This window comes from Rhinoderma darwinii, assembly GCF_050947455.1.
Source record: "Rhinoderma darwinii isolate aRhiDar2 chromosome 2 unlocalized genomic scaffold, aRhiDar2.hap1 SUPER_2_unloc_35, whole genome shotgun sequence".
NCBI classification, from domain to species: Eukaryota; Metazoa; Chordata; class Amphibia; order Anura; family Rhinodermatidae; genus Rhinoderma; species Rhinoderma darwinii.
In genome coordinates, this window is record NW_027461702.1 from 105,512 (window position 1) to 393,869 (window position 288,358).

The following is a 288,358-nucleotide window of genomic DNA, read 5'->3' on the forward strand; positions in this document are numbered from 1 at the left end:
AGGCATCTGCCAAAAAAAAGGGTCAATTTTTGGAGGGCTTGTCAAAAGCCATTGCTTGTTGCTTTTACATTCATGTATGGAAGAACCCCGGCAGGCATCTGCCACTAAAAAGGGTCCATTTTTGGAGGGCTTGTCAAAAGTCATTGCTTGTTGCTTTTACATCTATGTATGGAAGAACCCCGGCAGGCATCTGCCACTAAAAAGGGTCAATTTTTGGAGGGCTTGTGAAAAGCCATTGCTTGTTGCTTTTACATCTATGTATGGAAGAACCCGGGCAGGCATCTGCCACTAAAAAGGGTCCATTTTTGGAGGGCTTGTCAAAAGCCATTGCTTGTTGCTTTTACATCCATGTATGGAAGAACCCCGGCAGGCATCTGCCAATAAAAAGGGTCAATTTTTGGAGGGCTTGTCAAAAGCCATTGCTTGTTGCTTTTACATTCATGTATGGAAGAACCCCGGCAGGCATCTGCCAAAAAAAAGGGTCAATTTTTGGAGGGCTTGTCAAAAGCCATTGCTTGTTGCTTTTACATCCATGTATGGAAGAACCCCGGCAGGCATCTGCCAAAAAAAGGGTCAATTTTTGGAGGGCTTGTCAAAAGCCATTGCTTGTTGATTTTACATTCATGTATGGAAGAACCCCGGCAGGCATCTGCAAAAAAAAAGGGTCAATTTTTGGAGGGCTTGTCAAAAGCCATTGCTTGTTGCTTTTAGATCCATGTATGGAAGAACCCCGGCAGGCATCTGCCACTAAAAAGGGTACATTTTTGGAGAGCTTGTCAAAAGCCATTGCTTGTTGCTTTTACATTCATGTATGGAAGAACCCCGGCAGGCATCTGCCAAAAAAAGGGTTAATTTTTGGAGGGCTTGTCAAAAGCCATTGCTTGTTGCTTTTACATCCATGTATGGAAGAACCCCGGCAGGCATCTGCCAATAAAAAGGGTCAATTTTTGGAGGGCTTGTCAAAAGTCATTGCTTGTTGCTTTTACATCTATGTATGGAAGAACCCCGGCAGGCATCTGCCAAAAAAAAGGGTCAATGTTTGAGGGCTTGTCAAAAGCCATTGCTTGTTGCTTTTACATCCATGTATGGAAGAACCCCGGCAGGCATCTGCCAATAAAAAGGGTCAATTTTTGGAGGGCTTGTCAAAAGCCATTGCTTGTTGCTTATACATCTATGTATGGAAGAACCCCGGCAGGCATCTGCCAAAAAAAGGGTCAATTTTTGGAGGGCTTGTCAAAAGCCATTGCTTGTTGCTTTTACATTCATGTATGGAAGAACCCCGGCAGGCATCTGCCAAAAAAAAGGGTCAATTTTTGGAGGCCTTGTCAAAAGTCATTGCTTGTTGCTTTTACATCTATGTATGGAAGAACCCCGGAAGGCATCTGCCAAAAAAAAGGGTCAATTTTTGGAGGGCTTATCAAAAGCCATTGCTTGTTGCTTTTACATCCATGTATGGAAGAACCCCGGCAGGCATCTGCCAATAAAAAGCGTCAATTTTTGGAGGGCTTGTCAAAAGCCATTGCTTGTTGCTTTTACATCCATGTATGGAAGAACCCCGGCAGGTATCTTCCAATAAAAGGGGTAAATTTTTGGAGGTCTTGTCAAAAGCCATTGCTTGTTGCTTTTACATTAATGTATGGAAGAACCCCGGCAGGCATCTGCCAATAAAAAGGGTCAATTTTTGGAGGGCTTGTCAAAAGCCATTGCTTTTTGCTTTTACATCTATGTATGGAAGAACCCCGACAGGCATCTGCCAATAAAAAGGGTCAATTTTTGGAGGGCTTGTCAAAAGCCATTGCTTGTTGCTTTTACATCCATGTATGGAAGAACCCCGACAGGAATCTGCCAATAAAAAGGGTCAATTTTTGGAGGGCTTGTCAAAAGCCATTGCTTGTTGCTTTTACATCTATGTATGGAAGAACCCCGGCAGGCATCTGCCAAAAAAAAGGGTCAATTTTTGGAGGGCTTGTCAAAAGCCATTGCTTGTTGCTTTTACATTCATGTATGGAAGAACCCCGGCAGGCATCTACCACTAAAAAGGGTCCATTTTTGGAGGGCTTGTCAAAAGCCATTGCTTGTTGCTTATACATCTATGTATGGAAGAACCCCGGCAGGCATCTGCCAATAAAAAGGGTAAATTTTTGGAGGGCTTGTCAAAAGTCATTGCTTGTTGCTTTTACATCTATGTATGGAAGAACCCCGGCAGGCATCTGCCACTAAAAAGGGTCAATTTTTGGAGGGCTTGTGAAAAGCCATTGCTTGTTGCTTTTACATCTATGTATGGAAGAACCCCGGCAGGCATCTGCCCAAAAAAAGTGTCCATTTTTGGAGGGCTTGTCAAAAGCCATTGCTTGTTGCATTTACATCCATGTATGGAAGAACCCCGGCAGGCATCTGCCAATAAAAAGGGTCAATTTTTGGAGGGCTTGTCAAAAGCCATTGCTTGTTGCTTTTACATTCATGTATGGAAGAACCCCGGCAGGCATCTGCCAAAAAAAAGGGTCAATTTTTGGAGGGCTTGTCAAAAGTCATTGCTTGTTGCTTTTACATCTATGTATGGAAGAACCCCGGCAGGCATCTGCCAAAAAAAAGGGTCAATTTTTGGAGGGCTTGTCAAAAGCCATTGCTTGTTGCTTTTACATCCATGTATGGAAGAACCCCGGCAGGCATCTGCCAATAAAAAGAGTCAATTTTTGGAGGGCTTGTCAAAAGCCATTGCTTGTTGCTTTTACATCCATGTATGGAAGAACCCCGGCAGGCATCTGCCAATAAAAAGGGTCAATTTTTGGAGGGCTTGTCAAAAGCCATTGCTTGTTGCTTTTACATCCATGTATGAAAGAACCCCGGCAGGCATCTGCCAATAAAAAGGGTCAATTTTTGGAGGGCTTGTGAAAAGCCATTGCTTGTTGCTTTTACATCTATGTATGGAAGAACCCCGGCAGGCATCTGCCAATAAAAAGGGTCAATTTTTGGAGGGCTTGTCAAAAGCCATTGCTTGTTGCTTATACATCTATGTATGGAAGAACCCCGGCAGGCATCTGCCAAAAAAAAGGGTTCATTTTTGGAGGGCTTGTCAAAAGCCATTGCTTGTTGCTTTTACATCCATGTATGGAAGAACCCCGGCAGGCATCTGCCAATAAAAAGGGTCAATTTTTGGAGGGCTTGTCAAAAGCCAATGCTTGTTGCTTTTACATCTATGTATGGAAGAACACCGGCAGGCATCTGCCAATAAAAAGGGTCAATTTTTGGAGGGCTTGTCAAAAGCCATTACTTGTTGCTTTTACCTCCATGTATGGAAGAACCCCGGCAGGCATCTACCAATAAAAAGGGTAAATTTTAGGAGGGCTTGTGAAAAGCCATTGCTTGTTGCTTTTACATCCATGTATGGAAGAACCCCGGCAGGCATCTGCCAATAAAAAGGGTCAATTTTTGGAGGGCTTATAAAAAGCCATTGCTTGTTGCTTTTACATCTATGTATGTAAGAACCCCGGCAGGCATCTGCCAATAAAAAGGGTCAATTTTTGGAGGGCTTGTCAAAAGCCATTGCTTGTTGCTTTTACATCAATGTATGGAAGAACCCCGGCAGGCATCTGCCAATAAAAAGGGTCAATTTTTGGAGGGCTTGTCAAAAGCCATTGCTTGTTGCTTTTACATCCATGTATGGAAGAACCCCGGCAGGCATATGCCAATAAAAAGGGTCAATTTTTGGAGGGCTTGTCAAAAGCCATTGCTTGTTGCTTTTACATCCATGTATGGAAGAACCCCGGCAGGCATATGCCAATAAAAAGGGTCAATTTTTGGAGGGCTTGTCAAAAGCCATTGCTTGTTGCTTTTACATCCATGTATGGAAGAACCCCGGCAGGCATCTGCCAAAAACAGGGTCAATTTTTGGAGGGCTTGTCAAAAGCCATTGCTTGTTGCTTTTACATCCATGTATGGAAGAACCCCGGCAGGCATCTGCCAATAAAAAGGGTCAATTTTTGGAGGGCTTGTCAAAAGCCATTGCTAGTTGCTTTTACATTCATGTATGGAAGAACCCCAGCAGGCATCTGCCAATAAAAAGGGTACATTTTTGGAGGGCTTATCAAAAGCCATTGCTTGTTGCTTTTACATCTATGTATGGAAGAACCCCGGCAGGCATCTGCCAAAAAAAGGGTCAATTTTTGGAGGGCTTGTCAAAAGCCATTGCTTGTTGCTTTTACATCCATGTATGGAAGAACCCCGACAGGCACCTGCCAATAAAAAGGGTCAATTTTTGGAGGGCTTGTCAAAAGCCATTGCTTGTTGCTTTTAAATCTATGTATGGAAGAACCCCGGCAGGCATCTGCCAAAAAAAAGGGTCAATTTTTGGAGGGCTTGTCAAAAGCCATTGCTTGTTGCTTTTACATTCATGTATGGAAGAACCCCGGCAGGCATCTGCCAAAAAAAAGGGTCAATTTTTGGAGGGCTTGTCAAAAGCTATTGCTTGTTGCTTTTACATCTATGTATGGAAGAACCCCGGCAGGCATCTGCCAAAAAAAAGGGTCAATTTTTGGATGGCTTGTCAAAAGCCATTGCTTGTTGCTTTTACATCCATGTATGGAAGAACCCCGGCAGGCATCTGCCAATAAAAAGGGTCAATTTTTGGAGGGCTTGTCAAAAGCCATTGCTTTTTGCTTTTACATCTATGTATGGAAGAACCCCGGCAGGCATCTGCCAAAAAAAAGGGTAAATTTTTGGAGGGCTTGTCAAAAGCCATTGCTTGTTGCTTTTACATCCATGTATGGAAGAACCCCGGCAGGCATCTGCCACTAAAAAGGGTCAATTTTTGGAGGGCTTGTCAAAAGTCATTGCTTGTTGCTTTTACATCTATGTATGGAAGAACCCCGGCAGGCATCTGCCAAATAAAGGGTCAATTTTTGGAGGGCTTGTCAAAAGCCATTGCTTGTTGCTTTTACATCTATGTATGGAAGAACCCCGACAGGCATCTGCCAATAAAAAGGGTCAATTTTTGGAGGGCTTGTCAAAAGCCATTGCTTGTTGCTTTTACATTCATGTATGGAAGAACCCCGGCAGGCATCTGCCAAAAAAAGGGTCAATTTTTGGAGGGCTTGTCAAAAGCCATTGCTTGTTGCTTTTACATCCATGTATGGAAGAACCCCGGCAGGCATCTGCCAAAAAAAAGGGTCAATTTTTGGAGGGCTTGTCAAAAGCCATTGCTTGTTGCTTTTACATTCATGTATGGAAGAACCCCGGCAGGCATCTGCCCAAAAAAGGGTCAATTTTTGGAGGGCTTGTCAAAAGCCATTGCTTGTTGCTTTTACATTCATGTATGGAAGAACCCCGGCAGGCATCTGCCAAAAAAAAGGGTCAATTTTTGGAGGGCTTGTCAAAAGCCATTGCTTGTTGCTTTTACATCTATGTATGGAAGAACCCCGGCAGGCATCTGCCAATAAAAAGGGTCAATTTTTGGAGGGCTTGTCAAAAGCCATTGCTTTTTGCTTTTACATCTATGTATGGAAGAACCCCGGCAGGCATCTGCCAAAAAAAAGGGTAAATTTTTGGAGGGCTTGTCAAAAGCCATTGCTTGTTGCTTTTACATCCATGTATGGAAGAACCCCGGCAGGCATCTGCCACTAAAAAGGGTCAATTTTTGGAGGGCTTGTCAAAAGTCATTGCTTGTTGCTTTTACATCTATGTATGGAAGAACCCCGGCAGGCATCTGCCAATAAAAAGGGTCAATTTTTGGAGGGCTTGTCAAAAGCCATTGCTTGTTGCTTTTACATCCATGTATGGAAGAACCCCGACAGGAATCTGCCAATAAAAAGGGTCAATTTTTGGAGGGCTTGTCAAAAGCCATTGCTTGTTGCTTTTACATCTATGTATGGAAGAACCCCGGCAGGCATCTGCCAAAAAAAAGGGTCAATTTTTGGAGGGCTTGTCAAAAGCCATTGCTTGTTGCTTTTACATTCATGTATGGAAGAACCCCGGCAGGCATCTGCCACTAAAAAGGGTCCATTTTTGGAGGGCTTGTCAAAAGTCATTGCTTGTTGCTTTTACATCTATGTATGGAAGAACCCCGGCAGGCATCTGCCACTAAAAAGGGTCAATTTTTGGAGGGCTTGTGAAAAGCCATTGCTTGTTGCTTTTACATCTATGTATGGAAGAACCCCGGCAGGCATCTGCCACTAAAAAGGGTCCATTTTTGGAGGGCTTGTCAAAAGCCATTGCTTGTTGCTTTTACATCCATGTATGGAAGAACCCCGGCAGGCATCTGCCAATAAAAAGGGTCAATTTTTGGAGGGCTTGTCAAAAGCCATTGCTTGTTGCTTTTACATTCATGTATGGAAGAACCCCGGCAGGCATCTGCCAAAAAAAAGGGTCAATTTTTGGAGGGCTTGTCAAAAGCCATTGCTTGTTGCTTTTACATCCATGTATGGAAGAACCCCGGCAGGCATCTGCCAAAAAAAGGGTCAATTTTTGGAGGGCTTGTCAAAAGCCATTGCTTGTTGATTTTACATTCATGTATGGAAGAACCCCGGCAGGCATCTGCAAAAAAAAAGGGTCAATTTTTGGAGGGCTTGTCAAAAGCCATTGCTTGTTGCTTTTAGATCCATGTATGGAAGAACCCCGGCAGGCATCTGCCACTAAAAAGGGTAAATTTTTGGAGAGCTTGTCAAAAGCCATTGCTTGTTGCTTTTACATTCATGTATGGAAGAACCCCGGCAGGCATCTGCCAAAAAAAGGGTTAATTTTTGGAGGGCTTGTCAAAAGCCATTGCTTGTTGCTTTTACATCCATGTATGGAAGAACCCCGGCAGGCATCTGCCAATAAAAAGGGTCAATTTTTGGAGGGCTTGTCAAAAGTCATTGCTTGTTGCTTTTACATCTATGTATGGAAGAACCCCGGCAGGCATCTGCCAAAAAAAAGGGTCAATGTTTGAGGGCTTGTCAAAAGCCATTGCTTGTTGCTTTTACATCCATGTATGGAAGAACCCCGGCAGGCATCTGCCAATAAAAAGGGTCAATTTTTGGAGGGCTTGTCAAAAGCCATTGCTTGTTGCTTATACATCTATGTATGGAAGAACCCCGGCAGGCATCTGCCAAAAAAAGGGTCAATTTTTGGAGGGCTTGTCAAAAGCCATTGCTTGTTGCTTTTACATTCATGTATGGAAGAACCCCGGCAGGCATCTGCCAAAAAAAAGGGTCAATTTTTGGAGGCCTTGTCAAAAGTCATTGCTTGTTGCTTTTACATCTATGTATGGAAGAACCCCGGAAGGCATCTGCCAAAAAAAAGGGTCAATTTTTGGAGGGCTTGTCAAAAGCCATTGCTTGTTGCTTTTACATCCATGTATGGAAGAACCCCGGCAGGCATCTGCCAATAAAAAGCGTCAATTTTTGGAGGGCTTGTCAAAAGCCATTGCTTGTTGCTTTTACATCCATGTATGGAAGAACCCCGGCAGGTATCTTCCAATAAAAGGGGTAAATTTTTGGAGGTCTTGTCAAAAGCCATTGCTTGTTGCTTTTACATTAATGTATGGAAGAACCCCGGCAGGCATCTGCCAATAAAAAGGGTCAATTTTTGGAGCGCTTGTCAAAAGCCATTGCTTTTTGCTTTTACATCTATGTATGGAAGAACCCCGGCAGGCATCTGCCAAAAAAAAGGGTCAATTTTTGGAGGGCTTGTCAAAAGCCATTGCTTGTTGCTTTTACATTCATGTATGGAAGAACCCCGGCAGGCATCTGCCACTAAAAAGGGTCCATTTTTGGAGGGCTTGTCAAAAGTCATTGCTTGTTGCTTTTACATCTATGTATGGAAGAACCCCGGCAGGCATCTGCCACTAAAAAGGGTCAATTTTTGGAGGGCTTGTGAAAAGCCATTGCTTGTTGCTTTTACATCTATGTATGGAAGAACCCCGGCAGGCATCTGCCACTAAAAAGGGTCCATTTTTGGAGGGCTTGTCAAAAGCCATTGCTTGTTGCTTTTACATCCATGTATGGAAGAACCCCGGCAGGCATCTGCCAATAAAAAGGGTCAATTTTTGGAGGGCTTGTCAAAAGCCATTGCTTGTTGCTTTTACATTCATGTATGGAAGAACCCCGGCAGGCATCTGCCAAAAAAAAGGGTCAATTTTTGGAGGGCTTGTCAAAAGCCATTGCTTGTTGCTTTTACATCCATGTATGGAAGAACCCCGGCAGGCATCTGCCAAAAAAAGGGTCAATTTTTGGAGGGCTTGTCAAAAGCCATTGCTTGTTGATTTTACATTCATGTATGGAAGAACCCCGGCAGGCATCTGCAAAAAAAAAGGGTCAATTTTTGGAGGGCTTGTCAAAAGCCATTGCTTGTTGCTTTTAGATCCATGTATGGAAGAACCCCGGCAGGCATCTGCCACTAAAAAGGGTAAATTTTTGGAGAGCTTGTCAAAAGCCATTGCTTGTTGCTTTTACATTCATGTATGGAAGAACCCCGGCAGGCATCTGCCAAAAAAAGGGTTAATTTTTGGAGGGCTTGTCAAAAGCCATTGCTTGTTGCTTTTACATCCATGTATGGAAGAACCCCGGCAGGCATCTGCCAATAAAAAGGGTCAATTTTTGGAGGGCTTGTCAAAAGTCATTGCTTGTTGCTTTTACATCTATGTATGGAAGAACCCCGGCAGGCATCTGCCAAAAAAAAGGGTCAATGTTTGAGGGCTTGTCAAAAGCCATTGCTTGTTGCTTTTACATCCATGTATGGAAGAACCCCGGCAGGCATCTGCCAATAAAAAGGGTCAATTTTTGGAGGGCTTGTCAAAAGCCATTGCTTGTTGCTTATACATCTATGTATGGAAGAACCCCGGCAGGCATCTGCCAAAAAAAGGGTCAATTTTTGGAGGGCTTGTCAAAAGCCATTGCTTGTTGCTTTTACATTCATGTATGGAAGAACCCCGGCAGGCATCTGCCAAAAAAAAGGGTCAATTTTTGGAGGCCTTGTCAAAAGTCATTGCTTGTTGCTTTTACATCTATGTATGGAAGAACCCCGGAAGGCATCTGCCAAAAAAAAGGGTCAATTTTTGGAGGGCTTGTCAAAAGCCATTGCTTGTTGCTTTTACATCCATGTATGGAAGAACCCCGGCAGGCATCTGCCAATAAAAAGCGTCAATTTTTGGAGGGCTTGTCAAAAGCCATTGCTTGTTGCTTTTACATCCATGTATGGAAGAACCCCGGCAGGTATCTTCCAATAAAAGGGGTAAATTTTTGGAGGTCTTGTCAAAAGCCATTGCTTGTTGCTTTTACATTAATGTATGGAAGAACCCCGGCAGGCATCTGCCAATAAAAAGGGTCAATTTTTGGAGCGCTTGTCAAAAGCCATTGCTTTTTGCTTTTACATCTATGTATGGAAGAACCCCGACAGGCATCTGCCAATAAAAAGGGTCAATTTTTGGAGGGCTTGTCAAAAGCCATTGCTTGTTGCTTTTACATCCATGTATGGAAGAACCCCGACAGGAATCTGCCAATAAAAAGGGTCAATTTTTGGAGGGCTTGTCAAAAGCCATTGCTTGTTGCTTTTACATCTATGTATGGAAGAACCCCGGCAGGCATCTGCCAAAAAAAAGGGTCAATTTTTGGAGGGCTTGTCAAAAGCCATTGCTTGTTGCTTTTACATTCATGTATGGAAGAACCCCGGCAGGCATCTGCCACTAAAAAGGGTCCATTTTTGGAGGGCTTGTCAAAAGCCATTGCTTGTTGCTTATACATCTATGTATGGAAGAACCCCGGCAGGCATCTGCCAATAAAAAGGGTAAATTTTTGGAGGGCTTGTCAAAAGTCATTGCTTGTTGCTTTTACATCTATGTATGGAAGAACCCCGGCAGGCATCTGCCACTAAAAAGGGTCAATTTTTGGAGGGCTTGTGAAAAGCCATTGCTTGTTGCTTTTACATCTATGTATGGAAGAACCCCGGCAGGCATCTGCCCAAAAAAAGTGTCCATTTTTGGAGGGCTTGTCAAAAGCCATTGCTTGTTGCATTTACATCCATGTATGGAAGAACCCCGGCAGGCATCTGCCAATAAAAAGGGTCAATTTTTGGAGGGCTTGTCAAAAGCCATTGCTTGTTGCTTTTACATTCATATATGGAAGAACCCCGGCAGGCATCTGCCAAAAAAAAGGGTAAATTTTTGGAGGGCTTGTCAAAAGTCATTGCTTGTTGCTTTTACATCTATGTATGGAAGAACCCCGGCAGGCATCTGCCAAAAAAAAGGGTCAATTTTTGGAGGGCTTGTCAAAAGCCATTGCTTGTTGCTTTTACATCCATGTATGGAAGAACCCCGGCAGGCATCTGCCAATAAAAAGAGTCAATTTTTGGAGGGCTTGTCAAAAGCCATTGCTTGTTGCTTTTACATCCATGTATGGAAGAACCCCGGCAGGCATCTGCCAATAAAAAGGGTCAATTTTTGGAGGGCTTGTCAAAAGCCATTGCTTGTTGCTTTTACATCCATGTATGAAAGAACCCCGGCAGGCATCTGCCAATAAAAAGGGTCAATTTTTGGAGGGCTTGTGAAAAGCCATTGCTTGTTGCTTTTACATCTATGTATGGAAGAACCCCGGCAGGCATCTGCCAATAAAAAGGGTCAATTTTTGGAGGGCTTGTCAAAAGCCATTGCTTGTTGCTTATACATCTATGTATGGAAGAACCCCGGCAGGCATCTGCCAAAAAAAAGGGTTCATTTTTGGAGGGCTTGTCAAAAGCCATTGCTTGTTGCTTTTACATCCATGTATGGAAGAACCCCGGCAGGCATCTGCCAATAAAAAGGGTCAATTTTTGGAGGGCTTGTCAAAAGCCAATGCTTGTTGCTTTTACATCTATGTATGGAAGAACACCGGCAGGCATCTGCCAATAAAAAGGGTCAATTTTTGGAGGGCTTGTCAAAAGCCATTACTTGTTGCTTTTACCTCCATGTATGGAAGAACCCCGGCAGGCATCTACCAATAAAAAGGGTAAATTTTAGGAGGGCTTGTGAAAAGCCATTGCTTGTTGCTTTTACATCCATGTATGGAAGAACCCCGGCAGGCATCTGCCAATAAAAAGGGTCAATTTTTGGAGGGCTTATAAAAAGCCATTGCTTGTTGCTTTTACATCTATGTATGTAAGAACCCCGGCAGGCATCTGCCAATAAAAAGGGTCAATTTTTGGAGGGCTTGTCAAAAGCCATTGCTTGTTGCTTTTACATCAATGTATGGAAGAACCCCGGCAGGCATCTGCCAATAAAAAGGGTCAATTTTTGGAGGGCTTGTCAAAAGCCATTGCTTGTTGCTTTTACATCCATGTATGGAAGAACCCCGGCAGGCATATGCCAATAAAAAGGGTCAATTTTTGGAGGGCTTGTCAAAAGCCATTGCTTGTTGCTTTTACATCCATGTATGGAAGAACCCCGGCAGGCATATGCCAATAAAAAGGGTCAATTTTTGGAGGGCTTGTCAAAAGCCATTGCTTGTTGCTTTTACATCCATGTATGGAAGAACCCCGGCAGGCATCTGCCAAAAACAGGGTCAATTTTTGGAGGGCTTGTCAAAAGCCATTGCTTGTTGCTTTTACATCCATGTATGGAAGAACCCCGGCAGGCATCTGCCAATAAAAAGGGTCAATTTTTGGAGGGCTTGTCAAAAGCCATTGCTAGTTGCTTTTACATTCATGTATGGAAGAACCCCAGCAGGCATCTGCCAATAAAAAGGGTACATTTTTGGAGGGCTTATCAAAAGCCATTGCTTGTTGCTTTTACATCTATGTATGGAAGAACCCCGGCACACATCTGCCAAAAAAAGGGTCAATTTTTGGAGGGCTTGTCAAAAGCCATTGCTTGTTGCTTTTACATCCATGTATGGAAGAACCCCGACAGGCACCTGCCAATAAAAAGGGTCAATTTTTGGAGGGCTTGTCAAAAGCCATTGCTTGTTGCTTTTAAATCTATGTATGGAAGAACCCCGGCAGGCATCTGCCAAAAAAAAGGGTCAATTTTTGGAGGGCTTGTCAAAAGCCATTGCTTGTTGCTTTTACATTCATGTATGGAAGAACCCCGGCAGGCATCTGCCAAAAAAAAGGGTCAATTTTTGGAGGGCTTGTCAAAAGCTATTGCTTGTTGCTTTTACATCTATGTATGGAAGAACCCCGGCAGGCATCTGCCAAAAAAAAGGGTCAATTTTTGGATGGCTTGTCAAAAGCCATTGCTTGTTGCTTTTACATCCATGTATGGAAGAACCCCGGCAGGCATCTGCCAATAAAAAGGGTCAATTTTTGGAGGGCTTGTCAAAAGCCATTGCTTTTTGCTTTTACATCTATGTATGGAAGAACCCCGGCAGGCATCTGCCAAAAAAAACGGTAAATTTTTGGAGGGCTTGTCAAAAGCCATTGCTTGTTGCTTTTACATCCATGTATGGAAGAACCCCGGCAGGCATCTGCCACTAAAAAGGGTCAATTTTTGGAGGGCTTGTCAAAAGTCATTGCTTGTTGCTTTTACATCTATGTATGGAAGAACCCCGGCAGGCATCTGCCAAATAAAGGGTCAATTTTTGGAGGGCTTGTCAAAAGCCATTGCTTGTTGCTTTTACATCTATGTATGGAAGAACCCCGACAGGCATCTGCCAATAAAAAGGGTCAATTTTTGGAGGGCTTGTCAAAAGCCATTGCTTGTTGCTTTTACATTCATGTATGGAAGAACCCCGGCAGGCATCTGCCAAAAAAAGGGTCAATTTTTGGAGGGCTTGTCAAAAGCCATTGCTTGTTGCTTTTACATCCATGTATGGAAGAACCCCGGCAGGCATCTGCCAAAAAAAAGGGTCAATTTTTGGAGGGCTTGTCAAAAGCCATTGCTTGTTGCTTTTACATTCATGTATGGAAGAACCCCGGCAGGCATCTGCCCAAAAAAGGGTCAATTTTTGGAGGGCTTGTCAAAAGCCATTGCTTGTTGCTTTTACATTCATGTATGGAAGAACCCCGGCAGGCATCTGCCAAAAAAAAGGGTCAATTTTTGGAGGGCTTGTCAAAAGCCATTGCTTGTTGCTTTTACATCTATGTATGGAAGAACCCCGGCAGGCATCTGCCAATAAAAAGGGTCAATTTTTGGAGGGCTTGTCAAAAGCCATTGCTTGTTGCTTTTACATTCATGTATGGAAGAACCCCGGCAGGCATCTGCCAAAAAAAAGGGTCAATTTTTGGAGGGCTTGTCAAAAGCTATTGCTTGTTGCTTTTACATCTATGTATGGAAGAACCCCGGCAGGCATCTGCCAAAAAAAAGGGTCAATTTTTGGATGGCTTGTCAAAAGCCATTGCTTGTTGCTTTTACATCCATGTATGGAAGAACCCCGGCAGGCATCTGCCAATAAAAAGGGTCAATTTTTGGAGGGCTTGTCAAAAGCCATTGCTTTTTGCTTTTACATCTATGTATGGAAGAACCCCGGCAGGCATCTGCCAAAAAAAAGGGTAAATTTTTGGAGGGCTTGTCAAAAGCCATTGCTTGTTGCTTTTACATCCATGTATGGAAGAACCCCGGCAGGCATCTGCCACTAAAAAGGGTCAATTTTTGGAGGGCTTGTCAAAAGTCATTGCTTGTTGCTTTTACATCTATGTATGGAAGAACCCCGGCAGGCATCTGCCAAATAAAGGGTCAATTTTTGGAGGGCTTGTCAAAAGCCATTGCTTGTTGCTTTTACATCTATGTATGGAAGAACCCCGACAGGCATCTGCCAATAAAAAGGGTCAATTTTTGGAGGGCTTGTCAAAAGCCATTGCTTGTTGCTTTTACATTCATGTATGGAAGAACCCCGGCAGGCATCTGCCAAAAAAAGGGTCAATTTTTGGAGGGCTTGTCAAAAGCCATTGCTTGTTGCTTTTACATCCATGTATGGAAGAACCCCGGCAGGCATCTGCCAAAAAAAAGGGTCAATTTTTGGAGGGCTTGTCAAAAGCCATTGCTTGTTGCTTTTACATTCATGTATGGAAGAACCCCGGCAGGCATCTGCCCAAAAAAGGGTCAATTTTTGGAGGGCTTGTCAAAAGCCATTGCTTGTTGCTTTTACATTCATGTATGGAAGAACCCCGGCAGGCATCTGCCAAAAAAAAGGGTCAATTTTTGGAGGGCTTGTCAAAAGCCATTGCTTGTTGCTTTTACATCTATGTATGGAAGAACCCCGGCAGGCATCTGCCAATAAAAAGGGTCAATTTTTGGAGGGCTTGTCAAAAGCCATTGCTTTTTGCTTTTACATCTATGTATGGAAGAACCCCGGCAGGCATCTGCCAAAAAAAAGGGTAAATTTTTGGAGGGCTTGTCAAAAGCCATTGCTTGTTGCTTTTACATCCATGTATGGAAGAACCCCGGCAGGCATCTGCCACTAAAAAGGGTCAATTTTTGGAGGGCTTGTCAAAAGTCATTGCTTGTTGCTTTTACATCTATGTATGGAAGAACCCCGGCAGGCATCTGCCAATAAAAAGGGTCAATTTTTGGAGGGCTTGTCAAAAGCCATTGCTTGTTGCTTTTACATCCATGTATGGAAGAACCCCGACAGGAATCTGCCAATAAAAAGGGTCAATTTTTGGAGGGCTTGTCAAAAGCCATTGCTTGTTGCTTTTACATCTATGTATGGAAGAACCCCGACAGGAATCTGCCAAAAAAAAGGGTCAATTTTTGGAGGGCTTGTCAAAAGCCATTGCTTGTTGCTTTTACAACTATGTATGGAAGAACCCCGGCAGGCATCTGCCAATAGAAAGGGTCAATTTTTGGAGGGCTTGTGAAAAGCCATTGCTTGTTGCTTTTACATTCATGTATGGAAGAACCCCGGCAGGCATCTGCCAATAAAAGGGGTACATTTTTGGAGGGCTTGTCAAAAGCCATTGCTTGTTGCTTTTACATCTATGTATAGAAGGACCCCGGCAGGCATCTGCCAATAAAAAGGGTCAATTTTTGGAGGGCTTGTCAAAAGCCATTGCTTGTTGCTTTTACATCTATGTATGGAAGAACCCCGGCAGGCATCTGCCAAAAAAAGGGTACATTTTTGGAGGGCTTGTCAAAAGCCATTGCTTGTTGCTTTTACATTATTTTATGGAAGAACCCCGGCAGGCATCTGCCAATAAAAAGGGTCAATTTTTGGACGGCTTGTCAAAAGCCATTGCTTTTTGCTTTTACATCTATGTATGGAAGAACCCCGGCAGGCATCTGCCACTAAAAAGGGTCAATTTATGTAGGGCTTGTCAAAAGCCATTGCTTGTTGCTTTTACATCTATGTATGGAAGAACCCCGGCAGGCATCTGCCAAAAAAAAGGGTCAATTTTTGGAGGGCTTGTCAAAAGCCATTGCTTGTTGCTTTTACATCCATGTATGGAAGAACCCCGGCAGGCATCTGCCACTAAAAAGGGTAAATTTTTGGAGGGCTTGTAAAAAAAGCCATTGCTTGTTGCTTTTACATCTATGTATTGAAGAACCCCGGCAGGCATCTGCCAAAAAAAGGGTCAATTTTTGGAGGGCTTGTCAAAAGCCATTGCTTTTTGCTTTTACATCTATGTATGGAAGAACCCCGGCAGGCATCTGCCACTAAAAAGGGTCAATTTATGTAGGGCTTGTCAAAAGCCATTGCTTGTTGCTTTTACATCTATGTATGGAAGAACCCCGGCAGGCATCTGCCAAAAAAAAGGGTCAATTTTTGGAGGGCTTGTCAAAAGCCATTGCTTGTTGCTTTTACATTCATGTATGGAAGAACCCCGGCAGGCATCTGCCAATAAAAGGGGTACATTTTTGGAGGGCTTGTCAAAAGCCATTGCTTGTTGCTTTTACATCCATGTATGGAAGAACCCCGGCAGGCATCTGCCAATAAAAAGGGTCAATTTTTGGAGGGCTTGTCAAAAGCCATTGATTGTTGCTTTTACATCTATCTATGGAAGAACCCCGGCAGGCATCTGCCACTAAAAAGGGTAAATTTTTGGAGGGCTTGTCAAAAGCCATTGCTTGTTGCTTTTACATCCATGTATGGAAGAACCCCGGCAGGCATCTGCCACTAAAAGGGTCAATTTTTGGAGGGCTTGTCAAAAGCCATTGCTTGTTGCTTTTACATCTATGTATGGAAGAACCCCGGCAGGCATCTGCCAAAAAAAGGGTACATTTTTGGAGGGCTTGTCAAAAGCCATTGCTTGTTGCTTTTACATCCATGTATGGAAGAACCCCGGCAGGCATCTGCCAATAAAAAGGGTCAATTTTTGGAGGGCTTGTCAAAAGCCATTGCTTGTTGCTTTTACATCTATGTATGGAAGAACCCCGGCAGGCATCTGCCAAAAAAGGGTACATTTTTGGAGGGCTTGTCAAAAGCCATTGCTTGTTGCTTTTACATTCATGTATGGAAGAACCCCGGCAGGCATCTGCCAATAAAAAGGGTCAATTTTTGGAGGGCTTGTCAAAAGCCATTGCTTGTTGCTTTTACATCTATGTATGGAAGAACCCCGGCAGGCATCTGCCAAAAAAAAGGGTACATTTTTGGAGGGCTTGTCAAAAGCCATTGCTTGTTGCTTTTACATCCATGTATGGAAGAACCCCGGCAGGCATCTGCCAAAAAAAAGGGTCAATTTTTGGAGGGCTTGTCAAAAGCCATTGCTTTTTGCTTTTACATCTATGTATGGAAGAACCCCGGCAGACATCTGCCACTAAAAAGGGTCAATTTATGTAGGGCTTGTCAAAAGCCATTGCTTGTTGCTTTTACATCTATGTATGGAAGAACCCCGGCAGGCATCTGCCAAAAAAAAGGGTCAATTTTTGGAGGGCTTGTCAAAAGCCATTGCTTGTTGCTTTTACATCCATGTATGGAAGAACCCCGGCAGGCATCTGCCAATAAAAGGGGTACATTTTTGGAGGGCTTGTCAAAAGCCATTGCTTGTTGCTTTTACATCCATGTATGGAAGAACCCCGGCAGGCATCTGCCAATAAAAAGGGTCAATTTTTGGAGGGCTTGTCAAAAGCCATTGATTGTTGCTTTTACATCTATCTATGGAAGAACCCCGGCAGGCATCTGCCACTAAAAAGGGTAAATTTTTGGAGGGCTTGTCAAAAGCCATTGCTTGTTGCTTTTACATCCATGTATGGAAGAACCCCGGCAGGCATCTGCCACTAAAAGGGTCAATTTTTGGAGGGCTTGTCAAAAGCCATTGCTTGTTGCTTTTACATCTATGTATGGAAGAACCCCGGCAGGCATCTGCCAAAAAAAGGGTACATTTTTGGAGGGCTTGTCAAAAGCCATTGCTTGTTGCTTTTACATCCATGTATGGAAGAACCCCGGCAGGCATCTGCCAATAAAAAGGGTCAATTTTTGGAGGGCTTGTCAAAAGCCATTGCTTGTTGCTTTTACATCTATGTATGGAAGAACCCCGGCAGGCATCTGCCAAAAAAGGGTACATTTTTGGAGGGCTTGTCAAAAGCCATTGCTTGTTGCTTTTACATTCATGTATGGAAGAACCCCGGCAGGCATCTGCCAATAAAAAGGGTCAATTTTTGGAGGGCTTGTCAAAAGCCATTGCTTGTTGCTTTTACATCTATGTATGGAAGAACCCCGGCAGGCATCTGCCAAAAAAAAGGGTACATTTTTGGAGGGCTTGTCAAAAGCCATTGCTTGTTGCTTTTACATCCATGTATGGAAGAACCCCGGCAGGCATCTGCCAAAAAAAAGGGTCAATTTTTGGAGGGCTTGTCAAAAGCCATTGCTTTTTGCTTTTACATCTATGTATGGAAGAACCCCGGCAGACATCTGCCACTAAAAAGGGTCAATTTATGTAGGGCTTGTCAAAAGCCATTGCTTGTTGCTTTTACATCTATGTATGGAAGAACCCCGGCAGGCATCTGCCAAAAAAAAGGGTCAATTTTTGGAGGGCTTGTCAAAAGCCATTGCTTGTTGCTTTTACATCCATGTATGGAAGAACCCCGGCAGGCATCTGCCACTAAAAAGGGTCAATTTTTGGAGGGCTTGTCAAAAGCCATTGCTTGTTGCTTTTACATTCATGTATGGAAGAACCCCGGCAGGCATCTGCCAATAAAAAGGGTACATTTTTGGAGGGCTTGTCAAAAGCCATTGCTTGTTGCTTTTACATCCATGTATGGAAGAACCCCGGAGGGCATCTGCCAATAGAAAGGGTCAATTTTTGGAGGGCTTGTGAAAAGCCATTGCTTGTTGCTTTTACATTCATGTATGGAAGAACCCCGGCAGGCATCTGCCAATAAAAGGGGTAAATTTTTGGAGGGCTTGTCAAAAGCCATTGCTTGTTGCTTTTACATCTATGTATGGAAGAACCCCGGCAGGCATCTGCCAATAAAAAGGGTCAATTTTTGGAGGGCTTGTCAAAAGCCATTGATTGTTGCTTTTACATCTATCTATGGAAGAACCCCGGCAGGCATCTGCCACTAAAAAGGGTAAATTTTTGGAGGGCTTGTCAAAAGCCATTGCTTGTTGCTTTTACATCCATGTATGGAAGAACCCCGGCAGGCATCTGCCAATAAAAAGGGTCAATTTTTGGAGGGCTTGTCAAAAGCCATTGATTGTTGCTTTTACATCTATCTATGGAAGAACCCCGGCAGGCATCTGCCACTAAAAAGGGTAAATTTTTGGAGGGCTTGTCAAAAGCCATTGCTTGTTGCTTTTACATCCATGTATGGAAGAACCCCGGCAGGCATCTGCCACTAAAAAGGGTCAATTTTTGGAGGGCTTGTCAAAAGCCATTGCTTGTTGCTTTTACATCTATGTATGGAAGAACCCCGGCAGGCATCTGCCAAAAAAAGGGTACATTTTTGGAGGGCTTGTCAAAAGCCATTGCTTGTTGCTTTTACATCCATGTATGGAAGAACCCCGGCAGGCATCTGCCAAAAAAAGGGTACATTTTTGGAGGGCTTGTCAAAAGCCATTGCTTGTTGCTTTTACATCCATGTATGGAAGAACCCCGGCAGGCATCTGCCACTAAAAAGGGTACATTTTTGGAGGGCTTGTCAAAAGCCATTGCTTGTTGCTTTTACATCCATGTATGGAAGAACCCCGGCAGGCATCTGCCAATAAAAAGGGTCAATTTTTGGAGGGCTTGTCAAAAGCCATTGCTTGTTGCTTTTACATCCATGTATGGAAGAACCCCGGCAGGTATCTGCCACTAAAAAGGGTAAATTTTTGGAGGGCTTGTCAAAAGCCATTGCTTGTTGCTTTTACATCTATGTATGGAAGAACCCCGGCAGGCATCTGCCAAAAAAAAGGGTCAATTTTTGGAGGGCTTGTCAAAAGCCATTGCTTGTTGCTTTTACATCCATGTATGGAAGAACCCCGGCAGGCATCTGCCAAAAAAAGGGTACATTTTTGGAGGGCTTGTCAAAATCCATTGCTTGTTGCTTTTACATCCATGTATGGAAGAACCCCGGCAGGCATCTGCCAATAAAAAGGGTCAATTTTTGGAGGGCTTGTCAAAAGCCATTGCTTGTTGCTTTTACATCTATGTATGGAAGAACCCCGGCAGGCATCTGCCACTAAAAAGGGTCAATTTTTGGAGGGCTTGTCAAAAGCCATTGCTTGTTGCTTTTACATCCATGTATGGAAGAACCCCGGCAGGCATCTGCCACTAAAAAGGGTCAATTTTTGGAGGGCTTGTCAAAAGCCATTGCTTGTTGCTTTTACATCTATGTATGGAAGAACCCCGGCAGGCATCTGCCAAAAAAAGGGTCAATTTTTGGAGGGCTTGTCAAAAGCCATTGCTTGTTGCTTTTACAACTATGTATGGAAGAACCCCGGCAGGCATCTGCCAATAGAAAGGGACAATTTTTGGAGGGCTTGTGAAAAGCCATTGCTTGTTGCTTTTACATTCATGTATGGAAGAACCCCGGCAGGCATCTGCCAATAAAAGGGGTACATTTTTGGAGGGCTTGTCAAAAGCCATTGCTTGTTGCTTTTACATCTATGTATGGAAGAACCCCGGCAGGCATTTGCCAAAAAAAGGGTTTATTTTTGGAGGGCTTGTCAAAAGCCATTGCTTGTTGCTTTTACATCCATGTATGGAAGAACCCCGGCAGGCATTGCCAATAAAAAGGGTCAATTTTTGGAGGGCCTATCAAAAGCCATTGCTTGTTGCTTTTACATCTATCTATGGAAGAACCCCGGCAGGCATCTGCCAATAAAAAGGGTCAATTTTTGGAGGGCTTGTCAAAAGCCATTACTTGTTGCTTTTACATCTATGTATGGAAGAACCCCGGCAGGCATCTGCCAAAAAAAAGGGTCAATTTTTGGAGGGCTTGTCAAAAGCCATTGCTTGTTGCTTTTACATTAATGTATGGAAGAACCCCGGCAGGCATCTGCCAATACAAAGGGTAAATTTTTGGACGGCTTGTGAAAAGCCATTGCTTGTTACTTTTACATCCATGTATGGAAGAACCCCGGCAGGCATCTGCCAATAAAAAGGGTACATTTTTGGAGGGCTTGTCAAAAGCCATTGCTTGTTGCTTTTACATCCATGCATGGAAGAACCCCGGCAGGCATCTGCCAAAAAAAAGGGTACATTTTTGGAGGGCTTGTCAAAAGCCATTGCTTGTTGCTTTTACATCCATGTATGGAAGATCCCCGGCAGGCATCTGCCACTAAAAAGGGTAAATTTTTGGAGGGCTTGTGAAAAGCCATTGCTTGTTGCTTTTACATCCATGTATGGAAGAACCCCGGCAGGCATCTACCAATAAAAAGGGTACATTTTTGGAGGGCTTGTCAAAAGCCATTGCTTGTTGCTTTTACATTAATGTATGGAAGAACCCCGGCAGGCATCTGCCAATAAAAAGGGTAAATTTTTGGAGGGCTTGTCAAAAGCCATTGCTTGTTACTTTTACATCTATGTATGGAAGAACCCCGGCAGGCGTCTGCCAAAAAAAAGGGTCAATTTTTGGAGGGCTTGTCAAAAGCCATTGCTTGTTGCTTTTACATCTATGTATGGAAGAACCCCGGCAGGCATCTGCCAAAAAAAAGGGTCAATTTTTGGAGGGCTTGTGAAAAGCCATTGCTTGTTGCTTTTACATCCATGTATGGAAGAACCCCGGCAGGCATCTGCCAATAAAAAGGGTCAATTTTTGGAGGGCTTGTGAAAAGCCATTGCTTGTTACTTTTACATCCATGTATGGAAGAACCCCGGCAGGCATCTTTTACCAAAAAAGGGTCAATTTTTGGAGGGCTTGTCAAAAGCCATTGCTTGTTGCTTTTACAACTATGTATGGAAGAACCCCGGCAGGCATCTGCCAATAGAAAGGGTCAATTTTTGGAGGGCTTGTGAAAAGCCATTGCTTGTTGCTTTTACATTCATGTATGGAAGAACCCCGGCAGGCATCTGCCAATAAAAGGGGTACATTTTTGGAGGGCTTGTCAAAAGCCATTGCTTGTTGCTTTTACATCTATGTATAGAAGGACCCCGGCAGGCATCTGCCAATAAAAAGGGTCAATTTTTGGAGGGCTTGTCAAAAGCCATTGCTTGTTGCTTTTACATCTATGTATGGAAGAACCCCGGCAGGCATCTGCCAAAAAAAGGGTACATTTTTGGAGGGCTTGTCAAAAGCCATTGCTTGTTGCTTTTACATTATTTTATGGAAGAACCCCGGCAGGCATCTGCCAATAAAAAGGGTCAATTTTTGGACGGCTTGTCAAAAGCCATTGCTTTTTGCTTTTACATCTATGTATGGAAGAACCCCGGCAGGCATCTGCCACTAAAAAGGGTCAATTTATGTAGGGCTTGTCAAAAGCCATTGCTTGTTGCTTTTACATCTATGTATGGAAGAACCCCGGCAGGCATCTGCCAAAAAAAAGGGTCAATTTTTGGAGGGCTTGTCAAAAGCCATTGCTTGTTGCTTTTACATCCATGTATGGAAGAACCCCGGCAGGCATCTGCCACTAAAAAGGGTAAATTTTTGGAGGGCTTGTAAAAAAAGCCATTGCTTGTTGCTTTTACATCTATGTATTGAAGAACCCCGGCAGGCATCTGCCAAAAAAAGGGTCAATTTTTGGAGGGCTTGTCAAAAGCCATTGCTTTTTGCTTTTACATCTATGTATGGAAGAACCCCGGCAGGCATCTGCCACTAAAAAGGGTCAATTTATGTAGGGCTTGTCAAAAGCCATTGCTTGTTGCTTTTACATCTATGTATGGAAGAACCCCGGCAGGCATCTGCCAAAAAAAAGGGTCAATTTTTGGAGGGCTTGTCAAAAGCCATTGCTTGTTGCTTTTACATTCATGTATGGAAGAACCCCGGCAGGCATCTGCCAATAAAAGGGGTACATTTTTGGAGGGCTTGTCAAAAGCCATTGCTTGTTGCTTTTACATCCATGTATGGAAGAACCCCGGCAGGCATCTGCCAATAAAAAGGGTCAATTTTTGGAGGGCTTGTCAAAAGCCATTGATTGTTGCTTTTACATCTATCTATGGAAGAACCCCGGCAGGCATCTGCCACTAAAAAGGGTAAATTTTTGGAGGGCTTGTCAAAAGCCATTGCTTGTTGCTTTTACATCCATGTATGGAAGAACCCCGGCAGGCATCTGCCACTAAAAGGGTCAATTTTTGGAGGGCTTGTCAAAAGCCATTGCTTGTTGCTTTTACATCTATGTATGGAAGAACCCCGGCAGGCATCTGCCAAAAAAAGGGTACATTTTTGGAGGGCTTGTCAAAAGCCATTGCTTGTTGCTTTTACATCCATGTATGGAAGAACCCCGGCAGGCATCTGCCAATAAAAAGGGTCAATTTTTGGAGGGCTTGTCAAAAGCCATTGCTTGTTGCTTTTACATCTATGTATGGAAGAACCCCGGCAGGCATCTGCCAAAAAAGGGTACATTTTTGGAGGGCTTGTCAAAAGCCATTGCTTGTTGCTTTTACATTCATGTATGGAAGAACCCCGGCAGGCATCTGCCAATAAAAAGGGTCAATTTTTGGAGGGCTTGTCAAAAGCCATTGCTTGTTGCTTTTACATCTATGTATGGAAGAACCCCGGCAGGCATCTGCCAAAAAAAAGGGTACATTTTTGGAGGGCTTGTCAAAAGCCATTGCTTGTTGCTTTTACATCCATGTATGGAAGAACCCCGGCAGGCATCTGCCAAAAAAAAGGGTCAATTTTTGGAGGGCTTGTCAAAAGCCATTGCTTTTTGCTTTTACATCTATGTATGGAAGAACCCCGGCAGACATCTGCCACTAAAAAGGGTCAATTTATGTAGGGCTTGTCAAAAGCCATTGCTTGTTGCTTTTACATCTATGTATGGAAGAACCCCGGCAGGCATCTGCCAAAAAAAAGGGTCAATTTTTGGAGGGCTTGTCAAAAGCCATTGCTTGTTGCTTTTACATCCATGTATGGAAGAACCCCGGCAGGCATCTGCCACTAAAAAGGGTCAATTTTTGGAGGGCTTGTCAAAAGCCATTGCTTGTTGCTTTTACATTCATGTATGGAAGAACCCCGGCAGGCATCTGCCAATAAAAAGGGTACATTTTTGGAGGGCTTGTCAAAAGCCATTGCTTGTTGCTTTTACATCCATGTATGGAAGAACCCCGGAGGGCATCTGCCAATAGAAAGGGTCAATTTTTGGAGGGCTTGTGAAAAGCCATTGCTTGTTGCTTTTACATTCATGTATGGAAGAACCCCGGCAGGCATCTGCCAATAAAAGGGGTAAATTTTTGGAGGGCTTGTCAAAAGCCATTGCTTGTTGCTTTTACATCTATGTATGGAAGAACCCCGGCAGGCATCTGCCAATAAAAAGGGTCAATTTTTGGAGGGCTTGTCAAAAGCCATTGATTGTTGCTTTTACATCTATCTATGGAAGAACCCCGGCAGGCATCTGCCACTAAAAAGGGTAAATTTTTGGAGGGCTTGTCAAAAGCCATTGCTTGTTGCTTTTACATCCATGTATGGAAGAACCCCGGCAGGCATCTGCCAATAAAAAGGGTCAATTTTTGGAGGGCTTGTCAAAAGCCATTGATTGTTGCTTTTACATCTATCTATGGAAGAACCCCGGCAGGCATCTGCCACTAAAAAGGGTAAATTTTTGGAGGGCTTGTCAAAAGCCATTGCTTGTTGCTTTTACATCCATGTATGGAAGAACCCCGGCAGGCATCTGCCACTAAAAAGGGTCAATTTTTGGAGGGCTTGTCAAAAGCCATTGCTTGTTGCTTTTACATCTATGTATGGAAGAACCCCGGCAGGCATCTGCCAAAAAAAGGGTACATTTTTGGAGGGCTTGTCAAAAGCCATTGCTTGTTGCTTTTACATCCATGTATGGAAGAACCCCGGCAGGCATCTGCCAATAAAAAGGGTCAATTTTTGGAGGGCTTGTCAAAAGCCATTGCTTGTTGCTTTTACATCTATGTATGGAAGAACCCCGGCAGGCATCTGCCAAAAAAAGGGTACATTTTTGGAGGGCTTGTCAAAAGCCATTGCTTGTTGCTTTTACATTCATGTATGGAAGAACCCCGGCAGGCATCTGCCAATAAAAAGGGTAAATTTTTGGAGGGCTTGTGAAAAGCCATTGCTTGATGCTTTTACATTATTTTATGGAAGAACCCCGGCAGGCAGCTGCCAATAAAAAGGGTAAATTTTTGGACGGCTTGTCAAAAGCCATTGCTTTTTGCTTTTACATCTATGTATGGAAGAACCCCGGCAGGCATCTGCCACTAAAAAGGGTCAATTTATGTATGGCTTGTCAAAAGCCATTGCTTGTTGCTTTTACATCTATGTATGGAAGAACCCCGGCAGGCATCTGCCAAAAAAAAGGGTCAATTTTTGGAGGGCTTGTCAAAAGCCATTGCTTGTTGCTTTTACATCCATGTATGGAAGAACCCCGGCAGGCATCTGCCACTAAAAAGGGTCAATTTTTGGAGGGCTTGTCAAAAGCCATTGCTTGTTGCTTTTACATTCATGTATGGAAGAACCCCGGCAGGCATCTGCCAATAAAAAGGGTACATTTTTGGAGGGCTTGTCAAAAGCCATTGCTTGTTGCTTTTACATCCATGTATGGAAGAACCCCGGCAGGCATCTGCCAAAAAAAGGGTCAATTTTTGGAGGGCTTGTCAAAAGCCATTGCTTGTTGCTTTTACATTCATGTATGGAAGAACCCCGGCAGGCATCTGCCAATAGAAAGGGTCAATTTTTGGAGGGCTTGTGAAAAGCCATTGCTTGTTGCTTTTACATTCATGTATGGAAGAACCCCGGCAGGCATCTGCCAATAAAAGGGGTACATTTTTGGAGGGCTTGTCAAAAGCCATTGCTTGTTGCTTTTACATCCATGTATGCAAGAACCCCGGCAGGCATCTGCCAATAAAAAGGGTCAATTTTTGGAGGGCTTGTCAAAAGCCATTGATTGTTGCTTTTACATCTATCTATGGAAGAACCCCGGCAGGCATCTGCCACTAAAAAGGGTAAATTTTTGGAGGGCTTGTCAAAAGCCATTGCTTGTTGCTTTTACATCCATGTATGGAAGAACCCCGGCAGGCATCTGCCACTAAAAAGGGTCAATTTTTGGAGGGCTTGTCAAAAGCCATTGCTTGTTGCTTTTACATCTATGTATGGAAGAACCCCGGCAGGCATCTGCCAAAAAAAGGGTACATTTTTGGAGGGCTTGTCAAAAGCCATTGCTTGTTGCTTTTACATCCATGTATGGAAGAACCCCGGCAGGCATCTGCCACTAAAAAGGGTACATTTTTGGAGGGCTTGTCAAAAGCCATTGCTTGTTGCTTTTACATCTATGTATGGAAGAACCCCGGCAGGCATCTGCCAATAGAAAGGGTCAATTTTTGGAGGGCTTGTGAAAAGCCATTGCTTGTTGCTTTTACATTCATGTATGGAAGAACCCCGGCAGGCATCTGCCAATAAAAGGGGTACATTTTTGGAGGGCTTGTCAAAAGCCATTGCTTGTTGCTTTTACATCCATGTATGCAAGAACCCCGGCAGGCATCTGCCAATAAAAAGGGTCAATTTTTGGAGGGCTTGTCAAAAGCCATTGATTGTTGCTTTTACATCTATCTATGGAAGAACCCCGGCAGGCATCTGCCACTAAAAAGGGTAAATTTTTGGAGGGCTTGTCAAAAGCCATTGCTTGTTGCTTTTACATCCATGTATGGAAGAACCCCGGCAGGCATCTGCCACTAAAAAGGGTCAATTTTTGGAGGGCTTGTCAAAAGCCATTGCTTGTTGCTTTTACATCTATGTATGGAAGAACCCCGGCAGGCATCTGCCAAAAAAAGGGTACATTTTTGGAGGGCTTGTCAAAAGCCATTGCTTGTTGCTTTTACATCCATGTATGGAAGAACCCCTGCAGGCATCTGCCACTAAAAAGGGTACATTTTTGGAGGGCTTGTCAAAAGCCATTGCTTGTTGCTTTTACATCTATGTATGGAAGAACCCCGGCAGGCATCTGCCAATAAAAAGGGACAGTTTTTGGAGGGCTTGTCAAAAGCCATTGCTTGTTGCTTTTACATCTATGTATGGAAGAACCCCGGCAGGCATCTGCCAATAAAAAGGGTACATTTTTGGAGGGCTTGTGAAAAGCCATTGCTTGTTGCTTTTACATTCATGTATGGAAGAACCCCGGCAGGCATCTGCCAATAAAAAGGGTCAATTTTTGGAGGGCTTGTCAAAAGCCATTGCTTGTTGCTTTTACATCCATGTATGGAAGAACCCCGGCAGGTATCTGCCAATAAAAAGGGTAAATTTTTGGAGGGCTTGTCAAAAGCCATTGCTTGTTGCTTTTACATCCATGTATGGAAGAACCCCGGCAGGCATCTGCCACTAAAAAGGGTACATTTTTGGAGGGCTTGTCAAAAGCCATTGCTTGTTGCTTTTACATCCATGTATGGAAGAACCCCGGCAGGCATCTGCCAATAAAAAGGGTCAATTTTTGGAGGGCTTGTCAAAAGCCATTGCTTGTTGCTTTTACATCCATGTATGGAAGAACCCCGGCAGGCATCTGCCAAAAAAAAGGGTCAATTTTTGGAGGGCTTATCAAAAGCCATTGCTTGTTGCTTTTACATCTATGTATGGAAGAACCCCGGCAGGCATCTGCCAAAAAAAAGGGTCAATTTTTGGAGGGCTTGTCAAAAGCCATTGCTTGTTGCTTTTACATTCATGTATGGAAGAACCCCGGCAGGCATCTGCCAAAAAAAGGGTACATTTTTGGAGGGCTTGTCAAAAGCCATTGCTTGTTGCTTTTACATCCATGTATGGAAGAACCCCGGCAGGCATCTGCCAATAAAAAGGGTCAATTTTTGGAGGGCTTGTCAATAGCCATTGCTTGTTGCTTTTACATCTATGTATGGAAGAACCCCGGCAGGCATCTGCCAAAAAAAAGGGTCAATTTTTGGAGGGCTTGTCAAAAGCCATTGCTTGTTGCTTTTACATCCATGTATGGAAGAACCCCGGCAGGCATCTGCCACTAAAAAGGGTCAATTTTTGGAGGGCTTGTCAAAAGTCATTGCTTGTTGCTTTTACATCTATGTATGGAAGAACCCCGGCAGGCATCTGCCATTAAAAAGGGTCAATTTTTGGAGGGCTTGTCAAAAGCCATTGCTTGTTGCTTTTACATCTATGTATGGAAGAACCCCGGCAGGCATCTGCCAATAAAAAGGGTCAATTTTTGGAGGGCTTGTCAAAAGCCATTACTTGTTACTTTTACATCTATGTATGGAAGAACCCCGGCAGGCATCTGGCAAAAAAAAGGGTCAATTTTTGGAGGGCTTGTCAAAAGCCATTGCTTGTTGCTTTTACATCTATGTATGGAAGAACCCCGGCAGGCATCTGCCAATAAAAAGGGTAAATTTTTGGAGGGCTTGTGAAAAGCCATTGCTTGTTGCTTTTACATTAATGTATGGAAGAACCCCGGCAGGCATCTGCCAATACAAAGGGTAAATTTTTGGACGGCTTGTGAAAAGCCATTGCTTGTTACTTTTACATCCATGTATGGAAGAACCCCGGCAGGCATCTGCCAATAAAAAGGGTAAATTTTTGGAGGGCTTGTCAAAAGCCATTGCTTTTTGCTTTTACATCTATGTATGGAAGAACCCCGGCAGGCATCTGCCAAAAAAAAGGGTACATTTTTGGAGGGCTTGTCAAAAGCCATTGCTTGTTGCTTTTACATCCATGTATGGAAGAACCCCGGCAGGCATCTGCCACTAAAAAGGGTAAATTTTTGGAGGGCTTGTGAAAAGCCATTGCTTGTTGCTTTTACATCCATGTATGGAAGAACCCCGGCAGGCATCTACCAATAAAAAGGGTACATTTTTGGAGGGCTTGTCAAAAGCCATTGCTTTTTGCTTTTACATCTATGTATGGAAGAACCCCGGCAGGCATCTGCCAAAAAAAAGGGTCAATTTTTGGAGGGCTTGTCAAAAGCCTATGCTTGTTACTTTTACATCTATGTATGGAAGAACCCCGGCAGGCATCTGCCAAAAAAAAGGGTCAATTTTTGGAGGGCTTGTCAAAAGCCTATGCTTGTTACTTTTACATCTATGTATGGAAGAACCCCGGCAGGCATCTGCCAATAAAAAGGGTACATTTTTGGAGGGCTTGTCAAAAGCCATTGCTTGTTGCTTTTACATCCATGTATGGAAGAACCCCGGCAGGCATCTGCCAAAAAAAGGGTCAATTTTTGGAGGGCTTGTCAAAAGCCATTGCTTGTTGCTTTTACATTCATGTATGGAAGAACCCCGGCAGGCATCTGCCAATAGAAAGGGTCAATTTTTGGAGGGCTTGTGAAAAGCCATTGCTTGTTGCTTTTACATTCATGTATGGAAGAACCCCGGCAGGCATCTGCCAATAAAAGGGGTACATTTTTGGAGGGCTTGTCAAAAGCCATTGCTTGTTGCTTTTACATCCATGTATGCAAGAACCCCGGCAGGCATCTGCCAATAAAAAGGGTCAATTTTTGGAGGGCTTGTCAAAAGCCATTGATTGTTGCTTTTACATCTATCTATGGAAGAACCCCGGCAGGCATCTGCCACTAAAAAGGGTAAATTTTTGGAGGGCTTGTCAAAAGCCATTGCTTGTTGCTTTTACATCCATGTATGGAAGAACCCCGGCAGGCATCTGCCACTAAAAAGGGTCAATTTTTGGAGGGCTTGTCAAAAGCCATTGCTTGTTGCTTTTACATCCATGTATGGAAGAACCCCGGCAGGCATCTGCCAATAAAAAGGGTCAATTTTTGGAGGGCTTGTCAATAGCCATTGCTTGTTGCTTTTACATCTATGTATGGAAGAACCCCGGCAGGCATCTGCCAAAAAAAAGGGTCAATTTTTGGAGGGCTTGTCAAAAGCCATTGCTTGTTGCTTTTACATCCATGTATGGAAGAACCCCGGCAGGCATCTGCCACTAAAAAGGGTCAATTTTTGGAGGGCTTGTCAAAAGTCATTGCTTGTTGCTTTTACATCTATGTATGGAAGAACCCCGGCAGGCATCTGCCATTAAAAAGGGTCAATTTTTGGAGGGCTTGTCAAAAGCCATTGCTTGTTGCTTTTACATCTATGTATGGAAGAACCCCGGCAGGCATCTGCCAATAAAAAGGGTCAATTTTTGGAGGGCTTGTCAAAAGCCATTACTTGTTGCTTTTACATCTATGTATGGAAGAACCCCGGCAGGCATCTGCCAAAAAAAAGGGTCAATTTTTGGAGGGCTTGTCAAAAGCCATTGCTTGTTGCTTTTACATCTATGTATGGAAGAACCCCGGCAGGCATCTGCCACTAAAAAGGGTCAATTTTTGGAGGGCTTGTCAAAAGCCATTGCTTGTTGCTTTTACATCTATGTATGGAAGAACCCCGGCAGGCATCTGCCAAAAAAAAGGGTCAATTTTTGGAGGGCTTGTCAAAAGCCATTGCTTGTTGCTTTTACATCTATGTATGGAAGAACCCCGGCAGGCATCTGCCACTAAAAAGGGTCAATTTTTGGAGGGCTTGTCAAAAGCCATTGCTTGTTGCTTTTACATCTATGTATGGAAGAACCCCGGCAGGCATCTGCCACTAAAAAGGGTACATTTTTGGAGGGCTTGTCAAAAGCCATTGCTTGTTGCTTTTACATCTATGTATGGAAGAACCCCGGCAGGCATCTGCCAATAAAAAGGGACAGTTTTTGGAGGGCTTGTCAAAAGCCATTGCTTGTTGCTTTTACATCTATGTATGGAAGAACCCCGGCAGGCATCTGCCAATAAAAAGGGTACATTTTTGGAGGGCTTGTGAAAAGCCATTGCTTGTTGCTTTTACATTCATGTATGGAAGAACCCCGGCAGGCATCTGCCAATAAAAAGGGTCAATTTTTGGAGGGCTTGTCAAAAGCCATTGCTTGTTGCTTTTACATCCATGTATGGAAGAACCCCGGCAGGTATCTGCCAATAAAAAGGGTAAATTTTTGGAGGGCTTGTCAAAAGCCATTGCTTGTTGCTTTTACATCCATGTATGGAAGAACCCCGGCAGGCATCTGCCACTAAAAAGGGTACATTTTTGGAGGGCTTGTCAAAAGCCATTGCTTGTTGCTTTTACATCCATGTATGGAAGAACCCCGGCAGGCATCTGCCAATAAAAAGGGTCAATTTTTGGAGGGCTTGTCAAAAGCCATTGCTTGTTGCTTTTACATCCATGTATGGAAGAACCCCGGCAGGCATCTGCCACTAAAAAGGGTCAATTTTTGGAGGGCTTGTCAAAAGCCATTGCTTGTTGCTTTTACATCTATGTATGGAAGAACCCCGGCAGGCATCTGCCAATAAAAAGGGTCAATTTTTGGAGGGCTTGTGAAAAGCCATTGCTTGTTGCTTTTACATCTATGTATGGAAGAACCCCGGCAGGCATCTGCCAATAAAAAGGGTCAATTTTTGGAGGGCTTGTCAAAAGCCATTGCTTGTTGCTTTTACATCCATGTATGGAAGAACCCCGGCAGGCATCTGCCAAAAAAAAGGGTCAATTTTTGGAGGGCTTATCAAAAGCCATTGCTTGTTGCTTTTACATCTATGTATGGAAGAACCCCGGCAGGCATCTGCCAAAAAAAAGGGTCAATTTTTGGAGGGCTTGTCAAAAGCCATTGCTTGTTGCTTTTACATTCATGTATGGAAGAACCCCGGCAGGCATCTGCCAAAAAAAGGGTACATTTTTGGAGGGCTTGTCAAAAGCCATTGCTTGTTGCTTTTACATCCATGTATGGAAGAACCCCGGCAGGCATCTGCCAATAAAAAGGGTCAATTTTTGGAGGGCTTGTCAATAGCCATTGCTTGTTGCTTTTACATCTATGTATGGAAGAACCCCGGCAGGCATCTGCCAAAAAAAAGGGTCAATTTTTGGAGGGCTTGTCAAAAGCCATTGCTTGTTGCTTTTACATCCATGTATGGAAGAACCCCGGCAGGCATCTGCCACTAAAAAGGGTCAATTTTTGGAGGGCTTGTCAAAAGTCATTGCTTGTTGCTTTTACATCTATGTATGGAAGAACCCCGGCAGGCATCTGCCATTAAAAAGGGTCAATTTTTGGAGGGCTTGTCAAAAGCCATTGCTTGTTGCTTTTACATCTATGTATGGAAGAACCCCGGCAGGCATCTGCCAATAAAAAGGGTCAATTTTTGGAGGGCTTGTCAAAAGCCATTACTTGTTACTTTTACATCTATGTATGGAAGAACCCCGGCAGGCATCTGGCAAAAAAAAGGGTCAATTTTTGGAGGGCTTGTCAAAAGCCATTGCTTGTTGCTTTTACATCTATGTATGGAAGAACCCCGGCAGGCATCTGCCAATAAAAAGGGTAAATTTTTGGAGGGCTTGTGAAAAGCCATTGCTTGTTGCTTTTACATTAATGTATGGAAGAACCCCGGCAGGCATCTGCCAATACAAAGGGTAAATTTTTGGACGGCTTGTGAAAAGCCATTGCTTGTTACTTTTACATCCATGTATGGAAGAACCCCGGCAGGCATCTGCCAATAAAAAGGGTAAATTTTTGGAGGGCTTGTCAAAAGCCATTGCTTTTTGCTTTTACATCTATGTATGGAAGAACCCCGGCAGGCATCTGCCAAAAAAAAGGGTACATTTTTGGAGGGCTTGTCAAAAGCCATTGCTTGTTGCTTTTACATCCATGTATGGAAGAACCCCGGCAGGCATCTGCCACTAAAAAGGGTAAATTTTTGGAGGGCTTGTGAAAAGCCATTGCTTGTTGCTTTTACATCCATGTATGGAAGAACCCCGGCAGGCATCTACCAATAAAAAGGGTACATTTTTGGAGGGCTTGTCAAAAGCCATTGCTTTTTGCTTTTACATCTATGTATGGAAGAACCCCGGCAGGCATCTGCCAAAAAAAAGGGTCAATTTTTGGAGGGCTTGTCAAAAGCCTATGCTTGTTACTTTTACATCTATGTATGGAAGAACCCCGGCAGGCATCTGCCAAAAAAAAGGGTCAATTTTTGGAGGGCTTGTCAAAAGCCTATGCTTGTTACTTTTACATCTATGTATGGAAGAACCCCGGCAGGCATCTGCCAATAAAAAGGGTACATTTTTGGAGGGCTTGTCAAAAGCCATTGCTTGTTGCTTTTACATCCATGTATGGAAGAACCCCGGCAGGCATCTGCCAAAAAAAGGGTCAATTTTTGGAGGGCTTGTCAAAAGCCATTGCTTGTTGCTTTTACATTCATGTATGGAAGAACCCCGGCAGGCATCTGCCAATAGAAAGGGTCAATTTTTGGAGGGCTTGTGAAAAGCCATTGCTTGTTGCTTTTACATTCATGTATGGAAGAACCCCGGCAGGCATCTGCCAATAAAAGGGGTACATTTTTGGAGGGCTTGTCAAAAGCCATTGCTTGTTGCTTTTACATCCATGTATGCAAGAACCCCGGCAGGCATCTGCCAATAAAAAGGGTCAATTTTTGGAGGGCTTGTCAAAAGCCATTGATTGTTGCTTTTACATCTATCTATGGAAGAACCCCGGCAGGCATCTGCCACTAAAAAGGGTAAATTTTTGGAGGGCTTGTCAAAAGCCATTGCTTGTTGCTTTTACATCCATGTATGGAAGAACCCCGGCAGGCATCTGCCACTAAAAAGGGTCAATTTTTGGAGGGCTTGTCAAAAGCCATTGCTTGTTGCTTTTACATCTATGTATGGAAGAACCCCGGCAGGCATCTGCCAAAAAAAGGGTACATTTTTGGAGGGCTTGTCAAAAGCCATTGCTTGTTGCTTTTACATCCATGTATGGAAGAACCCCGGCAGGCATCTGCCACTAAAAAGGGTACATTTTTGGAGGGCTTGTCAAAAGCCATTGCTTGTTGCTTTTACATCTATGTATGGAAGAACCCCGGCAGGCATCTGCCAATAGAAAGGGTCAATTTTTGGAGGGCTTGTGAAAAGCCATTGCTTGTTGCTTTTACATTCATGTATGGAAGAACCCCGGCAGGCATCTGCCAATAAAAGGGGTACATTTTTGGAGGGCTTGTCAAAAGCCATTGCTTGTTGCTTTTACATCCATGTATGCAAGAACCCCGGCAGGCATCTGCCAATAAAAAGGGTCAATTTTTGGAGGGCTTGTCAAAAGCCATTGATTGTTGCTTTTACATCTATCTATGGAAGAACCCCGGCAGGCATCTGCCACTAAAAAGGGTAAATTTTTGGAGGGCTTGTCAAAAGCCATTGCTTGTTGCTTTTACATCCATGTATGGAAGAACCCCGGCAGGCATCTGCCACTAAAAAGGGTCAATTTTTGGAGGGCTTGTCAAAAGCCATTGCTTGTTGCTTTTACATTAATGTATGGAAGAACCCCGGCAGGCATCTGCCAATACAAAGGGTAAATTTTTGGACGGCTTGTGAAAAGCCATTGCTTGTTACTTTTACATCCATGTATGGAAGAACCCCGGCAGGCATCTGCCAATAAAAAGGGTAAATTTTTGGAGGGCTTGTCAAAAGCCATTGCTTTTTGCTTTTACATCTATGTATGGAAGAACCCCGGCAGGCATCTGCCAAAAAAAAGGGTACATTTTTGGAGGGCTTGTCAAAAGCCATTGCTTGTTGCTTTTACATCCATGTATGGAAGAACCCCGGCAGGCATCTGCCACTAAAAAGGGTAAATTTTTGGAGGGCTTGTGAAAAGCCATTGCTTGTTGCTTTTACATCCATGTATGGAAGAACCCCGGCAGGCATCTACCAATAAAAAGGGTACATTTTTGGAGGGCTTGTCAAAAGCCATTGCTTTTTGCTTTTACATCTATGTATGGAAGAACCCCGGCAGGCATCTGCCAAAAAAAAGGGTCAATTTTTGGAGGGCTTGTCAAAAGCCTATGCTTGTTACTTTTACATCTATGTATGGAAGAACCCCGGCAGGCATCTGCCAATAAAAAGGGTCAATTTTTGGAGGGCTTGTCAAAAGCCATTGCTTGTTACTTTTACATCTATGTATGGAAGAACCCCGGCAGGCATCTGCCAAAAAAAAGGGTCAATTTTTGGAGGGCTTGTCAAAAGCCATTGCTTGTTGCTTTTACATCTATGTATGGAAGAACCCCGGCAGGCATCTGCCAAAAAAAAGGGTCAATTTTTGGAGGGCTTGTCAAAAGCCATTGCTTGTTGCTTTTACATTAATGTATGGAAGAACCCCGGCAGGCATCTGCCAAAAAAAAGGGTCAATTTTTGGAGGGCTTGTCAAAAGCCATTGCTTGTTGCTTTTACATTAATGTATGGAAGAACCCCGGCAGGCATCTGCCAATAAAAAGGGTCAATTTTTGGAGGGCTTGTGAAAAGCCATTGCTTGTTACTTTTACATCTATGTATGGAAGAACCCCGGCAGGCATCTGCCAAAAAAAAGGGTACAATTTTGGAGGGCTTGTCAAAAGCCATTGCTTGTTGCTTTTACATCCATGTATGGAAGAACCCCGGCAGGCATCTGCCACTAAAAAGGGTCAATTTTTGGAGGGCTTGTGAAAAGCCATTGCTTGTTGCTTTTACATCTATGTATGGAAGAACCCCGGCAGGCATCTGCCAATAAAAAGGGTCAATTTTTGGAGGGCTTGTGAAAAGCCATTGCTTGTTGCTTTTACATCTATGTATGGAAGAACCCCGGCAGGCATCTGCCAAAAAAAAGGGTACAATTTTGGAGGGCTTGTCAAAAGCCATTGCTTGTTGCTTTTACATCCATGTATGGAAGAACCCCGGCAGGCATCTGCCACTAAAAAGGGTCAATTTTTGGAGGGCTTGTGAAAAGCCATTGCTTGTTGCTTTTACATTCATGTATGGAAAAACCCCGGCAGGCATCTGCCAATAAAAAGGGTCAATTTTTGGAGGGCTTGTCAAAAGCCATTGCTTGTTGCTTTTACATCCATGTATGGAAGAACCCCGGCAGGCATCTGCCAATAAAAGGGGTAAATTTTTGGAGGGCTTGTCAAAAGCCATTGCTTGTTGCTTTTACATCCATGTATGGAAGAACCCCGGCAGGCATCTGCCAAAAAAAAGGGTCAATTTTTGGAGGGCTTATCAAAAGCCATTGCTTGTTGCTTTTACATCTATGTATGGAAGAACCCCGGCAGGCATCTGCCAAAAAAAAGGGTCAATTTTTGGAGGGCTTGTCAAAAGCCATTGCTTGTTGCTTTTACATTCATGTATGGAAGAACCCCGGCAGGCATCTGCCAATAAAAGGGGTAAATTTTTGGAGGGCTTGTCAAAAGCCATTGCTTGTTGCTTTTACATCTATGTATGGAAGAACCCCGGCAGGCATCTGCCACTAAAAAGGGTCAATTTTTGGAGGGCTTGTGAAAAGCCATTGCTTGTTACTTTTACATCTATGTATGGAAGAACCCCGGCAGGCATCTGCCAAAAAAAAGGGTACAATTTTGGAGGGCTTGTCAAAAGCCATTGCTTGTTGCTTTTACATCCATGTATGGAAGAACCCCGGCAGGCATCTGCCACTAAAAAGGGTCAATTTTTGGAGGGCTTGTCAAAAGCCATTGCTTGTTGCTTTTACATCTATGTATGGAAGAACCCCGGCAGGCATCTGCCAATAAAAAGGGTCAATTTTTGGAGGGCTTGTCAAAAGCCATTGCTTGTTGCTTTTACATCCATGTATGGAAGAACCCCGGCAGGCATCTGCCAAAAAAAAGGGTCAATTTTTGGAGGGCTTATCAAAAGCCATTGCTTGTTGCTTTTACATCTATGTATGGAAGAACCCCGGCAGGCATCTGCCAAAAAAAAGGGTCAATTTTTGGAGGGCTTATCAAAAGCCATTGCTTGTTGCTTTTACATCTATGTATGGAAGAACCCTGGCAGGCATCTGCCAATAAAAAGGGTCAATTTTTGGAGGGCTTGTCAAAAGCCATTGCTTGTTGCTTTTACATCTATGTATGGAAGAACCCCGGCAGGCATCTGCCAAAAAAAAGGGTCAATTTTTGGAGGGCTTGTCAAAAGCCATTGCTTGTTGCTTTTACATCTATGTATGGAAGAACCCCGGCAGGCATCTGCCAATAAAAAGGGTAAATTTTTGGAGGGCTTGTCAATAGCCATTGCTTGTTGCTTTTACATTAATGTATGGAAGAACCCCGGCAGGCATCTGCCAATACAAAGGGTAAATTTTTGGACGGCTTGTGAAAAGCCATTGCTTGTTGCTTTTACATCCATGTATGGAAGAACCCCGGCAGGCATCTGCCAATAAAAAGGGTAAATTTTTGGAGGGCTTGTCAAAAGCCATTGCTTTTTGCTTTTACATCTATGTATGGAAGAACCCCGGCAGGCATCTGCCAAAAAAAAGGGTACATTTTTGGAGGGCTTGTCAAAAGCCATTGCTTGTTGCTTTTACATCCATCTATGGAAGAACCCCGGCAGGCATCTGCCACTAAAAAGGGTAATTTTTTGGAGGGCTTGTGAAAAGCCATTGCTTGTTGCTTTTACATCCATGTATGGAAGAACCCCGGCAGGCATCTGCCAAAAAAAAGGGTCAATTTTTGGAGGGCTTATCAAAAGCCATTGCTTGTTGCTTTTACATCTATGTATGGAAGAACCCCGGCAGGCATCTGCCAAAAAAAAGGGTCAATTTTTGGAGGGCTTATCAAAAGCCATTGCTTGTTGCTTTTACATCTATGTATGGAAGAACCCCGGCAGGCATCTGCCAATAAAAAGGGTCAATTTTTGGAGGGCTTGTCAAAAGCCATTGCTTGTTGCTTTTACATCGATGTATGGAAGAACCCCGGCAGGCATCTGCCAAAAAAAAAGGGTCAATTTTTGGAGGGCTTGTCATAAGCCATTGCTTGTTGCTTTTACATCTATGTATGGAAGAACCCCGGCAGGCATCTGCCAATAAAAAGGGTAAATTTTTGGAGGGCTTGTGAAAAGCCATTGCTTGTTGCTTTTACATTAATGTATGGAAGAACCCCGGCAGGCATCTGCCAATACAAAGGGTAAATTTTTGGACGGCTTGTGAAAAGCCATTGCTTGTTACTTTTACATCCATGTATGGAAGAACCCCGGCAGGCATCTGCCAATAAAAAGGGTAAATTTTTGGAGGGCTTGTCAAAAGCCATTGCTTTTTGCTTTTACATCTATGTATGGAAGAACCCCGGCAGGCATCTGCCAAAAAAAAGGGTACATTTTTGGAGGGCTTGTCAAAAGCCATTGCTTGTTGCTTTTACATCCATGTATGGAAGAACCCCGGCAGGCATCTGCCACTAAAAAGGGTAAATTTTTGGAGGGCTTGTGAAAAGCCATTGCTTGTTGCTTTTACATCCATGTATGGTAGACCCCCGGCAGGCATCTGCCAAAAAAAAGGGTACAATTTTGGAGGGCTTGTCAAAAGCCATTGCTTTTTGCTTTTACATCTATGTATGGAAGAACCCCGGCAGGCATCTGCCAATAAAAAGGGTCAATTTTTGGAGGGCTTGTCAAAAGCCATTGCTTGTTACTTTTACATCTATGTATGGAAGAACCCCGGCAGGCATCTGCCAATAAAAAGGGTCAATTTTTGGAGGGCTTGTCAAAAGCCATTGCTTGTTGCTTTTACATCTATGTATGGAAGAACCCCGGCAGGCATCTGCGAAAAAAAAGGGTCAATTTTTGGAGGGCTTGTCAAAAGCCATTGCTTGTTACTTTTACATCTATGTATGGAAGAACCCCGGCAGGCATCTGCCAATAAAAAGGGTAAATTTTTGGAGGGCTTGTCAAAAGCCATTGCTTTTTGCTTTTACATCTATGTATGGAAGAACCCCGGCAGGCATCTGCCAAAAAAAAGGGTACATTTTTGGAGGGCTTGTCAAAAGCCATTGCTTGTTGCTTTTACATCCATGTATGGAAGAACCCCGGCAGGCATCTGCCACTAAAAAGGGTAAATTTTTGGAGGGCTTGTGAAAAGCCATTGCTTGTTGCTTTTACATCCATGTATGGAAGAACCCCGGCAGGCATCTACCAATAAAAAGGGTACATTTTTGGAGGGCTTGTCAAAAGCCATTGCTTTTTGCTTTTACATCTATGTATGGAAGAACCCCGGCAGGCATCTGCCAAAAAAAAGGGTCAATTTTTGGAGGGCTTGTCAAAAGCCTATGCTTGTTACTTTTACATCTATGTATGGAAGAACCCCGGCAGGCATCTGCCAATAAAAAGGGTCAATTTTTGGAGGGCTTGTCAAAAGCCATTGCTTGTTACTTTTACATCTATGTATGGAAGAACCCCGGCAGGCATCTGCCAAAAAAAAGGGTCAATTTTTGGAGGGCTTGTCAAAAGCCATTGCTTGTTGCTTTTACATCTATGTATGGAAGAACCCCGGCAGGCATCTGCCAAAAAAAAGGGTCAATTTTTGGAGGGCTTGTCAAAAGCCATTGCTTGTTGCTTTTACATTAATGTATGGAAGAACCCCGGAAGGCATCTGCCAATAAAAAGGGTCAATTTTTGGAGGGCTTGTGAAAAGCCATTGCTTGTTACTTTTACATCCATGTATGGAAGAACCCCGGCAGGCATCTGCCACTAAAAAGGGTCAATTTTTGGAGGGCTTGTGAAAAGCCATTGCTTGTTGCTTTTACATCTATGTATGGAAGAACCCCGGCAGGCATCTGCCAAAAAAAAGGGTCAATTTTTGGAGGGCTTGTCAAAAGCCATTGCTTGTTGCTTTTACATTAATGTATGGAAGAACCCCGGCAGGCATCTGCCAATAAAAAGGGTCAATTTTTGGAGGGCTTGTGAAAAGCCATTGCTTGTTACTTTTACATCTATGTATGGAAGAACCCCGGCAGGCATCTGCCAAAAAAAAGGGTACAATTTTGGAGGGCTTGTCAAAAGCCATTGCTTGTTGCTTTTACATCCATGTATGGAAGAACCCCGGCAGGCATCTGCCACTAAAAAGGGTCAATTTTTGGAGGGCTTGTGAAAAGCCATTGCTTGTTGCTTTTACATCTATGTATGGAAGAACCCCGGCAGGCATCTGCCAATAAAAAGGGTCAATTTTTGGAGGGCTTGTGAAAAGCCATTGCTTGTTGCTTTTACATCTATGTATGGAAAAACCCCGGCAGGCATCTGCCAATAAAAAGGGTCAATTTTTGGAGGGCTTGTCAAAAGCCATTGCTTGTTGCTTTTACATCCATGTATGGAAGAACCCCGGCAGGCATCTGCCAATAAAAGGGGTAAATTTTTGGAGGGCTTGTCAAAAGCCATTGCTTGTTGCTTTTACATCCATGTATGGAAGAACCCCGGCAGGCATCTGCCAAAAAAAAGGGTCAATTTTTGGAGGGCTTATCAAAAGCCATTGCTTGTTGCTTTTACATCTATGTATGGAAGAACCCCGGCAGGCATCTGCCAAAAAAAAGGGTCAATTTTTGGAGGGCTTGTCAAAAGCCATTGCTTGTTGCTTTTACATTCATGTATGGAAGAACCCCGGCAGGCATCTGCCAATAAAAGGGGTAAATTTTTGGAGGGCTTGTCAAAAGCCATTGCTTGTTGCTTTTACATCTATGTATGGAAGAACCCCGGCAGGCATCTGCCACTAAAAAGGGTCAATTTTTGGAGGGCTTGTGAAAAGCCATTGCTTGTTACTTTTACATCTATGTATGGAAGAACCCCGGCAGGCATCTGCCAAAAAAAAGGGTACAATTTTGGAGGGCTTGTCAAAAGCCATTGCTTGTTGCTTTTACATCCATGTATGGAAGAACCCCGGCAGGCATCTGCCACTAAAAAGGGTCAATTTTTGGAGGGCTTGTCAAAAGCCATTGCTTGTTGCTTTTACATCTATGTATGGAAGAACCCCGGCAGGCATCTGCCAATAAAAAGGGTCAATTTTTGGAGGGCTTGTCAAAAGCCATTGCTTGTTGCTTTTACATCCATGTATGGAAGAACCCCGGCAGGCATCTGCCAAAAAAAAGGGTCAATTTTTGGAGGGCTTATCAAAAGCCATTGCTTGTTGCTTTTACATCTATGTATGGAAGAACCCCGGCAGGCATCTGCCAAAAAAAAGGGTCAATTTTTGGAGGGCTTATCAAAAGCCATTGCTTGTTGCTTTTACATCTATGTATGGAAGAACCCTGGCAGGCATCTGCCAATAAAAAGGGTCAATTTTTGGAGGGCTTGTCAAAAGCCATTGCTTGTTGCTTTTACATCTATGTATGGAAGAACCCCGGCAGGCATCTGCCAAAAAAAAGGGTCAATTTTTGGAGGGCTTGTCAAAAGCCATTGCTTGTTGCTTTTACATCTATGTATGGAAGAACCCCGGCAGGCATCTGCCAATAAAAAGGGTAAATTTTTGGAGGGCTTGTCAATAGCCATTGCTTGTTGCTTTTACATTAATGTATGGAAGAACCCCGGCAGGCATCTGCCAATACAAAGGGTAAATTTTTGGACGGCTTGTGAAAAGCCATTGCTTGTTGCTTTTACATCCATGTATGGAAGAACCCCGGCAGGCATCTGCCAATAAAAAGGGTAAATTTTTGGAGGGCTTGTCAAAAGCCATTGCTTTTTGCTTTTACATCTATGTATGGAAGAACCCCGGCAGGCATCTGCCAAAAAAAAGGGTACATTTTTGGAGGGCTTGTCAAAAGCCATTGCTTGTTGCTTTTACATCCATCTATGGAAGAACCCCGGCAGGCATCTGCCACTAAAAAGGGTAATTTTTTGGAGGGCTTGTGAAAAGCCATTGCTTGTTGCTTTTACATCCATGTATGGAAGAACCCCGGCAGGCATCTGCCAAAAAAAAGGGTCAATTTTTGGAGGGCTTATCAAAAGCCATTGCTTGTTGCTTTTACATCTATGTATGGAAGAACCCCGGCAGGCATCTGCCAAAAAAAAGGGTCAATTTTTGGAGGGCTTATCAAAAGCCATTGCTTGTTGCTTTTACATCTATGTATGGAAGAACCCTGGCAGGCATCTGCCAATAAAAAGGGTCAATTTTTGGAGGGCTTGTCAAAAGCCATTGCTTGTTGCTTTTACATCTATGTATGGAAGAACCCCGGCAGGCATCTGCCAAAAAAAAAGGGTAAATTTTTGGAGGGCTTGTCATAAGCCATTGCTTGTTGCTTTTACATCTATGTATGGAAGAACCCCGGCAGGCATCTGCCAATAAAAAGGGTAAATTTTTGGAGGGCTTGTGAAAAGCCATTGCTTGTTGCTTTTACATTAATGTATGGAAGAACCCCGGCAGGCATCTGCCAATACAAAGGGTAAATTTTTGGACGGCTTGTGAAAAGCCATTGCTTGTTACTTTTACATCCATGTATGGAAGAACCCCGGCAGGCATCTGCCAATAAAAAGGGTAAATTTTTGGAGGGCTTGTCAAAAGCCATTGCTTTTTGCTTTTACATCTATGTATGGAAGAACCCCGGCAGGCATCTGCCAAAAAAAAGGGTACATTTTTGGAGGGCTTGTAAAAAGCCATTGCTTGTTGCTTTTACATCCATGTATGGAAGAACCCCGGCAGGCATCTGCCACTAAAAAGGGTAAATTTTTGGAGGGCTTGTGAAAAGCCATTGCTTGTTGCTTTTACATCCATGTATGGTAGACCCCCGGCAGGCATCTGCCAAAAAAAAGGGTACAATTTTGGAGGGCTTGTCAAAAGCCATTGCTTTTTGCTTTTACATCTATGTATGGAAGAACCCCGGCAGGCATCTGCCAATAAAAAGGGTCAATTTTTGGAGGGCTTGTCAAAAGCCATTGCTTGTTACTTTTACATCTATGTATGGAAGAACCCCGGCAGGCATCTGCCAATAAAAAGGGTAAATTTTTGGAGGGCTTGTCAAAAGCCATTGCTTGTTGCTTTTACATCTATGTATGGAAGAACCCCGGCAGGCATCTGCGAAAAAAAAGGGTCAATTTTTGGAGGGCTTGTCAAAAGCCATTGCTTGTTGCTTTTACATCTATGTATGGAAGAACCCCGGCAGGCATCTGCCAAAAAAAAGGGTCAATTTTTGGAGGGCTTGTCAAAAGCCATTGCTTGTTGCTTTTACATTAATGTATGGAAGAACCCCGGCAGGCATCTGCCAATAAAAAGGGTCAATTTTTGGAGGGCTTGTGAAAAGCCATTGCTTGTTACTTTTACATCTATGTATGGAAGAACCCCGGCAGGCATCTGCCACTAAAAAGGGTCAATTTTTGGAGGGCTTGTCAAAAGCCATTGCTTGTTACTTTTACATCCATGTATGGAAGAACCCCGGCAGGCATCTGCCAATAAAAAGGGTCAATTTTTGGAGGGCATGTCAAAAGCCATTGCTTGTTGCTTTTACATCCATGTATGGAAGAACCCCGGCAGGCATCTGCCAAAAAAAAGGGTCAATTTTTGGAGGGCTTATCAAAAGCCATTGCTTGTTGCTTTTACATCTATGTATGGAAGAACCCCGGCAGGCATCTGCAAAAAAAAAGGGTCAATTTTTGGAGGGCTTGTCAAAAGCCATTGCTTGTTGCTTTTACATTCATGTATGGAAGAACCCCGGCAGGCATCTGCCAATAAAAGGGGTAAATTTTTGGAGGGCTTGTCAAAAGCCATTGCTTGTTGCTTTTACATCCATGTATGGAAGAACCCCGGCAGGCATCTGCCAATAAAAAGGGTCAATTTTTGGAGGACTTGTGAAAAGCCATTGCTTGTTGCTTTTACATCCATGTATGGAAGAACCCCGGCAAGCATCAGCCGCCTAAAATGGTTAATTTTTGTACCTTTTTTAACAATGCATTAAGCATACAACATGCACAAGTGCAGTGGTTTCTGTTAGTTATCACCGTGTCCCATCCGTTTTCCTAGAGCCATACATGTTGGCGTAACTTTGACACTAACTTTGCCTTAACCCCTTCCCTCTTTAGCCACTTTTGACCTTCCTGACAGAGCCTCATTTTTCAAATCTGACATGTGTCACTTTATGTGGTATTAACTCCGGAATGCTTTCACCTATCCAAGCGATTCTGAGATTGTTTTCTCGTGACACATTGGACTTTATGTTACTGGAAAAATTTGCTCGATATGTTCAGTATTTAATTGTGAAAAACACCAAAAATTAGGGAAAAATTGCAAAAATTAGCATTTTTCTCAATTTAAATGTATCTGCTTGTAAGACAGGCAGTTATACCACACAAAATTGTTGCTAATTAACATCACCCATATGTCTACTTTAGATTGGCATCGTTTTTTGAACATCCTTTTATTTTTCTATGACCTCACAAGGCTTAGAACTTTAGCAGCAATTTCTCACATTTTCAAGAAAATTTCAAAAGGCTATTTTTACAGGGGCCAGTTCAGTTGTGAAGTGGTTTTGAGGGCCTTATATATTAGAAACCCCAAAAAAGTCACCCCATTTTAAAAACTTCACCCCTCCAAGTATTCAAAACAGCATTTAGAAAATGTCTTAACCCTTTACACATTTCACAGGAATTAAAGCAAAGTAGAGGTGAAATTTACAAATTTCATATTTTTCTGCAGAAATACATTTTTAATAAAATTTTTTTTATAAAACAGAAGGTTTTACCAGAGAAATGCAACTCAATATTTGTTGCCCAGTTTCTGCAGTTTTAGGAAATATCCCACATGTGGCCGTAGCGTGCTACTGGACTGAAGCACCGGCCTCAGAAGCAAAGGAGCACCTAGAGGATTTTGGGGCCTTATTTTTGTTAGAATATATTTTAGGCACCATGTCAGGTTTGAAGGGCTCTTGCGGTGCCAAAACAGTCAAAATCAACCAAAATTGACCCCATCTGGGAAACTAGACACCTCAAGGAAATTATCTAGGGGTGTAGTGAGCATTTTGACCGCACAGGTTTTTTACAGAAATTATTGGAAGTAGGCCGTGAAAATTAAAATCAACATTTCTTCAAAGAAAATGTAGGTTTAGCGATTTTTTTTCTCATTTCCACAAGGACTAAAGGAGAAAAAGCACCACAAAATTTGTAAAGCAATTTCTCCCGAGTAAAACAATACCTCACATGTGGTAATAAACGGTTGTTTGGAGACACGGCGTGGCTGAGAAGGGAAAGAGCGCTATTTGGCTTTTGGAGTTCACATTTAGCAGGAATGGTTTGCGGAGGCCATGTCACATTTACAAAGCCCCTGAGGTGACAAAACAGTGGAAAACCCCAACAAGTGACCCCATTTTGGAAACTATACCCCTTGAGGAAATTATCTAGGGGTGTAGTGAGCATTTTGACCCCACAGGTTTTTTGCAGAAATTTTTGCAAGTAGGCTGTGAAAATGAAAATCTACATTTTTTCAAATAAAATGTAGGTTTAGCTAATTTTTTTTTATTTCCACAAGGACTAAAGGAGAAAAAGCACCATAAAATTTGTAAAGAAATTTCTCCCGAGTAAAACAATACCCCACATGTGGTAATAAACGGCTGTTTGGAGACACGGCGAGGCTGAGAAGGGAAAGAGCGCTATTTGGCTTTTGGAGTTCACATTAAGCAGGAATGGTTTTCGGAGGCCATGTCACATTTACAAAGCCCCTGAGGGGATAAAACAGTGGAAACCCCCCACAAGTGACCCCATTTTGGAAACTACACCCATTGAGGAAATTATCTAGGGGTATAGTGAGCGATTTGACACCACAGTTTTTTTGCAGAAATTATTGGAAGTAGGCCCTGAAAATAATAATCTACATTTTTTCAAAGAAAATGTAGGTTTAGCTAATTTTTTCTCATTTCCAGAAGGACTGAAGGAGAAAAAGCACCGCAAAATCTGTAAAGCAATTTCTCCCGAGTAAAACAATACCCCACATGTGGTAATAAACGGCTGTTTAGACACACGGCAGGGCTTAGAAGGGAAAGAGCACTATTTGGCTTTTTGAGATCACATTTAGCAGGAATGGTTTGCGGAGGCCATGTCACATTTACAAAGCCCCTGAGGGGACAAAACAATGAAAACGCCCAAAAAGGGACTCCATTTAGGAAACTACACCTCTTGAGGAATGCATCTAGGGGTGTAGTGAGCATTTTGACCCCACAGATGTTTCATAGAATTTATTAGAATTAGGCAGTGAAAATAAAAACAATCCTTTTTCTTCAATAAGACGTAGCTTTAGCGCAAATTTTTTCATTTTCTCAACAAATAAAGGAAAAAAAGAACCCAACATTTGTAAAGCAATTTCTCCCGAGTACGGCAATACCCCATATGTGGTCATAAACTGCTGTTTGGGCAAACCGCAGGGCTCAGATGGGAAGGACCGCCATTTGGAGTGCAGATGTTGCTGGATTGGTTTCTGGGCACCTGTGGGCCCAAAACAGTGGAAACCCCCCAGAAGTGACCCCATTTTGGAAACTACACCCCTCAATGCATTTACCAAGGGGTGTAGTAAGCATTTTAACCCTGCAGGTGTTTTGTAGAAATTAGTGTGCGCTCAATGTTGCAGAGTGAAAATGGGATTTTTTTCCATAGATATGCCAATATGTGGTGCCCGGCTTGTGCCACCATAACAAGACAGCTCTCTAATTATTATGCGGTGTTTCCCGGTTTTAGAAACACCCTACATGGGGCACTAATCTTTTGTCTGGACATATGACAGGGCTCAGAAGTGAAGAGTACCATGCGGAGTGGAGGCCTAATTTGGCGATTTACTAAGTATTGGTCCACAACTGCAGACGCTCAGATGTGAAATAATAAAAAGAAACCCCTGATAAGTGACCCCCACTATGGAACTGCACCCCTCAAGGCATTTATTAAGGGGTGTAGTGAGCATTTTCAACCCACAGGTCTTTTCCATAAATGAATGCGCTGTGGATGGTGCAAATTAAAAATGTATATTTTTCCCTAGATATGCCATTCAGGGGCAAATATGTCATGCCCAGCTTATGACGCTGGAGACACACACCCCAAAAATTGTTAAAAGGGTTCTCCCGGGTATGACGATGCCATATATGTTGAAGGAAACTGCTGTTTGGGGACGCTGCAGGGTTCAGGGCCGAGGGAGCACCATTTGGCTTTTGGAGAGCGGATTTTGCTTGGTACTATATTTGTTTGAGTATTGCTGGTGTTTTATAATGTGGGGGTACATGTAAGCGGGGCGGAGTATATAAGGGGCATAGTCAGGTGGTATAAAAAAATAAAAATAATCCATAGATGTGTGTTACGCTGTGAAGCAATCCTTTCTGCACAGGCCAGTGTCGCACTGATAAATGGTGTAATTTCTTATCCCCCTTTTGGTCCACACTCCGCACCTTTGTAGTTTGGGGAATTTTGCTGGGAAAGTATTATCCTGGTATAATACGGGCACCGTCGCTTCCAGCGGATATGTTTGGGCCCTCCCCTTCCTGGTTCCCTAATTTTAGGTCCTTGATAAATCGCCTCTTGAAACTGAAGAAATGTTCCCCTCGGGCACAACTGCATATTTTTTTATTTCCTGACTTATTGGAGCCATAACTAATTTTATTTTTTAAACAGGGGAGTTGGATCCAGCGCTGAGAGTGCAATATCTGTTAAAACGGGAGTCTGATCCCAAGTTTTATTTCGTCTTAATTAAAATCGTAGCAGAGAAGCTACGAGCAGCGGTTAGTGACAAGTGGGTATCGTCCAAAGTGCAGAGGGAATAAGAAAAGATAGGCGGTAGCCTACGCGTTTCAGACCTTCTCTAGGTCCTTAGTCATAAGCCATGACTAAGGACCTAGAGAAGGTCTGAAACGCGTAGGCTACCGCCTATCTTTTCTTATTCCCTCTGCACTTTGGACGATACCCACTTGTCACTAACTGCTGCTCGTAGCTTCTCTGCTACGATTTTAATTAAGACGAAATAAAACTTGGGATCAGACTCCCGTTTTAACAGATATTGCACTCTCAGCGCTGGATCCAACTCCCCTGTTTACGAAGTATCTCTTGCGTGTGCCGACACGAGGATCCGTGTGCTGATTCCCATACCCTTCTTGTGACAAGGTGAGCTGGAGGATTTTTTTTTCACATTTTTTTCTGTAATTTTATTTTTCATAGACGTAGCGGTATGAGGGCTGGTTTGTTGCGGGACGAGCTGTAGTTATTATTGGTACCATTTTGGGGTACATGCGACTTTTTGATCACCTTTTATCCTATTTTTTGGGATGCCAGGTAAACAAAAAAACGCAATTCTGGCACAGCTTTTTTTGTTTTTTTTATACAGCGTTCACCACGCATTATAAACTACATGTTAACTTTATTCTGTGGGTCAGTACGAGTCCGGCGATACCTAATTTATAGCACTTTTTTATGTTTTACAACTTTTTGCACAATAAAATTACTTTTGTAAAAAGAATGTATTTTTTCTGTCGCCAAGTTGTGAGAACCATAACTTTTTAATTTTTTTGTCGACGGACGTGTATGAGGGCTTGTTTTTTGCGGGACGAGCTATAGTTTTTATAGGTACCATTTTTGGATACGTACGACTTTTTGATCACTTTTTATTGTAATATTTGTAGGGCAAAGTGACCAAAAAACAGAAACTCTGGTAACGTTTTTTACGGGTTTTTTTTACACTGTTCACCGCGTGCAATAAATAATATAATATTTTGATACCTCCGGTCGTTACGGTCGTGGCGATACCAAATACATATGGTTTATTATTATTTTTCAATAATAAAGGACTTGATAAGAGTAAAAGGGGGATTGTGTTTTATTTGATTACTTGAAACTTTTATTGTTTTCAAACTTTTATTTTTTGCACTTTTTTTTACACTTTTTTATACTTTTTTTACACTTTTTCTCAAGTCCCACTAGGGGACTTGAAGGTCCAACGGTCAGATTATTTTTTTTCTAATACATTGCACTACCTATGTAGTGCAATGTATTAGATCTGTCAGTCATTCACTGACAGCAAGCCGTTTAGGCTTCGCCTCCCGGCGGGGCCTAGATCGGCTTCCGTAATGGCAGAGCAGGAGACCATTGTGTCTCCTGTTGCCATAACAGCAGTCGCCAGTCCCGATTGCCTGTCAGGGCTGGCGATCTGCTAGTAACCGCTACGATGCAGCAATCGCTTTCGATTGCTGCATCGAAGGGGTTAATGGCAGGGATCGGAGCTAGCTCCGGTTCCTGCCGTTACAGGTGGATGTCAGCTGTACAGTACAGCTGACCTCCACCGCTGATGACGCCGGATCAGCTCCTGACCCGGCGCCATCTTGCCGGCAGCTACGGAAGCCGATCAGGCTCCGCCGCCGGGCGGATCTTGACCGGCTTCGGTGCTAGGCAGACCGGGAGGCCAGTATTAGGCCTCCGGTTGCCATTGCAGCCACCGGAACCCCGGCAATTTCATTGCTGGGGCTCCGATGAGCTGCAAACACCTTAAGTGCAGCGATCGCGTTTGAGCGCTGCACTTAAGAGGTTAATGGCGGGGATCGAAGCTAATTTCGGTCCCCGCCGTTACAGCCGGATGTCAGCTGTAAGATACAGCTGAGAACCGGTGATGATGGCACCGACTCAGCTTCTGAGCCGGTTCCAAACGTTTGACGTACATGTACGGCATTTTGCGGGAAGTCAATGCTTTCCATGACGTACATGTACGTCAAATGTCGGGAAGGGGTTAAAGACAGCTCAAAAGTACTTGGATACAGTCATGGGTGACCTAAGAGTTTTATACAGGGCTTCTAGGGCTTTTAACCGGTTAGTGACCGACCCATCGTGTTTCTACGTCGGTCACTAACGGGCCTTATTCCGATGCCATAGACTTTTTACGTCGCGGCATCGGAATAAGTAAACAGAGCAGGGAGCTGTCAGATCTCCCTGCTCTCAGCTGCTAGAGGCAGCTGAGGGCTGGGAGCGTCCCTGCTCTGCCGTGTGAGATCGATATTAGTATCGATCTCACACGTTTAACCCCTCAGATGCGGTGCTCAATAGCGAGCACCGCATCGGAGTGGTTTTGGAGAGAGGGAGGGAGCTCCCTCTCTCCCTCACCGACACCCAGCGATACGATCGCCGAGTGTCTGTGTCTGTAATGGCAGCCGGGGGTCTAATAAAGGCCCCCAGGCTGCCTGGAGTGAATGCCTGCTAGATAATGCCGCAGGCATGACCTAGCAGATGCCTGTCCGTGTTAAACGGCCAGGCAGTAATACACTGCAATACAAAAGTATTGCAGTGTATTATAATAGCGATCGCAGAATCGCATATTATAGTCCCCTAATGGGACTAGTAAAAAAGTGAAAAAAAAGTTAAATAAAGTTAATAAAAAAAAAAATGTGAAAAAAAATGAAAAACCCAGCTTTTCCCCTTACAAACTGCTTTACTATTAAAAAAACAAAATAAAGTTAAAAAGTTACACATATTTGGTATCGCCGCGTCCGTAACGACCCCGACTATAAATCTACTACATTATTTAACCCGCACAGTGAACGCCGTAAAAAAAATAATAAAAAACTATGGAAAAATTGCTGTTTTCTGTGAATACTGACTTTAAAAAAATTTAATAAAAAGTGAGCAAAAAGTCGCATCTACTCCAAAATGGTACCAATAAAAACTACAAGTCGTCCCGCAAAAAAACATGGAGACACAAAAACAAATAATTTTGAAAAAAAAGCGTTTTTACTGTGTAAAAGTAGTAAAACATACAAAAACTATACAAATTTGGTATCGTTGCAATCGTAACAACCCGCTGAATAAAGTTATTGTGTTATTTATACCACACGGTAAACGGCGTAGATGTAGGACGCAAAAAAGAGTGGCAAAATGTCCGATTTTTTCTATTCCCCCCAAAAAAAAAGTTAATAAAAGTTAATCAATAAATAATATGTACCTAAAAATGGTGCTATTAAAAAGTGCAACTTGTCCCGCAAAAAACAAGACCTTATACAGCGATGTCGACGCAAAAATAAGAAGGTTATAGCTCTTGGAATGCGACGATTGAAAAACGTAAAAAATAGCTTGGTCATTAAGGTCCAAAATAGGCCGGTCATTAAGGGGTTAAACAGTGTTATACACAATTTTTAGGGGCTTTCTTGTATTACAGGTTCGGTCAGAACTAGTTCGGTCCAAATCGAACTTTTTCACGAAATTCGGCGAATCTGCCGAACCGAACTTTTCATAAGTTCGCTCATCTCTAATTGTGACTAAAGAGTAAAATGTATATACTTTATTAATATCTCGCTAAAATCAGGGGTACATTCACCACCGTGACAAAAGCCCAATGTGCTCAAAAATGTATTTGAAAATGATTTTATATTTTATTCACTGATTCTATTGTAAACCCTGCAAAATGAATATTTTCGTATGATATATGGTGTTAGAACGTTTAAACATTGGTGTAACAGTGAATCACTCCCAGACATGTACTGGAGTAACCAGGAAAAGGATTCCTGAGAACCAGAGTGTCAGGGTAAAGATATCGATAACACTGCCACCTACGCTAAATTCCCCTTCTCATATTGAACCTACATGTTTCTATCTCAACATTTCATCAGGGGTCTTATTCATTATAGAGCTAGCTACTAAGCCAGCAACATTAAATTGTGCAAACATTTCATTCCATATGCACAAACACAAAGCGTACTCACATTGATATTAGCGGCACTCTTCTCTCTGGACTCGGAGTATATATAACTTATACTCCGCCCCCTATGCTGAGGCCAAGCCCCCATATCGACCAATCATCGTCACATGCGCAAGCAGTGACTTGCGGATATTTAATGCCGGGCGCGTCATGTGACATGCCCACCATACACATCCACCATACACGCATGCGCAGAGTAGGGGAGCGGGGCGTATCTGGCTGCAGCCTCAAGCCTTTCCTATCTAGAAGGAGGAGTAACCTATTCCTATGGGAACAAAGGACGCTGCCCAGCTCCAGACAGCGTCCTGGCACACCACTATAATCCATGCATAAGTAATCCGGCACTATAGGAAGTGAATTAAGAAAGGTATTAAATTGACCACCAGTAGATTAATCACAAGTTGATTAACCACTAGTATTGGGGAACCTAGAAGATAGACATAGATAAAGCCCCAAAACCAATACAGAAGGATAGGCAAATATATAAATGACTGGACTCATATAGATATGAGTTTAGATAAAGCATGTATAATTTATCTGCTCGTTTAGCCCATCTGGTTGTATACATGCTAACCTATAGATCCACTGGGCTTCTTTTCGCAGGATCAAGTTGTCCCAATCCCCACCTCGTTTAGGTGGACACCCCAATTCTATTGCCTGAAAATGAAGACATTCAGCGTTTCCTTGATTTTTCTCATGTACATGTTTGGATACGGGGGTATCACTTGTATTTTTCACGTGCCCTACATGTTCTCTAATACGCCAATGAAATTGCCAAATGGTCTTACCTACATAATTCAGTGGGCATGGACACGTGATCAAATACACAACCCCCGCTGTTCTACAATTAACAAAGTCCTGAATGTCGTATTCAATTAAGGTGGCGACACTTTGGAATTTCTTACAAGTCTGAATAAAGTTACAGGCTGTGCAATCCCCACATCTATATGTGCCCAGAACCTTCCGGTCCAACCATGTTCCATAGACCAGAGTGTCATCACCGCTGCTGATGGAAAATGCGATCTTCGAAGACAAACATGTTCCTTTCCAACACCAAGTGCAGTAGTTGAAGGACAAAGTCATTGTGAGCCACATATTGAGTGCCTCTTTACATAAGAAAATAGCCCACTGCTTGGCAGCCCAGCCCATGTGGTATCGAGGAATATAATGCCTCTACATCCAAGCTTGCCAGCCTAGTTCCTCTTTCCAAAGTAATACCATCAATTTGTTTAAGTACGTCCATCGTATCACGTACATAAGATGTCAGACTAAAAACAAAAGGACGCAGGACTACATCAATATATGTGCTGACATCCTGGGTTAGATTATTAATGCCTAACACAATAGGCCTACCACGTAACGGGGGATAACCCTTGTGGATTTTTGATAGACTATAGAAACATGCCATAGTTGGAAATTGTGGAAGGAGAAAACTAAGTTCACTGGTATTTATCAGTGCATTACTTTTTGAGTTGAGTAGTATGTCCTCACACATCTTTTTTGTAATCCTCCCTAATCATAATCACGATATTCCCACCCTTATCGGATGCTTTTAAAATTATACTTTGCTTCTTCTCTAACACAGTTAAAGCCTCACGTCGCAACCCAAATTTTTTTTATAAAAAGTGACCAAAAAGTTACATGTAGCCCAATAAAAACTACAGCTTGTCCCGCAAGTAACAAGCCCTTGCACAGCTTTGTCGATGAAAAAATAAAAAAGTTATGGCTCTTAGAATATGGCAGCCTAAAAAAGATACGATTTATGTGGTAACGCTGTAAAACATTAAAACCGATATACATGGTATTGCCGTAATCCTATCAACCCGCAGAATAAACTTAATATGTCATTTATAGCGCATGGTGAACGCCATAAAAACAAATAAAAAACATTGCCAGAATTGCTATTTTTTGGTTACCTTGCTCGCAAAAAATTAAATAAAAACTGATCAAAAAAATCGCATGTACCCCAAAATGGTACAAGTGAAATCCACAAATTGACCCACAATAAATTAGCCCTCACACAGCCCGGTGGAGAAAAAATAAACAAGTTCTGGCTCTCAGAATATGAAGACACAAAAAGTGCAAAGTATATTCTAAAAGCGGATAAGATCGGGCACCATTTATCAGTGCGACACTGGCCAAACATCTATGAATTATTTATTTACTGCATTATTATACCCTCTTATTATATACTGATGTACTCCGCACAGCTCACATATGCCCCCACATTATAAAATGAAATGTCAGAAAAACCCCAAACAGAACAACTACCAAGCAAAATCTGCACTCTAAATGCCAAATGGTGCTCCCTCCCTTCTGAACCCTACAGTGTGCCCAAACATCAGTTTACGTCCACATATATTAAATCGCCATACCTGGGAGAACCCGATTAATAGTTTATGAAGTATTTGACTTCAGTGGGACAAACTGGGCACAACATATTGTGCACTTAAATGGAATTAGTGGCCATTTTCACTTTGCACTATCTGCTACGCATTAATTCCTACTTGATAAATGCCAAGAGGGGAGTAGTTTCCGAAACTGGGTCACTTCTTGGGGGTTTGTTTTACTATTTGACCTCGGATCCCTGAAATTGTGGAACATTGCTGTGAAAATAACCAATAAAGAACTCCAATGTGCATGGTGCTCTTTCAATTCTGAGCCCTGTCATACTTCTAGGCAAATTCTAAATGCCTTCAGCGGTGTGGTTTCCAAAATTGGCTCACTTCTCGGGGCTTTTATCACTGTACTCTGGTACCTCAGGGGCTTTGAAAATATTGTATGGCGCTCGAAAGCTATCCAGTAAAATGTGAGCTCCAAATGCCAAATAGCGCTCCTTCCTTTCTGAGCCCTGCCATGTGCCCTACTGCCATACTCGGGAGATATTGCGTAACATATCTTGGGGTGTTTTTCTCCTATTACCCCTTGTGAAAAGGAAAAATTAGGAGCTAAATCTAGATATTTTTGGAAAAAATAAAAATTTTAATTTTCAATGCCTAATTCTAATCAACCTAGGAAACACCTCTGGGGTCAAAATGCTAACTACACCCCTAGATGAATGCCCTGAGGAGTGCAGTTTCAAAAATTGAGTCACTTCTCTGTGTTTTCTACTGTACTTGTACCTCAATGGTTCTGCAAATATGACATGTCGCCTAAAAAACAATCCTGCAAAATCTGCAGGCAAAATAGTGCTCCTGCCCTTCTGAACTCTACCGTGTGTCCAAACAGCACTTTAAAACCACATATGGGGTATTAACGTACTAGGGAGAGATTGATTTACAAATGTGTGGGAGGTTTTTCTCCTTTATGCCTTGTAAAAATGAAGAAATTCTACAATTTAGTGGAAAAAGTGTAGAGTTACATTTTCACGACCTAATTCCAATAAATTCTGCAAAAGACATGTGGGGTGCTCACTATATCCCTGGATAGATTTCTTGTGGGTGTAGTTTCCCAAATGGGGTTACTATAGTTAAATACACAAATGGGACCAGGTTTATCGGTTGCAGTATTTTAGCTGGAACAGACCTTGGCGGTTACAGTTTCAAAGTGGTACAGGCGGTTTTTGAACTGTAAATACGCATGGCGCAACTCATTTCATTTTCGTTACACAGACTCACGACACGTGAGACACTCTCCTTGACTGAGCTTCTGGCCACTCTCTATTCGACAAGTATCCACAGCCTCCGCCTGCCTTAGTTCAGGAGCTCTTTCCCTTAGGAGGAGGTCCGTAACCACATGCAGCAGACACAAGATCTCCCAATCAAAAGTCACTCGGATCAGCCGGTTTTGGTCAAGGTTACTGGTGCATACCGCCCAGCAGGATCTTAACAGCAATAAAAGCTTGCACAACTAACTCCTTCCAAAATCCTTTCTGCTGTTTCGGTTCCGCCGCCAGTCCCATGCAGTATTTCATCCTCACAGTTGACAGAATGCTCCACTGTACTCTCTCAATCAAGGACCATCACTCTCCACTGACGTGCTCTCTGCAGCCAACAACAACAATGAAGCATGGCAAACACTAAATCACCTCCTTATATAGAATTAGCTCTGCCTACTTACAAAGTCTGTGCAGCATTATCTCAGGTGTCCACATCAAGACAAGAGTCTACCAACATTTCTCACATGCCTACCATATTGCCAAATCATCACAGCTTTAACCCCTTCCCGACATTTGTCGTATGGATACGTTATGGAAAGCCAGTGCTTCCCGCAAATTGCCATATCCATATGACAAATGGATGGCACGGATTTAGAAGTTGAGTCAGTGCTATCATCCCTGGTTGTCAGCTGTATGTGATATAATGGCGGGGACCGAAATGAGCTCTGATGTCCGCCGTTAACCCCTTAAATGCAGCAGTCAAAAGTGACCGCTGCATTTAAGGTGTTTGTAGCCAATTGCCTCCCCAGGTGGCGAAATTGCCAGGGGGCAGATGGCTGCAATGCCAACCGGAGGCCTAACACTGGCCTCCCGATCTGCCTAGTACGGAAGCCTCATAGGCCCCACCTGGAGGCGGGTCCTAAATGGCTTCCGGTACTGATGGGAAGAAAGAGCTGGCTCAGAAGCTGAGCCTGCGTCATCAGTCGTGGGTGTTAGCCTAATCGGCTTGCTATCAGTGAACGACTGACTGTTTTAATACATTGCGCTACATAGGTAGTGCTATGTGTTAGAAGATAAATCAGAAATTAGACCTTCAAGTCCCATAGTGGGTCTAAAAATAAATGTAAAAAAAGTACAAAAAAAGTTGTAAAAAATAAAATAAAAGTTTCAAGTAATAAAATAAAACACAATAGCCTATTTTCCCTTATTAAGTCCTTTATTATTGAAAAAATATATAAACCATACATATTTTGTATCGCCGCGTCCGTAACGGCCTGAACTGTAAAAATATTATGTTATTTATTCTATGTGGTGAATGCCGTAAAAAAATTAATATAAAGAACAATACCAGAATTGCTTTTTTTTGGTCACTTTGCCTACCAAAAATTGGAATAAAAAGTGCTTAAAAAGTCGCATGTATGCAAAAATGATATGAAAACTATAAAAACTATAGCTCAGCTTGCAAAAAACAAGCCCTCATATAGCTCCATCAACGAAAAATTAAAACGTTATGGCTCTCAGAACATGGTGACAGAAAAAATATTTTTACTAAACTAACTTATTTTGCAAAAAGTTGTAAAACAGAAACAAAGTGCTACAAATTTGGTATCGCCGGAATCGTACTGACCCGCACAATAAACGTAACATGTAATTTATAATGCATGGTGAACGCTGCATAAAAAAAAGGAGAAAACTCTGCCAGAATTGCTGTTTTTTGGTCACCTTGCCTCCCAAAAATAGGATAAAAAGTGATCAAAAAGTCTCATGTACCTCAAAATGGTAGCAGTAAAAATTACAGCTGGTCCCGCAACAAAACAGCCCTCATCCACTACGTCTATAATAAAAATAAAATAAAATTAGGGAAACAGGAATGGGAGGGCCCAGACATATCTTCTGGAAGCGAGGACACCTGCATTATACCAGAACACTTCCCAGCAAAATTCCCCAAACTGCAGAGGTGCAGAGTGTGTACCAAAATGGGGATAAGAAATGACACCATTTATGAGTGCGACACTGGCCTGTGCATAAAAGATTACTTGACAGCGTAACACACATCTATGGATTATTGTTTTTCTATTTTTTACCCAATTATTATGCCCTGATGTACTCCGCACAGCTTTCATGTACCCCCACGTTATAAACTGAAACACCAGTAATACTCCAAACAAAACTACTACCAAGAAAATTTCAAATGGGCGCTCCCTCCCTTCTGAGCCCTACAGTGTGCCCAAAAAGCAGTTTACTTACACAAATATACCCGGGAGAACCCATTTAACAATTTTTGGGTTGTGTGTCTCCAGTGGCACAAGCTGGGCACAACATATTTGCCACTGAAATGGCATATCTAGGGAAAAATTGCAATTTTACTTTGCACCATTTGTAGCGCATTAATTTATAGAAAAGACCTGTGGGTAAAAATGCTCACTACTTTACTACTTTGTAAATCGCCAAATTAGGCCTCAATTTTGCATTGTACTCTTTCCGTCCTGAGCTCTGTCGAATGTCCAAGGAAAAGATTAGGGCCAGATGTAGGATATTTCTAAATCTGGGAATCACAGCATAATAGTTAGAGAGCTGTCTTTTCATGGTGGCACAAGCTGGGTACCACATATTGGCATAGCTATGGAAAAATTGCCATTTTCACTCTGCAACATTGAGTGTACACTAATTTCTGGAAAACACCTGCAGGGCTAACATGCTGACTACATAACTAGGTGAATAACTTGAGTGGTGTCATTTCCAAAATGAGGTCACTTCTGGTGGGTTTCCACTGTTTTGGTACCATAGAGGCTTTGCAAATGCGACATTGCGCCCCGATACCAATCCAGCAAAATCTGCACTCCAAAAGCCAAATGGCGCTCCTTCACTTCTGAGCCCTACCATGTACCCAAACAGTAGTTTATTACCACATATTAGGTATTGCCATATTCGGGAGAACTTGCTTTACAAAGGTTGAGGTATTTTTTCTCAATTTTTTGTTAAGAAAATAAAAATGTTGCGCTAAATCTAAGTCTTATTGGAAAAAAATGAAATGTTTATTTTCACTGCCCAATTCTAATAAAATCTATAAAAGTCCTTTGGGGTCAAAATGCTCACTACACCCCTAGATAAATTTGTAAAGGGGTATAGCTTCCAAAATGGAGTCACTTTTGGGAAGTTTCCAAAGTTTTGGTCCCACAGGGACTTTGGAAAAGCAACATGGTCCCAAGAAAACAATCCAGCAAAATCTGCGCTACAAAAGCCAAATCGCACACCTTCCCTTCTGAGCCCTGCTGTCTGCCCAAACAGCAGTTTATTACCACATATGGGGTATTTCCATACTCTGGAGAAGTTGTTTTACAAATCTTGGGGGCTTTTTCTTCTTTATTCCTTGTCCAAATTGTTTTTTTTTCAGCAAAAATGACATCTTTATTTTCACGTCCAAATTCTAACAAATTCTATGAAGCACCTTTGGGGTAAAAATGCTAGATGAATTTCTCAAGGCGTGTAGTTTCCCAAATGAAGTCACTTTTGGGAAGTTTCCATTGTACTGTAACCTTAAGGGGCTTTGCAAATGCGACATGGCACCAAGAAACCAATCCAGCAAAATCTGCACTTAGTAACTATTTTGTGTGGTATAACCATATGTATTACAAACAGATACATAGAAATTTGTAAAAATGCAAATTTTTCGCAAAATTTTGGTGTTTTTCACAAATAAATACTGAATGTATCTACCAAGTTTTACCAGTAACAAAGTCAAATGTGTCACGAGAGAAGAATCTTACAATCGCTTGGATAGGTAAAAGCATACAAATATTTGCTAAAATTGACATGTTTGGAGGATTGACATGTCCTCATTAAATCCAGTGACTCACAGGTGACGTCTTCGCTGATTGTAGACGTTCTCTTTCCGTTTCTTCCCTTTCCAGCCAAGATTGTTATGACGACTTGCCATAATAAATGCAGAGTCTGCTGCCCAGACTATTTTGGCCGATTGCTTCTGCAGCAATTCCCAGCATTTTAAGTAACAAGAATAAACTCAGACCCCAGACCAAACACCAAAATTAATTCATACCCCAGACCAGACCCCTATATAAATTCAGAATTTAAACAGGACTCCTATATAAATTAAGATTCCAAACCTTACCGCTTTTATAATCCAATTCCTAACAAGACCCCTTAATTTTAATGGGACAGGGGTGCAATACCGTGCATAGCCACTAGAAATGTAACAGCACGTGCTAATACGAACGAGAAGGTAAACCATGAAAACAATGAAGAGGCTGCAGCTCTCATACAACGGTTGCAGACCCTTCAAATAGCTGATCGGCGAGGGTGACAAGAGTCGAACCCACCCCGCTCTAATATTGACAGCCTATCCTAAGTACAGGCCATCAGTTTTAAAAACCCAGATAACCCCTTTGAATAATAAAATTCCTGCTTTCTGCAGCTGTCACTGTGTACTGTTTGCTGTATATAAATTTATATAACTTCCACTTAGTGCAATGCAACATGCAGTAAATCCATATACAGAAAGCTGCCCTAGTTGTACCTGCAGGCACCCAGAATTTTATTATTTCAATAAAGCTGTGTAAAGGGAAGCAGGGAATAAACTCTCTATCAGAAAAACGAAGCTTGGCTTAAAAAGATAATTGGTGCATTTCTGGGATCACATATAACACCGCTAACTTGAGAAATATAGAAACATTTATGCCCGATAAACATTATTATGACAAATTATTCACTTAATTAATGACTAATAAAAGAAACACCTTGAACCTTCTACATGCTGTGGATTTCTCAGGTATTAATGGGTTTCATACATACTGTAGTTATATGAGGTTCACTGGCAACCATTGGATGATGAGGACATGAGACATTTGTAAATCACTTAAGCATTTCTTGATGTCGCTCCCTGTCTTTACAGTTTACCTAATGGGCCAGCAATGGTTTTAGGAGTGACCCGGATTAAGGGACCAGGCAGGAATTCTTTGGTCCTCTTGACTTCAAATGCTGCAGAGAATGTGGTATCCATAAAATTATCATGCAGCCATTTTTCATGAATACATCTGGGTGTTGGTCTTCTACCCCCTCTGGGAGGCCTATGATTAGAGATGAGCGAACTTATCAAAAGTTTGGTTCGGCTAGTTCGCCAAATTTCACTAAAAAGTTCGATTCGGACCGAACTAGTTCGGACCGAACCTGTTATTTCCGTGCGCCGAGCATAGTACTGTCCAGGGTGCTGATAGAGTTAATGGGCTGCACTAACTCTTTCAGCAACCTTGACAGTACATGCTCGGCGCGCGGAAAATAAAATTTTAATGTAATAAAAAAAAAAATAATACGTTCATACTTACTTTCCTCCTGTCCGGCCTCCAGCGATGACGTTCCATCCATGTCGCCGCTGCAGCCAATCACCGGCTGTAGTGGCGGTCACGCACGTCAGGATGACGTCAGAAGGCCGGCCTCCAGGGATGACGCTTCATCCCACGTGACCGCCTCTGCAGCCAATCACAGGCTGCAGCGCACTCTACACTACACTACACTACACTACATTACAAATCTTCGTGGGAATGTCTTAGGTGAGTTTATGTATGTATGTTTGCATGTATGTATGTTTGCATGTATGTATGTTGTCATGTATGTATGTTGTCATTTATGTATGTGTATATGTGCATGTATGTTGTCATGTATGTATGTTGTCATGTATGTATGTTGTCATGTATGTATGTGTATATGTGCATGTATGTTTGCATGTATGTATGTTTGCATGTATGTATGTTTGCATGTATGTATGTATGTTGGCATGTATGTATGTTGTGATGTATGTTTGTATGTATGTTGTCATGTATGAATGTATGTATGTTTGCATGTATATATTTGCATGTATGTATGTATGTTTGCATGTATGTATGTTTGTATGTATGTTTGCATGTATGTATGTTGGCATGTATGTATGTTGGCATGTATGTATGTTGTCATGTATGTATGTATATATGTGCATGTATTTTTGCATGTATGTTGGCATGTATGTATATATGTGCATGTTTGTATGTATATTTGCATGTATATATTTGCATGTATGTTTGCATGTATGTATGTATGTTGTCATGTATGTATGTTGTCATGTATGTATGAGTATATGTGCATGTATGTTTGCATGTATGTATGTTGTCATGTATGTATGTGTATAGGTGCATGCATGTTTGCATGTATGTATGTATGTATGTTGGCATGTATGTATGTTGTCATGTATGTATGTATGTATGCATGTTGTCATGTATGTATGTATATATGTGCATGTATGTTTGCATGTATGTTGGCATGTATGTATATATGTGCATGTATGTATGTATATTTGCATGTAAATATTTGCACGAATATATTTGCATGTATGTATGTATGTATGTTTGCATGTATGTATGTTTGTATGTATGTTTACATGTATGTATGTTTGCATGTATGTATGTTGGCATGTATGTATGTATGTTGGCACGTACGTACGTACGTACGTACGTACGTACGTACGTACGTACGTACGTACGTACGTACATACGTACGTACGTACGTACGTACGTTGTCATGTATGTATTTATGTATATATGTGCATGTATGTTTGCATGCATGTTGGCATGTATGTATATATGTGCATCTTTGTATGTATATTTGCATGTATATATTTGCATGTATGCATTTGCATGTATGTATGTATGTATGTATGTATGTTTGCATGTAAGTATGTTTGCATGTATGTATGTTGGCATGTATGTATGTTGGCATGTATGTATGTTGGCATGTATGTATGTTGTCATGCATGTATGTATGTATGTTGTCATGTATGTATGTATATATGTGCATGTATGTTTGCATGTATGTTGGCATGTATGTATATATGTGCATGTATGTATGTATATTTGCATGTAAATATTTGCACGAATATATTTGCATGTATGTATGTTTGCATGTATGTATGTTTGTATGTATGTTTACATGTATGTATGTTTGCATGTATGTATGTTGGCATGTATGTATGTATGTTGGCACGTACGTACGTTGTCATGTATGTATTTATGTATATATGTGCATGTATGTTTGCATGCATGTTGGCATGTATGTATATATGTGCATCTTTGTATGTATATTTGCATGTATATATTTGCATGTATGCATTTGCATGTATGTATGTATGTATGTATGTTTGCATGTAAGTATGTTTGCATGTATGTATGTTGGCATGTATGTATGTTGGCATGTATGTATGTTGTCATGCATGTATGTATGTATGTTGTCATGTATGTATGTATATATGTGCATGTATGTTTGCATGTATGTTGGCATGTATGTATATATGTGCATGTATGTATGTATATTTGCATGTAAATATTTGCACGAATATATTTGCATGTATGTATGTTTACATGTATGTATGTTTGCATGTATTTACGTTGGCATGTATGTATGTATGTATGTATGTATATATGTGCATGTATGTTTGCATGCATGTTGGCATGTATGTATATATGTGCATGGTTGTATGTATATTTGCATGTATATATTTGCATGTATGCATTTGCATGTATGTATGTATGTTTGCATGTAAGTATGTTTGCATGTATGTATGTTGGCATGTATGTATGTTGGCATGTATGTATGTATGTATGTATGTATGTTTGCATGTATGTTGGCATGTATGTATATATGTGCATGTTTGTATGTATATTTGCATGTATATATTTGCATGTATATATTTGCATGTATATATTTGCATGTATGTATGTTTGCATGTATGTATGTTTGCATGTATGTATGTTTGCATGTATGTATGTTGGCATGTATGTATGTTGGCATGTATGTATATATGTGCATGTATGTATGTTTGCATGTTTTTATTTTTGCATGTATATTTGCATGTATGTTTATATATATGTGCATGTATGTAATTATGTTTGCATGTATTTACGTTTGCATGTATATTTGTGCATGCTTGTATATATGTATGTATGTATGTATGTATGTATGTATGTATGTATCTTTGCATGTTTGTTTGTATGTATGTTTTCATGTGTGTGTGTGTATGCATGTATGTATGTATGATAGTTTGCATGTATGTATGTATATATGTTTATGTTTGCATGTATGTATATTTGCATGTATATATGTGCATGCTTGTATATATATATGTATGTTTGTATATATGTATGTATGTATGTTTGCATGTATGCTTGTTTGTTTGTATATATGTCTGTATGGCCATGTATGATACTGTCTGCTGGCGCCCTGTATCTAAGTCAACTTCGCGGCAGGCTTCTATACATGGTATAACAGTCAGTATCACACATTAAACTGAATCTAAGAATACGACATGTTTTATTTCATTTTTTTTTATTTATTTTTTTACAGGTTTGGTGTTTGGACTACGTCGGTTTCGAGGACTACTTAGATGATGGTTTTTTTTCTACAATAAAATGGTTAATGAGGGTTGTGTTGGGGGTGCTGTATTTCAATAAAATATTTTATCTATATCTTTGCCTTTTTCTTTTCAAATTTTATTGCTACCACTTTAGTAATAGCCGCTGTCTGAGTGACAACATCCATTACTAAGGCGAGGCTTAGTGTTAGCCGGTGCAGAGGCTAACACTAACCACCGTTATTACCCCGGTACCCACCACCACCAGGGGTGCCGGGAAGAGCCAGGTACGATCCAGTACCCGACCATCTGTTGTGATGGCTGGGATCTGGGGCGGCCGCAGGCTGGTATTATGAGGCTGGGAAGTGCCAAAAACAGTGGATCTTCACACCCTTGTAATGCTAGGCTGCTGCTGCTGTGTTGTATCTGGCTGGTTATAAAAGTGGGGGGGACCCCACGTCATTTTTTAAAATTATTTATTTTTTTTTTTTTTAAAAAAGACATGGGGTTCCACCCAATTTATCATAACCAGCCACATACAACACAGTGTTATTAGCCTGGGAATGGACAAAACCAGTGGCCCTTCCCACTCATGTAATGCCAGACTGCTGCGGCCTTGTATATGGCTGGTTATTAAAAATGTGGGGGACACGTCTATTGTTAAATTTAAAAAAAAAAACGACGTGGGGGTCCCTCCCATTTTTATAACCAGCCCGATACAACACAGCAGCAGCAGCCTAGCATTACAAGGGTGGGAAGGTCCACTGTTTTTGGCCCTTCCCAGCCTCATAATACCAGCCTACGGCCGCCCCAGTACCCGACCATCACAACAGATGGTCGGGTACTGGATCGTACCAAGCTCTTCCCGGCACCCCTGGTGGTGGTGGGTACCGGGGTAATAATAGGTGGTTAGTGCTAGCCTCTGCACCGGCTAACACTAAGTACCGCCTTAATAATGGACGCTGTCAATCAGCCAACTGCCATTATCTAGGCACTAATACAGTTTTAAAAAAACCACAAAGACAATTCTTTTTTATTGAAATAAGAAATCCCCAACAAAACCCTCGTTAACCATTTTATTAAAATTTGAAAAATGTAGATCTACGCAGTAGTCCAACGTATCGAAGATGTAGTCCAATCGGTACATCAAAATCTGCAACAACATAAAAAAACAGTTATCAATGTGAACAATACCAATACTTCTACTCACCTACACACATATATACACGCACACACAAACAAACAACCATACACAAACATACACATATATACACAAACACAACAAGATATACACACACACACACACACACACATATAAACAGACAAACACACACACATATACACGAACTAACACATATACAAACAAAAACACACATATCCAAACACACACATATACACGAACACACTCATATACACAAACACACACACATATATACACAAACACACACACACACACACATACACAAACACATATACACAGTTATACACAAACACAACAAGATATACACAAACACACACACATATACACGAACTAACACATATACACAAACACATATACAAACAAAAACACACATACCCAAACACACACATATACACAAACACACACATATACACAAACACATATACACAAAAACACCCATATATACACAAACACACACACATAAACACACACCCATATACACACATATACACAAACACACACATATAAAAACACACACACACAAACATATACACAAACACACCCATATATACACACACATATACACAAACATATACACACACACATATACACAAACACACATATAAAAACAAAAACAGACAAAGACACATACCCAAACACACATATATACACAAACACACACATACACAAACACACACACACACTGTTTCTTTTAAATGCTGCTGGGGAACCCGCTCGATCCACTATATAAGGCTGCGCTACAGTGCAGCATTTAAAAGAAACAGGATCCTGACCTGTCCATAGAGTTTAAGGCAGCACAGAGTATTTCAGGAGATGAGCGTGCAGATTCAGTGCTGCTGTGAACTCTGCTCTTACCATTACGTAGCTCTCAGTCTGTTACCTCTCCTCCACTCCTGTCCTCAAGAACACCTTCACATGATTGGCAAGTCACCACGTAATGGTAAGAGCAGAGTTCACAGCAGCACAGAGTATTTCAGGAGATGAGCGTGCGGATCTTGTGCGGGGTGGTGACTTGCCAATCATGAGAAGGTGTTATTGAGGACAGCAGTGGAGGAGAGGTAACAGACTGAGCTACGTAATGGTAAGAGCAGAGTTCACAGCAGCACAGAGTATTTCATCAGAGGAGCGTGCAGATTCTGTGCTGCTGTGAACTCTGCTCTTACCATTACGTAGCTCTCAGTCTGTTACCTCTCCTCCACTCCTGTCCTCAATAACACCTTCACATGATTGGCAAGTCACCACGTAATGGTAAGAGCCGAGTTCACAGCAGCACAGAGTATTTCAGGAGATGAGCATGCGGATCTTGTGCGGGGTGGTGACTTGCCAATCATCTGAAGGTGTTATTGAGGACAGGAGTGGAGGAGAGGTAACAGACTGAGCTACGTAATGGTAAGAGCAGAGTTCACAGCAGCACAGAATCTGCATGCTCATCTCCTGAAATACCCTGTGCTGCTGTGAACTCTGCTCTTACCGTTACGTGGTGACTTGCCAATCATGAAGGTGTTATTGAGGACAGTAGTGGAGGAATCGAAAGGAATAAAGGAGAAAAATCACCCCAGCATTTGTAAAACAATTTCTCCTGATTACGTAAATACCCCATATGTGGTAATAAACTGCTGTTTGGACCCACACCAGGGCTTTTGGAGCTCAAATTTAGCTGGAATAGTTTTTGGGTGTCATGTCGAATTTGCAAAGCCCCTGAGGTACTAAAACCGTGGAAACCGCCCAAAAGTAACCCCATTTGGGAAACTACACCACTTAAGGAATCTATCTAGGGGTATAGTGAGCATTTAGGCCCCACACGTCTTTTGCAGAATTTATTAGAATTAGGCCGTGAAAATTAATATCAACATTATTTCCACTAAAATGTTTAATTTTTTCAATTTCACAAAGGATAAAGGAGAAAATGCACCCCAACATTTGTAAAGCAATTTCTAGCGAGTACGGCAATACCCCACATGTGGTCATAAATGTTTTTTCATTAGAAAATAAATTAACCCTTTCCGGACTGATCCATGTTTTGCTTTTTCTTTTTCATTTTCCTCCCCGCTTTCCGAGAGCCACAACGTCTTTATTTTTCCGTCAATAGAGCGGTGTGGGGGCTTATTTTTTGCGGGACGAGCTGTAGTTTTTATTGGTACCATTTTTTGGTACAGAAGACTTTTTAAGCACTTTTTATTACATTTTTTGGTAGAGCAAAGGTGACCAAAAAACGGCGATTTTGCCATTTAAAATTCTTTATTTTTCACGGCGTTCACCGTGTGAGTTAAATAATGGTATATTGTAATAGCTTGGACTTTTACGGACGCAGCAATACCAATTTTGTGTATTTTTTTACATTACTTTAGAGAAAAAATATGAAAAGGGTTTATTTTTGGACTTTAAATATTTATTTCATTTTTTCCACTAATAATAACTATTTACTTTTGTTTTTACACATTTTATTAGTCCCGCTGGGAGACTTGAACCAGCAATCGTTAGATCACTGGGAGAATACACTGCAATACTAATGTATTGCAGTATATTGTGATTTTTACATGATCCTGTAACAGCGCGATCGCTGTTTCTGTCCGTTAGTCCCGGGTATCAGCTGTAATATACAGCTGACACCCGCAGCGTATGGCGCGGGCTCAGCGCGTGAGACGCTCCATATATCACCCCCCACACCACGACATGCTATTAAGTCATGGTGCGCGAAGGGTCTAATGCGCAGCCGATGGTGGAAAGTGAAAATTACAATTTTCCACTGATGTGCCATTTTAGTGCACTATATGTTGTGCCCAGTTTGTGCTACAAATACCACAAATAAAATATTAACAGGGTTCTCCCGGGTATGGCGATGCCATATCGGTGGACGTAAACGGCTGTTTGGGCACGCTGTAGGGCTCAGAAGGGAGGGACGCCATTTGGCTTTTGGAGCGCAGATTTTGCTTGGTAGAAGCTCTGGCGTTTTGCTGGTATTTCAGTTTATAATGTGGGGGCAAATGTAGGTTGGGCAGAGTACATCATGGGCATAATAAGAGGGTATAATAATGGGGTAAATAAATAATAATCCGCAGATATGTGGCCAGTGTTGCACTTATATTATAAATGGCGCCCGATCTTATCCGCTATTGGAACGCTCTGCACATTTTGCATCGCCATATTCTGGGAGCTGGAACTTTTTTTCTTTTTTCACCACCGGAGCCGTGTGAGGGCTTATTTGTTGCGGGACAATCTGTAATTTTCATTGGTACCATTTTGGGGTACATGCGATTTTGTTGATCACTTTTTATTCCATTTTTCGGCAAGCAAGGTGACCAAAAACCATCAATTCTGACAATGATTTTTATTTATTTTTTACAGCGTTCACCCTGGGCTATAAATGACCGTTATATTTTATTCTGCGGGTCGGTTCGATTACGGCGATACCATATGTATATAGGGTTTTTTATGTTTTGCAGCGTTTGCGCAATAAAATAACTTATTTAGAAAATTATTTATTTTCTGTGTCACCATATTCTGAGAGCCGTAACATTTTTATTTTTCAGTCAAAAAAGCTGTGTAAGGGCTTGTTTTTTGCGGGACGGGTTGTAGTTTGTATCGGTATAATTTTGCCGTACATGCGACTTTTTGATCACTTTTTATTGTATATTTTGTGAGGGGTGGTGACCAAAAAATAGTGATTTTCGCATTGTTTTCCATTTATTTTTTTTGCGGTGTTCACTGTGCAGGATAAATAATATTATAGTTTTATAGTTGGGGTCGTTACGAACGCGGTGATACCAAATATGTTTACTTTTTTTTTACGTGTTCATTTTTTTTCCTATAATGAAAGACTTATTATAGGAAAAAAAGCAGTTCATGTTTATGTCACTTAGAACTTTTATTTTTACACTTTTTTTAAAACATTTTTATCCTTTTTTTTACTTTTTTTACTTGTCCCACTAGGGGACACTTAGACTTGCAGCTCTGATCGCTGCTGGAATACATTACACTAGACATTACACTAGACACGTAACAGTCACACTGACAGGAAGCCTACGACGACCTCCCTCGGGGTGGTCCTCATAGGCTTCTGTACATGGCAACCCGGAAGCCATTGTCTGGCGTCCGGTTGCCATGGGTACGATCGCCAGCCCCCGTGATTTCACATGGGGGCTGCCGATCGAGGCTAAACACCTTAATTGTGGCGTTCAAATCGAACGCCGCAATTAAGGGGTTAACTGACGAAATCAGCTGCGTCAGGCCGCTGATCGGCAACGGGGAATGCAGGGCAGACGCCCTGCACAGTTAACCGCCGCTGCGGTGTAGCGCCCATTATGCACGCGACCGTAAAAACACCCGTTATTGCGGGTCGTAATTACGACCCGCAATAACGGGCTCATAGACTTCTGTTACCCATGGGTACCTTCCCGTTTTCTCACGGGAAGGTGCCCGTGCCGTTAAAAAAATAGAACATGTTCTATTTTTCTATTTTACGTGCCGTGCTGCTATACATTATAATGGAAGCACGGCTCTCAAAAGCGGCTGGCTGCCCGTGGCCGGCCGTCCCCGGCCGTGCTCGTAATTACGAGTCGTAATTACGAGCATGGCCCGTAAAATAAAAAAATACAACATGTTCTATCTTTTTAACGGTACGGGCACCTTCCCGTGAGAAAACGGGAAGGTACCCGTGGCTAACAGAAGTCTATTGGCCCGCTATTTCGGGTCGTAATTACGACCCATAATAACAGGTTTTTCTACAGTCGTGTGCATGAGGCCCCGTAATGACGGGTGACTACATGTGTGCACCCGCATTACGGCAGCGTTGCTAGTCGACGTCAGTAAATAGTCACTGTCCAGGGTGCTGAAAGAGTTAACTGATCGGCAGTAACTGCTTCAGCACCCTGGATAGTGACTACCGATCACAATATAGAGTAACCTGTAAAAAAAAAAACACGTTCATACTTACCGAGAACTTTCTGCTTCCTCCAGTCCGGTCTCCTGGCCGTTGCCTTGGTGACGCGTCCCTCTCGACATCCGGCCCGACATTCCTTGATGACGATGCAGCCCATGTGAGCGCTGCAGCCAAGCACAGAATGCAGAGGCCTCTGCAGCCAATCACAGGCTGCAGAGGCCTCTGCAGCCAATCACAGGCTGCCGCGTCAGAAAAGAAGGTCGGACAGGAGGAAGAAGAGGGACTCGTCACCAAGACAACGACCAGGTACGTATGAAATGCTTTTTATTTTATTTTTAATCAGCAGCCTCTTTTCTCTATCAGTGATTGATAGAGACAAGTGGCTGCCGATTTTTATAATATTTTTGACCGGGTTCGGTCAAAACGGGTTCGGCCAAACCCGGTAAAGTTCGGATTCGCTGCAAACAGAACTTTTCCGGAAGTTCGGACCGAAACCGGGTTCGGTTGTCCCGGTTCGCTCATTTCTACCTATGATCTATATACTATTCCAACTTAGTTGGTTCCCGAAGTTATTCGCCTTCTGGTGCCACAGATCTACTTTTTAGAACAGGAGAGCAACTGGCAGAGATTATGTGCAGTTATCTCTGAGCTATTTATGCTGAATACGTTCACATCAGGTCTGACCGTCTCCTCTCAGGATGAATAGATCGATTCTTACCACCTCTTTATTCCCTCGAGAGCTGAGCACAGGAGATGCAGCATGTAGGATGTTCTTACTGGTGCAGAGCCCCAGCACCTTATGAGGGTCTTCAGGTTTTTAGTCATATTTATTACAAAGATTATGTATTTTAATATAATATTAATTGTTTCCTCAATGTCACACAGACAGAAATTATTATCTATCAGATGTTCAGCAGCTGCAGATCCGTCCAGATTGTAATAACTAGACACACACTAAACCAACTGTGAGAGATGAACATTACAAGTTCCATGCACCAAGACTGAACCATATCTCCGACTTTTACAATTTATTATGGGTTTTAATTCTATCCCTGATCTCCTGTCTTGGCAGTACTGGGTAAGAGTCTGTCCACGGAAACATTATGAATATAGAAACTACATTCAAAATATAAATAACAATCAAACATTAAAAATATTGTTAAAGCCATACTGAAATATGCAAATTATGTGTGTGGTCATAAAAGCAGCTCACGCCGGGTATATCTATTGTGATGTCACTACTATTAATGATGGTAAATCTATACTTGAAATATGCAAATTATGGGTGAGGTGATAAAAGCATCTATTGTGATGTCATAGAGCTTGGGTATATGCAATGATGCTGGTCACAGAGCTGTCACTCAGTTGGATGTGACCGGTAAGTTCTCTATCATTTCTCTATCTGTACCTGACTCTGATCGATCCATTATATTAGGAACATTGAATCCATGTCTTCAAGATATGGTTTATTAGAGGTTGTAATATCTTTTTTTGTTTCATTATACAATTGAATTGCTTAAATATCATAGAAAGAACACAGGCTGTAAGAAATGGCAGCCTACATTCAGCCGATAATAGATTTGCAGGGTAACAGCACATCATTTTGGTTCCCTGCAGCCCTGAGAACTTATTTTGTCTCTCGATTGTAAAGGAGAAATTACAGTATGGTCATATTAGGGGACTGTTATGTAGTAAGTCCTTATATTAGTGTAAATTCCCTAAAAAGAATTCCATAAATTAACACATTAACACAATGTAATAACATTCAGAATTTTGATCAAGTAATATAAAAAAAACATGTAAAAGCCATTGAAAATGCCATATTAAGATCTGTAAGTTATAACGAGTGTAGTTAGGTAATCCACCTACACTATATGGCCAATAGTATTTGGACACCTCTCCTAATTATTGAGCCAAGAATCAGCTGGATGGGTGTAAAACACGTCGCCGTTGAATTTTGGAGCAGGGGAAACATGTTCTGTTGAGTAATAAATCACGGTTCACTATCTGGCCATCTAATGGACGAATTTGCGTTTTGTGCCTGCCCGGAGAATGCTACCTACTGGACTGTATAGTGCCTATTATAAAATGGAGTGAAGTTTGTATAATGGTCTGGATTGTTTGTAAGGGGTTGGATTAAATCCCCATTTTTCCAGTAGGGGTTAATAAGACTTTTAAACAATTGTATGATTCCAACTTTGTGGTAATAGTTTGGGTAAGACCCTTTCCTGTCCTAGTATGACTGTGCCCCTGTGCACAAAGAGGCTCCCTAAAGACATGGTTTGACAAGTTCGATGTGGAGGAACTTGCGTATCTGCACAGAACCCGGACCTCAATCCCAACAAAACCTTTGGAGTGAATTGGAAAGGCAATTGCGAGCCAGACCTTTTTGCCCAACATCAGTGTCTCAACCATTGGTGTCCATATACTTTTGGCCATATACTGTAGTGTACCGAGTGTATATCTATTGTGATGTCACCGAGCTTAGGTATAAAGTATAGTGCTGGCCAGAGGGCTGTCATTTATCAGGTGGATGTGATCGGTACGGTAAGTACTTTATCATTGCTACGTCTCTAGAACAGTCTCATCTATCAGTCTCTTTATGAATATTGGATTCTTACATGTAATTCTAGTGTTTGTTGTGTTATTTTTGTTTTTTTATTTGGCATACTTATACACTAGGAAATTGCTTAAATAGCAATATTGTGGCCTGTCACATCTGCTCCATAGACAGAATGCAGATTGCAGACAGAAATTGGTGTCTGTATTCTGCTGGTAGATTCATAAAGCAACCACAAAGCAAAGAATGTGAATCTCTGGGAACTTATTATCACACCCTCCAGTTTATAACACCAGTAATTCTCATAATAAATGTTTATAAGGGAATTCATATTTATGAATTTTAGGTTTTCTGTCTGTAGACTATACTATTTATATATCAGGTCAATCCTGAATATTAGCTGGTATGGCTATGCAACCAACCTACATCAGGTGCCGCTATTGTGATGTCTTGAGATGAGTCTAGATAGCCGTGTTTCTTACTGCGTCTATGGTAGTATTGGTTTTATTACAAGATTTAAACTATTTGATGTTTGAATCATGTACATAAATAAATGATTATAAGGAGTATTGCTTTTTTTTTATTTTTTATTTTTTTTAGTAATAAAATATTAGTAAGTCCAGGAATAAACAGCCTAATAGCATTTGTCAGACTAAATTTGAGAAGGATAGTGCTAATCCCCTGGAAACGTGTCCTTATTAACAATTGAAATTAATAATTATGTATATAATCATAATAATAATAATAATAATAACAATAAAAAAGATAACAATAAAAAGTATTTATTACTAACTCCAATTACTTAGGTTCTAAATTCTGGTTATCAATTAATATTAAAAAAAATTCAACCCTTTAAAATGCCATATGGTCAATTTAACAACCAATACATTGTTTCAGCTTCCAAACCTAATACAATGTTATCAACAGGGGCTCCCAGGTCCAAGACCCCAAGTCATGTGATCCTCTGACACTTATGATTGACAATATTCTGTTATAGGAATACCCTATTTAATAACTAATTTTCCAGCTAGTTTCATCACAAGTAACGACTCCCTTATAGTTTTCTGGTCTTTCTAGGTCTTGCTGTTGGATTGACACTGTGTTACTTACTGTGTTGCTTATACGGTTAGCGATTTGTCCTATTTTCGGAGAACTAGAGGCGATTAGTCAAATTCTATCTTGACTGTCTCCTGGTTTTCTACCAAGGACATTGGTGCAGTTTTGCACCCGGGCATTAAACAACCATGCCCTTTTGGAAAAAATCTAAGAAATATCATGTCTCCCAAATTCCTGATAAAGGAAATCTGATGGGAGACATACCAACTATGGAGGAGCCTAACATCTTGCTCCAGAAGTTTTCTGTCATCAAAGATATGGCAGATGAAAAATCCAGCGATCTTAGTCACAGCAAATATTGTGACATTACGTCAAAGAACACCAAGAAGAGCGCATTCAGCCTGCTGACCCGCCTGCGCTCCAAAAATATCCGTAAAAGGTATGTAACTAATAATTCTCATACATTGCTCAGATATCCAGAGCTGTGGTATAACAGTCACTAGATCTTTAATTCTCCCCATATCTTCACAGAAACGTTGGCAGCAGCGCTGTGATCGGCGCTAGAGAACTGGATCGCTATTTCCCAGATAGACGGTTGAGACTATATGTTGCCACCTGGAATATGGAGGGAAAGGTGAGAAGTAATGTACAATATTTATTGTGACCCATCAGTGTGCCCGAGCTCAAGTTGGATGAAATGGGCCAGTAACCATGTCTCTTTAGTTTGTAGTTGAATATCACATAGACAGGTTATATTCTACCCTATGTCAGTTGAGTTGGCGCTCTTTGTATACAATATTAATGTTTGTATATTTTGAACAGGATTACCCGCAAAATGTGGAGGATCTGCTGTTACCATCAGATGATACGAAAGACATTTATGTTATTGGCGTTCAGGAAGGATGTCCAAACAGGTAAGTCTTCTCAGGTTGTCTTACACCAGCCTATGACTGCAGATGGACAGCAGGTCGGCTGATACAAATTCTCTCTCAATGCTCTACTTACTGTATTATCACTCCTTAATTTTCAAAATGTATCCCCAGAGGTTATTATATGGAGTGTTGATACAGATGAGTTGAGTATCTTAATCTTGTGTCATTTATTAATATGTAAATCTGAAATTGTGTCTTCTTGTAGACGGGAATGGGAGATAAAATTACAGGAGACCCTTGGACCACACTATGTATTATACCACTCCTCCGGGCTCGGAGTCCTGTATCTCACCATCTTTGTTCGACGGGAACTAATCTGGTTCTGCTCAGGTAAGATTCACATTCCTACGTCTACATAAGAAGTCTTGAATGTAGTCATTAGCTGGAACATCTTATTTAGTTATTAGAATTAGATGCCTAAGAGCTTGGCTCTCAGATTCTTGACTTCTGAGTATTGGAGATCTAAAAGTTCACACCACAGTTACAAAGTATGAAATTATGTTCTAGTAATATTTCCATAGTTTAATTGGAAATAATTTCTATTCCATTGTTGCAAGTAGTACTCTTAACCACTGACCCGTCTTTTTGTGTTTAATTTCTTATACAGAGGTAGAGCACACCCATGTAACAACCAGGCTATTCCACCATGTGAAAACTAAAGGAGCCTTGGGTGTTGCCTTCACCGTCTTTGGAACATCATTCCTTTTTATTAATTCACATCTGAGATGTAAGTATTTACAATATTAATATATGACCATGTACAGTTTTACTTTGTATAAAATTGCTGCTATTTGATAATTAACTGAAATATATGGGATGATATCAAGAGATCTGTACTAATAATGTTTTGGTAAAAATAAAAGGTTTGTTCCAGTTTGATCAAACTTTTTCTAATCTATCAATCTCATTCTATGTTGTGAGTGGCCAGTAATACAGATACACGCAGGTACAATTAGTGCAGGAGGGGGTGGCGGCGGCTGGTTTCAGTTGCGCCGCCTCCCCCTCAGGGAGGCAGCAGGGCGGACGGTGCGGCCGTATAATCCCTCACACCCACCCCTCCTCTCCATTAGCGGCGGTGGCGCGCTGCAATGTGTTTTTTTGAAAATAATATGCGATTTGGGCCGCCCATATGATCATCCGCCACTGCTAATATGTATTTTTTTGTTGGCAGTTGGGGCAGTCAACAAGAGGATCCAGGACTATAAAACCATCACTGAGGGTCTCCGTCTGCCTCAAATTATTCCGGAAAGAATCAACTCCAATGCCTGTGAGTATTACTTATGTGGTTGAACCTATGGATCCTTTTATCTCTCTATTTGTCTCCGTTGAGTCTAATGCAGTCATGTGCTATAATTTTTTTATTTATTTTTATTCTACAGTGGACGTCACCAGCCGCTTTGATCGGGTGTTTTGGTTTGGAGACCTCAATTTTCAACTTAAAGAGGACAGAAAAAATGTGGAATCTCTTCTGCAGAAGATCCAAGGAAAAGATATGTCCAGTCTCCTCAAACACGACCATCTGAATGAAGCCAAGAACAATGGTATATTTACTAGTAGACCAGTATATCATCGGTGCGGGTCCGACACCTGGACGCTGCACCGTTAAGCTGCTCCAGTGGCCTGCGGGCACCGGATGTTATGCCACACAATGCTATGTACGGAGCCGGAAGCAGTTGGCTCCTTATATAGCATAGCTGCCATGATGCATAACTGCAGGTCTGCCTCCTATTCACTTGAATAGGAGCAGAGTTGCAGTACTGCAGCTCGGCTGCAATTCCGTGGCCGGCGCCAACTGCATCCGACATGTACATCCGGTGCTCAAAGGCACCGGACCAGCTGATTAGTGCAGGGTCCGGGTGTCGGACCACCACAGATCATGTACTGATGACCTATCTGGTGAGTATGTCATCAGTTGTCAGAAGTTGGAAAACCCCTTTAATACCACAACCACTTCCACAGATTAATACAAATCACTGACATGATGGTTGATATGTTCCCCAAATTCTTATATAGTGCTAAAATTATCAATTGCTCCTTTTTTTTTTAATACTGACAACTTTTTTTTCTTTCAACTTAAGGGTCCATATTTCTAGGGTTCAAGGAGCACACCATTGATTTCCTTCCTACATATAAGTTTGACATTGGCACAGACACCTATGATACATCAGCAAAGCAGAGAATTCCATCATATACGGTAAGATATCTTATTTCCAGGTCTACAGAGCTTGAGAGACAATAGAATCCATGGGCCAGAGCACCCATTATATAATGAATCCCCTCCCCCAATGTAATGAATTGTTATTATTATAGCTGGAAGAGTAATTTCTTATGAACAAAGCTTTCAGTTAATTTTACTTTTATGTAGTGAGTTTGTCATCACAGTTTCCCAGTGTAATATGTTGTTGCCCAGCATGGGTCAAGGATACTTATTTAATGAAATCTGTGTGACCAAGTCAAACCTAAAATGCAATAAAGTCTCAATATTCTGCAATATAAATAAAGTAGGCCCAACATTTAGGTCTGTGTTGTTTTGCAGTTTAATAATCTATTATAATATGATTTCACTAATGATATTTGTTATTTTCATGACCTCTACAGGACAGGGTGTTGTTTAAAAGCCAATGTGAGGGAGATGTACGAGTCCTGAGATACGACTCTTGCCCTGTTTTGAAGACCTCAGACCACCGACCTGTTTTTGGCATCTTTGAAGTAAAGATCAGGCCCGGTTCAGATGAGTAAGTCATGTTTTCCTCCATGTTGTTGGTATGATACTTTCAGTAGCCGTCATTACTACATGGTCCTTATAGCCAGAGCTCACACTTTGGGGCAGGTGGCTGTACACCTTGGTGACAGTACTGGAGGATTATAGGATGTGAAACTAAGCAAAGTGTGGTTACCTGCTAACATTATCATATGTCTTACATAAATATATTTCTCATTCCAGCATCCCCTTGGCTGGTGGACGCTTTGATCGTAAAATCTATGTAACGGGCATTAGGAGGAAAGGACAAAAAAAGTAGCTGCATCTGTTCATGTCCTTACAGGTAAGAGCTTTGTAGTTGTCTATTATGTTTGCGGTGAAAATGTTCTTCCATCTCTTAGGTTTTCCTCTGTATCTGTAATTTATTTTATCAACTAATTTAACTAAAGTGTAAATAAGTATTTTCAATCTTAAAATTCCAACTCCTTGTATTCAGACACGTTTTCATTTCTGAATGAAGGTTGTGGGCTTTGGGGAACAACTTCCCCAACTGTAAGCATGTATGTAGTATAGTACAATGAGTTTCCTAAAGGAACCTGTCATCTGAATGGATGGAACAACTGGATTTTATGATGCATTAGCTTCTAAGCAAAAATGATGGATACAAGGAACTTTGCTATTGATGGAAGACATTACTTGGCATCTTGCAGGACTCCTAAGGAACAGTTACAATCTCCGGGGCATAAAACATCGGAACATCAGAAAGTTCCCGTAACATGCTGAAGAACGCAGCTCTAGGTCAGACCCACTGCTTGCATCAACCATCTTCAAGGTTTGTAGTGTGACGCCAAGGATCAATTAAGAAATGTATTTACCTCAAATCACCTTAAAAAGTCTTCTAGATTTTGTGTCTGCTAAGAAACACACATTATAGAACATTAATAGCAAATATTTGTCTTGCAGCATAAACATCAATTCCGCAGTACATCTGGCGAGAATAGCGCTCCCTGTCACCGGAGGAGCCACCATCAATGCTGATAGAAAGGTAAGTTCCTCTGGATGTGTCCCCTCTCTATATTTATCAAGCAGCCTGAATGATCAATATTTAATAGGGTTGTGTGCTTCTCCCCCCAGAACAAGTCAGCAGATATCAACAGAACATCAACACTAATAACAACCAAGGGCAGAATCCGCCATCTTACAAGAATTCCAATGGCGAGACTTAACATTTCTACAACATCTGTCACAGAAGAGACATCAATGTGGTCACCAGGGCATCAATATCACCCAGAAGACCAGGTTCAGAACAGGACAATATGTCATCTCTACTTGTGTCTGTGGAATCCAGATTTTCCACCCCTTACTGATACTACAGTATATACTGTGACATATACCGTAGTTTTTGCTGGATCTTGTATTACCATCATCTTTACCATTATATATTTTGATCCACAAAAACCTTAAATAAATCTTTAACATCAATCCATAAGTGTGACTGGTAATTGTTATGTGCGCGGCTGCAACTTAACACAGTGTATACATTTCACCTAACCGACCCTTCACAGCGCTATTTGTGTGACATCGCGTTTAATCCAGTGGTAGGTGACAGGACATTGTATCATATGTACACAATACAGAGTGTATGGAACGTGCCGCCATATGTACTGGATTATATACTGTAGGACAAAGAGTGACAGGAGATGTAAAACATTGATATATTTGATAGTTGCTTAACCACTTAAGGACGCAGCCTAGTTCGGGACTTAGGGCTCAGAGCCCATTTTTCAAATCTGACATATTTAACTTTATGTGGTAATAATGTCGAAATGCTTAAACCTATCCAAGCGATTCGGAGATTGTTTTCTTGTGAGACATTGGGCTTTATGTTAGCTGTAAAATTGTGTTGATATGTTCAGTGTTTATTAGTGAAAAATTGCAAAATGTAGAGAAAATTTAGAAAAAATAGAATTTTTCTAAAGTAAAAAATGCATCTGCTTGTAAAACAGATGGTTATACCAACCAAAATATTTACTAGTTCACATTTCCCATAATTCTACTTTAGATTGGCATGATTTTTTGAACATAAACAGCAATTTCTCATATTTTTAAGAAAATTTCAAAAGCCTTTTTTTTAAGGTACCTGTTCAGTTCTGAAGTGGCTTTGAGGCACCTATGTATTAGAAACACCCACAAAACTTCCAGTTTTAAAAACTAGACCCCTCAAAGTATTCAAAACAGCATTTAGACAGTTTTTTTTAACCCTTTAGGCATTTCACAGGAATTAAAGCAAAGTGGAGGTGAAATTTGCAAATTTCATTTTTCTTGCTGAATTTAATTTTATTCTATTTTTTTCTGTAACACAGAAGGTTTTACCAGAGAAACACTACTAAATATGTATTTTACAGATTCTGCCGTTTTTAGAAATGTCCCACATGTGGCTCTAGTGTGCTCTTGGACTAAAACACAAGCCCCAGAAGCAAAGAAGCACCTAGTGCATTTTGGGGCCTCATTTTTATTAGAATATATTTTAGGCAGCATGCCAGGTTTGAAGAGGTGTTGAGGTGCCAAAAAAGTAGGAATCCCTCAAAAGTGACCCCATTTTGGAAACTGCACCCCTCAAGGAATTCATTTATGGTTGTTGTTACCATTTTGACCCCACAGTTTTTTCACAGAGCGTCTTTGAATTTGGCTGTGAAATTAAAAAGATGAATTTTTTTCCAATAAGATGTCATTTTTGATCAAAATTTCTTATTTTCGCATGGAACAAAATGCCCCATTTTGTTGCCCAATTTGTCCTGAGTGCAGTAATATCCCATTTGTGGTGATAAACTGCCGTTTGGGCCCATGGGAGGTCTCAGAAGGAAAGAAGCGCTATGTGTTCTTTGGAGTCCAGATTTTGCTGGATTGGTTTTCGGGTGCCATGTCGAATTTGCAGAGCCCCAGAGGTATCAAAGCAATGGAAACCCACCAGAAGTGACCCCATTTTGGAAACTAAACCCCTCAAGGAATTCATTTATGGGTGTTGTGACCATTTGGACCCCACAGTTTATTCTCAGAATTTATTTGAAATGGGCTGTGAATTAAAAAAAATGTGTGATAAACTGGGCCCATGGGAGGGCTAAGAAGGAAAGGACCACCATTTGGCCTACTGGGGATTTTCTGGTACTAAGTCATGTATGCAGAAGCCCCTGAGGTACCAGTACAGTTGAAACCCCCGAGAAGTGACCCCGTTTTAAAAACTACACCCCTTAAGGCATTCATCTAGAGGTGTAGTGAGCATTTTGACCCCACAGGTATTGTTTAAAAGATAATGCGCAGCAGATAGTGCAGAGTGAGATTTGCAATTTTCTATACATATATGCCATTTCAGTGTCCGATATATTGTGCCCAGCATGCGCCACCGGAGACATACATCCCATAAACTGTAATGTGGGTTCTCACGGGTACAGCAATACCCTACATGTGGATGTTAACAGCTGCCTGGGCACACAGCATGGCCCAGAGTGTAAAGATGAGCGGGATAAGCTGTGCGGAGTGCATCATGGTAAGTAAAACTGGGGTAGATTGAAAATCAACGGACGTATGATACATTTTAAAACACTTTCATACAGAGCCCTGGTTTATCGGGACACGTGTTATATTGATATATTGTGTCTTACCTTATCCCCCTCTTATAGCAGACTTTGCACTTCTTTTGACTTTTTCCCTTCTTGCCAGTTTGGGGAACTCCTCCTGGAAAGTATTGCCCTGGTACGATGCGTGTTGCCCTGCTTCCAGAAGTACTTGGTGCCCCCCTTCATGGTCCCTAAAGATTAGGTTCTTGATAACCACCTCTTGAAATTCCAGGAAAGTTCCCGCCTGGCCTTTACATCGATGTAGTACGTACGCATTGTACAATGCAATCTGAATGATGTGCATGGCCAGCTTCTTATACCACACCGCATGGCACTGTAGGGCTTCAGGACTTGACCTGACAAGTCCACCCCTCCCATGTACCTATTGTAGTCCAGGATGCAGTCTGGTTTGGGGTTCTCTGTACTGGTACCTCGTACAGGTACATGGGCACTGGTATGGCCATGTATTGTTGTCAATACAACGACATCTCTCTTGTCCTTGTACTTAACACACAATATGTTGCTGCTAGAATGTGCCCTGCTTCCACCCCTTCTTGTTTGCCCAAGCAGTGTCTTAGGGAGGTGTAATGTCAGGATAGGGAGACAGACAGGTGAGCCCTAATCTATCCGCCACTCAGACCCTGCCTACTTTCACAGCCCGTCCTAGGCGACGGCGTACAAATGGGCGACGGTCCATACGCTCAATATGTGCACGACAGACAAACAAGACAAGGGTACACAAAAGCAAAGGGAAGTGGGGCAGTTGCCCACGGCAAAACCGTGAGCAACAGAGTAGTGGATGAGCCGAGTCAAACCAGGAGTGTACGTGGTAACAAATGCAGAGCAGGAGAATAGTCAGTCAAGCCAGGGTCAATATGAAGCAGAGGTCAATGGTAACAGCAGGAACAGCAGAGCCAGGAAACAAGAGAATCACAGGCAAAGGACAAGCATCAAATTAAGTTATAAGTAGACCAAGGGCGGGAGCTAGAACCGTCTGGCCAGGCTGCGATAGGCTCTCCCACTCCTCAGCCTACCAGCCTGAGTGGTAGCAGATCGAGTCACTCTAGCAGACCTAGACACAGATGCAGGCTTATTAACCACGGGCGTTGACACAGAAGCTGTGTCAGGCAAATCCTTCACAGGAGGCCTCTCCGATTTCTTCTAGCAGTGCCGCATGCCACAGTACTTCTGGAAGCGAGGCACTTGAAGAGTAGGACGCTGGTATAAAAATTATCCAGTTAGAGGTGGTAAACCTGGTCCAGCAGTGGGTGCACCAAATCCCACCCAATTTTTGCGTTAACTCCCAGTAAGGGGAGGCATTCTAAGGGCTGAATACTGCTGTCCTTGTAAGTATACCCTGATGCACTCTCGCACAACTTATACATCTTCACGCCATACCTTGCCCTCTTACACGGCAGGTACTGGTGGAATTGAAGCCTCCCTTTAAAATGGACCAGGGACTCATCAATAGAAATACAATTCTCGGGGGTGTATGCTTTGGAAAACCGGGCACTAAAATGGTCTAATAGGGGTCTCCGTTTATACAAACGGTCAAAACTGGGGTCATCTCGGGGTGGGCGCTGCTCATTATCAGTATAATGTTAGAAGCGAAGTATTGCCTCATAACGCATCCTGGACACGGCCATACAGTACATTGGGGTATGGTATAAGAAAAAGCCTCTTTTTTTTTATTTTTAGTTACCAGTTTAGTTCTGAAGTGGCTTTGGGGGGGCCTATATATTAGAAACCCCTATAAAACACCCCATTTTAGAAACTAGGCCCCTCAAAATATTCAAAACAGCATTCAGAAAGTTTATTAACCTTTTAGGTGTTTCACAAGAATTTAAAGCAAAGTAGAGGTGAAATTTACATATTTCTGTTTTTTTGTAAGAAAATTGTTTTTATTCCTTTTTTTTCTGTAAAACAGAAGGTTTTACCCCGAGAAACACTACTCAATACTTATTGCCCAGATTCTCCAGTTTAGAGAAATATCACAGATGTGGTCCTAGTGTGGTAATGGACTGAAGCACCGGCCTCCGAAGCAAAGAACCACCTAGAGGATTATGGGGCCTCCTTTTTATTAGGCACCATGTCCGGTTTGAAGAGGTCTTGTGGTGCCAAAACAGTGGAAACCCCCCAAAAGTGACACTATTTTGGAAACTAGACCCCTTGAGGAATTCGTTGTAGTTTTCATGGGGTGCATGTGACTTTTTGATCAGTTTTTGTTCTATTTTTTTTATTTTTTTAAAACAATCCAATTTTATTGATACGAACACAGAAATGAAATAACACATTAACATTCACATTACAATTTTCCAACATCGTATACAATAGTGACAGCATATCAGGAAATCCCCAACTTCCCCCCTTTCCCCCCTCCCTGCACAGCCCCCCACTATATCTCCGCCCTTTGTTTCTAGTACCATTCCTGGTCAGAGCACATGTCTCTTATCAAGTTTCCCCACCACCCCTTCTTTGCTCCAGACTCTATCACCTCCAGTTCCTCAGACGACTCTCGCACTTAGTCTGCTCAGTTCAGGTGACAGCACCTCAGGACAGGCCAACCATCTGCTCCATTGTTTCTCAATTTTTTTTTCCGTGCCCCTTTTAGAAAATATCTTATGCTCCATCAGGATATTATAGTTCAACATTCCTACAATTTCCCTCATCCTTGGTGGCTCCGCGTCCAGCCAGTGTTTAGCAATGCATTTCCTCGTTTGATATAATATCTTGGCAATTGCCAGGCTTGCCATTCTGTCACTCTCCAATTCTCCCACCGCTCCCAACAACATAACTTTAGGGTCTGCCGCCAATTCCCGACCATACACCTGCTTTATCAGGTCCAATATTTCCCCCCATAGGGTCCTCAGGGCCTCACATGACCAAAACATATGCAATATGTCTGCCTTCTCCTCCGTGCACCTAGGACATTTAGCATCCGCTCTAATACCCATCTGTTTTAATACCCACGGGGTGCGGTACACTCTGTGTATCAGGAAGAGTTGTGATCTCCTCTGCGCCAGACTGGGCGTTAAGTGACATGAGGACGCTAATATCTCCTCCCACTCCTCCTCGGTCAATGGACCGACATCCTGTTCCCATTTCGCTTTTACCAGCACCATTGGGTTTCCCAAGTGTTTGGACAGTAAGCTCCTGTACGCCATTGAGATCAGGCCTTTGGTCGTGTCAGCCCGTCCCACATACTCTAGGACCCCAAGAGCACAGACCGTCAGGTCCACCACATGCGCCTGCGCCTGTAGGGCATGATGGATCTGCAAATATTGGTAAAACATATTGTGCTCCAGTGGAAATAGGTCTTTCAACTGCTGAAATGATCTCAGCCCGTTATCATCATACAGGTGTTGTAATCGCCTAACCCCTGCCGATTCCCATTTTTGCATGCCCTCTAATTGGTATAATTCCCACAAGACCGGATTATGCCATAGGGGAGTATATTTGGTACACATTCCCACTCCCAGTATCTGTTTGCACTGCCACCATATTTTATGTATCAGGAGTAACGTTGGTTTAGCACTCGCCAATCTCTTAAAGGTATGCGCTTCCAGACCCTCTAGTGGGTTGAGTCCTCCCCCCAAATATGACAATAAACGTGCACTGGAGCCCCAGGTCTCTGTGTCCTCCCACCCCTTAAATTTTTGGCTCTGGGCAGCCAGGTAATATATCCAGGCATTTGGCAGCGCTACCCCCCCTTCGTCTTTAGGCAATTGCAATTTCTCCAATTTAATCCTTGGAACCCATTTTTTCCAGACCAGATCCCGAAAGAGATTGTGCAATCGTCTGAACCAGTGCTTAGGTATCCATACTGGGGAGTTATGAAGAATATATAAAACTTGAGGCATAAGGATCATCTTGATTAGATTAGTCCTCCCCAGAGCAGAGAGCGGGAGCCTGTTCCAGGCATCCACCTTATGTTTCACCTTGAGCAGCAGTGGTGAAACATTCAAAGACATATAGTCTTGGACCCTAGCCGTCACCTTATCCCCTAGGTACGTAAATTCAGAGACTATCGGAATCCGGGGTCCCACTCCAGTATCTACCATATTCACCGTGTCAAGTGGCATCAGAGCAGACTTGGTCCAGTTAATATTTAATCCCGAGAACTCCCCAAACCTTGTGATCGTATCCATTACTACCTTCAGTGTATTCTCAGTGTCCGTCATATATATTAAAATATCGTCTGCATATAGTGAAATTTTTTCCTCCATTTCTCCATATTGCAAGCCTCTTATATGCTCCTCCTGCCTTATGAGGCACGCCAGTGGCTCTACCGCCAAGGCGAATAGCAATGGTGACAGTGGGCACCCCTGGCGCGTACCCCGGGCCAGTGAAAATTTCTCGGACATTGCACCATTTACCCGTATGCGGGCTTTAGGGGCCACATACAACAACTGTACCCACTTCACGAAGTTAGGGCCGAATCCCATCTTTTCTATTACTCGCCATAGGTACCCCCATTCTACGCAGTCAAACGCTTTTGCGGCGTCTAACGTTAGCACCGCCCTTCCTCCTTGATCATCCAGTGTCGCCTGAAGTTTTAAAAACAGCCGCCTGAGGTTGACAGCCGTCGATTTGGAGGGCATGAACCCCGATTGGTCTTCATGCACAACATGCTGTACCACCCTGTTCAGCCGCAGGACCAATATCTTTGCCAAAATCTTGACATTCGATGTCAACAAGGATATTGGTCTGTAGGACTCCGGTAATTGACTGTCTTTCCCCTCTTTTGGGAGAACCACTATCGTAGCCTCATATAGGGAGTCTGGTATTTTACCTCTGTCAAAACTATCCTGCAAAGTACTCAAGTATTCTGGCGCTAGTTCCGTCCCATATTCCTTATAGATTTCCCCCGGTAACCCATCTGGACCCGGAGCTTTCTCATTTGCCATATCCCTTATCGCCTGTTCCAACTCCTCCAGTGAAATAGGTGCCTCCAAGCTTTCACAGTCCTCCCGGCCCAAGGTAGGCAAATTAATGTTTCCCAGGTACTCGTCCAATTGCTGTGTGTCGTAATGCACTTTGGATGTATACAGGTCAGTATAAAACCGCTGAAATATTTGCAAGATTTGCCCCGTGTGTGTCTCCACCCTCCCCCCTCCCCCCTAAGGCCATGAATGAAATTATTACTCCCATGCGGCTTTGCCATCCTAGCGAGTATTCTCCCCTGTCGTTTCCCCTTCTTCATAATATTTCTGTTTAAGGAATAATCGTTTATTATCCACCATTGTTAGTTGGTGATTTTTTAACAACGTCTGTGCCTCCACCCAATGTCTAAGTGTCTCCTCGGACCCCTCTTCTACATGTCTCCCTTCTGTTTCTGTCACCCGAACCTCTAAACTTTCTCCCAATTGCCTAGATTTAGTTTTAATTTGTTTAATATGTTGAATGAATACTCCCCTCAACCATGCTTTCATGGCATCCCATAACACCCCTCGCAGCACTGACTCAGTATTAAAATTTAAATATTCTTTAACCAGGTTCCGTATTTCCCCGCCATCTATCAATCTTAGCCAAAACGCATTCAGCTTCCAATTCCCGGGGTTCCTGGTATGCCTTACACCCACTTCCATCGTCACCGCCATCGGAGAGTGGTCTGACAACGCCCTCTGTAGGTATTCAATTTGCGCTATGTACGGCACTGCTGAAGCTGAGCATGCTACCAAGTCCATTCGCGAAAGTGACTGAAATGTGGATGATGCACACGAGTACTACCTCACCCCTGGAAGTTTATCTCTCCAAATATCCCGCAGACCCAATTCCTCCATTAATCTTCCAAAGGCAGTCAGGTCTCCTCTTTGCCCCCTCCTCCCCTATGAAACCTATCCAACCCTTCAGACATCACTGCATTAAAATCCCCCATCACGATTAGCGGTACCTCAGGCCACCTGGAGAGTTTCTCCGTAACTCGTTTCAGTACAGTGCTAGAATAAGGCGGAGGGATATACAGCACTACTAGAATACAGTTTTTGTTCTATTTTTAAGAGGCGTGGTGACTAAAAAGCAGCAATTCTTCTATTGTTTTTTATTCTATTTTTTTTACAGCGTTCACCGTGCGCTATAAACGACATATTCACTTTATTCAGCATGGCGATACGATTACGGCGATACCAAATGTTTATAGGTTTTTTTATGCCTTATGGTGTTTGCACAATAAAATAATTTTTATTAAAAATCATTTACTTTTTGTGTTGCCTTATTCTAGGAGCCATACAGTTTTTGTCTTTTTTTCCATCAGGAAAGCCGTGTGAGGACTTGTTTTTGCGTAACGAACGGTAGTTTCGATCAGTACCATTTTTAGGTACATGCGACTTTTTGATCTCTTTTTTTTCCATTTTTTGAGAAGTGAAGTGACCAAAAAACTGTGATTCTGGTATGGTTTATTATTATTTTCTTTTACGGCGTTCACCGCGCGGGATAAATAACTAAATACTTTTGTAGTTCAGGCGGTTACGGATGCGGCGATATCAATTATGTATAGTTTATTTGTTTATTTATTTATTTTTATTAATAATAAAAGACTGATAAGGGAAAAGGGGGGATTTTTACTTTTGTTACTTTTAAAACTTTTATTTTCTTATTTTTACACAACTTTTTTTTAACTTTTTTTAACTTTATTACTTTGTCCCACTAGTGTACTTGAGGGCAGGAGGCCCTGATCCCTATTCTAATACACTGCACTATATGCGGAGTTCAGTGTATTACAGCTGTCAGCTACTCACTGACAGCAAGGCTTCCATAAATGGCATAGCTGGATGCCATTGTTAGGCGTCCGGTTGCTATAGCCACCATCGCCAGCCGCTATCGTGTAGCGGGCCGATGATGGCAGCTTAACCCCTATAAGCCGCTATCGCTACTGAAAGCGGCTTCCAAGGGGTTAATCAGCGGGGACACAGCGATCAGTCTCCGCAGAAGGAGCTGCGGCGACTGCTGTACGAGTTAGCAGCTGTTGCAGCTCCTGTATGTGTCGGGAAGACGGCCGAAATGGCCGTTCCTCCCGCGACATACTATTCCAGTGCTGAGCGCGAACGATGCACTTAGCACGAAGGAATAGTACGTCGCTGAGCGCGAAGGGGTTAAGCATCAGTTTCCTAAAATGTAATATTAGACTCCCTTTACAAGCGGCGACAATACGATTAAGCAAATATTTTCTTTACGTTTCCCAGTATATAATATGGTACAATAAATGGTGCCGTGAAAAAGTACAACTTGTCCTTCAAAAAACAATCCCTCATACGTTTTTTTGGGACCAAAAAATAAAAACTTATGGCTTCTGGAAGTTGGGGAGGAAAGAGCGAAAATGAAAAACCAAAAATAACTGTAAAAGTCAGGGGTTAAATATGAGGTTATAGGTAACATAAGTAATAATTCATGGCGTGATATATTTAGTAAAGTCCAGTTCATCTCATTCCACTATTGGACAGGAATAGTTGGTACACTGAAACTTGTAGAATTTCTAATTCTCTTGATGTAGGGATAGGAATCTTGGACAATATGGGTGTAAGTATTAAAGGGGTTCTCTGCAAATAAACCTTGATCACTGTAAAATAAAAAATGTTATACAACTTTATAATATCCTTTGTGCTAAAATTTCTGTTTTAACTTTTGCTGTAATGGGATGAAAACACGGAGTGAAAACCCAAAGAAGCCAAATACTTCTCATGGATAGTAATATGCTACAATTGTATCCAGCCTAAGCAATCGTCTGTAAACTAAACAGCATGGACTCTAAGGCCTCATGCACACGACTGTAATGGCTTTTATTCTACTCAAATACGGATCCCTAGTCATCCAAAGTCATCTGCGACTCATTCGCATATAGGCACGCTGTCCGCAAATACGTACCGTCATGCATCCTTAGTACATCCGCATTTACGGATCCGCAAAAAAAAGAAATGGGAGTCTACAAATGATGTCACCACTATGTCGCAACCCCTTGAAAAGGTCACATGATCGCTCTGGCACCATTTTCTCTGGCATTTGTGCTTTGTGAGAGCTCTGTTGGAATCCTCGGCTGATATAACTTTGGTTTCTGGCATTTCTTTCGTTGCAAGGATGCACTACCCACGTGTGGTTCATGCTCTCATGCTCTTCTGGACTGGCTCGTCTCTCGGCGATTCGGACAGTAAGCTATGCTGGAAGAAGAACCGAAGAGGAGGAGGAGGTACTGGGTTCACCCCATTGTCTCCCAACAGCCCAGAAAGGTGCATTTCCATACCCTGTATGCAGACCTGCGGCAGCACCCGGACAAGTTTCACAACTTCTGCTACATGTCGATTTCCAGCTTTGACCGATGGTGCATCTCGGAGGAACGGCTCATCGTTTCTCTCAGGTAAGAACACCAAATGTCCCTTTTGTCCATTGCTGCCATGTCACCTTGCTACAGGTAGTATAACCGTAGTTGTCCCCTGTGCCCATTGCCGCAATGTCTCACTGCTACAAGTAGTATATAATTGTAGTTGTCCCCTGTGCACATTGCCGCCATGTCATAATGCTACAAGTAGTATATAACCGTAGTTGCCCCTGTGCCCATTGCCGCCATGTCACTCTGCTACAAGTACTATATAACCCTGGTTGTAGCCTTTGCCCATTGCCACCATGTCACCCTGGTACTGCTAGCACTAATTATTATAAATATTTTTTTCACAGATTCCTGGCAACAGGGAACTCATTTGCATCACTGCATTTTGAATTTCTACTTGGGTGTTCCACCATTTCACAGATCATCTGTCTGACCTGCGAAGTCATCTGGCAGCGACTGAGAGCGACGATGATGCCACAGCCCAAGGCACAAGACTGGTTTCGGATTGCCGAGGGCTTTTACCAACAATCACAGTTTGCCAACTGTGTTGGCGCACTGGATGGTAAACACATTAGTGTGAAGAAGCCACCTCACTCATGGTACCTAGATTTCAATTACAAGCAGTATTTATTGGTGATGCTGTTCGCCTTGGCTGACAGCAACTACCAGTTTGTAATTGTAGATATAGGGGCCTATGGGAGCTCTACAGATGCTGGCATCTTCAGGGCTTCCAGAATGGGTGAACGGCTTCAGTCCAAACAGCTCTCCGTTCCAGAACCGAGACAACTGCCTGGATCTACTGGACCTCCTGCCCCATTTCTCATCGTGGCAGATGAAGGATTTGGACCATATATTCTACGTACAGCACACATGGAGCTGAGCCTGCACCATAACCAATGGGCTGAAACTCTCCTGTAGCGGCAGGGACCAGACTGAGGTCTGATCTCCGGCAATTAACTCCCTAAATGGTGCGGTCAATTGCAACTGCAGCATTTGGTTGGTTTGTACGCTATCTGGATCCATGTGACGCAATTGCGGGGGTGGCGATGTTTGCTATGGCAACTGTAGGCCTAACAATAGCCTACTGCTTGCCAAGTACAGAAGCCTATTAGGACCTGCTTAGATGCGGGACCTAATAAGCTTGCTGTCAGTTTATGACTGACAGGTCTAATACACTGCACTATGTATGTAGTGCAGTGTATTCGAATAGCGATCAGGTCTTCAGGCTTTCAAGTCCCCTAGTAGAAAAAAATATTTGAAAAAAAATAGTTTAAAGTTGCATAAACTAAAAAAACGCCTTTTTTCCCATAATAAAAGTTTTATTATAGGAAAAAATTGAAAACATTAAAAAAGTACACGTATTTGGTATCGCCGCTTCCTTAACGTCCCCAACTATAAAACTTTAACATTCATTTTCCTGCATGGTGAACGCCATAAGTTTTTTTTATAGAAAACAATGCCAGAATCACAGATCAGCTCGCCACCCAATTCACTGATTGTGACTAAAGAGTAAAATGTATATACTTTATTAATATCTCGCTAAAATCAGGGGTACATTCACCACCGTGACAAAAGCCCAATGTGCTCAAAAATGTATTTGAAAATGATTTTATATTTTATTCACTGATTCTATTGTAAACCCTGCAAAATGAATATTTTCGTATGATATATGGTGTTAGAACGTTTAAACATTGGTGTAACAGTGAATCACTCTCAGACATGTACTGGAGTAACCAGGAAAAGGATTCCTGAGAACCAGAGTGTCAGGGTAAAGATATCGATAACACTGCCACCTACGCTAAATTCCCCTTCTCATATTGAACCTACATGTTTCTATCTCAACATTTCATCAGGGGTCTTATTCATTATAGAGCTAGCTACTAAGCCAGCAACATTAAATTGTGCAAACATTTCATTCCATATGCACAAACACAAAGCGTACTCACATTGATATTAGCGGCACTCTTCTCTCTGGACTCGGAGTATATATAACTTATACTCCGCCCCCTATGCTGAGGCCAAGCCCCCATATCGACCAATCATCGTCACATGCGCAAGCAGTGACTTGCGGATATTTAATGCCGGGCGCGTCATGTGACATGCCCACCATACACATCCACCATACACGCATGCGCAGAGTAGGGGAGCGGGGCGTATCTGGCTGCAGCCTCAAGCCTTTCCTATCTAGAAGGAGGAGTAACCTATTCCTATGGGAACAAAGGACGCTGCCCAGCTCCAGACAGCGTCCTGGCACACCACTATAATCCGTGCATAAGTAATCCGGCACTATAGGAAGTGAATTAAGAAAGGTATTAAATTGACCACCAGTAGATTAATCACAAGTTGATTAACCACTAGTATTGGGGAACCTAGAAGATAGACATAGATAAAGCCCCAAAACCAATACAGAAGGATAGGCAAATATATAAATGACTGGACTCATATAGATATGAGTTTAGATAAAGCATGTATAATTTATCTGCTCGTTTAGCCCATCTGGTTGTATACATGCTAACCTATAGATCCACTGGGCTTCTTTTCGCAGGATCAAGTTGTCCCAATCCCCACCTCGTTTAGGTGGACACACCAATTCTATTGCCTGAAAATGAAGACATTCAGCGTTTCCTTGATTTTTCTCATGTACATGTTTGGATACGGGGGTATCACTTGTATTTTTCACGTGCCCTACATGTTCTCTAATACGCCAATGAAATTGCCGAATGGTCTTACCTACATAATTCAGTGGGCATGGACACGTGATCAAATACACAACCCCCGCTGTTCTACAATTAACAAAGTCCTGAATGTCGTATTCAATTAACAGGTTCCCGACCGCTGGCCGTAAATATACGGCCAGCGGTCAGGGTCTCTAAAGTCCGGCGTATAGTATATATACGGCCGCACTTCAGAGACTGTGCACGCGCGATCGCGTGCACACAGCTCTATGCCCTGGCTGTTGCTAACAGCCATGGGCACTGGGCAGAATGTCAGGGGTCAATCTTTTGGCCCCTGAACATGTGATCGCTGTGACAACCAATCACAGCGATCACATGCATTTCTGCATAGAAAACAGTGTGCACGCGATCGCGTGCACACAGCCCTGTGCCCTCGCTGTTACCAACAGCTCTGGGCACTGGGCAGAGTATCAGGGACCAATCTGATGGTCCCTGAACATGTGGTCGCTGTGACAACCAATCACAGCGATCACATGCATTCCTGCTTATAAAACAGTGTGCACGCGATCGCGTGCACACAGACCTGTGCCCTCGCTGTTACCAACAGCTCTGGGCACTGGGCAGAGTATCAGGGACCAATCTGATGGTCCCTGAACATGTGGTCGCTGTGAAAACCTATCACAGCGACCACATTTGTTTTATTTTGACTTTTCTGGCAGTAAATCTCCTGCCTCTTTTCTTCTCCTCAAACATTGTTTCAGTTTGAGGAGAAGAAGAGACTCGGGAGAATTGCTGCCAGAAGAATACAGTTACAGTTACAAAAAAATACAGTTACACTCTAAAACATTCTCTGTATAGATAGATTTCTATCTATCTATACAATCTATCTATCCATCTATCTTTTTTTCTATCTATCTATCTACCTTTCTTTCTTTTATTCTATTAGAATAGGCAGGTAGGGAGTATATAATTATATATATATCCACATATATATAATATATATAGCAATAGCGGTTTATTTTTTTGTTAGCGGTAGTGTAGATATATATAGCAGTTAGTTTGTGTGTTTTATAAAAAAAAAAAAAAAAAAAATTTGTTTAGTTAGTGTTAGTGTTAGTTACGTTATGGCGAGGAAGTTGTTTAGCGCCGAGGAGGCATACGCCATGCTGTGGTCTGAGTCGGAGACCGCATCAGAGATGGCGTCCGAGATGGAACCTGTTTTAGGTAGTGACGATGACAGCGTCACTTCAGGTTCATCTTCAGGGGACGTTGTCCCTGATGCAGTCGAAACTGCAGAACATGAAAGCGCAGGGCCAAGTAGCGCTGTGGCACGGGAGAGCCTGGTCCCTCCAGTCCAGGCTCTTGTATGGGCACCTGCCCCATCTTTTGGGCCTAGAATCCACGGATTTACGGCCACTCCTGGCATAACCGTGGACAATACAAATTTTGTCCAAATGGATTACTTCCATTTATTTATAACGGACGACATCCTAAATCAGATTGTCCACGAAACAAATTTATATGCCACGCAATATATAAGGCAGAAACCTTCATCCACCCATGCCAGAGATTGGACGCCCACCAATTTGCAGGAATTAAAAAAAAATTTGGGGCTCACCCTAAATATGGGTATTGTCAAAAAGCCCTCCATTAGGTCTTACTGGTCAACAAGACCCGCCCAAGCCACCCCAGTATATTCTGCAGTAATGCCCAGGTCTCGTTATGAGACAATAATGAGGTTCCTCCACTTCAATGACAACGCACAGGCCCCCCCAAGTACCGATGCAAACCGGGATCGGTTGTTCAAAATAAGACCGCTAATAAATTCCCTGAATAATTTATTTCTGCAACTCTACACCCCTGAGCAGAATGTAAGTGTGGACGAATCCCTCCTCAACTTTCATGGCAGACTTAGCTTTCGCCAATATCTACCTTCCAAAAGGGCAAGATATGGCGTTAAGCTCTACAAATTGTGTGAAAGCGGGTCAGGATATACCACCGCCTTCAGGATTTATGAAGGGCGGGACCGCACAATAAATGTTCCTGGATGCCCCCCTGATCTTTCCACCAGCAGTAAGATCGTGTGGGAGATAATGCAGCCTCTGCTTCACAAGGGGTACCACATGTACTGCGATAATTTTTATTCTAGTGTGCCCCTGTTTAGGCATTTGCATGCTGCAAGGACTGGGGCATGTGGTACCATGCGCAAAAAACTAATTGGTTTTCCACAGCAATTAGTGGGGAAGCGCATGGTAAAGGGGGACTCCTGTGCTTATGCATCTGAAGAATTGCTGGCGGTCAAGTTCAGGGATCGCAAAGATGTGTATGTGCTAAGCACGATTCATACCGCAGGAACAGTGGCAGTGAGGGAAAGGGGGGCAACATCGGACAAGCACAAACCAGTGAGCGTGTCCGAATATAACAAGTACATGGGGGGGGTGGATTTAAGCGACCAGGTTTTACAGCCCTATTTAGTAAAACGCAAAACTAAAACCTGGTACAAAAAGGTGGCCATTTATTTGTTACAGGTGGCCATCCACAATTCATTTGTGCTGTATAAAAAAAACAGAGGCAGAGACACATACCTGGATTTCCAGGAAAAAATTATTGAAGGCCTCATTTTTGATGTTCAGGACACCCGAGAATGCCCCCAGTCTGAGGATGTCACGCGACTGACTGAAAGACACTTCATCAGTCGCATTCCCCCAACAGCAACCAGAAGCAACCCCCAGAAAAAGTGCCGCGTCTGCAGAAAAGACGGGCACCGCAAAGATTCCCGATATTTCTGTCCCTCATGTCCCTCGCAACCAGGCCTGTGCATTGAGCCATGTTTTAAAAAATACCACACTGTTCTGAATTATTAGATTTTAGTTAATTTGTTGAAAATATATTTGCCCTACATTACGTTTTTATTTTTCCCATGATTTTACTCCAAGGGTGAGGGAGGGAATGGGTGGGGGGGTGGATGTCATGTTTGATGTTTTCTAAAGTTCATCTGCTAGAGAGCTCCATTTGCATTAACCTGAAATTTCTTATTTTAGAAAACCCCAAAAAATAAATTCCCATTATACCCCTAGATGAATATTTTGGGATTTCTGCTTCAAGAGCAGATATTTTGGAAGTGTTATAGAAACTCTGTTGAGTTTTGTAAAACCAGCTTTGAAAAAAAGCGATTTGTGAAATAATCTTCTTCTATCCTCCGCCCTCCTACATCTCTATGTGATAAATAAGGCCACATATTTGGTATCCCCATGCACGGGAGAAGAGGAAGAATGTGAACGGAGATGAATTTTGTCCGTGGTCTATGCTGTGTGTGAAAAATGCTAGCATAAACTGACGCATTTGCTAAAAAAAAAAGCTAATTTTATTTTGATCCATCTTATTCAAGAAACTTTCAGAAGAAAACTGGACTGTCTAAAAATATGATAAACCCCTTGAAGAAAACCTTGTGGGGTCTACTTGTGTGAATGAAGTCATTTATGGGGTGTTTCTAATCTTTCAGCAGCATTACGCCCACCAGAAAACAGTATGCGGCTATAAAATCAAGTGCAGAATTCCTGGACCAAAAAGCCTCCTTTTATGCCAAGCCCTGGCACATGCCCGCACAGTGAATAAGGCACACATATTTGGTATCCCCATGCACGGGAGAAGTGGAAGAACGTGAAAGGAGATGAATTTTGGCCGTGGTCTATACCGTGTGTGAAAAATACTAGCCTAAACTGACGCATTTGCTAAAAAAGTGCTGATTTTATTTTGTTCCATCTTATTCAAGAAACTTTCAGAAGAAAACTGGACTTGCTAAAAATATGATAAACCCCTTGAAGGAAACCTTGTGGGGTCTACTTGTGTGAATGAAGTCATTTATGGGGTGTTTCTAATGTTTCAGCAGCATTAGGCCCCCCAGAAAACAGTATGCGGCTATAAAATCAAATGCAAAATTCCTGGACCGAAAAGGCCAAAAAGCCTCCTTTTATGCCAAGCCCTGGCACATGCCCGCTCAGTGAATAAGGCACACATATTTGGTATCCCCATGCACGGGAGAAGTGGAAGAACGTGAAAGGAGATGAATTTTGGCCGTGGTCTATACCGTGTGTGAAAAATACTAGCCTAAACTGACGCATTTGCTAAAAAAGTCCTGATTTTATTTTGTTCCATCTTATTCAAGAAACTTTCAGAAGAAAACTGGACTTGCTAAAAATATGATAAACCCCTTGAAGGAAAACTTGTGGGGTCTACTTGTGTGAATGAAGTCATTTATGGGGTGTTTCTAATGTTTCAGCAGCATTACGCCCCCCAGAAAACAGTATACGGCTATAAAATCAAATGCAAAATTCCTGGACCGAAAAGGCCAAAAAGCCTCCTTTTATGCCAAGCCCTGGTACATGCCCGCACAGCGAATAAGGCACACATATTTGGTATCCCCATGCACGGGAGAAGTGGAAGAACGTGAAAGGAGATGAATTTTGGCCGTGGTCCATACCGTGTGTGAAAAATGCAAGCATAAACTGGCGCAATTGCTAAATTCTTGCATTTTTTTCCAATTTTGCCCACTTTAGAGAAAAAAATAAAAATGATATATACTGACAAATGCCACTAAAACAAAGCCCTATCTGTCCTTTAAAAAGAGTGTAAAATTCAAAGATGAACTTTATTCACCTGCAGAGTTATAGTCATCTAAAGAAGCGCATAGCAAAATTGTGAAATTTGCTCTGGTCATTTAGCTGTAAAACAGCCTAGTCCTTAACCGGTTAAGGTGGCGACACTTTGGAATTTCTTACAAGTCTGAATAAAGTTACAGGCTGTGCAACCCCCACATCTATATGTGCCCAGAACCTTCCGGTCCAACCATGTTCCATGACCAGAGTGTCCTCCCACCAGCCGAGGTACAGATTAGCATAAGTAGGTGCTGCTGGACTCCCCATCGCCGTACCCCGCTGCTGATGGAAAATTCGATCTTCGAAGACAAACATGTTCCTTTCCAACACCAAGTGCAGTAGTTGAAGGACAAAGTCATTTTGAGCCACATATTGAGTGCCTCTTTACATAAGAAAATAGCCCACTGCTTGGCAGCCCAGCCCATGTGGTATCGAGGAATATAATGCCTCTACATCCAAGCTTGCCAGCATAGTTCCTCTTTCCAAAGTAATACCATCAATTTGTTTAAGTACGTCCATCATATCACGTACATAAGATGTCAGACTAAGAACAAAAGGACGCAGGACTACATCAATATATGTGCTGACATCCTGGGTTAGATTATTAATGCCTAACACAATAGGCCTACCACGTAACGGGGGATAACCCTTGTGGATTTTTGATAGACTATTGAAACATGCCATAGTTGGAAATAAGTTCACTGGGATTTATCAGTGCATTACTTTTTGAGTTGAGTAGTATGTCCTCACACATCTTTTTTGTAATCCTCCCTAATCATAATCACGATATTCCCACCCTTATCGGATGCTTTTAAAATTATATTTTGCTTCTTCTCTAACGCAGTTAAAGCCTCACGTCGCAAACCAAATTTTTTTTATAAAAAGTGATCAAAAAGTTACATGTAGCCCAATAAAAACTACAGCTTGTCCCGCAAGTAACAAGCCCTTGCACAGCTTTGTCGATGAAAAAATAAAAAAGTTATGGCTCTTAGAATATGGCAGCCTAAAAAAGATACGATTTATGTGATAACGCTGTAAAACATTAAAACCGATATACATGGTATCGCCGTAATCCTATCAACCCGCAGAATAAAGTTAATATGTCATTTATAGCTCATGGTGAACGCCATAAAAACAAATAAAAAACATTGCCAGAATTGCCATTTTTTGGTTACCTTGCTCGCAAAAAATTAAATAAAAACTGATCAAAAAAATCGCATGTACCCCAAAATGGTACAAGTGAAATCCACAAATTGACCCACAATAAATTAGCCCTCACACAGCCCGGTGGAGAAAAAATAAACAAGTTCTGGCTCCCAGAATATGAAGACACAAAAAGTGCAAAGTATATTCCAAAAGCGGATAAGATCGGGCACCATTTATCAGTGCGACACTGGCCAAACATCTATGAATTATTTATTTACTGCATTATTATACCCTCTTATTATATACTGATGTACTCCGCACAGCTCACATATGCCCCCACATTATAAAATGAAATGTCAGAAAAACCCCAAACAGGGGGGCGGAGCTAGCTGTGCTTTGTGATGGTCGCTTGATCCCGGAGCTCCTCACAGAGACACTGACTTCTACAGCTGGAGGGCGATTAAACTGCACAAAATGGTCCGTACGAATAGAGAAAAGTCGTGTGAACCCCGGGGGATACCGAAAGTCGGAAAATCTCAAGCGGAGATGGAGAGATTTCTCCAAAAGAAACATGCTTCCCCGGCGGGTAAAAGCAAGATGGTGCCGGCACCGCTGAACCCGTCAGAAGAGATCAGGGGAGAGGACTCTGATGAAGACAGCTCAGGTACGCAATCTGATGCCGCATGCGGGGTAGACCCTCTCCCTATCACTAGAACCTTTTTCAAAAAAGCCCTGGCCAGTGCAATGTCTCCGATCCTGAAATAATTATTCTCTATTAAGATGGACATTCAACACGTGGGGCAGAGGGTAGCGATATTGGAGGACACTCAGTCGGCCATTATACAGCAGGCAGATGCCTTACAGACCGTAGTGGCCTCGCAGTTCACCCACATGAACCAGGCATACTTGCAGTTAGAGGATCAGGAAAACCGCAGCAGGCGGAAGAATATCAGGCTGCGCGGCATTCCGGAGTCTATCACTGCAGAGGATATTTTACCCACAGTGAGAAACATATTTACGTTGTTATTGGGACAAGACAAGGCAGCGCAAGTTATAATTGAGCGTGCTCACAGAGCACTGAGACCTAAACCGGCAAAGGAAGAACCGCCTAGAGATGTTATATGTGGGCTGCTTAATTTTCTGGATACGGCGGCCATTTTGACGGCTGCGAGAGGGTCTTCGGACCTGAAATTTCCGGACCACAAGATCATGGTCTTTCAGGATTTGGCGGCTAGTACCTTGGCCAAGCGACGAATGTTGAAACCCCTGACCGAAGCCCTGAGATTGCAGAAGATTCCCATTCGTTGGCTGTTCCCATTTGGATTGGCAATTTTAAAAGAGGGAAGGCAAATTACTATCCGCACTCCGGAGGATCTTGATAAGGCCTGGTCCAAATTGGACATGGAGAAAATTGTTGTACCAGATTGGATGCCGATACAAAGGGACACTCTCTCGCTAAAGGTACCCGACCCACATGGGTGGCAAAAACCCCAGAAATTCAAAGCCCCGCGCAGCAGGAAGAGAACGGTACCTCAGTCTGGGGATTGAATTGCATACCCGGAGCTCCTTGAAATGGGACTACCTCATTGATATTATTTTCAGCGTTGGTGATGTACGATTGATGCACTGAAAATGCAGTTTAAATTCCTGTGGTGGGATTCCTCCCACATGGTAATGGGAGAAGCTTCAAGACTCGGACGGGTTTGTTGTTATGTGCTCATCACCGGGGACGTTATCTGTTGCAATTTAGTATTGTGTGGGTCCCTTCTGGGTCACTTTTCTCTGCTCTCATCCCTCCATATATTGCTTTACCGCTATATTGCTATATTGTTATGTTTTCATTTAATTTCTATATTCACTTATACATAGAAGTCAGTGTTCTCCATACCTATCTCAAAAGGCTGGGTACCTACTCCCCCCCCCCCACTATGTCACTCGTGGGCTGTCATGTAATGGCTTGAACAGCGGCCTCTATGGGATAAGAGGCGCATTATTTATACCACATTTCACAGGATATGGTGCAGCCTCACTTTCTTCTCTCAAGTTCTCTATGTATATAGTTGATTGTATGTTTTATTTGTGTCCGGTACTACTCTCTTCACCACGATCAGTAGCTGACAAGGTCAGACGGGTAATATGTCACCACTTACTTACTTGACGCTTAATGTAAATGGGTTTAGCACACCCCAAAAAAGGTCCCAGGTCTTCTCTATGCTGAGACAGGATACGCCAGGGGTATTAATGCTTCAGGAGACACACTTTAGACACAACCTTGTACCCACTTTGCCTAGGTCCACATACAGTCAATGGTTCCACAGCACTCACACATCTGCCTCGAGGGGGGTCTCCATAGGTATTCAAAAAGACCTACCTTTTCAGGTAGAGTCCTCGAAAATTGATCAACAGGGCAGATATGTCTTCCTGAAAGGGTCCCTATGCAATACAAAAATGACCATTGCCAGTTTGTATGCTCCTAACGACAAACAAATAGCCTGGCTGCTAAAGGTTCTACGTTTATTTAAGAGGTTTGGAGAAGGTGGTTTGAGGGGATCTGAACTTAGTGTTAGATTCTGATTTCGACTGATTTCGACTGTTGTCTGACCCCTTCTCTATAAAAAACAGCACTCGTCAGGGCTGCCCGCTCTCCCCAGCTCTTTTCATACTGACGATGGAACCTCTATTGTTGACTATGAGACAAATTGATGAAGTCAGAGGATTAAAAGTAAGAGATGTAGAACATAAAATTGTGGCTTTTGCTGATGACCTCCTTTTGTTAATTTCTAACCCACTATCAGCAATACCCCATATAGTTGCTCTATTTGACAAATTTGGTTTTATATCAAATTTTAAAATTAACCTTAGTAAATCAGAAGCACTTAACATTAACGTCTCGTCGCAGACTATCTCACAACTGCAAAGTTGCACTCCATTCAAGTGGCCTCCCAAAGCCATAAAATTTTTGGGGATTATGATCCCAGCTGACCTTGGGGAATTGTTCTCCATTAATTACAAACCCCTCTTTATCAAAATTCGTTCACAAATAGGGTCCCTTAAGTTGCCATTCCTCTCGTGGTTTGGTAGGAAAAACTTATTGACTACGTATATACTTCCACAGATCATGTACCTGCTGACTTCCTTGCCCATTGGGGTCCCGAGAAGCTACTTTCGGAACTTTAAATCCTTGTTTACATCCTTCTTATGGCATCCTAAACGCCCCAGACTAGCCTATAGCCTTCTCTCACAGAAAAGAGAACAGGGAGGTATTTCGCTTCCTGACTTGGAACTGTATTTCTATGCTAATCATCTCTCACGATGGACGCAGTTATCTAAAAGGGGGGATTTGAGTCCTATCACTAAGGGGATGGTTCGTGTATGTCATACTGCAGGAGCTCTGAACATGACGGGGAAACTCCTCTCCCCACTGGCGCCACTGAGTGTTCTACCGTCCTTCCTGGGTAGAAAGTCTGATAGAACGGCAGACTTTTGGAGGAGGCTGAACAACGTCAAGATATCGGTTCTCTTGGACCCATTGGGTCCTCCAAGCCTTGCACAGCTATTTGAGGAACAGGGGTTGAGGCGTCCGAATGCATTACAAGTTGCGGATTATGTAGCAACAACAGATATGTTCAAGGCTGTCTCCAGGACGCCTCAGGCTGATCCGACATGGTTAGAAAATTACATCCTATTACCAACTACCCCTGCAAAGATTCTGTCCAAATTATATAGAGGTCTTCTAATGGGTAAGTCTGAACAGAAACCCCATTATTTGGGGGCTTGGGAGAGGGAATTGGGGAAATTCTTTTCCAAACTTGAATTGGAATATGTATTGAAACATGCTCACGGTTTCTCCAGATGTGTGCGTATACAGGAGAATTCTTACAAACTTGTCATGAGATGGTATCGGACGCCTGAATCCCTTGCCTCTATAGGTCTAGTGAATGTCAATACCTGTTGGAGATGTCATGAGGGGCCAGGTTCTTACCCACATATATGGTGGAGCTGTCCTAGAATAATTAGTTTCTGGAAGGGGATTGAGAGTGCTATCAACACTATCTGCTCTACGCAGATTAAGTTAACGGCAGAGTTAGTGTTCTTATGGCTGCCTCAGCCTGGCTTTACACCCTCCATATACAACTTGCCGACACAGATGATCTCGGCAGCTAAATTGCTCATTCCCACATTTTGGAGACAGACTAACCCACCTACAGAAGAACTATGGTCGGATAAAATGCAACATATTTGCCGCATGGAGGAGTTGGCAGCTTGGGTAACTCAAACCAGGGACCGTTTTCTAAAAGTGTGGAGCCCATGGCTGTCCCAGTGCATAGGCAAGACGGGTTCTACGTAATGTTTAGACAACTCTCCACATTTCTTTACATCTAATGTCCATCCCTTCCGTAAGTCATTTGCCGGGCCGATATGCTGAATCTTGGGGTAGCATGAAGCATGAAGTGAGTTTTCCTTTATACAGAATTGATTAAAGGTGCTGTAGTACTGGAATTGTTATTTAATTGTTATTCATTTGTTATTCATTGTTTAATGAATTGTATGTGCTGTCACTCACAGTTATTAGATTATTAATATTCGTAAAGTGCAAGATTTAGTAAATTTCATGAGGGTAGTCTTGTTTGTCAGGATTCTATTGCCTTCGCGTCACCGACTGGTGATTTATTATTCTTTTGTCTTTACCCACATGCTAAACAATGTAAAGTTTGCAATCTTTGTTTATCTGCTTCTGGTCATGCACAATAATAACTGTTTGTTATGTATTATTTACTGTTTAATAAAAAGAGATTTTTCAAAAAAGAAAAACTCCAAACAGAACAACTACCAAGCAAAATCTGCACTCCAAATGCCAAATGGTGCACCCTCCCTTCTGAACCCTACAGTGTGCCCAAACATCAGTTTACGTCCACATATATTAAATCGCCATACCCGGGAGAAGCCGATTAATAGTTTATGAAGTATTTGACTTCAGTGGCACAAACTGGGCACAACATATTGTGCACTTAAATGGAATCAGTGGCCATTTTCACTTTGCACTATCTGCTACGCATTAATGCCTACTTGATAAATGCCAAGAGGGGAGTAGTTTCCGAAACTGGGTCACTTCTTGGGGGTTTGTTTTACTATTTGACCTCGGATCCCTGAAATTGTGGAACATTGCTGTGAAAATAACCAATAAAGAACTCCAATGTGCATGGTGTTCTTTCAATTCTGAGCCCTGTCATACTTCTAGGCAAATGATAAATGCCTTCAGCGGTGTGGTTTCCAAAATTGGCTCACTTCTCGGGGCTTTTATCACTGTACTCTGGTACCTCAGGGGCTTTGAAAATATTGTATGGCGCTCGAAAGCTATCCAGTAAAATGTGAGCTCCAAATGCCAAATAGCACTCCTTCCTTTCTGAGCCCTGCCATGTGCCCTACTGCCATACTCGGGAGATATTGCGTAACATATCTTGGGGTGTTTTTCTCCTATTACCCCTTGTGAAAAGGAAAAATTAGGAGCTAAATCTAGATATTTTTGGAAAAAATAAAAATTTAAATTTTCACTGCCTAATTCTAATCAACCTAGGAAACACCTGTGGGGTCAAAATGCTAACTACACCCCTAGATGAATGCCCTGAGGAGTGTAGTTTCAAAAATTTAGTGACTTCTCGGTGTTTTCTACTGTACTTGTACCTCAATGGTTCTGCAAATATGACATGTCGCCTAAAAAACAATCCTGCAAAATCTGCAGGAAAAATAGTGCTCCTGCCCTTCTGTACCCTACCGTGTGTCCAAACAGCAGTTTAAAACCACATATGGGGTATTTCCGTACTAGGGAGAGATTGCTTTACAAATGTGTGGGAGGTTTTTCTCCTTTATGGATTGTAAAAATGAAGAAATTCTACAATTTAGTGGAAAAAGTGTAGAGTTACATTTTCACGACCTAATTCCAATAAATTCTGCAAAAGACATGTGGGGTGCTCACTATATCCCTGGATAGATTTCTTGTGGGTGTAGTTTCCCAAATGGGGTTACTATAGTTAAATACACAAATGGGACCAGGTTTATCGGTTGCAGTCTTTTAACTGGAACGGACCTTGGTGGTTACAGTTTCAAAGTGGTACAGGCGGTTTTTGAACTGTAAATGCGCACGGCGCAACTCATTTCATTTTCGTTACACAGACTCACGACACGTGAGACATTCTCCTTGACTGAGCTTCTGGCCACTCTCTATTCGACAAGTATCCACAGCCTCCACCTGCCTTAGTTCAGGAGCTCTTTCCCTTAGGAGGAGGTCCGTAACCACATGCAGCAGACACAAGATCTCCCAATCAAAAGTCACTCGGATCAGCCGGTTTTGGTCAAGGTTACTGGTGCATACCGCCCAGCAGGATCTTAACAGCAATAAAAGCTTGCACAACTAACTCCTTCCAAAATCCTTTCTGCTGTTTCGGTTCCGCCGCCAGTCCCATGCAGTATTTCATCCTCACAGTTGACAGAATGCTCCACTGTACTCTCTCAATCAAGAACCATCACTCTCCACTGACGTGCTCTCTGCAGCCAACAACAACAATGAAGCATGGCACACACTAAATCACCTCCTTTTATAGAATTAGCTCTGCCTACTTACAAAGTCTGTGCAGCATTATCTCAGGTGTCCACATCAAGACAAGAGTCTACCAACATCTCTCACATGCCTACCATATTGCCAAATCATCACAGCTTTAACCCCTTCCCGACATTTGTCGTATGGATACGTTATGGAAAGCCAGTGCTTCCCGCAAATTGCCATATCCATATGACAAATGGATGGCACGGATTTAGAAGCTGAGTCAGTGCTATCGTCAGCTGTATGTTACAGCTGACACCCTGATATAATGGTGGGGACCAAAATTAGCTCTGATGTCCGCCGTTAACCCCTTAAATGCAGCAGTCAAAAGTGACCGCTGCATTTAAGGTGTTTGTAGCCAATTGCCTCCCCAGGTGGCGAAATTGCCAGGGGGCAGATGGCTGCAATGCCAACCGGAGGCCTAACACTGGCCTCCCGATCTGCCTAGTACGGAAGACTCCTAGGCCCCACCTGGAGGCGGGTCCTAAATGGCTTCCGGTACTGATGGGAAGAAAGAGCTGGCTCAGAAGCTGAGCCTGCGTCATCAGTCGTGGGTGTTAGCCTAATCGGCTTGCTGTCAATGAACGACTGACTGTTTTAATACATTGCGCTACATAGGTAGTGCTATGTGTTAGAAGATAAATCAGAAATTAGACCTTCAAGTCCCATAGTGGGTCTAAAAATAAATGTAAAAAAAGTTAAAAAAAAGTTGTAAAAAATAAAATAAAAGTTTCAAGTAATAAAATAAAACACAATAGCCTATTTTCCCTTATTAAGTCCTTTATTATTGAAAAAATATATAAACCATACATATTTTGTATCGCCGCGTCCGTAACGGCCTGAACTGTAAAAATATTATGTTATTTATTCTATGTGGTGATAGGAAGAAATTGAGACAGCACTCCAAAATATTCAAAAAATAAAGATCCTTTTATTCCACGTGTGTGCAACATTTCAGCTCAGTACGAGCCTTTCTCAAGCATGAGAAAGGCTCGTACTGAGCTGAAACGTTGCACACACGTGGAATAAAAGGATCTTTATTTTTTGAATATTTTGGAGTGCTGTCTCAATTTCTTCCTATCCTGACTGAGGGGTCACTCTTGGACTGTGACCTAAGAGAGAAATTATTGTCCTGTGCTGCTGATTTGTTTCTATCTATTCTATGTGGTGAATGCCGTAAAAAATTAACATAAAGATCAATGCCAGAATTGCTTTTTTTTGGTCACTTTGCCTACCAAAAATTGGAATAAAAAGTGCTTAAAAAGCCGCATTTATGCAAAAATGATATGAAAACTATAAAAACTATAGCCCAGCTTGCAAAAAACAAGCCCTCATATAGCTCCATCAACGAAAAAATGAAAACGTTATGGCTCTCAGAACATGGTGACAGAAAAAATATTTTTACTAAACAGAAAAAAAGTGCTATAAATTTGGTATCGCCGGAATCGTACTGACCCGCACAATAAACGTAACATGTAATTTATAATTCATGGCGAACGCTGCATAAAAAAAATTAGAAAACTCTGCCAGAATTGCTGTTTTTTGGTCACCTTGCCTCCCAAAAATAGGATAAAAAGTGATCAAAAAGTCTCATGTACCTCAAAATGGTAGCAGTAAAAATGACAGCTGGTCCCGCAACAAAACAGCCCTCATCCACTACGTCTCTAATAAAAGTAAAATAAAATTAGGGAACCAGGAATGGGAGGGCCCAAACATATCTTCTGGAAGCGAGGACACCTGCATTATACCAGAACACTTCCCAGCAAAATTCCCCAAACTGCAGAGGTGCAGAGTGTGTACCAAAATGGGGATAAGAAATGACACCATTTATCAGTGCGACACTGGCCTGTGCATAAAAGATTACTTGACAGCGTAACACACATCTATGGATTATTGTTTTTTTCTTTTTTACCCAATTATTATGCCCTGATGTACTCCGCACAGCTTTCATGTACCCCCACGTTATAAACTGAAACACGAGTAATACTCCAAACAAAACTACTACCAAGAAAACTCCAAATGGGCGCTCCCTCCCTTCTGAGCCCTACAGTGTGCCCAAAAAGCAGTTTACTTACACAAATATACCCGAGAGAACCCTTTTAACAATTTTTGGGTTGTGTGTCTCCAGTGGCACAAGCTGGGCACAACATATTTGCCACTGAAATGGCATATCTAGGGAAAAATTGCAATTTTACTTTGCACCATTTGTAGCGCATTAATTTATAGAAAAGACCTGTGGGTAAAAATGCTCACTACTTTGTCGACAAATTAGGCCTCAATTTTGCATTGTACATTTTCCGTCCTGAGCTCTGTCGAATGTCCAAGCAAAAGATTAGGGCCAGATGTAGGATATTTCTAAATCTGGGAATCACAGCATAATAGTTAGAGAGCTGTCTTTTCATGGTGGCACAAGCTGGGTACCACATATTGGCATAGCTATGGAAAAATTGCCATTTTCACTCTGCAACATTGAGTGTACACTAATTTCTGGAAAACACCTGCAGGGCTAACATGCTGACTACATCACTAGGTGAATAACTTGAGGGGTGTAATTTCCAAAATGAGGTCACTTCTGGTGGGTTTCCACTGTTTTGGTACCATAGAGGCTTTGCAAATGCGACATTGCGTCCCGAAACCAATCTAGCAAAATCTGCACTCCAAAAGCCAAATGGTGCTCCTTCACTTCTGACCTCTACCATGTACCCAAACAGTAGTTTATTACCACATATTAGGTATTGCCATATTCGGGAGAACTTGCTTTACAAATGTTGAGGTGTTTTTTCTCCATTTTTTGTTAAGAAAATAAAAATGTTGCGCTAAATCTAAGTCTTATTGGAAAAAAATTAAATTTTTATTTTCACTGTCCAATTCTAATAAAATCTATAAAAGTCCTCTGGGGTCAAAATGCTCACTACACCCCTAGATAAATTCGTCAAGGGGTATAGCTTCCAAAATGGAGTCACTTTTGGGAAGTTTCCAAAGTTTTGGTCCCACAGGGGCTTTGGAAAAATAAAAATGCATATTATCTGCCCAAAAAGCAGTTTATTACCACATATGGGGTATTTCCATACTCTGGAGAAGTTGTTTTACAAATCTTGGGGGCTTTTTCTTCTTTATTCCTTCCTCGTTTTTTTTTCAGCGAAAATGACATCTTATTGGAAAAAAATTAGTTTTTTATTTTCACGTCCAAATTCTAACAAAATCTATGAAGCACCTTTGGGGTAAAAATGCTAGATGAATTTCTCAAGGCGTGTAGTTTCCCAAATGAAGTCACTTTTGGGAAGTTTCCATTGTACTGTTACCTTAAGGGGCTTTGCAAATGCGACATGGCACCAAGAAACCAATCCAGCAAAATCTGCACTCCAAAAGCCAAATGGCGCTTCTTCCCTTCTGAGCCCTGCCATGTGCCCAAACTGCAGTTTATGACGACATATGGGGTATTTCCATACTGGAGAAGTTGCTTTACAAATGTTGGTGGCTTTTTCTTCTTTATTCCTTGTGGAAATTGATTTTCTTTTTAGCTAAATAACATCTTATTGGAAAATAATATGCATTTTTTATTTTGACATACAAATTCTAATAAAATCTGTGGGGTCAAAATTAGAGATGAGCGAACTTATCAAAAGTTCGGTTCGGCTAGTTCGCCGAATTTCACTAAAAAGTTCGATTCGGACCGAACTAGTTCGGACCAAACCTGTCACTTCCGTGCGCCGAGCATGCTACTGTCCAGGGTGCTGATAGAGTTAATGGGCTGCACTAACTCTTTCAGCAACCTTGACAGTACATGCTCGGCGCGCGGAAAATAAAATTTTAATGTAATAAAAAAATAAAAATAATACGTTCGTACTTACTTTCCTCCTGTCCGGACTCCAGCGATGACGTTTTATCCCTTTCGCCGCTGCACAGGCTGTAGTGGCGGTCACGCACGTCAGGATGATGCTTCATCCCACGTGACCGCCTCTGCAGCCAATCACAGGCTGCAGCGGCGACATGGATGAAACATCATCGCTGGAGGCCGGACAGGAGGAAAGTAAGTATGAACGTATTTTTTTTTTTTTGGCATGTATGTATGTATGTTGGCATGTATGTATGTTGTCATGTATGTATGTATGCAGTATGTATGTATGTATGTTGTCATGTATGCATGTATAAACACCGAAAAAGGCCATACTTACAAATGGACACAGCCAGGTCAGAAACACTGATGAAGGCGAGTGAGCAGGTGCTTTAAATAATAATAGCCACTCCCACTAGTCTTGAGAGGAGTGGTATGTGGTGCATGGGATGTGTAGTAAGAAATAATAAATGAATAGTGTATGTGCAAGTGTAATAATGTAAGTGAAATATAGGGGGCAGTAATGAGTAAAGTGCCTAAAAAATAAATGAATAATGGGATGCAAGTGTGTGAAACATGGAGGGATAGTGTGTAAGTCATGAGGCGCAACGTGTCTAGCCAGGTAGAAGCCTATTTGTGACGCCTTGATAATTCATAGAGCGGGCTACCCTGCTTGCTAGGCCAAACAACAACACACCATGCTCTCCCAGCATCAAAGACCTGGCTGTTTCCAAAAGAAGCGAATATAAGTAATAATGAAAAATACCTGGGGTATTAGTGATCATTTTGGCCAAAAGGACGCAAGCTCGCAATCCACGACAAGGATCCCCAGACTTGCGAGTCCCTAACTGGAGCGAAAAGCTCCTGATGTACAGACAAAACAGATAAAAACAAGGACATTTATGCAAAAACACCGAAAAAGGCCATACTTACAAATGGACACAGCCAGGTCAGAAACGCTGATGAAGGCGAGTGAGCAGGTGCTTTAAATAATATTAGCCACTCCCACTAGTCTTGAGGGGAGTGGTATGTGGTGCATGGGATGTGTAGTAAGAAATAATAAATGAATAGTGTATGTGCAAGTGTAATAATGTAAGTGAAATATAGGGGGCAGTAATGAGTAAAGTGCCTAAAAAATAAATGAATAATGGGATGCAAGTGTGTGAAACATGGAGGGATAGTGTGTAAGTCATGAGGCGCAACGTGTCTAGCCAGGTAGAAGCCTATTTGTGACACCTTGATAATTCATAGAGCGGGCTACCCTGCTTGCTAGGCCAAACAACAACACACCATGCTCTCCCAGCATCAAAGACCTGGCTGTGTCCAAAAGAAGCGAATATAAGTAATAATGAAAAATACCTGGGGTATTAGTGATCATTTTGGCCAAAAGGACGCAAGCTCGCAATCCACGACAAGGATCCCCAGACTTGCGAGTCCCTAACTGGAGCGAAAAGCTCCTGATGTACAGACAAAACAGATAAAAACAAGGACATTTATGCAAAAACACAGAAAAAGGCCATACTTACAAATGGACACAGCCAGGTCAGAATCGCTGATGAAGGCGAGTGAGCAGGTGCTTTAAATAATAATAGCCACTCCCACTAGTCTTGAGGGGAGTGGTATGTGGTGCATGGGATGTGTAGTAAGAAATAATAAATGAATAGTGTATGTGCAAGTGTAATAATGTAAGTGAAATATAGGGGGCAGTAATGAGTAAAGTGCCTAAAAAATAAATGAATAATGGGATGCAAGTGTGTGAAACATGGAGGGATAGTGTGTAAGTCATGAGGCGCTTGTATGCATGTATGTATATATGTGCATGTATGTTTGCATGTATGTTGGCATGTATGTATATATGTGCATGTTTGTATGTATATTTGCAGGTATATACAGTGAAGGAAATAAGTATTTGATCCCTTGCTGATTTTGTAAGTTTGCCCACTGTCAAAGACATGAACAGTCTAGAATTTTTAGTCTGTATTGGTTCAGAGCGCACAAGATAGAAGGAGGTGCACGGATAGGGTCCCAACCCAACTGTATATGTAGAAATATCCGGCACACAAACAAATGTGGTTCAATTTTCCGATTTTATTAAAGTTGATGCCATGGGCAATGTGCGTGCAACGTTTCGGTTCAACGACCTTCGTCAGGCACTAGATCCCACTTGGCGTATGATTCTTGAGTTATATCGCGCTGCAGTCAGTATGGCGGCTTGCTGCTTTGTTTTGGCGCTCAAAACAAAGCGGCAAGCCGCCATACTGACTGCAGCTCGATATAACTCAAGAATCATACGCCAAGTGGGATCTAGTGCCTGACGAAGGTCGTTGAACCGAAACGTTGCACGCACATTGCCCATGGCATCAAATTTTATAAAATCGGAAAATTGAACCACATTTGTTTGTGTGCCGGATATTTCTACATAGTCTAGAATTTTTAGGCTAGGTTAATTTTACCAGTGAGAGATAGATTATATAAAAAAAAAAAAAAGAAAATCACATTGTCAAAATTATATATATTTATTTTCATTGTGCACAGAGAAATAAGTATTTGATCCCTTTGTCAAACAAGACTTAATACTTGGTGGCAAAACCCTTGTTGGCAAGCACAGTCAGACGTTTTTTGTAGTTGATGATGAGGTTTGCACACAAGTTAGATGGAATTTTGGACCACTTCTCTTTGCAGATCATCTGTCGCTTGGCAACTTGGATCTTCAGCTCCCTCCATAAGTTTTCGATGGGATTGAGGTCTGGAGACTGGCTAGGCCACTCCATGACCTTAATTTGCTTCTTTTTGAGCCACTCCTTTGTTGCCTTGGCTGTATGTTTCGGGTCATTGTCGTGCTGGAAGACCCAGCGACGAGCCATTTTTAACCCCTTCCCTCTTTAGCCACTTTTGACCTTCCTGACAGAGCCTCATTTTTCAAATCTGACATGTGTCACTTTATGTGGTAATAACTCCGGAATGCTTTCACCTATCCAAGCGATTCTGAGATTGTTTTCTCGTGACACATTGGACTTTATGTTACTGGCAAAATTTGCTCGATATGTTCAGTATTTAATTGTGAAAAACACCAAAAATTAGCGAAAAATTGCAAAAATTAGCATTTTTCTCAATTTAAATGTATCTGCTTGTAAGACAGGCAGTTATACCACACAAAATTGTTGCTAATTAACATCACCCATATGTCTACTTTAGATTGGCATCGTTTTTTGAACATCCTTTTATTTTTCTATGACCTCACAAGGCTTAGAACTTTAGCAGCAATTTCTCACATTTTCAAGAAAATTTCAAAAGGCTATTTTTACAGGGGCCAGTTCAGTTGTGAAGTGGTTTTGAGGGCCTTATATATTAGAAACCCAAAAAAAGTCACCCCATTTTAAAAACTTCACCCCTCAAAGTATTCAAAACAGCATTTAGAAAATGTCTTAACCCTTTAAACATTTCACAGGAATTAAAGCAAAGTAGAGGTGAAATTTACAAATTTCATATTTTTCTGCAGAAATACATTTTTAATACAATTTTTTTTATAACACAGAAGGTTTTACCAGAGAAATGCAACTCAATATTTGTTGCCCAGTTTCTGCAGTTTTAGGAAATATCCCACATGTGGCCGTAGCGTGCTACTGGACTTAAGCACCGGCCTCAGAAGCAAAGGAGCACCTAGTGGATTTTGGGGCCTTATTTTTGTTAGAATATATTTTAGGCACCATGTCAGGTTTGAAGGGCTCTTGCGGTGCCAAAACAGTCAAAATCCCCCAAAAGTGACCCCATCTGGGAAACTAGACACCTCAAGGAAATTATCTAGGGGTGTAGTGAGCATTTTTGACCGCACAGGTTTTTTACAGAAATTATTGGAAGTAGGCCGTGAAAATTAAAATCAACATTTCTTCAAAGAAAATGTAGGTTTAGCGATTTTTTTTCTCATTTCCACAAGGACTAAAGGAGAAAAAGCACCGCAAAATTTGTAAAGCAATTTCTCCCGAGTAAAACAATACCTCACATGTGGTAATAAACGGTTGTTTGGAGACACGGCGTGGCTGAGAAGGGAAAGAGCACTATTTGGCTTTTGGAGTTCACATTTAGCAGGAATGGTTTGCGGAGGCCATGTCACATTTACGAAGTCCCTGAGGGGACAAAACAGTGGAAACCCCCCACAAGTGACCCCATTTTGGAAACTATACCCCTTGAGGAAATTATCTAGGGGTATAGTGAGCATTTTGACCCCACAGGTTTTTTGCAGAAATTTTTGCAAGTAGGCTGTGAAAATGAAAATCTACATTTTTTCAAATAAAATGTAGGTTTAGCTAATTTTTTTTCATTTCCACAAGGACTAAAGGAGAAAAATCACCATAAAATTTGTAAAGAAATTTCTCCCGAGTAAAACAGTACCCCACATGTGGTAATAAACGGCTGTTTGGACACACGGCGAGGCTGAGAAGGGAAAGAGCGCCATTTGGCTTTTGGAACTCAAATTTAGCAGGAATGGTTTGCGGAGGCCATGTCACATTTACAAAGCCCCTGAGGGGATAAAACAGTGGAAACCCCCCACAAGTGACCCCATTTTGGAAACAACACCCATTGAGGAAATTATCTAGGGGTATAGTGAGCGATTTGACACCACAGTTTTTTTGCAGAAATTATTGGAAGTAGGCCCTGAAAATAATAATCTACATTTTTTCAAAGAAAATGTAGGTTTAGCTAATTTTTTCTCATTTCCAGAAGGACTGAAGGAGAAAAAGCACCACAAAATTTGTAAAGCAATTTCTCCCGAGTAAAACAATACCCCACATGTGGTAATAAACGGCTGTTTGGACACACGGCAGGGCTTAGAAGGGAAAGAGCACTATTTGACTTTTTGAGATCACATTTAGCAGGAATGATTTGCGGAGGCCAGGTCACATTTGCAAAGCCCCTGAGGGGACAAAACAATGAAAACGCCCAAAAAGGGACTCCATTTAGGAAACTACACCTCTTGAGGAATTCATCTAGGGGTGTAGTGAGCATTTTGACCCCACAGATGTTTCATAGAATTTATTAGAATTAGGCAGTGAAAATAAAAACAGTCCTTTTTCTTCAATAAGACGTAGCTTTAGCGCACATTTTTTCATTTTCTCAACAAATAAAGGAAAAAAAGAACCCAACATTTGTAAAGCTATTTCTCCCGAGTACGGCAATACCCCATATGTGGTCATAAACTGCTGTTTGGGCAAACCGCAGGGCTCAGATGGGAAGGACCGCCATTTGGAGTGCAGATGTTGCTGGATTGGTTTCTGGGCACCTGTGGGCCCAAAACAGTGGAAACCCCCCAGAAGTGACCCCATTTTGGAAACTACACCCCTCAATGCATTTACCAAGGGGTGTAGTAAGCATTTTAACCCTGCAGGTGTTTTGTAGAAATTAGTGTGCGCTCAATGTTGCAGAGTGAAAATGGGATTTTTTTCCATAGATATGACAATATGTGGTGCCCGGCTTGTGCCACCATAACAAGACAGCTCTCTAATTATTATGCGGTGTTTCCCGGTTTTAGAAACACCCTACATGTGGCCCTAATCTTTTGTCTGGACATATGACAGGGCTCAGAAGTGAAGAGTACCATGCGGAGTGGAGGCCTAATTTGGCGATTTACTAAGTATTGGTTCACAACTGCAGAGGCTCTGATGTGAAATAATAAAAAGAAACCCCTGATAAGTGACCCCCACTATGGAACTGCACCCCTCAAGGCATTAATTAAGGGGTGAAGTGAGCATTTTCACCCCACAGGTCTTTTCCATAAATGAATGCGCTGCGGATGGTGCAAATTAAAAATTTATATTTTTCCCTAGATATGCCATTCAGTGGCAAATATGTCATGCCCAGCTTATGACGCTGGAGACACACACCCCAAAAATTGTTAAAAGGGTTCTCCCGGGTATGACGATGCCATATATGTTGAAGGAAACTGCTGTTTGGGGACGCTGTAGGGTTCAGGGCCGAGGGAGCACCATTTGGCTTTTGGAGAGCGGATTTTGCTTGGTACTATATTTGTTTGAGTATTGCTGGTGTTTTATAATGTGGGGGTACATGTAAGCGGGGCGGAGTATATAAGGGGCATAGTCAGGTGGTATAAAAAATAAAAATAATCCATAGATGTGTGTTACGCTGTGAAGCAATCCTTTCCGCACAGGCCAGTGTCGCACTGATAAATGGTGTCATTTCTTATCCCCCTTTTGGTCCACACTCCGCGCCTTTGTAGTTTGGGGAATTTTGCTGGGAAAGTATTATCCTGGTATAATACGGGCACCGTCGCTTCCAGCGTATATGTTTGGGCCCTCCCCTTCCTGGTTCCCTAATTTTAGGTCCTTGATAAATCGCCTCTTCAAACAGAAGAAATGTTCCCCTCGGGCACAACTGCATATTTTTTTATTTCCTGACTTATTGGAGCCATAACTAATTTTATTTTTCATAGACGTAGCGGTATGAGGGCTGGTTTGTTGCGGGACGAGCTGTAGTTATTATTGGTACCATTTTGGGGTACATGCAACTTTTTGATCACCTTTTATCCTATTTTTTGGGATGCCAGGTAAACAAAAAAACGCAATTCTGGCACAGCTTTTTTTGTTTTTTTTTATACAGCGTTCACCACGCATTATAAACTACATGTTAACTTTATTCTGCGGGTCAGTACGATTCCGGCGATACCGATTTTATAGCACTTTTTTATGTTTTACAACTTTTTGCACAATAAAATTACTTTTGTAAAAAGAATGTATTTTTTCTGTCGCCAAGTTGTGAGAACCATAACGTTTTAATTTTTTTGTCGACTGAGTTGTATGAGGGCTTGTTTTTTGCGGGACGAGCTATAGTTTTTATAGGTACCATTTTTGGATACGTGCGACTTTTTGATCACTTTTTATTGTAATATTTGTAGGGCAAAGTGACCAAAAAACAGAAACTCTGGTAAAGTTTTTTCCGGGTTTTTTTTACGCTGTTCACCGCGTGCAATAAATGATATAATATTTTGATACCTCCGGTCGTTACGGTCGCGGCGATACCAAATACATATGGTTTATTATTATTTTTCAATAATAAAGGACTTGATAAGAGTAAAAGGGGGATTGTGTGTTATTTGATTACTTGAAACTTTTATTGTTTTCAAACTTTTATTTTGTGCACTTTTTTTTACACTTTTTTATACTTTTTTTACACTTTTTCTCAAGTCCCACTAGGGGACTTGAAGGTCCAACGGTCAGATTTTTTTTTTTCTAATGCATTGCACTACCTATGTAGTGCAATGTATTAGATCTGTCAGTCATTCACTGACAGCAATCCGTTTAGGCTTCGCCTCCCGGCGGGGCCTAATTCGGCTTCCGTAATGGCAGAGCAGGAGACCATTGTGTCTCCTGTTGCCATAACAGCAGTCGCCAGTCCCGATTGCCTGTCAGGGCTGGCGATCTGCTTGTAACCGCTACGATGCAGCAATCGCTTTCGATTGCTGCATCGAAGGGGTTAATGGCAGGGATCGGAGCTAGCTCCGGTTCCTGCCGTTACAGGTGGATGTCAGCTGTACAGTACAGCTGACCTCCACCGCTGATGACGCCGGATCAGCTCCTGACCCGGCGCCATCTTGCCGGCAGCTACGGAAGCCGATCAGGCTCCGCCGCCGGGCGGATCTTGACCGGCTTCGGTGCTAGGCAGACCGGGAGGCCAGTATTAGGCCTCCGGTTGCCATTGCAGCCACCGGAACCCCGGCAATTTCATTGCTGGGGCTCCGATGAGCTGCAAACACCTTAAGTGCAGCGATCGCGTTTGAGCGCTGCACTTAAGGGGTTAATGGCGGGGATCGAAGCTAATTTCGGTCCCCGCCGTTACAGTCGGATGTCAGCTGTAAGATACAGCTGAGATCCGACGATGATGGCACCGACTCAGCTTCTGAGCCGGTGCCAAACGTTTGACGTACATGTACGGCATTTTGCGGGAAGTCAATGCTTTCCATGACGTACATGTACGTCAAATGTCGGGAAGGGGTTAATGTCCTGGTGGAGGGAAGGAGGTTGTCACTCAGGATTTGACGGTACATGGCTCCATCCATTCTCCTATTGATGCGGTGAAGTAGTCCAGTACCCTTAGCAGAGAAACACCCCCAAAACATAATGTTTCCACCTCCATGCTTGACAGTGGGGACGGTGTTCTTTGGGTCATAGGCAGCATTTCTCTTCCTCCAAACACGGCGAGTTGAGTTAATGCCAAAGAGCTCAATTTTAGTCTCATCTGACCACAGCACCTTCTCCCAATCACTCTCAGAATCATCCAGATGTTCATTTGCAAACTTCAGACGGGCCTGTTCATGTGCCTTCTTTAGCAGGGGGACCTTGTGGGCACTGCAGGATTTTAATCCATTACGGCGTAATGTGTTACCAATGGTTTGCTTGGTGACTGTGGTCCCAGCTGCCTTGAGATCATTAACAAGTTCCCCCCGTGTAGTTTTTGGCTGAGCTCTCACCTTCCTCAGGATCAAGGATACCCCACGAGGTGAGATTTTGCATGGAGCCCCAGATCGATGTCGATTGACAGTCATTTTGTATGTCTTCCATTTTCTTACTATTGCACCAACAGTTGTCTCCTTCTCACCCAGCGTCTTACTTATGGTTTTGTAGCCCATTCCAGCCTTGTGCAGGTCTATGATCTTGTCCCTGACATCCTTAGAAAGCTCTTTGGTCTTGCCCATGTTGTAGATGTTAGGCCTCATGCACACGACCGTAAAAACACCCGTTATTGCGGGTCGTTATTACGACCCGCAATAACGGGCTCATAGGCTTCTGTTAGCCACGGGTACCTTCCCGTTTTCTCACGGGAAGGTACCCGTGCCGTTAAAAAAGATAGAACATGCCCTATTTCATGCCGTAATAACGGCACGGGCATCCCATAGAAGTCTATGGGGCTCCCGTAATCATGGGTGGCTGCGTGTGTTCACCCGTGATTACGGGAGTGTTGCGAGGTGAGGCGAGGTCAGGGGACTACCCGGTCTGCAGGCCACAGCCCAGTGGCGTAACTACCGCCGGGACTACAATGAACACTATGGCAGAGCGGGGAGGTATCTCCCCGCTCTGCCATAAACAAAAGACATGTATCCCCTATCCTGTAGATAGGGGATACATGTGTGATCGCTGGCAGCGATAAGTAGAACGGGGGACTGAAAGTCCCCCCATGTTCTCCATGACTCTCACCTCTGACTTCCGAGGTCTGTGTCGGCAACCCCGTAGAAATGAATGGAGCGCCGGTCGCGCTTGTGCGCATGCGTGACCAGCGCGCCTTTCATTTTTATTGAGCTGTGGAAGTCAGAGGTGAGAGTCATGGAGAACTTGGGGGGACTTTCAGTCCCCCGTTCTCCTGATCGCTGCCAGCGATCACACATGTATCCCCTATCCACAGGATAGGGGATACATGTCTTTTGTCTACACTGTAGGTCGCATCTTTTGGGGGGGTTGGGGACAGGGGCTGTAAGGCGTTCCCTACAGGGGGGGGGGGGTCTGTATGGCGTTTCCTAGAGAGGGTGGGGCTGTATGGCATTCCCTACAGGGGAGGGGGGGCTGTATGGCAGTCCCTACAGGGGGGGGGGTTGTATGGCAGTCCCTACAGGGGGGGGGGTTGTATGGCAGTCCCTACAGGGGGGGGGGGGGTTGTATGGCGTTCCCTACAGGGGGGGGCTGTATGGCATTCCCTAAAGGGGGGGGGGGCCTGTATGGCAGTCCCTACAGGGGGGGGTTGTATGGCGTTCCCTACAGACCCCCCTGTAGGGAACGCCATACAGGCCCCCCCTGTAGGTGACGCCATACAGCCCCCCTGTAGATAGCGCCAAACAGCCCCCCCTGTAGATAACGCCATACAGCCCCCTTTGTAGATAGCGCCATACAGCCTCCCTGTAGATAGCGCCAAACAGCCCCCCCTGTAGATAACGCCATACAGCCCCCTTTGTAGATAGCGCCATACAGCCTCCCTGTAGATAGCGCCATACAGCCCCCTGTAGATAACGCCATACAGCCCCCTCTGTAGATAGCGCCATACAGCCCCCCTGTAGATAACGCCATACAGCCCCCTTTGTAGAGAACGCCATACAGCCCCCCTGTAGATAGCGCCAAACAGCCCCCCCTGTAGATAACGCCATACAGCCCCCTTTGTAGAGAACGACATACAGACCCCTTTGTAGAGAACGCCATACAGACCCCTTTGTAGATATCTACAGAGGGGACTGTATGGCGTTATCTACAAAGGGGGACTGTATGGCGTTATCTACAGGGAGGGTTGTATGGCGTTATCTACAGGGGGGGGCTGTAATAAAGCCACTATCTACAAGGGGGGGTGGGGTTGTGTGACACCCAGTGGAGGGGGGGGCCCCAGTCAAAAGTTTGCTATGGGGCCCAGTCTTTCCTAGTTACGCCCCTAACACAGCCCTCATTTGTTTTCAGAGTTCAAGAGAAAAACATGGCACTCACCAAAGTGCAAGTCGAGAGGCTCATTGCTTTTGTAGAAGACCACCCCGTGATATGGGATAAACGACAGGAGGAGTACAAGGACAGCGTGGCTAAGGAGCAGGCATGGAATGACGTGGTGATGTCGCTCCATCCCGAGGAATGGGAGTCGTCCACGGTGAAGGAGCGTCGCAAGCTAGGTAAGTTGCCACCCCCTCCCCCCAAATGTTGTTGCAGTCAGGCTATTTTATTCGGGCGGATGTTTGACACAAGCGTGTGCGTTTTGCGCACTAAAAAAAAACGTATTTTTGGATGTTTGTAAACAGAAAACCACGTGTTGCTTTTCTGTTTACATTCAGAGTTTGACAGCTGTTGCGCGAATCACACAGTTCGCACGGAAGTGCTTACGTGCGGCATGCTTGGTTTTCACGCACCCATTGACTTCAATGGGTGCGTGATGCGCGATCAGCGCCCAAAGATAGGACATGTCGTGAGTTTTTCTCAGCGGACTCGCTGAGCAAAACTCACGAACTGTCTGCACTGCCCCCTAGACTAATATAGGTGCATACGACACGTGTGAAAAAGCACCCGCCTCGCACGCACGTATATCACGTTCGTGTAAACGAGGCCTCACACAAACGTGATTTGCGTCCGTGCAGCCCGCGTGGTTTTCAAGCGGGTGGCACGGATCTATACAAGTCTATGGGGCAGTGCAGACAGTCCGTGAGTTTCACGCAGGGTATGTCCGCTGCGTAAAACTCACTACATGTTCTATCTTTACGTGTTTTTCTTGCATCACGCACCCATTGAAGTCAATGGGTGCGTGAAAATCACGCGCACCCCACGGGAGCCCTTACGTTGGACGCGCATAATTCTTGCTACAACAGTCAAAGCATGCGTTTTGTGCACGCGGAAAATGGTCACTTAATGCAAATGTATACTCCAATTATGTTTTTTTTTTTTTTTCCACAGTGTCTAATGCAAAGGCTCGATGGGGGACGTGTCGAGACCAGTTCCGTCGCGAGATCGTCGCGAAAGGCCGCAGCGGCGATGGTCACGTTAAAAAAAGACCCTACCTCTTCACCGAGCAACTACAGTTCTTAAAAGCTGTGATGGACATTGGGCCGTAAGTATGCAATTATGCAAAATGTCACATGCTATTTTGTTTAATGTAAACGCATGGGGATATGGTATGTCCAAGATACCTGTGTGACATCGCATAGCCCCATCCGTCACACCTTGCTTTATTGGCAGGGGACATGTTATTATTGTGATTGTGTTTCCATGTAACGCATGGGGATATGCTATGTCCCACAGATGCCTGTGTGACATCGCATAGCTCTATATGTCGTTTTGGATATGTCCTTTACAACATCTTTCATAATATTTTAGCAATCTATATTGAACTGATTCAATAATTTTCTTTTTTACATAGAACTACCGATAATCTGCAAGAAGAGGAGGTATCAGACGCTCCAGTGGTGGAGTCTCTGTCCGGGACCCCTAATCCCGAGGGAAATACTCCTCTGCCGGAGGAAAGCGCATCTACCCCAGCAAGACGTCGGAGAGTAAGAAGACGACAGGAAGGGGAGGGACTGTCGTCTATTGACTCCGAGGTACTGGCACACCTGCAGAATAGATCACAGGACACTTCAGAGGACGTTTTTGGGAAAATGGTGGCCCAACAACTCAAAAGTATGCCCTCTGAAAGGCACCTGCGTTGCCAAACCACCATGCTAGCAGTCATGGAAACATTCATGAACAATCCTGCTCCGATGGAACTCTGCAATGCAGTAGAGTTTCATCGGAACAGGCATGTCATGCATTATTCTGCTCTTAGCAGTCCACCCCCACCGCCACCAAGTGCATCTAGTTATCGTGGTTATGTGCCCTCCTCTCAGCCACAATTCAGCCAGGATCGGCCAGCATGCTCTTCAAGCGGACAGTTTGCAGGAGGACCATATGGTTACCATCAAGTTCAAGGGGCTGAAAAGCAATGCACTAACGTGGCGGGGCCTTCAAATGAGGACTTTGTTTGTTTATAGTTTGTTTATATTTTACAGTTGTAATGTTGGTGTTTTGCAATTGCTGCTTATTTAAAGTTTTTTTTGTAGTTTTGCATTTCCTGCTTATTTGACTTATAAAAAAATTTCTACTAAAATCTTTGTGTTGTGTTTTTTTTATAGTTGTTATGTACTAAACATTTTACATATATGGTAACGAAGGTAGTATGTCGATTTGAACATGACACTTCATATTGATCATGATTTTTTGGTTTAATAATTGTGAACGTGGGTGATTTTAAACCAGCAATCAAAAATAACATTGTCATTGTGTTTACATTTTTATTTATTGATAAAGTGAACATATAATTGTAATGAGGTATTGGTATGTATTTCTGCACACAATTCCTTTTACCATTAAGGGCACGGCCAGACATGGTGGTGTTTTTCTGCTGCAAATGAATTCAACAGCTATTCCGCCACGTCTGGGCGTGCCCTAACTTACATAACGTACAATGGTATTGCGTCAGAAATACATAAGCTCGCAACCCACGTCAAGGGTCCTCATTGCCTTGCGAGTCCCTAACTAATAACTCCAACCAGGATAAACTAACTAAAGTAAACAGTCCGGAACAAAAAATTATAACTTAACAAATTCAACTAATTAGTGCCATGGATTGCATCTACCTGCCAAGGGACTGCCCCAGCAGAGGACACAAAATAGTCCGCATAGAATTCCCGCGTCAACAGTCCTGCTGCTCCGGGTCTTCCATGCAGGGTGTTATCCACATTGAGGCAAGAATTTGCAGGTACAGCGTCCAGGTCAATGTCTTGTGTTGATTCGTGGATCCTGCAGAAATTGTGCAGAATGACGCTGGCTTGGATAACCAGTATCACATTCTGGGGATCCAATTGAAGGGGGCTCTGGAATATACGCCATTTGTTGCTCAGGATCCCGAAGGCACATTCCACATACCGTCTTGCACGGGTGAGCCGGTAATTAAATATGCGCCTCCGGTTATCAAGATCACGGCGGGGAAATGGCCGCAACACATGGCTTGATAGTCCAAAACCTTCATCTGCCACGATGACAAATGGCGCTGGTGGACCGGAACATCCAGGTAGTTGCCTTGGTTCCGGAATGGCAAGCTGGTTGGAGAGAAGACGTTCACCCATTCGAGAAGCCCTGAAGATGCCAGCATCCGAGGAGCTCCCATAAGCCCCTATATCAACAATTACAAACCGGTAGTTGCTGTCAGCCAAGGCCAACAGCACCACCGAGAAAAACTGTTTATAATTGTAATATAGGGACCCAGAGTGAGGCGGCTTCTTCACATGAATGTGCTTCCCATCCAGCGCTCCCACACAGTTGGGAAACTGTGCAGATTGATAGAAGCCCTCAGCAATCCGTAGCCAATCTTCTGTGTTGGGCTGTGGCATCACCGCTGCTCTAAGACGCTGCCAGATGACTTGGCAGGTCAGACGGACGATCTGTGAAATTGTTGAGCACCCCAGCAAAAACTCAAAATGCAGGGATGCAAAGGAGTTGCCGGTTGCCAGGAATCTGTCAAGAAAGGCATCCAAAAATTAGTACTGCTGGTACAGGGTAACAGGACATCAGAGGGGACTACTACTACGGTTATGCATGATATGACGGGAAAGGGAACAGGGGACATTTACGGTTCTACTAACTTTCTACTAACTTTGAGCACAGGGGACATTATGTGTTTTACCTGAGGGTGACGATGAGCCTTTCCTCTGGAGAGATGCACCGTCGCATGTTGGTATCCTGTAAGGTGATTCCAGGACGGAGGTCCGACAACAGACGATCAAAGGTAGCGATGGACATGCGGCAGAAGTTGTGAAACTTTTCCGGGTGCTTCCTCAGATCATCGTAAAGGCAATGGAAATGTCCCTTCCTGGGCCTTTGGGAGACAATGGGATGAACCCAATACCTCCTCTTCTTCCTCAACGGTTCCTCGTCCAGCATAGGTCGCTGTCCAAATCGACGTGAGATCAGCCAATACAGCAGAGCATCATCCACACGAGACTCTGACATCCTTTATGCGAAATAAACAATAATCCGAACTATCTGAGCACAGGAATCGCACACTGCTCTCACAATGTACAAATGGCACAAAGAAAGGCGTTTCTGCGATCATGTGACTCTTTTGAGGACTTTGGTGATGATTTTTAACTCATTTCCTGCCCCCACCTTTTTTTTTACGGATCCGTAAATACGGGTGGAATACGGGGGCACACGGTACCGTATTTACGGACACGGATCCGTAAAAACGGGTGCAATACGGGTGGAATACGTGTGACCATGGAGCCGTATAAACGGCCGTTTTTACGGATGGTAAAAAATACGGTCGTGTGCATGAGGCCTTAGAGTCAGACTGATTAATTGAGTCTGTGGACAGGAGTCTTTTATACAGGTGACCATTTAAGACAGCTGTCTTTAATGCAGGCGCCAAGTTGATTTGGAGTGTGTAACTGGTCTGGAGGAGGCTGAACTCTTAATGGTTGGTAGGAGATCAAATACTTATTTCTCTGTGCACAATGCAAATAAATATATATCATTTTGACTATGTTATTTTTTTTATTTTTTTTTATATAATCTATCTCTCACTGGTAAAATTAACCTAGCCTAAAAATTCTAGACTGTTCATGACTTTGACAGTGGGCAAACTTACAAAATCAGCAAGGGATCAAATACTTATTTCCTTCACTGTATATGTATGTATGTATGTTTGCATGTGTGTATGTTTGCATGTATGTATGTTTGCATGTATGTATGTTTGCATTCATGTATGTTTGCATGTATGTATGTTGTCATGTATGTATGTATGTATGTATGTGCATGTATGTTTGCATGTATGTTGGCATGTATGTATATATGTGCATGTGTGTATGTATATTTGCATGTATATATTTGCATGTATGTATATATGTTTGCATGTATGTATGTTTGCATGAATGTATGTTTGTATGTATGTTTGCATGTATGTATGTTTGCATATAGTTACATAGTTACATAGTTACATAGTTTGTACGGTTGAAAAAAGACACATGTCCATCAAGGGATGGGAAAGGGGAAGTGGGATGGGAAAGGGGAAGTAAAAAATTTCTACACATAGCAGTTAATATTTTTTTGTTCTAGGAAATTATCTAAGCCTTTTTTAAAGCCATCTACTGTCCCTGCTGCGACCAGCTCCTGCGGTAGACTATTCCATAGATTCACAGTTCTCACAGTAAAGAAGGCTTGTCGCCTCTGCAAGTTAAACCTTTTTTTCTCCAGACGGAGGGAGTGCCCCCTTGTTTTTTGAGGGGGTTTTACATGGAACAGGATTTCACCATATTTTTTGTATGCGCCATTCATATATTTATATAAGTTAATCATGTCCCCCCTTAGTCGTCTTTTCTCAAGGCTAAATAGGTTTAGTTCTTTTAATCTTTCCTCATAACTTAGATTCTCCATGCCCCTTATTAGCTTCGTTGCTCTTCTTTGTATTTTTTCCAACTCCAGGGCATCCTTTCTATGAACTGGAGCCCAGAACTGGACTGCATATTCTAGATGAGGCCTCACTAATGCTTTGTAAAGTGGTAATATTACATCCCTGTCCCGCGAGTCCATGCCTCTTTTGATACACGACAATATTTTGCTGGCCTTTGAAGCAGCTGATTGACACTGCATGCTGAAATTTAGTTTATGATTTACAAGTACACCCAGATCCTTCTCAACAATTGACTCCCCCAGTGTAGCTCCCCCTAGGACATATGATGCTTGCAGGTTTTTCGTACCCAGATGCATAACTTTACATTTATCTACATTAAACTTCATTTGCCAAGTGGACGCCCAAACACTTAGTTTGTTTGCCTGCAATTCACAAACATCTTCCATAGTCTGAACTATATTGCATAGCTTGGTGTCATCTGCAAAAATAGAAATAGTGCTATTAATCCCATCCTCTATATCATTAATAAATAAGTTGAATAATAGTGGTCCCAGCACTGAACCCTGGGGTACACCACTTATAACTGGGGACCCTTCAGAGTAGGAATCATTGACCACAACTCTCTGGATACGGTCCTTGAGCCAATTCTCAATCCAATTACAAACTATACTTTCTAAACCTATAGTCCTTAATTTACCCATTAGATGTCTATGAGGGACAGTGTCAAATGCCTTTGCAAAGTCCAAAAACACTATATCCACAGCGGCCCCTCTGTCTAGGCTTCTGCTTACCTCTTCATAAAAACAAATCAGGTTGGTTTGACAGCTTCTGTCCTTTGTAAAACCATGCTGGCTGTCACTTATAATACTATTTATTGTCACATAATTCTGTATATAGTCCCTCAATAGCCCCTCAAACATTTTCCCCACAATTGATGTTAAGCTTACTGGTCTATAATCACCCGGCGAAGACCTAGAGCCCTTTTTGAAAATAGGCACCACATTTGCCCTGCGCCAGTCCCTTGGCACTATACCACTCATGAGAGACTCTCTAAATATTATTAAGAGGGGGACAGAAATAACTGAACTAAGCTCTTTAAGAACTCTAGGGTGTAACCCATCTGGTCCCGGGGCCTTGTGTACATTTATTTTATTTCATTTAGCTTGGACCATATCTACATTCATCCAATTCAGTATATCAACTGATATATTAACAGCACCGGCAGCGGCTACATCAGCTGCTCCTTCTTCTGTTGTATATACAGAGCGGAAGAACCCATTTAGTAACTCTGCCTTCTCTTGATCCCCTGTGACCAACTCCCCATTACCACTATCTAAGGGTCCTACATGTTCAGACCTGGGCTTTTTTGCATTTATATGCTTGAAGAATTTTTTAGGATTTGTTTTACTGTCCTTGGCCACCTGCCTTTCATTTTGTATTTTTGCTGATTTTATTATCTTTTTACAGATTTTATTAAGCTCTTTATATTTTACAAAGGCTGCAGATGTACCCTCAGATTTGTATTTTTTAAATGCCCTTTTTTTGTCATGTATTGCCCTTTTTACAGAAGGTGTAAGCCATGTGGGGTTTAATTTTAGTCGTTTATACTTGTTACCTGTAGGAATACATTTTGCACTATAATAACTCAAAGTAGATTTGAAAATCTCCCATTTATCATTTGTCCCATTATTTGACATTAGTTCTTCCCAGTCTATATCCTGAATTGCAGCCCTCATCCTGGGGAAATTGGCTTTCTTAAAATTAAATGTTTTTGCCCTCCCAGCCTGCGTTTGTTTTTTACAGTATAGGTAAAATATAACTATATTATGATCACTGTTACCAAGGTTTTCACAAACATTGACATTCCCAACAAGCTCTGCATTATTAGAAATGACCAGATCCAACAGAGCTTCACCTCTAGTCGGGTCTTCCACAAACTGGCACATAAAATTTTCCTGCAACAGGTTGAGGAAATGTCTCCCCTTTGCAGTTGAAGCCGAACCATGACACCAATTAATATCCCGATAATTAAAATCTCCCATTATCACAACAGTACCCGCCTGTGCAGCCCGCTCCATTTGTTTATATATTTGACCTTCTATCTCTTCAGTTATATTGGGGGGTCTATAGATTACACCAAAGTAATTTTTTCAGTGTTTACTTCCCTTTGTAATTCCACCCACAAGGTTTCAACCTCCTCACAGTCTTCACCCTCTAATGTCTCATTTACACTCACCTTCATATCGCTTCTCACATACAGACATACACCACCGCCTTTCCTATTTGCCCTGTCTTTCCGAAACAGTGTAAAACCCTGTAGATTTACAGCCCAGTCATGTGAAGAGTCCAGCCATGTTTCAGCAACACCAACTATATCTATATCTTCTTCCAGTATTAAGGCCTCCAGCTCCCCCATTTTGCTTGATAGACTTCTGGCATTTGTGAACATACACTTTAAAGAGGCTCTGTCACCAGATTTTGCAACCCCTATCTGCTATTGCAGCAGATAGGCGCTGCAATGTAGATTACAGTAACGTTTTTATTTTTTAAAAACGAGCATTTTTGGCCAAGTTATGACCATTTTTGTAGTTATGCAAATGAGGCTTGCAAAAGTCCAAGTGGGTGTGTTTAAGGGTATGTTCAGACGGCCTATTTACGGACGTAAATCGGGCGTTTTTGCCCCGAATTACGTCTGAAAATAGCGCCTCAATAGCGCTGACAAACATCTGCCCATTGAAAGCAATGGGCAGACGTTTGTCTGTTCACACGAGGCGTATATTTACGCGCCGCTGTCAAATGACGGCGCGTAAATAGACGCCCGCGTCAAAGAAGTGACCTGTCACTTCTTTGGCCATAATTGGAGCCGTTATTCATTGACTCCAATGAATAGCAGCGCTAATTACGGCCGTAATGGACACGGCATTCAAGCGCCTGCACATGCCGGTACGGCTGAAATTACGGGGATGTTTTCAGGCTGAAACATCCCCGTAATTTCAGCCGTAACGGATGCCCTCATGTGAACATACCCTAAAAGTAAAAGTCCAAGTGGGCGTGTATTATGGGCGTACATCGGGGCGTTTTTAATACTTTTGCTAGCTGGGCGTTCTGATGAGAAGTGTCATCCACTTCTCTTCAGAACGCCCAGCTTCTGGCAGTGCAGACACAGCGTGTTCTCGAGAGATCACGCTGTGACGTCACTTCCCCAGGTCCTGCATCGTGTCAGACGAGCGAGGACACATCGGCACCAGAGGCTACAGATGATTCTGCAGCAGCATCAGCAGGTAAGTAGCTACATCGACTTACCTGCTAACGCTGATGCTGCTGCAGAATCAACTGAAGCCTCTGGTGCCGATGTGTCCTCGCTCGTCTGACACGATGCAGGACCTGTGAGTGACGTCACAGATCTGCACTGCCAGAAGCTGGGCGTTCTGAAGAGAAGTGGATGATACTTCTCATCAGAGCGCCCAGCTAGTAAAAGTATTAAAAACGCCCCGATGTACGCACATAATACACGCCCACTTGGACTTTTACTTTTAAACACACCCACTTGGACTTTTGCAAGCCTCATTTGCATAACTACAAAAATGGTCATAACTTGGCCAAAAATGCTCGTTTTTTAAAAATAAAAACGTTACTGTAATCTACATTGCAGCGCCTATCTGCTGCAATAGCAGATAGGGGTTGCAAAATCTGGTGACAGAGCCTCTTTAACTTGCCTTTAAATGTTTCACTTTCAGTATCAGAAATGTGATTATTTGACATTTGGGCCTTTTTATTTTCACTGCTGTTTTGTAACGAAAGGATCTCCTTATCTTGTTGCCTAGTCCTCTCCCCACCGTCTGTTTCTCCCCCCACCAATATAGTCTGACCCCTCTCTAACCTAACTACCCCTTTATTTCCTACATTGGCCTCCCTCCTCAGCCCTAGTTTAAATACTCCGCCACCCCAGCTAGAATTCTCTCCCCCAGCACAGCGGACCCCCTTCCATTTAGGTGCAAATCATCTGCAGAATACAGTTTGTACCCCAATGATGCATGAATGTATGTTTGCATGTATGGTTGCATGTATGTATGTATGTATGTATGTTGTCATGTATGTATGTATGTATATATGTGCATGCATGTTTGCATGTATGTATATATGTGCATGTTTGTATGTATATTTGCATGAATATATATGTATGTATGTATGTTTGCATGTGTGTATGTTTGCATGTATGTAGGTTTGCATGTATGTATGTATGTATGTATGTATGTATGTTTGCATTTATGTATGTTTGTATGTATGTTGTCATAGATGTATGTATGTATGTATGTATGGATGTATGTTGTCATGTATGCATGTATGTATATATGTGCATGTATGTTTGCATGTATGTTGGCATGTATGTATATATGTGCATGTGTGTATGTATATTTGCATGTATATATTTGCATGTATGTATGTTTGCATGTATGTATGTTTGCATGAATGTATGTTTGTATGTATGTTTGCATGTATGTATGTTTGCATGTATGTATGTATGTATGTATGTATGTATGTTGTCATGTATGTATGTATGTATGTTGTTATGTATGTATTTATGTATGTATGTATATATGTGCATGTATGTTGGCATGTATGTATATATGTGCATGTGTGTATGTATATTTGCATGTATATATTTGCATGTAAGTATGTATGTTTGCATGTGTGTATGTTTGCATGTATGTATGTTTGCATGTTTGTATGTATGTTTGCATGTATGTATGCATGTATGTATGTTTGCATGTATGTATGTTTGCATGTATGTATGTTTGCATGTATGTATGTATGTTGTCATGTATGTATGTATATATGTGAATGTATGTATGTTTGCATTTTTTTTTTGCATGTATGTTTGCATGTATGTTTATATATATATGTGCATGTATGTAATTATGTTTGCATGTATTTATGTTTGCATGTATATTTGTGCATGCTTGTATATATGCATGTATGTATGTTTGTTTGTATGTATGTATGTTTTCATGTGTGTGTGTGTATGCATGTATGTATGTATGATAGTTTGCATGTATGTATGTATATATGTGTGTATGTTTGCATGTATGTATATTTGCATGTATATATGTGCATGCTTGTATGTATGTTTGTATATATGCATGTATGTATGTATGTTTGCATGTATGTTTGTTTGTATATATGTCTGTATGGCCATGTATGATACTGTCTGCTGGCGCCCTGTATCTAAGTCAACTTCGCGGCAGGCTTCTATACATGGTATAACCGTCAGTATCACACATTAAACTGAAACTAAGCCTGACAGGTTTGGTGTTTGGACTACGTCGTTTTCGAAGACTACTTAGATGACGGTTTTTTTTTCTACAATAAAATGGTTAATGAGGGTTGTGTTGGGGGTGCTTTATTTCAATAAAATATTTTATCTATATCTTTGTCTTTTTCTTTTCAAATTTTATTACTACCACTTTAGTAATGGCCGCTGTCTGAGTGACAACATCCATTACTAAGGCGAGGCTTAGTGTTAGCCGGTGCAGAGGCTAACACTAACCACCATTATTACCCCGGTACCCACCACCACCAGGGGTGCCGGGAAGAGCCAGGTACGATCCAGTACCCGACCATCTGTTGTGATGGTCGGGCTCTGGGGTGGCCGCAGGCTGGTATTATGAGGCTGGGAAGGGCCAAAAACAGTGGACCTTCCCACCCTTGTAATGCTAGGCTGCTGCTTCTATGTTGTATCTGGCTGGTTATAAAAGTGGGAGGGACCCCACGTCATTTTTTTTAATTTTTTATTTTTTTTTAAAGACGTGGGGTTCCACCCAATTTATCATAACCAGCCACATACAACAGTGTTATTAGCCTGGGAATGGACAAACCCAGTGGCCCTTCCCACCCATGTAATGCTAGACTGCTGCGGCCTTGTATATGGCTGGTTATTAAAAATGTGGGGGACCCGTCTATTGTTAAATTTGTTAAATTAAAAAAAAAAACGACGTGGGGGTCCCCCCCATTTTTATAACCAGCCCGATACAACACAGCAGCAGCAGCCTAGCATTACAAGGGTGGGAAGGACCACTGTTTTTGTCCCTTCCCAGCCTCATAATACCAGCCTACGGCCGCCCCAGTACCCGACCATCACAACAGATGGTCGGGTACTGGATCGTACCAAGATCTTCCCGGCACCCCTGGTGGTGGTGGGTACCGGGGTAATAATAGGTGGTTAGTGCTAGCCTCTGCACCGGCTCACACTAAGTACCGCCTTAATAATGGACGCTGTCAATCAGCCAACTGCCATTATCTAGGCACTAATAAAGTTTAAAAAAAAACACAAAGACAATTCTTTTTTATTGAAATAAGAAATCCCCAACAAAACCCTCGTTAACCATTTTATTAAAATTTGAAAAAACGTAGATCTACGCAGTAGTCCAACGAATCGAAGATGTAGTCCAATCGGTACATCAAAATCTGCAACAACATAAAAAAAACAGTTATCAATGTGAACAATACCAATACTTCTACTCACCTACACACATATATACACGCACACACAAACAAACAACCATACACAAACACACACATATATACACAAACACAACAAGATACACACACACACACACACACACACACACACATAAACAGACAAACACACACACATATACACAAACTCACACATATACAAACAAAAACACACATATCCAAACACACACATATACACGAACACACTCATATACACAAACACACACACACATATACACAAACACATATACACAGTTATACACAAACACAACAAGATATACACAAACACACACATATACACGAACTAACACATATACACAAACACATATACAAACAAAAACACACATACCCAAACACACACATATACACAAATACACACATATACACAAACACATATACACAAACACACCCATATATACACAAACACACACATATATACACAAACACACACAGATAAACACACACCCATATACACACATATACACAAACACACACATATACAAAAACACACACACACAAACATCTACACATAAACATATACACAAATACACCCATAAATACACACACATATACACAAACATATACACAAACACATATACACAAACACACCCATATATACACAAACACACATAAATACACACACACATATACACAAACACACATATAAAAACAAAAACAGACAAAGACACATACCCAATCACACATATATACACAAACACACACATACACAAACACACACACTGTTTCTTTTAAATGCTGCTGGGGAACCCGCTCGATCCACTATATAAGGCTGCGCTACAGTGCAGCATTTAAAAGAAACAGGATCCTGACCTGTCCATAGAGTTTAAGGCAGCACAGAGTATTTCAGGAGATGAGCGTGCAGATTCAGTGCTGCTGTGAACTCTGCTCTTACCATTACGTATCTCTCAGTCTGTTACCTCTCCTCCTCTCCTGTCCTCAAGAACACCTTCACATGATTGGCAAGTCACCACGTAATGGTAAGAGCAGAGTTCACAGCAGCACATAGTATTTCAGGAGATGAGCGTGCGGATCTTGTGCGGGGTGGTGACTTGCCAATAATGTGAAGGTGTTATTGAGGACAGGAGTGGAGGAGAGGTAACAGACTGAGCTACGTAATGGTAAGAGCAGAGTTCACAGCAGCACAGAGTATTTCATTAGAGGAGCGTGCAGATTCTATGCTGCTGTGAATTCTGCTCTTACCATTACGTAGCTCTCAGTCTGTTACCTCTCCTCCACTCCTGTCCTCAATAACACCTTCACATGATTGGCAAGTCACCACGTAATGGTAAGACCAGAGTTCACAGCAGCACAGAGTATTTCAGGAGATGAGCATGCGGATCTTGTGCGGGGTGGTGACTTGCCAATCATGTGAAGGTGTTATTGAGGACAGGAGTGGAGGAGAGGTAACAGACTGAGCTACGTAAGGGTAAGAGCAGAGTTCACAGCAGCACAGAATCTGCACGCTCCTCTCCTGAAATATTCTGTGCTGCTGTGAACTCTGCTCTTACCATTACGTAGCTCTCAGTCTGTTACCTCTCCTCCACTCCTGTCCTCAAGAACACCTTTAAATGATTGGCAAGTCACCACCCCGCACAAGATCCGCACGCTCATCTCCTGAAATATTCTGTGCTGCTGTGGACTCTGCTCTTACCGTTACGTGGTGACTTGCCAATCATGAAGGTGTTATTGAGGACAGTAGTGGAGGAGAGGTAACAGACTGAGAGCTACGTAATGGTAAGAGCAGAGTTCACAGCAGCACTGAATCTGCACGCTCATCTCCTGAAATACTCTGTGCTGCCTTAAACTCTGTGGACAGGTCAGGATCCTGTTTCTTTTAAATGCTGCACTGTAGCGCAGCCTTATATAGTGGATCGAGCGGGTTGCCTAGCAGCATTTAAAAGAAACAGGATCCTGACCTGTCCACAAAGTTTAAGGCAGCACAGAGTATTTCAGGAGATGAGCACGGCCGGCCACGGGCAGCCATTCGTTTTTGCGAGCCGTGCTCCCATTATGCACACGACCGTAAAAACACCCATTATTGCGGGTCGTAATTACGACCCGCAATTACGGGCTCATAGACTTCTGTTACCCACGGGTACCTTCCCGTTTTCTCACGGGAAGGTGCCCGTTCCATTAAAAAAAATAGAACATGTTCTATTTTACGGGCCGTGCTGCTATAATTATAATGACAGCACGGTTCGCAAAAGCGGCCGGCTGCCCGTGGCCGGCCGTGCCCGGCCGTGCTCGTAATTACGAGTCGTAATTACGAGCACGGCCTGTAAAATGAAAAAATAGAACATGTTCTATGTTTTTAACGGCACGGGCACCTTCCCGTAAGAAAACGGGAAGGTACCCGTGGCTAACAGAAGTCTATGGGCCCGCTATTTCGGGTCGTAATTACGACCCGTAATAACAGGTGTTTTTACGGTCGTGTGCATGAGGCCCCGTAATGACGGGTGGCTACATGTGTGCACCCGTCATTACGACAGCGTTGCTAGGCGACGTCAGTAAATAGTCACTGTCCAGGGTGCTGAAAGAGTTAACTGATCGGCAGTATATGTTTCAGCACCCTGGACAGTGACTACCGATCACAATATAGAGTAACCTGTAAAAAAAAAGACGTTCAAACTTACCGGGAACTCCCTGCTTCCTCCAGTCCGGTCTCCTGGCCGTTGCCTTGGTGACGCGTCCCTCTCGACATCCGGCACGACATTCCTTGATGACGATGCAGCCCATGTGAGCGCTGCAGCCAATCACAGGATGCCGCGTCAGAAAAGAAGGTCGGACTGGAGGAAGAAGAGGGACTCGTCCCCAAGACAACGACCAGGTACGTATGAAATGCTTTTTATTTTATTTTTAATCAGCAGCCTCTTTTCTCTATCAGTGATTGATAGAGACAAGTGGCTGCCGATTTGTATAATATTTTTGACCGGGTTCGGTCAAAACGGGTTCGGCCGAACCCGGTGAAGTTCGGATTCGCTGCAAACCAAACTTTTCCAGAAGTTCGGACCGAAACCGGGTTCGGTTGTCCCGGTTCGCTCATCTCTAGTCAAAATGCTCACTATATGCCAAGATGAATTCCTTGTTAGGTGTAGGTTCCAAAATGGGGACTTTTTTGGGGTGTTTCCGTTGTTTTGGCATCGCACCTCTTCAAACCTGACATGGTACATAAAATATAATCTAATAATAAGAAGGCCCCAAGATCCTCTAGGCACTATATTGCTTCTCAGGCCTGTGCTTCAGTAAATTAGCACACTAAAAACTGCAGAATCTGGGCAATAAATATTAAGTTGTGTTTATCTTGTAAAACCTTCCGTGTTACAGAGAAAAAAGGATTAAAAATGTATTTCTGCAAAAAAACCTGAAATTTGTAAATTTCACCCCTACGTTGCTCTAATTCTTGTGAAAGGTCTGTAGAGTTAAGAAAATCTCTAAATGCTGTTTTGAATACTTTGAGGGGTACTGTTTTTAAAATGGAGTGCTTTATGGGGGGTTGTATTGTATGGGCCCCTCAAAGCCACTTCAGAACTGAACTGGTCCCTGTAAAAACAGCCTTTTGAAATTTGTGTGAGAATGTCTGCTAAAGTTCTAAGCCTTGTAACGTCCTAGAAAAATAAAAGGATGTTCAAAAAACTATGCCAATCTAAAATAGAGATATGGGAAATGTTAATTAGTAACTATTTTGTGTGGTATATCCATATGTATTACAAACAGATACATAGAAATTTGTAAAAATTCGCAATTTTCGCAAAATTTTAGTGTTTTTCACAAATAAATACTGAATGTATCTACCAAGTTTTACCAGTAACAAAGTCCAATGTGTCACGAGAGAAGAATCTTACAATCGCTTGGATAGGTAAAAGCATACAAACATTTGCTAAAATAGACATGTTTGGAGGATTGACATGTCCTCATTAAATCCAGTGACTCACAGGTGACGTCTTCGCTGATTGTAGACATTCTCTTTCCTTTTCTTCCCTTTCCAGCCAAGATTGTTATGACGACTTGCCATAATAAATGCAGAGTCTGCTGCCCAGACTATTTTGGCCGATTGCTTCTGCAGCAATTCCCAGCATTTTAAGTAACAAGAATTAATTCATACCCCAGACCAGACCCCTATATAAATTCAGAATTTAAACAGGACTCCTATATAAATTAAGATTCCAAACCTTACAGCTTTTATAATTCAATTACTAACAAGACCCCTTAATTTTAATGGGACAGGGGTGCAATACCGTGCACAGCCACTAAAAATGTAACAGCACGTGCTAATACGAATGAGAAGGTAAACCATGAAAACAATGAAGAGGCTGCAGCTCTCATACAAGGGTTGCAGACCCTTCAAATAGCTGATCGGCGAGGGTGACAAGAGTCGAACCCACCCCGCTCTAATATTGACAGCCTATCCTAAGTACAGGCCATCAGTTTTAAAAACCCAGATAACCCCTTTGAATAATAAAATTCCTGCTTTCTGCAGCTGTCTCTGTGTACTGTTTGCTGTATATAAATTTATATAACTTCCACTTAGTGCAATGCAACATGCAGTAAATCCATATACAGAAAGCTGCCCTAGTTGTACCTGCAGGCACCCAGAATTTTATTATTTCAATAAAGCTGTGTAAAGGGAAGCAGGGAATGAACTCTCTATCAGAAAAACGGAGCTTGGCTTAGAAAGATAATTGGTGCATTTCTGGGATCACATATAACACCGCTAACTTGAGAAATATAGAAACATTTATGCCCGATAAACATTATTATGACAAATTATTCACTTAATTAATGACTAATAAAAGAAACACATTGAACCTTCTACATGCTGTGGATTTCTCAGGTATTAATGGGTTTCATACATACTGTAGTTATATGAGGTTCACTGGCAACCATTGAATGATGAGGACATGAGACATTTGTAAATCACTTAAGCATTTCTTGATGTCGCTCCCTGTCTTTACAGTTTACCTAATGGGCCAGCAATGGTTTTAGGAGTGACCCGGATTAAGGGACCAGGCAGGAATTCTTTGGTCCTCTTGACTTCAAATGCTGCAGAGAATGTGGTATCCATAAAAATATCATGCAGCCATTTTTCATGAATACATCTGGGTGTTGGTCTTCTACCCCCTCTTGGGAGGCCTATGATCTATATACTATTCCAACTTAGTTGGTTCCCGAAGTTATCCGCCTTCTGGTGCCACAGATCTACTTTTTAGAACAGGAGAGCAACTGGCAGAGATTATGTGCAGTTATCTCTGAGCTATTTATGCTGAATACGTTCACATCAGGTCTGACCGTCTCCTCTCAGGATGAATAGATCGATTCTTACCACCTCTTTATTCCCTCGAGAGCTGAGCACAGGAGATGCAGCATGTAGGATGTTCTTACTGGTGCAGAGCCCCAGCACCTTATGAGGGTCTTCAGGTTTTTAGTCATATTTATTACAAAGATTATGTATTTTAATATAATATTAATTGTTTCCTCAATGTCACACAGACAGAAATTATTATCTATCAGATGTTCAGCAGCTGCAGATCCGTCCAGATTGTAATAACTAGACACACACTAAACCAACTGTGAGAGATGAACATTACAAGTTCCATGCACCAAGACTGAACCATATCTCCGACTTTTACAATTTATTATGGGTTTTAATTCTATCCCTGATCTCCTTTCTTGGCAGTACTGGGTAAGAGTCTGTCCACGGAAACATTATGAATATAGAAACTACATTCAAAATATAAATAACAATCAAACATTAAAAATATTGTTAAAGCCATACTGAAATATGCAAATTATGTGTGTGGTCATAAAAGCAGCTCACGCCGGGTATATCTATTGTGATGTCACTACTATTAATGATGGTAAATCTATAATTGAAATATGCAAATTATGGGTGAGGTCATAAAAGCATCTATTGTGATGTCATAGAGCTTGGGTATATGCAATGATGCTGGTCACAGAGCTGTCACTCAGTTGGATGTGACCGGTAAGTTCTCTATCATTTCTCTATCTGTACCTGACTCTGATCGATCCATTATATTAGGAACATTGAATCCATGTCTTCAAGATATGGTTTATTAGAGGTTGTAATATCTTTTTTTGTTTCATTATACAATTGAATTGCTTAAATATCATAGAAAGAACACAGGCTGTAAGAAATGGCAGCCTACATTCAGCCGATAATAGATTTGCAGGGTAACAGCACATCATTTTGGTTCCCTGCAGCCCTGAGAACTTTTTTTGGCTCTCGATTGTAAAGGAGAAATTACAGGATGGTGATATTAGGGGACTGTTATGTAGTAAGTCCTTATATTAGTGTAAATTCCCTAAAAATAATTCCATAAATTAACACATTAACACAATGTAATAACATTCAGAATTTTGATCAAGTAATATAAAAAAAACATGTAAAAGCCATTGAAAATGCCATATTAAGATCTGTAAGTTATAACGAGTGTAGTTAGGTAATCCACCTACACTATATGGCCAATAGTATTTGGACACCTCTCCTAATTATTGAGCCAATAATCAGCTGGATGGGTGTAAAACACGTCGCTGTTGAATTTTGGAGCATGGGAAACATGTTCTGTTGAGTAATAAATCACGGTTCACTATCTGGCCATCTAATGGACGAATTTGCGTTTTGTGCCTGCCCGGAGAATGCTACCTACTGGACTGTATAGTGCCTATTATAAAATGGAGTGAAGTTTGTATAATGGTCTGGATTGTTTGTAAGGGGTTGGATTAAATCCCCATTTTTCCAGTAGGGGTTAATAAGACTTTTAAACAATTGTATGATTCCAACTTTGTGGTAATAGTTTGGGTAAGACCCTTTCCTGTCCTAGTATGACTGTGCCCCTGTGCACAAAGAGGCTCCCTAAAGACATGGTTTGACAAGTTCGATGTGGAGGAACTTGCGTATCTGCACAGAACCCGGACCTCAATCCCAACAAAACCTTTGGAGTGAATTGGAAAGGCAATTGCGAGCCAGACCTTTTTGCCCAACATCAGTGTCTCAACCATTGGTGTCCATATACTTTTGGCCATATACTGTAGTGTACCGAGTGTATATCTATTGTGATGTCACCGAGCTTAGGTATAAAGTATAGTGCTGGCCAGAGGGCTGTCATTTATCAGGTGGATGTGATCGGTACGGTAAGTACTTTATCATTGCTACGTCTCTAGAACAGTCTCATCTATCAGTCTCTTTATGAATATTGGATTCTTACATGTAATTCTAGTGTTTGTCGTGTTATTTTTGTTTTTTATTTGGCATACTTATACACTAGGAAATTGCTTAAATAGCAATATTGTGGCCTGTCACATCTGCTCCATAGACAGAATGCAGATTGCAGACAGAAATTGGTGTCTGTATTCTGCTGGTAGATTCATAAAGCAACCACAAAGCAAAGAATGTGAATCTCTGGGAACTTATTATCACACCCTCCAGTTTATAACACCAGTAATTCTCATAATAAATGTTTATAAGGGAATTCATATTTATGAATTTTAGGTTTTCTGTCTGTAGACTATACTATTTATATATCAGGTCAATCCTGAATATTAGCTGGTATGGCTATGCAACCAACCTACATCAGGTGCCGCTATTGTGATGTCTTGAGATGAGTCTAGATAGCCGTGTTTCTTACTGCGTCTATGGTAGTATTGGTTTTATTACAAGATTTAAACTATTTGATGTTTGAATCATGTACATAAATAAATGATTATAAGGAGTATTGCTTTTTTTTTATTTTTTATTTTTTTTAGTAATAAAATATTAGTAAGTCCAGGAATAAACAGCCTAATAGCATTTGTCAGACTAAATTTGAGAAGGATAGTGCTAATCCCCTGGAAACGTGTCCTTATTAACAATTGAAATTAATAATTATGTATATAATCATAATAATAATAATAATAACAATAAAAAAGATAACAATAAAAAGTATTTATTACTAACTCCAATTACTTAGGTTCTAAATTCTGGTTATCAATTAATATTAAAAAAAATTCAACCCTTTAAAATGCCATATGGTCAATTTAACAACCAATACATTGTTTCAGCTTCCAAACCTAATACAATGTTATCAACAGGGGCTCCCAGGTCATGTGATCCTCTGACACTTATGATTGACAATATTCTGTTATAGGAATACCCTATTTAATAACTAATTTTTCCAGCTAGTTTCATCACAAGTAACGACTCCCTTATAGTTTTCTGGTCTTTCTAGGTCTTGCTGTTGGATTGACACTGTGTTACTTACTGTGTTGCTTATACGGTTAGCGATTTGTCCTATTTTCGGAGAACTAGAGGCGATTAGTCAAATTCTATCTTGACTGTCTCCTGGTTTTCTACCAAGGACATTGGTGCAGTTTTGCACCCGGGCATTAAACAACCATGCCCTTTTGGAAAAAATCTAAGAAATATCACGTCTCCCAAATTCCTGATGAAGGAAATCTGATTGGAGACATACCAACTATGGAGGAGCCTAACATCTCGCTCCAGAAGTTTTCTGTCATCAAAGATATGGCAGATGAAAAATCCAGCGATCTTAGTCACAGCAAATATTGTGACATTACATCAAAGAACACCAAGAAGAGCGCATTCAGCCTGCTGACCCGCCTGCGCTCCAAAAATATCCGTAAAAGGTATGTAACTAATAATTCTCATACATTGCTCAGATATCCAGAGCTGTGGTATAACAGTCACTAGATCTTTAATTCTCCCCATATCTTCACAGAAACTTTGGCAGCAGCGCTGTGATCGGCGCTAGAGAACTGGATCGCTATTTCCCAGATAGACGGTTGAGACTATATGTTGCCACCTGGAATATGGAGGGAAAGGTGAGAAGTAATGTACAATATTTATTGTGACCCATCAGTGTGCCCGAGCTCAAGTTGGATGAAATGGGCCAGTAACCATGTCTCTTTAGTTTGTAGTTGAATATCACATAGACAGGTTATATTCTACCCTATGTCAGTTGAGTTGGCGCTCTTTGTATACAATATTAATGTTTTTATATTTTGAACAGGATTACCCGCAAAATGTGGAGGATCTGCTGTTACCATCAGATGATACGAAAGACATTTATGTTATTGGCGTTCAGGAAGGATGTCCAAACAGGTAAGTCTTCTCAGGTTGTCTTACACCAGCCTATGACTGCAGATGGACAGCAGGGTGGCTGATACAAATTCTCTCTCAATGCTCTACTTATTGTATTATCACTCCTTAATTTTCAAAATGTATCCCCAGAGGTTATTATTATATGGAGTGTTGATACAGATGAGTTGAGTATCTTAATCTTGTGTCATTTATTAATATGTAAATCTGAAATTGTGTCTTCTTGTAGACGGGAATGGGAGATAAAATTACAGGAGACCCTTGGACCACACTATGTATTATACCACTCCTCCGGGCTCGGAGTCCTGTATCTCACCATCTTTGTTCGACGGGAACTAATCTGGTTCTGCTCAGGTAAGATTCACATTCCTACGTCTACATAAGAAGTCTTGAATGTAGTCATTAGCTGGAACATCTTATTTAGTTATTAGACTTAGATGCCTAAGAGCTTGGCTCTCAGATTCTTGACTTCTGAGTATTGGAGATCTAAAAGTTCACACCACAGTTACAAAGTATGAAATTATGTTCTAGTAATATTTCCATAGTTTAATTGGAAATAATTGCTATTCCATTGTTGCATGTAGTACTCTTAACCACTGACCCGTCTTTTTGTGTTTAATTTCTTATACAGAGGTAGAGCACACCCATGTAACAACCAGGCTATTCCACCATGTGAAAACTAAAGGAGCCTTGGGTGTTGCCTTCACCGTCTTTGGAACATCTTTCCTTTTTATTAATTCACATCTGAGATGTAAGTATTTACAATATTAATATATGACCATGTACAGTTTTACTTTGTATAAAATTGCTGCTATTTGATAATTAACTGAAATATATGGGATGATATCAAGAGATCTGTACTTATGTTTTGGTAAAAATAAAAGGTTTGTTCCAGTTTGATCAAACTTTTTCTAATCTATCAATCTCATTCTATGTTGTGAGTGGCCAGTAATACAGATACACGCAGGTAGAATTAGTGCAGGAGGGGGTGGCGGCGGCTGGTTTCAGTTGCGCCGCCTCCCCCTCTGAGAGGCAGCAGGGCGGACGGTGCGGCCGTATAATCCCTCACACCCACCCCTACTCTCCATTAGCGGCGGTGGCGCGTTGCAATGTGTTTTTTTGAAAATAATATGCGATTGGGGCCGCCCATATGATCATCCGCCACTGCTAATATGTATTTTTTTGTTGGCAGTTGGGGCAGTCAACAAGAGGATCCAGGACTATAAAACCATTACTGAGGGTCTCCGTCTGCCTCAAATTATTCCGGAAAGAATCAACTCCAATGCCTGTGAGTATTACTTATGTGGTTGAACCTATGGATCCTTTTATCTCTCTATTTGTCTCCGTTGAGTCTAATGCAGTCATGTGCTATAATTTTTTTATTTATTTTTATTCTACAGTGGACGTCACCAGCCGCTTTGATCGGGTGTTTTGGTTTGGAGACCTCAATTTTCAACTTAAAGAGGACAGAAAAAATGTGGAATCTCTTCTGCAGAAGATCGAAGGAAAAGATATGTCCAGTCTCCTCAAACACGACCATCTGAATGAAGCCAAGAACAATGGTATATTTACTAGTAGACAGATCTCTATCACTCCTCAACCTTCATTAAAGGGGTTCTCCACCTTCTGACAACTGATCACCTATCCACCGGATAGGTCATCAGTATATCATCGGTGCGGGTCCGACACCTGGACGCTGCACCGTTAAGCTGCTCCAGTGGCCTGCGGGCACCGGATGTTATGCCACACAATGCTATGTACGGAGCCGGTAGCAGTTGGCTCCTTACATAGCATAGCTGCCATGATGCATAACTGCAGGTCTGCCTCCTATTCACTTGAATAGGAGCAGAGTTGCAGTACTGCAGCTCGGCTGCAATTCCGTGGCCGGCGCCAACTGCATCCGGCATGTACGTCCGGTGCTCAAAGGCACCGGACCAGCTGATTAGTGCAGGGTCCGGGTGTCGGACCACCACAGATCATGTACTGATGACCTATCTGGTGAGTATGTCATTAGTTGTTAGAAGTTGGAAAACCCCTTTAATACCACAACCACTTCCACAGATTAATACAAATCACTGACATGATGGTTGATATGTTCCCCAAATTCTTATATAGTGCTAAAATTATCAATTGCTCCTTTTTTTTTTTAATACTGACTACTTTTTTTTCTTTCAACTTAAGGGTCCATATTTCTAGGGTTCAAGGAGCACACCATTGATTTCCTTCCTACATATAAGTTTGACATTGGCACAGACACCTATGATACATCAGCAAAGCAGAGAATTCCATCATATACGGTAAGATATCTTATTTCCAGGTCTACAGAGCTTGAGAGACAATAGAATCCATGGGCCAGAGCACCCATTATATAATGAATCCCCTCCCCCAATGTAATGAATTGTTATTTTTATAGCTGGAAGAGTAATTTCTTATGAACAAAGCTTTCAGTTAATTTTACTTTTATGTAGTGAGTTTGTCATCACAGTTTCCCAGTGTAATATGTCGTTGCCCAGTATGGGTCAAGGATACTTATTTAATGAAATCTGTGTGACCAAGTCAAACCTAAAATGCAATAAAGTCTCAATATTTTGCAATATAAATAAAGTAGGCCCAACATTTAGGTCTGTGTTGTTTTGCAGTTTAATAATCTATTATAATATGATTTCACTAATGATATTTGTTATTTTCATGACCTCTACAGGACAGGGTGTTGTTTAAAAGCCAATGTGAGGGAGATGTGCGAGTCCTGAGATACGACTCTTGCCCTGTTTTGAAGACCTCAGACCACCGACCTGTTTTTGGCATCTTTGAAGTAAAGATCAGGCCCGGTTCAGATGAGTAAGTCATGTTTTCCTCCATGTTGTTGGTATGATACTTTCAGTAGCCGTCATTACTACATGGTCCTTATAGCCAGAGCTCACACTTTGGGGCAGGTGGCTGTACACCTTGGTGACAGCACTGGAGGATTATAGGATGTGAAACTAAGCAAAGTGTGGTTACCTGCTAACATTATCATATGTCTTACATAAATATATTTCTCATTCCAGCATCCCCTTGGCTGGTGGACGCTTTGATCGTAAAATCTATGTAACGGGCATTAGGAGGAAAGGACAAAAAAAGTAGCTGCATCTGTTCATGTCCTTACAGGTAAGAGCTTTGTAGTTGTCTATTATGTTTGCGGTGAAAATGTTCTTCCATCTCTTAGGTTTTCCTCTGTATCTGTAATTTATTTTATCAACTAATTTAACTAAAGTGTAAATAAGTATTTTCAATCTTAAAATTCCAACTCCTTGTATTTAGACACGTTTTCATTTCTGAATGAAGGTTGTGGGCTTTGGGGAACAACTTCCCCAACTGTAAGCATGTATGTAGTATAGTACAATGAGTTTCCTAAAGGAACCGGTCATCTGAATGGATGGAACAACTGGATTTTATGATGCATTAGCTTCTAAGCAAAAATGATGGATACAAGAAACATTGCTATTGATGGAAGACATTACTTGGCATCTTGCAGGACTCCTAAGGAACAGTTACAATCTCCAGGGCATAAAACATCGGAATATTAGAAAGTTCCGGTAACATGCTGAAGAGCACAGCTCTAGTATTCGGCACACAGACAAATATGATTCAAAACTTCTTTCGTTTTATTTGTATTGTATTCAAATGCCATGGGCGGAGTGCAACGTTTCGGTCCTAGAAGACCTTCGTCAGGCACTGGAACCCTGTTGGCGTGGATGTATCCTGCTGATGAGCACTGCTGTTCATATTGCGGCTTACCGCTCGTTTTTGGCGCGGTAAGCCGCGATATGAACAGCAGTGCTCATCAGCAGGATACATCCACGCCAACAGGGTTCCAGTGCCTGACGAAGGTCTTCTAGGACCGAAACGTTGCACTCCGCCCATGGCATTTGAATACAATACAAATAAAACAAAAGAAGTTTTGAATCATATTTGTCTGTGTGCCGAATACTTCTCTACATACGATTGGGTTGGGACCCTATTCGTGCACCTCCTATAGGTCTTGTGCACTCTGAACCAATACCGAGCACAGCTCTAGGTCAGACCCACTGCTTGCATCAACCATCTTCAAGGTTTGTAGTGTGACGCCAAGGATCAATTAAGAAATTTATTTACCTCAAATCACCTTAAAAAGTCTTCTAGATTTTGTGTCTGCTAAGAAACACACATTATAGAACATTAATAGCAAATATTTGTCTTGCAGCATAAACATCAATTCCGCAGTACATCTGGCGAGAATAGCGCTCCCTGTCACCGGAGGAGCCACCATCAATGCTGATAGAAAGGTAAGTTCCTCTGGATGTGTCCCCTCTCTATATTTATCAAGCAGCCTGAATGATCAATATTTAATAGGGTTGTGTGCTTCTCCCCCCAGAACAAGTCAGCAGATATCAACAGAACATCAACACCAATAACAACCAAGGGCAGAATCCGCCATCTTACAAGAATTCCAATGGCGAGACTTAACATTTCTACAACATCTGTCACAGAAGAGACATCAATGTGGTCACCAGGGCATCAATATCACCCAGAAGACCAGGTTCAGAACAGGACAATATGTCATCTCTTCTTGTGTCTGTCGAATCCAGATTTTCCACCCCTTACTGATACTACAGTATATACTGTGACATATACCGTAGTTTTTGCTGGATCTTGTATTACCGTCATCTTTACCATTATATATTTTGATCCACAAAAACCTTAAATAAATCATTAACATCAATCCATAAGTGTGACTGGTAATTGTTATGTGCGCGGCTGCAACTTACACAATACAGAGTGTATGGAACGTGCCGCCATATGTACTGGATTATATACTTTAGGACAAAGAGTGCTAGGAGATGTAAAACATTGATATATTTGATAGTTGCTTAACCACTTAAGGACGCAGCCTAGTTCGGGACTTAGGGCTCAGAGCCCATTTTTCAAATCTGACATATTTAACTTTATGTGGTAATAATGTCGAAATGCTTAAACCTATCCAAGCGATTCTGAGAATGTTTTCTCGTGAGACATTGGGCTTTATGTTAGCTGTAAAATGTTGTTGATATGTTCAGTGTTTATTAATGAAAAATTGCAAAATTTAGAGAAAATGTAGAAAAAATAGAATTTTTCTAAAGTAAAAAATGCATCTGCTTGTAAAACAGATGGTTATACCAACCAAAATATTTACTAGTTCACATTTCCCATAATTCTACTTTAGATTGGCATGATTTTTTGAACATAAACAGCAATTTCTCATATTTTTAAGAAAATTTCAAAAGCCTTTTTTTTAAGGTACCTGTTCAGTTCTGAAGTGGCTTTGAGGCACCTATGTATTAGAAACACCCACAAAACTTCCCGTTTTAAAAACTAGACCCCTCAAAGTATTCAAAACAGCATTTAGAAAGTTTTTTTTAACCCTTTAGGCATTTCACAGGAATTAAAGCAAAGTGGAGGTGAAATTTGCAAATTTCATTTTTCTTGCTGAATTTAATTTTATTCTATTTTTTTCTGTAACACAGAAGGTTTTACCAGAGAAACACTACTAAATATGTATTTTACAGATTCTGCCGTTTTTAGAAATGTCCCACATGTGGCTCTAGTGTGCTCTTGGACTAAAACACAAGCCCCAGAAGCAAAGAAGCACCTAGTGCATTTTGGGGCCTCATTTTTATTAGAATATATTTTAGGCAGCATGCCAGGTTTGAAGAGGTGTTTAGGTGCCAAAAAAGTAGGAATCCCTCAAAAGTGACCCCATTTTGGAAACTGCACCCCTCAAGGAATTCATTTATGGTTGTTGTTACCATTTTGACCCCACAGTTTTTTCACAGAGCGTCTTTGAATTGGGCTGTGAAATTAAAAAGATTAAATGTTTTCCAATAAGATGTCATTTTTGATCAAAATTTCTTATTTTCGCATGGAAAATGCCCCATTTTGTTGCCCAATTTGTCCTGAGTGCGGTAATATCCCATTTGTGGTGATAAACTGCCGTTTGGGCCCATGGGAGGTCTCAGAAGGAAAGAAGCGCTATGTGTTCTTTGGAGTCCAGATTTTGCTGGATTGGTTTTCGGGTGCCATGTCGAATTTGCAGAGCCCCAGAGGTATCAAAGCAATGGAAACCCACCAGAAGTGACCCCATTTTGGAAACTAAACCCCTCAAGGAATTCATTTATGGGTGTTGTGACCATTTAGACCCCACAGTTTATTCTCAGAATTTATTTGAAATGGGCTGTGAATTAAAAAAAATGTGTGATAAACTGGGCCCATGGGAGGGCTAAGAAGGAAAGGACCACCATTTGGCCTACTGGGGATTTTCTGGTACTAAGTCATGTATGCAGAAGCCCCTGAGGTACCAGTACAGTTGAAACCCCCGAGAAGTGACCCCGTTTTAAAAACTACACCCCTTAAGGCATTCATCTAGAGGTGTAGTGAGCATTTTGACCCCACAGGTATTGTTTAAAAGATAATGCGCAGCAGATAGTGCAGAGTGAGATTTGCAATTTTCTATACATATATGCCATTTCAGTGTCCGATATATTGTGCCCAGCATGCGCCACCGGAGACATACATCCCATAAACAGTAATGTGGGTTCTCACGGGTACAGCAATACCCTACATGTGGATGTTAACAGCTGCCTGGGCAGACAGCAGGGCCCAGAGTGTAAAGATGAGGGGGATAAGCTGTGCGGAGTGCATCATGGTAAGTAAAACTGGGGTAGATTGAAAATCAAGGGATGTATGATACATTTTAAAACACTTTCATACAGAGCCCTGGTTTTTCGGGACACGTGTCATATTGATATATTGTGTCTTACCCTATCCCCCTCTTATAGCATACTTTGCACTTCTTTTGACTTTTTCCCTTCTTGCCAGTTTGGGGAACTCCTCCTGGAAAGTATTGCCCTGGTACGATGTGTGTTGCCTTGCTTCCAGAAGTACTTGGTGCCCCCCTTCATGGTCCCTAAAGATTAGGTTCTTGATAACCACCTCTTGAAATTCCAGGAAAGTTCCCATCTGGCCTTTACATCGATGTAGTAGGTACGCATTAAACAATGCAATCTGAATGATGTGCACGGCCAGCTTCTTATACCACACCGCATGGCGCTGTAGGGCTTCAGGACTTGATCTGACAAGTCCACCCCTCCCATGCACCTATTGTAGTCCAGGATGCAGTCTGGTTTGGGGTTCTCTGTACTGGTACCTCGTACAGGTACATGGGCACTGGTATGGCCATGTATTGTTGTCAATACAACGACATCTCTCTTGTCCTTGTACTTAACACACAATATGTTGCTGCTAGAATGTGCCCTGCTTCCACCCCTTCTTGTTTGCCCAAGCAGTGTCTTAGGGAGGTGTAATGTCAGGATAGGGAGACAGACAGGTGAGCCCTAATCTATCCGCCACTCAGACCCTGCCTACTTTCACAGCCCGTCCTAGGCGACGGTGTACAAATGGGCGACGGTCCATATGCTCAATATGTGCACGACAGACAAACAAGACAAGGGTACACAAAAGCAAAGGGAAGTGGGGCAGTTGTCCACGGCAAAACCGTGAGCAACAGAGTAGTGGATGAGCCGAGTCAAACCAGGAGTGTACGTGTTAACAAATGCAGAGCAGGAGAATAGTCAGTCAAGCCAGGGTCAATATGAAGCAGAGGTCAATGGTAACAGCAGAAACAGCAGAGCCAGGAAACAAGAGAATCACAGGCAAAGGACAAGCATCAAATGAAGTTATAAGTAGACCAAGGGCGGGAGCTAGAACCGTCTGGCCAGGCTGCGATAGGCTCTCCCACTCCTCAGCCTACCAGCCTGAGTGGTAGCAGATCGAGTCACTCTAGCAGACCTAGACACAGATGCAGGCTTATTAACCACGGGCATTGACACAGAAGCTGTGTCAGGCAAATCCTTCACAGGAGGCCTCTCCGATTTCTTCTAGCAGTGCCGCATGCCACAGTACTTCTGGAAGCGAGGCACTTGAAGAGTAGGACGCTGGTATAAAAATTATCCAGTTAGAGGTGGTAAACCTGGTCCAGCAGTGGGTGCACCAAATCCCACCCAATTTTTGCGTTAACTCCCAGTAAGGGGGGGCATTCTAAGGGCTGAATACTGCTGTCCTTGTAAGTATACCCTGATGCACTCTCGCACAACTTATACATCTTCACGCCATACCTTGCCCTCTTACACGGCAGGTACTGGTGGAATTGAAGCCTCCTGTTAGGGATCTGCCAGGTACTTCATCTAGCTATACTCCTGGGATTAATCAATCCACACCTGAGGCCAGACCTGCTCGACTGACACCATCTCCCACCAACCAGGGTGGCAGGCTCAGGAGTGGGAGAGCCTATCGCGGCCTGGTCTCTCGGAGTTAGCTCCGCCCCCTGCCCTTTATTACCTGCCCTGTGCTCTCCCTCAGTGCTTGTAATTCTTTTGGATTCCTGGCCCCACTGCTGCTTGCTCCAGCCTGCTTCTGCCGTGCTTCTGCCTTGCTGCAGTTCTGCTTTACCTGCTTGCTTGCCCTGGCTTGCTTCTGTCTCCGTGCCTGCTCGGGTGTACTCACTTCGTCCTGGTCCTGACTGTTCGTTCGCCGCCCCGTTTCCTCGTGGCGTTCCGTGGCTACTGCCCCTTCCCTTGCGTGTTCCCTGTTTGTCTTCCTGTGCACTTAGCCAGCGTAGGGACCGCCGCCCAGTTGTACCTCGTCGCCTAGGGCGGGTCGTTGCAAGTAGGCAGGGACAGGGCGGTGGGTAGATTAGGGCTCACTTTCCCTTCACCTCCTTCCTGCCATTACATAATTACAAGCCCTTACCTAGTCTACCATTTCTCCTACGCTGACGCTATCATGGACCCCCTTGAGACCCTGACCCAGCAGATGCAGGGCCTCTCCCTACAGGTCCAGGCCCTGGCCCAAAGAGTCAATCAGGGTGACGCTGCTTTAGTAGTACCCCTCACCTCACCTCTAGAACCCGACCTCAAGTTACCTGACCGGTTTTCAGGGGACCGTAAGACGTTTCTCTCCTTCCGGGAGAGTTGCAGACTGTATTTCCGCCTAAAGCCCCACTCCTCAGGTTCCGAGAACCAGCGGGTGGGTATCATCATATCCCGACTCCAGGAAGGGCCCCAAGAGTGGGCCTTCTCCTTGGCTCCTGACGCCCCTGAACTTTCCTCTGTTGATCGTTTTTTCTCTGCCCTCGGACTCATTTACGACGAGACTGACAGGACTGCTTTAGCCGAGAGTCAGCTGGTGACCTTACGTCAGGGTAGGAGACCGGTTGAGGAATACTGTTCTGATTTTAGGAAGTGGTGCGTAGCTTCTCAGTGGAACGATCCGGCCCTAAGGTGCCAGTTTAGGTTAGGATTATCTGACGCCCTGAAGGATCTGCTGGTTAGCTACCCCTCGCCTGTCTCCCTTGACCAGGTTATGGCCCTAGCAGTACGACTTGACCGACGTCTCAGGGAACGTCAGCTAGAACGCTTCAGTGTGCTCCCCTCTGACTTTTCTGCGATTCCCCCCGAGGTCCCGTCTCCTCGCCCCTCCACGGAGGACTCGGAGGTACCTATGCAACTCGGGGCCTCCATGTCCCCTCGACAACGTAGAGAGTTTCGCAGAATGAATGGTCTCTGCTTCTACTGTGGGGACGACAAGCATCTACTGAACACCTGTCCCAGGCGCAAGAATAAGAAGCCGGAAAACTTCCGCGCCTAAGTGATCATCGGGGAGGTCACTTGGGCGCACAGGTATTTCCCGTTAATGTGAAACGCAATAAAATTTTGCTTCCCTTTCAGGTCTCGTTTGCTGGCCGGTCTGCCACGGGCAGTGCTTTCGTGGATTCTGGCTCATCTGCTAATATCATGTCTGTGGATTTTGCTATGTCTCTAAAGATGCCTTGTATTGATTTACCTTATCCCATCCCTGTAGTAGGAATCGACTCAACCCCCCTTGCTAATGGTTATTTTACTCAGCATACTCCTGTTTTTGAACTCCTGGTTGGCTCCATGCATTTGGAGCAGTGCTCTGTACTGGTGATGCAGGGATTATCGTCTGATCTGGTATTAGGTCTTCCCTGGTTGCAGTTGCATAATCCCACATTTGATTGGAATACTGGGGATCTCACCAAATGGGGTAATGAATGTCTTATGTCATGTCTTTCTGTTAACTCTATTTCTCCCCGGGAGGAGGTAAACACGCTTCCTGAGTTTGTTCAGGACTTCGCCGATGTGTTTTCTAAAGAGGCCTCCGAGGTGTTGCCCCCCCATAGAGATTACGATTGCGCTATCGATTTGGTGCCTGGTGCCAAGCTTCCTAAGGGTAGGATATTTAATCTTTCATGTCCTGAACGTGAAGCGATGAGGGTGTATATCCAAGAATGCCTGGCCAAGGGTTTCATTCGCCCCTCGATTTCTCCTGTAGGTGCTGGCTTCTTCTTCGTGGGGAAGAAGGATGGTGGTCTTAGGCCGTGCATTGATTATCGTAACCTGAATAAGGTCACCGTAAGGAACCAGTACCCACTTCCTTTGATTCCGGATCTTTTTAATCAGGTTCAGGGAGCCCAATGGTTTTCTAAGTTCGATCTACGGGGGGCATATAACCTTATCCGCATCAAAGAGGGGGATGAGTGGAAAACTGCGTTCAACACACCCGAGGGTCATTTCGAATACCTGGTCATGCCCTTTGGGTTGTGTAATGCCCCTGCTGTCTTCCAGAATTTTATTAATGAAATCCTGAGAGAGTACCTGGGTAATTTTCTTGTTGTGTACCTTGATGACATACTGGTGTTTTCCAAGGACTGGTCCTCCCACGTGGAGCATGTCAGGAAGGTGCTCCAGGTCCTTCGGGAGAATAATCTGTTTGCTAAGACTGAAAAATGTGTCTTTGGGGTACAGGAGATACCATTTTTAGGGCAAATCCTCACTCCTCATGAATTCCGCATGGACCCTGCCAAGGTTCAAGCTGTGGCGGAATGGGTCCAACCTGCCTCCCTTAAGGCGTTACAGTGTTTTTTAGGGTTCGCCAACTATTACAGGAGATTTATTGCCAACTTCTCGGTCGTCGCTAAGCCTCTTACGGACCTTACCCGCAAGGGTGCCGATGTCCTCCATTGGCCCCCTGAGGCCGTCCAGGCCTTTGAGACTCTCAAGAAGTGCTTTATCTCGGCCCCCGTGCTGATTCAGCCCAACCAAGAGGAGCCATTTATTGTGGAGGTTGACGCTTCCGAGGTGGGAGTGGGGGCCGTCTTGTCCCAGGGTACCAGCTCCCTCACCCATCTCCGCCCCTGTGCTTACTTCTCTAGGAAGTTTTCGCCCACGGAGAGTAACTATGATATTGGTAACCGCGAACTTCTAGCCATTAAATGGGCTTTTGAGGAGTGGCGGCACTTCCTGGAGGGGGCCAGACACCAGGTAACGGTCCTTACGGATCACAAGAATCTGGTTTTCCTAGAATCGGCCCGGAGGCTTAATCCTAGACAAGCTCGGTGGGCACTATTCTTTACCAGATTTAATTTCTTGGTTACCTATAGGGCTGGGTCCAAGAATATTAAGGCTGACGCTCTGTCACGTAGTTTCATGGCCAATTCTCCTTCCGAGAAGGATCCCGCTTGTATTTTACCCCCTGGTATAATCGTCTCTGCCACGGATTCTGATTTAGCTTCTGATATCGCGGCTGATCAGGGTGCAGCTCCCGGGAACGTCCCTGGGGACAAACTGTTTGTTCCCCTGCAATACCGGCTGAGGGTACTCAGGGAAAACCATGACTCCGCTCTATCTGGTCATCCTGGCATCTTGGGCACCAAACACCTCATTACCAGAAACTATTGGTGGCCTGGGTTGCCTAAAGATTTTAGGGCTTACGTCGCCGCTTGTGAGGTTTGCGCTAGGTCCAAAACCCCTAGGTCCCGACCTGCGGGCCTACTACGTTCCTTGCCCATTCCCCAGAGACCTTGGACCCATATCTCCATGGATTTTATCACCGATTTGCCTCCATCTCAGGGCAAGTCGGTGGTGTGGGTGGTAGTCGACCGCTTCAGCAAGATGTGCCACTTTGTGCCCCTTAAGAAGCTACCTAACGCCAAGACGTTAGCTTCTTTGTTTGTGAAACACATCCTGCGTCTCCATGGGGCCCCAGTCAATATCGTTTCTGACAGAGGGGTACAATTTGTTTCCTTATTTTGGAGAGCTTTTTGTAAAAAGTTGGAGATTGATCTGTCCTTCTCCTCCGCCTTCCATCCCGAAACTAATGGCCAAACGGAAAGGACCAACCAATCCCTGGAACAATATTTAAGGTGTTTCATCTCTGACTGTCAATTCGATTGGGTCTCATTCCTTCCCCTTGCTGAATTTTCCCTGAATAACCGGGTCAGTAACTCGTCAGGGGTCTCCCCGTTTTTCTGTAATTTCGGGTTTAACCCAAGGTTCTCCTCCGTCTCCCCTGGTTGTTCCAATAATCCTGAGGTAGAGGAGGTTCATCGGGAACTGTGCACTGTCTGGGCCCAGGTTCAGAAGAACCTAGAGGCGTCCCAGAGCGCACAAAAGATTCAGGCGGATAGTAGACGTTCTGCTAACCCCCGGTTTGTCGTCGGGGATTTGGTCTGGTTGTCGTCCAGGAACTTGCGCCTTAAGGTCCCGTCCAGGAAGTTTGCTCCCCGATTTATTGGACCTTATAAGATCATTGAAGTCCTCAACCCTGTATCCTTCCGTCTGGAGCTCCCCCCATCCTTTCGCATACATGACGTCTTCCATGCCTCCCTCCTTAAACGCTGCTCCCCGTCCTGGTCCCCCTCGAGGATACCTCCTGTTCCCGTTCTCACCCCTGAGGGGGTGGAATTCGAGGTGGCCAAGATTATGGACAGTAGGATGGTCCAGGGCTCCCTCCAGTACCTGGTCCATTGGAGAGGATACGGGCCGGAGGAGAGGACTTGGGTACCTGCCCGTGATGTTCACGCTGGGGTATTGATCAGGAGGTTCCACCTCCTCTTCCCCACTAAACCGGGTCCCCTTAGTAAGGGTCCGGTGGCCCCTCATAAAAGGGGGAGTACTGTTAGGGATCTGCCAGGTACTTCATCTAGCTATACTCCTGGGATTAATCAATCCACACCTGAGGCCAGACCTGCTCGACTGACACCATCTCCCACCAACCAGGGTGGCAGGCTCAGGAGTGGGAGAGCCTATCGCGGCCTGGTCTCTCGGAGTTAGCTCCGCCCCCTGCCCTTTATTACCTGCCCTGTGCTCTCCCTCAGTGCTTGTAATTCTTTTGGATTCCTGGCCCCACTGCTGCTTGCTCCAGCCTGCTTCTGCCGTGCTTCTGCCTTGCTGCAGTTCTGCTTTACCTGCTTGCTTGCCCTGGCTTGCTTCTGTCTCCGTGCCTGCTCGGGTGTACTCACTTCGTCCTGGTCCTGACTGTTCGTTCGCCGCCCCGTTTCCTCGTGGCGTTCCGTGGCTACTGCCCCTTCCCTTGCGTGTTCCCTGTTTGTCTTCCTGTGCACTTAGCCAGCGTAGGGACCGCCGCCCAGTTGTACCTCGTCGCCTAGGGCGGGTCGTTGCAAGTAGGCAGGGACAGGGCGGTGGGTAGATTAGGGCTCACTTTCCCTTCACCTCCTTCCTGCCATTACACCTCCCTTTAAAATGGACCAGGGACTCATCAATAGAAATACAATTCTCGGGGGTGTATGCTTTGGAAAACCGGGCACTAAAATGGTCTAATAGGGGTCTCCGTTTATACAAACGGTCAAAACTGGGGTCATCTCGGGGTGGGCGCTGCTCATTATCAGTATAATGTAAGAAGCGAAGTATTGCCTCATAACGCATCCTGGACACGGCCATACAGTACATTGGGGTGTGGTATAAGAAAAAGCCTCTTTTTTTTTTTTTTTAAGTTACCAGTTTAGTTCTGAAGTGGCTTTGGGGGGGCCTATATATTAGAAACCCCTATAAAACACCCCATTTTAGAAACTAGGCCCCTCAAAATATTCAAAACAGCATTCAGAAAGTTTATTAACCTTTTAGGTGTTTCACAAGAATTTAAAGCAAAGTAGAGGTGAAATTTACATATTTCAGTTTTTTTGTAAGAAAATTGTTTTTATTCCTTTTTTTTCTGTAAAGCAGAAGGTTTTACCCCGAGAAACATTACTCAATACCTATTGCCCAGATTCTCCAGTTTTGAGAAATATCACAGATGTGGTCCTAGTGTGGTAATGGACTGAAGCACCGGCCTCCGAAGCAAAGAACCACCTAGAGGATTATAAGGCCTCCTTTTTATTAGGCACCATGTCCAGTTTGAAGAGGTCTTGTGGTGCCAAAACAGTGGAAACCCCCCAAAAGTGACACTATTTTGGAAACTAGACCCCTTGAGGAATTCATTGTAGTTTTCATGGGGTGCATGTGACTTTTTGATCAGTTTTTGCTCCATTTTTTTTTTTTTTTTTTCTAAAACAATCCAATTTTATTGATACGAACACAGAAATGAAATAACACATTAACATTCACATTACAATTTTCCAACATCGTATACAATAGTGACAGCATATCAGGAAATCCCCAACTTCCCCCCTTTCCCCCCTTTCCCCCCTCCCCGCACAGCCCCCCACTATATCTCCGCCGTTTGTTTCTAGTACCATTCCTGGTCAGAGCACATGTCTCTTATCAAGTTTCCCCACCACCCCTTCTTTACTCCAGACTCTATCACCTCCAGTTCCTCAGACGACTCTCGCCCTTAGGGGGGATTCACACGAGCGTGTATTCGGTCCGTGCGGGCCGCGTGGTTTTCACGCGGCACGCATGGACCAATACAAGTCTATGGGGCAGTACAGACAGTCCGTGCTTTTTGCGCAGCGTTTGTCTGCTGCGCAAAATGCGCGACAGGTTCAATAACTCTGCGTATTTCGCGCATCACGCACCCATTGAAGTCAATGGGTGCGTGAAAATCACGCGCACCACACGGAAGCACTTCCGTTGGACGAGCGTGATTCGCGCAACAGCAGTGAAAAGGATGAATGAAAACCGAAAAGCACCACGTGCTTTTCTGTTTCCGAACATCCAAACGGAGTGTCTTTGCGATGAGCGAAGCCGGACAAGCGTACCGAACTTCACCGGGTTCGGCCAAACTCGTTTTGGCCGATCCCGGCAAAAAAATTATCGGTACGCGACGTCAGGAGATAGTCACTGTCCATGGTGCTGCAAGAGTTAAACTGTTTCAGCACCATGGACAGTGACTTGCGATCCCAAAATACATTAACCTGTAAAAAAAAAACGAAGTTCTAACTTACCGATTACTCCTGTCTCCTTCCTGCAGTCCGACCTCCCGGGATGACACTTCAGTTCAAGTGACAGCTCCAGCCAATCACAGGCCAAGCACAGGCTGCAGCCAATCACAGGCTGCAGCGGTCACTTGGACTGCTGCGTCATCCAGGGAGGTGGGGCCCGATGTCAAGAGAGGCGCGTCACCAAGGCAACGGCCGGGAAGTTCTCGGTAAGTAGGAACTTTATCTTTTTTTTTTACAGGTTTTTCGCTGTTGTGTTCGGCATTCACTGTCGAGGGTGCTGAAAGATTTAGCTCTTTCAGCACCTTGGACAGTGACGGCCGTTGACAAGCCTCATCTCTATGATGCCGGCTGCGCGAAAATCACGCAGCCGCGCATCAGACACGCATGACACACGCAGCTGTCAAATGGTTTTTGCGCTCGCAAAACGCTGCGTTGTTTGCGCGCGCAAAAACGCAACGTTCGTGTGAATCTCCCCTTAGTCTGCTCAGTTCAGGTGTCAGCACCTCAGGACAGGCCATCCATCTGCTCCATTGTTTCTCAAATTTTTTTTCCGTGCCCCTTTTAGAAAATATCTTATGCTCCATCAGGATATTATAGTTCAACATTCCTACAATTTCCCTCATCCTTGGTGGCTCCGCGTCCAGCCAGTGTTTAGCAATGCATTTCCTCGTTTGATATAATATCTTGGCAATTGCCAGGCTTGCCATTCTGTCACTCTCCAATTCTCCCACCGCTCCCAACAACATAACTTTAGGGTCTGCCGCCAATTCCCAACCATACACCTGCTTTATCAGGTCCAATATTTCCCCCCATAGGGTCCTCAGGGCCTCACATGACCAAAACATATGCAATATGTCCGCCTTCTCCTCCGTGCACCTACGACATTTAGCATCCGCTCTAATACCCATCTGTTTTAATACCCACGGGGTGCGGTACACTCTGTGTATCAGGAAGAGTTGTGATCTCCTTTGCGCCAGACTGAGCGATAAGTGACATGTGGACGCTAATATCTCCCACTCCTCCTCGGTCAATGGACCGACATCCTGTTCCCATTTCGCTTTTACCAGCACCATTGGGTTTCCCAAGTGTTTGGACAGTAAGCTCCTGTACGCCATTGAGATCAGGCCTTTGGTCGTGTCAGCCCGTCCCACATACTCTAGGACCCCAAGAGCACAGACCGTCAGGTCCACCACATGCGCCTGCGCCTGTAGGGCATGATGGATCTGCAAATATTGGTAAAACATATTGTGCTCCAGTGGAGATAGGTCTTTCAACTGCTGAAATGATCTCAGCCCGTTATCATCATACAGGTGTTGTAATCGCCTAACCCCTGCCGATTCCCATTTTTGCATGCCCTCTAATTGGTATAATTCCCACAAGACCGGATTATGCCATAGGGGAGTATATTTGGTACACATTCCCACTCCCAGGATCTGTTTGCACTGCCACCATATTTTATGTATCAGGAGTAACGTTGGTTTAGCACTCGCCAATCTCTTAAAGGTATGCGCTTCCAGACCCTCTAGTGGGTTGAGTCCTCCCCCCAAATATGACAATAAACGTGCACTGGAGCCCCAGGTCTCTGTGTCCTCCCACCCCTTAAATTGTTGGCTCTGGGCAGCCAGGTAATATATTCAGGCATTTGGCAGCGCTACCCCCCCCCCCCTTCGTCTTTAGGCAATTGCAATTTCTCCAATTTAATCCTTGGAACCCATTTTTTCCAGACCAGATCCCGAAAGAGATTGTGCAATCGTCTGAACCAGTGCTTAGGTATCCATACTGGGGAGTTATGAAGAATATATAAAACTTGAGGCATAAGGATCATCTTGATTAGATTAGTCCTCCGCAGAGCAGAGAGCGGGAGCCTGTTCCAGGCATCCACCTTATGTTTCACCTTGAGCAGCAGTGGTGAACCATTCAAAGACATATAGTCTTGGACCCTAGCCGTCACCTTAACCCCTAGGTACGTAAATTCAGAGACTATCGGAATCCGGGGTCCCACTCCAGTATCTACCATATTCACCGTGTCAAGTGGCATCAGAGCAGACTTGGTCCAGTTAATATTTAATCCTGAGAACTCCCCAAACCTTGTGATCGTATCCATTATTACCTTCAGTGTATTCTCAGTGTCCGTCATATATATTAAAATATCGTCTGCATATAGTGAAATTTTTTCCTCCATTTCCCCATATTGCAAGCCTCTTATATGCTCCTCCTGTCTTATGAGGCACGCCAGTGGCTCTACCGCCAAGGCGAATAGCAATGGTGACAGTGGGTACCCCTGGCGCGTACCCCGGGCCAGTGAAAATTTCTCGGACATTGCACTATTCACCCGTATGCGGGCTGTAGGGGCCACATACAACAACTGTACCCACTTCACGAAGTTAGGGCCGAATCCCATCTTTTCTATTACTCGCCATAGGTACCCCCATTCTACGCAGTCAAACGCTTTTGCGGCGTCTAACGTTAGCACCGCCCTTCCTCCTTGATCATCCGGTGTCGCCTGAAGTTTTAAAAACAGCCGCCTGAGGTTGACAGCCGTCGATTTGGAGGGCATGAACCCCGATTGGTCTTCATGCACAACATGCTTTACCACCCTGTTCAGCCGCAGCACCAATATCTTTGCCAAAATCTTGACATCCGATGTCAACAAGGATATTGGTCTGTAGGACTCCGGTAATTGACTGTCTTTCCCCTCTTTTGGGAGAACCACTATCGTAGCCTCATATAGGGAGTCTGGTATTTTACCTCTGTCAAAACTATCCTGCAAAGTACTCAAGTATTCTGGCGCTAGTTCCGTCCCATATTCCTTATAGATTTCCCCCGGTAACCCATCTGGACCCGGAGCTTTCTCATTTGCCATATCCCTTATCGCCTGTTCCAACTCCTCCAGTGAAATAGGTGCCTCCAAGCTTTCACAGTCCTCCCGGCCCAAGGTAGGCAAATTAATGTTTCCCAGGTACTCGTCCAATTGCTGTGTGTCGTAATGCACTTTGGATGTATATAGGTCAGTATAAAACCGCTGAAATATTTGCAAGATTTGCCACGTGTGTGTGTCTCCACCCTCCCCCCTAAGGCCATGAATGAAATTATTACTCCCATGCGGCTTTGCCATCCTAGCGAGTATTCTCCCCGCCGTTTCCCCTTCTTCATAATATTTCTGTTTAAGGAATAATCGTTTATTATCCACCATTGTTAGTTAGTTTAACAACGTCTGTGCCTCCACCCAATGTCTAAGTGTCTCCTCGGACCCCTCTTCTACATGTCTCCCTTCTGTTTCTGTCACCCGAACCTCTAAACTTTCTCCCAATTGCCTAGATTTAGTTTTAATTCGTTTAATATGTTGAATGAATACTCCCCTCAACCATGCTTTCATGGCATCCCATAACACCCCTCGCAGCACTGACTCAGTATTAAAATTTAAATATTCTTTAACCAGGTTCCGTATTTCCCCGCCATCCATCAATCTTAGCCAAAACGCATTCAGCTTCCAATTCCCGGGGTTCCTGGTATGCCTTACACCCACTTCCATCGTCACCGCCATCGGAGAGTGGTCTGACAACGCCCTCTGTAGGTATTCAATTTGCGCTATGTACGGCACTGCTGAAGCTGAGCATGCTACCAAGTCTATTCGCGAAAGTGACTGAAATGTGGATGATGCACACGAGTACTGCCTCACCCCTGGAAGTTTATCTCTCGGAATATCCCGCAGACCCAATTCCTCATTTAATCTTCCAAAGGCAGTCAGGTCTCCTCTTTGCCCCCCTCCTCCCCTATGAAACCTATCCAACCCTTCAGACATCACTGTATTAAAATCCCCCATTACGATTAGCGGTACCTCAGGCCACCTAGAGAGTTTCTCCGTAACTCGTTTCAGTACAGTGCTAGAATAAGGCGGAGGGATATACAGCACTACTAGAATACAGTTTTTGTTCTATTTTTAAGAGGCGTGGAGACTAAAAAGCAGCAATTCTTCTATTGTTTTTTATTCTATTTTTTTTACAGCGTTTACCGTGCGCTATAAACAACATATTCACTTTATTCAGCATGGCGATACGATTACGGCGATACCAAATGTTTATAGTTTTTTTTTATGTCTTATGGTGTTTGCACAATAAAATAATTTTTATTAAAAATCATTTACATTTATGTTGCCTTATTCTAGGAGCCATACAGTTTTTGTCTTTTTTTCCATCAGGAAAGCCGTGTGAGGACTTGTTTTTGCGTAACGAATGGTAGTTTAGATCAGTACCATTTTTAGGTACATGCGACTTTTTGATCTCTTTTTATTCCATTTTTTGAGAAGTGAAGTGACCAAAAAACTGTGATTCTGGTATGGTTTATTATTATTTTCTTTTACGGCGTTCACCGCGCGGGATAAATAACGAAATACTTTTGTAGTTCAGGCCGTTACGGATGCGGCGATATCAATTATGTATAGTTTATTTGTTTATTTATTTATTTTTATTAATAATAAAAGACTGATAAGGGAAAAAGGGGGATTTTTACTTTTGTTACTTTTAAAACTTTTATTTTCTTATTTTTACACAACTTTTTTTTAACTTTTTTTTTACTTTATTACTTTGTCCCACTAGTGTACTTGAGGGCAGGAGGCCCTGATCCCTATTCTAATACACTGCACTATATGCGTAGTTCAGTGTATTACAGCTGTCAGCTACTCACTGACAGCAAGGATTCCATAAATGGCACAGCTGGATGCCATTGTTAGGCGTCCGGTTGCTATAGCCACCATCGCCGGCCGCTATCGTGTAGCGGGCCGATGATGGCAGCTTAACCCCTAAGAAGCCGCTATCGCTATTGCAAGCGGCTTCCAAGGGGCTAATCAGCGGGGACACAGCGATCAGTCTCCGCAGAAGGAGCTGCGGCGACTGTTGTACGAGTTAGCAGCTGTTACAGCTCCTGTATGTGTCGGGAAGATGGCCGAAATGGCCGTTCCTCCCGCGACATACTATTCCAGCGCTGAGCGCGAACGATGCACTTAGCACGAAGGAATAGTACGTCGCTGAGCGCGAAGGGGTTAAGCATCAGTTTCCTAAAATGTAATATTAGACTCCCTTTACAAGCGGCGACAATACGATTAAGCAAATATTTTCTTTACGTTTCCCAGTATATAATATGGTACAATAAATGGTGCCGTGAAAAAGTACAACTTGTCCTTCAAAAAACAATCCCTCATATGTTTTTTTGGGACCAAAAAATAAAAACTTATGGCTTCTGGAAGTTGGGGAGGAAAGAGCGAAAATGAAAAACCAAAAATAACTGTAAAAGTCAGGGGTTAAATATGAGGTTATAGGTAACATAAGTAATAATTCATGGCGTGATATATTTAGTAAAGTCCAGTTCATCTCATTCCACTATTGGACAGGAATAGTTGGTACACTGAAACTTGTAGAATTTCTAATTCTCTTGATGTAGGGATATGAATCTTGGACAATATGGGTGTAAGTATTAAAGGGGTTCTCTGCAAATAAACCTTGATCACTGTAAAATAAAAAATGTTATACAACTTTATAATATCCTTTGTGCTAAAATTTCTGTTTTAACCTTTGCTGTAATGGGATGAAAACACGGAGTGAAAACCCAAAGAAGCCAAATACTTCTCATGGATAGTAATATGCTACAATTGTATCCAGCCTAAGCAATAATCTGTAAACTAAACAGCATGGACTCTAAGGCCTCATGCACACGAATGTAATGGCTTTTATTCTACTCAAATACGCATCCCTATTCATCCAAAGTCATCTGCGACTCATTCGCATATAGGCACGCTGTCCACAAATACATACCGTCATGCATCCTTAGTTCAGGTCTAATACACTGCACTATGTATGTAGTGTAGTGCAGTGTATTAGAATAGCGATCAGGCTTTCAAGTCCCCTAGTAGAAAAAAATATTTGAAAAAGTTATTAAAAATGTTGAATAAAAAAAAATTGTTTCAAGTTACATAAACAAAAAAACGCCTTTTTTCCCATAATAAAAGTTTTATTATAGGGAAAAATTTAAAACATTAAAAAAGTACACGTATTTGGTATCGCCGCTTCCTTAACGTTCCCAACTATAAAACGTTAACATTAATTTTCCTGCATGGTGAACGCCATAAGTTTTTTTTATAGAAAACAATGCCAGAATCACAGATCACCTTGCCACCCAATTCACTGATTGTGACTAAAGAGTAAAATTTGTAAACTTTATTAATATCTCGTTAAAATCAGGGGTACAATCACCACCGTGACAAAAGCCCAATGTGCTCAAAAATTTCTTTGAAAATGATTTTATATTTTATTCACTGATTCTATTGTAAACCCTGCAAAATGAATATTTTCGTATGATATATGGTGTTAGAACGTTTAAACATTGGTGTAACTGTAAAGGATCTGTCAGGCACAACTTCTGTGTATACGCCCATGGGTAATCAGTCTGCACCTCGTTCTATGTCTCTGAGACTGACTCCATCTTCCACCACTCAGGATGGCAGGCTTAGGAGTGGGAGAGCCTATCACAGCCTGGCCAGACGGAGCTAGCTCCCACCCTCTGTCTATTTATACCTGCCTTTCCTGTTCCTCCTTTGCTTGTGATTCTTCTCGTGTGGTTTCCTGGCCTTGCTGCAGCTCCTAGCTATTTGACCTTGCTTCATACTGACCCCGGCTTACTGACTACTCTCCTGCTCTGCGTTTAATACCTCGTACATTCCTGGTTTGACTCGGCTCGTTCACCTCTCTTGTTGCTCACGGTGTTGCCGTGGGCAACTGCCCCATTTCCCTTTGCTTGTGTCCCCTTGTCTGTTTGTCTGTCGTGCACCTACTGAGCGTAGGGACCGTCGCCCGGTTGTACCCCGTCGCCTGGGGCGGGTCGTTGCAAGTAGGCAGGGACTGAGTGGTGGGTAGATTAGGGCTCACTGTCTGTTTCCCTACCCCCCTGCCATTACATAATCACAAGCCCATATACCTAGGCTACCCTGGTCCCTCACTCTATTATGGACCCCCTTGAGACCCTGGCTCAGCAAATGCAGGGTCTCTCCCTACAGGTCCAGGCCCTGGCTCAGAGGGTCAACCAGCGTGACGCTACCATGGTAGTGCCCCTCACCTCACCTCTTGAACCCCACCTCAAGTTGCCTGACCGGTTCTCAGGGGACCGGAGGACTTTTCTCTCCTTTCGGGAGAGTTGTAGGCTCTATTTTCACTTAAAGCCTCACTCCTCAGGTTCTGAGAGCCAGCGGGTGGGTATAATTATGTCCCGGCTCCAGGAAGGGCCCCAAGAGTGGGCCTTCTCCTTGGCTCCTGACGCCCCTGAACTTTCCTCCGTTGATCGTTTCTTTTCTGCTCTCGGACTCATTTATGACGAGACTGACAGGACTGCCTTTGCCGAGAGTCAGCTGGTGACCTTACGTCAGGGTAAGAGACCTGTTGAGGAGTATTGTTCTGACTTTAGGAAGTGGTGCGTAGCTTCTCGGTGGAATGACCCTGCCTTAAGGTGCCAGTTTAGGTTGGGTCTGTCGACCGCCCTGAAAGACCTGCTAGTTAACTATCCCTCTTCTGACTCCCTAGACCAGGTTATGGCTTTAGCGGTACGACTTGACCGACGTCTCAGGGAACGACAACTTGAACGTTTTTGTGTTTTCCCCTCTGACTCCCCCATGATGCCTCCCGAGGTTCCGTTGCTTCGCTCTTCCACGGAAGACTCGGAGGTACCTATGCAACTCGGGGCCTCTGTGTCCCCCCGACAACGTAGAGAGTTCCGCAGGAAGAATGGTCTCTGCTTCTATTGTGGGGATGACAAGCATCAAGTGAACAACTGTCTTAGGCGTAAGAATAAGCAGCCGGAAATACTTCCACGCCTAAGTGATCATCGGGGAGGTCACTTGGGCGCACAGGTATTTCCCGTAAATATGAAACGTAATAAAATCTTGCTTCCCTTTCAGGTCTCTTTTGGTGGTAGGTCTGCTACCGGCAGTGCCTTCGTGGATTCAGGGTCTTCTGCTAATATCATGTCTGTGGAATTTGCTATGTCTCTAGCTATGCCTTTGATTGATTTGCCTAAACCTGTCCCGGTAGTGGGTATCGACTCCACTCCTCTTGCTAATGGTTATTTTACACAGCATACCCCTGTTTTTGAACTCCTTGTTGGCTCCATGCATTTGGAGCAGTGCTCTGTACTGTTGATGCAGGGATTATCGTCCGATTTGGTTTTAGGCTTTCCCTGGTTGCAGTTGCATAATCCCATGTTTGACTGGAATACTGGGGAGCTTACCAAATGGGGTAATGAATGCTTGACGTCATGTTTTTCTGTTAATTCTATTTCTCCCCCTGAGGAGGTGAACACGCTACCTGAGTTTGTTCAGGACTTCGCTGATGTTTTCTCTAAGGAGGCCTCTGAAGTGTTACCTCCTCATAGAGAATACGATTGCGCTATCGAGTTGGTACCAGGAGCTAAGCTCCCTAAGGGTAGGATATTTAATCTTTCTTGTCCCGAACGTGAAGCCATGAGAGAGTATATCCAGGAATGCCTGGCCAAGGGTTACATTCGCCCCTCTACTTCTCCGGTAGGTGCTGGCTTCTTCTTCATAGGGAAGAAGGATGGTGGTCTTAGGCCATGCATTCACTACCGTAACTTGAATAAGGTCACTGTAAGGAACCAGTATCCCCTTCCTTTGATTCCTGATCTCTTTAATCAGGTCCAGGGGGCCCAATGGTTCTCTAAGTTTGATCTACGGGGGGCGTATAACCTTATCCGCATCAAAGAGGGGGATGAGTGGAAGACTGCGTTCAACACGCCCGAAGGTCATTTCGAATACCTCGTCATGCCCTTTGGGTTGTGTAATGCTCCCGCGGTCTTCCAGAATTTCATAAATGAGATTTTAAGAGATTACCTGGGGGTATTTCTTGTAGTGTACCTTGATGACATACTGGTGTTTTCCAAGGACCTGTCCTCCCACATTGAGCATGTCAGGAAGGTGCTCCAGGTCCTTCGGGAAAACAAACTGTTTGCGAAAACCGAAAAATGTGTGTTTGGGGTCCAGGAGATAGCATTTTTGGGTCAAATCCTCACTCCTCATGAATTCCGCATGGACCCCGCCAAGGTCCAGGCTGTGGCGGAATGGGTCCAACCTGCCTCCCTGAAGGCGTTACAGTGTTTCTTGGGGTTCGCTAATTATTACAGAAGATTTATTGCTAACTTCTCGGTCATCGCTAAGCCTCTTACGGACCTCACTCGCAAAGGTGCTGATCTCCTCCACTGGCCTCCTGAGGCTGTCCAGGCTTTTGAGGTCCTTAAGAAGTGCTTTATCTCGGCCCCGGTGCTGGTTCAGCCCAACCAAATGGAGCCATTTATCGTGGAGGTTGACGCATCCGAGGTGGGAGTGGGGGCTGTCTTGTCCCAGGGTACCAGGTCCCTCACCCATCTCCGTCCCTGTGCCTACTTCTCCAGGAAGTTTTCTTCCACTGAGAGTAACTATGATATTGGCAACCGCGAACTCTTAGCCATTAAATGGGCATTTGAAGAGTGGCGCCACTTCCTGGAGGGGGCTAGGCACCAGGTAACGGTCCTTACCGACCACAAGAATCTGGTTTTCCTAGAATCTGCCCGGAGGCTAAATCCGAGACAAGCTCGATGGGCGCTATATTTTACCAGATTCAACTTTTTGGTTACCTATAGGGCTGGGTCTAAAAATATTAAGGCCGATGCACTGTCGCGTAGCGGAGGAAGATCCTGCTTGTATTTTGCCTCCTGGTATAATCATTTCTTCTATTGATTCTGATTTTGTCTCTGAAATTGCGGCTGATCAAGGTTCAGCTCCCGGGAACCTTCCTGAGGACAAGCTGTTTGTTCCCCTGCAATTCCGGCTAAGGGTACTTAGGGAAAATCATGACTCCGCACTATCTGGTCATCCAGGCGTCCTGGGTACCAAACACCTCATTGCCAGAAACTATTGGTGGCCTGGGTTACCTAAAGATGTTAAGGCCTACGTCGCCGCTTGTGAGGTTTGTGCTAGGTCCAAGGCTCCCAGGTCCCGACCAGCGGGTTTACTACGTTCTTTGCCAATTCCCCAGAGACCTTGGACCCATATCTCCATGGATTTTATCACCGATTTGCCTCCGTCTCAAGGCAAGTCGGTGGTGTGGGTTGTAGTAGACCGCTTCAGTAAGATGTGCCACTTTGTGCCCCTCAAGAAACTACCCAATGCCAAGACGTTAGCTACCTTGTTTGTCAAACACATCCTGCGTCTCCATGGGGTCCCTGTCAATATTGTTTCGGACAGAGGGGTAAAATTTGCTTCATTGTTTTGGAGAGCCTTCTGTAAAAAGTTGGAGATTGATCTGTCCTTCTCCTCTGCCTTCCATCCTGAAACTAATGGCCAAACCGAGAGGACTAATCAATCTCTAGAACAATATTTAAGGTGTTTTATCTCTGACTGTCAATATGATTGGGTGTCATTCATTCCCCTCGCCGAATTTTCCCTTAATAACCGGGTCAGTAACTCGTCAGGGGTCTCCCCCTTTTTCTGTAATTTTGGGTTTAATCCACGGTTCTCCTCCATTTCACCTGGTAGTTCCAACAATCCCGAGGTAGAGGTCGTTCATCGGGAACTGTGCACAGTCTGGGCCCAGGTTCAGAAGAACCTAGAGGGGTCCCAGAGCGTACAAAAAACTCAGGCTAAAAGAAGACGTTCTGCTAATCCCTTGTTTATGGTCGGGGATCTGGTGTGGTTATCGTCTAGGAACTTGCGCCTTAAGGTCCCGTCCAAGAAGTTTGCTCCCCGGTTTATAGGGCCGTATAAGGTCATTGAAGTCCTCAATCCTGTCTCCTTCCGACTGGAGTTGCCCCCATATTTTCGAATACACGACGTGTTTCATGCCTCCCTCCTTAAACGCTGCTCCCCGTCCTTGGCTCCCTCGAGGAAACCTCCTGTTCCCGTTCTCACCCCTGAGGGGGTGTAATTCGAGGTGCCCAAGATTGTGGACAGCAAGATGGTCCAATGCTCCCTCCAGTACCTGGTCCATTGGAGAGGATACGGGCCTGAGGAGAGGACTTGGGTACCTGCCCGGGATGGTCACGCTGGGGTATTGGTCAGGAAGTTCCACCTTCGTTTCCCCAATAAACCAGGTCCGCTTAGAAAGGGTCCGGTGGCCCCTCATAAAAGGGGGGGTACTGTAAAGGATCTGCCAGGCACAACTTCTGTGTATACGCCCATAGGTAATCAGTCTGCACCTGAGTCTATGTCTCTGAGACTGACTCCATCTTCCACCACTCAGGATTGCAGGCTTAGGAGTGGGAGAGCCTATCGCAGCCTGGCCAGACGGAGCTAGCTCCCGCCCTCTGTCTATTTATATCCTGCCTTTCCTGTTCCTCCTTTGCTTGTGATTCTTCTCGTGTGGTTTCCTGGCCCTGCTACAGCTTCTAACTATTTGACCCTGCTCCATACTGACCCTGGCTTACTGACTACTCTCCTGCTCTGCGTTTTGTACCTCGTACACTCCTGGTTTGACTCGGCTCGTTCACCAATCTTGTTGCTCACGGTGTTTCCGTGGGCAACTGCCCCATTTCCCTTAGCTTTGTGTACCCTTGTCTGTTTGTCTCGTGCACTTACTGAGCGTAGGGACTGTCGCCCAGTTGTACCCCGTCGCCTAGGGCGGGTCGTTGCAAGTAGGCAGGGACAGAGTGGCGGGTAGATTAGGGCTCACTTGTCCGTTTCCCTTCCCCCATCATTACAGCTTGGTTCTGATGCTGTAATTACTTAGGATATATTTATAATAACAAAATTGCAGGGCAGATGGAATTGTTTTGAATTTATTGTATATTTAATGGGAACCTGTCAGGTAGTTTTACCCCCTTAAACCGCCGCCATGATGTAATACATGACCTGTCAATATTTCCAAACATTCCCCCGTATGTTTTTTTCAGATGCAGCAAAATCCATAAACTTTTAAAACGACACACATTATATGCTAATTACCCATTAAAGGGTCATGTGGTGGTGCCGCTATCTTGAAAAATTACGTAGTCCTGCCTCCAAACCCATATTTCCATGCTTGATTGACATCCCTCTAGCTGTTACACATCACTACCAGTCTCTTCCAACTTTCTCTTATGAGCCATTGCCTTGTACTCCTTGGGCACGCACTGTGCAGCGATGTGTACTCTGCCCAGCTGCACCGCACATGCCAGAACAAGGCAACGGCGGATCTATAAGAGTTGGAGGAGGCTGCTAGTGATGTAGAACAGCCAGGAGGATGTGAATCAAAATCTGGGAAGCACCATTTCAATTTTCACCTCAGGCAGCAGAAAAGCTAGAATTGGCCCTGGGGGAGGGACAGCATTTGCAGGGCGGGATAGGGCTAGCAGGCATGTGTCACGATAGGCACATCTGCTAGTGGTAGAAGTTAGAACACGCCTCTTAGACGATGCAGGCACCCCCAGAGAGGAACAGGAAAGCAGGGTGGTGGTCATGCGATGTGGTTAGTGTGGTACTCGACTCCTAACTTTAAACTGATCAGCCGACGCTAGGGAGGGATTAATTATACACCAAGGGGGGGTCCATCTAACTTACTGCTGAGGACTCTATGGGGGATAATAATTTCCCCCCTTAGAGCACTCAACAGTCAGACGCTGAACCCCCCCTACTGTATAATAAATAATAATAATACTGAGGACTCTATGGGGGATGGGGGGATTATTCCCCCCTTCATAGTGTCCTCTGCAGTCACTTATATGGTTAAACCCCCTATTCAGAATAATCCCCCTCTTCCCACAGACGTCAGAGTCAGACACTCAGACCCCCCTATAGAGCCCCAAGCAGACAGTCAGACAATCTGACCTCCCCTTGAAATATAATCCCCCCCATACAGCCCTCAGTAGTTATTTTACTACAAGGGGACGGCTGTCTGACTACTTAAAAGGGTTTTTTCATGAGGGACATTTATGACATATCCACAGCATATGTCCTAAATCCTAAATGTCAGATAGATGCGGGTCCCACCTCTGGGACTTGCACCTATCTCTAGAACGGGGCCCCCTAAACCCCGTGCTACATCTTTCTGCTCTCGCTGCCTCCCGGCCACTTTCTTACTTCATGGTCGGGAGTTACGAAACCCTAAATTAATAGGTGAGTAAATAATGCTTCTTTTATTACATAGGTCAGATAATGGGTACGTGAAGAATTTGGAGAATAATATAGCGAGCTATGGTAAATTTACTAGATAAGACTTTTGAACATAACAACACAAGTATTGTTAAGTTCAAATAAAGGCCTCCTCCTCCCCTTCAGCCTTGCCTCTCCATCTCCAAAATTAGTGTCTTTACCAATATATCTTTTGTGTCACTTATTGTAAATAGCAGCAAATAGTAAAGTTCCCATAGTCTAGGACCACATCATCTAGAAAACAAGTCAGTCCAGAATTCTTAAATAAATAATTTTGAAACCCCTGTTGAAATCACATACTACTCTGTCTGGTACACAGAAGTAGAGACTGGTGGCAAATTTACCAACACCAAGTTCCCGTAGAGTCACTGGTTTCAAACACTAAAAAAAAGCTAGTGAACACCATCATGTAAAATCAACTCAGATGACTTCCTAACCAGCAAATGGTGTCATACCACGACACCTACACAGAATTTTGAAAAAAGCAGACCTCTATACTCCCAATACCTTCCCAAGGTTATTGGTCTCTGGCATTTCCCTAAAACAAACATGATACCATCTCAGACCACACAAATGCACCTCGAGAGAGGAGCAATAACATAAGCATTACATCTCTCTTTATTGTCCTGACCAAATCCAGCTAAGGGGACCTGCCCTAAGTCATTCCACTACACATGCAGCACCAATATCCAAGAAGGGCATAATAATTGAACAAAACAAACCACTTCTGACCAGACATCTCTATTGGAAATTAGGTGAAAATAATGGAAATGACACAGTGACATGATAGCAATCTCATAATATTACCATTTTGACCATCATGATTTGAGGTACATCTAACTTCAATGTAACAGAATAACGTAAAGAAAATCTATAAAAAAAAATCTAATCACAGAAGAATTAGTTCACCCAGTAGTGTACAATCTAACTGTTTTATAGCTCTACAGATATAAAATGTATTGCTTCTTTAGTAACACACATGATAGCTACTCATTGGAAAACGTACAAGGCCTGGATATCCTAAATCTACAAAATTTATTTTCACACATAAGCTCTACTAATCTTCTTCAGTCCGGCTCCTTTATCTCTAAACCTATTGAACCACTAGAGGCATTGGCTTTAAAGAGACTCTGTCACCACATTATAAGTGCCCTATCTCCTACATAAGGAGATGGGCGCTGTAATGTAGGTGACAGCAGTGCTTTTTATTTAAAAAAACGATCTTTTTTCACAAAGTTAGGAGCGATTTAAGTTTATGCTAATGAGCTTTCTTAATGCCCAAGAGGGCGCACTTTTACTTTTGACCAAGTGGGTGTTGTACAGAGGAGTGCATGACGCTGACCAATCGGCATCATGCACTCCTCTCCATTCATTTACACTGCACTAGCTATATAGATATATCGCTATGTGCAGCCTCATACACAAACCCTAACATTACTACAGTGTCCTGATAATGAATACACATGAAATTCAGCCTGGACATCATGTGTACTCAGAATCCTGACACTTCTGAATCTTTTTTTGTGAGATTCCAGCAACGGATACGAAATCTCGAGAGATCACGGAGCTAAACGAGATTTGGTTTCACTTGCCGGAATCTCACAAAAAAAGAGTCAGAAGTGTCAGGATTCTGAGTACAAATGACGTCCAGGCTGGATTTCATGTGTATTCATTATCAGGACACTGTAGTAATGTTAGGGTTTGTGTATGAGGCTGCACATAGCGATATATCTATATCGCTAGTGCAGTGTAAATTAATGGAGAGGAGTGCATGATGCTGATTGGTCAGCGTCATGCACTCCTCTGTACAACGCCCACTTGGTCGAAAGTAAAAGTACGCCCACTTGGGCATTAAGAAAGCTCGTTAGCATAAACTTAAATCGCTCCTAACTTTGTGAAAAAAGATTGTTTTTTTTAAATAAAAAGCATTACTGTCACCTACATTACAGCGCCCATCTCCTTATGTAGGAGATAGGGCACTTATAATGTGGTGACAGAGTCTCTTTAAGCACAATATACATATGTGTCTCTAACCATTTATAAAACAGCTCTTGGAATATTAGGTGAATAAATAATGCTACTTCTATTATATTGGTCAGATAGTCGGTACGTAAAAAATTTGGGCAAAGAGATAGCGAGCTATGGGAAATTTACTAAATAAGACTTTTGAACATAACAACACAAGAATTGTTATCTTCAAATAAAGGCCTCCTCCTCCCCTTCAGCCTTGCCTCTCCATCTCCAAAATTGGTGTCTTTACCAATCCTTTGCGTTACTTATTATAAAAAGCAGCAAACAGTAAAGTTCCCATAGCCTAAGACCTCATCATCCAGGAAACCAGTCAGTCCAGAATTCTTAAAAAAATAGTTTCAAATCAGATATCACATACTACTCTGGTACAAATAAGTAGAGACTGGTGGCAAATTTACTAAAACCAAGTCCCTATGGAGTCACTGGTTTCAAAGACTAAAATAACATAGTGAAGACCATCATGTAAAATAAACTCATATGACTTCTTAACAAGCAAATGGTGCCATACCACGACACCTACATGGAATTTTGAAAAAAACATATCTCTATTCCCAATACCTTCTGTTACGTCTATGGCCGGGGGTCGTCGTTCTGACTTACCCCTTGACGATCCCTGCCAAGGACGTCTCTCTTCTCTGCGTTCGCTCCCTCCAGTGAGACGCCGGCACTCTCTTCCCGGTCCTCAGACTGTGTCCCGCAGGGAGCGCGCGTTCGCGCGTGCACGGCCTTAAAGGGCCAGTACGCGTCCAGCTGTCTAAGATCAATTATCAGCCCAAATGGCTGCTGCACTATAATAAGGGGCCCTGCCCACTGGTTCCTTGCCTGAGCGTTGTTGTATACCCTAGTTTGTCTTGCTAAAGTTCTCCCAGTGTCTTCCAGTTCCCAGTGTTACCCGTTCCTGCTGCCTGTACCCTGTATCCCAAGCTATCGTTACCTGCTGTGAAAGTCAAGTCGTGTCTTCCCGCTGCATCCGCGGCATCACCTGCTGTGAAAGTCAAGTCATGTCTTCCCGCTGCATCCGTGGCGTCACCTGCTGTGAAAGTCAAGTCTTGTCTTCCCGCTGCATCCGCGGCGTCACCTGCTGTGAAAGTCAAGTCGTGCTCCTGCCACTGTCTACATTGCCTCAGGTACCCATTCAGAACTATAGACATTGTTTTGTACCTTGTTGGCCAGCTGCTACCCCGCTACGCGGTACAGCCCAGTGGGTCCACACCCCGCGCCGTGACACCTTCCAAGTTTATTGGTCTCGGGCATTTCTCCAAAACAAACATGAAACCATCTCAGACCACACAATTGTACCTTGAGAGAGAAGCAATAACATAAGCATTACATCTCTCTTTATTGCCCTGACCAAATCCAGCTAAAGGGACCTACCCTAAATTATTCCACTACACATGCAGCACCAATATCCAAGAAGGGCCCAATAACTGAACCAAACAAACCAATTCTGACCGGACACTGTCCTCACTCTGACACTTAGTCCGCACTGAGCGACTGCTTTATAGCAACGTGTCAATCAGTCCTCTCACTGTCAGTGAACATTGGCGAAATTTTAAAAGTGTGTATGTTTTCCTTTCATTGTCCTTTTAGGAATAATTAATAAAAGTTATATTTTAGCCTACACTAATGCAGCTAGCCGTAAAATAGGGCTTTTGTTTGCTTTAATAGCAAATATGTTTACAATTTTGTGGTAATACCCAAGAAGGGCCCAATAACTGAACCAAACAAACCTGTTCTGACCAGACACCTCCTTTGGAAATTAGGTGAAAAAAATGGAAGTTACACAGTGACGTGATAGCAATTTCATCATATTACTAATGTGACCATCATGATTTGAGGTACATCTAACTTCAACGTAACAGAATAACATATACAAATATAATTTAAAAAATCTGAAATATGTGCAAGTTTAAAACAAAATTGAAAACTATACAAAAAAATCTCAACTTTTTTACAGTACACAGGAAAATGCAGATGAATTAATTTAGCCAGAAGAGTACACCCCTTTACAATCTAACTTTTTTTTATAGCTCTACAGATACAAAATGTATTGATTCTTTAGTAACACACATGATAGCTACACATTGGAAAACAAACAAGGCCTGGATATCCTAAATCTACACAATTTATCATCACACAAAAGCTCTCAAAATCTGCTTCATTCCTGGTTCATTATCTGTAAACCTATGGCACCACTACAGGCATTGTCTTTAAGCACAATATACATATGTGCCTCTAACCATTTGTAAAACAGCTCTTGGAATATTAGCTGAGAAAATAATGCTACTTCTATTATATTGGACAGATAGTGGGTACGTAAAAAATATGGACAAAGAGATAGCGAGCTATGGGAAATTTACCAGGTAAGACTTTTGAACATAAAAACACAATTATTGTTATGTTCAAATAAAGGCCTCCTCCTCCCCTTCAGCCTTTCCTATCCATCTCCAAAATTGGTGTCTTTACCAATCTTTTGTGTCACTTATTGTAAATAGCAGCAAATATTAAAGTTCCTATAGCCTAGGACCTCATCATCCAGAAATCCAGTCAGTACAGAATTCTTAAAAAAATCGTTTCAAACCCCTGGCTATCAGATATCACACACTACTCTGGTACACAGAAGTAGAGACTGGTAACAAATTTACCAAAACCAAGTACCTGTGGAGTCACTGGTTTCAAAGACTAAACAAGCACAGTGAACACCATCACTAAAATCAAATCAGATGACTTACTAACGAGCAAATGGTGCCATACTATGACACCTACACAGAATTTTGAAAAAAGCAGACCTCTTTATTCCCAATACCTTACAAGGTTATTGGTCTGTGGCATTTCTCCAAAACAAACCTGATACCATCTCAGACCACACAATTTTACAGAGAGCGAGAGAGTGAGAGAGAGAGAGAGAGAGAGAGAGAGGAGCAATAACATAAGCATTACATCTCTCTTTATTGCCCTGAACAAATCCAGCTAAAGGGACCTGCCATAAGTTATTCCACTACACAAGAAGTACCAATATCCAAGGAGTGCCCAGCAACTGAACCAAACAAACCACTTCTGACCAGACATCTCCATTGGAAATTAGATGAACATAATGGAAATGACACAGTGATATGATAGCAATCTCACCATATTACCAATGTAACTATAATGATTTGAGGTACATCTAACTTCAACATAACAGAATAACTTATAAAAATATAGTAAAAGAATCTAGATAAAATCTCCATGATTATATACAACCAATCAAAACCAAATGAGAGGACAACATTAACATAAAATGTGTGCAAGTATAAAACAAAATTGAAAACTATACCAAAAAATCCCTACTTTTTTACAGTAAACAGGAAAATGCAGAAGAATTAATTCAGCCAGAAGTGTACACCCCTTTACAATATAACTTTTTATAGCTCTACAGATACAAAATGTATTGATTCTTTAGTAACACACATGATAGCTACACATTATAAAACTTACAAGGCCTGGATAACCTAAATCTACACAATTGATCATCACACAAAAGCTCTCCCAATCTGCTTCAGTCCGGGCTCTGTATGTCTAAATCTATGGCACCACTACAGGCCAATGCTTTAAGCACAATATACATATGAGTTTCCAAACATTTGTAAAACAGCTCTTGGAATATTAGCTGAGTAAATAATGCTTCTTCTATTATATTGGTCAGATAGTGGGTACGTGAAGAATGTGGACAAAAAGATAGCGAGCTACGGGATATTTACTAGATAAGACTTTTGAACATAACAACACAACTATTGTTATGTTCAAATAAAGGCCTCCTCCTCCCCTTCAGCCTTGCCTCTCCATCTCTAAAATTGGTGTATTTTCCAATCCTCTGGGTCACTTATTGTAAACAGCAGCAAACAGTGTCACGTTGGGTGCGTGGACCCACTGAGCCGTACCGCATTGATGGAATAGCAGCTAGCCAACAGGATACCAAGTCAAAGTCTATAGTTCGGATAGGTGTACCTGTGGTAACTTCAGACAGTAGCGAAGATTGGCTCGGATGGGACATTGGTAGTTGGCCCTTTAAGACCGGGCACGAGCTTGCGCGCACACCCTATGGGACACAGCAGAGTGAAGCAGAAGTGAGTGCTGGTGTCTCGCTAGTAGGAGATGCGGGCCAGAGCTCACTGATCCATGGCTGCGGCCATCAGGAAGTGAGTAATCCTGACGGTCCGTGGCCATGGGTGTTACAAAACGTGGGTTTTACAAACATGGGTGTAAATTTCCCATAGCCTAGGACCTCATTATTCAGGAAACCAGTCAGTCCAGAATTCTTAAAAAAATGATGGCCACGACCGCAGACCTCTCTTCTCCTGCCAAAGTCTCCCTCCCCGGAGACGCCAGCACATGCATTTGCCCTGCCCTGCAGATCAACCTGGACTTTTAAAAGGGCCCTTCTCTTTCATTCCTTGCCTGAGCGTTGTTGTGTATTCCCATGTTAGTCTTAGCAAGTGGTCCCTTAGTCGTATCCTATTACCAGTGTTTCCGTGCCCTGCTACCTGTATCCTGTATCCCATGCTGTGTTTGCTCCTGAGCCTTATTTAGTGTTGGAGTCGTGTTGTGCCACCTGTCACGCCTGCTGTCATACACCATGTATGGTGTCATCTGCCACACTTGATATCATTCGCCACATGTGGCGTCATCTACCTTCAACTTCCATCTGTGCCTACTGTCTGGACTATTTCAGGTAAACTTGTGCTGGGACTTTGTATAGACTGTTGTTTGGCCAGCTTCTACTCTGCTACGGCGGTGCGGCCTAGTGAGTCCACATACCCACATATCGTGGCAGTACACTCAGGCTATGGACCCCACTGGTCAACCGTATAGCATGACGACGTCACAAGTCATGCAGGCAGACATGCGAGACCTCCGGTCATGACAGGATCAAACTATTTAGGCGGTAAATGCCATTTCACATCGGTTGGATGCGCAAGCTGCAGTCTTCACAGCAACTGCTTCTATTGCTCCTGCTGTTCCTCTTGCTATGCCTCATGTCAGTACCAGTGTTTATCCCTTATTCTCTCTGCCACTAGCTCCTTGCTATGACAGAGACCCGAGGACCTGCAGGGGATTTCTGAACCAATGCCAGATCCAATTCAGACTGCATGCAAGGCCTTTGCTTCTGATGATTCAAGGATCGCCTTCATAATCTCTCTCCTTACTGGCAAGGCCCTGGTATGGGCGAAACCCATTTGGGAATGTCAGGGACCAGAGACCCATGACTTACAGTGTTTCTTACAGACTTTTCATACAGTATTTGAGGAACCTGGGAGAGTCTCTTCTGCAGCTGCATCTCTGCTGACCCTTCGCCAGGGAGACATCTCCGTGGGTGAGTACTCCATTCAGTTCCGTACCCTGGCTGCAGAACTAACCTGCAACAACTAGGCCTTGCTGGCTAACATTTTGGCAGGGACATTCTTCAGGCCACCTGGATTGACATGAGGATCCAGTAACGGTCCCAAGAGGTTGGCCGGGAAATAAAATCCCCTCTGTTGGCTCCTACTTTCCAGCAACCCCTGCTGCCCTCATCCGTTGTTCCACCAGAGGAGCCTATGCAAGTGGACCTCCTCAAATTGTCAGTCCAGGAGAGACAACACGGACACACTTCGAGACTCTGTCTGTATTTCGGCCTCGGGGGCCATTATGTGCATTTGTGTCCCCAGAAGCCAAAAAACTCCAGTGCCTAGAATTGGTTGGAGAGACAACTGTAGGCGGAATGGCGCTAAATGAATAAAAATTGCTCCCAAACTGTCCATTCCCGTAACCATAGTGTCCGGCGAGAAGACGCACCGGGTCTCTGCCTACCTGGACTCAGGGTCCGTGGCAAACTTTATCCAACAAGACCTAGTGTATCATCTCCTGTTACCCACAATCCCTTTGGAGACGTCTCTGGCTGTTGCCTCAGTGAAAGGACTTCCTCTGCCTGATACGATCGTGTCTGAGACCAAGCCACTGAAGCTCCAAGTTGGAGCCGTTTATACTGAACTGATTCAATTTCTTGTCTTGCCTAAAGCCGTCAATCCTATTTTGCTGGATCTGCCTTGGCTCCGGTTGCATGCCCCAGCCCTGGACTGGAATTCCGGAGAAGTTCTCTAATGGGGCTCCAAATGTCTCCACCGCTGCCTGTTACAGATTCACCCTGTCCAGCCTCCTCTGTCTCATTCATTAGCAGCATTACCTCCTCATTTTGCTTAGTTTGCAGATGTCTTCAGCAAGAAGGAAGCTGAGATGCTTCCCCCAAATCAGTCTTACGACTGTCCGATTGAACTGGTCCCAGATGCTTCACCTTCCCGTGGATGGGTATACCCTCTCTCCTTGCCGGAGACCCAGTCCATGTCAGCCTTTGTCAAGGAGAATCTGGAGAGGGGCTTCATAGGAGAATCCTTCTCCCCGGCCGGGGCTGGGTTCTTCTTCGTTAAAAATAAAGACGGATCTCTTCGACCCTGCATTGACTACCGTAGTCTCAACCAGTTCACGGTCAAGAATAAATACCCATTGCCACTGATCGCCTCCTCTTACCTGCTGCTGGCCGTGACCACAGACCTCTCTCCTCCTGCCGACGTCTCCCTCCCCAGAGACACCAGCACATGCATCCGCTCTGACCTGCAGTGACTACTAGGGTGCGCGCTCTCGTTCCCGACTTTAAAGGGCCAGCGTGCGCACATGTAATTAATTATCCCCAGATCACCCTAGATTTTAAAAAGGGCCTTGCCCTTTCACTCCTTGCCTGAGCATTGCTGTGTATTCCCATGTTAATTTTAACAAATGGTCCCTTAGTCGTATCCTGTTCCCAGTCTTCCGGTGCCCTGCTACCTGTATCCTTTTGTTCTTGAGCCTTATTTAGTGTTGGAGTTGTGTTGTGCCACCTGTCAAGTCTGGTGTCATCTGCCATGCCTGATATCATCCTCCATGTGTGGCGTGATCTACCTTCAAGTTTGATCTGTGCCTAAGTATCTGCTACTTTCTGGACTATTTTAGGTAATCTTGTGCTAGGACTTTGTATAGACTGTTGTTTGGCCAGCTGCTACTCCACTACTGCAGTGCGGCCTAGTGGGAACACATACCCACAAATTGTGACAACTATCACGTAAATTCAAATCATATGACTTCCTAAATAGCAAAGGTGTCATGCCACGAAAACTACATGCAATTTTGAAAAAAGCAGACATCTCTATTCCCAATACGTTCCAAGGTTATTGGTCTTGGACATTTCTCTGGCAAATTTCTATGATTATACACAACTAATCACAATCAAATGAGAGGTCAACATTAACATGAAATGTGTGCAAGTTTAAAACAAAATTGAAAACTATACCAAAAATCTCAACTTTTTTACAGTAAATAGGAAAATGCAGATGAATTAATTAAGCCAGAAGAGTACACCCCTTTCTAACCCCAATCTAACTTTTTTTTTATAGCTCTACAGATACAAAATGTATTGATTCTTTAGTAACACACATGATAGCTACACAATGGAAAACAAACAAGGCCTGGATATGCTAAATCTACACAATTTATCATCACACAAAAGCTCTACAAATCTGCTTCAGTCCGGGTTCTTTATCTATAAACCTATGGCACCACTACAGGCATTGGCTTTAAGCCCAATATACATATGAGTCTCTAACCATTTGTAAAAATGCTCTTGGAATATTAGCTGAGTAAATAATAATTATTTTATTATATTGGTCAGATAGTGGGTACATAAAGAATTTGGGCAAAGAGATAGTGAGCTATGGGAAATTTACTAGATAAGACTTTTGAACATTAAAACCCAATTATTGTTATGTTCAAATCAAGGCCTCCTCCTCCCCTTCAGCCTTGCCTCTCCATCTCCAAAATTTGTGTCTTTACCAATTCTTTGCGTTACTTATTATAAAAATCAGGAGACAGTAAAGTTCCCATAGCCTAAGACCTCATCATCCAGGAAACCAGTCAGTCCAGAATTCTTAAAAAAATAGTTTAAAATCCCTGCCTATGAGATATCACATACTACTCTGGGACAAATAAGTAGAGACTGGTGGCAAATTTAATCAAAAAACAAGTCCCTATGGAGTCACTGGCTTAAAGACTAAAGACTAAAATAACATAATGAACACCATCATGTAAAATAAACTCATATGACTTCTTAACAAGCAAATGGTGCCATACCACGACACCTACATGGAATTTTGACAAAAAAAATATGTCTCTATTCCCAATACCTTCCTATATAAAACTTACTAGATAAGACTTTTGAACATAACATAAGAATTGTTATCTTCAAATAAAGGCCTCCTCCTCCCCTTCAGCCTTGCCTCTCCATCTCCAAAATTGGTGTCTTTACCAATCTTTTGTGTCACTTATTGTAAATAGCAGCAAATACTAAAGTTCCTATAGCCTAGGACCTCATAATCCTGAAATCCAGTCAGTACAGAATTCTTAAAAAAATAGTTTCAAACCCCTGGCTATCAGATATCACATACTACTCTGGTACACAGAAGTAGAGACTGGTGACAAATTTACCAAAACCAAGTTCCTGTGGAGTCACTGGTTTCAAAGACTAAAAAAACACAGTGAACACCATCACTAAAATCAAATCAGATGACTTCCTAACCAGCAAATGGCGCCATACTATGACACCTACACAGAATTTTGAAAAAAGCAGACCTCTTTATTCCCAAAACCTTTCAAGGTTATTATTCTGTGGTATTTCTCCAAAACAAACATGATACCATCTCAGACCACACAATTTTACCTTGAGAGAGAGGAGCAATAACATAAGCATTACATCTCTCTTTATTGCCCTGACCAAATCCAGCTAAAGGGACCTACCCTAAGTTATTCCACTTCACATGAAGCACCAATATCCAAGGAGGGCCCAGCCACTGAACCAAACAAACCACTTCTGACCAGACATCTCCATTGGAAATTAGATGAACATAATGGAAATGACACAGTGATATGATAGCAATCTCACCATATTACCAATGTAACTATAATGATTTGAGGTACATCTAACTTCAATGTAACAGAATAACATATAAAATATAGTAAAAGAATCTAGATAAAATCTCCATGATTATACACAGCCAATCAAAATCAAATGAGAGTACAACATTAACATGAAATGTGTGCAAGTATAAAACAAAATTGAAAACTATACCAAAAAATCCCAACTTTTTTACAGTAAACAGGAAAACACAGAATTAATTCACCCAGAAGTGTATACCCCTTTACAAGCCATTTTTTTTACAAAATGTATTGATTCTATAGTACAACACATGATAGCTACGCATTGGAAAACGTACAAGGTCTGGATATCCTAAGTCTACACAATTTATCATCACACAAAAGCTCTCAAAATCTGCTTCAGTCCTAGTTCTTTATCTAAACCTATGGCACCACTACAGGCATTGGCTTTAAGCCCAATATACATATGAGTCTCCAACCATTTGTAAAACAGCTCTTGGAATATTAGGTGAGTAAATAATGCTACTTCTATTATATTTGTCAGATAGTGGGTACATGAAGAATTTGGAAAAAAAGATAGCGAGCTATGGGAAACTTACTAGATAAGACTTTTGAACATAACAACACAAGAATTGTTATCTTCAAATAAAGGCCTCCTCCTCCCCTTCAGCCTTTCCTCTCCATCTCCAAAATTGGTGTCTTTACCAATTCTTTGCGTTACTTATTATAAAAATCAGCAGACAGTAAAGTTCCCATAGCCTAAGACCTCATCATCCAGGAAACCAGTCAGTCCAGAAATCTTTAAAAAAAATAGTTTAAAATCCCTGCCTATGAGATATCACATACTACTCTGGGACAAATAAGTAGAGACTGGTGGCAAATTTAATAAAAAAACAAGTCCCTATGGAGTCACTGGCTTCAAAGACTAAAATAACATAATGAACACCATCATGTAAAATAAACTCATATGACTTCCTAACAAGCAAATGGTGCCATACCACGACACCTACATGGAATTTTGAAAAAAAAAATATGTCTCTATTCCCAATACCTTCCTATGGAAAACTTACTAGATAAGACTTTTGAACATAACAACACAAGAATTGTTATCTTCAAATAAAGGCCTCCTCCTCCCCTTCAGCCTTGCCTCTCCATCTCCAAAATTGGTGTCTTTACCAATTCTTTGCGTTACTTATTATAAAAATCAGCAGACAGTAAAGTTCCAATAGCCTAAGACCTCATCATCCAGGAAACCAGTCAGTCCAGAATTCTTAAAAAAATAGTTTCAAATCCCTGCCTATGAGATATCACATACTACTCTGGGACAAATAAGTAGAGACTGGTGGCAAATTTAATCAAAAAACAAGTCCCTATGGAGTCACTGGCTTCAAAGACTAAAATAACATAATGAACACCATCATGTAAAATAAACTCATATGACTTCCTAACAAGCAAATGGTGCCATACCACCACACCTACATGGAATTTTTAAAAATAAATATGTCTCTATTCCCAATACCTTCCTATGGGAAACTTACTAGATAAGACATTTGAATAGAGATGAGCGAATCGGGACAACCGAACCCGGTTTCGGTCCGAACTTCAGGAAAAGTTCGGTTCGCAGCGAATCCGAACTTCACCGGGTTCGGCCAAACCCGTTTTGACCAAACCCGGCTACATTTTTGGCGCCTGCCACATGTTACATCTAAAATGGAGGATTTCACAAGATCACCTGACATCAGGCTACCCCATAATGCCTTGCAAACGGCTCTCCCAGCCAATCGGGAGGCAGCATAGGGGCGGGCTCAAGCCTGCAATAAAAGTCTATGCACGGAGCTCAGCGGCCATTTTACAGACAGGAGCTGTAGCGATAGCATCTCTGTGCAGTAAGGGAAAGCTTTAGGAATCTAAAAGGCAGGAATCCAGAAATCGAAGGGGCTCATCCACTACTCACTACTCAGCCAGTGTGTGAATACGTTTTTATAAGGGGCTCATCCCTGTTGCATCCAACTTGCAATACAGGCAGCCTTTGTAGTAGTGGTAGTAGTAGTACTACAAGGCCCAGCATTCCCTGAGTGCACTGCAGCGAGGCTGATTGAAATTCTCATTCATTGCCATTTGCCAAGCCAGTGTCAGTGTGTGAATACGCTTTTAGAAGGGGCTCATCCCCGGCCGTTAACATAACAAACAACCCAACTTGCGATACAGGCAGCCTAGTAGTAATACAAGGCCCAGCATTCCCTGAGTGCACTACAGCGAGGCTGATTGAAATTCTCATTCATTGGCATTTGCCAAGCCAGTGTCAGTGTGTGAATACGCTTTTAGAAGGGGCTCATCCCTGGCCGATAACAGGAATAACAATCCAACTTGTGATACAGGCAGCCTAGTAGTACTACAAGACCCAGCATTCCCTGAGTGCACTGCAGCGAGGCTGATTGAAATTCTCATTCATTGCCATTTGCCAAGCCAGTGTCAGTGTGTGAATACGCTTTTAGAAGGGGCTCATCCCTGGCCGTTAACAGGAATAACAATCCAACTTGCGATACAGGCAGCCTAGTAGTACTACAAGGCCCAGCATTCCCTGAGTGCACTGCAGCGAGGCTGATTGAAATTCTCATTCATTGCCATTTGCCAAGCCAGTGTCAGTGTGTGAATACGCTTTTAGAAGGGGCTCATCCCCGGCCGTTAACATAACAAACAACCCAACTTGCGATACAGGCAGCCTAGTAGTAATACAAGGCCCAGCATTCCCTGAGTGCACTGCAGCGAGGCTGATTGAAATTCTCATTCATTGCCATTTGCCAAGCCAGTGTCAGTGTGTGAATACGCTTATAGAAGGGGCTCATCCCCGGCCATTAACATAACAAACAACCCAACTTGCGATACAGGCAGCCAAGTAGTAATACAAGGCCCAGCATTCCCTGAGTGCACTGCAGCGAGGCTGATTGAAATTCTCATTCATTGCCATTTGCCAAGCCAGTGTTAGTGTGTGAATACGCTTTTAGAAGGGGCTCTGAAATGTCTGGGAAAAAAAAGGTTGTGAAAGGACGGGGTAGAGGAAAAAACACTCATGCCGTCTCCTCTTCCAGTCCAAATGTTGGATCTGTTGGTGCCACACCCAGTACCAGCATTTGTGGCACAAGACATGTGCCCAGTTCCACTAGTAGCAGCTGCCATGTGCCTGCTGGTAGTAGTATCAGCAAGCCAGACTTGTCCATCTCCTCCGGTGGGCAGGTTACTTTAGACAATACGGCCATTGTGGACTGGTTGGCTGGCTCGCGGTCATCTCAGCAGGAAGACTCTGACGATCTGGCTTCAAGCCAGGTTTCGTTGGATTCCAGATCCTCTACAGTTCCTTGGCACGGTGACAGTAGTAATATAGGTATTTCTAGCGTTTCCATTCCTTCATCTATGTCTTCGCTCCCCCTTCCTAGCGGGAAGCCATCTTTCCTGAGAGTCCTAAGAGACATCTCCTCGGGTGCGAAGGAAGATACTGAACAACATAGTGATGATGATGATGATTTGTTTTCCGCGAGTCAGCCAACGGAGTGTGTTGCAGCGGTGGTGGAGGTGGAAGCGGTGACCGAGACGCATAGCTGCGGTAGTGGGGGTGTTGGTGGTGGTAGCCGTGGTGGCAGACGCAGTAATGAGGGGGGGCATGGAGCCCGCCATGATGTCACATCACATTCACAACACAGTGACAGAAGTGGCGGGGATGATGAGGAAGGCTATGATGATGATGTTTTTTAGACAGGACGTGGGAACCAGGTGACGAGGTGATGACGGCGTCAGAGGAGGAGGGTAGTAGTGGCGGCACTGGACGTGATAAACAGCCAAGCCGAGGTAGGGGCAGAAGTCAATCTGCAAAACGTTGCAGCGGTAGGGTCAGCTCAGGAGCCGGTGACGGCGACACAGATGCTGGTGTAGGCTCCCGAAAAAAGCCTGCCAGACAAGGGGCAAGCTTGGGTGGTTGTGGTGGTGGTGGTGGTGGTGGACGTGGTACTACCTCTTTACGGTACTCTGCCGTGTGGCAATTTTTCTGTACCTTCCCGGAGGACGAAAACATGGCACAGTGCCGTATCTGCAAGCAGAAAGTAAGGCGTGGGCAGGGCAGCAATGTAGGAACTACTGCTCTACGTAAACACATGGAACGGCATCACAAGGCCATGTGGGACAATCAACATGCCCCACCATCATGTACATCTAATGAAGACCCCTCTTCCGCTGCTGCTGCTGCTGCTCCGCGTCCCTGTCATCTAAGTAGTAGCCAGGCCTTATCCACCATGTCGTTGTCATCATCATCATCACTGTCATCTAGTGCTCCTCCTACGTCCCGTCACTTATCCATTATGGAATCGTTGTCCAATAAGCAACAATATATACCCAGTCATCCACTTGTCGTGCGGCTTAATTCACACCTGGCTAAGTTGTTGGTGGTGCAGTCGCTGCTGTACCACCTGGTCGACTCCGCCGGCTTCAAGCAATTGATGGCGTGCGCTCAGCCTAGGTGGCGAATACCTAGCCGACATTACTTCTCCAAAACAGCTGTCCCTGCCTTGCACAAGCATGTGGAGGAAAAGGTGTGCCAGTCCTTGCAATTATCCGTGTGCAGCAGGGTACATGCCACCGTCGACACGTGGAGCAGCAACTATGGGCAGGGACAGTACATGTCTTTCACGGCCCACTGGGTCAATATTTTGCAGTCCGATGCACCACCGCAGCAATGCCAGGCATTACCACCTCCACGCTTGTATCTTTCTGGTTCAACTCCGGACACCAGGCGCCTACCATCCTCCTCCTCCTACTCCTCCTCCTCCTCCTTCCCGTCCCCGACAGGACACAGCGTATCTTCCACTCCTCCTCCCTCCTCTTTTCATAGGTGCAAGGTGAAGCGCCACAACGCTGTCTTACACCTGCTGAGCCTGGGCGAGAAAAGCCACACAGGGCAGGAGCTGCTGCTCTGCATCAAGGAGGAAATCGCACGCTGGCTGTCTCCTCTGAAACTCACACTGGGCAATGTTGTCTCTGATAACGGCAAGAACGTTGTGGCTGCACTGGGCCTAGGTCACCTGACACACGCTCCTTGCATGGCACATGTGATCAATCTGGTCATAACACGCTTCTTAAAGTCATATGTTGGTTTGAAGGGTGTGCTGGCCATGTCCAGGAAGGTTTGCGTTCGCTTTAGACGTTAGTATGCATTTAAGCACGCCCTCCTGGACTTGCAGCGTCAAAACAATCTCCCAGAACACAGCCTGATTTGCGACGTTCCAACACGCTGGAATTCCAGCCTGCACATGTTGGACCGTCTGTACGAACAGCAGAAAACCGTGAATGATTTCCTGATGCAGCAGACGGGCAGCGTTTGGAGCCAGTGTAATTTCGAGCTCAGGCACTGGCAGCTGGTTAGAGACGCATGTCGCGTTTTGAGGCCCTTTGAAGAGGCCACACGATTTGTGAGCCGTGACGCTAGCGGAATGAACGATGTTATACCGCTGATATTCATTATGGAGCAAACGCTCACAGTGATGATTCAGCAAAGGATGGAGGAAGGATCACATCTGGCTATGGATGTTGAGGAGGAGGAGGAGGATGAGGATGAGGAAACAGGACCTGAAGAGGAGCCGGATTTGGAGATGGAATCACAGGAAGGGATAGGGGACGAGGAAGCCGCACAACATGACAGTGATGGTGGTGATGACGAGTCTGACGACGAACTTGATGATGGACAACCATGGCAGTATGGGGCGGAGAAGGAACCAACCGGGCCCTCTGAAACGCTGGCCAGGATGGCAAGCTGTATGCTTCGTTACTTGCGCGCTGACTGTCGTATTGTTAGCATGAAGCAAAGAGATGAGTACTGGATAGCCACATTTTTAGACCCTCGGTATGAAGCCAGAATGGGGGAGTTTTTTGTGCCTTCCGAGAGGGAGGCAAAATTGGCTTATTATCGAGAGAAGCTATGCAGCCAGCTTGTCACGGCTTTCAAACGGCAAACACCTGCTGCAAGCATGTCTGACCGGGGGGCCACTCTCCGCTCCCCACTGTCTCATCGTTCCACCGCCTCTGGCAGAGCTACCTCTGCAATAGGCGGCAGCCGCGGCAGCAGCAGCAGCAGCAGCCAATTCAGTTTGGAAAATATGATGACAACATTTTTACATCCAATACCCCGACCTGACACACATCGTAGTCACCAAAGGGATGTTCACCATCACCAGGTGCAGCACCTAAACAACCAGGTTCACTCGTACCTGGACTGTGCCCTTTCTCCGTCAGAAATGCTAATCCCAGACCCCATGGATCATTGGCAAGAACTGGCCCAGTTTGCCATGGGTGTACTGTCTTGTCCACCCTCCAGTGTAGCGTCAGAGAGGGTATTCAGCCTTGCCTCTCCATCTCCAAAATTGGTGTCTTTACCAATCTTTTGTGTCACTTATTGTAAATAGCAGCAAATACTAAAGTTCCTATAGCCTAGGACCTCATAATCCGGAAATCCAGTCAGTACAGAATTCTTAAAAAAATAGTTTCAAACCCCTGGCTATCAGATATCACATACTACTCTGGTACACAGAAGTAGAGACTGGTGACAAATTTACCAAAACCAAGTCCCTGTGGAGTCACTGGTTTCAAAGACTAAAAAAATACAGTGAACACCATCACTAAAATCAAATCAGATGACTTCCTAACCAGCAAATGGCGCCATACTATGACACCTACACAGAATTTAGAAAAAAGCAGACCTCTTTATTCCCAATACCTTTCAAGGTTATTGGTCTGTGGTATTTCTCCAAAACAAACATGATACCATCTCAGACCACACAATTTTACCTTGAGAGAGAGGAGCAATAACATAAGCATTACATCTCTCTTTAGTGTCCTGACCAAATCCAGCTAAAGGGACCTACCCTAAGTTATTCCACTTCACATGAAGCACCAATATCCAAGGAGGGCCCAGCAACTGAACCAAACAAACCACTTCTGACCAGACATCTCCATTGGAAATTAGATGAACATAATGGAAATGACACAGTGATATGATAGCAATCTCACCATATTACCAATGTAACTATAATGATTTGAGGTACATCTAACTTCAATGTAACAGAATAACATATAAAATATAGTAAAAGAATCTAGATAAAATCTCCATGATTATACACAGCCAATCAAAATCAAATGAGAGTACAACATTAACATGAAATGTGTGCAAGTATAAAACAAAATTGAAAACTATACCAAAAAATCCCAACTTTTTTACAGTAAACAGGAAAACACAGAATTAATTCACCCAGAAGTGTATACCCCTTTACAAGCCATTTTTTTTACAAAATGTATTGATTCTATAGTACAACACATGATAGCTACGCATTGGAAAACGTACAAGGTCTGGATATCCTAAGTCTACACAATTTATCATCACACAAAAGCTCTCAAAATCTGCTTCAGTCCTAGTTCTTTATCTAAACCTATGGCACCACTACAGGCATTGGCTTTAAGCCCAATATACATATGAGTCTCCAACCATTTGTAAAACAGCTCTTGGAATATTAGGTGAGTAAATAATGCTACTTCTATTATATTTGTCAGATAGTGGGTACATGAAGAATTTGGAAAAAAAGATAGCGAGCTATGGGAAACTTACTAGATAAGACTTTTGAACATAACAACACAAGAATTGTTATCTTCAAATAAAGGCCTCCTCCTCCCCTTCAGCCTTTCCTCTCCATCTCCAAAATTGGTGTCTTTACCAATTCTTTGCGTTACTTATTATAAAAATCAGCAGACAGTAAAGTTCCCATAGCCTAAGACCTCATCATCCAGGAAACCAGTCAGTCCAGAAATCTTTAAAAAAAATAGTTTAAAATCCCTGCCTATGAGATATCACATACTACTCTGGGACAAATAAGTAGAGACTGGTGGCAAATTTAATAAAAAAACAAGTCCCTATGGAGTCACTGGCTTCAAAGACTAAAATAACATAATGAACACCATCATGTAAAATAAACTCATATGACTTCCTAACAAGCAAATGGTGCCATACCACGACACCTACATGGAATTTTGAAAAAAAAAATATGTCTCTATTCCCAATACCTTCCTATGGAAAACTTACTAGATAAGACTTTTGAACATAACAACACAAGAATTGTTATCTTCAAATAAAGGCCTCCTCCTCCCCTTCAGCCTTGCCTCTCCATCTCCAAAATTGGTGTCTTTACCAATTCTTTGCGTTACTTATTATAAAAATCAGCAGACAGTAAAGTTCCAATAGCCTAAGACCTCATCATCCAGGAAACCAGTCAGTCCAGAATTCTTAAAAAAATAGTTTCAAATCCCTGCCTATGAGATATCACATACTACTCTGGGACAAATAAGTAGAGACTGGTGGCAAATTTAATCAAAAAACAAGTCCCTATGGAGTCACTGGCTTCAAAGACTAAAATAACATAATGAACACCATCATGTAAAATAAACTCATATGACTTCCTAACAAGCAAATGGTGCCATACCACCACACCTACATGGAATTTTTAAAAATAAATATGTCTCTATTCCCAATACCTTCCTATGGGAAACTTACTAGATAAGACATTTGAATAGAGATGAGCGAATCGGGACAACCGAACCCGGTTTCGGTCCGAACTTCAGGAAAAGTTCGGTTCGCAGCGAATCCGAACTTCACCGGGTTCGGCCAAACCCGTTTTGACCAAACCCGGCTACATTTTTGGCGCCTGCCACATGTTACATCTAAAATGGAGGATTTCACAAGATCACCTGACATCAGGCTACCCCATAATGCCTTGCAAACGGCTCTCCCAGCCAATCGGGAGGCAGCATAGGGGCGGGCTCAAGCCTGCAATAAAAGTCTATGCACGGAGCTCAGCGGCCATTTTACAGACAGGAGCTGTAGCGATAGCATCTCTGTGCAGTAAGGGAAAGCTTTAGGAATCTAAAAGGCAGGAATCCAGAAATCGAAGGGGCTCATCCACTACTCACTACTCAGCCAGTGTGTGAATACGTTTTTATAAGGGGCTCATCCCTGTTGCATCCAACTTGCAATACAGGCAGCCTTTGTAGTAGTGGTAGTAGTAGTACTACAAGGCCCAGCATTCCCTGAGTGCACTGCAGCGAGGCTGATTGAAATTCTCATTCATTGCCATTTGCCAAGCCAGTGTCAGTGTGTGAATACGCTTTTAGAAGGGGCTCATCCCCGGCCGTTAACATAACAAACAACCCAACTTGCGATACAGGCAGCCTAGTAGTAATACAAGGCCCAGCATTCCCTGAGTGCACTACAGCGAGGCTGATTGAAATTCTCATTCATTGGCATTTGCCAAGCCAGTGTCAGTGTGTGAATACGCTTTTAGAAGGGGCTCATCCCTGGCCGATAACAGGAATAACAATCCAACTTGTGATACAGGCAGCCTAGTAGTACTACAAGACCCAGCATTCCCTGAGTGCACTGCAGCGAGGCTGATTGAAATTCTCATTCATTGCCATTTGCCAAGCCAGTGTCAGTGTGTGAATACGCTTTTAGAAGGGGCTCATCCCTGGCCGTTAACAGGAATAACAATCCAACTTGCGATACAGGCAGCCTAGTAGTACTACAAGGCCCAGCATTCCCTGAGTGCACTGCAGCGAGGCTGATTGAAATTCTCATTCATTGCCATTTGCCAAGCCAGTGTCAGTGTGTGAATACGCTTTTAGAAGGGGCTCATCCCCGGCCGTTAACATAACAAACAACCCAACTTGCGATACAGGCAGCCTAGTAGTAATACAAGGCCCAGCATTCCCTGAGTGCACTGCAGCGAGGCTGATTGAAATTCTCATTCATTGCCATTTGCCAAGCCAGTGTCAGTGTGTGAATACGCATATAGAAGGGGCTCATCCCCGGCCATTAACATAACAAACAACCCAACTTGCGATACAGGCAGCCAAGTAGTAATACAAGGCCCAGCATTCCCTGAGTGCACTGCAGCGAGGCTGATTGAAATTCTCATTCATTGCCATTTGCCAAGCCAGTGTTAGTGTGTGAATACGCTTTTAGAAGGGGCTCTGAAATGTCTGGGAAAAAAAAGGTTGTGAAAGGACGGGGTAGAGGAAAAAACACTCATGCCGTCTCCTCTTCCAGTCCAAATGTTGGATCTGTTGGTGCCACACCCAGTACCAGCATTTGTGGCACAAGACATGTGCCCAGTTCCACTAGTAGCAGCTGCCATGTGCCTGCTGGTAGTAGTATCAGCAAGCCAGACTTGTCCATCTCCTCCGGTGGGCAGGTTACTTTAGACAATACGGCCATTGTGGACTGGTTGGCTGGCTCGCGGTCATCTCAGCAGGAAGACTCTGACGATCTGGCTTCAAGCCAGGTTTCGTTGGATTCCAGATCCTCTACAGTTCCTTGGCACGGTGACAGTAGTAATATAGGTATTTCTAGCGTTTCCATTCCTTCATCTATGTCTTCGCTCCCCCTTCCTAGCGGGAAGCCATCTTTCCTGAGAGTCCTAAGAGACATCTCCTCGGGTGCGAAGGAAGATACTGAACAACATAGTGATGATGATGATGATTTGTTTTCCGCGAGTCAGCCAACGGAGTGTGTTGCAGCGGTGGTGGAGGTGGAAGCGGTGACCGAGACGCATAGCTGCGGTAGTGGGGGTGTTGGTGGTGGTAGCCGTGGTGGCAGACGCAGTAATGAGGGGGGGCATGGAGCCCGCCATGATGTCACATCACATTCACAACACAGTGACAGAAGTGGCGGGGATGATGAGGAAGGCTATGATGATGATGTTTTTTAGACAGGACGTGGGAACCAGGTGACGAGGTGATGACGGCGTCAGAGGAGGAGGGTAGTAGTGGCGGCACTGGACGTGATAAACAGCCAAGCCGAGGTAGGGGCAGAAGTCAATCTGCAAAACGTTGCAGCGGTAGGGTCAGCTCAGGAGCCGGTGACGGCGACACAGATGCTGGTGTAGGCTCCCGAAAAAAGCCTGCCAGACAAGGGGCAAGCTTGGGTGGTTGTGGTGGTGGTGGTGGTGGTGGACGTGGTACTACCTCTTTACGGTACTCTGCCGTGTGGCAATTTTTCTGTACCTTCCCGGAGGACGAAAACATGGCACAGTGCCGTATCTGCAAGCAGAAAGTAAGGCGTGGGCAGGGCAGCAATGTAGGAACTACTGCTCTACGTAAACACATGGAACGGCATCACAAGGCCATGTGGGACAATCAACATGCCCCACCATCATGTACATCTAATGAAGACCCCTCTTCCGCTGCTGCTGCTGCTGCTCCGCGTCCCTGTCATCTAAGTAGTAGCCAGGCCTTATCCACCATGTCGTTGTCATCATCATCATCACTGTCATCTAGTGCTCCTCCTACGTCCCGTCACTTATCCATTATGGAATCGTTGTCCAATAAGCAACAATATATACCCAGTCATCCACTTGTCGTGCGGCTTAATTCACACCTGGCTAAGTTGTTGGTGGTGCAGTCGCTGCTGTACCACCTGGTCGACTCCGCCGGCTTCAAGCAATTGATGGCGTGCGCTCAGCCTAGGTGGCGAATACCTAGCCGACATTACTTCTCCAAAACAGCTGTCCCTGCCTTGCACAAGCATGTGGAGGAAAAGGTGTGCCAGTCCTTGCAATTATCCGTGTGCAGCAGGGTACATGCCACCGTCGACACGTGGAGCAGCAACTATGGGCAGGGACAGTACATGTCTTTCACGGCCCACTGGGTCAATATTTTGCAGTCCGATGCACCACCGCAGCAATGCCAGGCATTACCACCTCCACGCTTGTATCTTTCTGGTTCAACTCCGGACACCAGGCGCCTACCATCCTCCTCCTCCTACTCCTCCTCCTCCTCCTTCCCGTCCCCGACAGGACACAGCGTATCTTCCACTCCTCCTCCCTCCTCTTTTCATAGGTGCAAGGTGAAGCGCCACAACGCTGTCTTACACCTGCTGAGCCTGGGCGAGAAAAGCCACACAGGGCAGGAGCTGCTGCTCTGCATCAAGGAGGAAATCGCACGCTGGCTGTCTCCTCTGAAACTCACACTGGGCAATGTTGTCTCTGATAACGGCAAGAACGTTGTGGCTGCACTGGGCCTAGGTCACCTGACACACGCTCCTTGCATGGCACATGTGATCAATCTGGTCATAACACGCTTCTTAAAGTCATATGTTGGTTTGAAGGGTGTGCTGGCCATGTCCAGGAAGGTTTGCGTTCGCTTTAGACGTTAGTATGCATTTAAGCACGCCCTCCTGGACTTGCAGCGTCAAAACAATCTCCCAGAACACAGCCTGATTTGCGACGTTCCAACACGCTGGAATTCCAGCCTGCACATGTTGGACCGTCTGTACGAACAGCAGAAAACCGTGAATGATTTCCTGATGCAGCAGACGGGCAGCGTTTGGAGCCAGTGTAATTTCGAGCTCAGGCACTGGCAGCTGGTTAGAGACGCATGTCGCGTTTTGAGGCCCTTTGAAGAGGCCACACGATTTGTGAGCCGTGACGCTAGCGGAATGAACGATGTTATACCGCTGATATTCATTATGGAGCAAACGCTCACAGTGATGATTCAGCAAAGGATGGAGGAAGGATCACATCTGGCTATGGATGTTGAGGAGGAGGAGGAGGATGAGGATGAGGAAACAGGACCTGAAGAGGAGCCGGATTTGGAGATGGAATCACAGGAAGGGATAGGGGACGAGGAAGCCGCACAACATGACAGTGATGGTGGTGATGACGAGTCTGACGACGAACTTGATGATGGACAACCATGGCAGTATGGGGCGGAGAAGGAACCAACCGGGCCCTCTGAAACGCTGGCCAGGATGGCAAGCTGTATGCTTCGTTACTTGCGCGCTGACTGTCGTATTGTTAGCATGAAGCAAAGAGATGAGTACTGGATAGCCACATTTTTAGACCCTCGGTATGAAGCCAGAATGGGGGAGTTTTTTGTGCCTTCCGAGAGGGAGGCAAAATTGGCTTATTATCGAGAGAAGCTATGCAGCCAGCTTGTCACGGCTTTCAAACGGCAAACACCTGCTGCAAGCATGTCTGACCGGGGGGCCACTCTCCGCTCCCCACTGTCTCATCGTTCCACCGCCTCTGGCAGAGCTACCTCTGCAATAGGCGGCAGCCGCGGCAGCAGCAGCAGCAGCAGCCAATTCAGTTTGGAAAATATGATGACAACATTTTTACATCCAATACCCCGACCTGACACACATCGTAGTCACCAAAGGGATGTTCACCATCACCAGGTGCAGCACCTAAACAACCAGGTTCACTCGTACCTGGACTGTGCCCTTTCTCCGTCAGAAATGCTAATCCCAGACCCCATGGATCATTGGCAAGAACTGGCCCAGTTTGCCATGGGTGTACTGTCTTGTCCACCCTCCAGTGTAGCGTCAGAGAGGGTATTCAGCCTTGCCTCTCCATCTCCAAAATTGGTGTCTTTACCAATCTTTTGTGTCACTTATTGTAAATAGCAGCAAATACTAAAGTTCCTATAGCCTAGGACCTCATAATCCGGAAATCCAGTCAGTACAGAATTCTTAAAAAAATAGTTTCAAACCCCTGGCTATCAGATATCACATACTACTCTGGTACACAGAAGTAGAGACTGGTGACAAATTTACCAAAACCAAGTCCCTGTGGAGTCACTGGTTTCAAAGACTAAAAAAATACAGTGAACACCATCACTAAAATCAAATCAGATGACTTCCTAACCAGCAAATGGCGCCATACTATGACACCTACACAGAATTTAGAAAAAAGCAGACCTCTTTATTCCCAATACCTTTCAAGGTTATTGGTCTGTGGTATTTCTCCAAAACAAACATGATACCATCTCAGACCACACAATTTTACCTTGAGAGAGAGGAGCAATAACATAAGCATTACATCTCTCTTTAGTGTCCTGACCAAATCCAGCTAAAGGGACCTACCCTAAGTTATTCCACTTCACATGAAGCACCAATATCCAAGGAGGGCCCAGCAACTGAACCAAACAAACCACTTCTGACCAGACATCTCCATTGGAAATTAGATGAACATAATGGAAATGACACAGTGATATGATAGCAATCTCACCATATTACCAATGTAACTAGAATGATTTGAGGTACATCTAACTTCAATGTAACAGAATAACATATAAAATATAGTAAAATAATCTAGATAAAATCTCCATGATTATACACAGCCAATCAAAATCAAATGAGAGTACAACATTAACATGTAATGTGTGCAAGTATAAAACAAAATTGAAAACTATACCAAAAAATCCCAACTTTTTTACAGTAAACAGGAAAACACAGAATTAATTCACCCAGAATTGTATATCCCTTTACAAGCACTTTTTTTTTACAAAATGTATTGATTCTATAGTACAACACATGATAGCTACGCATTGGAAAGCGTACAAGGTCTGGATATCCTAAGTCTACACAATTTATCATCACACAAAAGCTCTCAAAATCTGCTTCAGTCCTGGTTCTTTATCTAAACCTATGGCACCACTACAGGCATTGGCTTTAAGCCCAATATACATATGATTCTCCAACCATTTGTAAAACAGCTCTTGGAATATTAGGTGAGTAAATAATGCTACTTCTATTATATTTGTCAGATAGTGGGTACATGAAGAGTTTGGAAAAAAAGATAGCGAGCTATGGGAAACTTACTAGATAAGACTTTTGAACATAACAACACAAGAATTGTTATCTTCAAATAAAGGCCTCCTCCTCCCCTTCAGCCTTTCCTCTCCATCTCCAAAATTGGTGTCTTTACCAATTCTTTGCGTTACTTATTATAAAAATCAGCAGACAGTAAAGTTCCCATAGCCTAAGACCTCATCATCCAGGAAACCAGTCAGTCCAATATTCTTAAAAAAATAGTTTCAAATCCCTGCCTATGAGATATCACATACTACTCTGGGACAAATAAGTAGAGACTGGTGGCAAATTTAATCAAAAAACAAGTCCCTATGGAGTCACTGGCTTCAAAGACTAAAATAACATAATGAACACCATCATGTAAAATAAACTCATATGACTTCCTAACAAGCAAATGGTGCCATACCACAACACCTACATGGAATTTTGAAAAATAAATATGTCTCTATTCCCAATACTTTCCTATGGAAAACTTACTAGATAAGACTTTTGAACATAACAACACAAGAATTGTTATCTTCAAATAAAGGCCTCCTCCTCCCCTTCAGCCTTGCCTCTCCATCTCCAAAATTGGTGTCTTTACCAATCTTTTGTGTCACTTATTGTAAATAGCAGCAAATACTAAAGTTCCTATAGCCTAGGACCTCATAATCCAGAAATCCAGTCAGTACAGAATTCTTAAAAAAATAGTTTCAAACCCCTGGCTATCAGATATCACATACTACTCTGGTACACAGAAGTAGAGACTGGTGACAAATTTACCAAAACCAAGTCCCTGTTGAGTCACTGGTTTCAAAGACTAAAAAAACACAGTGAACACCATCACTAAAATCAAATCAGATGACTTCCTAACCAGCAAATGGCGCCATACTATGACACCTACACAGAATTTAGAAAAAAGCAGACCTCTTTATTCCCAATAGCTTTCAAGGTTATTGGTCTGTGGTATTTCTCCAAAACAAACATGATACCATCTCAGACCACACAATTTTACCTTGAGAGAGAGGAGCAATAACATAAGCATTACATCTCTCTTTATTGCCCTGACCAAATCCAGCTAAAGGGACCTACCCTAAGTTATTCCACTTCACATGAAGCACCAATATCCAAGGAGGGCCCAGCAACTGAACCAAACAAACCACTTCTGACCAGACATCTCCATTGGAAATTAGATGAACATAATGGAAATGACACAGTGATATGATAGCAATCTCACCATATTACCAATGTAACTATAATGATTTGAGGTACATCTAACTTCAATGTAACAGAATAACATATAAAATATAGTAAAATAATCTAGATAAAATCTCCATGATTATACACAACCAAACAAAATCAAATGAGAGTACAACATTAACATGAAATGTGTGCAAGTATAAAACAAAATTGAAAACTATACCAAAAAATCCCAACTTTTTTACAGTAAACAGGAAAACACAGAATTAATTCACCCAGAAGTGTATACTCCTTTACAAGCACTTTTTTTACAAAATGTATTGATTCTATAGTACAACACATGATAGCTACGCATTGGAAAACGTACAAGGTCTGGATATCCTAAGTCTACACAATTTATCATCACACAAAAGCTCTCAAAATCTGCTTCAGTCCTAGTTCTTTATCTAAACCTATGGCACCACTACAGGCATTGGCTTTAAGCCCAATATACATATGAGTCTCCAACCATTTGTAAAACAGCTCTTGGAATATTAGGTGAGTAAATAATGCTACTTCTATTATATTTGTCAGATAGTGGGTACATGAAGAATTTGGAAAAAAAGATAGCGAGCTATGGGAAACTTACTAGATAAGACTTTTGAACATAACAACACAAGAATTGTTATCTTCAAATAAAGGCCTCCTCCTCCCCTTCAGCCTTTCCTCTCCATCTCCAAAATTGGTGTCTTTACCAATTCTTTGCGTTACTTATTATAAAAATCAGCAGACAGTAAAGTTCCCATAGCCTAAGACCTCATCATCCAGGAAACCAGTCAGTCCAGAATTCTTAAAAAAATAGTTTCAAATCCCTGCCTATGAGATATCACATACTTCTCTGGGACAAATAAGTAGAGACTGGTGGCAAATTTAATCAAAAAACAAGTCCCTATGGAGTCACTGGCTTCAAAGACTAAAATAACATAATGAACACCATCATGTAAAATAAACTCATATGACTTCCTAACAAGCAAATGGTGCCATACCACGACACCTACATGGAATTTTGAAAAAAATATGTCTCTATTCCCAATGCCTTCCTATGGGAAACTTACTAGATAAGACGTTTGAACATAACAACACAAGAATTGTTATCTTCCAATAAAGGCCTCCTCCTCCTCTTCAGCCTTGCCTCTCCATCTCCAAAATTGGTGTCTTTACCAATCTTTTGTGTCACTTATTGTAAATAGCAGCAAATACTAAAGTTCCTATAGCCTAGGACCTCATAATCTGGAAATCCAGTCAGTACAGAATTCTTAAAAAAATAGTTTCAAACCCCTGGCTATCGGGGCGTGGCCTAGCGCTGATGGTGGAAAGACGTGTTGAGTGAGAGCTCCGACCACGAGAAAGAAATCTCACTTCATCCGTCCAAGGAAATCACCCCCGGTGTTCCAGATACAACATGACATCTCCCTACCACCATATAACACCATTGCTGGGCCCATAGGAGAAAGTCTTACAACTTACCGCATAAGATTGAAACGGCAGCCTACTCCACACGCGGCTGTGGTAGTGGACTTCTGCGGACGCCAGACACTCGGGTCTCTGCAGCCATCCCCTCCTCCCCGGCAGCTGGTCCCGTACAACCGGAGGTACACTAGATAAGGACATAGTCCCAGCCTAGCGACAGCACACAGAAACGGGCCGGCACGCGTTGCAGGACTTTTCCGGTGAGTGGGGGAAGGGGACTGTAACCGGCGGCCATCTTACAGAGCGGCTGATTTGATTTACCTTGCTCTATACTACAACACTGTCACAAGCTCTAATACAGTGCATTAGCCTTTATACCATAAATCTCTGTGAGAGATTAATCCTGTAAACTTCGCTATACAGATGCTGGCTTGAATACTTACCTGTTACTGAAACCGCCAGAACATTTGATTACTCAGACCTTATTACGCTATAATGGTTAAAACGTCAAAAGATAAAATCCGAGAAGCAGCGCCTACCCCTAAGTCCCATAAAACGCAAGCAGATCTTGATAAATTCTTAAGAAAAAAGTTAACAGCTTCACCAGCTAGTAAATCTAAGCAAGCACAGTTACTATCTGATGATAATCCTATGGAGGACGACTCCGATATGGATAGCACAGGCGGTAACTCTGATACTGGGGATGACTCTCGTGTGGTTCCAGCATCAAGAGGCTTTATAAAAAGGACACTATACCAAGCTCTTACGCCACTAGTAAAAGACCTTGCAGATATCAAATCTGATCTTCGTAGCATGGGCACCAGGGTTGAAACTGTGGAAGATACGCAAAATGCTCTACTGCATTATAATGCAAAAGTCAAATGTGTTCTCGACCATCAACAAGATTGTATTAACGAATCTCTACTACGTATTGAAGACCAGGAAAACCGAAGCCGCAGAAATAACATCAGGCTCAGGGGACTTCCAGAATCAATTCTACACGATAATTTACCTCAACTAGCTCTGGATATCTTTTCTGACCTGTTAAGCCCTGAGGCGGCCAAATCCATCATAATTGAACGTATTCACAGAGCACTACGGGCCAAACCTCGCCCCAATGACCCTCCAAGAGATATAGTGTGCGGTTTGCTAAGTTATACAGATACCGCTGCAATTTTGAAAGCTGCAAGAAATAAGAACACATTGACCTATGGAACCTCTACGATTCAAATATTCCAAGATATTGCTCCTTCAACTCTAGCAAAGAGGAGAGTGCTCAAACCATTATTAGATGCTCTGAGAGAGAAAAAAATGCAATTTAAGTGGCTCTTTCCGTTTGGCATTGCCATATCCAAAGATGGTCACCAAATTATCATTAGAAAACCTGCGGATTTGGCAGCTGCGTGGGAGAAACTGGACATCCCGCCCATAGATATCCCGTCGTGGCTTCCGTCTACTATGATGGCCTTACCACCTTTGCCAAGTCCCTCATTTTGGAACCAAACCTCAAAAGCCTCTTCGCCCAAAACCAAGAAAGCCCAAACCCGTGCTAGACAACTGGACACCTGACTGTCTTCACAAAAGCCACCGAATGGATTCCTGACCGACCCGCTTCCCCGCTAAGTTTGTGGGAGAAGTGTGGTGAGTGACTCTCTTCCATACTATTTCACATTAAGTTTATGGTTCTCCTTCTCTGTTTCTCTTCTACATAATGTGATTTGAGCTTATACATGCATTAATATGTAACCTTTTACCATATGTTCTGGTATGTTCTTTCAGTGTAAGGTATACTTGTTGGTATATGACTAACGTGTATTCAGTTCCACAGGATTTCTATGTACCTCACGATTTTCTACTGTGGATAAGGACTAGCTACAATTTTACTATGTATTATTATTCTTGCAAATTGTTGCTGTCCTTAGGGGTGCTGACAACCCCTGTATTATTTTTCTTTTGTTTATATTCTTCTCCACTGATTCCTTCCCTCCCCTCCTTTCCTACCCCTTTTTTCCTATCAAAGTCAATAGGTGATTTCTACCATAAGACTATTGGTTATAGGTGCCGATCTGTTATTTCATTTACAAAGAACTCATGGCGGAACTAAAAATTACTTCATTTAATGTAAGAGGTCTGAACTATCCAAGGAAAAGAAGCCAAATTTGACACCAAATTCTTGTAGATAAAACAAAAATCGCCCTGTTACAAGAAACACATATTAGACATAACAAAATTCCAAATTTAAGGAAAAAAGTTTTTTCGAATGTTTACCATAGCACCTACTCATCCTCGCGTAGAGGAGTAAGTATACTTTTCCATACAAGTGTACCTTTCAAATGGGTTGCTGAAATGGTTGACCCAGAAGGACGCTATTTATTTGTTAAGAGCATCATAGGTAATATCCTTTACACGATTGCAAATTTATATGCACCTAACTCCCAACAAACCCAATGGATAGTTCAGACCTTACAACTGTTCAAACAATTTGCTGAGGGTGTTTTAGTAGTGGGAGGTGACCTTAATGTTCCCATAGACCCACTCTTGGATACCACAGGGAATCCTTCCACTTCATACCGATATACGACTAAATTACGTAAGACTTTAAATGCATTACACCTGTCAGATACTTGGAGACTACTACATCCCTCTGACCGGGACTACACCTATTTCTCTCATACGCACCATAGATACCACAGGTTGGACTATATCTTCATTTCTCAATCCCAAGTTCCTTTTATAATACGTACTGATATAGGAAATATTTTACTCTCAGATCACGCACCGATTCATACTACTCTGACATTAGCAGACATTCCTAAAGGCCAATGGTGTTGGAGGATCAATGATACTCTGTTGGCTGATCCCTCTCACCAATCTTCTATAAAGACACATATACAAAATTACTTTAACACCAATATTACAGCAGATGTCTCACCTGCTATCACTTGGGAAGCACACAAATCAGTTTTAAGGGGGGAGCTTATTTCATTATGTACATATATTAAAAAACAGAAGTCAGAGCTCTTAAATGCTCTCTTCTCACAAATCTCCTCGTTAGAAAACCTTCACAAGCGTACCCAAGCGGAAACCACTAAAGACAAATTATACTCTTTACGTAATAAAGTTAAAGATCTACTGAACATTAAATCAGCCAGACTGTTACAAATATCGAAGTTTACATTTCATGCACATGGGGACAAAGGCAACAAGACGATGTCCGCTCTCCTTAAAACTTATCAAGATAAAGCATTCATTCACCGTATTGCACAAAAGCCAGGGAATTTTGTTACGGATACAACCTCCATTGCCACGGCATTCCAGAAATTTTATATGAACCTGTATAATCTTACAGATTCTACAGTAGCTGACACATCATCTACACCCACCAAACATGCTATACATTCATTTTTAGACTCCATTGACATTCCACGCATATCAGATGATAATGCCCAAGAACTGCTGGCACCTTTTTTCCCTGCAGAGCTGCTAAAAGTCCTTCATTCTATCCCGTCAGGTAAAAGCCCGGGCCCAGATGGTTACACCATAAACTACTATAAACAATTTAAAGAGTTATTAATAGCACCATTTACTTCTCTCTGTAACTCACTTCTCACTGGCTCGAAACTTCCTGGTCAAGCCCTAGAAGCACATATTACTCTTATCCCTAAAGAGGGTAAGGATGCCTCACAATGTGGAAGCTATAGACCAATATCACTCCTTAACCCCTTAAGGACGCAGCCTAGTTTTGGCCTTAAGGCTCAGAGCCCATTTTTCAAATCTGACATATTTCACTTTATGTGGTAATAACGTCGGAATGCTTAAACCTACCCAAGCGATTCTGAGATTGTTTTCTCGTGACACATTGGGCTTCATGTTCGTGGTAAAATTTGGTCGATATATTCAGTGTTTATTGGTGAAAAATTGCAAAATTTAGAGAAAATTTTGAAAAAATTGCATTTTTCAGAATTTAAATGCATCTGCTTGTAAAACAGACGGTTATACCACCCAAAATAGTTACTAGTTCACATTTCCCATATGTCTACTTTAGATTGGCATCGTTTTTTGAACATTCTTTTATTTTTCTTGGACGTTACAAGGCTTAGAACATAAACAGCAATTTCTCATATTTTTAAGAAAATTTCAAAAGCCTTTTTTTTAAGGTACCTCTTGAGTTCTGAAGTGGCTTTGTGGGGCCTATGTATTAGAAACCCTGATAAAACACCCCATTTTAAAAACTAGACCCCTAAAAGTATTCAAAACAGCAGTTATAAAGTTTTTTAACCCTTCAGGCATTTCACAGGAATTAAAGCAAAGTGGAGGTGAAATTTGCAAATTTCATTTTTCTTGCTGAATTTCAATTTTATTCATTTTTTTTTCTGTAACACAGAAGGTTTTACCAGAGAAACACTACTAAATATGTATTGTCCAGATTCTGCAGTTTTTAGAAATGTCCCACATGTGGCCCTACTGCGCTCGTGGACTAAAAGACAAGCCCTAGAAGCAAAGAAGCACCTAGTGCATTTTGAGTCCTCTTTTTTATTAGAATATATTTTAGGCAGCATGCCAGGTTTGAAGAGGTGTTGAGGTGCCAAAACAGTAGGAATCCCCCAATAGTGACCCCATTTTGTAAACTACACCCCTCAAGGAATTCATTTAGGGTTGTTGTTACCATTTTGACCGCACATTTTTTTCACAGCACGTATTTGAATTGGGCTCTGAAATGAAAAAAATGTCATTTTTTCCAATAAAATGTCATTTGTGATCAAAATTTCTTATTTTCACAGGGAACAAAATACCCCATTTTGTTGCCCAATTTGTCCTTAGTGTGGCAGTACCCCATTTGTGGTGATAAACTGCCGTTTGGGCCCATGGGAGGGCTCAGAAGGAAAGGAGCGCTATATGTTTGTTGGAGTCCAGATTTTGTTGGATTGGTTTTCGGGTGCCATGTCGCATTTGCAGAGCCTCAGAGGTATCAAAGCAATGGAAACCCACCAAAAGTGACCCCATTTTGGAAACTACACCCCTCAAGGAATTCATTTATGGTTGTTGTTAGCATTTTGACTGCACAGTTTTTTCACAGCACCTATTTCAATTGGGCTGTGACATTAAAAAAATGTCATTTTTTCCAATAAGATGTAATTTTTTACCAAAATTTCTTATTTTCACAGGGAACAAAATACTCAATTTTGTTGCCCAATTTCTCCTGAGTGCATCAATACCCCATTTGTGGCAATAAACTGCCGTTTGGGCCCATGGGAGGCCTCAGAAGGGAAGGAGCGCTGTGTGTTCTTTGGAGTACAGATTTTGCTGGTTTGGTTTTCGTGTGCCATGTCGCATTTGCAGAGCCCCAGAGGTATCAAAGCAATGGAAACCCACCAGAAGTGACCCCATTTTGGAAACTACACCCCTCAAGGAATTCATTTATGGGTAATGTGACCATTTAGACCCCATAGTTTCTTCACAGAACTTATTTGAATTGGGCTGGGAATTTAAAAAAAATATATTTTTTCCAATAATATGTCATTTTAGCTCAAAAATTCTTATTTTCACAAGAAATAAAATACTCAATTTTGTTGCCTAATTTGTGCTGAGTGCGGCAATACCCCATTTGTGGTGATAAACTGCCGTTTGGGCCCATGGGAGGCCTCAGAAGGGAAGGAGCGCTGTGTGTTCTTTGGAGTACAGATTTTGTTGGATTGGTTTTCGGGTGCCATGTCACATTTGCAGAGCCCCAGAGGTATCAAAGCAATGGAAACCCACCAGAAGTGACCCCATTTTGGAAACTACACCCCTCAAGGAATTCATTTATGGGTAATGTGACCATTTAGACCCCATAGTTTCTTCACAGAACTTATTTGAATTGGGCTGGGAATGAAAACAAAATTATTTTTGTCAAATAATATGTAGTTTTGGCTGAAAATTTCTTATTTCCACAAGAAACAAAATACCCCATTCTGTTGCGCAATTTGTTCTGAGTGCCGCAATACCCCATTTGTTGTGATAAACTGCCGTTTGGGCCCATGGGAGGGCTCAGAAGGAAAGGACCACCATTTGGCCTACTCGGGATTTTCTAGTGCGAAGTCATGTATGCAGAAGCCCCTGAGGTACCAGTACAGTTGAAACCCGCAAGAAGTGACCCCGTTTTAAAAACTACACCCTTAAGGCATTCATCTAGAGGTGTAGTGACCATTTTGACCGGAGACCTACACCCCATAAACTGTAATGTGGGTTCTCCCGGGTATGGCAATACCCTACATGTGGCTGTTATCAGCTGCCTGGACACACAGCAGGGCCCAGAGGGGAAAGACGAGGGGGGATAAGCTGTGCGGAGTGCATCAGGGTAAGTAAAATTGGGGTAAATTATAAACCAAGGGATGTATGATAAATTTTAAAACACTTTCATACAGAGCTCTGGTTATTCGGGACACGTGTCACATTGATATATTGTGTCCTCCCTTATCCCCCTCTTATAGCAGACTTTGCACCTCTTTTGACTTTTTCCCTTCTTGCCAGTTTGGGGAACTTCTCCTGGAAAGTGTTGCCGCCCTGGTACGATGCGTGTGGCCCCGCTTCCAGAAGTACTGGGTGCCCCCCCTTCTTGGTCCCTAAAGATTAGGTTCTTGATAATCACCTCTTGAAATTCCAGGAAAGTTCGCGTCTGGCCTGCACATCGACGTAGCACGTACGCATTGTACAAAGCCATCTATATGATGTTCCCGGCCAGCTTCTTATACCACACCGCATGGCACTGTAGGGCTTCAGGACTTGATCTTACAAGTCCATCACTCCCATGTACCTATTGTAGTCCAGGATGCAGTCTGGTTTGGGGGTGGCCTTTCCTTCATATATCCTAAACCTGTAGGTATACCCTGATGCACTCTCACAGCTTATACATCTTCACGCCATACCTTGCCCTCTTACCCGGCAGGTACTCGCGGAATTGAACCCTCCCTTTAAAATGTACCAGGGACTCATCAATAGAAATACACTTCTCGGGGGTGTATGCTTGGGAAAACCGGGCACTGGAACGGTCTAATAGGGGTCTCCGTTTAGACAAACGGTGAAAACTGGGGTAATCTCGGGGTGGGCACGGCTCATTATCAGTATAATGTAAGAAGCGAAGTATTGCCTCATTTATTTATTTTTTTAGGTTCCAGTTCAGTTCTGAAGTTGCTTTGAGGGGCCCATATATTAGAAACCCCTATCAAATACCCCATTTTAGAAACTAGACCCCTCAAAGTATCCACAACAGCATGTAGAAAGTTTATGAACCCTTTAGGTGTTTCACAAAAATTTAGAGCAAAGTAGAGGTGAAATTTACATTTTTTTTTTGTCAGAAAATCCTCTTTATACCATTTTTTTTATAACACAAAAGGATTTATCACAGAAACGCAACTTAATACGTATTGCCCAGATTCTGCAGTTTTGAGAAATATTCCACATGTGGCCCTCGGGCGGTAATGGACTGAAGCACCGGCCTCCGAAGCAAAGGAGCACCCAGTGGATTTTGAGGCCTCTTTTTTATTAGGCACCATGTTCGGTTTGAAGAGGTCTTGTGGTGCCAAAACATTGGGAACCCCACAAAAGTGACCCCAATTTGGAAACTAGACCCCTTGAGGAATCCATTGTAGTTTTCTTGGGGTGCATGCGGCTTTTTGATCAGTTTTTATTCTATTTTTAGGTGGCGTGGTGACTAAAAAACAGCAATTCTACTATTGTTTTTTTTTTCGTTTTTTTTTACAGCGTTCACCGTGCGCTATAAATGACATATTCACTTTATTCTGCGGGGCGATACGATTACGGCGATACCAGATGTTTATAGTTTTTTTTTATGTCTTATGGCGTTTGCACAATAAAATACGTTTTGTAAACAATCATTCACTTTTTGTGTTACCTTATTCTAAGAGCCAGAACGTTTTTATTTTTCAATCAATAAAGCCGTGCGAGGACTTATTTTTTGCGTAACGAACTGTAGTTTCGATCAGTACCATTTTTAGGTACATGCGACTTTTTGATCTCTTTTTATTCCATTTTTTGGGAGGTGAAGTGACCAAAGAATTGTGATTGTGGTTCGGTTTATTATTATTTTATTTTACGGCGTTCACCGTGCGGGATAAATAATGAAATAATTTTGTAGTTCAGGCCGTTACGGACGCGGCGATACCAATTATGTATAGTTTATTTGTTTGTTTATATATTTTTATTAATAATAAAGGACTGATAAGGGAAAAGGGGGGATTTTTACTTTTAATACTTTTAAATCTTTTATTTTCTTATTTTTACACAACTTTTTTTAACTTTTTTTTAACTTTATTACTTTGTCCCACTAGGGGACATGAGGGCAGGAGGCTCTGATGGCTATTCTAATACACTGCACTACATGCGTAGTGCAGTGTATTAGAACTGTCAGCTACTCACTGACAGCAAGCATAGTGGGTCCTGACGTTGTCAGGACCCACTAGGCTTCCGTCTATGGCATAGCCGGACGCCATTGTTTGGTGTCCGGTTGCCATAGTCACCATCGCCGGCCGCTATCGCGTAGCAGGCCGGCGATGGCAGCTTAACCCCTAAAAAGCCGCGATCTCTATAGAACGCGGCTTTTAAGGGGTTAATCAGCGGGGACAAGCGATCGGTCCCCGCTGTAGGAGCTGTGACAGCTGCTGAACAAGACAGCAGCGTCACAGCTCCTGTATGTGTCGGGAGGACGGCCGAAACGGCCGTTACTCCCGAGACGTACTATTACGGCATGGAGCGCGAACGATACAGCTGCCATGACGTAATAGTACGTCAAGGAGCGGGAAGGGGTTAATACTGCTATAAAATGGTGGGCTAAAGCTCTGGCAGCTCGTCTCAGTCCCATGTTATCTAGCATTATTGGACCTGAACAGACCGGATTTGTCAAGGGAAGACAAGGATCAGATAACTCCTCAAGGGTTTTAAGGTTGGTACAATACGCTTTAAAATCTCGAACACCCTTAGTCCTGCTCAGTACAGATGCAGAAAAGGCGTTTGATAGGGTGGATTGGCCTTATATGATCGCTTCCCTGGAGAAATTTGGGATACCTCTTGCTTTTATACAAGCGATTATTTCCCTATATAGTAACCCTAGTGCAAAGGTGAGAGTTAATGGGGTGCTCTCAAATTCCTTTACCATCACTAATGGTACAAGACAAGGATGTCCTCTATCGCCGACACTATTCGTGTTAGTCATGGAGACGCTGATCCAGAAAATTCGACAGGATCCTATTATTCATGGCTTGTCAATAGGCTCATTCACACACAAAACGGCAGCATTTGCAGATGACCTGCTGATACTCACTACTATCCCTGAGAGATCACTCCCACAGATCACAGATATCTTCTCAAAATTTGGAGAAATTTCTAATTTTAAAATAAACTTTAGTAAGTCAGAAGCCCTCAACATTTCGGTACCGCAAGATATTATTCTTCGCTTAAAAAAGAGTTCCCCCTACCTGTGGCCAGAAATGTCTATTAAATACTTAGGCATCCGCATTCCTAAAAACCCCTCTCTACTTTATAAACTTAATTATCTAAATTTGCTAGCTAACATTAAAACTTACTTACATTCCTTACACGTTCCCTTGATGTCATGGATGGGCAGGAGAAATCTTCTCAAAACATATATTGTCCCTAAACTCTTATATGTTCTTCAAACTGTACCTATCTGGCTTGCTAAGTCTTTCTTCCTATTAGTCAAGAAAACTTTCTCGGAATTTATTTGGAACAACAAACGTTATCGGTTAGCATATAAATACATTATAGCAAACTACCGCTTGGGAGGCTTTGGCCTCTCCGATTTAATGTCCTACTATAGGGCTAACCATTTACGTCGGTGGACCATCTTAGCACATCATGACTTGAAAAATATCTATGCTTCTACGGAACGCTCTCTAATGTCAATAGAAGAAAAACAGGCCTTCTGGGGTTTGCGTCCTGCTACTGCAGGCAAATTTTACAATGAATCTTTACTCAAAGGCACCATATTAACTTGGCAAGAGGTGAATAAATCATCTGCGTTGTTATCCTCCCCATCCCCGCTAATGACACTAAATTTACTGCCATGCCTTCAATGTAACTCTAACTCCTCACCCTCGGCCCCTTGGGATATTCCACATACTCTAACTATATCAGATGCTCAAAAGCTTTCAGGAAATACTGAAATAATGGATCTAATTGTGAAAGCTAATGTTCCTCCAGGGAATTTTTTATTAACACATCATATTCTTAAAGAATGCCAAAAATTAGGGACACCTCATACAATACCTCACACTAATACCTGGCTAGAAGATTTGATGGCGGTGACTCCATACACTACACCGAAACTATCCCAATTATATCAACAGGTTCTGATGATGCGAATGGACTGCAAACCAAGATATATTGGGAGATGGGAGGAAGAATTGGGGATGCAGCTCACTGAACCTGAACTGCGTTTTGTACTAGCAAATTCACATGGTTTCTCTAGATGTACGAGAATTCAAGAGAACTCCTTTAAACTTACAACAAGGTGGTATAAAACACCGATAATACTTCATGCTATAAATAACTCAGTTTCAGATCAATGTTGGAGGTGTAAAAGGGACATCGGATCATTATCACATATCTGGTGGCATTGCCCCCTTATTCAGCCATATTGGATTCATGTAGGGAAAGCCATAAATACTATATGCTCTCTCAATATCACATTGACTCCAGAATTGGTACTACTATGGAAACCTATAAGTGGCTTTATACCAAAAAAAAATAATCTACCAACGCACATGATAGCTGCAGCAAAACTACTGATTCCAATATTGTGGAAAGACACAGCTCCCCCTACTTTTACACAATGGTTAGATAAAGTATTTGAAATCCAGCGATTCGAAGAAATGGCACACTGTGAATCAAAGACAAGGGGCAAATATTTAGCTACCTGGTCCCCATGGCTAGATTTCCCTGACATCACTAGACTATGATGGTATCCCAAAAGGTAGAAATACAGAATCGACCAAGACCTAGCTACCTAGTGCAGAAGAAGAGTCATAACAAGGTACCAAATACAGATCACAATACCGTATAATGCTTTTACCAACAATTCATATACTCCAACAGAATTGCCTACTGACACACCCAAACTACCTACCCTCCCTTACTTTCCCCTCTCCCCCTTCGCATTTCTATATTTTTTGTTTTTCCCTTGTGTTATGTTATATTGTATTATTTTGTATTACCTGCTTATCCTTATGGATGATTAGCAAGGGCTCTGCGTAGCCAATGTTATAACAATTTGTTATATTCGCTTGTTCAAATTTATATAACAATAAAAACAGATTTGAAACAAACAAACCCCTGGCTATCAGATATCACATACTACTCTGGTACACAGAAGTAGAGACTGTTGACAAATTTACCAAAACCAAGTCCCTGTGGAGTCACTGGTTTCAAAGACTAAAAAAACACAGTGAACACCATCACTGAAATCATATCAGATGACTTCCTAACCAGCAAATGGCGCCATACTATGACACCTACACAGAATTTTGAAAAAAGCAGACCTCTTTATTCCCAATAACTTTCAAGGTTATTGGTCTGTGGTATTTCTCCAAAACAAACATGATACCATCTCAGACCACACAATTTTACCTTGAGAGAGAGGAGCAATAACATAAGCATTACATCTCTCTTTATTGCCCTGACCAAATCCAGCTAAAGGGACCTACCCTAAGTTATTCCACTTCACATGAAGCACCAATATCCAAGGAGGGCCCAACAACTGAACCAAACAAACCACTTCTGACCAGACATCTCCATTGGAAATTAGATGAACATAATGGAAATGACACAGTGATATGATAGCAATCTCACCATATTACCAATGTAACTATAATGATTTGAGGTACATCTAACTTCAATGTAACAGAATAACATATAAAATATAGTAAAAGAATCTAGATAAAATCTCCATGATTATACACAGCCAATCAAAATCAAATGAGAGTACAACATTAACATGAAATGTGTGCAAGTATAAAACAAAATTGAAAACTATACCAAAAAATCCCAACTTTTTTACAGTAAACAGGAAAACACAGAATTAATTCACCCAGAAGTGTATACCCCTTTACAAGCCCTTTTTTTTACAAAATGTATTGATTCTATAGTACAACACATGATAGCTATGCATTGGAAAACGTACAAGGTCTGGATATCCTAAGTCTACACAATTTATCATCACACAAAAGCTCTCAAAATCTGCTTCAGTCCTGGTTCTTTATCTAAACCTATGGCACCACTACAGGCATTGGCTTTAACCCCAATATACATATGAGTCTCCAACCATTTGTAAAACAGCTCTTGGAATATTAGGTGAGTAAATAATGCTACTTCTATTATATTTGTCAGATAGTGGGTACATGAAGAATTTGGAAAAAAAGATAGCGAGCTATGGGAAACTTACTAGATAAGACTTTTGAACATAACAACACAAGAATTGTTATCTTCAAATAAAGGCCTCCTCCTCCCCTTCAGCCTTTCCTCTCCATCTCCAAAATTGGTGTCTTTAGCAATTCTTTGCGTTACTTATTATAAAAATCAGCAGACAGTAAAGTTCCCATAGCCTAAGACCTCATCATCCAGGAAACCTCTCAGTCCAGAATTCTTAAAAAAATTGTTTCAAATCCCTGCCTATGAGATATCACATACTACTCTGGGACAAATAAGTAGACACTGGTGGCAAATTTAATCAAAAAACAAGTCCCTATGGAGTCACTGGCTTCAAAACTAAAATAACATAATGAACACCATCATGTAAAATAAACTCATATGACTTCCTAACAAGCAAATGGTGCCATACCACGACACCTACATGGAATTTTGAAAAAAAAATATGTCTCTATTCCCAATACCTTCCTATGGAAAACTTACTAGATAAGACTTTTGAACATAACAACACAAGAATTGTTATCTTCAAATAAAGGCCTCCTCCTCCCCTTCAGCCTTGCCTCTCCATCTCAAAAATTGGTGTCTTTACCAATCTTTTGTGTCACTTATTGTAAATAGCAGCAAATACTAAAGTTCCTATAGCCTAGGACCTCATAATCCGGAAATCCAGTCAGTACAGAATTCTTAAAAAAATAGTTTCACACCCCTGGCTATCAGATATCACATACTACTCTGGTACACAGAAGTAGAGACTGGTGACAAATTTACCAAAACCAAGTCCCTGTGGAGTCACTGGTTTCAAAGACTAAAAAAACACAGTGAACACCATCACTAAAATCAAATCAGATGACTTCCTAACCAGCAAATGGCGCCATACTATGACACCTACACAGAATTTTGAAAAAAGCAGACCTCTTTATTCCCAATGCCTTTCAAGGTTATTGGTCTGTGGTATTTCTCCAAAACAAACATGATATCATCTCAGACCACACAATTTTACCTTGAGAGAGAGGAGCAATAACATAAGCATTACATCTCTCTTTATTGCCCTGACCAAATCCAGCTAAAGGGACCTACCCTAAGTTATTCCACTTCACATGAAGCACCAATATCCAAGGAGGGCCCCGCAACTGAACCAAACAAACCACTTCTGACCAGACATCTCCATTGGAAATTAGATGAACATAATGGAAATGACACAGTGATATGATAGCAATGTCACCATATTACCAATGTAACTATAATGATTTGAGGTATATCTAACTTCAATGTAACAGAATAACATATAAAATATAGTAAAAGAATCTAGATAAAATCTCCATGATTATACACAGCCAATCAAAATCAAATGAGAGTACAACATTAACATGAAATGTGTGCAAGTATAAAACAAAATTGAAAACTATACCAAAAAATCCCAACTTTTTTACAGTAAACAGGAAAACACAGAATTAATTCACCCAGAAGTGTAGACCCCTTTACAAGCCCTTTTTTTTACAAAATGTATTGATTCTATAGTACAACACATGATAGCTACGCATTGGAAAACGTACAAGGTCTGGATATCCTAAGTCTACACAATTTATCATCACAAAAAAGCTCTCAAAATCTGCTTCAGTCCTGGTTCTTTATCTAAACCTATGGCACCACTACAGGCATTAGCTTTAAGCCCAATATACATATGAGTCTCCAACCATTTGTAAAACAGCGCTTGGAATATTAGGTGAGTAAATAATGCTACTTCTATTATATTTGTCAGATAGTGGGTACATGAAGAATTTGGAAAAAAAGATAGCGAGCTATGGGAAACTTACTAGATAAGACTTTTGAACATAACAACACAAGAATTGTTATCTTCAAATAAAGGCCTCCTCCTCCCCTTCAGCCTTTCCTCTCCATCTCCAAAATTGGTGTCTTTAACAATTCTTTGCATTACTTATTATAAAAATCAGCAGAAAGTAAAGTTCCAATAGCCTAAGACCTCATCATCCAGGAAACCAGTCAGTCCAGAATTCTTAAAAAAATAGTTTCAAATCCCTGCCTATGAGATATCACATACTACTCTGGAACAAATAAGTAGAGACTGGTGGCAAATTTAATCAAAAAACAAGTCCCTATGGAGTCACTGGCTTCAAAGACTAAAATAACATAATGAACACCATCATGTAAAATAAACTCATATGACTTCCTAACAAGCAAATGGTGCCATGCCACGACACCTACATGGAATTTAAAAAAAAAATATGTCTCTATTCCCAATACCTTCCTATGGGAAACTTACTAGATAAGACGTTTGAACATAACAACACAAGAATTGTTATCTTCCAATAAAGGCCTCCTCCTCCCCTCAGCCTTGCCTCTCCATCTCCAAAATTGGTGTCTTTACCAATCTTTTGTGTCACTTATTGTAAATAGCAGCAAATACTAAAGTTCCTATAGCCTAGGACCTCATAATCCGGAAATCCAGTCAGTACAGAATTCTTAAAAAAATAGTTTCAAACCCCTGGCTATCAGATATCACATACTACTCTGGTATACAGAAGTAGAGACTGGTGACAAATTTACCAAAACCAAGTCCCTGTGGAGTCACTGGTTTCAAAGACTAAAAAAACACAGTGAACACCATCACTAAAATCAAATCAGATGACTTCCTAACCAGCAAATGGTGCCATACTATGACACCTACACAGAATTTTGAAAAAAGCAGACCTCTTTATTCCCAATACCTTTCAAGGTTATTGGTCTGTGGTATTTCTACAAAACAAACCTGATACCATCTCAGACCACACAATTTTACCTTGAGAGAGAGGAGCAATAACATAAGCATTACATCTCTCTTTATTGCCCTGATCAAATCCAGCTAAAGGGACCTAACCTAAGTTATTCCACTTCACATGAAGCACCAATATCCAAGGAGGGCCCAGCAACTGAACCAAACAAACCACTTCTGACCAGACATCTCCATTGGAAATTAGATGAGCATAATGGAAATGACACAGTGATATGATAGCAATCTCACCATATTACCAATGTAACTATAATGATTTGAGGTACATCTATATTCAATGTAACAGAATAACATATAAAATATAGTAAAAGAATCTAGATAAAATCTCCATGATTATACACAGCCAATCAAAATCAAATGAGAGTACAACATTAACATGAAATGTGTGCAAGTATAAAACAAAATTGAAAACTATACCAAAAAATCCCAACTTTTTTACAATAAACAGGAAAACACTGAATTAATTCACCCAGAAGTGTATACCCCTTTACAAGCACTTTTTTTTCCCAAAATGTATTGATTCTATAGTACAACACATGATAGCTACGCATTGGAAAACGTACAAGGTCTGCATATCCTAAGTCTACACAATTTATCATCACACAAAAGCTCTCAAACTCTGCTTCAGTCCTGGTTCTTTATCTAAACCTATGGCACCACTACAGGCATTGGCTTTAAGCCCAATATACATATGAGTCTCCAACCATTTGTAAAACAGCTCTTGGAATATTAGGTGAGTAAATAATGCTACTTCTATTATATTTGTCAGATAGTGGGTACATGAAGAATTTGGAAAAAAAGATAGCGAGCTATGGGAAACTTACTAGATAAGACTTTTGAACATAACAACACAAGAATTGTTATCTTCAAAGAAAGGCCTCCTCCTCCCCTTCAGCCTTGCCTCTCCATCTCCAAAATTGGTGTCTTTACCAATCTTATGTGTCACTTATTGTAAATAGCAGGAAAATCTAAAGTTCCTATAGCCTAGGACCTCATAATCCGGAAATCCAGTCAGTACAGAATTCTTAAAAAAATAGTTTCAAACCCCTGGCTATCAGATATCACATACTACTCTGGTACACAGAAGTAGAGACTGGTGACAAATTTACCAAAACCAAGTCCCTGTGGAGTCACTGGTTTCAAAGACTAAAAAAACACAGTGAACACCATCACTAAAATCAAATCAGATGACTTCCTAACCAGCAAGTGGCGCCATACTATGACACCTACACAGAATTTTGAAAAAAGCAGACCTCTTTATTCCCAATACCTTTCAAGGTTATTGGTCTGTGGTTTTTCTCCAAAACAAACATGATACCATCTCAGACCACACAATTTTACCTTGAGAGAGAGGAGCAATAACATAAGCATTACATCTCTCTTTATTGCCCTGACCAAATCCAGCTAAAGGGACCTACCCTAAGTTATTCCACTTCACATGAAGCACCAATGTCCAAGGAGGGCCCAGCAACTGAACCAAACAAACCACTTCTGACCAGACATCTCCATTGGAAATTAGATGAACATAATGGAAATGACACAGTGATATGATAGCAATCTCACCATATTACCAATGTAACTATAATGATTTGAGGTACATCTAACTTCAATGTAACAGAATAACATATCAAATATAGTAAAAGAATCTAGATAAAATCTCCATGATTATACACAGCCAATCAAAATCAAATAAGAGTACAACATTAACATGAAATGTGTGCAAGTATAAAACAAAATTGAAAACTATACCAAAAAATCCCAACTTTTTTACAGTAAACAGGAAAACACAGAATTAATTCACCCAGAAGTGTATACCCCTTTACAAGCACTTTTTTTTTACAAAATGTATTGATTCTATAGTACAACACATGATAGCTATGCATTGGAAAACGTACAAGGTCTGGATATCCTAAGTCTACACAATTTATCATCACACAAAAGATCTCAAAATCTGCTTCAGTCCTGGTTCTTTATCTAAACCTATGGCACCACTACAGGCATTGGCTTTAAGCCCAATATACATATGAGTCTCCAACCATTTGTAAAACAGCTCTTGAAATATTAGGTGAGTAAATAATGCTACTTCTATTATATTTGTCAGATAGTGGGTACATGAAGAATTTGGAAAAAAAGATAGCGAGCTATGGGAAACTTACTAGATAAGACTTTTGAACATAACAGCACAAGAATTGTTATCTTCAAATAAAGGCCTCCTCCTCCCCTTCAGCCTTTCCTCTCCATCTCCAAAATTGGGGTCTTTACCAATTCTTTGCGTTACTTATTAGAAAAATCAGCAGACAGTAAAGTTCCCATAGCCTAAGACCTCATCATCAAGAAAACCAGTCAGTCCAGAATTCTTAAAAAAATAGTTTCAAATCCCTGCCTATGAGATATCACATACTACTCTGGAACAAATAAGTAGAGACTGGTGGCAAATTTAATCAAAAAACAAGTCCCTATGGAGTCACTGGCTTCAAAGACTAAAATAACATAATGAACACCATCATGTAAAATAAACTCATATGACTTCCTAACAAGCAAATGGTGCCATACCACGACACCTACATGGAATTTTGAAAATAAAAAAAAGTGTCTCTATTCCCAATACCTTCCTATGGGAAACTTACTAGATAAGACTTTTGAACATAACAACACAAGAATTGTTATCTTCAAATAAAGGCCTCCTCCTCCCCTTCAGCCTTGCCTCTCCATCTCCAAAATTGGTGTCTTTACCAATCTTACGTGTCACTTATTGTAAATAGCAGCAAATACTAAAGTTCCTATAGCCTAGGACCTCATAATCCGGAAATCCAGTCAGTACAGAATTCTTAAAAAAATAGTTTCAAACCCCTGGCTATCAGATATCACATACTACTCTGGTACACAGAAGTAGAGACTGGTGACAAATTTACCAAAACCAAGTCCCTGTGGAGTCACTGGTTTCAAAGACTAAAAAAACATAGTGAACACCATCACTAAAATCAAATCAGATGACTTCCTAACCAGCAAGTGGCGCCATACTATGACACCTACACAGAATTTTGAAAAAAGCAGACCTCTTTATTCCCAATACCTTTCAAGGTTATTGGTCTGTGGTATTTCTCCAAAACAAACATGATACCATCTCAGACCACACAATTTTACCTTGAGAGAGAGGAGCAATAACATAAGCATTACATCTCTCTTTATTGCCCTGACCAAATCCAGCTAAAGGGACCTACCCTAAGTTATTCCACTTTACATGAAGCACCAATATCCAAGGAGGGCCCAGCAACTGAACCAAACAAACCACTTCTGACCAGACATCTCCATTGGAAATTAGATGAACATAATGGAAATGACACAGTGATATGATAGCAATCTCACCATATTACCAATGTAACTATAATGATTTGAGGTACATCTAACTTCAATGTAACAGAATAACATATAAAATATAGTAAAAGAATCTAGATAAAATCTCCATGATTATACACAGCCAATCAAAATCAAATGAGAGTACAACATTAACATGAAATGTGTGTAAGTATAAAACAAAATTGAAAACTATACCAAAAAATCCCAACTTTTTTACAGTAAACAGGAAAACACAGAATTAATTCACCCAGAAGTTTATACCCCTTTACAAGCACTTTTTTTTTACAAACTGTATTGATTCTATAGTACAACACATGATAGCTATGCATTGGAAAACGTACAAGGTCTGGATATCCTAAGTCTACACAATTTATCATCACACAAAAGCTCTCAAAATCTGCTTCAGTCCTGGTTCTTTATCTAAACCTATGGCACCACTACAGGCATTGGCTTTAAGCCCAATATACATATGAGTCTCCAACCATTTGTAAAACAGCTCTTGGTATATTAGGTGAGTAAATAATGCTACTTCTATTATATTTGTCAGATAGTGGGTACATGAAGAATTTGGAAAAAAAGATAGCGAGCTATGGGAAACTTACTAGATAAGACTTTTGAACATAACAACACAAGAATTGTTATCTTCAAATAAAGGCCTCCTCCTCCCCTTCAGCCTTTCCTCTCCATCTCCAAAATTGGTGTTTTTACCAATTCTTTGCGTTACTTATTATAAAAATCAGCAGACAGTAAAGTTCCCATAGCCTAAGACCTCATCATCCAGGAAACCAGTCAGTCCAGAATTCATAAATAAAATAGTTTCAAATCCCTGCCTATGAGATATCACATACTACTCTGGGACAAATAAGTAGAGACTGGTGGCAAATTTAATCAAAAAACAAGTCCCTATGGAGTCACTGGCTTCAAAGACTAAAATAACATAATGAACACCATCATGTAAAATAAACTCATATGACTTCCTAACAAGCAAATGGTGCCATACAACGACACCTACATGGAATTTTGAAAAAAATATATGTCTCTATTCCCAATGCCTTCCTATGGGAAACTTACTAGATAAGACTTTTGAACATAACAACACAAGAATTGTTATCTTCAAATAAAGGCCTCCTCCTCCCCTTCAGCCTTGCCTCTCCATCTCCAAAATTGGTGTCTTTACCAATTTTATGTTTCACTTATTTTAGATAGCAGCAAATACTAAAGTTCCTATAGCCTAGGACCTCACAATGCGGAAATCCAGTCAGTACAGAATTCTTAAAAAAATAGTTTCAAACCCCTGGCTATCAGATATCACATACTACTCTGGTACACAGAAGTAGAGACTGGTGACAAATTTACCAAAACCAAGTCCCTGTGGAGTCACTGGTTTCAAAGACTAAAAAAACATAGTGAACACCATCACTAAAATCAAATCAGATGACTTCCTAACCAGCAAATGGCGCCATACTATGACACCTACACAGAATTTTGAAAAAAGCAGGCCTCTTTATTCCCAATACTTTTCAAGGTTATTGGTCTGTGGTATTTCTCCAAAACAAACATGATACCATCTGAGACCACACAATTTTACCTTGAGAGAGAGAGGAGCAATAACATAAGCATTACATCTCTCTTTATTGCCCTGACCAAATCCAGCTAAAGGGACCTACCCTAAGTTATTCCACTTCACATGAAGCACCAATATCCAAGGAGGGCCCAGCAACTGAACCAAACAAACCACTTCTGACCAGACATCTCCATTGGAAATTAGATGAACATAATGGAAATGACACAGTGATATGATAGCAATCTCATCATATTACCAATGTAACTATAATAATTTGAGGTACATCTAACTTCAATGTAACAGAATAACATATAAAATATAGTAAAATAATCTAGATAAAATCTCCATGATTATACACAGCCAATCAAAATCAAATCAGAGTACAACATTAACATGAAATGTGTGCAAGTATAAAACAAAATTGAAAACTATACCAAAAAATGTCCAACTTTTTTACAATAAACAGGAAAACACAGAATTAATTCACCCAGAAGTGTATACCCCTTTACTAGTACTTTTTTTTTACAAAATGTATTGATTCTATAGTACAACACATGATAGCTACGCATTGGAAAACGTACAAGGTCTGGATATCCTAAGTCTACACAATTTATCATCACACAAAAGCTCTCAAAATCTGCTTCAGTCCTGGTTCTTTATCTAAACCTATGGCACCACTACAGGCATTGGCTTTAAGCCCAATATACATATGAGTCTCCAACCATTTGTAAAACAGCTCTTGGAATATTAGGTGAGTAAATAATGCTACTTCTATTATATTTGTCAGATAGTGGGTACAAGAAGAATTTGGAAAAAAAGATAGCGAGCTATGGGAAACTTACTAGATAAGACTTTTGAACATAACAACACAAGAATTGTTATCTTCAAATAAAGGCCTCCTCCTCCCCTTCCGCCTTTCCTCTCCATCTCCAAAATTGGTGTCTTTACCAATTCTTTGCGTTACTTATTATAAAAATCAGCAGACAGTAAAGTTCCCATAGCCTAAGACCTCATCATCAAGGAAACCAGTCAGTCCAGAATTCTTAAAAAAATAGTTTCAAATCCCTGCCTATGAGATATCACATACTACTCTGGAACAAATAAGTAGAGACTGGTGGCAAATTTAATCAAAAAACAAGTCCCTATGGAGTCACTGGCTTCAAAGACTAAAATAACATAATGAGCACCATCATGTAAAATAAACTCATATGACTTCCTAACAAGCAAATGGTGCCATACCACGACACCTACATGGAATTTTGAAAATAAAAAAAAGTGTCTCCATTCCCAATACCTTCCTATGGGAAACTTACTAGATAAGACTTTTGAACATAACAACACAAGAATTGTTATCTTCAAATAAAGGCCTCCTCCTCCCCTTCAGCCTTGCCTCTCCATCTCCAAAATTGGTGTCTTTACCAATCTTATGTGTCACTTATTGTAAATAGCAGCAAATACTAAAGTTCCTATAGCCTAGGACCTCATAATCCGGAAATCCAGTCAGTACAGAATTCTTAAAAAAATTGTTTCAAACCCCTGGCTATCAGATATCACATACTACTCTGGTACACAGAAGTAGAGACTGGTGACAAATTTACCAAAACCAAGTCCCTGTGGAGTCACTGGTTTCAAAGACTAAAAAAACACAGTGAACACCATCACTAAAATCAAATCAGATGACTTCCTAACCAGCAAATGGCACCATACTATGACACCTACACAGAATTTTGAAAAAAGCAGACCTCTTTATTCCCAATACTTTTCAAGGTTATTGGTCTGTGGTATTTCTCCAAAACAAACATGATACCATCTGAGACCACACAATTTTACCTTGAGAGAGAGAGGAGCAATAACATAAGCATTACATCTCTCTTTATTGCCCTGACCAAATCCAGCTAAAGGGACCTACCCTAAGTTATTCCACTTCACATGAAGCACCAATATCCAAGGAGGGCCCAGCAACTGAACCAAACAAACCACTTCTGACCAGACATCTCCATTGGAAATTAGATGAACATAATGGAAATGACACAGTGATATGATAGCAATCTCACCATATTACCAATGTAACTATAATAATTTGAGGTACATCTAACTTCAATGTAACAGAATAACATATAAAATATAGTAAAAGAATCTAGATAAAATCTCCATGATTATACACAGCCAATCAAAATTAAATGAGAGTACAACATTAACATGAAATGTGTGTAAGCATAAAACAAAATTGAAAACTATACCAAAAAATCCCAACTTTTTTACAGTAAACAGGAAAACACAGAATTAATTCACCCAGAAGTGTATACCCCTTTACTAGTACTTTTTTTTTACAAAATGTATTGATTCTATAGTACAACACATGATAGCTACGCATTGGAAAACGTACAAGGTCTGGATATCCTAAGTCTACACAATTTATCATCACACAATAGCTCTCAAAATCTGCTTCAGTCCTGGTTCTTTATCTAAACCTATGGCACCACTACAGGCATTGGATTTAAGCTCAATATACATATGAGTCTCCAACCATTTGTAAAACAGCTCTTGGTATATTAGGTGAGTAAATAATGCTACTTCTATTATATTTGTCAGATAGTGGGTACATGAAGAATTTGGAAAAAAAGATAGCGAGCTATGGGAAACTTACTAGATAAGACTTTTGAACATAACAACACAAGAATTGTTATCTTCAAATAAAGGCCTCCTCCTTTCCTTCAGCCTTTAATCTCCATCTCCAAAATTGGTGTATTTACCAATTCTTTGCGTTACTTATTATAAAAATCAGCAGACAGTAAAGTTCCCATAGCCTAAGACCTCATCATCCAGGAAACCAGTCAGTCCAGAATTCTTAAAAAAATAGTTTCAAATCCCTGCCTATGAGATATCACATACTACTCTGGGACAAATAAGTAGAGACTGGTGGCAAATTTAATCAAAAAACAAGTCCCTATGGAGTCACTGGCTTCAAAGACTAAAATAACATAATGAACACCATCATGTAAAATAAATTCATATGACTTCCTAACATGCAAATGGTGCCATACCAAGACACCTACATGGAATTTTGAAAAACAAATATGTCTCTATTCCCAATACCTTCCTATGGGAAACTTACTAGATAAGACTTTTGAACATAACAACACAAGAATTGTTATGTTCAAATAAAGGCCTCCTCCTCCCCTTCAGCCTTGCCTCTCCATCTCCAAAATTGGTGTCTTTACCAATCTTATGTGTCACTTATTGTAAATAGCAGCAAATACTAAAGTTCCTATAGCCTAGGACCTCATAATCCGGAAATCCAGTCAGTACAGAATTCTTAAAAAAATAGTTTCAAACCCCTGGCTATCAGATATCACATACTACTCTGGTACACAGAAGTAGAGACTGGTGACAAATTTACCAAAACCAAGTCCCTGTGGAATCACTGGTTTCAAAGACTAAAAAAACACAGTGAACACCATCGCTAAAATCAAATCAGATGACTTCCTAACCAGCAAATGGCGCCATACTATGACACCTACACAGAATTTTGAAAAAAGCAGACCTCTTTATGCCCTATACCTTTCAAGGTTATTGGTCTGTGGTATTTCTCCAAAACAAACATGATACCATTTCAGACCACACAATTTTACCTTGAGAGAGAGAGGAGCAATAACATAAGCATTACATCTCTCTTTATTGCCCTGACCAAATCCAGCTAAAGGGACCTACCCTAAGTTATTCCACTTCACATGAAGCACCAATATCCAAGGAGGGCCCAGCAACTGAACCAAACAAACCACTTCTGACCAGACATCTCCATTGGAAATTAGATGAACATAATGGAAATGACACAGTGATATGATAGCAATCTCACCATATTACCAATGTAACTATAATGATTTGAGGTACATCTAACTTCAATGTAACAGAATAACATATAAAATATAGTAAAAGAATCTAGATAAAATCTCCATGATTATACACAGCCAATCAAAATCAAATGAGAGTACAACATTTACATGAAATGTGTGTAAGTATAAAACAAAATTGAAAACTATACCAAAAAATCCCAACTTTTTTACAGTAAACAGGAAAACACAGAATTAATTCACCCAGAAGTGTATACCCCTTTACAAGCACTTTTTTTTACAAAATGTATTGATTCTATAGTACAACACATGATAGCTACGCATTGGAAAACGTACAAGGTCTGGATATCCTAAGTCTACACAATTTATCATCACACAAAAGCTCTCAAAATCTGCTTCAGTCCTGGTTCTTTATCTAAGCCTATGGCACCACTACAGGCATTGGCTTAAGCCCAATATACATATGAGTCTCCAACCATTTGTAAAACAGCTTTTGGTATATTAGGTGAGTAAATAATGCTACTTCTATTATATTTGTCAGATAGTGGGTACATGAAGAATTTGGAAAAAAAGATAGCGAGCTATGGGAAACTTACTAGATAAGACTTTTGAACATAACAACACAAGAATTGTTATCTTCAAATAAAGGCCTCCTCCTCCCCTTCAGCCTTTCCCCTCCATCTCCAAAATTGTGTCTTTACCAATTCTTTGCGTTACTTATTATAAAAATCAGCAGACAGTAAAGTTCCCATAGCCTAAGACCTCATCATCCAGGAAACCAGTCAGTCCAGAATTCTTAAAAAAATAGTTTCAAATCCCTGCCTATGAGATATCACATACTACTCTGGGACAAATAAGTAGAGACTGGTGGCAAATTTAATCAAAAAACAAGTCCCTATGGAGTCACTGGCTTCAAAGACTAAAATAACATAATGAACACCATCATGTAAAATAAATTCATATGACTTCCTAACATGCAAATGGTGCCATACCACGACACCTACATGGAATTTTGAAAAAAACATATGTCTCTATTCACAATACCTTCCTATGGGAAACTTACGAGATAAGACTTTTGAACATAACAACACAAGAATAGTTATCTTCAAATAAAGGCCTCCTCCTCCCCTTCAGCCTTGCCTCTCCATCTCCAAAATTGGTGTCTTTACCAATCTTATGTGTCACTTATTGTAAATAGCAGCAAATACTAAAGTTCCTATAGCCTAGGACCTCATAATCCGGAAATCCAGTCAGTACAGAATTCTTAAAAAAATAGTTTCAAACCCCTGGCTATCAGATATCAGATACTACTCTGGTACACAGAAGTAGAGACTGGTGACAAATTTACCAAAACCAAGTCCCTGTGGAGTCACTGGTTTCAAAGACTAAAAAAACACAGTGAACACCATCACTAAAATCAAATCAGATGACTTCCTAAACAGCAAATGGCGCCATACTATGACACCTACACAGAATTTTGAAAAAAGCAGACCTCTTTATTCCCAATACCTTTCAAGGTTATTGGTCTGTGGTATTTCTCCAAAACAAACCTGATACCATCTCAGACCACACAATTTTACCTTGAGAGAGAGGAGCAATAACATAAGCATTACATCTCTCTTTATTGCCCTGATCAAATCCAGCTAAAGGGACCTACCCTAAGTTATTCCACTTCACATGAAGCACCAATATCCAAGGAGGGCCCAGCAACTGAACCAAACAAACCACTTCTGACCAGACATCTCCATTGGAAATTAGATGAACATAATGGAAATGACACAGTGATATGATAGCAATCTCACCATATTACCAATGTAACTATAATGATTTGAGGTACATCTAACTTCAATGTAACAGAATAACATATAAAATATAGTAAAATAATCTAGATAAAATCTCCATGATTATACACAGCCAATCAAAATCAAATGAGAGTACAACATTAACATGAAATGTGTGCAAGTATAAAACAAAATTGAAAACGATACCAAAAAATCCCAACTTTTTTACAGTAAACAGGAAAACACAGAATTAATTCACCCAGAAGTGTATACCCCTTTACAAGCACTTTTTTTTTTTTACAAAATGTATTGATTCTATAGTACAACACATGATAGCTACGCATTGGAAAACGTACAAGGTCTGGATATCCTAAGTCTACACAATTTATCATCACACAAAAGCTCTCAAAATCTGCTTCAGTCCTGGTTCTTTATCTAAACCTATGGCACCACTACAGGCATTGGCTTTAAGCCCAATATACATATGAATCTCCAACCATTTGTAAAACAGCTCTTGGTATATTAGGTGAGTAAATAATGCTACTTCAATTATATTTGTCAGATAGTGGGTACATGAAGAATTTGGAAAAAAAGATAGCGAGCTATGGGAAACTTACTACATAAGACTTTTGAACATAACAACACAAGAATTGTTATCTTCAAATAAAGGCCTCCTCCTCCCCTTCAGCCTTTCCTCTCCATCTCCAAAATTGGTGTCTTTACCAATTCTTTGCGTTACTTATTATAAAAATCAGCAGACAGTAAAGTTCCCATAGCCTAAGACCTCATCATCCAGGAAACCAGTCAGTCCAGAATTCTTAAAAAAATAGTTTCAAATCCCTGCCTATGAGATATCACATACAACTCTGGGACAAATAAGTAGAGACTGGTGGCAAATTTAATCAAAACACAAGTCCCTATGGAGTCACTGGCTTCAAAGACTAAAATAACATAATGAACACCATCATGTAAAATAAACTCATATGACTTCCTAACAAGCAAATGGTGCCATACCACGACACCTACATGGAATTTTGAAAAAATAATATGTCTCTATTCCCAATACCTTCCTATGGGAAACTTACTAGATAAGACTTTTGAACATAACAACACAAGAATTGTTATCTTCAAATAAAGGCCTCCTCCTCCCCTTCAGCCTTGCCTCTCCATCTCCAAAATTGGTGTCTTTACCAATCTTATGTGTCACTTATTGTAAATAGCAGCAAATACTAAAGTTCCTATAGCCTAGGACCTCATAATACGGAAATCCAGTCAGTACATAATTCTTAAATAAATCGTTTCAAACCCCTGGCTATCAGATATCACATACTACTCTGGTTACACAGAAGTAGAGACTGGTGACAAATTTACCAAAACCAAGTCCCTGTGGAGTCACTGGTTTCAAAGACTAAAAAAACACAGTGAACATCATCACTAAAATCAAATCAGATGACTTCCTAACCAGCAAATGGCGCTATACTATGACACCTACACAGAATTTTGAAAAAAGCAGACCTCTTTATTCCCAATACCTTTAAAGGTTATTGGTCTGTGGTATTTCTCCAAAACAAACATGATACCATCTCAGATCACACAATTTTACCTTGAGAGAGAGGAGCAATAACATAAGCATTACATCTCTCTTTATTGCCCTGACCAAATCCAGCTAAAGGGACCTACCCTAAGTTATTCCACTTCACATGAAGCACCAATATCCAAGGAGGGCCCAGCAACTGAACCAAACAAACCACTTCTGACCAGACATCTCCATTGGAAATTAGATGAACATAATGGAAATGACACAGTGATATGATAGCAATCTCACCATATTGCCAATGTAACTATAATGATTTGAGGTACATCTAACTTCAATGTAACAGAATAACATTTAAAATATAGTAAAATAATCTAGATAAAATCTCCATGATTATACACAGCCAATCAAAATCAAATGAGAGTACAACATTAACATGAAATGTGTGCAAGTATAAAACAAAATTGAAAACTATACCAAAAAATCCCAACTTTTTTACAGTAAACAGGAAAACACAGAATTAATTCACCCAGAAGTGTATACCCCTTTACAAGCACTTTTTTTTTACAAAATGTATCGATTCTATAGTACAACACATGATAGCTATGCATTGGAAAACGTACAAGGTCTGGATATCCTAAGTCTACACAATTTATCATCACACAAAAGCTCTCAAAATCTGCTTCAGTCCTGGTTCTTTATCTAAACCTATGGCCCCACTACAGGCATTGGCTTTAAGCCCAATATACATATGAGTCTCCAACCATTTGTAAAACAGCTCTTGGAATATTAGGTGAGTAAATAATGCTACTTCAATTGTATTTGTCAGATAGTGGGTACATGAAGAATTTGGAAAAAAAGATAGCGAGCTATGGGAAACTTACTAGATAAGACTTTTGAACATAACAACACAAGAATTGTTATCTTCAAATAAAGGCCTCCTCCTCCCCTTCAGCCTTTCCTCTCCATCTCCAAAATTGGTGTCTTTACCAATTCTTTGCGTTACTTATTATAAAAATCAGCAGACAGTAAAGTTCCCATAGCCTAAGACCTCATCATCCAGGAAACCAGTCAGTCCAGAATTCTTAAAAAAATAGTTTCAAATCCCTGCCTATGAGATATCACATACTACTCTGGGACAAATAAGTAGAGACTGGTGGCAAATTTAATAAAAAAACAAGTCCCTATGGAGTCACTGGCTTCAAAGACTAAAATAACATAATGAACACCATCATGTAAAATAAATTCATATGACTTCCTAACAAGCAAATGGTGCCATACCACGACACCTACATGGAATTTTGAAAAAAAAATATGTCTCTATTCCCAATACCTTCCTATGGGAAACTTACTAGATAAGACTTTTGAACATAACAACACAAGAATTGTTATCTTCAAATAAAGGCCTCCTCCTCCCCTTCAGCCTTGCCTCTCCATCTCCAAAATTTGTGTCTTTACCAATCTTTTGTGTCACTTATTGTAAATAGCAGCAAATACTAAAGTTCCTATAGCCTAGGACCTCATAATCCGGAAATCCAGTCAGTACAGAATTCTTAAAAAAATAGTTTCAAACCCCTGGCTATCAGATATCACATACTACTCTGGTACACAGAAGTAGAGACTGGTGACAAATTTACCAAAACCAAGTCCCTGTGGAGTCACTGGTTTCAAAGACTAAAAAAAAACAGTGAACACCATCACTAAAATAAAATCAGATGACTTCCTAACCAGCAAATGGCGCCATACTATGACACCTACACAGAATTTTGAAAAAAGCAGACCTCTTTATTCCCAATACCTTTCAAGGTTATTGGTCTGTGGTATTTCTCCAAAACAAACATGATACCATCTCAGACCACACAATTTTTACCTTGAGAGAGAGGAGCAATAACATAAGCATTACATCTCTCTTTATTGCCCTGACCAAATCCAGCTAAAGGGACCTACCCTAAGTTATTCCACTTCACATGAAGCACCAATATCCAAGGAGGGCCCAGCAACTGAACCAAACAAACCACTTCTGACCAGACATCTCCATTGGAAATTAGATGAACATAATGGAAATGACACAGTGATATGATAGCAATCTCACCATATTACCAATGTAACTATAATGATTTGAGGTACATCTAACTTCAATGTAACAGAATAACATAAAATATAGTAAAAGAATCTAGATAAAATCTCCATGATTATACACAGCCAATCAAAATCAAATGAGAGTACAACATTAACATGAAATGTGTGCAAGTATAAAACAAAATTGGAAACGATACCAAAAAATTTCCAACTTTTTTACAATAAACAGGAAAACACAGAATTAATTCACCCAGAAGTGTATACCCCTTTACAAGCACTTTTTTTTACAAAATGTATTGATTCTATAGTACAACACATGATAGCTACGCATTGGAAAACGTACAAGGTCTGGATATCCTAAGTCTACACAATTTATCATCACACAAAAGCTCTCAAAATCTGCTTCAGTCCTGGTTCTTTATCTAAACCTATGGCACCACTACAGGCATTGGCTTTAAGCCCAATATACATATGAGTCTCCAACCATTTGTAAAACAGCTCTTGGAATATTAGGTGAGTAAATAATGCTATTTCTATTATATTTGTCAGATAGTGGGTACATGAAGAATTTGGAAAAAAAGATAGCGAGCTATGGGAAACTTACTAGATAAGACTTTTGAACATAACAACACAAGAATTGTTATCTTCAAATAAAGGCCTCCTCCTCCCCTTCAGCCTTTCCTCTCCATCTCCAAAATTGGTGTCTTTACCAATTCTTTGCGTTACTTATTATAAAAATCAGCAGACAGTAAATTTCCCATAGCCTAAGACCTCATCATCCAGGAAACCAGTCAGTCCAGAATTCTTAAAAAAATAGTTTCAAATCCCTGCCTATGAGATATCACATACTACTCTGGGACAAATAAGTAGAGACTGGTGGCAAATTTAATCAAAAAACAAGTCCCTGTGGAGTCACTGGCTTCAAAGACTAAAATAACATAATGAACACCATCATGTAAAATAAACTCATATGACTTCCTAACAAGCAAATGGTGCCATACCACGACACCTACATGGAATTTTGAAAAAAAAATATGTCTCTATTCCCAATACCTTCCTATGGGAAACTTACTAGATAAGACTTTTGAACATAACAACACAAGAATTGTTATCTTCAAATAAAGGCCTCCTCCTCCCCTTCAGCCTTGCCTCTCCATCTCCAAAATTGGTGTCTTTACCAATCTTATGTGTCACTTATTGTAAATAGCAGCAAATACTAAAGTTCCTATAGCCTAGGACCTCATAATCCGGAAATCCAGTCAGTACAGAATTCTTAAATAAATAGTTTCAAACCCCTGGCTATCAGATATCACATACTACTCTGGTACACAAAACTAGAGACTGGTGACAAATTTACCAAAACCAAGTCCCTGTGGAGTTACTAGTTTCAAAGACTAAAAAAAAAACAGTGAACACCATCACTAAAATAAAATCAGATGACTTCCTAACCAGCAAATGGCGCCATACTATGACACCTACACAGAATTTTGAAAAAAGCAGACCTCTTTATTCCCAATACCTTTTAAGGTTATTGGTCTGTGGTATTTCTCAAAAACAAACATGATACCATCTCAGACCACACAATTTTACTTTGAGAGAGAGGAGCAATAACATAAGCATTACATCTCTCTTTATTGCCCTGACCAAATCCAGCTAAAGGGACCTACCCTAAGTTATTCCACTTCACATGAAGCACCAATATCCAAGGAGGTCCCAGCAACTGAACCAAACAAACCACTTCTGACCAGACATCTCCATTGGAAATTAGATGAACATAATGGAAATGACACAGTGATATGATAGCAATCTCACCATATTACCAATGTAACTATAATGATTTGAGGTACATCTAACTTCAATGTAACAGAATAACATATAAAATATAGTAAAAGAATCTAGATAAAATCTCCATTATTATACACAGCCAATCAAAATCAAATAAGAGTACAACATTAACATGAAATGTGTGTAAGCATAAAACAAAATTGAAAACTATACCAAAAAATCCCAACTTTTTTACAGTAAACAGGAAAACACAGAATTAATTCACCCAGAAGTGTATACCCCTTTACAAGCACTTTTTTTTACAAAATGTATTGATTCTATAGTACAACACATGATAGCTACGCATTGGAAAACGTACAAGGTCTGGATATCCTAAGTCTACACAATTTATCATCACACAAAAGCTCTCAAAATCTGCTTCAGTCCTGGTTCTTTATCTAAACCTATGGCACCACTACAGGCATTGCCTTTAAGCCCAATATACATATGAGTCTCCAACCATTTGTAAAACAGCTCTTGGTATATTAGGTGAGTAAATAATGCTACTTCAATTAAATTTGTCAGATAGTGGGTACATGAAGTATTTGGAAAAAAAGATAGCGAGCTATGGGAAACTTACTAGATAAGACTTTTGAACATAACAACACAAGAATTGTTATCTTCAAATAAAGGCCTCCTCCTCCCCTTCAGCCTTTCCTCTCCATCTCCAAAATTGGTGTCTTTACCAATTCTTTGCGTTACTTATTATAAAAATCAGCAGACAGTAAATTTCCCATAGCCTAAGACCTCATCATCCAGGAAACCAGTCAGTCCAGAATTCTTAAAAAAATAGTTTCAAATCCCTGCCTATGAGATATCACATACTACTCTGGGACAAATAAGTAGAGACTGGTGGCAAATTTAATCAAAAAACAAGTCCCTGTGGAGTCACTGGCTTCAAAGACTAAAATAACATAATGAACACAATCATGTAAAATAAACTCATATGACTTCCTAACAAGCAAATGGTGCCATACCACGACACCTACATGGAATTGTGAAAAAAAAATATGTCTCTATTCCCAATACCTTCCTCTGGGAAACTTACTAGATAAAACTTTTGAACATAACAACACAAGAATTGTTATCTTCAAATAAAGGCCTCCTCCTCCCCTTCAGCCTTGCCTCTCCATCTCCAAAATTGGTGTATTTACCAATCTTATGTGTCACTTATTGTAAATAGCAGCAAATACTAAAGTTCCTATAGCCTAGGACCTCATAATCCGGAAATCCAGTCAGTACAGAATTCTTAAAAAAATAATTTCAAACCCCTGGCTATCAGATATCACATACTACTCTGGTACACAGAAGTAGAGACTGGTGACAAATTTACCAAAACCAAGTCCCTGTGGAGTCACTAGTTTCAAAGACTAAAAAAAAAACAGTGAACACCATCACTAAAATAAAATCAGATGACTTCCTAACCAGCAAATGGCGCCATACTATGACACCTACACAGAATTTTGAAAAAAGCAGACCTCTTTATTCCCAATACCTTTTAAGGTTATTGGTCTGTGGTATTTCTCCAAAACAAACATGATACCATCTCAGACCACACAATTTTACCTTGAGAGAGAGGAGCAATAACATAAGCATTACATTTCTCTTTATTGCCTTGACCAAATCCAGCAAAAGGGACCTACCCTAAGTTATTCCACTTCACATGAAGCACCAATATCCAAGGAGGGCCCAGCAACTGAACCAAACAAACCACTTCTGACCAGACATCTCCATTGGAAATTAGATGAACATAATGGAAATGACACAGTGATATGATAGCAATCTCACCATATTACCAATGTAACTACTATGATTTGAGGTACATCTAACTTCAATGTAACAGAATAACATATAAAATATAGTAAAATAATCTAGATAAAATCTCCATGATTATACACAGCCAATCAAAATCAAATGAGAGTACAACATTAACATGAAATGTGTGCAAGTATAAAACAAAATTGAAAACTATACCAAAAAATCCCAACTTTTTTACAGTAAACAGGAAAACAGAATTAATTCACCCAGAAGTGTATACCCCTTTACAAGCACTTTTTTTTTACAAAATGTATCGATTCTATAGTACAACACATGATAGCTATGCATTGGAAAACGTACAAGGTCTGGATATCCTAAGTCTACACAATTTATCATCACACAAAAGCTCTCAAAATCTGCTTCAGTCCTGGTTCTTTATCTAAACCTATGGCCCCACTACAGGCATTGGCTTTAAGCCCAATATACATATGAGTCTCCAACCATTTGTAAAACAGCTCTTGGAATATTAGGTGAGTAAATAATGCTACTTCAATTATATTTGTCAGATAGTGGGTACATGAAGAATTTGGAAAAAAAGATAGCGAGCTATGGGAAACTTACTAGATAAGACTTTTGAACATAACAACACAAGAATTGTTATCTTCAAATAAAGGCCTCCTCCTCCCCTTCAGCCTTTCCTCTCCATCTCCAAAATTGGTGTCTTTACCAATTCTTTGCGTTACTTATTATAAAAATCAGCAGACAGTAAATTTCCCATAGCCTAAGACCTCATCATCCAGGAAACCAGTCATTCCAGAATTCTTAAAAAAATAGTTTCAAATCCCTGCCTATGAGATATCACATACTACTCTGGGACAAATAAGTAGAGACTGGTGGCAAATTTAATCAAAAATCAAGTCCCTGTGGAGTCACTGGCTTCAAAGACTAAAATAACATAATGAACACAATCATGTAAAATAAACTCATATGACTTCCTAACAAGCAAATGGTGCCATACCACGACACCTACATGGAATATTGAAAAAAAAATATGTCTCTATTCCCAATACCTTCCTATGGGAAACTTACTAGATAAAACTTTTGAACATAACAACACAAGAATTGTTATCTTCAAATAAAGGCCTCCTCCTCCCCTTCAGCCTTGCCTCTCCATCTCCAAAATTGGTGTCTTTACCAATCTTATGTGTCACTTATTGTAAATAGCAGCAAATACTAAAGTTCCTATAGCCTAGGACCTCATAATCCGGAAATCCAGTCAGTACAGAATTCTTAAAAAAATAGTTTCAAACCCCTGGCTATCAGATATCACATACTACTCTGGTACACAGAAGTAGAGACTGGTGACAAATTTACCAAAACCAAGTCCCTGTGGAGTTACTAGTTTCAAAGACTAAAAAAAAAACAGTGAACACCATCTCAGACCACACAATTTTACCTTGAGAGAGAGGAGCAATAACATAAGCATTACATTTCTCTTTATTGCCTTGACCAAATCCAGCAAAAGGGACCTACCCTAAGTTATTCCACTTCACATGAAGCACCAATATCCAAGGAGGGCCCAGCAACTGAACCAAACAAACCACTTCTGACCAGACATCTCCATTGGAAATTAGATGAACATAATGGAAATGACACAGTGATATGATAGCAATCTCACCATATTACCAATGTAACTACTATGATTTGAGGTACATCTAACTTCAATGTAACAGAATAACATATAAAATATAGTAAAATAATCTAGATAAAATCTCCATGATTATACACAGCCAATCAAAATCAAATGAGAGTACAACATTAACATGAAATGTGTGCAAGTATAAAACAAAATTGAAAACTATACCAAAAAATCCCAACTTTTTTACAGTAAACAGGAAAACAGAATTAATTCACCCAGAAGTGTATACCCCTTTACAAGCACTTTTTTTTTACAAAATGTATCGATTCTATAGTACAACACATGATAGCTATGCATTGGAAAACGTACAAGGTCTGGATATCCTAAGTCTACACAATTTATCATCACACAAAAGCTCTCAAAATCTGCTTCAGTCCTGGTTCTTTATCTAAACCTATGGCCCCACTACAGGCATTGGCTTTAAGCCCAATATACATATGAGTCTCCAACCATTTGTAAAACAGCTCTTGGAATATTAGGTGAGTAAATAATGCTACTTCAATTATATTTGTCAGATAGTGGGTACATGAAGAATTTGGAAAAAAAGATAGCGAGCTATGGGAAACTTACTAGATAAGACTTTTGAACATAACAACACAAGAATTGTTATCTTCAAATAAAGGCCTCCTCCTCCCCTTCAGCCTTTCCTCTCCATCTCCAAAATTGGTGTCTTTACCAATTCTTTGCGTTACTTATTATAAAAATCAGCAGACAGTAAATTTCCCATAGCCTAAGACCTCATCATCCAGGAAACCAGTCATTCCAGAATTCTTAAAAAAATAGTTTCAAATCCCTGCCTATGAGATATCACATACTACTCTGGGACAAATAAGTAGAGACTGGTGGCAAATTTAATCAAAAATCAAGTCCCTGTGGAGTCACTGGCTTCAAAGACTAAAATAACATAATGAACACAATCATGTAAAATAAACTCATATGACTTCCTAACAAGCAAATGGTGCCATACCACGACACCTACATGGAATATTGAAAAAAAAATATGTCTCTATTCCCAATACCTTCCTATGGGAAACTTACTAGATAAAACTTTTGAACATAACAACACAAGAATTGTTATCTTCAAATAAAGGCCTCCTCCTCCCCTTCAGCCTTGCCTCTCCATCTCCAAAATTGGTGTCTTTACCAATCTTATGTGTCACTTATTGTAAATAGCAGCAAATACTAAAGTTCCTATAGCCTAGGACCTCATAATCCGGAAATCCAGTCAGTACAGAATTCTTAAAAAAATAGTTTCAAACCCCTGGCTATCAGATATCACATACTACTCTGGTACACAGAAGTAGAGACTGGTGACAAATTTACCAAAACCAAGTCCCTGTGGAGTCACTAGTTTCAAAGACTAAAAAAAAAACAGTGAACACCATCACTAAAATAAAATCAGATGACTTCCTAACCAGCAAATGGCGCCATACTATGACACCTACACAGAATTTTGAAAAAAGCAGACCTCTTTATTCCCAATACCTTTTAAGGTTATTGGTCTGTGGTATTTCTCCAAAACAAACATGATACCATCTCAGACCACACAATTTTACCTTGAGAGAGAGGAGCAATAACATAAGCATTACATTTCTCTTTATTGCCTTGACCAAATCCAGCAAAAGGGACCTACCCTAAGTTATTCCACTTCACATGAAGCACCAATATCCAAGGAGGGCCCAGCAACTGAACCAAACAAACCACTTCTGACCAGACATCTCCATTGGAAATTAGATGAACATAATGGAAATGACACAGTGATATGATAGCAATCTCACCATATTACCAATGTAACTACTATGATTTGAGGTACATCTAACTTCAATGTAACAGAATAACATATAAAATATAGTAAAATAATCTAGATAAAATCTCCATGATTATACACAGCCAATCAAAATCAAATGAGAGTACAACATTAACATGAAATGTGTGCAAGTATAAAACAAAATTGAAAACTATACCAAAAAATCCCAACTTTTTTACAGTAAACAGGAAAACAGAATTAATTCACCCAGAAGTGTATACCCCTTTACAAGCACTTTTTTTTTTACAAAATGTATCGATTCTATAGTACAACACATGATAGCTATGCATTGGAAAACGTACAAGGTCTGGATATCCTAAGTCTACACAATTTATCATCACACAAAAGCTCTCAAAATCTGCTTCAGTCCTGGTTCTTTATCTAAACCTATGGCCCCACTACAGGCATTGGCTTTAAGCCCAATATACATATGAGTCTCCAACCATTTGTAAAACAGCTCTTGGAATATTAGGTGAGTAAATAATGCTACTTCAATTATATTTGTCAGATAGTGGGTACATGAAGAATTTGGAAAAAAAGATAGCGAGCTATGGGAAACTTACTAGATAAGACTTTTGAACATAACAACACAAGAATTGTTATCTTCAAATAAAGGCCTCCTCCTCCCCTTCAGCCTTTCCTCTCCATCTCCAAAATTGGTGTCTTTACCAATTCTTTGCGTTACTTATTATAAAAATCAGCAGACAGTAAATTTCCCATAGCCTAAGACCTCATCATCCAGGAAACCAGTCATTCCAGAATTCTTAAAAAAATAGTTTCAAATCCCTGCCTATGAGATATCACATACTACTCTGGGACAAATAAGTAGAGACTGGTGGCAAATTTAATCAAAAATCAAGTCTCTGTGGAGTCACTGGCTTCAAAGACTAAAATAACATAATGAACACAATCATGTAAAATAAACTCATATGACTTCCTAACAAGCAAATGGTGCCATACCACGACACCTACATGGAATATTGAAAAAAAAATATGTCTCTATTCCCAATACCTTCCTATGGGAAACTTACTAGATAAAACTTTTGAACATAACAACACAAGAATTGTTATCTTCAAATAAAGGCCTCCTCCTCCCCTTCAGCCTTGCCTCTCCATCTCCAAAATTGGTGTCTTTACCAATCTTATGTGTCACTTATTGTAAATAGCAGCAAATACTAAAGTTCCTATAGCCTAGGACCTCATAATCCGGAAATCCAGTCAGTACAGAATTCTTAAAAAAATAGTTTCAAACCCCTGGCTATCAGATATCACATACTACTCTGGTACACAGAAGTAGAGACTGGTGACAAATTTACCAAAACCAAGTCCCTGTGGAGTCACTAGTTTCAAAGACTAAAAAAAAAACAGTGAACACCATCACTAAAATAAAATCAGATGACTTCCTAACCAGCAAATGGCGCCATACTATGACACCTACACAGAATTTTGAAAAAAGCAGACCTCTTTATTCCCAATACCTTTTAAGGTTATTGGTCTGTGGTATTTCTCCAAAACAAACATGATACCATCTCAGACCACACAATTTTACCTTGAGAGAGAGGAGCAATAACATAAGCATTACATTTCTCTTTATTGCCTTGACCAAATCCAGCAAAAGGGACCTATCCTAAGTTATTCCACTTCACATGAAGCACCAATATCCAAGGAGGGCCCAGCAACTGAACCAAACAAACCACTTCTGACCAGACATCTCCATTGGAAATTAGATGAACATAATGGAAATGACACAGTGATATGATAGCAATCTCACCATATTACCAATGTAACTACTATGATTTGAGGTACATCTAACTTCAATGTAACAGAATAACATATAAAATATAGTAAAATAATCTAGATAAAATCTCCATGATTATACAGAGCCAATCAAAATCAAATGAGAGTACAACATTAACATGAAATGTGTGCAAGTATAAAACAAAATTGAAAACTATACCAAAAAATCCCAACTTTTTTACAGTAAACAGGAAAACAGAATTAATTCACCCAGAAGTGTATACCCCTTTACAAGCACTTTTTTTTTACAAAATGTATCGATTCTGTAGTACAACACATGATAGCTATGCATTGGAAAACGTACAAGGTCTGGATATCCTAAGTCTACACAATTTATCATCACACAAAAGCTCTCAAAATCTGCTTCAGTCCTGGTTCTTTATCTAAACCTATGGCCCCACTACAGGCATTGGCTTTAAGCCCAATATACATATGAGTCTCCAACCATTTGTAAAACAGCTCTTGGAATATTAGGTGAGTAAATAATGCTACTTCAATTATATTTGTCAGATAGTGGGTACATGAAGAATTTGGAAAAAAAGATAGCGAGCTATGGGAAACTTACTAGATAAGACTTTTGAACATAACAACACAAGAATTGTTATCTTCAAATAAAGGCCTCCTCCTCCCCTTCAGCCTTTCCTCTCCATCTCCAAAATTGGTGTCTTTACAAATTCTTTGCGTTACTTATTATAAAAATCAGCAGACAGTAAATTTCCCATAGCCTAAGACCTCATCATCCAGGAAACCAGTCATTCCAGAATTCTTAAAAAAATAGTTTCAAATCCCTGCCTATGAGATATCACATACTACTCTGGGACAAATAAGTAGAGACTGGTGGCAAATTTAATCAAAAAACAAGTCCCTGTGGAGTCACTGGCTTCAATGACTAAAATAACATAATGAACACAATCATGTAAAATAAACTCATATGACTTCCTAACAAGCAAATGGTGCCATACCACGACACCTACATGGAATTTTGAAAAAAAAATATGTCTCTATTCCCAATACCTTCCTATGGGAAACTTACTAGATAAAACTTTTGAACATAACAACACAAGAATTGTTATCTTCAAATAAAGGCCTCCTCCTCCCCTTCAGCCTTGCCTCTCCATCTCCAAAATTGGTGTCTTTACCAATCTTATGTGTCACTTATTGTAAATAGCAGCAAATACTAAAGTTCCTATAGCCTAGGACCTCATAATCCGGAAATCCAGTCAGTACAGAATTCTTAAAAAAATAATTTCAAACCCCTGGCTATCAGATATCACATACTACTCTGGTACACAGAAGTAGAGACTGGTGACAAATTTACCAAAACCAAGTCCCTGTGGAGTCACTAGTTTCAAAGACTAAAAAAAAAACAGTGAACACCATCACTAAAATAAAATCAGATGACTTCCTAACCAGCAAATGGCGCCATACTATGACACCTACACAGAATTTTGAAAAAAGCAGACCTCTTTATTCCCAATACCTTTTAAGGTTATTGGTCTGTGGTATTTCTCCAAAACAAACATGATACCATCTCAGACCACACAATTTTACCTTGAGAGAGAGGAGCAATAACATAAGCATTACATTTCTCTTTATTGCCTTGACCAAATCCAGCAAAAGGGACCTACCCTAAGTTATTCCACTTCACATGAAGCACCAATATCCAAGGAGGGCCCAGCAACTGAACCAAACAAACCACTTCTGACCAGACATCTCCATTGGAAATTAGATGAACATAATGGAAATGACACAGTGATATGATAGCAATCTCACCATATTACCAATGTAACTACTATGATTTGAGGTACATCTAACTTCAATGTAACAGAATAACATATAAAATATAGTAAAATAATCTAGATAAAATCTCCATGATTATACACAGCCAATCAAAATCAAATGAGAGTACAACATTAACATGAAATGTGTGCAAGTATAAAACAAAATTGAAAACTATACCAAAAAATCCCAACTTTTTTACAGTAAACAGGAAAACAGAATTAATTCACCCAGAAGTGTATACCCCTTTACAAGCACTTTTTTTTTACAAAATGTATCGATTCTATAGTACAACACATGATAGCTATGCATTGGAAAACGTACAAGGTCTGGATATCCTAAGTCTACACAATTTATCATCACACAAAAGCTCTCAAAATCTGCTTCAGTCCTGGTTCTTTATCTAAACCTATGGCCCCACTACAGGCATTGGCTTTAAGCCCAATATACATATGAGTCTCCAACCATTTGTAAAACAGCTCTTGGAATATTAGGTGAGTAAATAATGCTACTTCAATTATATTTGTCAGATAGTGGGTACATGAAGAATTTGGAAAAAAAGATAGCGAGCTATGGGAAACTTACTAGATAAGACTTTTGAACATAACAACACAATAATTGTTATCTTCAAATAAAGGCCTCCTCCTCCCCTTCAGCCTTTCCTCTCCATCTCCAAAATTGGTGTCTTTACCAATTCTTTGCGTTACTTATTATAAAAATCAGCAGACAGTAAATTTCCCATAGCCTAAGACCTCATCATCCAGGAAACCAGTCATTCCAGAATTCTTAAAAAAATAGTTTCAAATCCCTGCCTATGAGATATCACATACTACTCTGGGACAAATAAGTAGAGACTGGTGGCAAATTTAATCAAAAATCAAGTCCCTGTGGAGTCACTGGCTTCAAAGACTAAAATAACATAATGAACACAATCAAGTAAAATAAACTCATATGACTTCCTAACAAGCAAATGGTGCCATACCACGACACCTACATGGAATATTGAAAAAAAAAAATGTCTCTATTCCCAATACCTTCCTATGGGAAACTTACTAGATAAAACTTTTGAACATAACAACACAAGAATTGTTATCTTCAAATAAAGGCCTCCTCCTCCCCTTCAGCCTTGCCTCTCCATCTCCAAAATTGGTGTCTTTACCAATCTTATGTGTCACTTATTGTAAATAGCAGCAAATACTAAAGTTCCTATAGCCTAGGACCTCATAATCCGGAAATCCAGTCAGTACAGAATTCTTAAAAAAATAGTTTCAAACCCCTGGCTATCAGATATCACATACTACTCTGGTACACAGAAGTAGAGACTGGTGACAAATTTACCAAAACCAAGTCCCTGTGGAGTCACTAGTTTCAAAGACTAAAAAAAAAACAGTGAACACCATCACTAAAATAAAATCAGATGACTTCCTAACCAGCAAATGGCGCCATACTATGACACCTACACAGAATTTTGAAAAAAGCAGACCTCTTTATTCCCAATACCTTTTAAGGTTATTGGTCTGTGGTATTTCTCCAAAACAAACATGATACCATCTCAGACCACACAATTTTACCTTGAGAGAGAGGAGCAATAACATAAGCATTACATTTCTCTTTATTGCCTTGACCAAATCCAGCAAAAGGGACCTACCCTAAGTTATTCCACTTCACATGAAGCACCAATATCCAAGGAGGGCCCAGCAACTGAACCAAACAAACCACTTCTGACCAGACATCTCCATTGGAAATTAGATGAACATAATGGAAATGACACAGTGATATGATAGCAATCTCACCATATTACCAATGTAACTACAATGATTTGAGGTACATCTAACTTCAATGTAACAGAATAACATATAAAATATAGTAAAATAATCTAGATAAAATCTCCATGATTATACACAGCCAATCAAAATCAAATGAGAGTACAACATTAACATGAAATGTGTGCAAGTATAAAACAAAATTGAAAACTATACCAAAAAATCCCAACTTTTTTACAGTAAACAGGAAAACAGAATTAATTCACCCAGAAGTGTATACCCCTTTACAAGCACTTTTTTTTGACAAAATGTATCGATTCTATAGTACAACACATGATAGCTATGCATTGGAAAACGTACAAGGTCTGGATATCCTAAGTCTACACAATTTATCATCACACAAAAGCTCTCAAAATCTGCTTCAGTCCTGGTTCTTTATCTAAACCTATGGCCCCACTACAGGCATTGTCTTTAAGCCCAATATACATATGAGTCTCCAACCATTTGTAAAACAGCTCTTGGAATATTAGGTGAGTAAATAATGCTACTTCAATTATATTTGTCAGATAGTGGGTACATGAAGAATTTGGAAAAAAAGATAGCGAGCTATGGGAAACTTACTAGATAAGACTTTTGAACATAACAACACAAGAATTGTTATCTTCAAATAAAGGCCTCCTCCTCCCCTTCAGCCTTTCCTCTCCATCTCCAAAATTGGTGTCTTTACCAATTCTTTGCGTTACTTATTATAAAAATCAGCAGACAGTAAATTTCCCATAGCCTAAGACCTCATCATCCAGGAAACCAGTCATTCCAGAATTCTTAAAAAAATAGTTTCAAATCCCTGCCTATGAGATATCACATACTACTCTGGGACAAATAAGTAGAGACTGGTGGCAAATTTAATCAAAAATCAAGTCCCTGTGGAGTCACTGGCTTCAAAGACTAAAATAACATAATGAACACAATCATGTAAAATAAACTCATATGACTTCCTAACAAGCAAATGGTGCCATACCACGACACCTACATGGAATTTTGAAAAAAAAATATGTCTCTATTCCCAATACCTTCCTATGGGAAACTTACTAGATAAAACTTTTGAACATAACAACACAAGAATTGTTATCTTCAAATAAAGGCCTCCTCCTCCCCTTCAGCCTTGCCTCTCCATCTCCAAAATTGGTGTCTTTACCAATCTTATGTGTCACTTATTGTAAATAGCAGCAAATACTAAAGTTCCTATAGCCTAGGACCTGATAATCCGGAAATCCAGTCAGTACAGAATTCTTAAAAAAATAGTTTCAAACACCTGGCTATCAGATATCACATACTACTCTGGTACACAGAAGTAGAGACTGGTGACAAATTTACCAAAACCAAGTCCCTGTGGAGTCACTAGTTTCAAAGACTAAAAAAAAAACAGTGAACACCATCACTAAAATAAAATCAGATGACTTCCTAACCAGCAAATGGCGCCATACTATGACACCTACACAGAATTTTGAAAAAAGCAGACCTCTTTATTCCCAATACCTTTTAAGGTTATTGGTCTGTGGTATTTCTCCAAAACAAACATGATACCATCTCAGACCACACAATTTTACCTTGAGAGAGAGGAGCAATAACATAAGCATTACATTTCTCTTTATTGCCTTGACCAAATCCAGCTAAAGGGACCTACCCTAAGTTATTCCACTTCACATGAAGCACCAATATCCAAGGAGGGCCCAGCAACTGAACCAAACAAACCACTTCTGACCAGACATCTCCATTGGAAATTAGATGAACATAATGGAAATGACACAGTGATATGATAGCAATCTCACCATATTACCAATGTAACTACTATGATTTGAGGTACATCTAACTTCAATGTAACAGAATAACATATAAAATATAGTAAAATAATCTAGATAAAATCTCCATGATTATACAGAGCCAATCAAAATCAAATGAGAGTACAACATTAACATGAAATGTGTGCAAGTATAAAACAAAATTGAAAACTATACCAAAAAATCCCAACTTTTTTACAGTAAACAGGAAAACAGAATTAATTCACCCAGAAGTGTATACCCCTTTACAAGCACTTTTTTTTTACAAAATGTATCGATTCTGTAGTACAACACATGATAGCTATGCATTGGAAAACGTACAAGGTCTGGATATCCTAAGTCTACACAATTTATCATCACACAAAAGCTCTCAAAATCTGCTTCAGTCCTGGTTCTTTATCTAAACCTATGGCCCCACTACAGGCATTGGCTTTAAGCCCAATATACATATGAGTCTCCAACCATTTGTAAAACAGCTCTTGGAATATTAGGTGAGTAAATAATGCTACTTCAATTATATTTGTCAGATAGTGGGTACATGAAGAATTTGGAAAAAAAGATAGCGAGCTATGGGAAACTTACTAGATAAGACTTTTGAACATAACAACACAAGAATTGTTATCTTCAAATAAAGGCCTCCTCCTCCCCTTCAGCCTTTCCTCTCCATCTCCAAAATTGGTGTCTTTACAAATTCTTTGCGTTACTTATTATAAAAATCAGCAGACAGTAAATTTCCCATAGCCTAAGACCTCATCATCCAGGAAACCAGTCATTCCAGAATTCTTAAAAAAATAGTTTCAAATCCCTGCCTATGAGATATCACATACTACTCTGGGACAAATAAGTAGAGACTGGTGGCAAATTTAATCAAAAAACAAGTCCCTGTGGAGTCACTGGCTTCAATGACTAAAATAACATAATGAACACAATCATGTAAAATAAACTCATATGACTTCCTAACAAGCAAATGGTGCCATACCACGACACCTACATGGAATTTTGAAAAAAAAATATGTCTCTATTCCCAATACCTTCCTATGGGAAACTTACTAGATAAAACTTTTGAACATAACAACACAAGAATTGTTATCTTCAAATAAAGGCCTCCTCCTCCCCTTCAGCCTTGCCTCTCCATCTCCAAAATTGGTGTCTTTACCAATCTTATGTGTCACTTATTGTAAATAGCAGCAAATACTAAAGTTCCTATAGCCAAGGACCTCATAATCCGGAAATCCAGTCAGTACAGTATTCTTAAAAAAATAATTTCAAACCCCTGGCTATCAGATATCACATACTACTCTGGTACACAGAAGTAGAGACTGGTGACAAATTTACCAAAACCAAGTCCCTGTGGAGTCACTAGTTTCAAAGACTAAAAAAAAAACAGTGAACACCATCACTAAAATAAAATCAGATGACTTCCTAACCAGCAAATGGCGCCATACTATGACACCTATACAGAATTTTGAAAAAAGCAGACCTCTTTATTCCCAATACCTTTTAAGGTTATTGGTCTGTGGTATTTCTCCAAAACAAACATGATACCATCTCAGACCACACAATTTTACCTTGAGAGAGAGGAGCGATAACATAAGCATTACATCTCTCTTTATTGCCTTGACCAAATCCAGCAAAAGGGACCTACCCTAAGTTATTCCACTTCACATGAAGCACCAATATCCAAGGAGGGCCCAGCAACTGAACCAAACAAACCACTTCTGACCAGACATCTCCATTGGAAATTAGATGAACATAATGGAAATGACACAGTGATATGATAGCAATCTCACCATATTACCAATGTAACTACTATGATTTGAGGTACATCTAACTTCAATGTAACAGAATAACATATAAAATATAGTAAAATAATCTAGATAAAATCTCCATGATTATACACAGCCAATCAAAATCAAATGAGAGTACAACATTAACATGAAATGTGTGCAAGTATAAAACAAAATTTTAAAACTATACCAAAAAATCCCAACTTTTTTACAGTAAACAGGAAAACAGAATTAATTCACCCAGAAGTGTATACCCCTTAACAAGCACTTTTTTTTTACAAAATGTATCGATTCTATAGTACAACACATGATAGCTATGCATTGGAAAACATACAAGGTCTGGATATCCTGTCTACACAATTTATCATCACACAAAAGCTCTCAAAATCTGCTTCAGTCCTGGTTCTTTATCTAAACCTATGGCCCCACTACAGGCATTGGCTTTAAGCCCAATATACATATGAGTCTCCAACCATTTGTAAAACAGCTCTTGGAATATTAGGTGAGTAAATAATGCTACTTCAATTATATTTGTCAGATAGTGGGTACATGAAGAATTTGGAAAAAAAGATAGCGAGCTATGGGAAACTTACTAGATAAGACTTTTGAACATAACAACATAAGAATTGTTATCTTCAAATAAAGGCCTCCTCCTCCCCTTCAGCCTTGCCTCTCCATCTCCAAAATTGGTGTCTTTACCAATCTTATGTGTCACTTATTGTAAATAGCAGCAAATACTAAAGTTCCTATAGCCTAGGACCTCATAATCCGGAAATCCAGTCAGTACAGAATTCTTAAATAAATAGTTTCAAACCCCTGGCTATCAGATATCACATACTACTCTGGTACACAGAACTAGAGACTGGTGACAAATTTACCAAAACCAAGTCCCTGTGGAGTCACTGGTTTCAAAGACTAAAAAAACACAGTGAACACCATCACTAAAATCAAATCAGATGACTTCCTAACCAGCAAATGGCGCCATACTATGACACCTACACAGAATTTTTAATAAAGCAGACCTCTTTATTCCCAATACCATCCAAGGTTATTGGTCTGTGGTATTTCTCCAAAACAAACATGATACCATCTCAGACCACACAATTTTACCTTGAGAGAGAGGAGCAATAACATAAGCATTACATCTCTCTTTATTGCCCTGACCAAATCCAGCTAAAGGGACCTACCCTAAGTTAATCCACTTCACATGAAGCACCAATATCCAAGGAGGGCCCAGCAACTGAACCAAACAAACCACTTCTGACCAGACATCTCCATTGGAAATTAGATGAACATAATGGAAATGACACAGCGATATGATAGCAATCTCACCATATTACCAATGTAACTATAATGATTTGAGGTACATCTAACTTCAATGTAACAGAATAACGTATAAAATATAGTAAAATAATCTAGATAAAATCTCCATGATTATACACAGCCAATCAAAATCAAATGAGAGTACAACATTAACATGAAATGTGTGCAAGTATAAAACAAAATTGAAAACTATACCAAAAAATCCCAACTTTTTTACAGTAAACAGGAAAACACAGAATTAATTCACCCAGAAGTGTATACCCCTTTACAAGCACTTTTTTTTTACAAAATGTATCGATTCTATATTACAACACATTATAGCTATGCATTGGAAAACGTACAAGGTCTGGATATCCTAAGTCTACACAATTTATCATCACACAAAAGCTCTCAAAATCTGCTTCAGTCCTGGTTCTTTATCTAAACCTATGGCCCCACTACAGGCATTGGCTTTAAGCCCAATATACATATGAGTCTCCAACCATTTGTAAAACAGCTCTTGGAATATTAGGTGAGTAAATAATGCTACTTCAATTATATTTGTCAGATAGTAAGTACATGAAGAATTTTGAAAAAAAGATAGCGAGCTATGGGAAACTTACTAGATAAGACTTTTGAACATAACAACACAAGAATTGTTATCTTCAAATAAAGGCCTCTTCCTCCCCTTCAGCCTTTCCTCTCCATCTCCAAAATTGGTGTCTTTACCAATTCTTTGCGTTACTTATTATAAAAATCAGCAGACAGTAAATTTCCCATAGCCTAAGACCTCATCATCCAGGAAACCAGTCATTCCAGAATTCTTAAAAAAATAGTTTCAAATCCCTGCCTATGAGATATCACATACTACTCTGGGACAAATAAGTAGAGACTGGTGGCAAATTTAATCAAAAAACAAGTCCCTGTGGAGTCACTGGCTTCAAAGACTAAAATAACATAATGAACACAATCATGTAAAATAAACTCATATGACTTCCTAACAAGCAAATGGTGCCATACCACGACACCTACATGGAATTTTGAAAAAAAAATATGTCTCTATTCCCAATACCTTCCTATGGGAAACTTACTAGATAAAACTTTTGAACATAACAACACAAGAATTGTTATCTTCAAATAAAGGCCTCCTCCTCCCCTTCAGCCTTGCCTCTCCATCTCCAAAATTGGTGTCTTTACCAATCTTATGTGTCACTTATTGTAAATAGCAGCAAATACTAAAGTTCCTATAGCCTAGGACCTCATAATCCGGAAATCCAGTCAGTACAGAATTCTTAAAAAAATAATTTCAAACCCCTTGCTATCAGATATCACATACTACTCTGGTACACAGAAGTAGAGACTGGTGACAAATTTACCAAAACCAAGTCCCTGTGGAGTCACTAGTTTCAAAGACTAAAAAAAAAACAGTGAACACCATCACTAAAATAAAATCAGATGACTTCCTAACCAGCAAATGGCGCCATACTATGACACCTACACAGAATTTTGAAAAAAGCAGACCTCTTTATTCCCAATACCTTTTAAGGTTATTGGTCTGTGGTATTTCTCCAAAATAAACATGATACCATCTCAGACCACACAATTTTACCTTGAGAGAGAGGAGCAATAACATAAGCATTACATCTCTCTTTATTGCCTTGACCAAATCCAGCAAAAGGGACCTACCCTAAGTTATTCCACTTCGCATGAAGCACCAATATCCAAGGAGGGCCCAGCAACTGAACCAAACAAACCACTTCTGACCAGACATCTCCATTGGAAATTAGATGAACATAATGGAAATGACACAGTGATATGATAGCAATCTCACCATATTACCAATGTAACTACTATGATTTGAGGTACATCTAACTTCAATGTAACAGAATAACATATAAAATATAGTAAAATAATCTAGATAAAATCTCCATGATTATACACAGCCAATCAAAATCAAATGAGAGTACAACATTAACATGAAATGTGTGCAAGTATAAAACAAAATTGAAAACTATACCAAAAAATCCCAACTTTTTTACAGTAAACAGGAAAACAGAATTAATTCACCCAGAAGTGTATACCCCTTTACAAGCACTTTTTTTTGACAAAATGTATCGATTCTATAGTACAACACATGATAGCTATGCATTGGAAAACGTACAAGGTCTGGATATCCTAAGTCTACACAATTTATCATCACACAAAAGCTCTCAAAATCTGCTTCAGTCCTGGTTCTTTATCTAAACCTATGGCCCCACTACAGGCATTGGCTTTAAGCCCAATATACATATGAGTCTCCAACCATTTGTAAAACAGCTCTTGGAATATTAGGTGAGTAAATAATGCTACTTCAATTATATTTGTCAGATAGTGGGTACATGAAGAATTTGGAAAAAAAGATAGCGAGCTATGGGAAACTTACTAGATAAGACTTTTGAACATAACAACACAAGAATTGTTATCTTCAAATAAAGGCCTCCTCCTCCCCTTCAGCCTTTCCTCTCCATCTCCAAAATTGGTGTCTTTACCAATTCTTTGCGTTACTTATTATAAAAATCAGCAGACAGTAAATTTCCCATAGCCTAAGACCTCATCATCCAGGAAACCAGTCATTCCAGAATTCTTAAAAAAATAGTTTCAAATCCCTGCCTATGAGATATCACATACTACTCTGGGACAAATAAGTAGAGACTGGTGGCAAATTTAATCAAAAATCAAGTCCCTGTGGAGTCACTGGCTTCAAAGACTAAAATAACATAATGAACACAATCATGTAAAATAAACTCATATGACTTCCTAACAAGCAAATGGTGCCATACCACGACACCTACATGGAATTTTGAAAAAAAAATATGTCTCTATTCCCAATACCTTCCTATGGGAAACTTACTAGATAAAACTTTTGAACATAACAACACAAGAATTGTTATCTTCAAATAAAGGCCTCCTCCTCCCCTTCAGCCTTGCCTCTCCATCTCCAAAATTGGTGTCTTTACCAATCTTATGTGTCACTTATTGTAAATAGCAGCAAATACTAAAGTTCCTATAGCCTAGGACCTGATAATCCGGAAATCCAGTCAGTACAGAATTCTTAAAAAAATAGTTTCAAACACCTGGCTATCAGATATCACATACTACTCTGGTACACAGAAGTAGAGACTGGTGACAAATTTACCAAAACCAAGTCCCTGTGGAGTCACTAGTTTCAAAGACTAAAAAAAAAACAGTGAACACCATCACTAAAATAAAATCAGATGACTTCCTAACCAGCAAATGGCGCCATACTATGACACCTACACAGAATTTTGAAAAAAGCAGACCTCTTTATTCCCAATACCTTTTAAGGTTATTGGTCTGTGGTATTTCTCCAAAACAAACATGATACCATCTCAGACCACACAATTTTACCTTGAGAGAGAGGAGCAATAACATAAGCATTACATTTCTCTTTATTGCCTTGACCAAATCCAGCTAAAGGGACCTACCCTAAGTTATTCCACTTCACATGAAGCACCAATATCCAAGGAGGGCCCAGCAACTGAACCAAACAAACCACTTCTGACCAGACATCTCCATTGGAAATTAGATGAACATAATGGAAATGACACAGTGATATGATAGCAATCTCACCATATTACCAATGTAACTACTATGATTTGAGGTACATCTAACTTCAATGTAACAGAATAACATATAAAATATAGTAAAATAATCTAGATAAAATCTCCATGATTATACAGAGCCAATCAAAATCAAATGAGAGTACAACATTAACATGAAATGTGTGCAAGTATAAAACAAAATTGAAAACTATACCAAAAAATCCCAACTTTTTTACAGTAAACAGGAAAACAGAATTAATTCACCCAGAAGTGTATACCCCTTTACAAGCACTTTTTTTTTACAAAATGTATCGATTCTGTAGTACAACACATGATAGCTATGCATTGGAAAACGTACAAGGTCTGGATATCCTAAGTCTACACAATTTATCATCACACAAAAGCTCTCAAAATCTGCTTCAGTCCTGGTTCTTTATCTAAACCTATGGCCCCACTACAGGCATTGGCTTTAAGCCCAATATACATATGAGTCTCCAACCATTTGTAAAACAGCTCTTGGAATATTAGGTGAGTAAATAATGCTACTTCAATTATATTTGTCAGATAGTGGGTACATGAAGAATTTGGAAAAAAAGATAGCGAGCTATGGGAAACTTACTAGATAAGACTTTTGAACATAACAACACAAGAATTGTTATCTTCAAATAAAGGCCTCCTCCTCCCCTTCAGCCTTTCCTCTCCATCTCCAAAATTGGTGTCTTTACAAATTCTTTGCGTTACTTATTATAAAAATCAGCAGACAGTAAATTTCCCATAGCCTAAGACCTCATCATCCAGGAAACCAGTCATTCCAGAATTCTTAAAAAAATAGTTTCAAATCCCTGCCTATGAGATATCACATACTACTCTGGGACAAATAAGTAGAGACTGGTGGCAAATTTAATCAAAAAACAAGTCCCTGTGGAGTCACTGGCTTCAATGACTAAAATAACATAATGAACACAATCATGTAAAATAAACTCATATGACTTCCTAACAAGCAAATGGTGCCATACCACGACACCTACATGGAATTTTGAAAAAAAAATATGTCTCTATTCCCAATACCTTCCTATGGGAAACTTACTAGATAAAACTTTTGAACATAACAACACAAGAATTGTTATCTTCAAATAAAGGCCTCCTCCTCCCCTTCAGCCTTGCCTCTCCATCTCCAAAATTGGTGTCTTTACCAATCTTATGTGTCACTTATTGTAAATAGCAGCAAATACTAAAGTTCCTATAGCCAAGGACCTCATAATCCGGAAATCCAGTCAGTACAGTATTCTTAAAAAAATAATTTCAAACCCCTGGCTATCAGATATCACATACTACTCTGGTACACAGAAGTAGAGACTGGTGACAAATTTACCAAAACCAAGTCCCTGTGGAGTCACTAGTTTCAAAGACTAAAAAAAAAACAGTGAACACCATCACTAAAATAAAATCAGATGACTTCCTAACCAGCAAATGGCGCCATACTATGACACCTATACAGAATTTTGAAAAAAGCAGACCTCTTTATTCCCAATACCTTTTAAGGTTATTGGTCTGTGGTATTTCTCCAAAACAAACATGATACCATCTCAGACCACACAATTTTACCTTGAGAGAGAGGAGCGATAACATAAGCATTACATCTCTCTTTATTGCCTTGACCAAATCCAGCAAAAGGGACCTACCCTAAGTTATTCCACTTCACATGAAGCACCAATATCCAAGGAGGGCCCAGCAACTGAACCAAACAAACCACTTCTGACCAGACATCTCCATTGGAAATTAGATGAACATAATGGAAATGACACAGTGATATGATAGCAATCTCACCATATTACCAATGTAACTACTATGATTTGAGGTACATCTAACTTCAATGTAACAGAATAACATATAAAATATAGTAAAATAATCTAGATAAAATCTCCATGATTATACACAGCCAATCAAAATCAAATGAGAGTACAACATTAACATGAAATGTGTGCAAGTATAAAACAAAATTTTAAAACTATACCAAAAAATCCCAACTTTTTTACAGTAAACAGGAAAACAGAATTAATTCACCCAGAAGTGTATACCCCTTAACAAGCACTTTTTTTTTACAAAATGTATCGATTCTATAGTACAACACATGATAGCTATGCATTGGAAAACATACAAGGTCTGGATATCCTGTCTACACAATTTATCATCACACAAAAGCTCTCAAAATCTGCTTCAGTCCTGGTTCTTTATCTAAACCTATGGCCCCACTACAGGCATTGGCTTTAAGCCCAATATACATATGAGTCTCCAACCATTTGTAAAACAGCTCTTGGAATATTAGGTGAGTAAATAATGCTACTTCAATTATATTTGTCAGATAGTGGGTACATGAAGAATTTGGAAAAAAAGATAGCGAGCTATGGGAAACTTACTAGATAAGACTTTTGAACATAACAACATAAGAATTGTTATCTTCAAATAAAGGCCTCCTCCTCCCCTTCAGCCTTGCCTCTCCATCTCCAAAATTGGTGTCTTTACCAATCTTATGTGTCACTTATTGTAAATAGCAGCAAATACTAAAGTTCCTATAGCCTAGGACCTCATAATCCGGAAATCCAGTCAGTACAGAATTCTTAAATAAATAGTTTCAAACCCCTGGCTATCAGATATCACATACTACTCTGGTACACAGAACTAGAGACTGGTGACAAATTTACCAAAACCAAGTCCCTGTGGAGTCACTGGTTTCAAAGACTAAAAAAACACAGTGAACACCATCACTAAAATCAAATCAGATGACTTCCTAACCAGCAAATGGCGCCATACTATGACACCTACACAGAATTTTTAATAAAGCAGACCTCTTTATTCCCAATACCATCCAAGGTTATTGGTCTGTGGTATTTCTCCAAAACAAACATGATACCATCTCAGACCACACAATTTTACCTTGAGAGAGAGGAGCAATAACATAAGCATTACATCTCTCTTTATTGCCCTGACCAAATCCAGCTAAAGGGACCTACCCTAAGTTAATCCACTTCACATGAAGCACCAATATCCAAGGAGGGCCCAGCAACTGAACCAAACAAACCACTTCTGACCAGACATCTCCATTGGAAATTAGATGAACATAATGGAAATGACACAGCGATATGATAGCAATCTCACCATATTACCAATGTAACTATAATGATTTGAGGTACATCTAACTTCAATGTAACAGAATAACGTATAAAATATAGTAAAATAATCTAGATAAAATCTCCATGATTATACACAGCCAATCAAAATCAAATGAGAGTACAACATTAACATGAAATGTGTGCAAGTATAAAACAAAATTGAAAACTATACCAAAAAATCCCAACTTTTTTACAGTAAACAGGAAAACACAGAATTAATTCACCCAGAAGTGTATACCCCTTTACAAGCACTTTTTTTTTACAAAATGTATCGATTCTATATTACAACACATTATAGCTATGCATTGGAAAACGTACAAGGTCTGGATATCCTAAGTCTACACAATTTATCATCACACAAAAGCTCTCAAAATCTGCTTCAGTCCTGGTTCTTTATCTAAACCTATGGCCCCACTACAGGCATTGGCTTTAAGCCCAATATACATATGAGTCTCCAACCATTTGTAAAACAGCTCTTGGAATATTAGGTGAGTAAATAATGCTACTTCAATTATATTTGTCAGATAGTAAGTACATGAAGAATTTTGAAAAAAAGATAGCGAGCTATGGGAAACTTACTAGATAAGACTTTTGAACATAACAACACAAGAATTGTTATCTTCAAATAAAGGCCTCTTCCTCCCCTTCAGCCTTTCCTCTCCATCTCCAAAATTGGTGTCTTTACCAATTCTTTGCGTTACTTATTATAAAAATCAGCAGACAGTAAATTTCCCATAGCCTAAGACCTCATCATCCAGGAAACCAGTCATTCCAGAATTCTTAAAAAAATAGTTTCAAATCCCTGCCTATGAGATATCACATACTACTCTGGGACAAATAAGTAGAGACTGGTGGCAAATTTAATCAAAAAACAAGTCCCTGTGGAGTCACTGGCTTCAAAGACTAAAATAACATAATGAACACAATCATGTAAAATAAACTCATATGACTTCCTAACAAGCAAATGGTGCCATACCACGACACCTACATGGAATTTTGAAAAAAAAATATGTCTCTATTCCCAATACCTTCCTATGGGAAACTTACTAGATAAAACTTTTGAACATAACAACACAAGAATTGTTATCTTCAAATAAAGGCCTCCTCCTCCCCTTCAGCCTTGCCTCTCCATCTCCAAAATTGGTGTCTTTACCAATCTTATGTGTCACTTATTGTAAATAGCAGCAAATACTAAAGTTCCTATAGCCTAGGACCTCATAATCCGGAAATCCAGTCAGTACAGAATTCTTAAAAAAATAATTTCAAACCCCTTGCTATCAGATATCACATACTACTCTGGTACACAGAAGTAGAGACTGGTGACAAATTTACCAAAACCAAGTCCCTGTGGAGTCACTAGTTTCAAAGACTAAAAAAAAAACAGTGAACACCATCACTAAAATAAAATCAGATGACTTCCTAACCAGCAAATGGCGCCATACTATGACACCTACACAGAATTTTGAAAAAAGCAGACCTCTTTATTCCCAATACCTTTTAAGGTTATTGGTCTGTGGTATTTCTCCAAAATAAACATGATACCATCTCAGACCACACAATTTTACCTTGAGAGAGAGGAGCAATAACATAAGCATTACATCTCTCTTTATTGCCTTGACCAAATCCAGCAAAAGGGACCTACCCTAAGTTATTCCACTTCGCATGAAGCACCAATATCCAAGGAGGGCCCAGCAACTGAACCAAACAAACCACTTCTGACCAGACATCTCCATTGGAAATTAGATGAACATAATGGAAATGACACAGTGATATGATAGCAATCTCACCATATTACCAATGTAACTACTATGATTTGAGGTACATCTAACTTCAATGTAACAGAATAACATATAAAATATAGTAAAATAATCTAGATAAAATCTCCATGATTATACACAGCCAATCAAAATCAAATGAGAGTACAACATTAACATGAAATGTGTGCAAGTATAAAACAAAATTGAAAACTATACCAAAAAATCCCAACTTTTTTACAGTAAACAGGAAAACAGAATTAATTCACCCAGAAGTGTATACCCCTTTACAAGCACTTTTTTTTTACAAAATGTATCGATTCTATAGTACAACACATGATAGCTATGCATTGGAAAACGTACAAGGTCTGGATATCCTAAGTCTACACAATTTATCATCACACAAAAGCTCTCAAAATCTGCTTCAGTCCTGGTTCTTTATCTAAACCTATGGCCCCACTACAGGCATTGGCTTTAAGCCCAATATACATATGAGTCTCCAACCATTTGTAAAACAGCTCTTGGAATATTAGGTGAGTAAATAATGCTACTTCAATTATATTTGTCAGATAGTGGGTACATGAAGAATTTGGAAAAAAAGATAGCGAGCTATGGGAAACTTACTAGATAAGACTTTTGAACATAACAACACAAGAATTGTTATCTTCAAATAAAGGCCTCCTCCTCCCCTTCAGCCTTTCCTCTCCATCTCCAAAATTGGTGTCTTTACCAATTCTTTGCGTTACTTATTATAAAAATCAGCAGACAGTAAATTTCCCATAGCCTAAGACCTCATCATCCAGGAAACCAGTCATTCCAGAATTCTTAAAAAAATAGTTTCAAATCCCTGCCTATGAGATATCACATACTACTCTGGGACAAATAAGTAGAGACTGGTGGCAAATTTAATAAAAAAACAGTCCCTATGGAGTCACTGGCTTCAAAGACTAAAATAACATAATGAACACCATCATGTAAAATAAACTCATATGACTTCCTAACAAGCAAATGGTGCCATACCACGACACCTACATGGAATTTTGAAAAAAAAATATGTCTCTATTCCCAATACCTTCCTATGGGAAACTTACTAGATAAGACTTTTGAACATAACAACACAAGAATTGTTATCTTCAAATAAAGGCCTCCTCCTCCCCTTCAGCCTTGCCTCTCCATCTCCAAAATTGGTGTCTTTACCAATCTTATGTGTCACTTATTGTAAATAGCAGCAAATACTAAAGTTCCTATAGCCTAGGACCTGATAATCCGGAAATCCAGTCAGTACAGAATTCTTAAAAAAATAGTTTCAAACCCTTGGCTATCAGATATCACATACTACTCTGGTACACAGAAGTAGAGACTGGTGACAAATTTACCAAAACCAAGTCCCTGTGGAGTCACTGGTTTCAAAGACTAAAAGAAAACAGTGAACACCATCACTAAAATCAAATCAGATGACTTCCTAACCAGCAAATGGCGCCATACTATGACACCTACACAGAATTTTGAAAAAAGCAGACCTCTTTATTCCCAATACCTTTCAAGGTTATTGGTCTGTGGTATTTCTCAAAAACAAACATGATACCATCTCAGACCACACAATTTTACTTTGAGAGAGAGGAGCAATAACATAAGCATTACATCTCTCTTTATTGCCCTGACCAAATCCAGCTAAAGGGACCTACCCTAAGTTATTCCACTTCACATGAAGCACCAATTTCCAAGGAGGTCCCAGCAACTGAACCAAACAAACCACTTCTGACCAGACATCTCCATTGGAAATTAGATGAACATAATGGAAATGACACAGTGATATGATAGCAATCTCACCATATTACCAATGTAACTATAATGATTTGAGGTACATCTAACTTCAATGTAACAGAATAACATATAAAATATAGTAAAAGAATCTAGATAAAATATCCATGATTATACACAGCCAATCAAAATCAAATGAGAGTACAACATTAACATGAAATGTGTGCAAGTATAAAACAAAATTGAAAACTATACCAAAAAATTTCCAACTTTTTTACAATAAACAGGAAAACACAGAATTAATTCACCCAGAAGTGTATACCCCTTTACAAGCACTTTTTTTTACAAAATGTATTGATTCTATAGTACAACACATGATAGCTACGCATTGGAAAACGTACAAGGTCTGGATATCCTAAGTCTACACAATTTATCATCACACAAAAGCTCTCAAAATCTGCTTCAGTCCTGGTTCTTTATCTAAACCTATGGCACCACTACAGGCATTGGCTATAAGCCCAATATACATATGAGTCTCCAACCATTTGTAAAACAGCTCTTGGTATATTAGGTGAGTAAATAATGCTACTTCTATTATATTTGTCAGATAGTGGGTACATGAAGAATTTGGAAAAAAAGATAGCGAGCTATGGGAAACTTACTAGATAAGACTTTTGAACATAACAACACAAGAATTGTTATCTTCAAATAAAGGCCTCCTCCTCCCCTTCAGCCTTTCCTCTCCATCTCCAAAATTGGTGTCTTTACCAATTCTTTGCGTTACTTATTATAAAAATCAGTAGACAGTAAAGTTCCCATAGCCTAAGACCTCATCATCCAGGAAACCAGTCAGTCCAGAATTCTTAAAAAAATAGTTTCAAATCCCTGCCTATGAGATATCACATACTACTCTGGGACAAATAAGTAGAGACTGGTGGCAAATATAATCAAAAAACAAGTCCCTATGGAGTCACTGGCTTCAAAGACTAAAATAACATAATGAACACAATCATGTAAAATAAACTCATATGACTTCCTAACAAGCAAATGGTGCCATACCACGACACCTACATGGAATTTTGAAAAAAATATATGTCTCTATTCCCAATACCTTCCTATGGGAAACTTACTAGATAAGACTTTTGAACATAACAACACAAGAATTGTTATCTTCAAATAAAGGCCTCCTCCTCCCCTTCAGCCTTGCCTCTCCATCTCCAAAATTGGTGTCTTTACCAATCTTATGTTTCAATTATTGTAAATAGCAGCAAATACTAAAGTTCCTATAGCCTAGGACCTCATAATCCGGAAATCCAGTCAGTACAGAATTCTTAAAAAAATAGTTTCAAACCCCTGGCTATCAGATATCACATACTACTCTGGTACACAGAAGTAGAGACTGGTGACAAATTTACCAAAACCAAGTCCCTGTGGAGTCACTGGTTTCAAAGACTAAAAAAACACAGTGAACACCATCACTAAAATCAAATCAGATGACTTCCTAACCAGCAAGTGGCGCCATACTATGACACCTACACAGAATTTTGAAAAAAGCAGACCTCTTTATTCCCAATACCTTTCAAGGTTATTGGTCTGTGGTATTTCTCCAAAACAAACATGATACCATCTCAGACCACACAATTTTACCTTGAGAGAGAGGAGCAATAACATAAGCATTACATCTCTCTTTATTGCCCTGACCAAATCCAGCTAAAGGGACCTACCCTAAGTTATTCCACTTCACACGAAGCACCAATATCCAAGGAGGGCCCAGCAACTGAACCAAACAAACCACTTCTGACCAGACATCTCCATTGGAAATTAGATGAACATAATGGAAATGACACAGTGATATGATAGCAATCTCACCATATTACCAATGTAACTATAATGATTTGAGGTACATCTAACTTCAATGTAACAGAATAACATATAAAATATAGTAAAAGAATCTAGATAAAATCTCCATGATTATACACAGCCAATCAAAATCAAATGAGAGTACAACATTAACATGAAATGTGTGTAAGTATAAAACAAAATTGAAAACTATACCAAAAAATCCCAACTTTTTTACAGTAAACAGGAAAACACAGAATTAATTCACCCAGAAGTGTATACCCCTTTACAAGCACTTTTTTTTTACAAAATGTATTGATTCTATAGTACAACACATGATAGCTATGCATTGGAAAACGTACAAGGTCTGGATATCCTAAGTCTACACAATTTATCATCACACAAAAGCTCTCAAAATCTGCTTCAGTCCTGGTTCTTTATCTAAACCTATGGCACCACTACAGGCATTGGCTTTAAGCCCAATATACATATGAGTCTCCAACCATTTGTAAAACAGCTCTTGGTATATTAGGTGAGTAAATAATGCTACTTCTATTATATTTGTCAGATAGTGGGTACATGAAGAATTTGGAAAAAAAGATAGCGAGCTATGGGAAACTTACTAGATAAGACTTTTGAACATAACAACACAAGAATTGTTATCTTCAAATAAAGGCCTCCTCCTCCCCTTCAGCCTTTCCTCTCCATCTCCAAAATTGGTGTCTTTACCAATTCTTTGCGTTACTTATTATAAAAATGAGCAGACAGTAAAGTTCCCATAGCCTAAGACCTCATCATCCAGGAAACCAGTCAGTCCAGAATTCATAAAAAAAATAGCTTCAAATCCCTGCCTATGAGATATCACATACTACTCTGGGACAAATAAGTAGAGACTGGTGGCAAATTTAATCAAAAAACAAGTCCCTATGGAGTCACTGGCTTCAAAGACTAAAATAACATAATGAACACCATCATGTAAAATAAACTCATATGACTTCCTAACAAGCAAATGGTGCCATACCACGACACCTACATGGAATTTTGAAAAAAATATATGTCTCTATTCCCAATACCTTCCTATGGGAAACTTACTAAATAAGACTTTTGAACATAACAACACAAGAATTGTTATCTTCAAATAAAGGCCTCCTCCTCCCCTTCAGCCTTGCCTCTCCATCTCCAAAATTGGTGTCTTTACCAATCTTATGTGTCACTTATTGTAAATAGCAGCAAATACTAAAGTTCCTATAGCCTAGGACCTCATAATCCGGAAATCCAGTCAGTACAGAATTCTTAAAAAAATAGTTTCAAACCCCTGGCTATCAGATATCACATACTACTCTGGTACACAGAAGTAGAGACTGGTGACAAATTTACCAAAAGTAAGTACCTGTGGAGTCACTGGTTTCAAAGACTAAAAAAACACAGTGAACACCATCACTAAAATCAAATCAGATGACTTCCTAACCAGCAAATGGTGCCATACTATGACACCTACACAGAATTTTGAAAAAAGCAGACCTCTTTATGCCCAATACCTTTCAAGGTTATTGGTCTGTGGTATTTCTCCAAAACAAACATGATACCATCTCAGACCACACAATTTTACCTTGAGAGAGAGGAGCAATAACATAAGCATTACATCTCTCTTTATTGCCCTGACCAAATCCAGCTAAAGTGACCTACCCTAAGTTATTCCACTTCACATAAAGCACCAATATCCAAGGAGGGCCCAGCAACTGAACCAAACAAACCACTTCTGACCAGACATCTCCATTGGAAATTAGATGAACATAATGGAAATGACACAGTGATATGATAGCAATCTCACCATATTACCAATGTAACTATAATGATTTGAGGTACATCTAACTTCAATGTAACAGAATAACATATAAAATATAGTAAAAGAATCTAGATAAAATCTCCATGATTATACACAGCCAATCAAAATCAAATGAGAGTACAACATTAACATGAAATGTGTGTAAGTATAAAACAAAATTGAAAACTATACCAAAAAATCCCAACTTTTTTACAGTAAACAGGAAAACACAGAATTAATTCACCCAGAAGTGTATACCCCTTTACAAGCACTTTTTTTTTTTACAAAATGTATTGATTCTATAGTACAACACATGATAGCTATGCATTGGAAAACGTACAAGGTCTGGATATCCTAAGTCTACACAATTTATCATCACACAAAAGCTCTCAAAATCTGCTTCAGTCCTGGTTCTTTATCTAAACCTATGGCACCACTACAGGCATTGGCTTTAAGCCCAATATTCATACGAGTCTCCAACCATTTGTAAAACAGCTTTTGGTATATTAGGTGAGTAAATAATGCTACTTCTATTATATTTGTCAGATAGTGGGTACATGAAAAATTTGGAAAAAAAGATAGCCAGCTATGGGAAACTTACTAGATAAGACTTTTGAACATAACAACACAAGAATAGTTATCTTCAAATAAAGGCCTCCTCCTCCCCTTCAGCCTTTCCTCTCCGTCTCCAAAATTGGTGTCTTTACCAAATCTTTGCGTTACTTATTATAAAAATCAGCAGACAGTAAAGTTCCCATAGCCTAAGACCTCATCATCCAGGAAACCAGTCAGTCCAGAATTCTTAAAAAAATAGTTTCAAATCCCTGCCTATGAGATATCACATACTACTCTGGGACAAATAAGTAGAGACTGGTGGCAAATTTAATAAAAAAACACGTCCCTATGGAGTCACTGGCTTCAAAGACTAAAATAACATAATGAACACCATCATGTAAAATAAACTCATATGACTTCCTAACAAGCAAATGGTGCCATACCACGACACCTACATGGAATTTTGAAAAAAAAATATGTCTCTATTCCCAATACCTTCCTATGGGAAACTTACTAGATAAGACTTTTGAACATAACAACACAAGAATTGTTATCTTCAAATAAAGGCCTCCTCCTCCCCTTCAGCCTTGCCTGTCCATCTCCAAAATTGGTGTCTTTACCAATCTTATGTGTCACTTACTGTAAATAGCAGCAAATACTAAAGTTCCTATAGCCTAGGACCTCATAATCCGGAAATCCAGTCAGAACAGAATTCTTAAAAAAATAGTTTCAAACCCCTGGCTATCAGATATCACATACTACTCTGGTACACAGAAGTAGAGACTGGTGACAAATTTACCAAAAGTAAGTACCTGTGGAGTCACTGGTTTCAAAGACTAAAAAAACACAGTGAACACCATCACTAAAATCAAATCAGATGACTTCCTAACCAGCAAATGGCGCCATACTATGACATCTACAAAGAATTTTGAAAAAAGCAGAAATCTTTATTCCCAATACCTTTCAAGGTTATTGGTCTGTGGTATTTCTCCAAAACAAACCTGATACCATCTCAGACCACACAATTTTACCTTGAGAGAGAGGAGCAATAACATAAGCATTACATCTCTCTTTATTGCCCTGACCAAATCCAGCTAAAGGGACCTACCCTTAGGTTATTCCACTTCACATGAAGCACCAATATCCAAGGAGGGCCCAGCAACTGAACCAAACAAACCACTTCTGACCAGACATCTCCATTGGAAATTAGATGAACATAATGGAAATGACACAGTGATATGATAGCAATCTCACCATATTACCAATGTAACTATAATGAATTAAGGTGCGTCTAACTTCAATGTAACAGAATAACATATAAAATATAGTAAAAGAATCTAGATAAAATCTCCATGATTATACACAGCCAATCAAAATCAAATGAGAGTACAACATTAACATGAAATGTGTGCAAGTATAAAACAAAATTGAAAACTATACCAAAAAATCCCAACTTTTTTACAATAAACAGGAAAACACAGAATTAATTCACCCAGAAGTGTAAACCCCTTTACAAGCACTTTTTTTTCCAAAATGTATTGATTCTATAGTACAACACATGATAGCTACACATTGGAAAACGTACAAGGTCTGGATATCCTAAGTCTACACAATTTATCATCACACAATAGCTCTCAAAATCTGCTTCAGTCCTGGTTCTTTATCTAAACCTATGGCACCACTACAGGCATTGGATTTAAGCTCAATATACATATGAGTCTCCAACCATTTGTAAAACAGCTCTTGGTATATTAGGTGAGTAAATAATGCTACTTCTATTATATTTGTCAGATAGTGGGTACATGAAGAATTTGGAAAAAAAGATAGCGAGCTATGGGAAACTTACTAGATAAGACTTTTGAACATAACAACACAAGAATTGTTATCTTCAAATAAAGGCCTCCTCCTTTCCTTCAGCCTTTAATCTCCATCTCCAAAATTGGTGTCTTTACCAATTCTTTGCGTTACTTATTATAAAAATCAGCAGACAGTAAAGTTCCCATAGCCTAAGACCTCATCATCCAGGAAACCAGTCAGTCCAGAATTCTTAAAAAAATAGTTTCAAATCCCTGCCTATGAGATATCACATACTACTCTGGGACAAATAAGTAGAGACTGGTGGCAAATTTAATCAAAAAACAAGTCCCTATGGAGTCACTGGCTTCAAAGACTAAAATAACATAATGAACACCATCATGTAAAATAAATTCATATGACTTCCTAACATGCAAATGGTGCCATACCAAGACACCTACATGGAATTTTGAAAAACAAATATGTCTCTATTCCCAAAACCTTCCTATGGGAAACTTACTAGATAAGACTTTTGAACATAACAACACAAGAATTGTTATCTTCAAATAAAGGCCTCCTCCTCCCCTTCAGCCTTGCCTGTCCATCTCCAAAATTGGTGTCTTTACCAATCTTATGTGTCACTTACTGTAAATAGCAGCAAATACTAAAGTTCCTATAGCCTAGGACCTCATAATCCGGAAATCCAGTCAGAACAGAATTCTTAAAAAAATAGTTTCAAACCCCTGGCTATCAGATATCACATACTACTCTGGTACACAGAAGTAGAGACTGGTGACAAATTTACCAAAAGTAAGTACCTGTGGAGTCACTGGTTTCAAAGACTAAAAAAACACAGTGAACACCATCACTAAAATCAAATCAGATGACTTCCTAACCAGCAAATGGCGCCATACTATGACATCTACAAAGAATTTTGAAAAAAGCAGAAATCTTTATTCCCAATACCTTTCAAGGTTATTGGTCTGTGGTATTTCTCCAAAACAAACCTGATACCATCTCAGACCACACAATTTTACCTTGAGAGAGAGGAGCAATAACATAAGCATTACATCTCTCTTTATTGCCCTGACCAAATCCAGCTAAAGGGACCTACCCTTAGGTTATTCCACTTCACATGAAGCACCAATATCCAAGGAGGGCCCAGCAACTGAACCAAACAAACCACTTCTGACCAGACATCTCCATTGGAAATTAGATGAACATAATGGAAATGACACAGTGATATGATAGCAATCTCACCATATTACCAATGTAACTATAATGAATTAAGGTGCGTCTAACTTCAATGTAACAGAATAACATATAAAATATAGTAAAAGAATCTAGATAAAATCTCCATGATTATACACAGCCAATCAAAATCAAATGAGAGTACAACATTAACATGAAATGTGTGCAAGTATAAAACAAAATTGAAAACTATACCAAAAAATCCCAACTTTTTTACAATAAACAGGAAAACACAGAATTAATTCACCCAGAAGTGTATACCCCTTTACAAGCACTTTTTTTTCCAAAATGTATTGATTCTATAGTACAACACATGATAGCTACACATTGGAAAACGTACAAGGTCTGGATATCCTAAGTCTACACAATTTATCATCACACAATAGCTCTCAAAATCTGCTTCAGTCCTGGTTCTTTATCTAAACCTATGGCACCACTACAGGCATTGGATTTAAGCTCAATATACATATGAGTCTCCAACCATTTGTAAAACAGCTCTTGGTATATTAGGTGAGTAAATAATGCTACTTCTATTATATTTGTCAGATAGTGGGTACATGAAGAATTTGGAAAAAAAGATAGCGAGCTATGGGAAACTTACTAGATAAGACTTTTGAACATAACAACACAAGAATTGTTATCTTCAAATAAAGGCCTCCTCCTTTCCTTCAGCCTTTAATCTCCATCTCCAAAATTGGTGTCTTTACCAATTCTTTGCGTTACTTATTATAAAAATCAGTAGACAGTAAAGTTCCCATAGCCTAAGACCTCATCATCCAGGAAACCAGTCAGTCCAGAATTCTTAAAAAAATAGTTTCAAATCCCTGCCTATGAGATATCACATACTACTCTGGGACAAATAAGTAGAGACTGGTGGCAAATATAATAAAAAAACAAGTCCCTATGGAGTCACTGGCTTCAAAGACTAAAATAACATAATGAACACAATCATGTAAAATAAACTCATATGACTTCCTAACAAGCAAATGGTGCCATACCACGACACCTACATGGAATTTTGAAAAAAATATATGTCTCTATTCCCAATACCTTCCTATGGGAAACTTACTAGATAAGACTTTTGAACATAACAACACAAGAATTGTTATCTTCAAATAAAGGCCTCCTCCTCCCCTTCAGCCTTGCCTCTCCATCTCCAAAATTGGTGTCTTTACCAATCTTATGTTTCAATTATTGTAAATAGCAGCAAATACTAAAGTTCCTATAGCCTAGGACCTCATAATCCGGAAATCCAGTCAGTACAGAATTCTTAAAAAAATAGTTTCAAACCCCTGGCTATCAGATATCACATACTACTCTGGTACACAGAAGTAGAGACTGGTGACAAATTTACCAAAACCAAGTCCCTGTGGAGTCACTGGTTTCAAAGACTAAAAAAACACAGTGAACACCATCACTAAAATCAAATCAGATGACTTCCTAACCAGCAAGTGGCGCCATACTATGACACCTACACAGAATTTTGAAAAAAGCAGACCTCTTTATTCCCAATACCTTTCAAGGTTATTGGTCTGTGGTATTTCTCCAAAACAAACATGATACCATCTCAGACCACACAATTTTACCTTGAGAGAGAGGAGCAATAACATAAGCATTACATCTCTCTTTATTGCCCTGACCAAATCCAGCTAAAGGGACCTACCCTAAGTTATTCCACTTCACATGAAGCACCAATATCCAAGGAGGGCCCAGCAACTGAACCAAACAAACCACTTCTGACCAGACATCTCCATTGGAAATTAGATGAACATAATGGAAATGACACAGTGATATGATAGCAATCTCACCATATTACCAATGTAACTATAATGATTTGAGGTACATCTAACTTCAATGTAACAGAATAACATATAAAATATAGTAAAAGAATCTAGATAAAATCTCCATGATTATACACAGCCAATCAAAATCAAATGAGAGTACAACATTAACATGAAATGTGTGTAAGTATAAAACAAAATTGAAAACTATACCAAAAAATCCCAACTTTTTTACAGTAAACAGGAAAACACAGAATTAATTCACCCAGAAGTGTATACCCCTTTACAAGCACTTTTTTTTTACAAAATGTATTGATTCTATAGTACAACACATGATAGCTATGCATTGGAAAACGTACAAGGTCTGGATATCCTAAGTCTACACAATTTATCATCACACAAAAGCTCTCAAAATCTGCTTCAGTCCTGGTTCTTTATCTAAACCTATGGCACCACTACAGGCATTGGCTTTAAGCCCAATATACATATGAGTCTCCAACCATTTGTAAAACAGCTCTTGGTATATTAGGTGAGTAAATAATGCTACTTCTATTATATTTGTCAGATAGTGGGTACATGAAGAATTTGGAAAAAAAGATAGCGAGCTATGGGAAACTTACTAGATAAGACTTTTGAACATAACAACACAAGAATTGTTATCTTCAAATAAAGGCCTCCTCCTCCCCTTCAGCCTTTCCTCTCCATCTCCAAAATTGGTGTCTTTACCAATTCTTTGCGTTACTTATTATAAAAATGAGCAGACAGTAAAGTTCCCATAGCCTAAGACCTCATCATCCAGGAAACCAGTCAGTCCAGAATTCATAAAAAAAATAGCTTCAAATCCCTGCCTATGAGATATCACATACTACTCTGGGACAAATAAGTAGAGACTGGTGGCAAATTTAATCAAAAAACAAGTCCCTATGGAGTCACTGGCTTCAAAGACTAAAATAACATAATGAACACCATCATGTAAAATAAACTCATATGACTTCCTAACAAGCAAATGGTGCCATACCACGACACCTACATGGAATTTTGAAAAAAATATATGTCTCTATTCCCAATACCTTCCTATGGGAAACTTACTAAATAAGACTTTTGAACATAACAACACAAGAATTGTTATCTTCAAATAAAGGCCTCCTCCTCCCCTTCAGCCTTGCCTCTCCATCTCCAAAATTGGTGTCTTTACCAATCTTATGTGTCACTTATTGTAAATAGCAGCAAATACTAAAGTTCCTATAGCCTAGGACCTCATAATCCGGAAATCCAGTCAGTACAGAATTCTTAAAAAAATAGTTTCAAACCCCTGGCTATCAGATATCACATACTACTCTGGTACACAGAAGTAGAGACTGGTGACAAATTTACCAAAAGTAAGTACCTGTGGAGTCACTGGTTTCAAAGACTAAAAAAACACAGTGAACACCATCACTAAAATCAAATCAGATGACTTCCTAACCAGCAAATGGTGCCATACTATGACACCTACACAGAATTTTGAAAAAAGCAGACCTCTTTATGCCCAATACCTTTCAAGGTTATTGGTCTGTGGTATTTCTCCAAAACAAACATGATACCATCTCAGACCACACAATTTTACCTTGAGAGAGAGGAGCAATAACATAAGCATTACATCTCTCTTTATTGCCCTGACCAAATCCAGCTAAAGTGACCTACCCTAAGTTATTCCACTTCACATAAAGCACCAATATCCAAGGAGGGCCCAGCAACTGAACCAAACAAACCACTTCTGACCAGACATCTCCATTGGAAATTAGATGAACATAATGGAAATGACACAGTGATATGATAGCAATCTCACCATATTACCAATGTAACTATAATGATTTGAGGTACATCTAACTTCAATGTAACAGAATAACATATAAAATATAGTAAAATAATCTAGATAAAATCTCCATGATTATACACAGCCAATCAAAATCAAATGAGAGTACAACATTAACATGAAATGTGTGTAAGTATAAAACAAAATTGAAAACTATACCAAAAAATCCCAACTTTTTTACAGTAAACAGGAAAACACAGAATTAATTCACCCAGAAGTGTATACCCCTTTACAAGCACTTTTTTTTTTACAAAATGTATTGATTCTATAGTACAACACATGATAGCTATGCATTGGAAAACGTACAAGGTCTGGATATCCTAAGTCTACACAATTTATCATCACACAAAAGCTCTCAAAATCTGCTTCAGTCCTGGTTCTTTATCTAAACCTATGGCACCACTACAGGCATTGGCTTTAAGCCCAATATTCATACGAGTCTCCAACCATTTGTAAAACAGCTTTTGGTATATTAGGTGAGTAAATAATACTACTTCTATTATATTTGTCAGATAGTGGGTACATGAAAAATTTGGAAAAAAAGATAGCCAGCTATGGGAAACTTACTAGATAAGACTTTTGAACATAACAACACAAGAATAGTTATCTTCAAATAAAGGCCTCCTCCTCCCCTTCAGCCTTTCCTCTCCGTCTCCAAAATTGGTGTCTTTACCAAATCTTTGCGTTACTTATTATAAAAATCAGCAGACAGTAAAGTTCCCATAGCCTAAGACCTCATCATCCAGGAAACCAGTCAGTCCAGAATTCTTAAAAAAATAGTTTCAAATCCCTGCCTATGAGATATCACATACTACTCTGGGACAAATAAGTAGAGACTGGTGGCAAATTTAATAAAAAAACACGTCCCTATGGAGTCACTGGCTTCAAAGACTAAAATAACATAATGAACACCATCATGTAAAATAAACTCATATGACTTCCTAACAAGCAAATGGTGCCATACCACGACACCTACATGGAATTTTGAAAAAAAAATATGTCTCTATTCCCAATACCTTCCTATGGGAAACTTACTAGATAAGACTTTTGAACATAACAACACAAGAATTGTTATCTTCAAATAAAGGCCTCCTCCTCCCCTTCAGCCTTGCCTGTCCATCTCCAAAATTGGTGTCTTTACCAATCTTATGTGTCACTTACTGTAAATAGCAGCAAATACTAAAGTTCCTATAGCCTAGGACCTCATAATCCGGAAATCCAGTCAGAACAGAATTCTTAAAAAAATAGTTTCAAACCCCTGGCTATCAGATATCACATACTACTCTGGTACACAGAAGTAGAGACTGGTGACAAATTTACCAAAAGTAAGTACCTGTGGAGTCACTGGTTTCAAAGACTAAAAAAACACAGTGAACACCATCACTAAAATCAAATCAGATGACTTCCTAACCAGCAAATGGCGCCATACTATGACATCTACAAAGAATTTTGAAAAAAGCAGAAATCTTTATTCCCAATACCTTTCAAGGTTATTGGTCTGTGGTATTTCTCCAAAACAAACCTGATACCATCTCAGACCACACAATTTTACCTTGAGAGAGAGGAGCAATAACATAAGCATTACATCTCTCTTTATTGCCCTGACCAAATCCAGCTAAAGGGACCTACCCTTAGGTTATTCCACTTCACATGAAGCACCAATATCCAAGGAGGGCCCAGCAACTGAACCAAACAAACCACTTCTGACCAGACATCTCCATTGGAAATTAGATGAACATAATGGAAATGACACAGTGATATGATAGCAATCTCACCATATTACCAATGTAACTATAATGAATTAAGGTGCGTCTAACTTCAATGTAACAGAATAACATATAAAATATAGTAAAAGAATCTAGATAAAATCTCCATGATTATACACAGCCAATCAAAATCAAATGAGAGTACAACATTAACATGAAATGTGTGCAAGTATAAAACAAAATTGAAAACTATACCAAAAAATCCCAACTTTTTTACAATAAACAGGAAAACACAGAATTAATTCACCCAGAAGTGTAAACCCCTTTACAAGCACTTTTTTTTCCAAAATGTATTGATTCTATAGTACAACACATGATAGCTACACATTGGAAAACGTACAAGGTCTGGATATCCTAAGTCTACACAATTTATCATCACACAATAGCTCTCAAAATCTGCTTCAGTCCTGGTTCTTTATCTAAACCTATGGCACCACTACAGGCATTGGATTTAAGCTCAATATACATATGAGTCTCCAACCATTTGTAAAACAGCTCTTGGTATATTAGGTGAGTAAATAATGCTACTTCTATTATATTTGTCAGATAGTGGGTACATGAAGAATTTGGAAAAAAAGATAGCGAGCTATGGGAAACTTACTAGATAAGACTTTTGAACATAACAACACAAGAATTGTTATCTTCAAATAAAGGCCTCCTCCTTTCCTTCAGCCTTTAATCTCCATCTCCAAAATTGGTGTCTTTACCAATTCTTTGCGTTACTTATTATAAAAATCAGCAGACAGTAAAGTTCCCATAGCCTAAGACCTCATCATCCAGGAAACCAGTCAGTCCAGAATTCTTAAAAAAATAGTTTCAAATCCCTGCCTATGAGATATCACATACTACTCTGGGACAAATAAGTAGAGACTGGTGGCAAATTTAATCAAAAAACAAGTCCCTATGGAGTCACTGGCTTCAAAGACTAAAATAACATAATGAACACCATCATGTAAAATAAATTCATATGACTTCCTAACATGCAAATGGTGCCATACCAAGACACCTACATGGAATTTTGAAAAACAAATATGTCTCTATTCCCAAAACCTTCCTATGGGAAACTTACTAGATAAGACTTTTGAACATAACAACACAAGAATTGTTATCTTCAAATAAAGGCCTCCTCCTCCCCTTCAGCCTTGCCTGTCCATCTCCAAAATTGGTGTCTTTACCAATCTTATGTGTCACTTACTGTAAATAGCAGCAAATACTAAAGTTCCTATAGCCTAGGACCTCATAATCCGGAAATCCAGTCAGAACAGAATTCTTAAAAAAATAGTTTCAAACCCCTGGCTATCAGATATCACATACTACTCTGGTACACAGAAGTAGAGACTGGTGACAAATTTACCAAAAGTAAGTACCTGTGGAGTCACTGGTTTCAAAGACTAAAAAAACACAGTGAACACCATCACTAAAATCAAATCAGATGACTTCCTAACCAGCAAATGGCGCCATACTATGACATCTACAAAGAATTTTGAAAAAAGCAGAAATCTTTATTCCCAATACCTTTCAAGGTTATTGGTCTGTGGTATTTCTCCAAAACAAACCTGATACCATCTCAGACCACACAATTTTACCTTGAGAGAGAGGAGCAATAACATAAGCATTACATCTCTCTTTATTGCCCTGACCAAATCCAGCTAAAGGGACCTACCCTTAGGTTATTCCACTTCACATGAAGCACCAATATCCAAGGAGGGCCCAGCAACTGAACCAAACAAACCACTTCTGACCAGACATCTCCATTGGAAATTAGATGAACATAATGGAAATGACACAGTGATATGATAGCAATCTCACCATATTACCAATGTAACTATAATGAATTAAGGTGCGTCTAACTTCAATGTAACAGAATAACATATAAAATATAGTAAAAGAATCTAGATAAAATCTCCATGATTATACACAGCCAATCAAAATCAAATGAGAGTACAACATTAACATGAAATGTGTGCAAGTATAAAACAAAATTGAAAACTATACCAAAAAATCCCAACTTTTTTACAATAAACAGGAAAACACAGAATTAATTCACCCAGAAGTGTATACCCCTTTACAAGCACTTTTTTTTCCAAAATGTATTGATTCTATAGTACAACACATGATAGCTACACATTGGAAAACGTACAAGGTCTGGATATCCTAAGTCTACACAATTTATCATCACACAATAGCTCTCAAAATCTGCTTCAGTCCTGGTTCTTTATCTAAACCTATGGCACCACTACAGGCATTGGATTTAAGCTCAATATACATATGAGTCTCCAACCATTTGTAAAACAGCTCTTGGTATATTAGGTGAGTAAATAATGCTACTTCTATTATATTTGTCAGATAGTGGGTACATGAAGAATTTGGAAAAAAAGATAGCGAGCTATGGGAAACTTACTAGATAAGACTTTTGAACATAACAACACAAGAATTGTTATCTTCAAATAAAGGCCTCCTCCTTTCCTTCAGCCTTTAATCTCCATCTCCAAAATTGGTGTCTTTACCAATTCTTTGCGTTACTTATTATAAAAATCAGCAGACAGTAAAGTTCCCATAGCCTAAGACCTCATCATCCAGGAAACCAGTCAGTCCAGAATTCTTAAAAAAATAGTTTCAAATCCCTGCCTATGAGATATCACATACTACTCTGGGACAAATAAGTAGAGACTGGTGGCAAATTTAATCAAAAAACAAGTCCCTATGGAGTCACTGGCTTCAAAGACTAAAATAACATAATGAACACCATCATGTAAAATAAATTCATATGACTTCCTAACATGCAAATGGTGCCATACCAAGACACCTACATGGAATTTTGAAAAACAAATATGTCTCTATTCCCAATACCTTCCTATGGGAAACTTACTAGATAAGACTTTTGAACATAACAACACAAGAATTGTTATCTTCAAATAAAGGCCTCCTCCTCCCCTTCAGCCTTGCCTCTCCATCTCCAAAATTGGTGTCTTTACCAATCTTATGTGTCACTTATTGTAAATAGCAGCAAATACTAAAGTTCCTATAGCCTAGGACCTCATAATCCGGAAATCCAGTCAGTACAGAATTCTTAAAAAAATAGTTTCAAACCCCTGGCTATCAGATATCACATACTACTCTGGTACACAGAAGTAGAGACTGGTGACAAATTTACCAAAACCAAGTCCCTGTGGAATCACTGGTTTCAAAGACTAAAAAAACACAGTGAACACCATCGCTAAAATCAAATCAGATGACTTCCTAACCAGCAAATGGCGCCATACTATGACACCTACACAGAATTTTGAAAAAAGCAGACCTCTTTATGCCCTATACCTTTCAAGGTTATTGGTCTGTGGTATTTCTCCAAAACAAACATGATACCATTTCAGACCACACAATTTTACCTTGAGAGAGAGGAGCAATAACATAAGCATTACATCTCTCTTTATTGCCCTGACCAAATCCAGCTAAAGGGACCTACCCTAAGTTATTCCACTTCACATGAAGCACCAATATCCAAGGAGGGCCCAGCAACTGAACCAAACAAACCACTTCTGACCAGACATCTCCATTGGAAATTAGATGAACATAATGGAAATGACACAGTGATATGATAGCAATCTCACCATATTACCAATGTAACTATAATGATTTGAGGTACATCTAACTTCAATGTAGCAGAATAACATATAAAATATAGTAAAAGAATCTAGATAAAATCTCCATGATTATACACAGCCAATCAAAATCAAATGAGAGTACAACATTAACATGAAATGTGTGCAAGTATAAAACAAAATTGAAAACTATACCAAAAAATCCCAACTTTTTTACAGTAAACAGGAAAACACAGAATTAATTCACCCAGAAGTGTATACCCCTTTACAAGCACTTTTTTTTTTACAAAATGTATTGATTCTATAGTACAACACATGATAGCTATGCATTGGAAAAAGTACAAGGTCTGGATATCCTAAGTCTACACAATTTATCATCACACAAAAGCTCTCAAAATCTGCTTCAGTCCTGGTTCTTTATCTAAACCTATGGCACCACTACAGGCATTGGCTTTAAGCCCAATATACATATGAGTCTCCAACCATTTGTAAAACAGCTCTTGGTATATTAGGTGAGTAAATAATGCTACTTCTATTATATTTGTCAGATAGTGGGTACATGAAGAATTTGGAAAAAAAGATAGCGAGCTATGGGAAACTTACTAGATAAGACTTTTGAACATAACAACACAAGAATTGTTATCTTCAAATAAAGGCCTCCTCCTCCCCTTCAGCCTTTCCTCTCCATCTCCAAAACTGGTGTCTTTACCAATTATTTGCGTTACTTATTATAAAAATCAGCAGACAGTAAAGTTCCCATAGCCTAAGACCTCATCATCCAGGAAACCAGTCAGTCCAGAATTCATAAAAAAAATAGTTTCAAATCCCTGCCTATGAGATATCACATACTACTCTGGGACAAATAAGTAGAGACTGGTGGCAAATTTAATCAAAAAACAAGTCCCTACGGAGTCACTGGCTTCAAAGACTAAAATAACATAATGAACACCATCATGTAAAATAAACTCATATGACTTCCTAACAAGCAAATGGTGCCATACCACGACACCTACATGGAATTTTGAAACTAAAAAAAAGTGTCTCTATTCCCAATACCTTCCTATGGGAAACTTACTAGATAAGACTTTTGAACATAACAACACAAGAATTGTTATCTTCAAATAAAGGCCTCCTCCTTCCCTTCAGCCTTTCCTCTCCATCTCCAAAATTTGTGTCTTTACCAATTCTTTGCGTTACTTATTATAAAAATCAGCAGACAGTAAAGTTCCCATAGCCTAAGACCTCATCATCCAGGAAACCAGTCAGTCCAGAATTCTTAAAAAAATAGTTTCAAATCCCTGCCTATGAGATATCACATACTACTCTGGGACAAATAAGTAGAGCCTGGTAGCAAATTTAATCAAAAAACAAGTCCCTATGGAGTCACTGGCTTCAAAGACTAAAATAACATAATGAACACCATCATGTAAAATAAACACATATGACTTCCTAACAAGCAAATGGTGCCATACCACGACACCTACATGGAATTTTGAAAAAAATATATGTCTCTATTCCCAATACCTTTCTATGGGAAACTTACTAGATAAGACTTTTGAACATAACAACACAAGAATTGTTATGTTCAAATAAAGGCCTCCTCCTCCCCTTCAGCCTTGCCTCTCCATCTAAAAAATTGGTGTCTTTACCAATCTTTTGTGTCACTTATTGTAAATAGCAGCAAATACTAAAGTTCCTATAGCCTAGGACCTCATAATCCGGAAATCCAGTCAGTACAGAATTCTTAAAAAAATAGTTTCAAACCCCTAGCTATCAGATATCACATACTACTCTGGTACACAGAAGTAGAGACTGGTGACAAATTTACCAAAACCAAGTCCCTGTGGAGTCACTGGTTTCAAAGACTAAAAAAACACAGTGAACACCATCACTAAAATCAAATCAGATGACTTCCTAACCAGCAAATGGTGCCATACTATGACACCTACACAGAATTTTGAAAAAAGCAGACGTCTTTATTCCCAATACCTTTCAAGGTTATTGGTCTGTGGTATTTCTCCAAAACAAACATGATACCATCTCAGACCACACAATTTTACCTTGAGAGAGAGGAGCAATAACATAAGCATTACATCTCTCTTTATTGCCCTGACCAAATCCAGCTAAAGGGACCTACCCTAAGTTATTCCACTTCACATGAAGCACCAATATCCAAGGAGGGCCCAGCAACTGAACCAAACAAATCACTTCTGACCAGACATCTCCATTGGAAATTAGATGAACATAATGGAAATGACACAGTGATATGATAGCAATCTCACCATATTACCAATGTAACTATAATGATTTGAGGTACATCTAACTTCAATGTAACAGAATAACATATAAAATATAGTAAAAGAATCTAGATAAAATCTCCATGATTATACACAGCCAATCAAAATCAAATGAGAGTACAACATTAACATGAAATGTGTGCAAGTATAAAACAAAATTGAAAACTATACCAAAAAATCCCAACTTTTTTACAATAAACAGGAAAACACAGAATTAATTCACCCAGAAGTGTATAACCCTTTACAAGCACTTTTTTTTTCCAAAATGTATTGATTCTATAGTACAACACATGATAGCTACGCATTGGAAAATGTACAAGGTCTGGATATCCTAAGTCTACACAATTTATCATCACACAAAAGCTCTCAAAATCTGCTTCAGTCCTGGTTCTTTATCTAAACCTATGGCACCACTACAGGCATTGGCTTTAAGCCCAATATACATATGAGTCTCCAACCATTTGTAAAACAGCTCTTGAAATATTAGGTGAGTAAATAATGCTACTTCTATTATATTTGTCAGATAGTGGGTACATGAAGAATTTGGAAAAAAAGATAGCGAGCTATGAGAAACTTACTAGATAAGACTTTTGAACATAACAACACAAGAATTGTTATCTTCAAATAAAGGCCTCCTCCTCCCCTTCAGCCTTTCCTCTCCATCTCCAAAATTGGTGTCTTTACCAATTCTTTGCGTTACTTATTATAAAAATCAGCAGACAGTAAAGTTCCCATAGCCTAAGACCTCATCATCAAGGAAACCAGTCAGTCCAGAATTCTTTAAAAAATAGTTTCAAATCCCTGCCTATGAGATATCACATACTACTCTGGAACAAATAAGTAGAGACTGGTGGCAAATTTAATCAAAAAACAAGTCCCTATGGAGTCACTGGCTTCAAAGACTAAAATAACATAATGAACACCATCATGTAAAATAAACTCATATGACTTCCTAACAAGCAAATGGTGCCATACCACGACACCTACATGGAATTTTGAAAATAAAAAAAAGTGTCTCTATTCCCAATACCTTCCTATGGGAAACTTACTAGATAAGACTTTTGAACATAACAACACAAGAATTGTTATCTTCAAATAAAGGCCTCCTCCTCCCCTTCAGCCTTGCCTCTCCATCTCCAAAATTGGTGTCTTTACCAATCTTATGTGTCACTTATTGTAAATAGCAGCAAATACTAAAGTTCCTATAGCCTAGGACCTCATAATCCGGAAATCCAGTCAGTACAGAATTCTTAAAAAAATAGTTTCAAACCCCTGGCTATCAGATATCACATACTTCTCTGGTACACAGAAGTAGAGACTGGTGACAAATTTACCAAAACCAAGTCCCTGTGGAGTCACTGGTTTCAAAGACTAAAAAAACACAGTGAACACCATCACTAAAATCAAATCAGATGACTTCCTAACCAGCAAGTGGCGCCATACTATGACACCTACACAGAATTTTGAAAAAAGCAGACCTCTTTATTCCCAATACTTTTCAAGGTTATTGGTCTGTGGTATTTCTCCAAAACAAACATGATACCATCTGAGACCACACAATTTTACCTTGAGAGAGAGGAGCAATAACATAAGCATTACATCTCCTCGTTACTGCCCTGACCAAATCCAGCTAAAAGGACCTACCCTAAGTTATTCCACTTCACATGAAGCACCAATATCCAAGGAGGGCCCAGCAACTGAACCAAACAAACCACTTCTGACCAGACATCTCCATTGGAAATTAGATGAACATAATGGAAATGACACAGTGATATGATAGCAATCTCACCATATTACCAATGTAACTATAATAATTTGAGGTACATCTAACTTCAATGTAACAGAATAACATATAAAATATAGTAAAATAATCTAGATAAAATCTCCATGATTATACACAGCCAATCAAAATCAAATGAGAGTACAACATTAACATGAAATGTGTGCAAGTATAAAACAAAATTGAAAACTATACCAAAAAATGTCCAACTTTTTTACAATAGACAGGAAAACACAGAATTAATTCACCCAGGAGTGTATACCCCTTTACTAGTACTTTTTTTTTACAAAATGTATTGATTCTATAGTACAACACATGATAGCTACGCATTGGAAAACGTACAAGGTCTGGATATCCTAAGTCTACACAATTTATCATCACACAAAAGCTCTCAAAATCTGCTTCAGTCCTGGTTCTTTATCTAAACCTATGGCACCACTACAGGCATTGGCTTTAATCCCAATATACATATGAGTCTCCAACCATTTGTAAAACAGCTCTTGGAATATTAGGTGAGTAAATAATGCTACTTCTATTATATTTGTCAGATAGTGGGTACATGAAGAATTTGGAAAAAAAGATAGCGAGCTATGGGAAACTTACTAGATAAGACTTTTGAACATAACAACACAAGAATTGTTATCTTCAAATAAAGGCCTCCTCCTCCCCTTCAGCCTTTCCTCTCCATCTCCAAAATTGGTGACTTTACCAATTCTTTGCGTTACTTATTATAAAAATCAGCAGACAGTAAATTTCCCATAGCCTAAGAACTCATCATCCAGGAAACCAGTCAGTCCAGAATTCTTAAAAAAATAGTTTCAAATCCCTGCCTATGAGATATCACATACTACTCTGGGACAAATAAGTAGAGACTGGTGGCAAATTTAATCAAAAAACAAGTCCCTATGGAGTCACTGGCTTCAAAGACTAAAATAACATAATGAACACCATCATGTAAAATAAACTCATATGACTTCCTAACAAGCAAATGGTGCCATACCACGACACCTACATGGAATTTTGAAAATAAAAAAAAGTGTCTCTATTCCCAATACCTTCCTATGGGAAACTTACTAGATAAGACTTTTGAACATAACAACACAAGAATTGTTATCTTCAAATAAAGGCCTCCTCCTCCCCTTCAGCCTTGCCTCTCCATCTCCAAAATTGGTGTCTTTACCAATCTTATGTGTCACTTATTGTAAATAGCAGCAAATACTAAAGTTCCTATAGCCTAGGACCTCATAATCCGGAAATCCAGTCAGTACAGAATTCTTAAAAAAATAGTTTCAAACCCCTGGCTATCAGATATCACATACTACTCTGGTACACAGAAGTAGAGACTGGTGACAAATTTACCAAAACCAAGTCCCTGTGGAGTCACTGGTTTCAAAGACTAAAAAAACACAGTGAACACCATCACTAAAATCAAATCAGATGACTTCCTAACCAGCAAGTGGCGCCATACTATGACACCTACACAGAATTTTGAAAAAAGCAGACCTCTTTATTCCCAATACCTTTCAAGGTTATTGGTCTGTGGTATTTCTCCAAAACAAACATGATACCATCTCAGACCACACAATTTTACCTTGAGAGAGAGGAGCAATAACATAAGCATTACATCTCTCTTTATTGCCCTGACCAAATCCAGCTAAAGGGACCTACCCTAAGTTATTCCACTTCACATGAAGCACCAATATCCAAGGAGGGCCCAGCAACTGAACCAAACAAACCACTTCTGACCAGACATCTCCATTGGAAATTAGATGAACATAATGGAAATGACACAGTGATATGATAGCAATCTCACCATATTACCAATGTAACTATAATGATTTGAGGTACATCTAACTTCAATGTAACAGAATAACATATAAAATATAGTAAAAGAATCTAGATAAAATCTCCATGATTATACACAGCCAATCAAAATCAAATGAGAGTACAACATTAACATGAAATGTGTGTAAGTATAAAACAAAATTGAAAACTATACCAAAAAATCCCAAATTTTTTACAGTAAACAGGAAAACACAGAATTAATTCACCCAGAAGTGTATACCCCTTTACAAGCACTTTTTTTTTTACAAAATGTATTGATTCTATAGTACAACACATGATAGCTATGCATTGGAAAAAGTACAAGGTCTGGATATCCTAAGTCTACACAATTTATCATCACACAAAAGCTCTCAAAATCTGCTTCAGTCCTGGTTCTTTATCTAAACCTATGGCACCACTACAGGCATTGGCTTTAAGCCCAATATACATATGAGTCTCCAACCATTTGTAAAACAGCTCTTGGTATATTAGGTGAGTAAATAATGCTACTTCTATTATATTTGTCAGATAGTGGGTACATGAAGAATTTGGAAAAAAAGATAGCGAGCTATGGGAAACTTACTAGATAAGACTTTTGAACATAACAACACAAGAATTGTTATCTTCAAATAAAGGCCTCCTCCTCCCCTTCAGCCTTTCCTCTCCATCTCCAAAACTGGTGTCTTTACCAATTATTTGCGTTACTTATTATAAAAATCAGCAGACAGTAAAGTTCCCATAGCCTAAGACCTCATCATCCAGGAAACCAGTCAGTCCAGAATTCATAAAAAAAATAGTTTCAAATCCCTGCCTATGAGATATCACATACTACTCTGGGACAAATAAGTAGAGACTGGTGGCAAATTTAATCAAAAAACAAGTCCCTACGGAGTCACTGGCTTCAAAGACTAAAATAACATAATGAACACCATCATGTAAAATAAACTCATATGACTTCCTAACAAGCAAATGGTGCCATACCACGACACCTACATGGAATTTTGAAACTAAAAAAAAGTGTCTCTATTCCCAATACCTTCCTATGGGAAACTTACTAGATAAGACTTTTGAACATAACAACACAAGAATTGTTATCTTCAAATAAAGGCCTCCTCCTTCCCTTCAGCCTTTCCTCTCCATCTCCAAAATTTGTGTCTTTACCAATTCTTTGCGTTACTTATTATAAAAATCAGCAGACAGTAAAGTTCCCATAGCCTAAGACCTCATCATCCAGGAAACCAGTCAGTCCAGAATTCTTAAAAAAATAGTTTCAAATCCCTGCCTATGAGATATCACATACTACTCTGGGACAAATAAGTAGAGCCTGGTAGCAAATTTAATCAAAAAACAAGTCCCTATGGAGTCACTGGCTTCAAAGACTAAAATAACATAATGAACACCATCATGTAAAATAAACACATATGACTTCCTAACAAGCAAATGGTGCCATACCACGACACCTACATGGAATTTTGAAAAAAATATATGTCTCTATTCCCAATACCTTTCTATGGGAAACTTACTAGATAAGACTTTTGAACATAACAACACAAGAATTGTTATGTTCAAATAAAGGCCTCCTCCTCCCCTTCAGCCTTGCCTCTCCATCTAAAAAATTGGTGTCTTTACCAATCTTTTGTGTCACTTATTGTAAATAGCAGCAAATACTAAAGTTCCTATAGCCTAGGACCTCATAATCCGGAAATCCAGTCAGTACAGAATTCTTAAAAAAATAGTTTCAAACCCCTAGCTATCAGATATCACATACTACTCTGGTACACAGAAGTAGAGACTGGTGACAAATTTACCAAAACCAAGTCCCTGTGGAGTCACTGGTTTCAAAGACTAAAAAAACACAGTGAACACCATCACTAAAATCAAATCAGATGACTTCCTAACCAGCAAATGGTGCCATACTATGACACCTACACAGAATTTTGAAAAAAGCAGACGTCTTTATTCCCAATACCTTTCAAGGTTATTGGTCTGTGGTATTTCTCCAAAACAAACATGATACCATCTCAGACCACACAATTTTACCTTGAGAGAGAGGAGCAATAACATAAGCATTACATCTCTCTTTATTGCCCTGACCAAATCCAGCTAAAGGGTCCTACCCTAAGTTATTCCACTTCACATGAAGCACCAATATCCAAGGAGGGCCCAGCAACTGAACCAAACAAATCACTTCTGACCAGACATCTCCATTGGAAATTAGATGAACATAATGGAAATGACACAGTGATATGATAGCAATCTCACCATATTACCAATGTAACTATAATGATTTGAGGTACATCTAACTTCAATGTAACAGAATAACATATAAAATATAGTAAAAGAATCTAGATAAAATCTCCATGATTATACACAGCCAATCAAAATCAAATGAGAGTACAACATTAACATGAAATGTGTGCAAGTATAAAACAAAATTGAAAACTATACCAAAAAATCCCAACTTTTTTACAATAAACAGGAAAACACAGAATTAATTCACCCAGAAGTGTATAACCCTTTACAAGCACTTTTTTTTTCCAAAATGTATTGATTCTATAGTACAACACATGATAGCTACGCATTGGAAAATGTACAAGGTCTGGATATCCTAAGTCTACACAATTTATCATCACACAAAAGCTCTCAAAATCTGCTTCAGTCCTGGTTCTTTATCTAAACCTATGGCACCACTACAGGCATTGGCTTTAAGCCCAATATACATATGAGTCTCCAACCATTTGTAAAACAGCTCTTGAAATATTAGGTGAGTAAATAATGCTACTTCTATTATATTTGTCAGATAGTGGGTACATGAAGAATTTGGAAAAAAAGATAGCGAGCTATGAGAAACTTACTAGATAAGACTTTTGAACATAACAACACAAGAATTGTTATCTTCAAATAAAGGCCTCCTCCTCCCCTTCAGCCTTTCCTCTCCATCTCCAAAATTGGTGTCTTTACCAATTCTTTGCGTTACTTATTATAAAAATCAGCAGACAGTAAAGTTCCCATAGCCTAAGACCTCATCATCAAGGAAACCAGTCAGTCCAGAATTCTTTAAAAAATAGTTTCAAATCCCTGCCTATGAGATATCACATACTACTCTGGAACAAATAAGTAGAGACTGGTGGCAAATTTAATCAAAAAACAAGTCCCTATGGAGTCACTGGCTTCAAAGACTAAAATAACATAATGAACACCATCATGTAAAATAAACTCATATGACTTCCTAACAAGCAAATGGTGCCATACCACGACACCTACATGGAATTTTGAAAATAAAAAAATTGTCTCTATTCCCAATACCTTCCTATGGGAAACTTACTAGATAAGACTTTTGAACATAACAACACAAGAATTGTTATCTTCAAATAAAGGCCTCCTCCTCCCCTTCAGCCTTGCCTCTCCATCTCCAAAATTGGTGTCTTTACCAATCTTATGTGTCACTTATTGTAAATAGCAGCAAATACTAAAGTTCCTATAGCCTAGGACCTCATAATCCGGAAATCCAGTCAGTACAGAATTCTTAAAAAAATAGTTTCAAACCCCTGGCTATCAGATATCACATACTTCTCTGGTACACAGAAGTAGAGACTGGTGACAAATTTACCAAAACCAAGTCCCTGTGGAGTCACTGGTTTCAAAGACTAAAAAAACACAGTGAACACCATCACTAAAATCAAATCAGATGACTTCCTAACCAGCAAGTGGCGCCATACTATGACACCTACACAGAATTTTGAAAAAAGCAGACCTCTTTATTCCCAATACTTTTCAAGGTTATTGGTCTGTGGTATTTCTCCAAAACAAACATGATACCATCTGAGACCACACAATTTTACCTTGAGAGAGAGGAGCAATAACATAAGCATTACATCTCCTCGTTACTGCCCTGACCAAATCCAGCTAAAAGGACCTACCCTAAGTTATTCCACTTCACATGAAGCACCAATATCCAAGGAGGGCCCAGCAACTGAACCAAACAAACCACTTCTGACCAGACATCTCCATTGGAAATTAGATGAACATAATGGAAATGACACAGTGATATGATAGCAATCTCACCATATTACCAATGTAACTATAATAATTTGAGGTACATCTAACTTCAATGTAACAGAATAACATATAAAATATAGTAAAATAATCTAGATAAAATCTCCATGATTATACACAGCCAATCAAAATCAAATGAGAGTACAACATTAACATGAAATGTGTGCAAGTATAAAACAAAATTGAAAACTATACCAAAAAATGTCCAACTTTTTTACAATAGACAGGAAAACACAGAATTAATTCACCCAGGAGTGTATACCCCTTTACTAGTACTTTTTTTTTACAAAATGTATTGATTCTATAGTACAACTCATGATAGCTACGCATTGGAAAACGTACAAGGTCTGGATATCCTAAGTCTACACAATTTATCATCACACAAAAGCTCTCAAAATCTGCTTCAGTCCTGGTTCTTTATCTAAACCTATGGCACCACTACAGGCATTGGCTTTAATCCCAATATACATATGAGTCTCCAACCATTTGTAAAACAGCTCTTGGAATATTAGGTGAGTAAATAATGCTACTTCTATTATATTTGTCAGATAGTGGGTACATGAAGAATTTGGAAAAAAAGATAGCGAGCTATGGGAAACTTACTAGATAAGACTTTTGAACATAACAACACAAGAATTGTTATCTTCAAATAAAGGCCTCCTCCTCCCCTTCAGCCTTTCCTCTCCATCTCCAAAATTGGTGACTTTACCAATTCTTTGCGTTACTTATTATAAAAATCAGCAGACAGTAAATTTCCCATAGCCTAAGAACTCATCATCCAGGAAACCAGTCAGTCCAGAATTCTTAAAAAAATAGTTTCAAATCCCTGCCTATGAGATATCACATACTACTCTGGGACAAATAAGTAGAGACTGGTGGCAAATTTAATCAAAAAACAAGTCCCTATGGAGTCACTGGCTTCAAAGACTAAAATAACATAATGAACACCATCATGTAAAATAAACTCATATGACTTCCTAACAAGCAAATGGTGCCATACCACGACACCTACATGGAATTTTGAAAATAAAAAAAAGTGTCTCTATTCCCAATACCTTCCTATGGGAAACTTACTAGATAAGACTTTTGAACATAACAACACAAGAATTGTTATCTTCAAATAAAGTCCTCCTCCTCCCCTTCAGCCTTGCCTCTCCATCTCCAAAATTGGTGTCTTTACCAATCTTATGTGTCACTTATTGTAAATAGCAGCAAATACTAAAGTTCCTATAGCCTAGGACCTCATAATCCGGAAATCCAGTCAGTACAGAATTCTTAAAAAAATAGTTTCAAACCCCTGGCTATCAGATATCACATACTACTCTGGTACACAGAAGTAGAGACTGGTGACAAATTTACCAAAACCAAGTCCCTGTGGAGTCACTGGTTTCAAAGACTAAAAAAACACAGTGAACACCATCACTAAAATCAAATCAGATGACTTCCTAACCAGCAAGTGGCGCCATACTATGACACCTACACAGAATTTTGAAAAAAGCAGACCTCTTTATTCCCAATACCTTTCAAGGTTATTGGTCTGTGGTATTTCTCCAAAACAAACATGATACCATCTCAGACCACACAATTTTACCTTGAGAGAGAGGAGCAATAACATAAGCATTACATCTCTCTTTATTGCCCTGACCAAATCCAGCTAAAGGGACCTACCCTAAGTTATTCCACTTCACATGAAGCACCAATATCCAAGGAGGGCCCAGCAACTGAACCAAACAAACCACTTCTGACCAGACATCTCCATTGGAAATTAGATGAACATAATGGAAATGACACAGTGATATGATAGCAATCTCACCATATTACCAATGTAACTATAATGATTTGAGGTACATCTAACTTCAATGTAACAGAATAACATATAAAATATAGTAAAAGAATCTAGATAAAATCTCCATGATTATACACAGCCAATCAAAATCAAATGAGAGTACAACATTAACATGAAATGTGTGTAAGTATAAAACAAAATTGAAAACTATACCAAAAAATCCCAAATTTTTTACAGTAAACAGGAAAACACAGAATTAATTCACCCAGAAGTGTATACCCCTTTACAAGCACTTTTTTTTTACAAAATGTATTGATTCTATAGTACAACACATGATAGCTATGCATTGGAAAACGTACAAGGTCTGGATATCCTAAGTCTACACAATTTATCATCACACAAAAGCTCTCAAAATCTGCTTCAGTCCTGGTTCTTTATCTAAACCTATGGCACCACTACAGGCATTGGCTTTAAGCCCAATATACATATGAGTCTCCAACCATTTGTAAAACAGCTCTTGGTATATTAGGTGAGTAAATAATGCTACTTCTATTATATTTGTCAGATAGTGGGTACATGAAGAATTTGGAAAAAAAGATAGCGAGCTATGGGAAACTTACTAGATAAGACTTTTGAACATAACAACACAAGAATTGTTATCTTCAAATAAAGGCCTCCTCCTCCCCTTCAGCCTTTCCTCTCCATCTCCAAAATTGGTGTCTTTACCAATTCTTTGCGTTACTTATTATAAAAATGAGCAGACAGTAAAGTTCCCATAGCCTAAGACCTCATCATCCAGGAAACCAGTCAGTCCAGAATTCATAAAAAAAATAGCTTCAAATCCCTGCCTATGAGATATCACATACTACTCTGGGACAAATAAGTAGAGACTGGTGGCAAATTTAATCAAAAAACAAGTCCCTATGGAGTCACTGGCTTCAAAGACTAAAATAACATAATGAACACCATCATGTAAAATAAACTCATTTGACTTCCTAACAAGCAAATGGTGCCATACCACGACACCTACATGGAATTTTGAAAAAAATATATGTCTCTATTCCCAATACCTTCCTATGGGAAACTTACTAAATAAGACTTTTGAACATAACAACACAAGAATTGTTATCTTCAAATAAAGGCCTCCTCCTCCCCTTCAGCCTTGCCTCTCCATCTCCAAAATTGGTGTCTTTACCAATCTTATGTGTCACTTATTGTAAATAGCAGCAAATACTAAAGTTCCTATAGCCTAGGACCTCATAATCCGGAAATCCAGTCAGTACAGAATTCTTAAAAAAATAGTTTCAAACCCCTGGCTATCAGATATCACATACTACTCTGGTACACAGAAGTAGAGACTGGTGACAAATTTACCAAAAGTAAGTACCTGTGGAGTCACTGGTTTCAAAGACTAAAAAAACACAGTGAACACCATCACTAAAATCAAATCAGATGACTTCCTAACCAGCAAATGGTGCCATACTATGACACCTACACAGCAGAATTTTGAAAAAAGCAGACCTCTTTATGCCCAATACCTTTCAAGGTTATTGGTCTGTGGTATTTCTCCAAAACAAACATGATACCATCTCAGACCACACAATTTTACCTTGAGAGAGAGGAGCAATAACATAAGCATTACATCTCTCTTTATTGCCTTGACCAAATCCAGCAAAAGGGACCTACCCTAAGTTATTCCACTTCACATGAAGCACCAATATCCAAGGAGGGCCCAGCAACTGAACCAAACAAACCACTTCTGACCAGACATCTCCATTGGAAATTAGATGAACATAATGGAAATGACACAGTGATATGATAGCAATCTCACCATATTACCAATGTAACTATAATGATTTGAGGTACATCTAACTTCAATGTAACAGAATAACATATAAAATATAGTAAAAGAATCTAGATAAAATCTCCATGATTATACACAGCCAATCAAAATCAAATGAGAGTACAACATTAACATGAAATGTGTGTAAGTATAAAACAAAATTGAAAACTATACCAAAAAATCCCAACTTTTTTACAGTAAACAGGAAAACACAGAATTAATTCACCCAGAAGTGTATACCCCTTTACAAGCACTTTTTTTTTTACAAAATGTATTGATTCTATAGTACAACACATGATAGCTATGCATTGGAAAACGTACAAGGTCTGGATATCCTAAGTCTACACAATTTATCATCACACAAAAGCTCTCAAAATCTGCTTCAGTCCTGGTTCTTTATCTAAACCTATGGCACCACTACAGGCATTGGCTTTAAGCCCAATATACATATGAGTCTCCAACCATTTGTAAAACAGCTCTTGGTATATTAGGTGAGTAAATAATGCTACTTCTATTATATTTGTCAGATAGTGGGTACATGAAGAATTTGGAAAAAAAGATAGCGAGCTATGGGAAACTTACTAGATAAGACTTTTGAACATAACAACACAAGAATTGTTATCTTCAAATAAAGGCCTCCTCCTCCCCTTCAGCCTTTCCTCTCCATCTCCAAAACTGGTGTCTTTACCAATTATTTGCGTTACTTATTATAAAAATCAGCAGACAGTAAAGTTCCCATAGCCTAAGACCTCATCATCCAGGAAACCAGTCAGTCCAGAATTCATAAAAAAAATAGTTTCAAATCCCTGCCTATGAGATATCACATACTACTCTGGGACAAATAAGTAGAGACTGGTGGCAAATTTAATCAAAAAACAAGTCCCTATGGAGTCACTGGCTTCAAAGACTAAAATAACATAATGAACACCATCATGTAAAATAAACTCATATGACTTCCTAACAAGCAAATGGTGCCATACCACGACACCTACATGGAATTTTGAAAATAAAAAAAAGTGTCTCTATTCCCAATACCTTCCTATGGGAAACTTACTAGATAAGACTTTTGAACATAACAACACAAGAATAGTTATCTTCAAATAAAGGCCTCCTCCTCCCCTTCAGCCTTGCCTCTCCATCTCCAAAATTGGTGTCTTTACCAATTTTATGTGTCACTTATTGTAAATAGCAGCCAATACTAAAGTTCCTATAGCCTAGGACCTCATAATCCAGAAATCCAGTCAGTACAGAATTCTTAAAAAAATAGTTTCAAACCCCTGGCTATCAGATATCACATACTACTCTGGTACACAGAAGTAGAGACTGGTGACAAATTTACCAAAACCAAGTCCCTGTGGAGTCCCTGGTTTCAAAGACTAAAAAAACACAGTGAACACCATCACTAAAATCAAATCAGATGACTTCCTAACCAGCAAATGGCGCCATACTATGACACCTACACAGAATTTTGAAAAAAGCAGACCTCTTTATTCCCAATACCTTTCAAGGTTATTGGTCTGTGGTATTTATCCAAAACAAACCTGATACCATCTCAGACCACACAATTTTACCTTGAGAGAGAGGAGCAATAACATAAGCATTACATCTCTCTTTATTGCCCTGATCAAATCCAGCTAAAGGCACCTACCCTAAGTTATTCCACTTCACATGAAGCACCAATATCCAAGGAGGGCCCAGCAACTGAACCAAACAAACCACTTCTGACCAGACATCTCCATTGGAAATTAGATGAACATAATGGAAATGACACAGTGATATGATAGCAATCTCACCATATTACCAATGTAACTATAATGATTTGAGGTACATCTAACTTCAATGTAACAGAATAACATATAACATATAGTAAAAGAATCTAGATAAAATCTCCATGATTATACACAGCCAATCAAAATCAAATGAGAGTACAACATTAACATGAAATGTGTGCAAGTATAAAACAAAATTGAAAACTATACCAAAAAATCCCAACTTTTTTACAATAAACAGGAAAAACACAGAATTAATTCACCCAGAAGTGTATACCCCTTTACAAGCACATTTTTTTCCCAAAATGTATTGATTCTATAGTACAACACATGATAGCTATGCATTGGAAAACGTACAAGGTCTGTATATCCTAAGTCTACACAATTTATCATCACACAAAAGCTCTCAAAATCTGCTTCAGTCCTGGTTCTTTATCTAAACCTATGGCACCACTACAGGCATTGGCTTTAAGCCCAATATACATATGAGTCTCCAACCATTTGTAAAACAGCTCTTGGAATATTAGGTGAGTAAATAATGCTACTTCTATTATATTTGTCAGATAGTGGGTACATGAAGAATTTGGAAAAAAAGATAGCGAGCTATGGGAAACTTACTAGATAAGACTTTTGAACATAACAACACAAGAATTGTTATCTTCAAATAAAGGCCTCCTCCTCCCCTTCAGCCTTTCCTCTCCATCTCCAAAATTGGTGTCTTTACCAATTCTTTGCGTTACTTATTATAAAAATCAGCAGACAGTAAAGTTCCCATAGCCTAAGACCTCATCATCCAGGAAACCAGTCAGTCCAGAATTCTTAAAAAAATAGTTTCAAATCCCTGCCTATGAGATATCACATACTACTCTGGGACAAATAAGTAGAGACTGGTGACAAATTTTATCAAAAAACAAGTCCCTATGGAGTCACTGGCTTCAAAGACTAAAATAACATAATGAACACCATCATGTAAAATAAACTCATATGACTTCCTAACAAGCAAATGGTGCCATACCAGGACACCTACATGGAATTTTGAAAAAAAAATATGTCTCTATTCCCAATACCTTCCTATGGGAAACTTACTAGATAAGACTTTTGAACATAACAACACAAGAATTGTTATCTTCAAATAAAGGCCTCCTCCTCCCCTTCAGCCTTGCCTCTCCATCTCCAAAATTGGTGTCTTTACCAATCTTATGTGTCACTTATTGTAAATAGCAGCAAATACTAAAGTTCCTATAGCCTAGGACCTCATAATCCGGAAATCCAGTCAGTACAGAATTCTTAAAAAAATAGTTTCAAACCCCTGGCTATCAGATATCACATACTTCTCTGGTACACAGAAGTAGAGACTGGTGACAAATTTACCAAAACCAAGTCCCTGTGGAGTCACTGGTTTCAAAGACTAAAAAAACACAGTGAACACCATCACTAAAATCAAATCAGATGACTTCCTAACCAGCAAGTGGCGCCATACTATGACACCTACACAGAATTTTGAAAAAAGCAGACCTCTTTATTCCCAATACTTTTCAAGGTTATTGGTCTGTGGTATTTCTCCAAAACAAACATGATACCATCTGAGACCACACAATTTTACCTTGAGAGAGAGGAGCAATAACATAAGCATTACATCTCCTCGATACTGCCCTGACCAAATCCAGCTAAAAGGACCTACCCTAAGTTATTCCACTTCACATGAAGCACCAATATCCAAGGAGGGCCCAGCAACTGAACCAAACAAACCACTTCTGACCAGACATCTCCATTGGAAATTAGATGAACATAATGGAAATGACACAGTGATATGATAGCAATCTCACCATATTACCAATGTAACTATAAAAATTTGAGGTACATCTAACTTCAATGTAACAGAATAACATATAAAATATAGTAAAATAATCTAGATAAAATCTCCATGATTATACACAGCCAATCAAAATCAAATGAGAGTACAACATTAACATGAAATGTGTGCAAGTATAAAACAAAATTGAAAACTATACCAAAAAATGTCCAACTTTTTTACAATAAACAGGAAAACACAGAATTAATTCACCCAGGAGTGTATACCCCTTTACTAGTACTTTTTTTTTACAAAATGTATTGATTCTATAGTACAACACATGATAGCTACGCATTGGAAAACGTACAAGGTCTGGATATCCTAAGTCTACACAATTTATCATCACACAAAAGCTCTCAAAATCTGCTTCAGTCCTGGTTCTTTATCTAAACCTATGGCACCACTACAGGCATTGGCTTTAATCCCAATATACATATGAGTCTCCAACCATTTGTAAAACAGCTCTTGGAATATTAGGTGAGTAAATAATGCTACTTCTATTATATTTGTCAGATAGTGGGTACATGAAGAATTTGGAAAAAAAGATAGCGAGCTATGGGAAACTTACTAGATAAGACTTTTGAACATAACGACACAAGAATAGTTATCTTCAAATAAAGGCCTCCTCCTCCCCTTCAGCCTTTCCTCTCCGTCTCCAAAATTGGTGTCTTTACCAAATCTTTGCGTTACTTATTATAAAAATCAGCAGACAGTAAAGTTCCCATAGCCTAAGACCTCATCATCCAGGAAACCAGTCAGTCCAGAATTCTTAAAAAAATAGTTTCAAATCCCTGCCTATGAGATATCACATACTACTCTGGGACAAATAAGTAGAGACTGGTGGCAAATTTAATCAAAAAACACGTCCCTATGGAGTCACTGGCTTCAAAGACTAAAATAACATAATGAACACCATCATGTAAAATAAACTCATATGACTTCCTAACAAGCAAATGGTGCCATACCACGACACCTACATGGAATTTTGAAAAAAAAATATGTCTCTATTCCCAATACCTTCCCATGGGAAACTTACTAGATAAGACTTTTGAACATAACACAAGAATTGTTATCTTCAAATAAAGGCCTCCTCCTCCCCTTCAGCCTTGCCTGTCCATCTCCAAAATTGGTGTCTTTACCAATCTTATGTGTCACTTACTGTAAATAGCAGCAAATACTAAAGTTCCTATAGCCTAGGACCTCATAATCCGGAAATCCAGTCAGAACAGAATTCTTAAAAAAATAGTTTCAAACCCCTGGCTATCAGATATCACATACTACTCTGGTACACAGAAGTAGAGACTGGTGACAAATTTACCAAAAGTAAGTACCTGTGGAGTCACTGGTTTCAAAGACTAAAAAAACACAGTGAACACCATCACTAAAATCAAATCAGATGACTTCCTAACAAGCAAATGGTGACATACTATGACACCTACACAGAATTTTGAAAAAAGCAGACCTCTTTATGCCCAATACCTTTCAAGGTTATTGGTCTGTGGTATTTCTCCAAAACAAACATGATACCATCTCAGACCACACAATTTTACCTTGAGAGAGAGGAGCAATAACATAAGCATTACATCTCTCTTTATTGCCCTGACCAAATCCAGCTAAAGTGACCTACCCTAAGTTATTCCACTTCACATAAAGCACCAATATCCAAGGAGGGCCCAGCAACTGAACCAAACAAACCACTTCTGACCAGACATCTCCATTGGAAATTAGATGAACATAATGGAAATGACACAGTGATATGATAGCAATCTCACCATATTACCAATGTAACTATAATGATTTGAGGTACATCTAACTTCAATGTAACAGAATAACATATAAAATATAGTAAAAGAATCTAGATAAAATCTCCATGATTATACACAGCCAATCAAAATCAAATGAGAGTACAACATTAACATGAAATGTGTGTAAGTATAAAACAAAATTGAAAACTATACCAAAAAATCCCAACTTTTTTACAGTAAACAGGAAAACACAGAATTAATTCACCCAGAAGTGTATACCCCTTTACAAGCACTTTTTTTTTACAAAATGTATTGATTCTATAGTACAACACATGATAGCTATGCATTGGAAAACGTACAAGGTCTGGATATCCTAAGTCTACACAATTTATCATCACACAAAAGCTCTCAAAATCTGCTTCAGTCCTGGTTCTTTATCTAAACCTATGGCACCACTACAGGCATTGGCTTTAAGCCCAATATACATATGAGTCTCCAACCATTTGTAAAACAGCTTTTGGTATATTAGGTGAGTAAATAATGCTACTTCTATTATATTTGTCAGATAGTGGGTACATGAAAAATTTGGAAAAAAAGATAGCCAGCTATGGGAAACTTACTAGATAAGACTTTTGAACATAACAACACAAGAATAGTTATCTTCAAATAAAGGCCTCCTCCTCCCCTTCAGCCTTTCCTCTCCGTCTCCAAAATTGGTGTCTTTACCAAATCTTTGCGTTACTTATTATAAAAATCAGCAGACAGTAAAGTTCCCATAGCCTAAGACCTCATCATCCAGGAAACCAGTCAGTCCAGAATTCTTAAAAAAATAGTTTCAAATCCCTGCCTATGAGATATCACATACTACTCTGGGAC

The 288,358-nt window shown here is 40.9% G+C and overlaps 1 protein-coding gene across 1 annotated transcript; it reads left to right on the forward strand.

Annotated features, from left to right (window-relative positions):
* Positions 1-72,666: 72,666 nt before the first annotated feature.
* On the forward strand, positions 72,667-76,157 carry LOC142677630 (phosphatidylinositol polyphosphate 5-phosphatase type IV-like). Its single transcript, XM_075847247.1, has 9 exons — positions 72,667-72,925; positions 73,018-73,120; positions 73,309-73,400; positions 73,624-73,748; positions 74,026-74,145; positions 74,590-74,685; positions 74,798-74,959; positions 75,497-75,612; positions 76,017-76,157. The coding sequence occupies exons 1-9, from the start codon at positions 72,675-72,677 to the stop codon at positions 76,155-76,157; spliced, it is 1,206 nt and encodes a 401-aa protein (XP_075703362.1). The 5' UTR covers positions 72,667-72,674.
* Positions 76,158-288,358: the final 212,201 nt, after the last annotated feature.

Coding starts and splice junctions, on each gene's coding strand:
- LOC142677630 (XM_075847247.1), top strand. CDS start 72,675: ATGCCCTTTTGGAAAAAATCTAAGAAATATCATGTCTCCCAAATTCCT. Junction 73,121..73,308: donor CCTGGAATATGGAGGGAAAG/GTGAGAAGTAAT, acceptor TATTTTGAACAG/GATTACCCGCAAAATGTGGA. Junction 74,686..74,797: donor AAGAATCAACTCCAATGCCT/GTGAGTATTACT, acceptor TTTATTCTACAG/TGGACGTCACCAGCCGCTTT.